This window comes from Zootoca vivipara, chromosome 10 (genome assembly GCF_965207765.1).
Source record: "Zootoca vivipara chromosome 10, rZooViv2.hap1.1, whole genome shotgun sequence".
Lineage (NCBI taxonomy): Eukaryota > Metazoa > Chordata > Lepidosauria > Squamata > Lacertidae > Zootoca > Zootoca vivipara.
Window position 1 is genome coordinate 31,581,914 of NC_142593.1, and position 288,358 is coordinate 31,870,271.

The following is a 288,358-nucleotide window of genomic DNA, read 5'->3' on the forward strand; positions in this document are numbered from 1 at the left end:
CAAGAGGGTTAAATTTCACATTTGAGAGTAAGCAGAACAGCATGGTTCTATTTTGTTCTGCAGGACAGATCTTCAGAGCAGTCAGGCAGCCTACTCATTGAGCACTACATTAGGAAAACACCAATCAATAGAGTACCATTTCATGTAAACAGGAGGTAAAATGATATACATTCTGTCACAAATTAAACTGAGTGTTTATTTGTACAAACTATTTCATTTAATTAATTAGCCTTACTGGGGATGCTGTGTCCTCTAATTTGATTTCCTAATATGTTTCGCTACTGATGGGATTACATTTTGACTTCCGAATTTCTTTCATATTATAGAGCTTTAATATTAAATGGGGTCATGACCAAGACTGAAAGAATTCAAAATCTCATAGTGGTTGTATTTGACCTAGACTAGTCTTCCCCAACCTACAGCTGTTTTGGACTACAGCTATCATAATCCTTGACCTTTGACCATGCTAGCTAACAGTAACACTTCTCAAACCAATACTGTACACTAATCAAGTTCTCTAACCAAATAATATGTACAAAAATGTATATATATTCAGGGAAGATGTGTGTAAAAATGCTTAAATCAGTGAAAATAATATACAAAAATGCATTATATTAGGGAACATTGCAAAAAATGTGTACATTCGTGAAAACTGCATAGAAAAAATATGGGTGGAGTCCAACGCAGTGCTAAATCTTTTTGTCAGTGCAAGGATTTCTCCTTGGGCAACATAATATTCTATCCCTCCTTGCTGTTCTGTGGGTTCCCTCAGCCTTCTGGACTTCATTTGGTGAGAGCGAGGGAAGGAGCGGGGTCACGATAGCTGAATACAGCCCTGTGTTTATTAGAAGAAATTTGATTCCGATGAATTCCCATGAGGATTTAAAATAAAAAACAAAAGCACGTCACAGATGGTTGAAGAATTGTGGAGAAATTAATTTAAGATTGAAAAAATTGACCGAGTCATTAATCCTGACCCGTTTCCAGTTTTTGCTAAAGAACAGTAAGAGTGGCGAGCCATCCTTTGGAGGTAGGGGGTGTTTTGACAAAAATAAATCTGCTGTGAAGTATAGAAGTTTCAGTGTCAATAGCTGAAGGGTGGGAGTCAGCAAACACATATCTACAGGCCTTATTTAGTTTTGCAAACAGGTAAACTGCTGAGTAGTTGGGACCTAGCTTCATTTGAATTCATCTGGCATTTCAAGGAGAGTATAGAAGTTAATGTCAAAACACTCTGTTTTTAAAAATAGGTGGATTCACATTAAGCTCAGAGGCGGATGGCTAATTCATTTGCACACCAATTTACTGTATTTAAGCAGCGCTGGAGAATTTGTCACCTCCATTATTTAGGGAAACCATTCAGCTTGCTTTAATTAGGAAGATGGATCACAATTTTACAGACGGAATACAGACAACATTTTTTTAAAAAAATTCTCAAAGTCATTTCACTTTGTTCCTGAACAAATTGCTACATGGAGAGAATTTGGATAAAGCAGGGCTCCGAACTTAAGTTAGCTGGCAATTCTTAAATGGTTCTCTTTTCATTTGAAAGGCTTTGAGTTTATAGGAGATGGATAAGAGTAAATAAGATCAATGTAGGGTTAGAAAAACTGTTAGTGCTAAATGGATTTGAAGGCTTGTGGGACATGAAATGTTCCCCTGAAACCCTTACGCAAAAGTACCTTTAACACAAATTTGGTTTCCCTTCACTTACCTTGGGGGAGAGGGGTGTTTCCCACCAGGAATTGATTCACAGGGGGGGGGAATCCCCAGATTAAATTTCTGGCAGGGCTGGACAACCCATGAGGCAAGGTGAGGTGCCTGCTTTGGGTGGCAGAATCCAGAGGGGCAGCAGAAGTACTCCCACTATAAATATCAATATTGGCCATACTAAGAGCTTGGTCCCCTGCTTCTTCACCTTTGGTGGGAGGTCTCCCACAGCCATTCCTCCTCAAGTCAAAGGGAAGCATCATCAGTAGTAAAGTATTTATCAATTACCTTCACAGCTTCAGGGATGGCTGTAGCCTTTTTGTGTATTGCCCATGTGTGGCCTTTCAGGATCAAACATCAATTTCCATTCGGGGCGGATCTGCACTCATGGTTTTTAACATTAAGGAAAGCAGAAGGCACTGCAGAGCAGCCGGCAGTAGGGAGACAGTGTTTCGATGGGGAGAAAAGCAAAGCTAAGAAACACCTTGAATTACAAGTATGCCCTGCAATGTTTTAGAACGATATATCTAACACAGTGGTACCTCGACTTACGAATGCCTCGACTTATGAAGGTTTCGACTTCCGAAGTCCGCTAACCCAGAAGTATTTTCGCCCCGCTCGCGTTCTGCGCATGCGCAAAGTGCAAAATCACGCTTTGTGCATGCGCAAAATGGACGCTTCGACTTATGATGGATTCGACTTCCGAAGAGCGCCGCGGAACGGATCGTCTTCGTAAGTCGAGGTACCACTGTATCATTCTAATAACATTAAACGGGTCAATAGAGACCCAGCCTAGGTTATGCTGCATAGCATTTTATAGTTGCAGCCATTGTGAACACACAACAGAGGAGCCGGTGGGAGATGAGCCAGGGTCATGATTTGACTCATCCTTCAACACAGTAACAAAACCAGCAAAATACTGCAAAGGTTCTCATCCCACAATGATTGCCCATCATACAACTGGGGGAAACAGTGGCAAAGTCTGCATGGAGGACTGTTGTAGAAAACTTCGTGCAATATGCGACTTCCCTTTACAGATGCTGCTTCCTATACAGTACTGGCTGAAATCTCCACCCTGTCATTCTCTAGGAGCCACATGAGTTAAATCTGGACTATGTAGTACAGGATCCTTCACATACCCAAAGTTTCAATTAATGTTTCCCACTGAGTAATTACATCAAAAAGGTATGCTGATGTTCAGCATACTTGCACATATATGAGGATGTCAATATTTCAATCTTGAGCAAGAGTTTTGTCAGCTAAACCACTGTCTATTAATTCCTGGCATATTGAGTCTATTGCAAACAGTATGCTAAAGCAGCTGCTTACCCAGCTGTCTCCTTTCTGTACATTATCCTAGTCAGTAGAACAAGTGGTGTAGCTCAAAAGCTTTTGCATGTCTCTCTGTCAATGTTCATATTTATATAACTGGGTGGGGGAGTTTATGGTTATTATCCTTTCAGAGCAGCACATTATGGGCTCTATCAGATCTGATCTGTGGGTTCCTTGGTGTATCAATCATACTTATTCCACAGCAGATCTTTCAGAGCGCCTGCATTTATCTTTAATCGCTGGGGGATTCTTTGCATGGTGGGAGGATGTTTTATGCTTTCTTCATAAGAAATATGTAATATGTAAATCAGAAAAAGTGAGCAAAGGTGCAAATATATCTTCTGCACAGACAGTAGCCCTGTTTCCTTTCTAGGCCAGACAGAGTAAAACTGAAGATTAGCACTTGGAAATGCAAAGAGGCCCTGTTCAAATACAAAAGAATATTCTCATTTTTCCTGTGGCTCTCCCCTCCCTGTCAGAATTCTCCTGGGATTTCCACACTCCCTAACTGCAGTTTTCCAAGTAATTTCTCAGTTTCATGTATCAAAATGAGCTATTTAATTAGAGCCATATTTTGGCAGTTTTACATCCCAGGAAATATTGCGAAGTTGTTTGCTTAGGGCCCAGCCATTCATGTGTCCTGTGGGGAAAGACAACATGCTCATGTATTAAGGGTTAAAAACCCTATTTTCAGAGTATATGCACCATGAGTGAATTCAATTAAAGGGCTTATATATGCCTATTCTGTTGAATGTCTGTATGGGTTCTGTGTATGCACAACTGTGCATACATAGGGCCTTCATCTTGCTATCGAAAACCCTGTTATAATTGTGCCAAGATCCGCGCTTTGGGCACTGGCCCGAAGCATGGTAAGTCTGGGGACCCCTGTTCTAGGTGCATTCATCCAATATATTTCATGAGAACATAACTAAAGTTACTGCAGAATGAAAGAGGCACTAATATCACTACCCACTACTAAAACATACCTTAAGTTAGGGTGATATCATGGGGACAATCTTCAATATTATGGAAATCAAATATGGAGAAAAGATAGCCTGAATTAATCTCAAAGTCATTAATAGACTGGTCTGTGGAAAACTGTAATATCTAAAGACCCAAAAGCAAATAAAGATTACGTGAAGGAAAATATGTGGTTTTGCATAAGGTTTTTATTTTTAAAAAGGTCTGATTGGATTTGAAGCAGCTTTGGGTCTTACATTAGTTTATATTTCTATCTAGTTATTCCATTTTACTACATAGGATTGTGGTCCATTCCATATGGTGAGAATTCTAGACTCCCACCCAAAACGCCAGAAGTGTTTCAGCTGTCATCCAGTTCCTTAGCCTACTCCAAACATGAGGTAGTTCATATTTTGCTTGCCTCATCAGATTTGTGCTTGCCTATACAGCAGCTATGGAATCTTTGATTAGGCTTTGTTTATCTTCGTAATCCAGGAGAAGGCTCCTTCAGGAAAGTTTAGTTGAAAGTTAATAATGCGCTATAAGAGTCATGGGTTCTTTGTTCCAGACGGTGCCCTGCCTAAAGGCAGTGCCTATTCTTTTAAATGCCCCAAGTCACCAGATGCAAGCAGATGTCAACATAAGCAGATGGCCCATGCTTCCCTTTGCTTGTTGCCGGGCAAAATTTAATCCCTGCAGGCCTCAGCAGGCTAAAGAGGAAGAGAGAAATATGGGGAAAAGAAGCAGCCACTGCACTTTTCTTGGTTCTTTCAAACATTTAGGCTGCAGTTGTATCTGGGAGTAAGGCTGCAATTCTAACCCCACCTACCCACAAGTAAAGCCAATGAATTCATCAGGCCTTGCTTCTGAGTAGACATGTTTAGGACTGGACTGCAAGTCCCACTGAACTCAAGGAATTACCTCTGGCTGACCATGCCTAGAATTGCACTGTTAAAGACAGAAGCATTATTTTCAGGCAAGGACCTTGCAGCCCTATTATCAGAGTACATTTTCACATTTAGAACCAGCATGGCAGAGTAGGAAAACAGGAGCTGGTTTGTACATCTCCCAGAATCGTACTTCCCAAAGCTGTCATTGGGCCGACTTTGACAGATGTGCAGGTCAATCAGCTGATGTATGATATGCATGACATCATACTGTATATGGTGATGTCATGCAACCCATTTTCAGATCCTCCTAGTGTCCCTATTGTCTTTGTCCATGGAGTTTTCTTGGCAAAATACTGGAGTGGTTTGCTAGTTCCTTCTCCATAACCTCTTAATGAGGGTGAAAGAGGAGAGCACAAAATATGGTCTGAAGCTCAACATCAAAAAAACCAAGATCATGGCCACTGGTCCCGTCACCTCCTGGCAAATAAAAGGGGAAGAAATGGAGGCAGTGAGAGATTTTACTTTCTTGGGTTCCATGGTCACTGCAGATGGTGACAGCAGTCACGAAATTAAAAGACGCCTACTTCTTGGGAGAAAAGCAATGACAAACCTAGACAGCATCTTAAAAAGCAGAGACATTACCTTGCCGACAAAGGTCCGTATAGTTAAAGCTATTGTTTTCCCAGTAGTGATGTATGGAAATGAGAGCTGGACCATAAAGAAGGCTGATTGCCAAAGAATTGATGCTTTTGAATTATGGTGCTAGAGGAGACTCTTGAGAGTCCCATGGACTGCAAGAAGATCAAACCTATCCATTCTTAAGGAAATCAGTCCTGAGTGCTCACTGGAAGGATCCTGAAGTTGAGGCTCCAATACTTTGGTCACCTCATGAGAAGAGAAGGCTCCCTGGAAAAGCCCCTGATGCTGAGAAAGATTGAGGGCACGACAGAGGACGAGATGGTTGGACAGTGTTCTCGAAGCTACCAACATGAGTCTGACCAAACTGCGGCAGGCAGTGGAATACAGGAGTGCCTGGTATGCTCTGGTCCATGGGGTCACAAAGAATCAGACACGACTAAACGACTAAACAACAAAGTGTCCCTGTTTCCCAGGGACAGTCCCAGATTTACAGAAGTTGTTCCAGTTTCTGATTTGATCCTGGAATGTCCCACATTTCCTTAGGATGTCCCTTTTTTCATCGGATAAATGTTGGAGAGTATAGAGCTATGTGAGAACTGAACCAAGGAGATAAATAACTATACAACCTTTAGAAGACACCTGAAGGCACCTGTACAGGGAAGTTATTTTAATGATTTATGTTTTATTATGGTTTTATATATATTGGAAGATGCCAAGAGTGGCTGGGTAGGTAATAATAATAATAATAATAATAATAATAATAATAATAATAATAATAATGTTGTTTGTTGTCATGGACAAAGGCAAAGGGCTTGGCAGGGATCTGTGTCTTTACCTGTCCCACAAGTGTGTGTACCTTGGCTAAAACTGCCTAATGGGTCCAACTAAGAAGTTTAGGTAAAGGTAAAGGGACCCCTGACCATTAGGTCCAGTTGTAACCGACTCTGGGGTTGCGCGCTCATCTCGCATTATTGGCTGAGGGAGCCGGCGTACAGCTTCCAGGTCGAACCAGAGCAGCACATGGAAATGCCGTTTACCTTCCCGCTGTAGCGGTTCCTATTTATCTACTTGCATTTTGACGTGCTTTCGAACTGCTAGGTTGGCAGGAGCTGGGACCAAGCAACGGGAGCTCACCCCGTCACAGGGATTCGAACTGCCGACCTTCTGATCAGCAAGTCCTAGGATCAGTGGTTTAACCCACAGCGCCACCTGGGTCCCTTTAAGAAGTTTAGAAGACCTAATTATTCACACTGGCTGTAGATTCCCCCTGCTACTGTGTGATACAATACAGTCTTCAGCAACCTGATGCATGTATTCAGCAATGCAATCAATGCAATTATAAAATATCAAAATATATTATTATTATTATTATTATTATTATTATTTCTAGAGGGCATAGTGGGTGGTGACTAAATATTAGGGGAGGAGCCTAAATGGTTTGGGTTTTCAGAAGCTGCTACTACAGATATCCTGAGGTTTAAATCCTAGAATTCAGTCTAGGGAAGCTACATTATAAATTTCAACATGTAGCAGTTGTGGTTTCTTTTTGGCAGGGGTTACCAGGCCAAATGTGAGAAACAGACTTCATTTCTTACCTACCAGCTAGAAGCAATCTGCTCAGCTGTAATACATACATCCTTTACTCCACAAAGGAATACAGTTTTGGGTAGAGCCTGCTAAATGAATTCATTGTTTGATGCTCTGCTGGTTTTAGAAGAAAACCACTTCCAGACATTTAAATAAAGAGCTATTTCAAATTGTTTCTGTAATGGTGTGTGTTTGGGGGATGTCCTCCTAATATTTAGATGTGGTGCTTTAAACTTTAGCTACTTTTTACCCCTCTGCTTTCATTCAATCCTCGGCTGTTAACAGTAATTTCCCCCTAAGTACTGTTGTTCACATCCAGGCAAGATGACCAGCCATCTCTGTTGTTGTTATTGTTTCTGCCTTCATCAGTTGATATGTATAATTGACTATCTGGTTTACACATGAGGTGATAGGATGTAGTTAGAGAAATCACATTAAAATTTTATTCCTGCTTTTTCAAACAAAAAAGTCACCGATAGTAGATATTTAGCACAGCAAAGAACAAACTGGCCTATGTGTTGTTCTTGTTTTATGAGATTTAATGTGGGGAGATATTAAAGATGGCGCTGCAATATGGTACAGTCTGCTTTACTGGTACAGTCTGACTCTACCACCCAATATAAAGGTTATATTAATGACTAGCAGTCTTTCATGGATCTTTTCTCTGTCTGGTCCTTTTAAAAAAATCAAAGGAAGTCTACAAACAAAATAAATAGCAATCAGATGCTAAACCACCTCCACCTCTTGTAATAATCTCATGAAAAGGAAATGTAAATAAAAAGTGTATATATGCAAGTAAACATCCAAATTAACCCTCACAATATAAATACTTGTTTGTTTCATTTCATTTTAACTCATTTTTTATTCTTTAGCCTCACCATTTTAAGCTAAACCTTATATTTATAGGGACTGGACTCACAGGCAACAGTGCTGGGTAGATATGGTAGCTGGAACTCACACGAAAGCTCAGCTAATTCCCATGTTTATGTAAATGTGGTAAAGCTGCTTAGAGAATAAATTTCTTTTACCAAGGCCTTAGTTTGCTGAGAGTATTATGTGAGTGACACTAAGAAGATTTTGCAAGTGTGAGTCGTATGCAAATTCAGACAGCTGACATCCTTTTAAACTTAATTTTATACCATACTGTAAATGGGTTGCCTTCCAAAAGTGAATTTGATATAGTTCAGGATCCTTGCGCTTTGTTGGATTACCTACAGGCAAGACCAGCAAATATGTAAATAATATGTTCCTCTATTGCCACACCACTTCCAACGTTGATTAGGATAAAGAGTTAAGGTCTGCACTGCACCCCTATACTTCTTGTGGGGATAACACGAGGAAATTGTGCTTGCATGTGTGGGAATGACTGAGATCTGGTGCTGGCAAGCCACACCGATCTGCGAGAGTGTGGGCATTAGCACGGCAAGCCGGCTAATGTCAGAATGGGAAACACGTGAAGAAGGACAGGTCAGAGGCTCAGGTCAGCAGGGCAACAGGTCACAACAGAGCTAGAAGGATCAAGGAGGATCTGGATGGAACTGGATGAATCAGGACAAACCAGATGGGTCAAGCCAAGGAGGGCAACACAATGGGAACTAGGAGGGGGTGTTTACAGAGTGACATGTGCTTGGAGCATGGACAGAGGGCATGGCAAAACAACACGTGGGCTATGGAGGATGTCTTAGGGAGTGACCGGGTGTGACGTTACAGGAAACATCACCTTGTATGGGACTGCACTGCTGTAATTGGCTAGAAGTTACACTGTCGTTGTAATGATTAACTGTCATCCTGAGCTTTCAATAAAAGGAAGCCCTCGAGCTCTGCTCTTGGTCGCCTTCCCATTGAGTTCAACCTGCCTCGAGTCGTGTGTCTTTGCCCCAGACAACATCTGGTGACCCCGACGTGATGCGATTCACCCCATGCTCATAAGAGACTGGACAAGTCTAGGTACCTCAGCGCAGCGCGCTCCCCGTGAGTATGGGTTCATTAGAAGCAGTTCAAAGGAGAGGCCACTCAGAAGAACTGCAGAAGGTTTGTAAACTTTCGGTCAGGCAGGTTCTAGCATAGGAGCGCTAGGGAAATTATCAGAGGATATCAGAAGTTCATGCCCTGGTACCTAGAGGCGGGTTCTCTAAATATTGGGAGAGAATCGGGACAAAATGTCCACGCTTTGGGTACTCATAGTGACTGTGTTGCTGTGGCAAAGACGCAGGGAAGCAATAGAAAAGGTGGAGATTTCATTAGGATCATCAGGATCAAGTATCAAGGGACCATCTCCACCAGATATTCCTCAGCTCCAGGGGGAGGTTTTAATCCCCCCCCCACATCAGCCCCTAAGGCAACAAGGCTTCCGGAAGTGAATCTGTCTGTCGCTTCTTTGCTGCCCCCCAACAAGGCGGTAGAAGAAGCTGTCAGATTAAGATTTATGAAAGGAACCTTGATCAGAGAGGGGTTGGAGGCAGAGTTGTTGCCGCTTTGCTGCCTCCTCCTCTTCCTCCTCTTTTCCCTCCTCCTCAGACCTGCGCTCCTCAGAGCGGCCAGAGGGAGTGCTGCCGGCTCCGGATCGCAGCAGCTCCTCTGCCCGACAAAGCGCGCACACCCCATGCCCAGCCGTTTCCAAGTGGGGCAAATTCAGGCCGGCTGTGCCAAGCGCGCAATGCCAGCAAGCGCCGCTGAGCGCCGGCTCTTGGGTGCTTCTGCTGGACGTGGCATCAGGCAGGGACAGGGGCAGGCGCTGCAGCTGCTGCTTCTGCTGCTTCTCCTGCTCCTCCTGGCAACCCCACTCCCGTCAGGGATCGTGGCCGCTACCTTCACGTTCTGGGAATCTGACTTGCAGCGGGAGGGTGTCTCTCATTGCCACCTATTTCCCAAGAGCCTTTTACCAGCTCATTGTTAGGTACTCAATGCAGAATTGCATTTCTCCCTCATTCAGGGCTTTTAGCAAACACAGAGCTGGGAACTTGCAAGCTCCGGCTGGAGCTAAGCTCTGGGTTGGCTTCAGGAGTCTGGAGTCAGGAGTCAGGAGGATTTTAGCAACATCCTCTCAGAAATATTCTGTGTGTCACTGAATTTCCTTGATTTTGCCAACACTGTTGTTCCAACAGCATTCCATTAAGCTTTTGGGATTGGCAAACGTTACAGACCGCCATTTCCTAAGATATGCCAGCAATTCATGGCACAGGTTTTAAAAAGGGTTTTCATTGGGAGAAAACTTAGTCTAAAAACTGTGCTAGCATTTGGAATTTTCTAGTTTTGGAGTCTAGACTTTTCTCTTCAGTTTGTCAGCATTTTTCTTCATTTTCTTCTGGTAACACTGTATCTTACGAAAGGCAACATTATCTGTTCCTGGTTAGTTACTAGTTTGTGAAACTGAGATTCACACACTCACCTCATATATTTGTAAGGTGCTCACATTACTCCAAGTCTGGAAACAAGTCTAAGTCTTGCTGTGTGCATTTCATTTTTATAAAGGTTTCATCTTGCTAATTGATATATTTCTGCCCAAGCATAGCTTCATAGAGCAAGGCTGGGTCACTAGATCTTGATAGCATTAATTTCTTCCTTATTTTCTGGAAGTAAGGATGCAGCTTAACCAAACAGCTTGTAACATAGTTCTTAGGATTTTTCTTCATTTTAGCATTCTTCGCACACTTTTCTTTAAATGTATCCTCCTAACATTTTGGGCATTCAGAAAGGCGGGAGATTTCTGTTTCAATTTTTCTTTTGTGTAATTTATTGGGATTCCTTCTACGATAGTGTTTAGGTTTTACCTTTCTCTTAAATGTCAGATTTTTGGATTAAATAATAGATTTTTCTGTAATCTTTTGAGCTTTTTGTCAGAATAAATAACTCTATACTCATTAATAGGCTTAGATTTAGTGTGTTGCTATTTCTTTATTCAGTTTGCATTGTCTTCCCTTTAGCACTTCTTCCTAGGGTTGACTTTCTTGGCTACACATTAGTTTATTTTTATTCCTTTTCAAATGCATAGGTTACCTTATACCTATTCAAGTATTAATAGGTTTGGGTTTTGTTATTATTTCTCACAACAGAGTATTTCTGCAAGTATCATATTTTTCAGTACATCTGGTGTCAAAACTGACTGATTTTCTAGGTTTTGTATATTCTATTCCTCATTCAAAGGTGTGAGCATGGGAGTCTTAACTCTGCTCTCTAGTTACTTTTGATTGCTCTTTACAGGATTTGTTCTTTTCAGATTGCCCAAGCTCTGACTCGAATTTATTTTTCTACAGGAATTCCAGTAATATTGTAACTAATGTTTTTTCCCTCCAGGATTTAATTCTTTCTCTTTTAGCACTGGTTGAGCTGTTCTTAGCTACAGATTTCTCACTCTTAAACCCTAAATTGGTCTAGTTTCTTGTTTTTGGTTTAAATGCATTAATTTTGCAACTACTGTTTTTTCAAAAGTTTCTCTTCACAAATATAAAAAAGAAAGGGGAAACTACCCTGGAAAATTATTATGGCTAAACACAAATTATTATTACATTAAATATTTATTCATATTTTTAAATTTATTAATACTAGTGTGAAATCTCCAGCCCTTGGTTAGATACAGGGCTTTACTCTCTCTCTGGCAAGGACCTGTCCCCCTTCTGCCTTCTACAGGTAAACCTATCTGGCATCTGGCTCGAAGTGTGAGACTGTGGAGAGATGGCTTGGTGGAAAGGGATTCAGCTTCAGTGCCAGAGACAGCAGAACCCAGTGCCCAATCCGGTGCCCAGCATTCTGGACCAGTCTACCTCATTGCTGGACTTAGCAAGGCTTCAGATACAGGATCCACAGAGGGACCGTGATCGTGTTCGCTTGCTTTTGGCTGCATTCTCATGCCTCACTATCAACTCCGCAAGAGTGTGTGAACATGAGCATACCAAGTCGCAGTAAAGGACAAAGACTGACCACAAGTTTAAAGTTTAAAATTTCCCCTACGTTGAGGGGTGCAGTTTATCTTTCTTGAAGGAACGAACTTAAGCTGTTATACCCTCGCATTCCGAGAGACTGACTACTTTTGCTATTTTCATGGACATTGTTGCAATGTTTCATTTGTGTTATTTATACAAGAGTTTATGCAAAGTTTTATAATATTTGTTATAAGGTTTATAAGGTATTATTTAAAAGGAAACAGTTTCAGGAGTTGACAGGTTAACCGGTACAAGCGGTGACAGCTGACAGTTGCCTCTGTTCCAAGATTGTTTTGCACATGTCAAAAGTTTACAGACCCCTCACTCACTCACTCATCTATTTCATATTTCAGACTCATATTTAAAAAACAAAAAAAGGGGAGATGTGGGGATAACACGAGGAAATTGTGCTTGCATGTGTGGGAATGACTGAGATCTGGTGCTGGCAAGCCACACCGATCTGCGAGAGTGTGGGCATTAGCACGGCAAGCCGGCTAATGTCAGAATGGGAAACACGTGAAGAAGGACAGGTCAGAGGCTCAGGTCAGCAGGGCAACAGGTCACAACAGAGCTAGAAGGATCAAGGAGGATCTGGATGGAACTGGATGAATCAGGACAAACCAGATGGGTCAAGCCAAGGAGGGCAACACAATGGGAACTAGGAGGGGGTGTTTACAGAGTGACATGTGCTTGGAGCATGGACAGAGGGCATGGCAAAACAACACGTGGGCTATGGAGGATGTCTTAGGGAGTGACCGGGTGTGACGTTACAGGAAACATCACCTTGTATGGGACTGCACTGCTGTAATTGGCTAGAAGTTACACTGTCGTTGTAATGATTAACTGTCATCCTGAGCTTTCAATAAAAGGAAGCCCTCGAGCTCTGCTCTTGGTCGCCTTCCCATTGAGTTCAACCTGCCTCGAGTCGTGTGTCTTTGCCCCAGACAACACTTCTATAGACATGTAAGACCATTTCTGATCATTCCATAACTGTTCCATGCAGGTTCCATGTTCCATGTATGTGTTGGGCTGAGGTTGAAAAGGAACACACATATGTCACAAGGACAGGGATTACTGCTGCAAGCTCCCCTTTCTACATCAACTGAACATCCAAAATGACAGCTTCTTATGTAAATTACATCTTATGCAATTGAAACAGCAAATTATAATAAAAAAATAGACATAGAGGTGAACAGAAGTGATGATTAAGTGGGTGAAAGATTTTGGTAAAAATATCCAACTATTGGCATGGGAAAGATTATGGACAAAAGAATGGAAATTTACGGCTTGCTATACACTAAAGGAAAATCTTTTGAAGATGTTCTACAGGTGGTATATAACTCCCAGAAAATTATCCAAAATGTATAAAACCAGATCTAATACTTGCTGGAGGTGTAAACAGGAAGAAGGGACATTGTTTCATATGTGGTGGGGTTGCAAAAAAATTAATAATTTTTGGGATATTATACAGTAATACCGCGGGTTACGAACGCAATCCGTTCCGGATCGCAGTTCGTAACCCGAACGCGATGGGCGCTGCCATTTTGCGCAAGCGCAAAGCGCGATTTTCGCAATTTTCGCGCTTTGCACATGCGCAGATTGCGCGATCGCGCACGCCGCTTCTGTGCACACACGCGCGGCGAAAACACTTCCGGGTTTGCGCAGTTCGTAACCCGAACTGTTCGCAAACCGAGGTGGTCGTAACCCGAGGTACGACTGTATATGAAGAATTGAAAAAAAAGTTATTTTCTTGTTTTGGTTAACTTACTGTGTGTGTGTGTTTGTTAAGTAAGAAAACTAATAAAAAGCATATATATATATATATATATATATATATACACACACACACACACACACACACACACACACACATATATAAAATAGACATTCCTACAGCTTAATAAATAAATTCATCAGAATTTTCTATTCCCATGCTTGTGTAGGGTGATTGTAGATTGTTTGGAAGCTGTGAAGTGCGTTCCACTCACACTCTGAGCATTTGCATAGCAGGTTCATGTGCTCCCTTAGCTGCTTCTCCTGATGGCCGAGGGAGGCATTCAGGTTCCTCTGGGTGCCTCAACAGAGGAATCCAGTCACTAGTATGGGCCATCGCAGTAACCCTACAGGGTCGCCGCCTCAATTGGCCAGCAGCGGAGTGCCCAGTGGTGCTCAGAGGGGGGAAAGAGAGAGAGCAGACAAGAGTTGCAAGAGGAGGGAGGGAGGGAAGCTGCAAGAGGAGGCAGACAGGCAGGACAACAGGCAGACCAATGGAGGAGGGGGGGGGAGGTGGAGCACAACATTTCTGGAAATTTTGAAGCTCGGAAAAAACCCCGGGTTTTTTTTCCTGGTTTTTTCGGGGGGGGAATGGAAATTTTCGTCAAAAATTGTAAAAAATGCTACATTAGCACTTCTTTTTTCTTTTCCAGATTGAAAGTCATTCTGTTACTTTAGAAACATAAAATATAACTATGGACAATTTTAATGGGTATAAAATTATCACAACTAGCATATTAAATGGTCCATGGGGTCACGAAGAGTCGGACACGACTAAACGACTAAACAACAACAAGCATATTACAAATACAGTGTATCCAAACAATTATTACAAACAGAATTTACTTTAAAAATAATATTTATTTGTATTTGTAACAAATGGAGCAACAATCTCCTGAAATGTTTACTAGATTATGTGGAACAAAAAAACTCCACAAAACAATTTTTAAAAATCCAGAAGTAACAATTATTCATATTTTCTCTTCACAGTATTTCAAAAAAAAATTCTCATAAAAAGAATGGAAGAAGGAAGTGGGACTAAGTTTCAATGAATGGGCATGAAATTTAATCAGAATCATTTCCTGAGCTGTAATGATCTTCCAGTGCTTTGAGGCCTAGTGAAGAGGAACAGAACCAATGCATACTACACGCATGCAAAAACAAAACTGAAACCTTTTTCTTCTCTGGTGACAACAGCACCTCCTAAAGGAAGAAATGTATCTTGTTCTTGCATTGGAGAGTTCAGTTTGTAACCTAGGACTTGCTTGTCATCACAGAAATTAGAATAATCTGATACCATACATATTTTTTTTTAATGATTTATAAAATATCTGAACCCCTTATCTTAAAATATTTTATTCATCATGTTAAAATAAAACATTCCACAATCTATTTTTTCATTTTTTCCAATTTTTCGGAAAAAACAAAAAAGGCTTCAGGGAAAAAATGGGGGGCGGGGGGGTTTTGAATTTTTTTCGGGGGTTTTCCGGGCCTTCACATCTCTACCCAGGACCCAGGACAATATTTGTTACGAAACACAAGTGCTAGTGTGGTGTAGTGCGCTACCTGCAGGAATGGACTGGAAGCTGGGAAGTCCTGGGTACAAATCCTGCACCTGCCATGTACTTAGGTTCTAGAAACTCTATTCTATTAAAACATGAATAATGTGGATATTTAAAAGTCTTTTATTCTATTTTGAAAGTGTTCTGGTTCTGAATGCACCAGCAAATCACTAGAATTGATTAATCTCTCATAGACAATGTGTTGCAATGCAAGGACAATAAACTGGAATTTTGCCCATAAATCCAGATGGTGGCTCCAGATGCAGATGCTACTTCATCCAGTTTGGCTAATGCAGTTTAATTGGTAGGATTATAGTGAGTGGATTTGTGTAAATTATCTCAGGGAGCTAATACTGTGCAGCTTAATAAACACCACCTTTCCTAGTCCTATTTCCTGTGACATGGAGCTTTGCCCCGTATCAGCGTTTGGTTCTATGGGCACCTATAGCCTAGAATCTCCCCTAGTGCAATGAAGAATTCACCACAGCAGAATGCTTTTCACAGCAGACTGACCTAGCTCAACAGTCCAGAACTTGCTTGCTGCCAAATGGATTTTGCCTTTCTCCAGGTTTTGCAGTACAGTTCTGGTGCATAAAAAGCATGTGCAAGAAAACATATATTGAAGTAAAAATGCATATAACATGTGTATTTTATCAAGAAAGTGCACTGAAAATATGTATTGTGGGGAAATGCATACAAAAATGTGTGCAATAATGCATTATTTTAAAACTATCTGTACAAAACAGGGTAAAACAGGTCAATAGCAGCACCAGCAAAAATTTAAGGAGACAAGCTTGGGTTCCAAGGACAAATTCACCAAGAAGTAATAATTTTAAAGGTAGCATGATAGAATCTACATGGTCAAGTTTCTACAAATACAGTGATACCTTAGTTTAAGTACACAATTGGTTCCGGAACTCTGTACTTAACCTGAAGCGTACTTAATCTGAAGCGAACTTTCCCATTGAAAGTAATGGAAAGTGGATTAATCCGTTCCAAACAGGTCCGTGGAGTACTTAAACTGAAAGTACTCAAACCAAAGCGTACTTAAACCGAGGTATGACTGTATTTTCTCACATCCTGTTTCAGAGACAAGCAAACTGTGACATTGGTCAACATAGGGAAGAGAGCTGAGTGCTAGATCTTCTGATTCTTAGCTTCAATCCCCAGCATCTCCAGGTAGGGTTGTTTTTTTTGGGGGGGGGGTCCCCAGTCCGAAACCTTGAAAGGCCACTGTCAGTCAATGTACTGAAAATGCTAAGTTTGATGGCCCTGTGTGGTCTGGCATAGTATAGGACAGATTCCTATGTTTGTAACAATGCTGTCTACTACAATGAAGTGAAAACAGAGAAAGTAGAGAAAGGAGCAACTGAAAACAGCTGAAAGTAACAAATATAAACAAAAGGGTTTTTAACCAAAGGGGAGGTGGTTATGGTCCATTAGATATGGGAACCTAAAAGATTCTGCTTTAATGACCTACAGTATGCTCTGGAAAAACCATATTATTCTATCCACAACATAGTCCTAAGGGACAGCAACACAGAGTCTGGATTTTTAGAATCTGTATTGTAGATAGAACTTGTTGGCAGATCCAGATCTCTGCTTTCAGACAGCATGCAGCAAGGGAAAGAAATGAAGTAAGATATTTGACTAGGGAAAGAGTTCACAAACAGAAAATATATTTTTTAAAAAAATATATCTATCCAAATAGATAGTTGTGAGGGTCCATTCAAGGGCAATAACTTCTGAATAAGGGCAGGTCCTGAAGGTCTGAACATTATATGTCCATGCATGCAGTAGAGCTTTTCAGGCCCACAATCCCATTGCATCTCCAGGCCAACCATCAGAAAAGCTGCAGTTAGAGACACAAATCAGGAAAGCTCTTGTCCATGTATCAAAATGCAAAGGCAGGGATGGGGAACCTGTGGACCTCCAAATATTGCTGGACTTCAACTCCCATCAGCCCAGCCAACAATGTTTGGGGATGATAGGGGATGTCTTCTTCTTCTTCTTCTTCTTCTTCTTCTTCTTCTTCTTCTTCTTCGATCACTCGTAGCCGAGTAAGATTGTCTTCCATAAACACGATTTTAACAATGGGTCCGTAGGTGACTGTGGAGGCCAATTCTGGATCCACACATCCTTCCACAGTGGGGACATTGGTTTCCAGGCGGGAGTTGATCACGGTGTGGATTTGCCAAGCGTGCCTTCCTCTTAGCACATTTCTCCCTTGTGTCCTGAGATCGAGTTTCTTCAAAGCCCATGACACCTTTGATAAAGGCTGTTCTCCAACTGGAGCGCTCGCAGGCCAGGATTTCCCAGTTGTCAGTGTTTATACTACATTTTTTAAGATTTGCCTTGAGACAGTCTTTAAACCTCTTTTGTTGACACCAGCATTACGCTTTCCAGCAACAACAGACCACTGGTTCTGCATCCCCTGCACTTTGGGTTATGCATATGGAAATCCTGGCCCAGATTATTAAAGCCTACTTCCAATGTTACATTCTTCTACTCTCATTTTGAAATGTGCAGAGGAAAATCTCCAGAAAATGCTTGAAGATTTGCGCCTTTATAGTGCAAGAATTTTTAAATGCAGAAACTGCCTGTTCCTCCCATCTTTATCTGTCCTACAAAGGGAACAGTAGATAAGTTGGGAGAAGTTCAATACTCATGATTGCCATATCATTTGAGCAGCTTCTTGAGAACATTTTATGTGATTTTAAAATGGACGAGTGTGACTGAACAATCCAATTTATCATCATCATCATTATCACCATCATCATCATTTATTATTTATACCCCACCCATATGGCTGGGTTTCCCCAGCCTCTCTGGGCGGCTTCCAACAAAGATTAAAAATACATTAAAACATCAGTCCTTAAAAACTTCCCTAAACAGGGCTGCCTTCAGATGTCTTCTAAACGTCAGATAGTTGTTTATCTCTTTGACATGTGATGCGAGGGCGTCCCACAAAGCGGGGGCTACTACCAAGAAGGCCCTCTGCCTGATTCCCTGTAACTTGGCTTCTTGCAGTAAGGGAACCATCAGAAGGCCGGCAGTGCTGGATCTCAGTGTCCACGTAGAACAATGCGGGTGGAGACGCTCCTTCAGGTATACTGGGCCGAGGCTGTTTTGGGCTTTAAAGGGCAACACCAACACTTTGAATTGTGCTCGGAAACGTATTATTGTTGTTGTTGTTGTTATTATTATTATTATTATTATTATTATTATCATCATCATCATCACATGGAGATTTGAATCGGAAGGCTCTGGATCTTAAATTACTTATTATTATTATTATTATTATTATTATTATTATATCTAGATCTAGATCCTTCTGGTCCCTTTCTGTAGCTACTTATGCAAGTCCTCTAGAAGTAACAAAAATCCAAACTTTGTTGCCTGCGCATAACAAGTGGGAAAGAAAATGAGCCCTTTCTTCATGGTGGTGTATACAAAACAGCCAGAATTAGAGATACCCCAAGAGACCAAAGCTTGAGCCCCATGTCTGCAGGATCAATAGCAGGTTCCCATCCCCAGGTCTCTTGGGCAGAGTGCAGAATATCCACTACTGTTTATTTACAAGACTTTGCTGCTTCAGGGAAACCAGAAATATCACTCTTTTCAGCACCCCTTCTGTTTTGATAAATGAAAGACATCTGTCGTGCGCTTTTCATGATAGCAAGCACTTAGCTTATTACAAAAAGCAGTACAAAGGAGGATTTTTTTGCCTGAAAAGAAATTAAAACAATAAACTTGTCCCTATTCTTTCCTCTCGAAAGAGTGCATGTTTCTTTTTGATCTCACACAACATAAACACTAGTGAGACTGAACCACGTGTAAGGCTGAAATATGCATTTATTCGCATATCAAAAGTTAGAGTCGTGTTTTAGTTGACTTTCATAACTTTAGGTCTGTTGATTTATTGATGATACTGTCAATCTCCAGTTGCCTCTGCCATGATATAGGCCAGTTGCAGTCAAGATGAAGAGTGCAGAATGGGCTCCTGTCACATATCCTTCATCAAGTTCTCATTTGTCTCTAACTTGGGGCCGTGGTAACTAGAACAGGGTGGTTCATTGAGATGTTTATTTTTCTCAACCTGGACAGGTCAATTAATTCAATTAAGTATACATGCTAGTACTGTAGATGCTCAAAATGAAGAGCTTACATATTAAGACATCGCTACTCAAAGTACAGAAATAATAAGAATTCAGATAAAATATTTTAGACGATTCCAAATTGGAAAGCACTCCACATAGTAAATATCCACAGGAGTGTACATATCAGTTATGTGGTAGAAGGGATGGGAAATTTGATGGGATCTGTATCTGCGCTTGAATTTGTGTTCTTTTGCAGATCGTGATGGTTAGTTATAAGTCCCTCTGCATACCTTAAGTTTCAGCACTGATGTAATCAACAAGAAACAAGAGCAGTTGACAGAGACTGGTTTTTTTAAAAAATAAAGTCTATATCTTCTTTGCTGTCCATGCCAATTTCTGTATGCCTTCTTTTGCCAAACATTTCCACAGTCCTTTAATTTTCCAATGTCAGTTAGCTCATTGTAACCTAGTCAAATGGACTGCTGTATCAAAGTTCTGGCATAGTTTGTGAACTCTAAAAGTTTCGCATGAACATAGAAGATTATTCTATTTGCTTTCACCAAAGGAGGGGAAGCTCTGTGCAAGTCACAGCAACAGCTGCTCCTTGTTAACTCAGAGACCTCTTACCATGTGGACTGCTGGTGACCTATAGAGCTCAGGTCAAGCTGTCACTTCCCTGCTCCCCCTCCATTTAAGGGCCTTTTAATGAAACCAGTTTACAAATGAATTCGCCACTTTTCCTATCCTTTCATTTCATGAATAAAGGTAGGTATGTTACAGGAGCTTTACCGTATTTTTCGCTCCATAAGACGCACCAGACCAAAAGATGTACCTAATTTTAAGAGGAGGAAAGGGGGAAAGCCCTGGGGTTTGGGGGGGGAAAGACCCATTTTTTTGAGCATCAGCTCAAAGTTGTGCAGCTTTTTTGCAAAGGGGGAAAGCTCCATTTTTGAGGATCAGCTCACAGTTGTTGAGCTTACCTTGCAAAAAAATCCTGGTTTTATGGGGTTCAACTCACAGTTCTGCAGCTTCTTTAGGAAAGGAAAGAGAGCCATTTCTACAGTTTCCAGACAGATAATCTAATCAGCCAGTCACATGTCGCTGGGGAAACACAACAATGGAGGCCTGGGCAAGGGGGCAGGCGGGAAGGGAGCTAGTTTATATCTCCATCCCGATCTCTTTCAATCAGCTGCTGAGCGGGTTCCTTTCAGCACCCTCTCTCCCACTTGTTAGCCTTTAGCTCTTTCTATTAAAAAAAAAAACACAATCTGCTTTTCGCCTCTGGGCAATTCGGATCCAGGGACCACGCATTCCCTCCATAAGACGCACAGACATTTCCTCTTACTTTTTAGGAGGAAAAAAGTGTGTCTTATGGAGCGGAAAATACGGTATATCAGCCCTCTGATTTAAATTACTTTGCTCTTCTATATCATAACAACACATCCTTAATAGTCCTTGATACCTAAGCCCACTTTCACTGCTTTGGGGACTGCCTTGACCTTGCAAGTATTGAGTTAAAAGAGACTTTGGCTCCTCCTCAGGAACCAAACTGTCTGTGAAGGCAGTAGGACTAGCTTTTGCCTCCAATGAGTTGATGTCATTATATCATATAGAGTTCAAAAGGAACTTTAAGGCCCTTTTGTCCAGGCCCCACCTCTGTGTTGGCATCTTAAAACTGCAGCATCCCTGTCGAATGCCCACCCATTCTCCTCTTAAATGTCTCCAGTGAAAGTACACTGAATACACACCACCTCCTGAAGTCATGTGTTTCACTGTGAAACACATTTCACAGAAACACTATAAAACACTGGGGAGTTTCTCTTAATGTTCAGTCAGATGCTGCTTCCCTGAAATTATTCTCCCAATTCCATCCTTAGGGACTATGAATGCTTAGGACAGCTAAAATATTGGCTACAAAAACAAATAGTTAATTAGTTATCTGCTGTTAGCAGCTAGATTTACCATTGCAAGGTTTTGGAAACAGTATTTATCCCATACTCTATACAACTTTTTCCTAATTATGTGATTTGTAAATCCTTTGTGTGCTTTCACCTTTTCATACCACAAATAGGCATGCCAACCAAAAATATTATAATGACCTTCTAAATCTAAGATACGGTATGTGGATTATCCGATGTCATCCATTCCTTCAACCAACAAAACCAAGATGCTTCATAATATAATCTCATATCTGGTAGGGAGAAACTTCCTCTCTCTTTTGCATCTATCAATATTTTACATTTTATTCTTGGGTTTTTCCCTTGCCAGATATATTTAGAAATATCTTTTTGCAATACATTGAAACAATCTGACTTGCCAATCACCAGAACTGATTGAAACAAAAATAACAAGTGTGTCAACGGGCACCCTTGTGTAATTCCTTTAGGACATTATTTACTATCAATTTAGCTGACTGTTCAATATATATTTCAAAAAATGGACTCTTAGTAATCCACTTCCTTTGATTCTACCTATAATAGTCACCCTTCCAATAAACTCAAGGGTTTGATACTGCCCAGATGAACTTTCAAAGTCATTATTATCAGGTGGACTTGAAATTAAGCAAGTTGAATTTAACTGCTCTTTATTCTTAATTAAAAGCCCTCAAGTGTTTAACTCCTTAAATTATAGGCAGATGTAAAAAAATCACCATTTAACTGGTTGTTATAGGCACAATGGAAGACAGATTTTAGCCATATGCCTTCAATATCTGGCAAATCTCAATCTCGTATCTGGCAGGGCATTATTAGCTACATTAACAATTACATGAAGTACAGATGAAATTAACTTGGGCAGGAGTCTGAAAGCACTGTGTTTTAAGAAGGAGTTTAATAAAAACACAAGGTATTTAGAAGGTAACACATGGATCTACAAAACCATGAGTCAATGCAGAAGAGATTTGTACTGGCTTTCCCAGAAGATGTCTGTTATACAGTAGCAGTGGGAGGGCAAGAGAACATATGTGCAAACTTTCCTAACTGGGCTGAAACTCAGTGTTAACAAAGGCTGTGTAGCTGCTGCCGAAATCAACTTTTGAGTATTGCTTATTTCTCTATCCCCTATGAATGTCAAATAAATCTTAAACATTTGAGGTCACACCATCATTTGTGGGTTTCTAGTTGGCTGACACTTGTTGCAGAAGCATGATAATTCATGATGCAATGTCATGCCATGACATCACATCATGCTGTCTTCTTTACAGGAGACATTTTGAAGGAAAGAAAAGTACAAGTCCTTTCTGCAAGACACATGGACATATTGAAAAATAACATACATGGCATATTTATTCATTCATTCATTCGTTTGTTTGTTTGTTTATTTATTTATTCATTCATTCATTCCCCGCCCATCTGGCTGGGTTTCCCCAACCACTCTGTGCAGCTCCCAACAGAATTAAAAGCACAATAAACATCCCTAAACAGAGCTGCCTTCAGATGTCTTCTAAAAGTCAGATAGTTATTTACTTCCTTGACATCTGATGGGACGGCATTCCACAGGGCGGGCGCCACTACTGAGAAAGCTCTCTGCCTGGTTCCCTGCATCTTCACTTCTCACAGTGAGGGAGCCCTCGGAGCTGGACCTCAGTAACCAGGTAGAACGATGGAGGTGGAGACGCTCCTTCAAGTATACTGGGCTGAGGCCATTTAGGTCAGCACCAACACTTTTAATTGTGCTCGGAAACATACTGCGAGAGCCAATGTAGGTCTTTCAGGACCGGTGTACCGGTAATATGGTCTCGGCAACCACTCCCAGTCACCAGTCTAGTTGCCGCATTCTGGATTAGTTGCAGTTTCCTGGTCACCTTCAAAGGTAGCCCCACATAGAACGCATTGCAGTAGTGCAAGCGGGAGATAACTAGAGCATGTACCAGTACCACTCTGGCTAGACAGTCTGCAGGCAGGTAAGGTCTCAGCTGGTGTACCAGATGGAGCTGGTAGAGAGCTGCCCTGGACACAGAATTGACCTGCGCCTCCATAGACAGCTGTGAGTCCAAAATGACTCCCAGGCTGCATACCTTGTCCCTCAAGGGCACAGGTACGTCATTCAGGACCTCCACACCCACCCACCCCCTGTCTCCCCAAGACAGTACTTATGTCATGTCTGGATTCAGCCTCAATCTGTTAGTTACTCTGGCTCTACCACTTATGGCATCAAGGGTCACCTAGGTGCCATCTCCCCTGCTTCCCAGGAAGAGCAAGGAGGAGCTGGAAGTAAGCAGTCCCTCCCGGAAGCCACTTGAGCCTCAAATGACAGAGGGCAAGCATAAATATCTACTCCTTCAGGGGGAGTGCCATAGTTGCCAAGTACCCCATTTTTCCTGGGAAACCCCCTTATTTTCTTACCATTTCCCGCTGGTCTCCTGAATGTTCATCCCGTACACCCCCGGAAAGCAGCTCCTGTCAGCGGCCATGTTTCTGGTGCTGCTCTGCCCATGTTTGCGCACCGGAAATCGGGCAGCGCCGGCATCAGCAGTCGTGTCTACGCATGTCCGGAAGTGCCTAGAAGTGACTTCCGGTGCCGCTCTGCCCATTTCCAAAATGGCCGCAGCACCAGAAGTCGCTTCTATGCATGTCCGGAGGTTCAATCCGGAACTTGGCAGCTATGGGGGAGTGCAGCTCCATCCAGAAGAAGACTGAACACCAGTTCCTTGAACAGTGAACAAAATAGACCCCTGGGACAATGGAATTGCCATCCAAAACATCTGGAGCACACAAGGTTGGTACAGGCTGAGGTAGACCTTTATTCTAGTCCAGCAGGACTGTACAACCCAATTTAATATAAATTATCAGAAATATCATTGGAAGGACAGATCGTGAAGCTGAGGCTCCAATACTTTGGCCACCTCATGAGAAGAGAAGACTCCCTGGAAAAGAGCCTGATGTTGGGAAAGATTGAGGGCACTAGGAGAAGGGGACGGCAGAGGACGAGATGGCTGGACAGTGTTCTTGAAGCTACAAACATGAGTTTGACCAAACTGCGGGAGGCAGTGGAAGACAGGAGTGCCTTGCGTGCTATGGTCCATGGGGTCATGAAGAGTCGGACACGACTAAACAACAACAACAATCAGAAATAGTCACAAGTCACAAGGTGGAATAAATGTTACAGAGAGGCTATGTCCATCAACACAAGCAAGCTAATGCATTGACTCAAGAAAAGTTAGAAAATGAAATGCAAGAAAAGCCAGCTCATGCATTCTCCCATTACATGTTGAAGACCTTCATGTTTAACAGAGGACTCTGAGGTAGTTTGTACTGTTGTCTGTTTCAGATTTCTAGGTTGTGCTGCATTGAATTGTTGTTATCTACCTCCCTGCTTTTAGGTGTTTCTTTGCTAATTATCTACATTTTCAGGCTTTCACAAGCTTTTATTGCAAGCTAGTCTGGCAAGATAGCTTAATAAAGACAAGAACCCCATAATAAATTGATATAAATAATAAAATAATACTTTAGCCAGTTTCGGTCTGCTTCAATGTATCCTGTGTTTGCAATGATTTTTTCTTAAACCCAACAACTTCAGACTTTATTTCTATACCCATGCTAACATGCCAGGTCATAATCTATAGTTTCTTGACAAATATTACCTCCTTTTGTGATAAATCTCTCAGCCCCAGCGTTTTCATAATTATTTATTGCAGGCTGTAATGGTTTGGTATGCTCTGAGTATAACCTACCCTGTTATCTGATGTAAAGTTCAAAGAAAATATGTGCTGTTAAAGCATTGCCAGTAAAAACTGTGTAAACACGAATGGCGGGAGAGTAGACTGCATGGGGCAGAGCTTCAGAGAGTCCTCCTAAACCTGATTCTGACTTAAGGTAAAGGTAAAGGGACCCCTGACCATTAGGTCCAGTCGTGACCGACTCTGGGGTTGCGCGCTCATCTCGCATTATTGGCCGAGGGAGCCGGCGTATAGCTTCCAGGTCATGTGGCCAGCATGACAAAGCCGCTTCTGGCAAACCAGAGCAGCACATGGAAACACCGTTGGTTTCCCAAATTCCAAGTGCTAGTTCTCAAAGCTAAGGAGACAATTAAGAACCAGACAATCTTGGACCTATATATTCTGCTGATATTCTACAAAAGGACCAAAGAAACTTTCTGTTACCATACTATCTGAATATCTGAAGCCTTCTGCAGTTTGGACACAGTCCAGATAGGTATACTTAACTCCATGGGATTGTGGGTAGAATACAGGATGGGTTGTTGTTGTTTTTGAAAATGTATTGCCACTTATTTTTCATTTCACTTCACTTCTTATTTGTATACCGCCTTTCTATATTACTACACACAAGGCAATTTACAAGCTGAAGAAACAACACAGTAGACAGCAAAGATCACACCTAACAACAATCCGATCCAATACCCAAAAAAAGTCATACTCAGGAGCATTCCCCTCATACTCGAGAGCAAGCTAGACATTCAGCATCAGCCATGGAGATAAGAAGCAAGAAGGGTTTGGAGGAAGGGAACATTTGCCGCTGTGGAGCTGCAAATGGTGGAGTGGTGCTGAACCCTTACCCAGCCTACCTCTTTCCTATCACTCTTGTTTGTTGCATCATAGGGGAAAGCAGCTTGTTGTGAGGAAGAGTTCACAGGGGGAAAGCAGTAGGCCCCTTCTCTGCCACTGAAAGTCTCGCTGAGCCCTTAGAATAGCTCTCTGTTCATAACAGTACATAAACCTTTCCCCCCTGTTTTAATGGAGAAAGTTGGTAACAGCCTTAAATATAACTAGACTAAAGAACAGCCATAATACAGTAATATTTTACTGGAACATGTGGAGAAAGAATACTTATTATATTTTAAGGTCTACTGTTGAAAGAGTTGCTAGCAGGATACAGATGAAAAACCCCTTTTCCATCCTAACACAACCCAGATGGAGGTATAGACATTTACAGGAAGTGGTGTTTTACCACCGAAACAGTCCCACCAGAAGTAAATTCTTTCACTAAAGTCCATCCAAATGAAAATATGAATCAGCTTTTTTCCCCTTGCCTTACTGTAATTTGATTCACAGTCACTGTGGGATTATTTTGCGGTTACCTGCCATAATCTGTGCTACTGATAATCTGGAAAGACGTGGTGTTTGCACCGTAAAATACTTCATCACTCTTTGTTCGGGTGGCAGTTCAACTCCACAACTTTTTATTAAAAACCACCACTAATATTGACCTGGCAGTCACAGTTGTCAACTTTTCCCCGATAAGGTTCTTTGCCTGGCAGACAGAAACTAAACAGGAGCAGCTCTTCGAGAAAAAAAAGGCACAGTGATCATGTAGAAGTTTCATCTGCAAAATGTCTGCCAGACATAAATTTATTAAAGTTACAGCAGCCCAGTTGTGATGAGGGAGAGGAATGTGACACTTCCATCTTCCATCTTTAATCCATGCTATTAGAGAGGAGTGCCATTAGTTTCAGTAAATCATCCCTGGTAGAAGTATTTTGAAGATTAGGAACTTAATGGGGCTTTATCATCCTTAGGAAGCATTACATTGTTATATATGTTTTTAAATATAAGTCTTCATTCTTCCAATGAAGTGGACAAGAAACCAGGAGGAGGAGGAGGAGGAGGAGGAGGAGGAGGAGGAGGAGGAGGAGGAGGAGGAGGAGGAGGAGCTGAATAATCTCTGTGTGAGGTTGACCTTGAGGTTGACCCTGAAGCTGCAGCTAGTGTAAAATGCAACAGCTGAACTGGGGCAGACCATCACCACCATGTTATGACACTACTCAAATACTAGAGAGTTAAATATTTATTTTAGCTTATGGAACCCCATACAGCTTGGGACCGGGATACCTAAAGTATCATCTTACCCTTTGCGTACTCACTCCAACCCTGCACTCTGCAGGAGAGGACCTCCTCAAATACCACCTTATCAGGAGGTCCTTTCCATACAATATAGAAACAGGATCTATAGTGTGGTAGCACATGCCCTTTGCAATGTTCTCCCTTTACATATCAGACAGACTTCAAAACACTATTTAGTCATTTTGGAGCCTACTGAAGAACTTTCTTTTTCAACAAGCCTTTTACTTGGGGATCCATACCCCAGCCTGTATCTACACTGAATTGGAAATTGTCTATACTTGTTTATATATATATATATATATATATATATATATATATATATATATATATATATATATGGAATTGTTTTTATAGATGGAATTTTTTCCAATTAGATAGATAGATAGATAGATAGATAGATAGATAGATAGATAGATAGATAGACAGACAGACGCAGACACAGACACAGACACACAGAGAGACACACACACTGTTTTATTGTGATGATTTTTTCCCATTAAATCACATCAGAGAATTTACAGTATGAGAAGAAAATGATAAACAGAAAAAATAAGAATCATGCCCCCACTCAAATACATTCTTGCAACCGAAGCAATATTTTTAGCCCTCTATGTGCTTAATAAAGTTGCTTTGAACATTTGGTCATGACTGTGAATTAACTGAGAGAAAACTAGGCCACATACTGAGTTAAGAGATTGTGAGAACACCAAAGTCAGCATTGTGAGGCCAGGTGGCCTGGCTCTGGTGTTACATAGAGAAGGGAACATGCTATGCTCACTTGCAGTCCCATCCTTTTTGATCCAGTGAAAAAGAAACTCAAGGTATGACAAGCTCCAAAAGAGAACAAAGTTCTTAGACTAGATACAGTACTTTAAGCCTTTTCTGTTGTTTTCATTGGCTTCCATTTATCAGCTTTGAGAACGTTTTTTTTCTTTATTGGAATTTGTCTTATGAAGCCAATACTGCCAAGAAAATTTAGAGACCACCCCAGCACTAAGAGGGTTTTTGTAAGATGTCCCAGATTAAGGGCTGAGTTTAATGCACCTTCTTTTGAAGCTATCTGGGATGTATTTGGCCACAATTCAGGTTACATTTTCAATGGCCACACTAAAAGAAATAATCCTCACCAACTTTTTCCTCCATACACTTTGCTATAATATGAATTAGCAATCCTAGAAAGGGAGACATCTTTCCTTTTTATAGACAAAAGTGGTTCTTCAATGGAACCCTTACATACCCAGCTAATCACTGCACTTTGCCAGAGAGGGCATCCTGCAGACACCATCCTATCAGGAGGTCCACCACATACGATAAATGAACCGGTCCTTTAGTGTGGCAGTACCTACCCTTTGCAACTCCCTCTCATTCCTTATTGGTCAGCAGCTCTGCTGCTCTAAGGTGAATTCACTGCTGTAAGGTGCTGTAGAAGAAACTGTCCCGTTGCCTATGTTGAAGTTAGAGTCACTTGTTTTGTCTAACCAGTTTCCATATCCGCAGATGTGGGCACCTTCTTGTCCTTAACCTCAGGCAGCAAAATGCCGCAGATAAGACAATTCACAGTTGTAGCATAAGGGTTAACCAGGCATCTCCAGTGTTACTCCCTAACACTTTTTGGAAAATCCTTGAAATGATGCTTCCAACAATGCGAAAGGTTTCAATTTTGAGAAGTTTATCTTGGCTTCAGTCTACTGGATTTTATTTATCACACCCCGGGGGATACATTCATTCAAAATCGTGAAGATGGTTTACAACTAAGATGGGAATCTAGTTTTCCACTCTCATCTGGGAACAGATTCACATAAAATTAAGTAATGTAAATATTTTTACTGTTTATATGATACATACATAAAATAGAGTTTTATTTATGTTTCTTTTTATATTCATTTTTGGTCTGCATTTCAAATAATGGCCTCAGCTATGTAGAAATATGTCTTATTTCTTTAGAACAATCAAGTCTGTGAAGAGACAAACATCATATAGGTTACCGTGTTTCTCATATTTTAAGACGTGCCTATAAAATAAGCCATGGCACGATTTTCTGGAGGCAATAAAATATAAGGCATCCCCCAAAAATAAGACATGCTGGGGTACCATAGTGTTAGTGGTGGGAGCAGGCCTGCATGGCGCTTCTGCAGCGCGCACCTAGCCGAACGCTGCTGTCTCTCCCGGGTCCCGCTCAGTCGGGACTCCGCGCAGCGCGCGCTGCTGTCTTTGCCGGGTCCAGCGGGAGGCCCCGCCATCCCAAAGCGGCGCAGCGTCCCTGCGGGTGCTGCCTCAGGAGCAGTGAAGCCACAGCGACCCTCCCGCCCTGCAGGCACCCTGACGCTCCCAGCGCAGCCATGGCGCGGCGACCCGGAACTGGTCCGGCAAGCGCTTCCGGGTCGCCGCGCCTCGGGTTTCTAAGGAAACGCAACCCGGAAGCGGAGTTTGACCAATCCGCTCTAGGCTCCGATGGGGCAGCAGCCTCTATGCTTGTGCCATAGAGAGAGCGCCGGCTTGAAGCTCTGGTGCTGGTTTGTTGGCTCTGCTTTTGAGTCCGCCCCCACCCAGCACTGCGGAGCTTGGTTTGCGTGCAAAAAGCAACAGCGCCGAAGGAGATGCGAAGGTGGGAGCCTGGGAGGGGGAGAAAGCCACCCCGAAATAGGCACCCCGTTCTGGTTTAGCGCTGCCCTGTGAGTTTTAAAAGTAGTGGCTGGGCAAAGCCCCTCCAGCTGCTGCTGTTTTTAATGTCTTGAGTGGGCCACGTGTATGGAGATCCCGGGCTGCCCAGGTGACAGTACCGCCCTCGCGGCCTTGCTGATGTCACAGCGCCGAGTCCCGACCCAGCGGGAGCCGACAAGGGCAGCAGCGCGCGCCGCACCGAGCCCGACCCAGCAAAACTCTATGAAAGCTTAATACCGGTAAAAAATTAAAAAGCTTAACAAAAAAATAAGACATCCCCTGAAAATAAGCCTCGGGGTGTTTTTTGGAGAAAAAATAAATATAAGACATGTCTTAAAATGTGAGAAACACGGTAGCAAAATATGATACAGATTGTGCCTGAAACAACAGCTTTTTAATTACAATGAACAGGGGGAAATGAGGGGTTTGGTTCAGTTCTATGGAGAAGGAAGATAGAAAACCTGGGTTCAAATCACCACTCAACTATGATGATCTCTGGGTGTTTGTGGGCAGTAACTATCTCTCAGTCTAACCTACGGTATCTCCCAGGATTGATGTGAGAATAAATTGGCAGGACTATATACACTATTCTCAGCTGGGACTCATGATTATGGACCCAAATTAATTTTCTTCTGTTTTAATCCATTTGTGGCCCCTTTTGTAGTGCTCTTTTTAATTTTTATTCTTCATCTTCATATCTTTCCTTTCAGTTCTTGTTGTCTCTTCCACATTACCTTTATGGTTCTTTCTGATCAAGTTCTCTGAGAAGTTATTTCCTAAACCTAAACAATAAGCACTGATAATAAGTTCATGAACATAAACGTGAATGGCCTGTTGATTTTTCTCCACCTAGACACTTAAAATAATTTCCATAGGCTTCCATAGGCTTCCATTAGTTCCATGTTTTGAGGCAGCACTAGGTACAACACAATTCTGAATGAGCTACAGATTCTGTGAACAGAAGTGTTACCTGTTCCACCATTTGCAAGTAAAATTACCTTCAAATAAATGTCTGCAAAGCAGTCAGTTGGTTAAAAAAAAGTCATGGATTCAGGAGTTGCATGGCTCAAAGACCACCATGCAATAAGAATATTGTATATTAAATCCACAAATTAATAGCATATGTAGGGAAGAAATGCTCAGAACAGCAAACAAGATGACAGTTCAGCTCTACAGCAAAATTACAGTCGTACATTGAGATATTGTTTTTTTTGCCTGGAGGAACAGAAATGAGGAGTGAGAAAATGGAGATTGTTCATGCAAAGGTCAGCTCTCGTCATCATACAGAATTGGACTCTGGAAGGACATTGTAAGGAGTCAGATCTTGGTCATCTGTTGCTAATTTAAAATGTCAGGGAAACTCTATTATTCCCACGCCTTGACTGGCAAACTGAAATCTGTGAATTCCAAAAGCAGTGGCATTTCCAAGGAACTGTATACTACCTAAAGTACTAGTGCATTTTCCATTGTAAACACCCATGAGCATATCAAGTGGGGCATATTATAGCACTGTTTCATTGTCACATCATTGAAATGCATCATCTAATAAGTAAGTAAAATATATATGATCTATTATTATTATTACTATTATTATTTAGAATTATTGGTCACTTATCTAAAAGGTATTGAAGCAACTTGCATATAAAAACTTAAACATCAATACATTATACAATTTTTTAATAAGAAAAACCCATATAAAACATTAACATCTATCTATTTATCTAGGAATGGATTTATGGATATGGGGTGGCCCATCCCGTTTCGCCACCTGAGGCAACATGGGAATGTGCCACCCTCTGCCTCCCTTGTTGCCAAGCCCCACCCCCATCACTTCCACTGCCACCGGAATGCTCCCCTCTTACTGAACTTGGCAAGAGCCAGGGCATTCCACAAGGCATTACCACTTGACTTCTCTGCCCCAAAGTGGGGAAGACAAGCAACAATGCTGCACACAGAAACATCCAATCCTCACAGAACTCGGTGAGAGCTTGAGTGTTCCACAAGGTGATCCCACTTGTTTTCTCCACCCCAAGGCTGGGAAGATGAACAGTAATGTCATGCACCAGAAAGAGGAGTGGTGTTCTGCCAGTGGTGGAAGCAGTGGGATGGGCAGTCTCTTCTGCTTCTGCTGCCTGAGGCAAGTTTTTACCCTACCTCATTGGTGGGCCGGCTCTGGGATGGATGGATAGATGGGTGGGTGGATAGATGGATGGGTGGATGGATGGACAGACGGACAGACGGACTTTGTGTGAAACTTTTCTATTTATTGATAGAATCTTCTTGCCAGTGACTTGGATCCCAGCTTCCCTTCCATGAGTTGGAACAGATTTAATGGGCTGGAATTGTGCTTTCCTATCTCCTCCTTACCTTTGCAGTCCTGTCCTCCACTGAAAACCTACTGCTGTGTTTGGGAAACTCTTTGGAATATTATGAGAAGTGATGAGTTACAGCAATCACTTCCTCATTTACATGGAACTTAGGATCCAAGCACCTGGGTGAGATCCAGACAAACCAGGCATTCCTATAAGCATTTATTGAGAAGTTCCACTAAGATCAATGTAGGGTTGCCATACGTCCAGAATTTCCAAAACTTTTTTTTTAAAAAAAGCTCAACTTTAGTGTCCGGATTTTCACTTTTTGAAATAGATCAATGGGGGTTGCTTCCAGATGCCTGTATATCCCTCTTTACATTTAAAGTGCATGACTTCTCCCAAAGAATTTTTGTAACTGTAGTTTACCCCTCGCAGAACTACACTTCCCAGCATCCTTAACAAACTATATTTCCCAATAGTCATGTACTTTAAATGTATAGTTTATATGCAAGTTAGTTGCACTTAAGTTCGACTGAAAACAATTTAGTCATTACTTAATTCCCATTGGTTTCAAACTTAATGTCACCAACTTAGTCTAGATACAAGACATTGGCTGTGACTTCCCCCTAAAAATCGTACAATTAACTTTATTTTCAGAACTGTAGAGAGGTCACCATATAAAGGCGTGACCTCCTCTGAACCCAAGAAGTTTACCCTTTTTTACAGTGACAGCCCACTCTTGTAATTTTCATGGTTTGCAAGGTCCAAAACTGTAAACCAATTTCTCAAGAGCACTTGATCTGCAGCACTTACTGAGCTAACAGGAAGATGGTTTGTTAAAACATTTATAGCCCAGCTTCCCATATGCTCCATTTACCTCACTACAAAATTTTAAAGTATAATAAAACATTGCTGACATTGAGAGCAATTGGCAGCAGCTGACCCATTTGGGACACTTAGCAAGTGATTATTTGGATCTGCAAAAGTGAATTCGACTCTACACTCATTTATAGCCAAAAAATTAAATTCAGCGTCTATGGACAAAGGACATGTCTTTGTTATTTAGACTCTCTAGAGCAAAAGACAAGGTCAAGAGCTAACCGTAATTTTGAAACAATGATAAACCAGGCAGACATAGCCATGAGACATTATTTTGAAATCCTGTGAGAAAGGGGAGAGCAGGCATAGGCAAACTCCAGTCCTCCAGATATTTTGGAACTACAACTCCCATCATCCCTAGCTAACAGGACAAGTGGTCAGGGATGATGGGAATTGTAGTCTCAAAACATCTGGCGGGCCGGAGTTTGCCTATGCCTGGGGTAGTGCATCATTTCCCATCCTTGGTTCTCTGATATTGTTTCTCATCACACACACCACTGGTATGCAGCCCTCAGAGGGTAGCCTGTAAGGCAATATGGACTTTGGTCCTCAAAGTGTTCCCTCCCCCTGTGTTCAACATTCAGAATCTGGAGGAGTTGGCGATTGAAAATAATTTCTTTTCTTCCAAATCTTACCATTTCATACAAGTGAAAACGTGATGCGATCCTTCTCAAAATGTAAATTTAAAAAACCACCACAGCTATCTTCCTTGAGTGTAGGAATTATCTAGAAACCGCGAGAAGCACAGATGGAGCAAATTAAAGGATCCCATGCAGATTATGAAAGTGTGCTCTGCATTATCTGTCAGTGCCCTCTGGAAGAAGAAGAAGAAGAAGAAGAAGAAGAAGAAGAAGAAGAAGAAGAAGAAGAAGAAGAAGAAGAAGAAGAAGAAGAAGAAGAAGATCCTTCCTGAGGGCAGGGGAGGCCTTGGCTGTAAAAAGGCTTTTTCAGTTAGTTTTTGAACCTTGGCTTCAGAAAACCTGGTTTGCTTTAATGTGGAATCTCTGCTTCAAGGAACCCTTTTCCTGTCGACATCACACAGCTAAAAATGGAGGGACGTCTGGTTGCTGTAGTTATTTTAATCTCCAGCCTCTGGGTATGTTGGTTGTGAGCCCAGCTGCCTCGTCGGACTGATACCACAAGATACTTTGGATTGAGCTATGCAGTGCATGTGAGGAAATAAATGAATAAAATAAAAAGCAACTTACTCTGCAAAGGCAACTTGAACTTTAATAATGCCATGTTGCAGACAACCTGGTGTCACGGTCCTGTGAGCTATTTATTTAAAATGTTTACACCCTGCCTTTCCTCAGTGAGTGCAAAGTGCTCAACAACATAAATTAAAGCAATAGTTCTGTAATATCATTTTTGAGGTGTGGCAATCTGTACCCAGTATCCCAATTGTTGCACAATACCATATACCTTTCTACAAATCTAAGGAGCATCTACACTTTATTTTCTTAAACAGAGTGAAATCCTCAACCTCAACCAGGATCCACCAGAATGAGTGAGTGAGGATGTGGTAGATCTTGGGATCAGCCAGTGTAAGTCCCCAAAAAGGGGCATTCCAAGGGTATAGCAGGAGTGGGCAGGAAGACTGACACTGAATCCTAACTCTGTTCAGCTTAGTCATGTGACCTGGGAACCTGGCAGAATTTAAGTACTGGTTGACAACAGTACTCAATGACTATCACGATCGGGAAGATCAGCAGGTTAAGCCCAAAAAGTGCTGAATCCATATTTACGCCCAAACACCAACCCTAAACCAGAGCCTATTCACTCAGATACTTTTAAGCTGGAGATACCTGAACGGGAACCCTCAGAGACAGCACTTCCTTCTCAATACAATTGTGCATGATGTGGAGAAAGTAGGCAATAATTTCCCCCTCTTTCATAATACTAGAAATGAAGTACATAGTTAAACTTTGGAATTAGCCATGGACTAGCTTCCTACCCTCTCCAGGGTCTGTTTGCCAGCACAGGCAATGCACAAGGTAGGAGATGACTGAAGCAACAGAATGCTAGGCTCCAGGCCAAGAAACTACTCGGCGTTCCATTCTTCAGGAATGGGGTGGGGCTATGAAGAGATCATCTGCCCAAAGTGGGCTAAAAAGCCTCCTACCTTGCCAAAACCAACTTGGAGCTATCCATGGTCCTGCATCTCCAGCCTGACATTGACTAAGCCACCCTCAAGTATCCACCTTACCTCCAGGCTCTCGCTCACCATTAGGACAGGGCTTCTTGTAGAGTTGCAAGAGGATAGTGCTTTGAAAACGATTTGAAAGTGCAAAAACGAATGCTAAGTACATGACTCTATATGTCTCTGCTTTTGGAACTGTCTCAAGGTCAAGAGGAAATACATCCTACAACCTTTCATAGCACTGTAAATACATCCTACAACCTTTCAGCGCTAGAAACATGATTTCCCCCAGCAATTAATCAATGGCTGGAAGACCTCAGTGCTATCTCTGTATTTCTGCAGTCAGGGTACACCAACAGCCGTTAAATGCCACTTAGACTGTAATTCTATGCCCACATTCCTGGGAATAAGTGGGGTTTGCAAAGGTTGCTGAAGAGAATAGGGTGTGTGGTTGAGGAGTGTTGGAAGTGGGTGGTCCTTACTAGTATGGAGGATGTGGTGTAGAGCAGTGGTTCCCAACAGGTGGTCCGCGGACCCCCAGGGGGTCCGCGAGCTATGCCAGAGGGGTCCGCAAGATGCTATTAGAATAAAAAATATATTAAATATATTTCATATGATAACAGATTTTTTGTTTTGGCCGCTTCCTGCATGAGCAGAGTCTAGCACAAAACTAGAATTAGATAGAGGCAGTAGTTCTGCTGTATGCCGTTAGGTGGCGCTTTACAAACACTACTGTTTTGCAAAGAGGCAGCGCGCGCATTCTACTAACGCTCACCTCCCCAAGATGCTTTGCGCGCTTCGGCTTCATTTGCGCGCTACTGCGCAGGTACCCTGTCTTCTCCATTCCCAAATTAAGACTCTTACGTAATTTGGCTCTCACTTTTTAATTTTAGGATTCGGAATTAATGGGGGTCCTTGTCACAATAGCGGCTCGATGAGGGGTCCTCGATAAAATTTTGTTGGGAACCCCTGGTGTAGAGATAGCAGTGACACCTACAGGCTGGGAGTGTCACTGCAGACTCCTTGAGCCATAGAGCAGGTATTTAAAAAAGTAGAGTGGAATAAAACTTAAAATATGAGAGTATACATTGTCCTCACCTCCAAGTTTCATACTTCTAACCCAAGGTGCATGATCTCAGACTTAACTGTACAAGGCAGTCCCAGCCACCCAAAGGACAGTGCCTACTGAGATCAATTTATTTCAAAAAGTTTAATATGGATCCATGTATAAGTATGCCAAGTTTCATACTTTTAACCCTAAGTATATCATTTTTTGCTTAACTGCTCCACCCTTCCCTGATGTTCCAAAAGCATATAAAAGAAAAGCTTTAACCATTATTACATTTGAAAATGGGTATAACTAACCAGCATTGTGACAGGAATATAGGGAAACAGAAATAGGAGAGGGAAATGGCAATCTTATTCAAAACGGATGAGAGAAAGCTTTATTAGAAAAGAAAGGCAATTTGAAGAGTAAGACCCCGTTAGCTTCCTGTCTCTTGCCTACAGATTGTTATCCTTGGCAGTGAGCAAGTGACTTAGCACAAATTGGATTTCAACCAAGGAAAAGAACAAGGAGCCTTTCAGTAGAGCCAATGCATATTATTAATGTACAACAAAATACTGAAAAGATGTATAAATATAATTATTCAGATGAAGGTCGCTCTTAAATATCTCCCTCATTATAGGGAAACTAATTGTTTTGAGTGGTACAAATAATTTTGGACAACAAAAAAGATGATTTATTTAAAAAATAACTCTTAATAAAATGAATTGTAGGTTCTCGATCCTGTGGGAAGCCACGATACACCTGCAAAAGAGTCAGAAATGGGACTCTGGAGGTGATCCAGCCCTGCAGAAGGACACTCAGCAGATGAAGGTCATCTCCACTTCCCACAGACACTCACATATAAATGAGACCTTGAGCAGGACACTGTAATCAGCAGATGGAAGGAGGATCTGCTCAGTTCCTGTCAGCCAGACAACAGTGGGAGCATCCAGCTGCCAGCCAAGATAGTAGAGGAAGAAGGGTTGAAGAGAAGGGGATAGATGCATTCATGCTAAAAATCTTTGGGTGATAGCCTGGGTTAACTGTACTCAGAGCAGAGCTATAGAAAGCCATGGCCTAAACTCCATTGATTTCAATGGGTCTACTCGGAGTGTGGCTAATGCTGCATAATATCACCCTTTATTATCTATTTGCCCAGCTGTACAAATTACAGAGTGCAAGAAATGGATGCATGCAGCTGCCCAAGTGAATCTCCACCCACTGATGCATCAAACAAGCAGCTGGTTCAGTGCAGGGCTGGGTAAATTTAGAACAGGAGCTGAGTTCAAAGAGTTCACTGGCTCAGACAAAAGCAAAGCTTCTAAATAAAGCTACCCTGCACCAGAAAGGGAATTTGTGTACTGAAGTATCCTGATTACTGCACCCAACACCAACACCACTGAACCCACTCAATTAAACTTTTAACATGAGTGGGATTGTGCAGTTCCACCTGGAGCAACTGGCTGCATGAAGTTAGAGCTGAACTAGGACCAGTGTCCTTTAGGACAATATTCAGTGCAAGGGTTGTAGTCTTATTGATCTTACAGTGCAAGGGTTGTAGTCTTATTGATCTTACAAAAACTTAAATAAGAAGGCAGAATCTGGCGTGCTCTCTCTGGGGAGCACCAGTGATTGAAGTGAATAGACTTAGGGGAGTGCAGCTTAGAAAACTAAATAGCCCCAGTTCTGAAATCCCACCCAAAACTATCTCTGAAGTTCAGGCCAGAACATAGCCAGGCCATGTGAGGCTGAGGGAACTAACAATTGGATGGCTTGCTGATGGCAGTGGAGGTCTAAGCCCCATCCCTGTGGCCTGGATCCCCCCCCAAGCATTGTTTCCCACATCTCTCAGTCCGGTTCATTGAATCTAGAGGCCTCTCCTGTCACCAACAAGTCTTATCCACTACCTTTTTTTAACCATCACCCTGTAAAGGTTACTTGGATTGAGAAGGGGGGCCGTGATGAAGAATGCTAGAGGGGGCAGGATTTGGGTCTTTCAATATCTTTCACATTAAGTAACCGATTCCCGCGCTCTCCCCCCCCCCGAATTCTCAAGAAAAACTTGGGGGAAGAATTACAAGGCAAGCTAACCGATCACAAAATTATTCTGAAGTTAGAAGTCACTGTAAACACAGAGTAGAAGTTATAGAGCAGGGATAGAAAAACCTTTGACCCTCCAGATGTTGCTGAACTGCAACTCCCACCAGCCCAGCCAGCATAGCCAATAATCAGGGGTGATGGGAGCTGGATTGTAGCAACATCTGGGGAGCCACAGGTTCCCCAGCCCTGTTCCAGAGGATGAACTGGATGGCCTCATGTTTAATCAAAGTAACAGGATATTTATGGCAAATGATAGGAAAAGTGTAAACTCTTGAGTTTGTGGACAACCAATACACATTTTTATCAGCTGAATGCTCATCCAGCAAGAACGGCACAGCAGAGAAGATGTCACAATCCTGTTTGATTTCAGCATCACAGTCTGAATTCCTGTAACTCACACCATGATATTTTAAAGTTAAGCAAGAAAAGAGGGGGAAATTGTGGTAGATATAATAATGTGATTCTCCTGGGAAATTATGTGGCAGACAAGTGTTTAAAGCAGAGAAAAACCAGATGGAAAGAAAGAATGGTAAACCTAGAACTATACAAGAGGAGAGATTCAAGGGGATAAAAAACATGGCGAACAACGTTCCATTCTGGTAAATGAAAGAGGCTTAATCAGCCATCGTTTTGACAATGGAATGTGGATCAGAGGAACGGCTCCTTACCAAATCAGATAACACTGGGGAAGCAGCCATTACACACTCCAGATAAAAGAAAGCTATGATAACTGTTATTGTCTGTTGAGGAAATGAATTGGTGCATACAATAACAAGCATAATTAATTTTCACTACTGAAAATTCAGCAACACAAAGTAGGCTTTGAAGTGAGAAAGGAGAAATCTGTATTGTTTTTCCTTTTTAAATGAAGAATTTTTACTTAGGTTTTCTGTAAAGTAGGAGTGGGGAAACTCAGGTCTGTGCAATTCAGCTTTGGAATTTCAGGCCAGGGCCTTTTAGAGCCCTTTCTGGAACTTACAGTAGGATGTTGAATCAGACCACTGATCCATCTAGCTCAGTACTACACTAATTGGGAGCAGCTCTCTCCCAGCCCTACCTGAAGATGCCAGGGATTGAACCTGAGACCTTCTTCATGCAAGGCAGATGCTCTACCACTCAGCTATGGCCCTTGGACCTTCTGCAAGCAACATCTGTGCTCTATTGCAGAACTGCTGCCTTTCCTCTCTCTTTCTTCTCCAAGACTCTTCCTTCTTCTCCCGTTCAGACCTGCTTCCCAATCCTCCCTCTGCTTCTTTTACCTGCAGTTCCCACCACCATTCACCACCATGACTTTCCTCTATTCCCATTGCCCTCCTCCATTTCTGTCTCTGACTTGTTAAGCTTTTTGAGTGGGGACTGCACGAATTCTGTGTTCTCTCCGAAGCCTGGATTGTTGCTGCTAGTATCTAAACTTCCTTCCAAAGCAGTAGCAGCAGTTGAAGTGGTACTTAAGGTTATCGCTTGAGAGACCTGCCACCAGTGACAGGCCTCGCAGTTACTTGATAAGAAGGCAGTATCTGCACAAGCCACTTCACACAGGCATGGTCTCACATTGCAGTGGTTGCTATCCCATAATAGGCATGGTTTTGTGATTCTTTGATCCCTTTGCAGCCCGAATAAAAAGCTACCCCGAAGACAGGCATCTCGACTCTAGTCTAGTCACACTTTTTGGAAATGTTCTTAGTAGTAGTGCCAAAATGTGGATGAGCATGTGTTAAGTATTCCATTAAAAGCAATGTAGCACTACTAGACAACATCCCCACACAGGAGCACAGCTGGATTTACCAGATGTGTGTCTGCTGTTCCTGATCCAGTGCTTGATCTGTGCATGGAAACATAGGTCTATTCAGCAGGATCATGGTAGTAGCCCTCTTTGGCAAGAGTTATACCAGCCCTACAAACAAATAACCCCTGCAGAAATGGAAAGCAAATGCATATATTCAAGGCTGCTAGCTTTTTCCTTTATTGACCAACATGCAATCTCATACATCTACTCATCTCACAGCTTGAAGATTAACAAATAAAATTAACTTAACTTCAACATTCTGCCACAAAAGAAATTTGGGGGGGGGTTTCATTTACAGTATCTAAAGTTTTTTTTTTTTTTTGCTAAAAAGTAAGTTCTTCAATATTACATTTGAACCTTTATATGCTGTATGGATCTGTTTTCGGGGGGGGGGGAGAGAGAGAGAGAGAGAGACCCTGGCATGAGATCTTGGGATGCCACGCTCTATTTTGAGCTTCTTTCATGGTTTTCAACCTTTTAACCCATCTTTTTTCATCAACACACTATTGTTCTTAAGCATTTCTTTTTATATGCACTTACCGTACTTATCTTAACATTTTTTCTCTTCTGTTCAATGATTTTTTTCCCTTCCTTTTCAACTTTCATTGCTATTTATTTTCAACCCCATCTTATTTCCTTTGTCTCTTTTATCAGATTATTTCATGAGTCTTTTTTTAAATAAAAAAAACCAATTCATTCACTTTCTCACACTTTTTAATCTTCTAGATGCTCTTCCAGTCTAGCAGTCTAACTCCACCAGTCTCACCTACTGGGTTTAATTTTTCTTGAATGACAGTTGTAAAGGCAGGAAGATCAACAGATTAGATTAGGCAAAGGTTAGAGCCAATGAGCCTTTTAAAATACCTCCTCCTGACATCCCAGTGAACCTGTTACTCAACTTCCCTTGCTATAAAGAGCTGGACGTTTTATCTTACTTCAGCCACAGAAAAGAGCATGGGGAGGACAGAGCTTAATTATGGAGGAAGAATCTTTCATGAGGTGGATGGCAGCCTTGATGCTGTGATTCTTATTTTAGATATATAGACTGAACGACTGCTGATCCGGGAGCAAAGAACATAGTTCATGTCAATAAGTAACATATGAAGTTTTGTTTTGGTTTGAAAGAACTAAGAACAATATCAAACTTACAAGAAAATCAATAGAAATTATCAGAGAATTTGCAATGTGTAATTCATGGGTTATAATCATAGAATTGTAGGGTTGGAAGGGACCCTGAGGATCATCGAGTCCAACCCCTGCAATGCAGGAATATGCAGCTGTCACATACAAGGATCAAACCTTCAACCTTGGCATTATCAGCACAATGCTCTAAGCAACTAAGCTATCCATTTACTGATTATGAATGTTGTTGGACTACAACTCTCATCACTGTAGACAATTGACGTTGTTGGCTGGACAACATCTGGACGGCCACAGGTTTCCCATCTCCAAACTGTTAAGGTTAAAACTGCATGTGCTCTCTTTGAAACTGATGTAAGGACAACCCAGTTCCTTACATCAGTTTCATCTTCATTTCATCTTCTCTGGGTGCCGCTGTTGTCCAAGGCAAGGCCGATAGAGACAAGGAACAGCAGTGTCCTCCCTGTGGAACTCCCTATCAAGAGAGATCTATTTGCCGTCCCAATATATTTTGCTACCTGAGGCAAAGGGCCAGATGATGATGCCCCTTCTCTGTGTCACATACAATCAGCAACCAGACAGATAGGCGATTTAATTTTACTTCAATGCTGGTGTTGAGGCAGTGTCCTCTACCACACCCAAGGGCACCAGGATTCCTTAGGCAGTGCAAGGCAGGCTACGTGGGTCACAGAACTCTGTCCTCAGTCTAACACCTTGTTGGTGCTCTCTGTCTCTCAGCACCTGCCGCCTGAGGTTCCCACCTCACTCTGCCTAATAGTAGGGCCACCACTGCTTAGGCAGTTCACTGGATACTTTTATGCAACAGGTAAAAATGCTTTGTATTAAGAAAAGCCTCCCCATTTTCTAGTGATTTTTCTTTGTTGTTTTGCTTTAGTGGGCTTTGTTAGGGTGGCAAAGTGTTCAGAGTGTCAGACTAGAACAGGGGACAGTGAGGTTCAGATCCCCAGTTAGTCATGGAGCTCACTGGGTGACCTTGAGTCTGTTACTATCTCTTAGTCTAGCCTACCTGAAAGGATATCATGGACTGGCTGGATGCCAAGAGTGATGGGAGGCACGTGCTGGGGAACCCCCAAAGGAAGAAGGCTCAGAGCCCAGGGATTGGTGATGGGACGACAATGAACAGTCAGAGGGAGAAGAGGGAGAAGACTGGGAAGAGGAGGTGTCAGAAGCTGAAGGGGTAACAGGGTTTAGTGTGCATGAAGAGACCAATCCAGAAACAGAGGCAGAAGTAGAGGCTGGACAAGAGGGGCACCAAGAGGCAGAAATGAGTCAGGCTGCTGAAGAAGCCTGACTGCAACAGGTTCCCTCTGATCTCCCCAAACCAGAAGAGGTATAAAGAGGGAGGAGCAGAGATAGATATGGTAACACAGTCTCATATTGCTTGGGAAGGACCCAGAGGATGAAGAGACTTAAGACAATGGTGGGAAGGCCCCCACAACTGCCTCATAAGGGCAGGATCTACTGGGATGAGTTGCTGTGCTCACTAGGCCCGGTCTTCTGAGTTGACCGTGTTTCCTTGAGTAGAGAGTTACCTTTGCTGACACCAACCTGCTCCTGTCTCCCACACAGGGTTGTTAAGAATATAAAATGGGAGGGGAAGTAAGTAGAGTCGTTTTGTTGGAGGATCCAACAAAAATATATTGCAAACAAGCAAGTGACTAAAGATGTATGGTTTAGCATCTGCCAAACTGGGGCATTCCTATTTCTAAAAAACTACATTTGCAGGGCACTTCAAATATTACCGCATACACCCTTTCTATGCAAAGAATTGGTTTCTATTAAGGAAATGATAATTGAGGAAATAGCCCTCACAGAGAAAGAGTACCTTTCCAAAATACTTACGGTAGGTATTTTAAACAAGTAAAAAAAACCCTTAATATAACTAATTACATCATCCATTTCCAAGCTTCAGGTTTCCCACTATACAATGTTATTTTAACTCTGACCATCCATGTCTGCTAGGAGCCATATCATACAATCAGCAAGCACTGTAATGTTATAAATAACTTCCTACATCAAAGACTAACAAATTACTTTGATGCCTTCCTAAAAGTCAGTGGTTTTCTGAACTCTAACATTTTTGCCTTGATCGTATGATAGGAAATCATTATACAGTAGAGAACACCTTGTTTCCATTCACAGTTGTTATTTTTGTGAAGAGGCATTAACCTCTGACCTTTGACATGTCTGTATCAGTAGCACTCAGATCCAAAAAGTTTCAGCCCAATAATCTGGGGTACTGCAAGAACGAAGTGCAGGATCAAGAGTCTTCTCTGCACTGTCTATTCAGTTGTATTTTACACAGAGACAAAATTATCAATGATTTCTGCGTTTCCTTGGCAATAAACAAAACATGAAGTGTCAAAAAGTAAAGCAATGGGCTATTAATCACACCCTCTTGATAACCCTGACCCTACTAAAGCATAACATCTGTCCTGTGTTTTATATGGCTCAGAGCCAGAGTCGGGATAAGGGAAGCTGCAGTTTCACTGGTCAAATATTAACATTGCACAGCATGTTGATTTTGTAAGCACCCTGAAAACTCAAAGACTTTAATGGAACTGTCTTTGATTTGGCTTCTATCCCATCTATTAATATTCCTGGAGTGAGTCACCCATGTGAACAGACAAACGCTAACAAAGTCATGTCTAGGCAGCCCCAGAAACAGCCACTCCCTTCTCCAGGAGAGAAGAAATATCTGGGACTAGCAACTGGAATAGATACAATGTCACTGGCTTCTTTCAAAATCAATCCAGGGCAATCCAAGTGCGAGGCAAACAAACCCAGGAGGGGGGCAGGTTATTGCTAGAATAATTATTCAAATTCAGGTTGCGCAATAAATATTGATTTGGCACTTTTGTGTAACAATCTCACTTCCTTGCAAAATCTGACTTTTTCCAATAAGGAAAGTGATGGAGACATACAGTGGAAATGTGGGGCAAAAAACCCTGCACAAACACATCAGAATGGATGCTCAGTAAGTAGCCAATATCCTTCTAACTTCCCTGCAAGCTGTATGCAAACAGACCATGATGAATGCTCAATAAACAGGTTGTCGGGAAGCAACCCACATCTGACCTAAATCAGGAGGCAACACGCTAATCTACTCACCATAATATGCTTCTCCATCTGTGTTGGCTTTGTTCATTTCCACTAGTTGAGATGACTTGGTATACTTTCCTTGAAGTTGGTCACCTGGGACCTGTAGAAGATAACATTAGCCTATGCAGGCAGACTCCTTCCTCTTCACATCAAATCTCCCTATTGCTCAGCCAGAAGGTGGAAACCATCTGCCAAGGTATTCATCTTTGTTTTTCCTGGTTACATCTGAGCAGGCTTTGTGCCATTTTTCCTAACCTGGAGAGGGTCTCTGTGGGTAAAAACAGGGAACCCCTTGCACAACCAGAATGCCACTTCCATTCACAGAGGGGACTTCCCACATTTCCCACATATAATGAGCCTCTTTAGGCGATAAAAGGTAAAGGTAAAGGGACCCCTGACCATTAGGTCCAGTCGTGACCGACTCTGGGGTTGCGCGCTCATCTCGCATTATTGGCCGAGGGAGCCGGCGTATAGCTTCCAGGTCATGTGGCCAGCATGACAAAGCCGCTTCTGGCAAACCAGAGCAGCACATGGAAACACCGTTTACCTTCCCGCTGTAGCGGTTCCTATTTATCTACTTGCATTTTGACGTGCTTTCGAACTGCTAGGTTGGCAGGAGCTGGGACCAAGCAACAGGAGCTCACCCCGTCACAGGGATTTGAACCGCCGACCTTCTGATCAGCAAACCCTAGGCTCAGTGGTTTAACCACAGCGCCACCTGGGTCCCTATAAAGAACGGCACAAAGCCTGTCCATGTGTAACGAGAACAAACAAAGATGAATGCTGCTGTAAGAATCCAGTCCAATCCTTAGTAAGAACCAGTGTTTCCAACTGTAAGTAATCCTTCTCGAGGTCAGTAAGACTCCTATAGAGTTAAATTGAACACATATGTTTTTGCTGGATGCAGGACCTAGACTAGCTAAGAAGCAAACCAACCCTCTCAGCAGCCAAGTAAATAGCAGCCAATACATACATACCTACAACACATACGTTTCACACCTATGTGAAGATTGGAAAGTGTAAAATGTCTCTCATGATGCAGTAAGGTGCTTGGCAGAAGAATTTCAGGTAGCTAAGCTAATTTACAGCCAAGTAGCAAAGTGACGGGCAAGTTAACAGGGATTCTAGAGCCGGGATCCAGAGGATGGTCTAGACAGATAATTATAAAAAATATGTACATGAAAGGGAGATTCCCACAGCAATGGATGGACACAGACAATCCTCTAGTGAGTGGTAACTTACAACAGTGCCTGTATAGAACCACTGGGTAAGCAAGTTGGTTAAAAATTTGCCAAGTGGTAAGGAACATTTAAGCACCCAGCTGCATCCAATAAGAAATCTGGGGAAAGGGAAGAATGTTAAAAACCTCCTCACCACTTCACAGGACATGACAAAATACGAACTTTCCAAGTGATTCCATGCACTCCATAGTAAGTCATCACTTGATAAATTGTCATCTCTACTGACCCAGTATTTACTAGGCCAACAATTGCAGCTATAACTTCGGCAGCAGCCTTTAAATAAATTTATCAGCTAGATTAATTGATTTGGAACATTTTTAATTGCTTGGCTTCTGGGGTGCGAGCCAAAGCTATATTTTGAGAAAGGGTGGTGTTCAGAGAACCAACTGGATACTGGAATGTCCATCATCACCTTTTATGGACCCCTATTGTTGTAAGAACATATCAACATTATCAAGTAACTATCAAATCAGTGCATGCTATTAAGGGGGCTGAGCACATGATGACAGTAATACTTTTTTATTTTTTTAAAAAAATGGGATTGGGCACAAATGTTTCAAATGAGGAACACTGCAGAAATTAATCAAGTTTAATATCAGAGGGGCACTAATAAAAGACAAAGCTTGTCATAAAAGGATTGACTGAAACCTCAATTAATGTGAAATGCCCAGACAAGGAGTTCATGTAATTTGTCATGCCAAGGCCAAATGAACTGTTCTATAATACACAGGTGAGCATCTGTCCAGTCACCAGTCACTACCTCTGTCAACAACATGCCACTCACAAAGGAGGGGGAGGGCATTCACAGCTGGTGCAGAGCAGACATTACTTGGATTAAAAGGGGTGTAATTACCCAGATGCACATACCTGGAATTCTTCCTAGACTACCTTTTCCTCATCAAATGTAAATTTCATCCTTGAGGGAAGGAAAGAGGTAATGATGGATGGACTCAGCAAGGGGGATTTCAGCAAATGGATTTCAAGTTGTTGAAAAGATCTTGAGAAATACCTTTACATTAAAATCACAAAGCATGGAAACTACTTTGTGTAATTAACCCTCAGAGCAAATGCCTTATAAAGACTGCCAATGCTGAACACAGCTGGAGGTGACGGAAGCGTTGAATCCAGTTTGCAGAGCCAGTTTGAAATCAAGTAATGGAGGATTGTGAAATCCAACACAGGCTCTGAAGAGCACCTGGAAAAGCTTCATAATGGAGTCGTCCAGACTGTGAATTTCATACCAGGCTCATATTCTGATTTGTACATGGATCTGGCCTGTGCAGATAGGATAAATTTGCTTTAGAACTTGATTGCAATGGAATCCATCACCATCCCTAATAGGTTGCTGATGTGCATCAGGTCAAACTGTTTGTTCATCTAGTCCAGGGATGGGAAACCTTTTTGGCTATCCTTCCCCCACCCCCACAGGCCAACTGTGACAAGTAGGCAGACAACCCGCCTGACAAACACCTGACATCATTATGATGGCAGATGATTGACAAGTGGGTTGTCCCTCCCATCTGCCAAAGCCCTTTGCACTGCACTTCCCAAGCACCCAACAGCCAGCTGGTTGTCAGGCCCCTGGGAACTGCAGTGCAAGGGACGTTGCCAGCCTTGTGCTCAGCAAAGCACTGAACACAGGGCTGCATTCTGCAGGGATCAGCTGTGCAACCAAATTGTCCACAGGATCCTGCCACATCTCTATCTGCCCCACACCTGATGTCACATATGGCTAGAGGATAATGGCCTTGTGGGCAGGAGTTTCGCCACCCCTGATCTAGCCAGGTATTGTCTATTCCAGCTGCCAGATACTCTCCATGGTCTCAAGCATAGGACTTTTCCAGCTGCCCAAGACTCTTTTAACAGGAGATACCAGGGAATCTGGGACCTTAAGCCCAGTGGTGGTGCTTCATGCTTTGGCACTGGGAGGGGGGGCGGAGAGCAGGCGGGGCAGGACTGGCACACGTCCTGGGGGTGCTCCCCCGCACTCCTCTTCCTCCACCAATGCTTATGCCTGTGAAGAGAATCCTCTGCCACTGACCTATAAGGCCTCCCCATGTCCCGCAAGAAGTCTGTTCATATTTGCTCCATCCCATAAAAAGTAATGAGGTTTTGTTTTTATTAATCACAAAGACTAGCTTGTTCCATTCATTTCTATGGCACTCAGGACCAAACCACTTATCACATGGTGGCTACATATTAGAAAAGCCCAATGATCTCCTTTCTATTGGAAAGTGACCTGGAAAGTGGAAATTCCATACATGTTACGACATGGGGTTGGCACTTATTTCTGAGTGGACATGTCTAGGATTGTACAGTTTATCTGGAAACTTCCCAACAAAGTTCATAGAATACAACAGGGACATCCAACAACCAAGAGACTGCAATCTACTCACAAAAAAAAATGGCAGTGATTTACCCATTGGGGGGTCAAAGTTGTTGAGCTTTTTTTAGGGGAGCAAGCCAAAGTTGTTGAGCTTTTTTAAGGGGGGCAGGGCATAAATCGCTCACAGAACAATAAATCACAAAGCGATAACTCCATGCTCTGTTTTTGCAATTGTGCGCAAATGAACAAAGCAAGGGGGAGGGGCCAGATGTTCTTTCTCCCCTGCGGAGGGAAATGAGCCCGCGATCAGCAGCTATCAGCCTGGGATCGACCTGTTGATCGCGGTCGACCGGTTGGACACCCCTGGAATACAACAATACTCTGAAAGTCATGAACATACTGTGAGGTCCTCCTCTTTGAAATCCATTCAACATGAAACAAGCACTGACAACATTAACCCACCATACACAATTCAGTTACACAAGATTTCGGCCTCAGTAGTTTACCGTTTAGGTAGGTTTTACACAATTTTTTTAAAAAAAAAAAAACCTGTATCTTTTTGTGTGTGAAACTCCATGAAGAAATAAAATCACCAGAATGAAATGATAATCTACACAGAATTATTCTGGCATAAACGCTGACAGTCTTGCGTTTTGAAGTATTGCAATGCAGAAAGAGCTTTGAATTTTAAAGGAGCTCTCTTGTCTCGTGGCTGCTGGGTTTTTTGTGTTGTGTCTGCCTTGTTTCCTCTCTCTCTTTTCAAAATTGACTTTTATCGGGGGGTTTTATGGACTGTGTGTTGCACTGTGTATTTCTAGTGAAAAAGCAACTGATACACATTGGTAAGCAATGAAACAATGTAAGTGGTGTCACAGTAACAAGAGTGGCTGGTTGTGGTTTTGTTTTTGGTTTTGCTCTCCATGACCCACCCCCTACAAACACCTTCTAGTTTATATAACCAAAAAGTGAAGAAGAGTCCAGCTGGGTTAAATGAAGTGCCAACCAGTCTAGCATCCCATTTTCAACTAGAGTTTCTTCCAGAAAGGCAACAAGCACAGCCTGGAGGCAACAGCATCTGGTGTAAAGATGTATATATATTCCCTGAACATGGAGGCTCCATCTAGCTATCATGGTTTAATAGGAGTTAATAGATCTGTCCTCCTACAGCAGGCATCCCCAAACTCGGCCCTCCAGATGTTTTGGGACTACAACTCCCATCATCCCTAGCTAACAGGACCAGTGGTCAGGGATGATGGGAATTGTAGTCCCAAAACATCTGGAGAGCCAAGTTTGGGGGTGCCTGTCCTATAGTATAAAATAGCCAGATTAAGCTTCACCCACATTAAGATGCAAGCCTCAGTCATTTTATCCAGTTATAGGTTCTTTGACAGCCCAGTCAGCTGCCAACAACAACAAGAACCCCACATCCAGATATAGGTGCTGTGTCATTTTAGGGTGTTCCGATGAATATACATAAAGCTTGTCACTCGAATGTTTGAGGCCTGCAGCTGTTCCGGTATGGTAAATTTGTCTGTCTCCAAACCTGGCTGTGACATTTTATGTATGGGGGAAATATGTGCACTTATGAGTAGAGTGTGAGCAAAGAGCATCCTTTCTGTTTATAATTGGTCTGCATACCTTCAGATAATATGGTAATTTCTCTGGCAACACTGCATTTCAAAGCTGTTCTGTAATGTTCCCAGTAATTTTTCAAGTTTATTTTATCAGCACCCAACTCACAAATTCGGGGAAATGGAAATTGTGCCGAATGATTTGAGGAGCAGACTATAAAAGTGGCAAACATTTATATGGCAAACATTTTGCTATAGGTTTTCAGCTGCATCTGCGCTCCAGAGGCCAGGGCTGGTTTCCACAGCTGTCATCCCAGATGCCTTTGACCTATTTTATGTGAGGACAAATGTCTTGCTAATGGCACTTTTGACTGAAAACGCTACTGTTGAGGGTGTAAGGAATGAAGCCTATAAAATACTTTCTTGAAGAAGGAAAAAAAGTCCTAGCTGGTTCTCCTTAGTAGACCTATTTCTACAAGGTGTGGGCAGCTGCTTCTTCCTGTAAAGATTAGAACTCAGAGCCTATTAACAGTCAGATGCGGGTTTTTTCCATATGTTGTTGTTGTTTAGTCGTTTAGTCATTTCCGACTCTTCGTGACCCCATGGACCATAGCACGCCAGGCAATCCTGTCTTCCACTGCCTCCTGCAGTTTGGTCAGACTCATCTTGGTAGCTTCGAGAACACTGTCCAACCATCTCATCCTCTGTCGTCCCCTTCTCCTAGTGCCCTCAATCTTTCCCAACATCAGGGTCTTTTCCAGGGAGTCTTCTCTTCTCATGAGGTGGCCAAAGTATTTGAGCCTCAGCTTCACGATCTGTCCTTCCAGTGAACACTCAGGGCTGATTTCCTTGAGAATGGATAGGTTTGATCTTCTTGCAGGCAGAGTGTGACCTGTCATCTTCATGGGCAGTCCAGTTCTCTACTCAGAAGCATGTCCCATTGGGTGAATCTCTCCATTTTCATTTCTCACAATTTCTCATCTTTCCAATCTTAAGTTCTGATCTACACATTTCTATATCAGTTTGCAATTGTTTAAAGCAGTGTGTTAATGCTAATATTTTTGAATGCAGTTTTGCCCTAATATACACATTTTTACAAGACAATATCTCTTAAATACCATGCATTTTTATGTTGTTTTCACTAATACGCTTATTTGTATAGGCACTATACCACAGTTCATGCTCTTTTGCAATCACAAGCAGGGAGAGCGCTGTTGCTCTCAGGACTTCTGAGAAGACATGCATAGAAAGACCTTTCTACAGAGGCTTGATTCCTAGCCCTCTTTTCATACAAGCTATACTATTTTTGTACATCACAGCAGAAGCCTAATGAGAACACAAGGTATGGATCGTTTGTGGTTATACTTTGCTGCCTCCCCATTTGCCATCTTTATGATTCTAACAATCTGCAGCTACAAAAACAGCATACAGAACAGAAATGCTTTGCTCCAACCTCAGAAAGAGCCATTCCAATAGAATTTTCCCATGGAATCTGGAGCAGAACATTATCTGGAAAGGAACTTGGAATGAAACTAGTGTGATTCTTCCCCCTCTCCTCCCTCTGACACTACTTTTCTGATTTCATCAAATTTCCACAATATTTAACTTTGTGAAATGTTTTAAGTCCAGTCTCTGCCTAGCATAATACGCCCTGAATCCAAGAATAGCCTTAAAAGCAGCTCCAGTTTCTGACACACAAAACTGCACACAGTTGATACAGCAGGAAGGAGAGGCATCCATAGATCTGTTCCTCCCAACTGTAAGACTAGATCTAAAATTTGTCAGCTGTTTGGATCCTGTATAAATTACAGATCACTGCATTCCCCTTTGATGCTTTATGATTATCCATTCCTCAAACCCTCTTGAAGAAGAAACAAAAGTTAAACTTGAACCTCATCTGATTCACACAACACTTAAGGCAGATTCAGATGCCCTCTTCCCACATCAGAAGAAGAGCTGTGGGTTTTTTGTATGGACAGTGGTTAGACCTGGGTGCCTCTCTCAGTTGTGTGTTTAGTCTCTCAGCATGTTAAAAGAATCCATTAAATTCTTATTTTTGCTTGTGCCTTTTGCGTGCGACAAGCTGCTTTCCAGTAGGGTCCTAGAGCCTCACCCTCATGACTGTCTCTGCTCAGTCACCAGCCACTTTTTTGGTCATCTCACCATAATGCCTTAAATCAGAGTGCAATCTGGTAACTGCAATGAGGACATGTCAATGCACAACAATGCTTTCAGATCTTGATGCTGGACCTTCCCTTCTTCTTCTTTAAAAATAGAAAATTAGCAGCTTCTAACCATGATTGTCTACGTACTACCTCTAGTAATGGAAGCAGTATGTATCTGAATAGCAGTTGCTGGAAATCACAAGAGAATGCTATTGCATTCATTTTTCTACTTGCAAGTTTCCCATCTTGTGGCCACTGTGAGAACAGGATGCTGGATTAGATCAGGGCTCTTATTGTTTGTATTATCTGGGCACTTTTTAGACTAACCTTTTTTTTTCTTCATTCATCCTGTAGAGTGGATACAGATCTACAACATTTTAGTGGTGAGCTCACTGTAGAGGCACCATAGGCTCATATCCCATCCTTTCCCATGAACTAAAGCCCAATGAAATCTGCTTTGAAGGTATCCAGCAGAAGCTGAATTTGAACCTGGTCTGATGTTCTCACCTGGACAAAACAGCCCCGCTGTCCTATATGTAGCTGCAGAGCTACTGGGCACTCTCAGAGTGTAGAGTGAGGAAATGTTTTTCCTCTATAGGAGTGAAATGGCTCAGTAAAACACTCTGTGAAAATGTCTGTACGCTAAAAACAAAAAAATCAAGATAGACACATGACGAATAGATCATAACCACCTCCTGAGCTAGATATTTTGCTGCCTGAAGCAAAAGACATGGTGGCAGCTCTCCCGTTCTATGTACCAAAGCTGACCAGACTGAGACTTACTTCAGCACTGGTGGTGGGACAGCATCCTACACCACACCTGAGGGCAGGTGGTCACTCAGAGGCCACAGAGCAGGCTGTGTGGCACATACAGCTCTGTTCTCCAAAATCGTAATGCTGCGCCTCATCTTCTATCATCTACCAACTTAGGTGGCCACCTCACTTTGCCCAATAATAAGATTGGCCCTGTACAACTTTCCATCAATCCACGGTCCTCTGTTCTCCCAGGGTACTTGAATCAGACCTGAGATTTTCCCACATGTGAGCTGGTATTATCTTTTTCCCAGTTGCATAGGGCCTGGGCTTGGCTCTTGGCAGGCTCCATTATTTTCTCTCTCGCTTTTTCTCACGAGCAAGTAGTCCATCAGATTTACTAGTCTCATGCCAATCCCATTTTCAAGCATGCCAAATGAAGAGGTTTGCACATTCCTATTTGGAAGATCACTGCTCTCATGTGCTTGTCTGTAAATTTATCTTGTTGCTCAGTCTAAATAATCCCTATCTCTAATTCAGACCGTCGCTTCCAATTACAACCCATTTCAGTATAAAGAATAGGAGGAGACTTTCAAAACAAGAGTTCTCTTTTCAGCACAGCAATAGCTGAGGGAAGAGGACAACCAGCCAATATCATCATGTTGTTGGCAGGCCCTTGCTTTTCTTATGTCACTTCGGTTTACCTCAGCAGCAAATGTGCACTCCTCTTAAGAAAAGATAGCTATCCTCCCACTTCAAAAACATTTATTCATTATTTTAACATAAAAGGCAACTCCAAAAGAAAATATATTGAAGTGTGTTATTCAAGGAACCACCTTAGTGTTTTCCTCCAAGGCCCCAGTTAATATATTCCAAATTCTTGGGATTAAATAAATAAAAAAAGACAATGATATTCTTTTGTCATTGATACGGGATATGAGCCAGCATTAGAAAAATATTGCTGGTGTATTTGTCCAGTGCAGCTGTGCATCTTTGTATACATGAACACAAGGATTTGTATAGTGGTTACAGTTCTGGACTGGGGCTTGGGTGACCAGGGTTCAAATCCCCACTGAGTCCTGGCTGAGTCATAGTAGACAAAGCAACATACTCAGAAGCCTGACTGGACACCCCTGGACTTGGGGTGGAGGGGCAAGGAAGGAGAGAGGGGAGAGAGAGAGAGAGAGAGAGAGAGAGAGAGAGAGAGAGAGAGAGAGAGAGAGAGGGAGAGGTGGGTGTGATAGTGTGCATATGTGCACTGTGTGTTTTGGCATGCATGTTTCTGTGTTGGAGAGCTAATACTGAGGCTTGGGGGTGTGTGATAAAGTGTGTTTATTACACTACGCGCCTCTCTGCCCGTGTGCAACCATGTCACAGTGTGCCGTATGAATCTATGTCATGGTGCATGTGTGCTATTCTGTACAGGGGCAGCCTATCCTATTTCACCACCTGAGGCAAACAGGAATTGTCACCTCCTGACTCCCTCATGCCATGGCCCACTTCTGCCACTGCCACACCCTAGCTCTTGCCGAACTCAATGGGAGCCACAGTGCTCATCAAAGTGTTGCCGACTGCACCCTGGAATGCCTCCCTCTTAGCGGTGAAAGCGCAGTTTCACCGTCTGAGGCGGGCACTTCACCCCAATGTCATGAGCTCCAATTGTGTATCACAACACTTCTGTGTGAGAGTGCCTGCCAACATTTGTGTGACATGGGCATACCCAGTGAGGGGCCGGGGGGGCAGATGCTTTAAGAGTACATCGTAGTGTGTGGTCAGGCGTTTTTTGCTCTGCTTATTTTAGGCGGGAATCGCCATAAGACACCCCCGAAAATAAGCCATAGGCTTATTTTCTTGAGGAAAATAAATATAAGACAGTGTCTTATATTCAGAGAAACAAGGTATACATAATTTTCTGAAAAATTTGGTTTCATTCGCCTTTTCTGTGCTGAAATGTCACAACCTGAACGACCATGGCTCCCCCCCCCCTAGTTTTGATCCTGGGTATGCCCCTGTTGTGTGAAACTTTATTTCATTCCAGATGTATGATTACATATCACAGTGTGGTTGAGCATACCTGTCATAACAAATATACTCCTGTGAGTCAGCGTCACTTGTGGGCAGGGGGAGTTGCGTAGGTGTCTGTGTTGTGGGGTGTAAGTCCAAGTTACTTCAGAGTTGTCGCCATTATGATTCTATGGTATTATGATACATTATATGTTATTATAGGGGACACGGGTGGCGCTGTGGTCTAAACCACAGAGCCTAGGGCTTGCCAATCGGAAGGTTGGCGGTTCGAATCCCCGCAACAGGGTGAGCTCCCGTTGATCGGTCCCAGCTCCTGCCCACCTAGCAATTCGAAAGCATGTCAAGTGCAAGTAGATAAATAGGTACCACTCCGGCAGGAAGGTAAACGGCAATTCCATGTGCTGCTCTGATTCGCCAGAAGCGGCTTAGTCATGCTGGCCACATGACCCGGAAGCTGTCTGTGGGCAAACGCCGGCTCCCTCGGCCTATAGAGCAAGATGAGCACTGCAACTCCAGAGTTGTCCGCAACTGGACCTAATGGTCAGGGGTACCTTTACCTTTACATGTTACTATATATTATGATGGTATTGTGGTATTATGATATATGCCGTACATTCAAAGCACACGACTTCTCCCAAAGAGTTTTAGGAACTGTAGTTTACCCTCACAGAGCTTTTATTCCCAGCACCCTTAACAAACTACAGTTCTCAGGGTTCTTTGGGAGAGGCCATGTGCTTTAAATGGGCAGTGTGTATACAGCCCCAGTGACTCCAAGCACTGACTGAAAGCTCCAGCTATCACAATCTTCTTCCATGCTTTGTAAAATGTGCTAGTAAACCTCCCAGCTTCACAGTATCAATTAGAAACAAAGGCAGGGGATGCCCTCTACTGATTCCCTGAAGTGTCTGCAGCAATAAGCTATAGAGATACTGCTGTGCTGCTTGCTATCATTTTTGTCCCCAGTAAAGCATGTGTGTCTTGTCAACAAGCTACTGTAAATAGCCTCCAACAAGAGATTCATTATAAACATATAACAGAGTAAATTGCTCCTTAGTGGGTCATCTTTTTCATCTTAAATGTGAGTCTCTCTTTCTTTTTACAAATGCTCTCGCTGTGCCAGTGCTCTGCAGGTTTAAACAGCATCATCCTAGAAGGCAGCAGGAAATTGCCATAAGAATGATCTATAGATATATGATCCCTTAACCCCACCACAGTTTACACAAACCCTCTTCTTACTCGTTGGCTGGATGATCAGAGTAAATAAACACACATTTGATAGAAGAAAGGGATCTGGAGAAAATGACAGCTGCTAAAATCCAACCCAACCAAAGTTACCCGAGTTTAAGTTCTATTGAAACCAGTAGAGCTTACATTAGTCACAACAAACTTGTCCCATTGATTGGAATGGGACTCACGCATGACAACGTTTGTTGGATGGGAGCCATAATCTATATAACAGCTAACACATGTCACAAAGAGCTCCGTTCTTTTTCCACTCATTTCCGACGTTGAGACAAGATAGCTCTTTGTAGCCTACAGCATAAATCCAGCAAATAATTGCAGATCTAAACTTTGGGTGGTCAACCGATGGAGTGTTTACAGTCAATGCAGAATGAGGCCCCTTTAGTTAGCAGCATTCAGACTACAGAAATGAAGCAGACTTGGTAGATATGAGGTTGCATGTATCTAAGGGGTGGCTAATTTCAAGGATTTATTCGTGCCTGAAATGCTCTGAAATGCACTAAATAGATCTGTCTCCCACTTAACTGCTCCTTAATGCCACTTAATTTGCAGTTTTCAAGAGTTATAGGGGAGTTACGAGTTATCAGGCGTAACTCTATTGGTCTAATGAATCATAGCCTATTAGACAGAGAACGAGTGTTGTGCCCACCTATGTTCTCCTCTCTTTAATCATGTGTTGGAATAAAGGAATTATGGGGTTTATTGCATCAAATTTGTCTGTGCATATCCAAAATGGAAACTGTGGTTCAGTCTTGATGCTACAAACCAGTTCCATATCCTGGTTTGTAGTCCAAAATTAAAGCATAGTTTCCCAGTTCAGATGTTAAGGGAAATGTTTATTTGCTTACATAATTCCTGGCCTTTCATACAGTTTGATGAACCTCAGAAATATTTTATTCCAACACATGAGGAAAGAGAGGAGAGAGGCACAGCATTCACTCATTCTCAGTCTGGTTTATTACTTCAGGACTATTACGTTTATTTTATCATTTATAATTATTTATTTAGATGCATTTATATACCATTTCATATTTCAAAAATATCTAAGCAGACCACACCATACCTCTTAGGCAGACCAGGAATATACCTGGACTAAGTCATAGTGGTGCCCTGACTATGGTTCATCCCATCTGAAGGCTCTGTTAAATAGTTATTTGATACCTATTTCGTCTTCTAGAGGAATTGTTTACAGCACAGAGCAAGATAGATTCCTCTAGCTCCAGTACTCCACTACTATAAATTGAGATTCTTGGTATTAATCAGTGGCCATAGAAAAGTCTACAAGCAATAGATAACCTTAAAACCAGTTTTCACCTGTTACGTAAAAAGTTAAATATGTCACAAAGCAGATGAAGACATACATCTTAAATGCCATCATAGCTCTGCTCAGCCTAAGCTGTCAGCCTTAACCTACTTCCTGGAATAGCCTCACTGAAGTCCATGGGAATATTTCAGAACAAGAAGTATAACATCGGAAAGTACTTCTATCCATAGACAAAGAAAGCAATGGAGCCTTCTTAAGTGGATTTCCCATCGCAGCAGAGCTATAAAGTGTTGATGGATATAGCTTATCATAAGTGAAAATAGCCTTGGACTATAAAAGATGGGAGTGGAACCTTCCTGTGGTGTAACAAGGACTGAAATGTGTAGAGCATAGCATCACTCTCAAGTGGGAAGCACTTGAGGGACAAGGGAGCAAGTCTCTCTTGAGATTGTCATGGAAGAAGGACACCAATGGTTAGAAAGATACCATTTTGGATAAGGACTCTGGCAAACTAAGAAGAATGCAGCTGATGTATGGAAGACTTTCATTTTTTAAAAAAAACATTAAAAATTCCTTAGCATAATTTAAATGTTCACACTTAAAATGTACATTGTTCAAGACAAACAGCCTGGAGTTTGCCGACTCTCCTACTCAGGTTTCCCAATATACTACAAAGCAGGAAATGACTGGCCCTGTTACTGGAGGTAATATACAGCCTTCATGAGTAGTACCAATCAATAGCCTGAACCTCCAGGACTATTGTCTTATTCACCTTTAAAGCTGTCCAAGTTGGTGGCTGTTACTATGTAAAGTAACAGCTACTCAGCTGTTACTTACACCGAAATGTTCATGGCCTAAACAGGGTCACCTTAGCTCAGCCATTAAATCCTAAACAATAAGACTGTGTTGTTGTTGTTTTTGTTGTTTTTGTTGTTGTTGTTGTGCTTCTTAATTTGAATCAATGAACAATAATACCTGCATGGTCAAAATATCTGCACAGCTTTTCTTCTTTCTGGAAAGTGATAATCACTCTATGAAAAAATCCTATGGTGATTTTGAAATGATTTTTAAAAAATAAAATGCTAAGGATACAATACTTGGCCAGGCATGGAGGGATATTCGCAGGACTCAAGAGGGCACTGTTCCTCTCCTTGTGCCACCCCCTCTGTTTCATCATCCTCACCCAAGGGAATACCAAAGATTGGAAGGTCTGTATGTATGTCCAATACCCCATCCAGCTGATAAGAGCCATGCAGTCAAGCTCAAACCTCTTCGTATGTTGAGCTTTGCAGATGGACTGAGGGAGAACAATAGGCCTGAGTACCTATTTCCTCCAAATGTAGGGGAAGTGGCAACCCAAAGTGGCTTACAACCAACCAACCAAACCTTTTGTAGTGTGCAAAGGTTTTTTGTCTGTTGCTCAGCAGAAGATTCTATGCATTGTCAGTTTTCTATGAAATTGGTATTTTCTGGTGCCCATGGCAGATTCTTAATTTCCAAATGTGACCCTAGGTTAGTAAGGGATCCCCACCATAATGTTTCTTCATGGGCTAAAGGGAGTATAAGAAGGAGGGTAAAGTTCAGCAAAGGAGGGACTATCACCACTGAGATAAGCACTGAGATTCTCCTTCAAAGTGGTTGCTAATCTTTTGTTGGTAGACACTACATGGTGTCCCAGTAGGATAGTGGGTTTTTGTGGGGGTTTTTTTATGCAGTGAAGGTAACCTGGGGACAGATAAATTTTAAAAGTATTCTCATTTCTCTCTTTAACCCAGAGATTGGAAACCTGTGCTCCTCTAGATGTTGTTGGATCTCAACTACTACCAGCCCCAGCCAGCATAGCCAATGGTCAGGGGTGATGGGATTTGTAGACTAACAACATCTGGAAGGCCACGGATTCCCCAGCCCTGTTTTACCCCATGGAGAGTCAACAGTGCTACCCCACAATTTCAGCAGTCCCTGATCCGCTGACTTGCCCTAACACACCAGATGTGCACATTCAGCATAGACTATATGAGTACGTTGCAGATATTTATACTTTTCCTCTTATAATTACAGGCTTGTTACATGACATTTGCTTTCTACAGGGAAATAAATGTATAAAATAGTAAACAGATACAATTCCTTGTTAATATAATAAAGCTTTTAAGCGAAGGCTTCGGATTTCATTGCAAGACTTGTTTTGCGGAGAAACCTAAGCTGCTTCAAATTTGCCTTGGCAGATGCAACAGTGGTGACTTGGCTATAGGCTTTGCTAAACTCACACCATTTGCATCTGCTTTCCTTTTTATTTGGTGGTTTAATTAATCCAGGAAATGGGAGCCTTCCTCTTCCATGCCAAGCATTATCAGCTGTGGAAATGACCCTCATGGAACTTGCCCCTAATTAATATAGGCATCCCTGATTATCATTACCCATTTTCTTTCTTCGTTTAGTCCCATCCTGTGTTTCATCATTGCAATCAATGTGACTTACAAAATAGCCTAGTGAAATATGAATGATCGCTTATACATGGAAGCTGTTCTAAGCCTTCTTTGCAAGGAAAATCACAGGAAAGGAAGATGAAAGTGATTCATTTCTGCAGACCAGGAGTGCAATAGCTAAATGACACAATGCAATAATACTATTGATTCAGAATACTTCAAACAGTGCTTCAGACTAAGGAAGGAAAGCATAAATTTCAGGAAAAAGCAGCTGATTTGTATGATTGCTTGTTTTAAAATTCTTTAGCCAAGCCATTTAAGTTATTACTCCTTCCATGTCAAGTGGAAGAATGCTTCAGAAAATGAGACAAGTTCAGACAAAAGGTGATGCCTGGGGAATCAGATGTGACATAGGTTTCATGAGATGCAAGGCTGAACCTTCACAGGGTTGGCGCTGCCTTTTATCTTTCAATAGCAGATAAATTGGATAACTCAGGAGTTCAAGGAGTGCAAATCTCTCTGATGACGCCTTAGAAATGATGAACTTGTCATCTCGGCATGACGCTCTTTTCCCCAGCCTCCTAGGTCAAACATTCTCATCCTCCCCATAGCTGCTTCTGTGTCTGTATGCTGACTTCACTGCCCTATTTTTTAAAAAAGCAGATCCACACTCACAAAATTAGATGTGTAACATAAAATATTTGATCCTTAGCTCTCACACTGATGACACTCCCACAAAATTTGACAGGCATTTTCCCTATAGGAGATAATCAAGTTTAGCTGCTGGCTTGTAAAAAGCATTGTAAATAAAATCTTTACATTTAAGCCCCTTGCTGAAAAAATAAAGTCTGTACATCTAGCCTGCAATAGCTAGTTCAGTCACCAAAGCTAAAAGGAGAAACAAATATCCAGACACTTAAAAAAAAAAACCTATAAAATAGCATATTAACACGATAAAATAGTGTGCCCCTCGCAGTCCACTCTGTAATTAAGTCAAAATGAGTACGGCCAAATTACACAGAATGTGGGGGACCCAGGACACAACCTTGAAACATCTTTTTGGACATGTAAAAGCGCCTGCTAGGTACAAGGGTCAGTGGAAACAATGGTGCTTGCAAATAATATGCTTCTCCAACATTTCTCTCCATCAAATCTCATATTACGCCTGCTTTTTCCAAGCATGGTTCAGGAGCAGGATTAACACTCCCTACCCCAGCACACAAGGCAACATCTCACAGCTTACCCCAGTGGCTGCTTTAATGTATTGGCTTTGAGCGGAAGCCTACATTGCTAGGAAGAATTACAAAGTAGTACATTGCTCTGACATCCAAATGAGGTCTTCTCATGTTGCTCAGGCCAGCTTACCCCCACCTCTTTTCCTTTTTTTTAAAACAAACTTTATTGAAGTTAAAATATGTACACAAGCACACAAAAAGATACAAAGAAAACAGACATTAAAAGCAAAAAGAAAAGAAAAAAGAAAAATAAATACATAGATACATAAGTACAAAGAAAAATTAATGATATCCAAATAAAAATATCAATAACCATGATAAATAATAGTAATAATAAATCGCAATTCAAATAATAAATAAATTAAATCATAGCATAACATAAATCATAACATAACGTAAAGCATAACGTAAAAATTCATATCAAGACTTAAATCACATCAAAAATGAAAGCAAAATCTGTATTCTAATGTGTAAATTTAAGTGTAGATTAACCCAATTATTAATTCCTGTATCTTCTTGTAATACTTATGTTTCATGAGCGATAAGCTCATAATCCGTAGATTCATATATACACAAGATATTCCTACATAATCACACTTCACCTGCTAACCGGCTTCCGCTTGTCCTTTTCCTGTGGGTGATGAGAATAAGAATGTAAGAGTCTGCTGAACCAGGCCAACGGTCCAGCTAGTCCGGCATCTTGTTCTCCACAAGCAGGACCTGAGCACAAGAGAACACTGCCCTTCTGTGGTTTCCAGCAGCTGGTATTAAGCTTAAAAAGGGTAGTCTCCAGGGCTGGAGCCAAACACTCTATCATCTCCCTATTAGTTCTCTCCTGGCTCATGGCTTATGTTGGTTGTCTGGCAGCAGACTCCAGTTTGAGAAGCAGTCTTGGAAAAGTCCTTTGCAAAGGTCTCTCAGGCCTAGTACTTGAATCTATCTCTTCCACAGCATTTGCTGCAAGTTCTTCTGATGGCCCTGCTTGTCTAAGTCAGAGCTGCTATCTAGAGTGGGGGACCACTTAAAAGATAATCAAGCCTACTTATTTCCAAGTAGATGTGAGTTGCAAGCTACAGCTCTCCGTTACAAAGCTTTGTGTATGTTCTAGTGCACGCAATGTCAGATTGACCCAATAGGCAGTAGAGATGACTCAGAATTCCAGTGGGTCGGAAAAATCCTCAGGGAGGTACACATCTCTGCCGAGATTTGCTCCATGCAGCTGTATGCAACAAGCAAGAGCAACACAAGCCAGTGTAACACTCTGGAAAGAAACATAATCACCCACCACCATTGCTAGGAAGGGGCAGGGGAGAGTTCTTTTGCCCTAGACAGAAAAATAATTTGAGTTAGCTTTCAATGTGCATGTGGAGCTCCTGTAAGAAACTGTTCCCCCCTCTTTGTGATAATAGGATTTTCCAGACTCAACTGCCATCAAAGCCTACTGGTAGTTTGCCTACAGGAATGAATCAGACTGTCTAAAATGGGTTATTTCCATGATGGCATTTGATTTCTAAAACCTTACAGGCCCCTGCTACAAACACATCTATACAAATATGTTCTTTCAATTGTTGAAAGGATGATTCCTTCCCTTTTATCTCCGCCTTTGATTCTTGTTAATTTTTTGTTGAATTCCATGCATCTATCCAACACTCTTAGGCCTATGCCACACATACACCCTTATTGGCTCCCTTATTGTGTGTTTGCATTATGCCAGCTTCTCTGCCACCTCGACCCTCCCCCTCTCAATAAGCAACAGCAACCCACCTGCCAGGAAACTAGCATAATGGCTCTGTCTCATCCATCAAACTACCTGTGTTGGGCCAGTGGTCTGACTCCCTGTAAGGCAGCAAGTACATACAAGTTAATTCATACTGTACACATGACAGCTATCTCTTAACATACACTGCAGTTGCATCTAGTTCCCAGAGCAGCATAACGTCCATATAAAGTCCATGGATGCATGCTTCTGGGTGTGTGGCTGGGATGCAATCTTCACATTAATGTATTTAAGATAGTTGTAACTAGCATCTCCAGGGCTGAGACATTCTCCAGTAAAACAGACAATAAACCAGTAAGTGCTCCTTCAGGTGGGCATTAAGAATTCATTCATAGTGTAAAGCAGAATTTAGACAGTTATTGTTTAATTTCTGAATCCCTTCCACCTCCTGATGTTCAACAAAAAATACAGGAAGAGTCGAATTGGCATTGAATTACCTACAGCCTTAGTAGGTTTTGTTAATTCTTCCTGCCTAAAATAATTATGTAATACTTCACTTACAGAAAACAGATGCATTGTGTTAGCAAAAATGTAGCATGGCCTTCAGCCAAGGGAACTATTATTCTTACCTGAAGTAGTGCTGCTCTGTCTTTATCCCTTTGTGTTTGCAGATTTCAACGAGAAGTCACATCCTCTTGACCTCAAAAATGTGTGCAGCAGAACATTCAAACACCTGCAGGAATAGAGGATGCCTGTCTATTGTTAGCAGGCTTTGTCTGTTATTAATTGAAAGTCTGAATCTCCAGTGAAGAGGAATGCTCCCGTCTTGAGGGGAGAAAGAGTTTGTCAGAGGAAGAGACAAGTATTGTTTTAAGATCACGTTTTATTTTTCATTCAGAATTGCTGCGGGTTTTCATCATTCCTGCAGGTGGTAACACACCAGCTGCTATTTAAGCTGTGCATGTTGACACATAAATCATATTAGAGTGACCTAAAGAGACTATAATCAAATCTGCATTGAAAGAAATGAACTTAAAATGGCACATAAAGAGAGAGGAGTCTCATAAATATATGTAGCCTTATTGCAACCTTATCGGTTTATTTATAAGAAATCTATCCTGCCTTTCCACAGAAGACCCCTTAGGCAGCTTACAAAATTTAACCACATGAAATCAGAATAAAAAACAATTAACAATGCAATCCTATACAGATCTACTCCAGGTAAGTGAGTATAGGACTGCAGCTGAGAATTAAAAAAAATCAGAATTCAAAACAGCAACTTAATAAGTTTCACTTAAATGGGCTGAAATGGCCTAAGGAGTTGTAGTCCAATAGCAACTTGAGGTCCAACCTGGTGTAAAAGACAGTAAGTAACAAAGTATGGAGCTGTAAATATGTCTGGGAAGGCAATTCTTGGTCAAAGTGCCACACTCAATTCATCTCTGAAAGTGGGGTCACCCAGAGCAGAGTATCCATTGATGACTTACTGCCAGTATTGTTCTAATGCAAGGCTAGCTTCTCCATTATACATAACAGACAAATTTGTCTTCTCTTCATGACTTGGGGTCCCTTCCATCTCTACAATTCTAAGACTGCCTTTGGAGCTAACCAAAGTTTTGTCTTCCTCTTGCTGGCCAAAACCTTTAGAGCAGGCATGGGTAACCTACTTTAGAGACACTGCAGAGGAGCTCTGCAATAAATTTCTAATCCTACCACATAAGGAAGCTGACATAATCTTATGTCAGCTTCTTATATAAGATCAGGGATTCATAGGGGCAATGCCATCTCAGAAGAAGAAATTGCTTTTACAGGTGCCAGGAAAGCATTGCACTATGAACTGAAGTTTTGCAGAGAGCAAAATTCTTTTTTGTGTGTTTTCTGGTGGTCATTGCTGGAATATAATACAATTGCTTTTTATGTTGCTGCCACAGGAGAATACAAGGTGTACCTCTTTGAATTGTCTTAGGTACACATATTTCATATACAACGAAAATGAAATACTTTTTATTTTGTTTTCCCCCTCCCAACAGCTATTCATAGGTCTAACAGCATCCCCTGCGATTTTCTTGCTGATCCTAATTCTAGCCTTTATAAAGATCTGATCATATACAGGTTTTTTGCCTGAGGTGCTGAATAATTTCCATTTCTTTACTCAGTGAAGATCTTTTGTGTAACTGTAATCTTCCTCTAATCCCTTCTCAGGTGACACCCAACCAGTAATCTTCTGGGATCTTTATAGCTTATAAAGAAAGGCTTTGTGCATATGCAATTCCGTGTTGACACAATTAAAAGAGTTGTTTTCCTCTTTAAGCATCTGCATCCCTTTAGTGAGTAATATGTTCCCTTTGGACCATTAAGATGCTTCAAGGCATCCCTGACCTGACCTCTTTTTGAAGAAGTATGCCTGAGGCTTGTGGTAGCTCCCCTGCCTTAGTTTGCTACATCTTGTTTAAAAAAAGAGAGAACGGGAAATTACAACAATGCAGAAAGAAAAGGGCAAAAGTTGACCCATGGGAAAGAAACAGTATGAGGAAAGAATTAACAGTGGTGTTCCTGCTTGTTAATATAAGACATCTCTACTGTTCAAAAGCAAAAGAAGAAGGGAAACCAAAACAAAAAAAGATGCCCCTCTTTACATGTAACTGCTCTGCTTTAATAGCAGGAGCATCAAAGGATGAAACAGTATTTCAGGATGCTCAAATATCACTAGCAAGGGTCATAAAATGTCACATTAGAATTGCATAGTAAGAACAGAGACAGAAATCAATAAATAGAAAGGTATCACAGTTTCTGTGGAGTGTAATATTGCAGGAAGAGAAAGAAAACCTGCAAGTGAATCTATGGGAGCTAATTAGGTATATTCCAAACAAACAAACAAACAAAAAAAGCAGATAGATTATGTTGTCTTTCCTCTAGATGAGGGGTGAGGAACGAGGCTCACACTTCTTGCTGCAGAGCCCACTGCCAACAGTCTCTGCACCATCACCTCCCCACCTGTTTGTCTTTTCCCTACCAGCACAGGGGACAAGTGCTGGTAGGGAGAAGGAGGAACAGCTGCCATTGGCTGGTGGTTTGCATGCCTGCCCATGCTCTTCCTAGCGAGTGCACATTAATACTGGTGAGGAGGGGGAAGAACTGGTTGCAGCTGGTTGCCATGGCAGTAGGGAGATGGTGGTTGGCTAGGGTTGCCCCCTTTTCAGGCAAAATAAAGGACAGGCCGGGAAAAATATGGGATAGATCAGGAGGAAATGGGGGGGGCCTAAATATTACATTACCATAACCTGGTGCAGAAATGACTTCAAAGCAATCCATTACTCTCTCCCTCTCTCTTGCTCTCTGATGCTGAGTCTCTGTCTCTGACCCACCCCCACCCCCACAAAACCCGAGACTCCACCATAGCAGCCCCATGCACTGCAACTCACCCTCTGCCCACTCAAAAACTCTCTCAAACTCCTCCTCCTGGCTCTATACCACCCTCTGCCCACATCCTGTGATGACTCTTGCTCTCTCAGCTCTCCTCCTCATGGATCCGCTCTCTGTCCACACAGTTTGGAAGAGAAGGAGAAGAAGCTTGAATATGTGGAAAAGGCATCCCATTTGAAGTCCAAACAGGACAGGTGATGTTGCTTTTCTCCCCTCCCAAAAAAAGGACGATCATGTTCTTACTGTGGGATCACCCTGACAGAGGGGAGGTGCAGAGAGCGTGTCCTGCCCAAGGACCCTCCAAAACTTGGAGCCACCCTGCTTGTCTGTATCTGACCTATAAGATACAGTACTACAGTATGAGGGAGGCTCTGCAGGGTTCCAATATGACACAACTAGTGGGTGGGTGGGTGGGTGGTACTTGGCAGTAGTAGTACAGGAACATTATCTGACGTATCATCACATCAAGCAAGGATGGGAACCCTCAGGTGAGCAAGGCCTGCAGAACCTTCCAATCCAGTCTGCAGTGAGAAGTCTTCTGAGATTCTGTTGCTGCATCTAATCTCCTTATAGCATGGCAGACTTTCAGCCTACCTGCAGTTTGCAATATGCCCCCACCTCTTGCCATCTCTGTGTGTATATGTGCGTGCAGTAGAGGGGTTTGTAGAGCATCACAACATGGTAGACATCAAGACAGAGAGATCTGGATGAGAAAAGTATTGAGGGCAAGACTAAAAGGTACAAGAGATCAGGTGAAAAGAAAACCATCTAACGGAGGGGGGGGAATTCTGTCTCCATCCTTTTTTTCCTTTTTTGTACCATGAGGAAACATTCTACAAATGTCAAAAGGCAATCATTGCCTTCTCGTTTTGGTGGGTTCGAAGAAAGGTTGTGATCCTGTAATAAATAAATAGCATCTTTCCAACAACAAATGTTTGCAAATGGCCACCAGAGGGCTCTTGTGTACCGTATAAACAAAATTCTGTGCTGAAGTGCCTGTGGTGGGTTTCATTGTTATTCCATCGACCTGCATTTCGGTTTACTTGTCAGAATATTGCTCGAGATTGTCCCTCCAAGTAGCCCACCAACAACATGCACATCTGTCACACCATATAAATAACTCAAAACAGTGCATTCCAGTTATTACCACATAAATTCCCCAATAGCCACTTTATGTAACACGCTAAGCTGATTTAAAGCAGAACATGTCTTCCCCTCACCCAGCTACTTTTATTACAAGGGAAATTGGCTATTACAGGTTCATTATCACTGCCTCAGGTGAGATGCCCCATTTTCTCTCCAGTTACCAAACTGATGGCACGCATAGACAATTCTATTTTTTTTTCTTGCTACTGGCAGACTCATGAGAAAACATATGGAGCATTCGTTGCCGGGAGAGATGTTGATATGCCAGGCTGGTTGCTCTACTTTGTAAATGAAGCAAAATAAAAACATGGTGTACATATAGGATCCCATCTCTGCAATAATCCAGTCTTCTTCTTGTTTTACCTTTCACATGGTCAGCCACAGGTTTTTGCAAATCATTTTGTGGTGTGTCCGCCCTTTTGTACCAACTCACGTTGAAGCCCCAGATACAGGGTCAGTGTCAAGTATTGAAATCAGGGGACACCTGTCAAGGCACATCTCCAAAAAGGAGAGCCCTCTGACCCTGCTGTCCCTCTTGCTGCTGCTCCCTGTTCACCTTCCCTCTCCAAGTGAGGGAGCAGTCATATAAGTGATGAAAAGCAGCATCAGTCCCTTCCAGATACTGCCCAGAACAAAACAACAAGTGAACACGGCCACAGCAACAGCGATGAAGAAGAGGTGGTGCTACCCAAGGATGGGGGCTGCTGAAAGCATCTTCTTTGTGCCCTCTTCCCACAAAAAAAAACCCCTGTCATATGTTCTGTTAGCTTTATTTTTCACCTTGTTGACTTTGGCCCTGATCTGTCTCAGGCTCCCTTCACCGGCAATTTGCACAAGAAAAAAAAAATCAGTAAATGGGAGTTCCCAATGCATATTACAAGCACAAAGCTATAAAGCGCCTTCTCCCCCATGGTAGGGTCCTGATCTGGCTCAGGCCTCCCACATTGGCAATACATGTGAAGGAAAAGGTCCACACTCAAAGCAGTGGTGGGGAAGCTCTAGCCTATATAAATAGTTGGGCCTGTCAGGCTTCACCATTTGGCCCAAACTGCTCAGTTGGTTAAAGTGTGATGCTGGTCTGGTCACGGCAAGGTTGCAGGTTTGAGTCCCTGTAAGGGACAGCTGCCTATTCCTGCATTCCAGGGGATTGGACTAGAATCCTCACGGTCCCTTCCAAGTTTTTGATTTTATGATCTATGGACTCTGCCTTGTATCCGTAGATATATATGACGTCAGGTATGGGACAAGAAAAGGAAAGTGGGGCCAAAGGGATTTGGCAGGCACCATCGATATGCTGTTCACCAGCATGGGCAAAAATAGTTTACCTGAAATCATGGTGATGTCATGTGATTGGCAGGTAGCTGGCTCCACCTGCCTGTCAAACTAACTTATGGGGGTAGATAAGGATCCAGAACACTCCTGACTTAAAGGTGCAGCTGTGTAGCTGGTGTAATGTGAGGATCTTCTGTTCTAGCAGTGTGGGGAGAGTTACTTTAAAATGCCACTTGAAGTGCCTCTTGGGAGCCCAATGGCATTAAAGGTAGGATGGAGGCTACACTGCATAACCCAAGGGAACCCAAGTACTATATCGTAGAAATCCAGATTGTGCTCAACCTCAAAGCAAAAGTGACCTAAAACTGGTCACCGTATTTTTCACTCCATAAGACGCACCTGACCAAAAGACGCACCCAATTTTTTAGAGGAGGAAAGGGGGAAAGCCCTGGTTGTGCAGCTCAAAGTTGTGCAGCTTCTTATGCAAATGGGAAAAGCCCCATTGGGGGGGGGATCCGCTCACAGTTGTGCAGCTTTTTTTGCAAAGGGGGGAAGTTCCATTTTTGAGGATCAGCTCAAAGTTGTTGGGCTTACCTTGCAAAGGGGGGAAAAATCCTGTTTATGGGGTTCAACTCACAGTTCTGCAGCTTCTTTAGGAAAGGAAAGGGAGCCATTTCTACAGTTTCCAGACAGATAATCTAATCAGCCAGTCACATGTTGCTGGGAAAACACAACAATGGAGGCCTGGGCAAGGGGCCGGGCTGGGAAGGGAGCTAGCCTCTCTTATCTCCCTCCCCAATCTCTTGCAATCAGCTGCTGAGCGGGTTCCTTTTAACACCATCTTTCCCTCTTGTTAGCCTTTAGCTCTTTCTTAAAAAAAGAAAAAAAACACAGTCTGCTTTTTGCCGCTGGGCAATTCGGCTCCAGGGACCATGCATTTGCCCCACAAGATGCACAGACATTTCCTTTTACATTTTAGGAGGGGGAAAGTGCGTCTTATGGAGCGAAAAATACGGTAATTAAAAAAATTTGTTCTGAACTAGTTTCTACATGTTAAGGAAGTCTTTCCATCAGTAGACTCTATACTGTTGCTAAGAGGCCTATTGCTTTTGAAGGGGTGTTTATTCAGTGTTTTCAAAGCCTTCATTATGAAATGCGATTTGCAAAGGTTTGTAAATGAGTGGGGAAGACAAGGGCTTTACTTTTACAGTATCAGAGCTAATCTTGGTTACATTAATTTCTTTCTTGGCGCTGAGATCTTTCTTTTACCTTGTTCTCAATGACACATATTTTTTTTTTTTTGAAATTAATGCCAACAGTCTGGTATCCTTTGATCATTTATCAGAGAAGTCATGTAGTAAAAAACATTTAGCTAAGTATTAGAATGGAACATCAAAAAAGAAAGTGCTGATAACTTAATTGAGATACAAGAGAAGTGAGAAATTTGCTCAGAGCTGAGGGCACCCTTGGAAAAGCATCACAAGATATGAGATCCACAGCAAATCTGCATAACACTGAGATGTAACTGACACAATTTGCATAACATCAGCACATAATTTGCTGATTAGCAGAAATATCACTTTTCTGTAATGCAAACAGGTACAATAATAGGTACGCATCATTTGGCAGCTGATAAGCAATTAACATGTTTTGTTACATTGAAATTGGAGTCTATGTATGTTGCAAAAAGAGAGAAGCTCACTGGGGCACGTAAGTTAAACCTTCCCCAAGCTGATCGGACTACAAGTAACTACTTGACCATTGCTGGGAATGATGGGAATTGTAGTCCGAAACATCTGGAGGGCCCCCAAGTTAGGGATGTCTGCATTAGTTCAAGTGCAGCTGTTTCCTTCTGCCCAAAGATTGGTGCCATTTCAGCACCAGAAAAATCTCTGTTCATCAACCTCTTAAGTAGAGCAGGTCATTTCACTTCATGCAAAACTGTAGTTCAGTGTCTTCCCATGTCATGGCAAAAAGAAAAAAAAATGGGCAGAGTCTTCACTTGCTAGCTTCTGAAGAAGCTAGATCAAGCTTCAATTTTTGCTATGCACCTTTGGCTGGGATGTTTTCCTCTCATTTGGGGTTTAAGTCTTGGCAGTTTTTGAAATGTCGTAAGTTCCCACTTTGTTAGCTGAGTGTTCCGGGCATCTAGATTCCATATACTCAATATGACAGGTCTAAAATGTTCCTGACCAGGAGACTGTCACTTCTAAAACCATGCTCTTTACTTACGCTATCGGAAACACAATATAAATTGGTGTTATTTTGATTTGCTTCTGAATTTCTGAGAAATTAGGACACACACTGTTGTAGCACTTCCACGTTTTTTTCTTTACAGCCATGAGGACTAGAAATCTTGTTTTAAATCAAAGTTGAGATGCTCAAAATTATAACATGAGCCCACATGATGCAAAAGTTCTTCAGGAATAGTATGCTCCCTAACCATGGAAAACAAAACAAAAAACAACTGCTAAATATAGATTTTTGAGTACTGTTGACTTCTAAGTTCATATACTTCAATTCCATTGTTTCTCAGGGGTTCTTTTTCATCTACCGTATCAATATCTTTCATCTGTGGGAAGTAAGCAGGAGAAGCTTTGCATTCATAGTGCCTGTCAAGGGATTTCAAGTGTATCAGCATGTGGAGAGCATAGGCCAGAACTAGAAGCAAAATCAGAGACATCACCAGGCCCATCAGAATTGCTGGCGGGAACAAAGATGCACAGTCTTTGGCATAAGCAAACTGCCCGTCTTCAATGTTGAATCCTTGAATCTGTTGAGAGAATAAAATGGTGTGGATTAAAAATCCTCTCTCCCCTGGCTAAAGGCATGTCATTATTTTCTCCCCATTGCTAAATTGGATCACTGGGGGGCTGGCTTGGGGGCCTTGACATGCAATCAAGATTCTTGAACATCAATCGTTGTAATTCAGTGTAAGCCTGGCTTTTAAACATACTATTTTATTGTTGTCTGCTACCAAGGCAACCCATAATCAACTGATTTGTTGAGGTAGACCTGTTTATACAGATATCGACCTAAAGGTTTGCAGAATTTACTTGTGCTGATGCTGCGGGTGATACAGAAGTTCATACATCTCAGGCTCAGGCTATAACTCTCAGAATGCATCATCCTTCTTTGAAGGATAAATATTGCGATGTTCTTACTCAGCTCTGATTTTAACCTGAGCTGTGGAAGAATATCTCCCACCTGATGTTTGTTTAGTGCCCTGGGGAAACCACATTTCCCAAGGCCCCTACCAGGTGTGGCTGACAGGGCTCCACAGGTAGGGGTCCTGTCCATGTTCTGGTTACTGAGAGTGGGAGGGGGCATGGCAGTGGGGAGCCCAGCACGGTGCAAACACGGCACAGAGAGCATCAGATGTGTTCTGCTGATGCACCTGCATCCTGTCGAGTTCCCTGCTGCTTTCCCCCTTCCTCTCTAAGCAACCAGAAGTGGCACATAGTGTTGGCAAGGCAGGAGAGCAATGCAATTCCACCCAGGTTGCCCTATGTGGAAAACAGAGCTTGGGCTCAGATGCCTCCTTCTCTACCTCTGGAGCAGTCCAGGACAAAAGGAGAGAGACAACAGTTGCACTGAAGATGCCACAACAATAATGACCAAGTAAGAGAATTGGCGAGGTCACATGGGGGCTGCAAATTATTAATAAGTTTAGAACTTTGGGGAAAATAGGTTTTACTCCACACTAGGGATGGGGTGCTCACCCATCTCTTGTTATTTTAAGGGCCTTTAAAATTGCAACTAAGCAGCACCTATTGTTCCATGTACAGCATTTTTGGAGTTCTTTCCTTATCTCCCTGGGACTCATCACCTGTCCTACCCCTGTGTCTACCACAAAGACCCTCTGAATAGTGGTTGCCAACCTTTTCAAAATGAGCGCCACAAGTCAAGTCCAGATCTGAGCTGATATAATAGTGTCCTCTACAAAACATAGGCCCTTCTCCAATCTGCTGAGCTAGGGAGCATTGCAACACATGACTCTGTGCCACAGACCCTCCCGCTCTTGTCCAGAAGTGCTATGAAATATCTTGAATCATTTATCCAAGTTAATACAAGGGTTCAATAATGTCCCCTTCCCAACCTTCCCATGGGCAGAACTACATTGCTCACGACTCTTCCACCGATCCCCAAACTATACATGAAAATAGCTATGGTTGATAGCCCAGTGAGCCACAGAACCAGGATGTTAATTTTATTAAACCAGGTTAGGATTGGAGGAGAACCTCCCACTACACCTGGATTGAAGTGAGTGTGTATGCTATACATGTTCAGAAAGAGAAAGGCAGGAACTCAAAAAAAATACATTACAGAGGTGGAGATGATTTTGCTATTTATCTGAGGGGCGTCATGTCAGCTCACCTACAGTAGACACTGGGTAATAGGAGCATAAGAAGAGCTTGCTGGATCAGGCCAATGACCTATCTAATCCAGCATCCTGTTTTCACAGTGGCCAGCCAGATGCCAGTGGAAAGTCTGTGAGCAGGACATGAGCACAACAGCTGAAGGTGTGTAGATTGCTCTTCCATCAAACACAGAAGAATCAGGAGCCAAGGGGCCAGTTTCAAAGTAAAAACAAATTTATTCTTGTAGAAGCTGAAAATCAACAATGCTGAAAAACAGGAGTAGACACCCTAGCCAACATGTAAAAATAAGCAAGGGGAAAAAAGAGTCTCTCTCCAACAGCCTAATCAGTTTAAGATTTGAAATATTCTCATGTAAAAATGTTGAGTTATATAATTAAAAGCAAAACCATGGGAACACCCGATAGGGAACTAGCTGAGGATATGGCTGTCCTGATACAGAAGCTGCCACCTGACCTCTTTTTCAGAAGGTAAACTCCCCACAGTGTTCTGTGATCAAAAACAGATGATAGATGTCTAGACTCCAGCACCCACCATGTAGATGAGTAAAAAAAGCCTCAGGACAGAACTTGAGGCTGTTGAGAATCTCAACTACACATTTCAACTGCAACTTCAAAGGAAGGAGGCCGGCTCGTTCCACATCCCACAAGAAGGGTGGCTAAATTGTCTCTTTTGGAGTGAGCAGTTAGTCTTGCCCTCTCGCCCTTTCCTCTGATCCTCATAAGGAGATAAGAGTCAGTAGCAGCCTTTATATCCTCTCCTTAGCTGACCTCGGCAACTGACCCAAGAATGATCTTGTCACTGAACTGTGGAAGGCAGAGCAATCAGGGATCTATCCCCACATAAAACAAAGCAATGAGAGGAAGGCTCAAACTAGACATTTTATGAAATGTGCATTTGTCACCAGAAATGGCAACATGCTATTGCTTCCTCCCAGCCCACATGGAGAGAGAGAGGAGAGAGAGAATAATGGCGATGCCACATCATGTATTTTCCCACCTAAACATTGCATTAAAAGGAGTGAAAGATAAATGTGAAGCTCTCGTTTTCAGTGACAAATGCACTGTGTTTAGCTAGCCATGGGATGTGATTCTAGACATACTTACTAAGCCCTGTTAAACTTAGTAGGCATCACTGCTACTCAGTTAAAATGTTTAGGATTATTCTGTAAGTCAGGTTAAATATAGGTACTCAGATTTATGTGGTTCCTGGATCACTTCTCATTTCCAGGGAATCACAAGTGGGGAGAGGGCTGTTGAGAGCTCAGGTCCTGCATTTGGGCTTCCCAAAGGCATCTGCTTGGGCACTGTGATGCTGGACTAAATGGGCCTCTGGCCTGATCCAACAGGCTCTTCTAATGTTCCCCCATTACGTTGACTGGCAGATATTTGGGGATGCAGAGCATAGTCCTGCCTGAAGATTTTCCAAACATCATAGAAAGTATTCTTGCTTTGCACATGAAGCCCAATCAGAGTCATCAACAACCGTCCATTCAACATGGGTAGTAAGATTGTGGCCCTAGATATTGTTGCACTTCAACCATCATCCCCAACCAGCATGGCCAATGATCGGGTCAGGTACAATGGGAACTACAGTCCAGCAACACCTGAACCCTGTCTTGCAAGCTGTTCCAAAATTACCCCATAGACAAATGAATCAACCTGAAACAATATTATGGTTACAGTCCTAAACACATTTCCTAGAGAGTCCCATTGAACATAACTAAGAAAAAGTTCCGGAATTTTTTTCTCCTCCCTCCTAACCCTTTTTCCTTTTGTGCCATGTCTTTTAGATTGTAAACCTGAAGGCAGGGACTGTCCTTGGCATTTGTAATCCTTTTGAATGGGGATAAAATGCTTATATATATATATATATATAGACGCGGGTGGCGCTGTGGGTTAAACCATAGAGCCAAGGGCTTGCCGATCAGAAGGTCGGCAGTTTGAATCCCCACAACGGGGTGAGCTCCCGTTCCTTGGTCCCAGCTCCTGCCAACCTAGCAGTTCGAAAGCACATCAAAGTGCAAGTGGATAAATAGGTATCGCTACAGCGGGAAGGTAAATGGCATTTCCGTGCGCTGATCTGGTTCGCCAGAAGTGGCTTAGTCAGTCATGCTGGCCACATGACCTGGAAGCTGTACGCCAGCTCCCTCGGCCAATAACGCGAGATGAGCGCCGCAACCCCAGAGTCGGTCACGACTGGACCTAATGGTCAGGGGTCCCCTTACCTTTACATACATACATACAACATAATGAGAATTACATCCGAGTAAATATGCTTGCAATTGTACTTCAACTCATATAACAAAGGTGAAACTACATTCTTTCCTGTTCAAATCCTACTTTTTCACTTATACCTGGAAATCCCTGTAATCTGCTCTCAGTAGATCATTAAGCTTTCTTGCTGTCACCATGCACACCAGGGGCAGGAACTTGAGTCCATCAAACACTATTAGACTCCAACTCCCATCAGCCCCAGCCAGCATGGCCAATGGTCAGGGAATATGGGAGTTGTAGTCCATTAACACCTGGAGGACCACAGGTTGACCACATGTACTTGCTTTGATTTTTCCTTGTATTACCTGAAAGTCAATAAAAGTGACTTCCCAGAGCTTGGCTGCATCATTTGTGGAGCTGGGCGTCAGGAGCGCATCATACCTCTGCAAGTTGCTAACATGTTCACAGTGATAGGAGTAGCTTGCTGGTGCATGGATTCGTGTCGCATTGAACGTTGCTTGTACAGAATGGTTGTAAATGAGTTGGATTCTATGTAAGGTAAACCAGTTTTGAATGGACAGCTTGTAATAACTGTTGGTCAGCATGAATCTGGGAGAGGAGGAATCAGAGAAGTAAAAGAAATAGAGTCATAGATGCAACAGATCTCACTGTTTCCTTCCATTACTTTTTACCAAGGGGAAATACCCAATTGTATTATGGGGTCAGGCAAAAACCTCTTTGCATTGCCAGTCAATTGAGGACAGAATTTTGCTTCTCATAAAATTCACATTGGGGGCTATCAACACCAAGCACATTGCCAGTCAAAGTTAAATACTTCTAAGCCCCTTTCATTTCAACGAGGAAGAGTTAGACATGAATGGAATTGTATTTTAAGGTAGTGTTTTATGACAGCATTTTCCTCCATTATAGGACTATCTAAAAGGCTTTAAAGCCTCCAGTTTGCTTAGTGATAAGCAAACAGTTCAAACAGGCTTTAATATAAGATGTTTCCTGATCCTGAAAAAACCCGAATTCATGTTTGAAGACATACCTGATGACAAATCCCTTCAAATTGTCAATGTCACCAAAATTAAGTGAAAGCCTATGACAAAAAAGAACAATGTCAGCTTAGATCCATAAATGTGAAAAAATAAGAAAGAAGAAATGTAGCTAAACTGTATTATTCAAGCCAGGGATTGCCAGCCGTTTTGGACCAGTGGGCACATTTTGAGGAAGTGCTGTAGGCCCTAGTGCCGGATTTGGGCGCCTGGAATAGCACAACATGACTGACTTGGGGGCGTAACATAACACAAAATTAGAGAGTGTTCTTGCTGGTCCTGATTGCAGAGCTCACACAATACTGATCCCCCACAAGCATGCACAGTGATGCTGCTGCTTTCTAGTCACAACAGGGAGCATTCCCTAGTACCAGGAGAAACATGCAAGGAGGTGACACTGCAGTCACTGCCTCACATACATGCACACACACCCAGCACACATACGGAGACACAGGCAGCTCTCTCACACGCCTCATATGTATATAGTGCTCTCTCTCTCTCTCTTTCCCCAAGTGCATCTCTCCCTCTCCCTCTCCCATACACACGGACCATATAGTCATACCTCCCTCACACAAACACTGCTGACTCCCTCTCACAGACAGCAGCATAACACGCCCCTTCCCTCCCTTCTCCTCTCACATACAGGCCACACATGCCTCTCCCTCTCTGTCCCCAATGCATCTCTCTGCCTTTCACCTGCACATGGGGGGGGGGTGCAAAGTTAAACACTGAAAGGGTGAAGCAGGCAAATAATGAGAAGAATTGCATCTGTATGTTTTGCCTCATTTATCTAAAAATGCAAGAAACTTCCTTTAAAAAAATGCATGAAAGATGAAAATCTGAGGATTATGGTCCCTGGAGACAGCAAAGAACCCCTTTGCCAATGCCATGGCACCCACTGGGACAAGGTTGGCAATACTTCCCTCAAGCTAACTTGCTAGGGTTTTTTTTTTCATCTCATAACATACGGCCCTGGGGGTTTGTACAGGACAGTAAAATATTAAAAACTGAGGCCATTCCATAAAACCACAGGCTCAAAGTGATCATAAATAAATTGAACCTATTTAAAACTTCCAACCATCCACATAAGCACCATTTAAACAGCCATTAACAAAACCAGCAAACCACAGAGGTTATAAATTAACAACCAGATCTCAACGTCTGTTGCAAGTCTGTTCCGCTCTCTCTTGCGGCAACCTTCCATACTTCTGCAAAGGGGACACTTGGAGGACGGCCAAGGAACCAGGTGTGTTCAAACTGTGAGAGCTTCTGGTCAATGACCATCAGCTGAAGAACCTCATCCCGGAAGAGAACTGTGACTAGCCTATTGAGATCTTCCAAATCCAATGAAGGATTTGGAAGGATTGCACCACCACCTTACTGAGGGAGCTGGGAACCATGCTCTTTCTTAGGCCACAATACACATACATTTAAAGCACTATGATATCACTTTAAACAGCCATGGCCTTCTCCCTCAAGTAATTATGGGAGTGGTAGTTTGTTAAGGCTGCTGAGAATTGTTAGGAGATCCCTATTCCCCTCACAGAGCTACAATTCCCAGAGTGGTTTGAAAATTGATCCCTCTTTCCAGGGAACTCTGTAAACTGTAGTATAACTAGCCTCTTCTTGCTTCGGTTTCCCTGTTTCCCCAAACCAACATTTCCTCACCTACCCTTCCCTCAGGTTCCAGTTTTTCAGTCCACTGCCTAGCTGTGCATCCATCCTTCAGATATCTTGGCTCATGGCTCTCTGTCCTTCTTCTCACCTACATCTTGGAACCTTTCCCCAGTCCACCCAGCATGCACAACAAACCTATTTCTTTCTGTCTCTTGGCCCTGTGTGAAGTATTCATCTCAGATAAACTGGCAGGTTTACCTTTTTCACAGAAGCTGGACTGCAAATACTGTATTAACTTTATAGCCTGAGCAATAGGGATGTTGGTGAACATTGCAAGCCATCGAAACAGCTCAGCCACGTAGCATCACAGGCTGCACCGACGCAAAGACAATGCTATGTGGATGTTTCTAAATTTGCTTCAATTGTACACCAGGCATGAGCAACTCATGAGCACAGTAGGTCATAATCTTACATTGCATTTTCTTCACTGCAGTTTGAATCTGCAACATCCACGGTGGCATGGACGCCAAATGTCTTGTCTGTTAGGTCCAGCTGTGTGTGATTCTGAAACCTAATCATGATCCTTCTAGCCCAAAAAAGAATACAATGGCTTCCATTGACTGTGATGTTGAGAGGGCTGTAGTGAGTGTGGATGACAGACTCTCTCTCTGAATTCTCGTTGCTGCTTCCATTGTAATTCACAATCTGCATATAATCAAGGAAGAGTTCAGAGTTAGCAGGTCTGCCTTTGCAGATGTAACCATTAATACCAATAGCAGCATGCAAATTATCCTTGAATCTTTAAGCCAAATGCAGTCCCTGTTATTTCACCATAAAGGGTTTGTGGAGTATGCTGAAAAGCAGTAATTTAGTTTCCCTACTCCCAATGCAAGGCTCAGTGTAAAGCAGAGACTTGTAGGTGGGTAGGGTTGAAACACAAAGGTTCAAATCCTGGCTGAGGCATAAAAGCCATACCTGCCAAGTTTTCCCTTTTCTCACGAGGAAGCCTATTCAGCATAATGGAATTTCCCTTAAAAAAAGGGAGAACTTGGCAGCTATGATAAAAGCTCACCAGACAGCTTTTAAAATGGCTTCCAGGATTCTGCATGGATAAAATGGGATATACGCTGTGCAACAGAAATGCTAAAAGAATAATCCTCAGGTGAGCTCCTAGTATGAGCATGACAAAACATACCTGACACACATTAACAATTCAGGGACAGCCAATGTGGAGCTACAAAGATGGGACTACTACTCCCATCATCCCTGGCCACTGGCCATACTGGCTGCAGCTGATGGAAGTTGTAGTCCATAACATCTGGAAGGCACCAGATTAACTCTTCCCTGCTTTTCCAGATGACATTCCAACTGCAGGTCAGCTAATGTGGACAATTCATCTGTGATATGAAGGACATGAGTTTTCCCCCTACAAACCATTATGCAGAAATATCTCTTAGCTGTTTAAAAATACTTCTGTGAAACTCATTGTCAGATTAGGAGTTCAACAAATGTAGAAAATAGAAATGTAGAAAGTAAGCAAGCAATTGTAATTACATTTTTGTGGTAGTGTGGTGGTGAAAAGAAAATCTGCTTATTTTTCTTGTCCAGATCCAAACAAAACTATTTGCTTGTCCACTTAGGGAATAGATTCTCAAACTGAAACCTAAAAGCTATCAGTGGTTTTGTGGGAACTTGGAAGACAAGATTAGGGTTGCCAGACTCAATAGTGGACAGGACTTATGTGCCTTTAATTGCCCTGCTCTCTTTTGAGTCTGGAAACCTGGAAAAAAAACCAGCAGACCCTTTGTTTAATTTCCAAGCAAAGGGTCTGCTGGTTTCTCTTTAAGGTTTCCAGACTCAAAAGAGAGCAGGGCAATTAAAGGCGCAGAAGTCCTGTCCACTATTGAGTCTGGCAACCCTAGGTAAAGGTAAAGGTAAAGGGACCCCTGACCATTAGGTCCAGTCGTGACCGACTCTGGGGTTGCGCGCTCATCTCACATTATTGGCCGAGGGAGCCGGCGTATAGCTTCCAGGTCATGTGGCCAGCATGACAAAGCCACTTCTGGCGAACCAGAGCAGCACACGGAAACGCTGTTTACCTTCCCGCTGTAGCGGTTCCTATTTATCTACTTGCATTTTGATGTGCTTTCGAACTGCTAGGTTGGCAGGAGCTGGGACCGAGCAACGGGAGCTCACCCCGCCACAGGGATTCGAACCGCTGACCTTCTGATCAGCAAGCCCTAGGCTCAGTGGTTTAACCCACAGAGCCACCTGGGTCCCCGTCTGGCAACCCTAGACAAGATATCAAATCTTAGGTCAGCAGTGAGTACCAGAGAAAACATGGCATTAATGACTTGGAGGGCAGAAAACTGACATAAGGGAAAGACTCACGATAGATTCTTTTTCAGGAGCAGACAAACACAGGTACAAACAACTTGTGCACAGGTACAATATAACATGTGAACACCCCCTAATTGTTCAAGTACCAAGCTCAGATATTTGCAGACTTGTAAGTTTTGAGGAAATGTGAAGCTCTGCTAATAGGCATACTTCATTAAAAGCTTTTGAACCCCTGGTTCTGAGAATTAGTATAATATTTTTTGTAGGGTCACTGAAACAGGTACCTTGCATTTTTAGGTAGTAAGCAATGTGTTATCCAAGCAAAGTTCACACCAAGATTACAAACTCAGAGGCTTCACCAAAATTATGCATTCTGCCCCAATATTTGCAACTAAGATCTTAATGTCTTTTGATTATACAGCATTGCCTTTGCAGTCAATAGAAACTGTACCAGAGTAAAAGTTGGTCTAATCCAACAGCACTTGCAAGGTGCCAAGCACCTTTCAAAATATATCTAGAACCTTGATTTTTTATTTTGATTTTTTGCTTCATGGTTGGAAATGATAACAGCTTTCCAATACACAAACTACATATTCCACTGGGGGGGGGAATCAGACCAGCATAACAGCCACCCTATAGAATTCAGAAGAAAGGTATGGTTATGTGCTTCATGGAAGAACTTACAATCCAGTTCCCTGGTACCTCCATACCTGTGCAAATGCTATTTGTTGTAAATTAAGTTTTGGCTTCACACTGCCATCATATCGTCGGCCTGAAGAAGAAGAAATAAAAATATTTGTAGTCTATAGGCTGGAACGCCTTTCAACAACATACATTACTTAATGCAAAAAAGAACACCACTTCCTATTCTACAATTCTCTCGTTAAAACATAATTCTAACAGTTGTTTTCATCTATGTCAGGGGTTCCCCAAACTAAGGCCCGGGGGCCGGATGCGGCCCAATCAACTTCTAAATCCGGCCCATGGACAGTCTAGGAATCAGCATGTTTTTACATGAGTAGAATGTGTCCTTTTATTTAAAATGCATCTCTGGGTTATTTGTGGGGCATAGGAATTCATTCATACTTTTTTTCAAAATATAGTCTGGCCCCCCACAAGGTCTGAGGGACAGTGGACCGGCCCCCTGCTGAAAAAGTTTGCTGACCCCTGAATTCAGACCCATTGAAAATAATGAACATGACGGACATATCTACTCTGAGTAAAAGTTAGCTGAATACCACCCATCATTTTTTAATTCTGTCTTCCTTTTGCATAATATGCCACAAACTGAATTTGGGGTAGAATAGGAAGTACATGTATATACCTCTTCTTTCTTGAGGAAGAACAGCTAATCAAAACTGGACATTTTAATGATTCTGAGACTTTCTCCAAGGTGCAGCCAAGCAAGCCAGTTACACTGTGAGCAGGTGCTCATAAACATCTTGAGATGCTCTCCCTCCTGTTCAATCTTTCCTATCATTCTCAGGCTATAGCACTGCACATCTTTTGCTTAGCCACCTCTACTTCTAGACATACCCAGTCCCACCCAAAGGAAGAGGAAAGGGTATACCGTATTTACACTGCAGTAAGAACGCAGTGTTTCAGTGCGGTCAGTACTGAATGGGAGGCTTTATTCATCTTCCTTGTTTGTTTGTTTGTTTGTACATCCTATTTCTAGACTGTCCATCAATTAAAGTTCTCTGGGTGATTTCAAAAAGTCAATAAATACAGTAAAATCAATAAAATACTATCAAAAAAAGTGTCATAAAAACTCAGAATCAGCTTAGAAACAGGCCACCATATATATATATATATATATATATATATATATATATATATCCCGTAAGCACAAAAAAACCCCAACAAAGGCAAAGCAATTTGTGCTTTGATATACATCAAAGAAAGAAACTTTGGCAGTGGGGGGGGGAGAGTTTGTATTTTTTTTCTAAGTTTGGGTTTTGGAACATAATTTAGGTGTCAGAGCAGACCATAGCCAGGGCACCACCACTGAGAAGGCCCGTTTTATGCAAAGGAAGACTCTCTTGTCAGAGAACTAAAGCCACACAATGTCCTAAATCCTTGGCCAGGTTCTCATATGGACAAAAAGCTTCCATACTGAAATATACTCGGAGTCGAGACATGGGTGTACCCAGCATGGGGCAGGGGGGTGCAGCTGCCCCCCCTAGAAGGCCAAACCGCGGGCCCGACTAGGGAAGCAAATACCCTGCGCAGGCGCTCCACTTGTTGACACGGGAGGGGGGGGAGGAAACACTGCTGGTGCCGTGGCTCCTCGGCGGCGGCTCCTCCTCTCAGCCCGCCCTGCCTACATTTGCACCAATCCCCGCCCACTAAAGCCTTCGCGCCTCCCAATGGAAAGCCCTGCCGGGCGGCAACCTCTCCTGCCTAAGAGTTCTGCTGGGTTGGCAAGCGAAGGAGACGCGGCTCCCTGCATTGGTTGCAGCTGCTGCCGCACTCTGCCTCCCAGTAGGCTGCACTGCGATCGTCGGCGCCGCAGGCTGGGAATCGCCCCCTTCCCCCCTCCGCACCCCCTACCACCCCTGAGTTAGGAGTTGTTACTGGGACTCCTCCTGGGCCGGGAGATGAAGTGCACCGACAGGAGCCAGTTCAGCCTTGGTGGGCAGAAACCTGCAAAGGAGGAGTGGAGGGCAGCGCCCAATGGCGGTGGTTGTGGCTGCTGCAAGGAAGCTGCGTGGGGGCGTTTGCACCGGATTGCTGGCGGCAGGAGTAGCCCAGCGGCAGTGACCCTTCCTCGCCGCCCCCCACTGCCGGCAATAGGAAAGGAGCTGCCTTGGGGGGCGGCACAGCTCTCCGCTCCCCCTGCGTGCATTGCCCTCTCCAGGCATTGGCTGCTGTTTCCTTCTTTGCAATGCGCCCCCCCCCAGCTGCTCTCCCTTGCTGCCCCTGCCAAGAGAGGGGCGTTGAGGGCGGGGGAGCCACTGCCGCAGCCATAGGGTCGCAGCTGAGGGGGGGCTCGCCTGCGCTGCGCCACCCCACCTTTCCCATCTTTTGCTCCCTTGCGATGGGGAGGCAGTGGTGGCAGCTTCATCTTCTTCTTTGAGGGTCTCAGCTTGGCGGGGGGGTCCCCAGAATCCTCCCAGGCCACGGGGGGTGGCCCTCCAGGACTAGCAGACCTCTGAGCTCCTTCCCCATCCCAGATATATAGGGTGGGAACTGGCAAGGCTTCGGGGGGACCTGGAGGAGGGAAAGCGGGGCCCAAAGGGTTTTTTCAGGGGGGTGGCTAGCCGTAAATGGGTGGGAGCGGTGTTTTCAGAGCAGGGCCATCTTAAGCATACCTGGCACCATGGTGGTATGGATCCCTCTGGTGCCCCCACCCACCCCGTTTCCCAGGGGGTGCTGCCCGCCCCCTGTTGTGACGCCCCTGCGCGCGGCGGAGGCGGCCCCAGGCCCGCGCCTCTCCGGAAAGCAGCCTGAAGCTGTTGAACAGCTGAGAGGCACGCCTGGGGCGGCCTCCGCCGCGCCTCTCAGCCGGCGCAGTGGCTTCAGAGCAGGGGAATTTCGTGTGAGAGAGTTTAGGGGGTTCATTTAGAGGCTGCAGTCGCCGCAGAGCCGTTGGGCCCGCTGGCCCTGTAGCCCCGCCCACATCCCCACTTTGTGGCCCCTCCCCTCCCATGCCTTGGCCCCGCCCCTGAACGACCATAGCTTGCCCTCCCCTAGTTTTGATCCTGGGTACGCCCCTGAGTCGAGAGTGAATTTCATGCTCTTTATTCAACTCGTAGTCATCAAGGAGAACAAGAGAAGAAGAATGCCCTTTTCCCAAAACCATCTGCTTATATACATTATTTACACAATGGGTTTTGCGTGATTGGCTACTTCATGGCCAATCAGTTTGTGGATTGACTTCTGCCAGCAGCCTGATTGGCTGCAGCCTGCTCCTGCAGGCCAATCAGTTTGTGGATTCACTTCTGCCAGCCGCCTGATTGGCTGCTCCTGCAGGCCAATCAGGTTGCGGATTCACTTCCACCTGGAGTTGGATTGGGTGGCTCCTGCGGACCAATCAGACTGCTGATTCTGGATCCTATTGTTCTATGATTCAGCTCAGTACATAACACATACTTTTTAAAAAATCATAAATTGTACACAGTAACCAAGAACATTGGTGCCACATCATTCAAAAAGAAGTTGAAAACCTTACCATTTCTTTGTAGCAAGTCTTGGTCAGAGAATGCAAAGAAACTGCAACAAAGCAGACACACAAAACAGTAAATCAGCACTATTCTCTCAACTTCTGGACCATACTTATGCTGGGGAAGATCAGTGTTTAGCTAAAGCAGAGCTGCAAGATAACACGAAAAACAATGCATTCATTAAATGCAAATGAAATCTCAAAGGCCACAGAAAACACAGCCTTAACTAGCCAGCATGTTGTCCATTCTGTGGCTATAGCTAGTAGGTCCATTTTCTTACACATTGGGATGTCTTCTTGCAGACACTGACTATTGTCCACCCCACTGTTCTAGGCTCATTTTGCGACTGGGAATTTCATTAGTGCGAGCAGTTTCTGAGCTCTGAGCCCAGTACTGCGCCTAAGATTTCAGATAAAAGCTACAGAGTGGGAAACTACCTCCCCACTTCCAGCTACTCTCTGAAGACTAGAGAAGAGACCCTCTTAAGAATATTGGGGGGCGGGTAGGCAGGGGAAGGACTAGACCATGTGAAAAATGAACATAATGTTTTAGCTGCAGTTCATTCATTTTCAGCTTTGTATTCTTGTTATTTAAAAAGTGTGCCTAGACTTTCTGTTGTTGCAGCCATAACCTAGGTTTAAGGTGCCATTTAGCTCCTAGCTTTCATATCTCTGTTTCTAACACTGTCTCCTTGGTACATCCTAACTATTGGAATATCCATCATTTGCTTTCAGAACAATGGGCCTAAGAACTTCTGGGAAGGCACCCCAGCGACAGGGGTGTAGCTAGCTGCTCTGGCACCCAGAGTGGCAGGGGAGGGGCAAGCTGCCCATGGGGGCAGGGCAAGCTGCCCACAGAGTCCGCCTGGTGGACACAAGCCCCATGCTGCCGTTTCAGGCCACACACCCCACACTCCCCTTCCTAAGCCCCTGCCCAGCGATTCTCAAAAGGATGTGGCAGAGCAAAGCCTCTTCGCCCTGGCACATCCTTTTGAGGATTGCTGTGGAATGGGGGGGCGTCCCCTCCCTGAAAATATTGGGGGCCCTTGCCCCCCCCCAGGCCTCCCTAGATATCACCTCCTAGGTGCTTAGGTCCTGTTTGAGTGTTTCTGGTTGGCCAGTGTGAGAACAGGATGCTGGACTAAATGAGCAATTGGACATGTGCAGCTGGCTCTTCTTTTGATTTAATATTAATGCCATAAAAATAGATTACAAAAGCCTGAGGGATCTGACAATATTCTGTAGCCCTGCTGATTTTTTTTTAAAAAAATCACCAATACCCTTCACATCAACGCTTCTTGGTAGTTAGTGAGTGCCCATGTTTTAGACAGATAACACATACAAGAGAGAGAGAGAAATCTGCAAAATGTGCCAGGGGCAAAATTAATATGATTAATTGCATCTGTCTAGAAATGTGAGATAAGAGGACATAGCCAGGCCATATGGTTTAGAGGAGCACCTGAAGAATTCCACTTCCAGCACAGCTGCTGTGAAGGCCCTTCGTGTGATGTTTGGAACGAAACGAAGGTTTATGTCACATTTGAAAAGTTCGTCTCAGAAGGAGCCTAATTGGTGTGAAACATCAATTCACAGCAAGAAGGTGGATATGCTTGTTTAGACGCCCAGCGAGGCGTATGGCGTGTCCCTGAGCAGTTGCTGTGAGATGCTGGTTCAGAATCTGACACTTATGGGAGGCTGCCTTCTGCCTCCCAGAAAACCACCAGAAAATGAAACCGTGTTTCACGCCAAAGTAACAAGATTCTACTCTCAGCAGGAAAACATCCACAAAGTGCTAAATGTGCACTCCCCAATGAAATATGCATCACTCTGCTAGGAACCTGGTGGCGAGAGTAATCTGCGAGCCTCTGCAGAATGACACAGACTGACAGATACAAACAGCGAGCTTCCCACTCCTCTAGGGAAGCAGGTGGTGTTTGTCACAAAGAAGCCTCTGCCTAGGATGGTTATCTGCTTCCTTGCAATTTGCAGACTCTCTTCGTTGCCGTTGTGTCTAGGAAACCGTGACACACTCCTTGCATGCTGGCATGTTCCATGGGCTTGTGTGAAGGTCTTGCAATGTGTTAAACATGGCCTAGGATTCATTCTGTGTGTTCAGTAGATTTCCCGTAACAACATATCTAAGGGATACAATACATGTTATGTGACATTTAAAGTAACTTTTCCAGGCACATTCCCCCCCCCTATTTTAGTGAATTAAGCACACACTGGAGGCTATAATTAAGAACAAAGGAAGAACAGGTGGAGAAGAGGCACTTAATGTTATCCTGACCACTGTTTTTCTTGTAAAAAAAAAACATCTTCTCAAACTTCTTTTCCATTACAGTATAAAACATATGAGTCTATCTATACCTTTCCCTATAGGGAGAAAAGCAACTGGGGTTGAGTAATTTTAAGATGAAACAGAGATGGCAACCACCTGCCCTTCCAACCACTCCTGACTGCCATCTCCCTTGGCTGCTTTTCATTTTCTCATTTTATTTTTAAAAGCCATTTGTTGGCAGGTAAAGTTACATGTAACTCCATGTAGCACATAAAAGCACATTTTCCTCCCACAAAGAATTCTGGGCACTGCAGTTTGTTAAGGGTTGCTGGGAATTGGAACTCTGTGAGGGGGTAAACTACAGTGCCCAGAATTCTTTGAGGGAAGTCATATGTTTCAAATGTTCTGGAAAGGTATAGTGCATGCACAGCCCAAGTTTGGCTCTGAAACAAAGTTCCATAACACAGCAATTTGCCTTCCTTGCCATGATGAGAGGGAGTCAAACCCTGGCAAGCAAGATGGCCTTAGCGCTGGAGCTACAGGCAATGTAAAACCCACATCTCTCACCTTCCCCATTCAGGTCAGAGCTGGAGATATGAGATGGGTAGGTCCTTTCTGCAGCGAAGGGACACATACATAGCCTATATATCTGTTATATCCTTTCAGAGATTGCCATTGCCTGTGGCATCTGTGTCTATATTGTGAATGTTCTATATTGTCTCTGGTCAAATTGTTTTCTGACATTTTCATTGTATTTCAAACTGAACCCTGAAAAGACAAATCAGGATCTACTTAATGTCACCTCTCCACTGCCTTGTATGAAGCTAGAAGAAGCAGTTGCTGAGGCTATTCCCCTTCTTCATGGCCTTTGTACAGTTATAACATTACTGACATTTGATCAGAGTTGATGCCACAGTAGGGAAAGTCAATTGTTGTTTCGCAGAACTAGTAATCTGTACACAGCCCATGATCCATGTGTTATATAATTTGGGCCTTCAAGCAAAATGCAATCTGGATGTAAACAGAGCAATATTATGCCCATTATATCATTTAATACCTGTGCGCTGCTTAGCTCATCTATACCAGATCTGTCACTAGCAGAACTGAAATTGGCTTAGCTCTAATGAACGGCCCTGGAACAGCTAATCACTAAGTAATGCCCAATTACGTAAGATTATATGTATAAAAGCGTATAAGTGCCTACTTATCAGATGGCATTATCCATCAAGGTAACAAAATCTGGTTTGCTTCAAGAGGAGAGAGTTTGTTAGCGATGAACTTGTTAATTAATATGACTGAATCACAGATGGTCCAGGGCTATGATGTTACAAAAAGGGGGGCATGATAAGGACTTGTATGTTGTATAACAGTAGGTTATTTTGTTTGATTTTGAACTACGTGTTTTAGAAAGCTTACTGGACTCAGTACAATTGCGTTTAAGCAATTAAGATGGTAGAATATGAGCTTGGCGTGCAAATCGTGTCAGGCGAACTTTCCAGGCACGTCCAGTTAAAAAGGATCAAATAGCAGGTGATGTGAAAGATATGAGACCCTGGGGAGCCACTGACAGTCAGAGTAGACAGTAATGGTTTATATGGACAAATAGAAAGGAACCTGCTTTATACTAAGTCCTATGTTCCCACAGTGATGTGCACATCCAATCAGCAGCAAGCAGAAGGCTGCGTAGTTGTGGTAATCTATCTGGATGTTGGACTGGATGACCCTCATGGCCCCTTCCAACTCTGACAATTCTAGGATTCTATGATAATGTCCCCCATTCATGACTTTCCACCTTAGCACTGCCTCATCACTGAGGGACTACAGAGCAGCATCTCCACCCACTGTTAATGCCAAAACAAGAAGCTGAGCATAAAGTCTCTCAAAGAATTGCTTCCTACATGGGGACACCACAATAGCTGATATTTTCATTTTATTTATTACCATTGCTCATTGGTGATTCTGCCTGCCTATTTGGACTCATGCAGGCCAGATGAGGCGTCTGGAATTCGGGCAAACCGATTCTCCACACTCACAACAGGCAAACATTTTCATCTGAAGCAACCTTAGTAGTGCAGACAATGAGATATATAAGAATATGTGTTTTATACGCATGTCGTTGTATATTCTTATACAACAACAATACATAGCTGCCAAGTTATCCCTTTTTTACAGGGATTTTCCCTTATGCTGAATAGGCTTCCTCGCGAGAAAAGGGAAAACTTGGCAGCTATGGAACAATAATTTCAGCCTCCCTTGAGAAGAGGAGCGTCTTCCCTGAAGGACCTCCTGCTTTTATTTCCAGGTGTAAGTTTCCCCAGTGACTTTGGCACTAAATCAAGAATCACACCCTTTGGCAAACCACAGACATTGGTCGTAGTTATCACAGAGTGACACCAGACTCAAAGAGAACCCTGCTTTCCAAACAGTGCAGATCACGTTCAAGACATACAGTATATAGATATATTTCCCACAAATATTTTTCTTGAAAGTTGATAGGCACAATGCAGTAGATACCATATATTCAGTACAGCATCACTGGCACACATCAATTTATGAAGTTCTGATTTAATAACTCTAAACCACTTTCAATGTTTTGTTTTGTTTACAATCAAGAGGTATATAAATGGTATGGAATAAAACAAATAACTTCAACGGACACTTAATTGAAAAAGGCCCTTTACTCTAACAAGGAATTTTGTTTTGCTTATGAGCTCAGCTTCTGCAAGGTTTAACTTGCTTTCCTAACTCCTTTATCTTTGCTTTTTGCAGAAATTTAACATACATTGAAAGATACTGCAAACTTTAAAATAGTATAAAGTAAAACAACTAGTTAAGTACCTCCTACTTACTAGTTAATGGTTGAGGAATGAACATGTCAGCTTTAAAAATCACCACCACCTCAAAATTATGTTTCATGCATGTTAAACCAAGCATATGACCATGCTTTCATCAACATAAAATCAGACATCTGGAGCCAACTTGTGAACTGACCCTGTAAAGTTTTTTTAAAAAATTCAGTTCTTTGAAAGTTACATCACCCTACTCCGTGACGTGCAACACTCCTTAATTGGGAATCTACCATCATCAGAGCAAACAACTTAAATGTTACAGTACATTTTAATTCATCAGTTAACCGAGCCACAGATCTCTTAATACAAGCTTAAGCAAATCACCACATGCCCGTTACCCTAAATGCACAGATTTCATCAGTAGTTGTGTGATCCTCATCAGTGTTTTCTGACCTGTATGTGTTAAATGTATTAGTGGCTGCAAGACAAAATATTTAGAATTCAGTTTAGCTATTTCCCCTTTATGATTATTTCTCTTTGTTGCTTCCCTCAAGTCGACTCCCAACACCTGCTGAAATGTCTGAGATCCATTTATACTGCACAAATGAAACAGTGTGTTACAGGTTCACAGCGATGAAAACAGGCGTGCTTAGATTAGGTTGCTTCTTCTTTTTTGTATAAAGCTCAAACTGCATCTACATTCATACAATAAGCTTCCTTTTGTGTGTTTTTCATTTTTAAAATGCCATCGACAATGTGTTCTGCAAGCATGTTTTACACCTACGCTGTTTTATTTATACCTCTGCTACTAACACTTCAGAAGGTGAAGTCACAAAAGCAGAGAGAAATGCAAAAGCGACTCATCTCTCATCTTCAAGCTTCAGCTATAAAATCACATGAAAGAGGATCCCATTAATGTGCAATTGACTATACAGTTTCTCAAGAGGAGTCCCATTGAAGTTCATAAGCCTGCTTTTAAGGAACTAGCTTACAGAATCTTTAAAGGCTGAAATGATTTGCTTTTGCATTAATTTTGCATTTTAAAAAGATATGTGTTTTTTATAAAAAACAAACAAACAAACAGCCACCTTGTAAATGTAAAATACAAGGTATGTTTACAGTCTCCCATGCATAAACAACATTTAATTCAGCTACACCCGTGCTATTTACAAATATTCACAAAATCGCTTACCTCCTCTCCATCCTTCCAAATATTTGGTCCACAGAGGCTGAGAATCCTACACAGAAAAAGAGAAGTAAAAGCCTAAAGGTGGTGTTGCTTTCCATTGAGAAATGAATCGGTCCCTCCAGACCGAACACATCTGTTCATGTGTAGCAACGAAAGCTGAGCCAGTAGTCTCAGAAACCATGTGATGGATAGTACAGCCAACCAATGGGAAGCAGCATCTGAGGCCACATGGGCTACTCTGTACTCTCTATACATAGTAAGAGGCTGTCCAGAGCTGTCTTTCTCTATTGAATAGAGCCAGCTTTCTTTTATGACTTACAATTCATGCCAGCGAGGGGGGGAGACACAACTGAACACTTGAGGAAACAGAGCTGGCCATTAAGAAGCGTCTTTTGACAAGTGCGCTTCCGTACTAAAGCTCCCTAAATGAAGATAAGACTCCAGTTAGGGATGGGGGGGGGCAGATATCCTTTGAAATTCACAGTTCTCTGAATTTTTGCGATGCAGTTTTCAAAGCAAATACTGCGCACAAAAATGCACATCATCGTGGAAAAAATGTACAAAAAATGCATTCCACTAGAGGAAATTGCTTGCCCAAACGTGCTTGTTTAAATTGCATAGAAAACTGTGTGTAGTAGGAGAAATTTACACTAAAATGCTGACAAAGTTTTGTGAGAACCGTTTTAAAAAAATCGGTTTTAAAAAATCACAGTGATGTGAAAATATGAAGGATTGGAACCCAAGTCTTTCTCATTCTAGCCCAGCACCACCACTCTGGATCTCTATCACTAATGGTTGGAAAGGGAGGGTGGGCTAAACTGCAAAATGTAATAGATGCTCCTTTAGTACAACATTTCATTCAAGCGTCTCATTCGGATGAGGACATGACATGTTTTGTAATTTGGGTATATCTAGGTCCTGTAATGGTAAAGGTAACTGACCATTAGGTCCAGTCATGACCGATTCTGGGGTTGCGGCGCTCATCTCGTATTATTGGCCAAGGGAGCTGGCATACAGCTTCCAGGTCATGTGGCCAGCATGACAAAGCCGCTTCTGGCAAACCAGAGCAGCACACAGAAATGCCGCTTACCTTCCCGCTATATCGGTACCTATTTATTTACTTGCACTTTGACGTGCTTTCGAACTGCTAGGTTGGCAGGAGCTGGGAATGAGCAACGGGAGCTCACCCCGTCGCGGGGATTCAAACCGCCAACCGTCGGATCGGCAAGCCCTAGGCTCTGTGGTTTAACCCACAGCGCCACCCGCGTCCCCAATATCTAGGTCCTGTAGAATGAGCTAAAAAAAACCTCATGCAAAAAGAAACTAGATTTATTTTTCTACTTGATTCCTTACAACTCTCAGGTCTGAATACTGAAATTGATTATAGTTGTTTTCAATTAGTTATTATTAATGTTTATATCTATAACACCTGTCCATTGATGAAGGTTTTTTTTTACATCTGTTGTGCTAAATGGGTCACTTTAAGAAGGAAACTTTGCAGCTGTAGATTGCAGTCACCTGTAACTAAAATCAATACTGCGCCTGTCTATATAACCTTACATTGCAACAGTTGTTGTTTACTGCAGCAACCACTATGTCAGGCATCCCCAAACTGCAGCCCTCCAGATGTTTTTGCCTACAACTCCCATGATGCCTAGCTAACGGGACCAGTGGTCAGGGATGATAGGAATTGTAGTCCAAAACATCTGGAAGGCCGAAGTTTGGGGATGCCTGCACTCGGTCATAAGATCCATAATCTTGATATACTACATACGGTAAGTACACCTTTAGTAAAATTGTTTATATTGTTTATATTATTTTTATTTGTTAAAATATGTTGAAATACGACATTGTATTCATTTATATTACCAGTATTTAGAACATGTACAACTGACGAAGCCCAGGAGGGCGAACCAAGGCCATTATTCCAGAAATCCTTGTCACATATACGACATATGTGGAATAGAAACTAGCAAATATTTGGACTTTATGAATGAACTGATCTATTGGGACTTCTGTTTACTTTGTTGAACTTTATGTGTTAATTATGTATGAGAGAAATATTTGATATTGTGGAAAATATAGACGAGCATTATTTATGTGAATGCATAGCCGGTTACGTCTTGTGTGTTTGTTGAATGGTTACCAAGAAGGGACAGGGCCACCTCACCCTTTCCCTGCCAGTAACTAGCAGTAACTCCAACATTAGGAAATCAGGTAAGCAGCACAGCCCCCCACTGCCTACTGGTGCAAAATGTAGCTTTATGTGGAGTAATGCATGAAAGCTTGAAACATCTGGGCAGCACGTATTGAAACAGGGACCTCCAGCGAGGAGATGTGTAATCAGCGCCGGTGCTAGGGCTTTTTGCGCCCTAGGCTAAATCACCTTCTGGCGCCTCCACCCAGCACATGCGTCATGACGCGTGCACAACGCCACTGACACTGCTGCGTCCCCTCCATAGGCGGGAGGGCGCTGAGCTCTCATTTTGGCTTGTGCGCCTCCCGCCTATGGAGGGGACGCTGTGAGCTTTTCAGCAGCGGCGGCAGCGAGTGAGCGGCGGCGGCGGCAGCAACAGCGCCCATAGCTGAAGGCTTTAGCTACGGGTGCTGCCGCCGCCGCCACCGCTCGCTCGTTGCTCCTGGCAGGCAGGCTCGACAGTGCCCCCTCCATTTCGGCGCCCTAGGCCTAGTTTGCCTAAATGGAGGTGCCGGCCCTGCGTGTAATGATCAAGGACTCTTGAGTTATAGGCTCCAATGTCCTTCACTGCTGTAAACTGTTTGCTTTCTGCTCTCTGTTCATTTGCCCTTTCTCATTATTTCAGTCCTTGCTCATAAAATCCTAAATCCAAAGAATGGAAGCGGAATAAGTTGGGCAAAATAAATCCATCTACATTTGCATTGGCATATGATGTGAATATATCTCTTTACCCTTGCCCTTGACACCTGAGATATATAAAGATGTTAGGAGCTGCCCCATTATTCTGATTAACTGTTTTAATTGATCGTAACACTGTTTTTTATGTTTCTCCACCCTGTGAACTTATGGTAAAGGGTGGAAGAGGAGCAGAGGTGGATTTCGGGGAGTGTGACCGCTTCTGTCACACTGGGAACCAAGCCTCAGGGGAACAACAGTAGACTCCGGAACTTTAATTTAGAATGGAGCATGAAAAGGCGGGCAATTTTTGGCATCACACAAAATTTGAGATCCCAAGGTCTGCTACTGGGAGGAGGAGGATAGTAATAATAGTAATGATGATTTATTAGTCAGGTTCATCTGCTGCAATAAAAATAGCCAAGAGTCCCGTGACATCTTAAAGTTTAATAAATTTATTTGGATTGCAAAATTTGGATGAAAGAATTTTGTTGTTCTTTGGGTCCAATGTATGCAGCCCTGAATATATGCTGCCTTTATTGCTTACTAGCTACAGTAATACCATATACCTACTGATGTGATCATGTGAAGAAATGACCGATTAAGGAGGCCAGTCAAATGCAACCTAGATATAGGATTAAGCAGGGGGTTTAGCATCTGCAGCCATTAGGCTTTGGGATTTACCATCTTTAATTATTTTTTTCCTTGAGTGATACAGAGAGTATACGATAATCTCCAAATCCTTCTCCAGTCCATATGCATCCTGATCACTTTTCATTTGACAGGAAACCCAAATGCAGGTTTTTGTTAGCCCAGCCTAACAAAACAAAGAGAGAAATCGTACTAATGGCTGAAGTGCATTGGCAGAAAACACACCTTTTGGGGAAAAAAGAAACCACAGTAAAACATTTGTTTGTGGAGACAAATATAGATCAGAAGTGGGACTGGGGTGGGTGGGGAAAATGTCAGTCGATGTAAACAGACAGGACTGAAATTATTTCAACTCACCTTATTGAGGGAATAAAAAGAAGGGCTGGAGGAGACTTTAGAAGCATTCAAAAGACATTAATTCATATATGGCACCAACATTTTTACCTCTATAATTATAGGGGGGGACTGGTCAAAAGAAGCTGTTCTCTGCTACGAGTCTTCCAGAGAGCATTTAAAAAAACAAAACAAAAAAGCAAAATGATATTGAATGCAAAAGCATGAGAACTGTAGGCTTGTGAGAACCTGATCTCCCCACTGCCAGCTGGGTGGGATTTGAACCCTCTAAGGAAAAGAACACTATAAGCTCAGAGAGACTGCCATATTCTTACTAGTCATGTGTTCCACTGAAAACAGTTCCCAGGCTAACTCCCAAGGATCCTAACAGTTAAGTCCAGTTGCAGATGACTCTGGGCTTGCGGCGCTCATCTCGCTTTACAGGCCCGAGGGAGCTGACGTTTGTCCACAGACAGCTTCCGGGTCATGTGGCCAGCATGACTAAGCTGCTTCTGGGGAAACCAGAGCAGCGCACAGAAACAGTGTTTACCTTCCCAGTGGAGTAGTACCTATTTATCTACTTGCACTGGTATGCTTTCGAACTGCTAGGTTGGCAGGAGCTGGGACCGAGCAATGGGAGCTCACCCCGTCGCAGGGATTCGAGCTGCCGACCTTCTGTGGTTTAGACCACAGCGCCACCCGCGTCCCAGGTCCCAAGGATCCTAGGACTGCATTTATGCTTTCTGGGGCCATCAATCCAGAAAGGAAAATATTTCCAACAAAAACCTCTCTTCCATACATGAATGCTTCAGTGACCAAAGATGCAAACACTTGCAAGTTTTACCCTTTTCTATCAGCACATTTTCACAGCTTCACTGTTCTTTTTAAAATTCCCACATCTGTCTCCTCCTTTGTCAGAAGTCAAGACCTTGGGAAAAGAAAAATTACTAATAACAAAGTAGGCGAGATGTAAGTTGTCAGCAGTAAACCAGGCCAAAAATGTACGCTGACCGTCCTTCAGATTCTGCAACTGAATGTGTTATCATTAGAAAAGGTATTTGGTTTTAAACTTGCAAAAAGGATGTTGCCAATCGCATGCTGCAACGATCATCAAAATCCGCTTTCCGGATGCAAGTGTGAGTCCAGCCATTTTTAAGAGCCTCCTTGAAATCCAAATAAAGTGGACTCCAGCATGGTAAGCAATTTGGGAACTGCTGCGCGGGCATTTCTTCACCAACTAGCATTGTGCAGAAAAATGAGCTGTAATGCAGCCATCTCAAAGCAAAAACAAGAGATGGGTTGATTAGGTTAGGCTGGCCTTTTCCTACTAGCATTTTAAGCTTAAAGGAGCACATCAGTTGAAGTCTTGCCTTGACAGAATTGAGTGCACAGCTACCATCCAACATAAGAAGAACTATGCTGGATCAGACCAATGACCCATCCAGCCCAACATCCTGTTTTCACAGTGGACAGTCAGATGCCCATGTGAAGCCCACAAACAGGATTTCCGTTCTCCCCAGTAATGAGGCATATTCCCTCTAATAGCACAGTCATCATGGCTAGTAGCCATGGCCTGATCTTCCACAAATTTATCTAAACCTCTTTTAAAGCCACCACTGCATATTGTGGGAACAAATTCCATCGTTTAACTATGTACTGCGTGAAGATGTACTCCCCTTTGTCTGTCTTGAGTCGACCAACGTTCACCGAATGTACACACTACACCTTTAAAGCACATTCAAAGTCCACTTTTTTTCTTCTTCAGGTGAATTCTGGGCACTGTAGTTTAAGAGTTGGCAGGAACAGGAGCTCTGTGAGGGTGTTCTTTGAAGGAAAGAATATGGTATTTTGGAGGTGCTTTAAAGTGACAGTGTGCATGTTTCACACATTCACCTTGCTTTCTAGTACTATGGAAGAGAAACACTTTTTCTATCCACTTTCCCCACTTCATGCATAATTTTATACACCTCTACCAAGTCGTCTTACTCACCTCTTAACTTAAAAAAGCCCTGAAATGCTGCTGTATTTCCTCATAGGAGAGTTGTTCCTGCCCAATGATCATTAGGGTTGCCCTTTTCCTGCTCTACAATAGCCTTCTTGAGGTGAGGCAGCCAGAACCGTACCAAAGGTCACCTCACCATAGATTTGTTATAATGAAACTCTGATATTGGCAGTTTTATTTTCAATCCCTTTCTTAATAAGCCCTAACATGGAATATGACTTTTTAAGCAACATCTTCAAGTTCTCCACGATGACCCCAAGGTGTTACTTCTGGTCAGTCACCACCGGATCTCCCATTGTTTCCCTGGATCCAACGGCTGGTATTCAGCAGCCATGAGGTAGCCAACAGATATTATATATATATATATATATATATATATATATATATATATATATATATATATATACCGGCCTATACCCGGAGGACTTAGGGCGGTTCACAGAATAAAATCAAAATATAAAACCACAAAATACATAATCAAAATAAAAACAACAACCCAACAACACACACCCCAGGAAAAACCACATTTTAAAAGGGCATAGGGTGTCCATCAAATCAACCAAAGGCCTGGCTAAAAAGGAAGGTTTTCACCTGGCGCCTAAAGGTGTATAATGAAGGTGCCAGGAGAACTTTCCTGGAGAGAGCATTCCACAGACAGGGAGCCACTGCAGAGAAGGCCCGTTCTCGTGTTGCCACCCTCTGGACTTCTTGGGGAAGAGGCACATGATGATCCCAGGGTTTGAGTAGGTCCTTGTGGTTCTTAACTCCCATTATGCTGGCTGGGGCTGATGGGAGTTCTGGTCCAATAATATCTGGAGGGCACTGCATTGAAAGTAGTCTACACATTGTCTGAGCCTGGAGGTGTCACAGAGCCATAATGGCGACGCAGCATGGTACCTCACACAAACAGATTCAATATGGAGGCTCTTCGCAATGGTAAATGACCCACCTCTTCTTTTCCTTTTATTTTGCCTTGCTGACATCTCTTTGTCTACCCACCTGGAATCCTCTTGCCAGGCATCAGCCAAGAATGTTTACAGTAAAACCATGTAGCTGGCCAGTGTGAAATTCCACAACTTTTACGGGTGGTATTAAAAAGAAAAGCATAGGCAGGGAAGATAGTATCTACTTAGAACCTCCTGACAGAAAACTGTTTGGGGAACAACACTGCTATTTGAACAGGAATTAAAGATACAGAATGGTTAGGCAGTAGTGCTTCTTTGCTCCCTTAACAGAGGCAGCCAATGTCCCAATCCTCTCTGGTTTTACACATTCAGCAAGAAGTCAGAACATGTTGCACAACTCAGAAAACCTTGTCGACCAGGATTACATAAACGTTGAAGAAGACCCGAAGACACCAGCCGCGCTGCCTAATGCCTGAATGATTATACACAGCCTACATTTACATCCAGGGAATGGCAAAGGCCCCAGGTTTTATGGTTTTCAGCATGGATAATTCATACACGCGACTAGCACCTCCTCAGGCGAGCAGAGGTGAGAAAAGCTCTGAATAGAGAAAGCTGGTGACACATCAGGACTGAAGATCCCTTCATGCTAAACACTTTGTGAAGTGCAATAGCCTTCACACATCACAGCTGCTGAAGATGAAACAGGTACACGTCCTTTTAATGTGGCTGTCATTTTCATACCCGCACATCTATGCCATACTTACTGAATTGGTTTTTGGGTACAGACTACAAAGCCATCACACCTCCAACATTCCCCCCTTCTTGATAGAATATTGTTTTCTGACCACTTGTGTTTCCATAAGTAGCCATAAAATACTGTCAGGTTAGTTCCTGGTGTTGTGTCTTACACAGATACATACAGCACAATCTTAACAATTTCTACTCAGAGGTGAGTTCTATTGAAAGACAGGTTTTTCCAAGTACTGTACTACCTGAAGCTGAGAGATTGGAACTGGGACCTTCGGCATGCCAAGCACAAGCTCTTTCCCCTTGTTTTAAAAATTATTTCTGGCCCCCATTGCAGGGTGGAGAAAAATTTAAACCAGGCCACACCACAAGCTATCTGAGCCAAGAAAAAAATAGAGTAAATGTGTCTCTGAGCAAACATAAACAGTCTTTTGAACAATTTTAAACAATGGAAAACAACCTAAGTAAATCTGGGGGTGTTTTGAGGAAAGCAGGGTTTAAAGCAGCAATCTAGTATTTGATCAAAATCAGTACAAAAGACCCAGGACACAACCCATCCTAACGGAAGTACCGGTATTGTATGAAAAGATTGGCATAGGGAGCAATAGAACCCCGTTACATCCATTTCCCCAGCTGGCACATGCGCACGCACGCGCACACACACACACACACACACACACACACACACACACACACAATGAAAGGTCTGTGTGTCCCTCTTCCCCTCTGATCACTCCCTCTCATTTGGTTCTTGAGTTATAATGCGTAGGCCCTTAAGAGCTTAGGTAACAGCACAGAACAAGTATGGTATTCTCAACCATAACAAAGTTTTGTAAATGTTATATTCTACTATGCAACAAGCATTTTGTAGGCATAATCTATATACAATTGAGAAAAAAGCCGAGCAAAATTCCCCAAGTTTGAGCTAAATAGCACACTCAGACGTAGCTATTTGTCCAAATCTTACACCTGTTCAGGATCTCCCTCCCCCCCCTTACTACCAAGGGAACAGTTCCATTTGAGCCAGGCTAGCATCCTGCTCCTGTGCTCTAAGACAGCTTCTGTGCAATCCTGCTCCGAAATGTGCAATGAAATCGGTATCCTATCCTCCAACCTGCCTGGTTGCAATTCTGTCCTCTCACTTTGTGTAGCCTCCTTTCAACACGTTCTGCTTCTCTGGCCATGGTGGCCCTTGCACTTCTCCATTTATTATGGTTGGGAAAGCTGCTCCCCTGATTAGGCACAAGGATACTTCAAGAGCGCAAATAGGCAGCCATGTGCCAGGCAACACCTTATGGTTTATGGTGCCGTTAAGACACCAGCCACTTGAGCGTGTAGAGCAGAACATCTGTGCTGCTAGGCTCATGGGCCTGTGTACTATAATCCATCTTGTATTTGTGTTCTGATAATGGTTTTGGAGTGCACTGCATGCAACACATGACATTGTGGACAAAGCACACCTGCTGTATATCACACAGTTTCTGTCTGCTTCATCTCTCTGATGCTGCAGCTTTACCATTGCACAGGTATAGCTGTACCTTGGGCTGGGATATATAGCAGCTGGCATCCAAGGCAGGTCGGCAACTCCTTGACATTAGACAGAAATGGAACTAGAGATGTGAAGGCCCGGGGAAAAACCAGAAAAATTCGGGGGGGGGGGAATCGGGGTTTTCCCGTTTTTTTTTCTTGAAGCCTTTTTTTCTGAAAAATAAAAAATAGATTATGGAATGTTTTATTTCAGAGGTGGCAAACTCCCAAGGGACTGTGATCTACTCACAGAGTTAAAGACTGTCAGTGATCTACCAGCTCTTGGGGGGTTCAGGTCAAAGTTGAGGGTTTTTTTAAGGAAGGGGAAGGCCCATTTTTTTAGGGGTTCAGGTCAAAGTTGTTGAGCTTTTTAGGAAGAGGAAAAAATGTTGAGCTTTTTTGAGGGGAGCAAAACTTGTTGAGCTTCTTTGGGGGGAGCCGGTGATCTACCACAGATGTTCAGTGATCTACCAGTAGATCACGATCTACCTGTTGGATGTGCCTGTTTTTATGGGGTTCAAATATTTTATAAATCATTTCTAAAAAAAATATGTAAGGTATCAGATTATTCTAATTTCTGTGAGGACAAGCAAGTCCTAGGTTACAAACTGAACTCTCCAATGCAAGAACAAGATACAGTTCTTCCTTTAGGAGGTGCTGTTGTCACCAGAAAAGAAAAAGGTTTCAGTTTTGTTTTTGCATGCATGTGGTATGCATTGGTTCTGTTCCTCTTCACTAGGCCTCAAATCACTGGGAGAAAATATAGAGCAACAAAAAAGGCCTGAAAGTATATACACCTGTACTGTACTTAATTTAAAAAGGTTAGGGTTACTTCTGGATTTTTGAAAATTGTTTTGTGGAGTTTTCTTTGTTCCACATAAACTAGTAAACAGTTCAGGAGATTGTTGCTCAATTTGTTACAAATACAAATAAATATTATTTTAAAAGTAAATTCTGTTTGTATTAATTGTTTGGATGACTATTTTAAATATGCTAGTTGTGATAATTTTATGCCCATTAAAATTGTCCATAGTTATATTTTATGTTTCTAAAGTAACAGAATGACTTTCAATCTGGAAAAGAAAAAAGAAGTGCTAATGTAGTATTTTTTTCAGTTTTTCCGAAAATTTCCATTTCCCCCCGGAAAAATTTCTGGAAATTTTAAATCTCTAAATGGAACATCAAAATATTAATCTTGGTTTGATATGTATAAGAGTGAAAGACCACAGCAAGATGCTGCTGACAATCCAAGGATAAATGTGGAACAGAATACTGTCATTGCAGATTACTTCTGAAGAGTCAAATAAACCTGCATTAAATTGTCTCAGTAAATCAGTAAATAAAATAGGTTGGTCTCCGTCTCCTATGCAAGCTTCAATCGGTAATTTAAAGGAAATTTCATAAATCTATCCAATTTACTCAGAACTCTGTCCCACTGGTTTTAATAGGCTTATTTCCTACTAAGTGCACAAAGCCTTGTAGCCTTCAACATGGCAGCATGTTAAAGTAAGTCATTTTAAGATTCCAAGTAAAAGGTAATTATCTAAAACCAAATATGGACTATTGTGTTCTGCAAAAAATCAATTTTTCCTTAAAAGGCTAGTTTTCTCCCTTTTTTTAATAAGCAAGCCCAGCAACATAAGCATCAAGCAAAAATTGTCATTTAACTTTTAGTTATGTCAATACTGACTCAATGAATTTTAAAGTGTTGCTAATATGTAGACATTCCTTTACATGTATACCGCTTTCATTTCTGTGGTTCAGAATGGAACCAAATTCTTCTGCAACTGAGGCTGCAATCATATACAGACCAATTAGAAACCACACTTGTACAGGACCAGTAAGAAAAGCCACATAAAAGTTTAAACAGCCCAACTTGTACAAGACAGAATTTTGCTGTGAAATTACTTCCATACTACAAAAAGCTGAACTACTATGAAAAGATTCCTCAGAAACATATTGTCAAATGAAAAGTTTTATTATAGCTGAATGCAGCATCACAGATATTATGATCTTGGTCTCTCTTTCTTGCCTTTGTACAATGCTAATAGAGAAACATTTGCTACTTTGACGACCTTGAAACGAACTCCTGGAATGTCACCAACAGCATGCCCTTTCCGACCAAACCCAGCAACCAGGACTTCATCATTCTCCTACAGTTAAAAGGAGAAAGCAAGAAATGTTTGTTCACAACAAATACACATGCATACATTTTTTAAAGCCTTTATAACTACAAGCAGTTATAATAAAGTAGTTTGGCTCAATTAATTCATTCTTTTTCTCAGTTGAACTGCGTATTATTTTCACCAATAGCACCACTTTGCTGAAACTTTTAAAGTGGTAGGTACTGTGGCTGGTTGCTGTGGTTATACCATTTGCTGCATAAAGAACTATTTCTAGAGCTGTGTATATTTCTGAAACAGGAAGCAGTGGCACTGTGGTCGAAACCACTGAACCTCTTGGCCTTGCTGATCATAAAGTTGGAAGTTCAAATCTGCGTGATGGGATGAGTTCCCGTTGCTTTGTCCCAGCTCCTGCCAACCAAGTAGTTCAAGAGCATACCAATTAAGAGTACATAAATAGGTACCACTGTGGCAAGAAAGTAAATGGAGTTTCCGTGCACGCTAGCACTCGGCAGTGTCCCATTGCACCAGAAGCTGTTTAGTCATGCTGGCCACATGACCCGGAAAGCTGCCCGAGGACAAATGTTGGCTTCCTCAGCCTGAAGTGAGATGAGCACCGCACGCCATAGTCACCTTTGACTGGACTTAACTGTCCAGGGGTCCTTTACCTTTATATTTCTAAAATGTTTTGTGTTATTTTATGTTGGTACAGGCCTGTTTGGCTCAGGACTTTGTTGTAACCTACCCTTGATTAATATGATGAAAAGTGGGTTTATTTATACAAGAAAATAAAGAAATATAATAAATAACGGTTTCTGAAATATGCTTACCTCAATGAAGTTCAGACAACCATCATTAGGAACAAAGGCTGTTATTTTCTTTCCATTCTTGATGAGCTGAACTCGGACACACTTCCTGATGGCAGAATTTGGCTGCTTAGCTTCAACACCACTGAAACATGAAGTGTACAACATAAATGATTTGAGTAATAAGTCTCTAAGTTCCATTGCTAGTTATATTTAATTCAAATTTAGTAATTTTTTACCTAAACATTTATAGGATTTTGCTGGCAGTCAGAAGACATAACAGTAACTGATTCTAGACTACTTAAACCTAATTTTAAAAAATAATGAAGTGGAACATAATTTTGTAGACAGTGGGTTTTGTTCAACTAAGTTTTACTCAACAATAGACCTACTAAAATTAATGGACCTTACTTAGCCATGTTCATTCATTTTATTGGGTCTGCTGTGAGTAAAACATAGCTGATAATGACCCCATATGCTAATCACAAATTTTAAAGGGGAAAAGTTACCCAATATTTCCTCCATTTAGTAATAAGAACAGAGTGACAAGAATTTTTAAAAAAACTCTCCAGAAAGTAAATCCTTTAGGACTTTTGACTGTAAAACATTTACACAGAAATTTTAACCAGCAGTTTTAGAAGTAAACCAATGCTATTGTGTTACCAACAAAGTTTTTTGTCTCTGTGAATGAGCATAGTTAAGGATTCTCAATCTATACTTTCCTGAATTTCATTAACTTCTGGCCTGAATGTTTACATTCCCCTCCACAAAACAGTACAAGGTTTCCCAACCTTGTGCCTCCAGCTGTTTTCGGACTACAATTCCCATCATTCCTGACCACTGGTCTTGCTAGCTAGGGATGATGGGAGTTGTAGTCCAAAAACAGCTGGAGGCACAAGGTTGGGAAACACTGTCCTAAGTCCACTGTTATAAATGATCTTAGATATGCCTAAGTCTGTATAGATTTGGAACAACTGGTGCAATACACAAATGTTTTACTATATGCTACAGCAATGTTTCAATACCCTCTCTGGTGCTAGGACAAAACAAGCAAACAAACCATTCAGAATTTCTCTCTCATTAGTCCCACAAAGAAGCTTCACTCACACTTTTTCCAAGACAATTCCTTTTGCATGGGAAGCTCCCCCAAAAGGATTGGCTTTCAAAGCAGTACCCAGATGTGCCTTCTTGTATTGTTTGTCATGCCATTTCTGGTCTCGGCGATGACTGCGCAGCTTCCTGGCTGTCCGAAGCCCACGGCACTTGCCTGAAAGGACAAAACAACTTGAGAAAGCCTTTCATCTTTAGGCACCAAGTAATGACAACAACCCTAAGCATGTCTTTAAAGGACTTCATTTAAACCAGCACTGCTGTAGCTTCTGATGTTTGAGCTTAAATACTGTATATGCTATTTTATTACAAAAATATATATCCGTCAGTCGTTTGTATTCAGACTAGAAATCAGCAGTGATTTCAATAATAGAATGGTGGGCAGCAGAAAATGCATAGAACGATACTACGAAGTCTAAAAAGTTTAACAGTCCAGGAACATTTGGGGGTGGGGAGCATAGCTGCCAAGTTATCCCTTTTTTTAAGGGAAATTCCCTTATGCTGAATAGGCTTCCTCGTGAGAAAAGGGAAAACTTGGCAGCTATGGTGGGGAGGCGGGGAACTTTAGCCTGAGGTGCAAAAGAGAAAGATATCCCTGCCGTAACGATTTGTTTCAGGTTGCCTTGCAGTCTTTTCACCGGCACCTTAGGCACGTGTGTGCAGAAGAGGAGTGATAACTGCTCTGAGGGTCTCTTCCCCCCCCCCCCCAATTTAAAAGAGCCCGCAAACGGAAACGTCACGTTTGCACAGAAAACACGTGTCTGCCATGCCATTTCTGGTCTCGAGCCAGCTCGACCTCGTTATTGAGAACCTGTTAACAAGGCAGTTCATTCAACCCAAGAAAGGGGCAACTCGCGCGTCCCCAAATCCAAAACGCCCCGCTCACCCATCTTCCTCCTCCTGCTGCAGCTGCCACCGGTTCGCCCGAAGGAACCCGAGAGAGAGAGAGAGAGAGAGAGAGAGAGAGAGAGAGAGAGAGAGAGAGAGAGAGAGAGAGAGAGAGAGAGAGAGAGAGAGAGAGAGAGGGAGGGAGGGAGGGAGGGAGGGAGGGAGGGAGGATGACCCACAACCCACCGCGGTAGCTTCTAGCTGACGACCTCACGCGGAGCGTCTACTTTCGCGCCTGTCTCCCTGCCTTCCGAAACGCCTCACTGAGGTGAAAGAGGTGGCTGTGAAAACGAAGCGCCGGGTGGGTGGGGGCCGAAAGCTGAAGGGTTTGTGTATGCGTGTCAAGAAATAACTTGAAACTCTACTGATAAATTCGGAACGTGCAGGTTGCGGGAGGGGGAGAGTCAACTTCCGGCTTTAAACAAATGCGGCCATATTGGATGGCCTAAGAGGCGCTCTAGCCATAGCTTCTCCGTGGTGGAAGAGGCCACAGGTTACCACGCGCGAGAAATAAAGGCGTAAAGGAAAGGCGGAAGTAGCGACCAGAACACCGGCTGCAAAGTCTTCCTACCTCTGTAACACACACACACACGTACACCCCATTACGTATAAGCACAGAAAAGAACGATGTGTGTGGTCTTTTCCTTTTAATATCTGAGAGGAGGGGTCGGTAGAGATGGCGCGGCCTGAGAACTACGACTCCCACAATGCATCGCGCGGCAACCGCCATCTTTTGCCAACCTGCTCAATCCTTTCACTCCCCGGTTAGGCACTGGCTTAGGCAGCCCATTCCCGAGGTCCTCGGAGCAGGGTCTCTGCGCCGCGGTGGATTGTGGGCCTTTCTCTTTCCTCCTCGGGATCATCCGACGGCACGATGGGTGAGTGGCTCCGAGTCGGGGGCGCCACGTTATCCCAGTGGGAGCGGCGGGGAGAAAGAGAGAGACCCCGCGGGCCCCTGATATGCAGGGGGAACGGTGCCCCCCTCCCCTTCCGGTCTTTCTAGGGCTGCCGCCGCCCGATCCTTTCAGATGTTAGGTGCCTCCGACTGGCGCAGGCCTCGGAAGCCGCTCACGCGGCTTGTAATGACCAGTGGAACTCGCTGCCGCAAATTAAGCCTGATAATTAAAAAGTGCGCGTAGAAAGGTCGATCGGCGGCTAGGAGGAAGGCTGGGGAATGCTCCAAATAAGTGAAATCTAGTTGCACACTGTAAGGAATAAGGCAGTGGAATAATTTAAGGCTTGAGGGATCAGCACCCCCCCCCCTGAAGTGTATGGCTGTATGAATCAAGGTATAAAAAAAAATAAAAGAATAGGAATTATTTCTTTGCAAGGGAAATGGCAATCGTTAAACTGCCATGCCTCCGAATTATATGAATGGAAGAGGTGTGCAGCAGACGTATCTGCGAAATCTGCGTGGAGACATATAAACTTCCACGAGGATTACATGTGTTGCTTCATGGAGTATCCTGGGTGAACTATTAGGAAGCTGGGGTTTGCAGCTCAGCTTACTATAGTTTGCAAGATGGGCACCAAGTCCTGCAGTTCAAAAACTCAAGTTGTGAACAGAATGAATCTAGAAATGTGCGGGGTATACATGCAGATATTTGGTTCTAAAGTTGTTTAGAGTTATTTTCTCCCTTGAGTTTTGAATACTTAAGGCCAGAATATATTGCAGAAGGAAGTCAGGATGGAACTCCAAAAGTACCAAGGATCGCTCAACATGCATATAAGGTTCTGAGTAATGTGAACTATTCTCATTGACCGGGAGAACTATCTATATATAAGTGTGGTGTGCTATATAAGGTGTTAATCACAGACCACTCTATTTCCAGGTTTTATTGGCTACCATCAAGGCTTTAAAAACGATTGTGCAAGAAAAAACAGCTTTGGTATTAGAAAGTATTTTTCATAAGTTTACAGCAGGCATCCCCAAACTTCGGTCCTCCAAATGTTTTAGACTACAATCCCCATCATCCCTGACCACTGGTCCTATTAGCTAGGGATCATGGGAGTTGTAGGCCAAAACATCTGGAGGGCCGCAGTTTGGGGATGCCTGGTTTACAGCATAAAGGTAAAGGGACCCCTGACCATTAGGTCCAGTCGTGACCAACTCTGGGGTTGCGGCGCTCATCTCGCGTTATTGGCCAAGGGAGCTGGCGTACAGCTTCCAGGTCATGTGGCCAGCATGACAAAGTTGCTTCTGGCAAACCAGAGCAGCACACGGAAACACCGTTTACCTTCCCGCTGTAGCGGTACCTATTTATCTACTTGCACTTTGATGTGCTTTTGAACTGCTAGGTTGGCAGGAGCTGGGACTGAGCAACGGGAGCTCACCCTGTCGCGGGGATTTGAACCGCCGACCTTCTGATCGGCAAGTCCTAGGCTCAGTGGTTTAACCCACAGCGCCACCTGCGTCCCCCAAGTTTACAGTGTAGTCCCAAATATAAAGACAAAAAATGGGTATTGTGAATTCAGTCACAGTGCAGATAAGGGGGTACTAGAGTGAATTGAGGTACATGGTTGGTAGTTATATGAACTTAGGCGCTTGTCTTCAGTAACCTCTAATGTACTGTTTTCTAGGCAAGTGTCGCGGACTTCGTACTGCCAGGAAGTTGCGCAGTCACCGACGTGATCAGAAGTGGCATGACAAACAATACAAGAAGGCCCATCTGGGCACTGCTTTGAAAGCCAACCCTTTTGGGGGAGCTTCCCATGCCAAAGGAATTGTCCTGGAAAAAGTGTGAGTTTCATCAAAAACACGTATAGTGTGTTCATTTGTATCTGCCAAGTTTCCTGTAAAGAATTTCGTACTGCATAGCAGTACTGGTGACATAAATACAATCTAAATTCAAATGTTGATACACAAGACAGAGGAGGAGCACTGTCAACATTTGCCTATTTCCTGCACCTGGAAATTAGTGATTTAATTTATTCTGGCCCTTAGGAAATTTCAAGCGTGAGCCAGTCCAGGGATTAACTGATTTATGTCAGTAGTAGGTGTTTCCACGAATAACAAATACTCGACTGTTTGGTTAGTCTTTATATTTCAAACATATTCCATTTAGGTATTTTAAGGGGGAAAGTAAGATATGAAACTTGCGTAGCTTGAAGTAGTGCTGCCAATTTGGGTCATCTGTTGAAAGATTAACAGCACAATCCTATTATTCAGGCTGTTCATACAAAAACAATTGATACTTTGAATGGCTCTATTTAATTTGAGGGACTTTTATGAAATATATCTGCTTAGAGTCAAAGTTCTGATGAATGTAGTGCTTTTTTGCTATAATAGGCAAGACAGCTCAGAGATACTTGTGCTAAATATACAATGTCTGTTTCTTCCTTTTTCTGTGTTAGTGGCGTGGAGGCTAAGCAGCCGAATTCTGCCATCAGGAAGTGTGTCCGAGTCCAGCTGATCAAGAATGGCAAAAAAATAACAGCATTTGTTCCTAATGATGGTTGTTTGAACTTCATTGAGGTAATTTATCCAAAAAAATACACTAATAAAACAATATGTAAAAAAATACTCCACCCAGTTTTTACTAGTACGTTTTGTTGCTCTGTATAGTAGCAGAAACAGGGATGATATTGCAATATTATTGTGATTTAAAGCTTTGTAATTTTATTTTATGGTGGCGAGTGTAGGATAATATTTCGCACTTGAACTTGGTTTCAAAGAATCCACTTTTCTCAAGAATGGTGATAAATGCATCTCAGCTGTTCAGGAAAAGAGACACCCCTATCCAGGCTTGATCTTGCTAATAGGACTGCAGGCTCTCCCAATGAGCAGGGTGGAGGAGAATTTGGTTGGCTATAATGTTTGATAACTTGCAAACTTCTTATTCACAGCGAGAAAATAATTGACTTGTTTTGTTTTCTCATTTCAACTGTAGGAGAACGATGAAGTTCTGGTTGCTGGCTTTGGTCGGAAAGGTCATGCTGTTGGTGACATTCCAGGAGTTCGTTTCAAGGTCGTCAAAGTAGCAAATGTTTCTCTGTTGGCCTTGTACAAAGGCAAAAAGGAGAGACCCCGGTCATAAAGTTATGTTGTTATCAAGATGATCAATAAAGTTTTCTTCCAAGAAATACTTTTGTGGTTTTTAAAAAAGGGTTTTGGCATTGTACGTAGATTGTTTAGAAAATGAAAGTTCAACATCTCCAGTATCTTTTCTTTAATTAAGGAAGTCATTATTGGGCTATGGGTAGGTACATCCTGCAAGCGTCCCAGGTTTTGTTTAGCAGAGCTTAAGAAAGATTGTCTTAAAATATGTTTTATTTCCAAAACAAATATTTTATCTCCCTAGTTCTAGGGTTTGAGGCATTTGTTTTATGGCAGAAGGCATGACTTGATTAATCACTGCCATAAATTTGTATTCCAAATAACATAGCTCCCGTTTAATTCTGAGCATCAGTGATGATCAGACAATGAGTCCATCTAGTTAACCTTCCAGTTTCTAACTACTTTCAGCACACTCAGATGACAAGTTAACTTGCCACTATGGGGACACTTGTGTTTACATTTTTTCACTTGCTTTGCATACCTGCATTTGAATAAAGTTATAGGTAACATTTTAAGATCTCATGTCTCTGGCATTCGTTTTCACTGTTTGGTCAAATGAAAAGAATTGCTTTATTTACTCTGCCACAGATATTTCCATTTGTTTGCTCTTCCCAGGTCTCCAAAACAAATATCTCAACAGTTTTTCACTTAACACAAGAGTCCTGCATGATCAGACTAAAGGCCTATAGTCCAGTATCCTGTTCTCACAGTGACCGACCAAGTGCGTATGGGGAGCAATGTACAGTACTCCTCAAACTGCTAGCTGTGGAAATGCAGTAATTGCACAGGCCATTTTAAAAACACAGTACTGTATGCTAACCAAGCAGAAAGTTTTTTTAAAAAATCAAAACACCATGCATAGTGAAATTCATTTGGACCCATACTATCATGCCTGAAGCCATAATAAGGTGTCTTTTGGGGATGATACTTGCAGATAAAGTAGTATGTTTATAGATGAAGTAGCATCTGGGGCTCGCTACCAGTTCTGTGTTTTGATGTAGCTGCAGGTAAAGGTAAAGGGACCCCTGACCATTAGGTCCAGTCGTGACCGACTCTGGGGTTGCACGCTCATCTCGCATTATTGGCCGAGGGAGCCGGTGTATAGCTTCCAGGTCATGTGGCCAGCATGACAAAGCCGCTTCTGGCAAACCAGAGCAGCACATGGAAACGCCGTTTACCTTCCCGCTGTAGCGGTTCCTATTTATCTACTTGCATTTTGAGGTGCTTTCGAACTGCTAGGTTGGCAGGAGCTGGGACCAAGCAACGGGAGCTCACCCCGTCACAGGGATTCGAACCGCCGACCTTCTGATCAGCAAGCCCTAGGCTCAGTGGTTTAACCACAGCGCCACCTGGGTCCCATGTGTTTTGATGTAGCTGCAGGTGTCCATTGATAAATGGAAACTGCTTTGATTCTCTCTTTCTCTAGCAATCATATATAGAAAACCCTTGTGCCTTTCTTTCAACCTTCAATCAAAACAGAAGCACAAAGTCCCCTCCCCACCCACCCCTGCCATAAAAGGATTTTTGCCATCCATTTTCTAAGACCCTTGTCAGCTCTTGGTTTCTAGTCTGTTCGGTAACTTCAGGTTTCTATTTGCCACCACAACCAGCTGCCCTGAAAAAGGGTTCCAGCAGCACCCCCAAACAAAATTCCTGTTTATATTACTGCATTTTGGGGATTCCAAATCTTGTAACATTTGCAGAAGCAAAAGTATTAGATCATAACAAGTAGCATTTATGTGAGCTGCCAGCTGGCCCAGGAAGTCTTTGCTTCAGAAAAGTGCAGGGAGTCTGAGCTTGGCAACCAATTTTAATAGGAGTCATCTCAAAAGATTACTGATTACCTGGATGTGTGCATATTCTACATACTGTATAAAATTTAGGATTCCCCAACACCCATGTTTCTAGGAGAAAGCAATGGGGAGCTTTTATTTAATAGGGTGCTGGAAATAAGAGAAAAGCATTTGGCAACTGCGGAGGAAATGTAAATATGTGAAACTAAAGCTGTCCTCCTTCACGGATGCAATCACTATATTGATGGCAAGAGTTAGTACACTTCCAAAGAACAGAGTAAATCAGCTTACGCTTTCAGTCTCTCAAGTAAATGCATCTTCTAATGCAATTTATGAAGAGGCTGCTCTTACTGCTGCTATATTAGGCGTAGTAGTGGGAATCGTTTCTTATGTTATCCTTTCCTTCGTCAATCCTTAGCCAAAAGAGATGCACCATTGCTGTTGAAAACTGCTCACTCATCAGAATACAACCCCAAAGAATTGTCTGCAAATGCCAGCGTTTACTGGCATGTTGGCAGCGAGCCGTCTTTCTATCAAGCTGCTTGCTCTTGATTAGGACACCATGTTAGCAGAAGATAGGGTCATAGACGATGTTCCACACTGGCGGCACTATGGCTCTAGAGGTGCTCTTGTCTTGGAGAAGATGAGGGGGCTATCCTGCCTCAGATATGTATCTGAAGGTAACAGACGGTCTGTTCCAGTACGGGCTTGCTTTTCGGTTCAGCCTTGGCAGCTGCATGGGAAATCCCTCCACTTGGCCCGTCTCTTGAAAGCTACTCTCCTTAGATTATTCCTTGCCAGGAGGTGGTTTCAATCTGCACGCAACCTGGCAGACACTTCCTCAGCCAACAGTAGCAATACTAAAACTTGAGTACGGTAAATTTATGTGGCTTAGATAATCTTGCATTTGCTTTTTGGTGGTTGAATTCTTACCAAAATTGGGAAGCAAGGTTTTATAGTCTTTACAGAATGGAATATTTGGAAAACAAAAGAGGGGGAAGCTGTGTGTTAAGTCTGTGAGTGATGAACTCACGGTTATTTGGCTTCATAATGTAGGCCAGGGATAGCCAACATGGCACCCTCCAGATGTTTTTTGGACTAAAACTCCCATCATCCCCGACTATTGTCCATGCTAGCTGGAGCCGATGATAGTTGTAGTCCAAAACATCTGAAGGCCTAGCCATTCAACGATCAGCTTTACAGCATTTGTCTACTCATTAGGAAGTCCCACTAAGTTCAGGGTGACTTTCTCCCTGGCAAGTGAGTAAAGGATGGCAGCCTTAACTTATCGCCAAGTTCAGCATATCTGCTCCAGACAGAACCATCTGCAGCCAGAGAAAAATGTTGGGGCTGCCCTCCCTCACTTTCCCTAGGGTTGCTTTTAAAAAAAAAAAAGGTCTGTGTGCCCTGATGGAAGGCAGAGGTGAGGGCCAGGGAGTTGGTTCCTTCTGCTCCCCCATAGACCATCAGTCAACCTGAGAAGAGTCTATCTCTCTACATCTCATACCATTTCTTTGTTTTCCTGTTTGAAAATTGGAAGCTGCCTTATGTGCCTTGGCAGAAAGGTGATTTGTAGTTGTAGTAAATATATAACCACCCACACGTTTTCCAAGGGACAATGATGTTTGGGAAACCCCTCATAAAAAGGTACTTTCTACTACGGTAGTGTTGAGATACCAACCACTATTTGATGGGACAGTAACTCTTTATCCCATGCTGATATTGCTACATCTGGTGCAGCGGTAATCAGAATAGGGTAAGATTTTTTCTAGTGTTCCAACAAGTTGTACTGTTCATGCCTTGGTTTTTTAGCAGGTTTGTTGTTGTTATTTTACTGTTTTAATTGTGCTTTTATATGCTGTAACCTACCCCCGGGAGCCTTCTGTTGACAGGTGGGGAAGAAACGCAATAAAGAACAGCAATAAAAAGAAGGCAACAAACAGTTTCTTGAGAATTCATTCTGATATATTTATGGAGAGGTTATATGATGCCACACCAAATAACTGTTCCCACATTTGCCAGTGCAGTTTCCCAGCACTTTCCTTACTGCAAAAAGTCTGGAGCTTTCTTTTTCTTTTTCAGAATTTTTTGGGGTGTGTGTGTGTATGAGTACCAAATTCACTTGAATAATATGATCTGCATTTGCCAGTAAGCAATCAAAGCTCCTCTGCAAAATACCAATGGTCTGGAAATGGCTAAAGAACATCAACGCTTTTCCCAGGCTCCATGGTTGCTTTTGGAAAATATGTTTATTTAGACATATATACAACCTGAGCTTACAACAGAAGGGAAGCCAGCATTAACACCCCAAGAGGTCCTGTATTGATTCTCCCATAACCCACAGCAGCCTTGGACTTAAGCAGTCCCTAATCGTTGCTCTCAAAAGTTGCTCTCTGACTGCTTACAAACTCTGTTGCATACTCCTAACAAAACACTCTAACCTAAAACACTGGCATTGCCTTTTAAACTATGGGTAGATCTAAGCACAGGAAAAAAGCCACTATAAATAAGTCAGAAATTAAATTGTTATAACGAAAGGGGGGGGGACACTATGGAAAATTGATTGGAAATTTTATTTTGTTCTCCATTGCCATGTGATGTATGTTTATAACGCATTTAAAACACAGGGTTTTTTTTCTAATGTAGCTGAGTCCTATCTCTCAGCTGAAGGATGGAGGGAGCCCACTCATTTGCAAACAAGTTTTGCCCCTGATGCTCTGTGTTGTCTTAATTAGCCTGACTAATTAAGCTTTTGACACTTGCCGATTTCCTAGGATTAAAGAGGTGTCTGATGCAGCATAATACACAAATGTCTTGATTTGATTTTAATATATGGGAGTCTGGCACACAGTTTTAACACAAAAGCCTTAATTAAATTCTAACACTAGCTTGATTCAGAACTTAGGGTGTCTTGCACCCACAACTCATAACAATAGATTAGCCTTGCTAGTGATTATTTAAGTTTTTTCAGGAATTTATGCTTATGAAGGGATTTATAATTACAACATTAGTGCTTTAGTTATGAGAAAGGATTGAACATTTAAGTTCTGTAGTGGAAAAAGAAGCACGTTAGCTGTAATACCATAGATCAATTGTTTGTATTGATTGCTTAAGGTAACAGTTTAAAAATCTATTTCATTATACATAATAAGCCTTTTTAATATGGAGTGTTTAATTATAATTAGTGACTATGCATACAGCAATATAATTCTGCATTGGAAGATCTATTTTCAAATTTATTATATGACTTGTCTTTTAGCATCTTGAAAGGAAGATCTTCACTGATGTGCACTGGGCAGCTTAATATTTTACTACCGTAAATGTATTTATTGTCCTCAGTACCATTTGGAGGCCTCCTCACGTTTTAGGCTTTCTTGTCTTTGGTGCTGTATGAGCGCGCGCACACACACCTCTAGAAATGAGCAAAAAAAAGGGTATTTCATAAACACTGAATGAATTGCAGATTCCTAATAAATTTGCTTCTAAAGTGCTACAGTGTGTTTTGCCCTTATAGACTAACATGGCTCCTGTTCTGAAATGTGCTTGCATACATCTGCAGTTAAGGTTGCTTCACAATGGCAGTGAGGGATATGAGGGCGTTCTGCCACTAGATGCCACTCTTAAGATGCTGAGAAAAATTCAGAGGCGGAGTATGGGCTGTTGACTGTAAAATGTTCAGAGCTTCTTTAGTGGAAAATCCCTTGGAATTGTTTGATGTAAGGGGTTGAATTGATCAAGCTTGATGCATTGAAGGACTAAATGTCTCCCGTTTACTTCAAGGCATGCCAAACTGCTTCTGTCTCTAGAAGAGAAGACTGCTCCTGCTGAGTCTTGAAGGATTTGTAAGATTTTTTTTTTGCTTCCCCGCAAGAAAATACACAGAATGGAAGAACAATTGAGATACATATATTTGGAAAGAACCGTAGAGAGGCTCGTTCAGACACATTCAGTCAACTGAGAGTGGGGTTTTCCCAATGCTGCTGAAGGCAACAACAAATCAGAAAAGGGGACTTCAGGGAGGTTTTCAGTGAGCTAAAGGAAGTAGTTAAGACAGCAGGTTTATTGTTTAATGGCATGGAAAAAAAGTTTACTTGGAACAAGGGAAGGAGGGGAATTATCAGTCAAGAGCAAGTATGTTTAACAAAAAAAAAGTCATAGCAATGATCTTAACATGAAAATATACAAAAACTGGACTCACAAAATAGTGGCACAAACCAAAATATAATGATAATTCAAACCTCAGGAGGAAGTTCGTTTAATGTCCACATAATTTGTTTACATAAACCTCCTGTTCTACTCTGCTACTTGCAAATTTAACCATCTTGGAATGAATTTCACAATAAGGAGCAGAAGGGGACCCCAAGGCTAAACAATGCAGACGTGTTAGGAAAACCAAGGGCCCCACCCCCTAACCCTTTGGCACCTCACTTTGAATCAAACTCAGCTAGAGTGAGCAGAGCTTTCTCGCAAGCCGCTGGCAGCACAATCCTGTTTATGCAGTTAAACAGAAGAAAGAACTACCATGTTCAATGGGGCTTAGTCCCTGATAAGTGTTCACAGGACTCCAGTATGAAGCTGCTTCTAGCACTTGCCTGTGTCTCTTGGGCTTCCAAACAACAGAATCTATTCACTTCACTGCAGTTGCAGAAGCCAGCATTTGGAATCAGGAAGCAAATACACCACAATCTACAACTGCTCGTTTAGTGCCCATTCGTTCAGCTGCTCTTCCTCACAATTCAAGCCCATTTTGAGTTGTTTTGTTTTTTACCTATGAAGTCCTAAATTATCTGAGGCCTGAATATTTTATGGACCATCTTATTCTGTATGAACCTATCCACTCACTTAGATTGTCTTCAAAGACTCTGCTGCATATTCCCCAGGCATTCTAATGACAGTGCCTATCACACAATGCAGGGCCTTTCTCAGTTGTGGCACCTAGACTATAGAACACCCTCTCAAGGACTCACATGCCCCCTCACCGGTCAGCTGTAGAGCACAAGTTAAAAACCCTGCTATTTTAGATAGTATTTGGGATAATTATCAATTACATTTTGCTTTATTGTTGCTGCATGATTGTTTCACATGAGCTTTTTTCATTCTTGCTAAGGCACCTTGCAGATCCTCATGAATGCGAAGAACGGATATAACCATTTTAAATAGATAACTTTACCTCCTCCATCCTCACTCCTAGTGTTTCTGGGCGTGTGCATTTCATTTATACTGGACATGCTTCTTGTACTCATCGGCTTACAACTTCCATTAGATAAAACGAGTCACATATCAAAGTGCTCATTGTTGACTCTCTGTGGTATTAGGTTACATCTTAAATGGATGGGAGCACTTTATATACATAATTTGCAAATAAAGTCCGGCATGCATATAAGCTATTAGGCCACTTACATGGCTGCCGGCCAGGAAAAAAGAAGAAAAACCCACTCTGCACACACCACAGTTGTTTGAAGCATCGTCGTTAATTGCTTTCTTTCCAGTGTTCGGTCTCCCACCTGCCCAGTTCTGGTCAGGGATTATGGAGCCAAACCCAAAGCACGTACTCTGCACTCTCAGGTCCACACAGAATATGCTACAGGACAGAGCAGAAGTGGGAGATGTGGGTCATCGCAGGAAGTGTCTCCTGACTAGGCCAACTTTCAACACACCCTTGCAAACTCAGAAACACAACTGGGCTGCTATCTTAAGGAGGTAAGTCTGAAGAGGGGTCAACGTGTTTTTACATGGCCTTGTCCCTGATCTTGTACCGTACCTCTAAGACACAGCATAGGCCAGGAGCAATTCTCTGCTCCTTTTCCCAGCTCCAGAATTAAGCTGGAGAGAGATGTGGATCTTTGGTGAAAGAACAAGCTCCAGCTGCTCTCCAGCTTTGAGTTGAAAATGGGATCAAGGCTGCTCCCCACAATTACATATCCTGTGCACAAAAGCTAACCACTTATTTCTGTCATCTCTGCGGGAAAACTGCTGTTGCACTCATGTCCTGCTTGAAAGAAACCAGAAAGAGGCAATGATAACCATCCCTGGTCATTGTTACCTCATTTTAATTGACAGAAAACCCTCAAAAAGTCAGGTGCAAGTTACTAGGGGAGGCTGGATCTCCTCTATGATACACTGCCCAGATGACAGGACAAGCCAACGATTGCGATCAGCAAAATCACATGATGAAGTTCTTGCTGCACGGTAACTCTTCTATGTTTTGGGGGCTCAGTGAAACATAGATGGACAGGAAGGAACCACTGCCACTCATTTCACAGCAGGAATTAAGACGACATCTCCTGGCCAGTCCTCTGCTTGTCAAAAAGTTTGTTTTCAGAGAGAAGCCCAGCAAATAAGCTAAGCAGAGCGAGAGGTAAGTTGCATTAATATGCATGGTTAAGAGACAAACTGCCACTCTTATTTTGAAAAATCCTCAAATGCCTTATGACCAAGCAAAGTGTAGAAAACAGTGAACAATTTTTTTAGTCCAGCTAGTGAAATATTAAGCAAGGTAGTGGTGGGATGGGTTTATATGTGAAAGGACCATGAGCTCAGTTCTTCTATGGAAAACAAAGCCCTAGGTTGAAATGGGAGCACTTTTTACATTAATGATATGTCTGTCCTCCCTTTTCAAGGCACTATTTTGCACTTGTGCCGTTGGTGGACCTGGGGGGTTCTAGGGGTGGGGGGAAGCAAAGCATTCCATAAAACTGAACCCAAGTGGTGTGGCACAGCCTCCCAGGCAGAATCCTGAACAAAGTGGTGATGCCCTGTGCATGCGGTTACTGTATAGGGAAAGTGTGTTTCACGACTAGAGGTGTTTTTCCACAAGGAGTCTGGGTTCATACCTGAGTGTTCATAGCAAAAAGCACAGGTGGAGAGTTCCTGGGATATCCTGAGTTAATTAACTGTCATGCCACAGGGTGAAAGCCCAGCAATAGTGACATCTCTTCTCATCTGGTCTAATTTTAGCAAGATGTTCTTGCCTTTGCTGAAAGGGGTGAACATGGAAGTTCTCGGAAATGCAGAAAAAGGAATACTCTTGACCTAATTAACACAGTCTATTAGCAATGTGCCCTCATTCTTGCTGAGAAAGGGACAGGCTTGGGCTTCTCAAGAAGTGTGAAAGGGTGCTTAATTTAATTAGGTGTGTGCTTGCTGGTTGATACTCATTTATTACTAATGGGAGATTATTGGCTGAATTAAGGGTTTAGCTTGCATGTAGAAGCGGTACTGGATTCTGGATTTAATTGGGGCAAGGTGCAGACTCTTGCTTATGAATGGCATGTGCCTGGGAGGGGATTATTATTGGCTCAAGGCACAAGGGCTTTCCCTCTCCACCACAGCTATACTTTCACCACTAAGAAGCAAACAAATTACATAGGCTTGGGTCATGTACAGAGTTCAAACTGGACAGAGCTTCCTTGTAACATGCATTTAAGGCTTTTTATTTAACAGTCCAGTGAAGCTTTCCGTTATCACGTAGCTAATCTAGGCTAGCCAACTACACACCAGCCCTGCCCCGTCCCCCATGAAAAGAAAAGGATATGCATCATCAAGGAGTAGCTGAAAAGAAGATCGCAATTTGCATACAACTTGCAAACACCAATTTATGTGTATAGATGCAAATTTAGAAGATGTTAACTATAATTGCAATTGAAATATGCTACATATTGTCATAATGGGGCAGGCTGACCAGGGACCTGTGTGCATTCTGTCTGCTATGCAGGTGCTGCTGCTGGGCAATTTCAAGACCCCTGCTCCCTTTTTTCATGGCTTATTTTATTCATACTGGACTTGCCTTTCAAATAGAGGACTGTCCTCTATAAAATAGGACACACGAGCTTCTTAGGCTCAACTCAGTGTTGTTTTGATTGAGTTTCAATCAATACTAGGTTAGAAACTAGACTGGCAGACTTCCAGCTCCAACCTCTTGTTCATATTTATACACCTGGTCTACAAATCAGGAATGTTGATGAGTGTTAGAAGGAGTTAGATAGAAAAATAAAATAAATAGGTTGTCATTTTCATTCGTTCTCTCCTTTTAAATCCCTTTGTTTTATAATCTTACATGTAGGGATGGGGGGCTACATAAAAATTAATAGCAGAGGAGCTATTTATTAGGTGTAAAACCATTTTTATATTAAGGTCAAGCAACTGGATCATTTTTAAACATTTACTTTGGCTTCAAAGGCCCTACTTTGGCTTCCTTGAGGCAACATTTATTTTCCACGCAGTAAAAAGTGTGAACTTGACTCAGCTGGCAGGAAGTAATGCAAAGATACACAAATGCTCTCACTGGCAGACTCTAGGTGATCTCTGTTGGGCAAAAGAAGGTTTTGCTTGAAGTATAGAGTTAGCTGTTTCAGTTTAACAAGTGGAGACCTCTGCCTTTTCTTTTTAAAAACAACAGCAGGGAATCTCTCTTATTCTTGCCCTCTCTTGTTCACAGACACTCTGCTGCCAGCCAGTTCTTTCTCCTTGCCTGAACAGAACACATAGCAGTCAGTTTACATTCGCAGAAGAAGAGTCCCACTTGTTGTTGTTGTTTAGTCGTTTAGTCGTGTCCAATTCTTCATGACCCCATGGACCATAGCACGCCAGGCACTCCTGTCTTCCACTGCCTCCCGCAGTTTGGTCAGACTCATGTTGGTGGCTTTGAGAACACTGTCCAGCCATCTCGTCCTCTGTCGTCCCCTTCTCCTTGTGCCCTCCATCTTTCCCAACATCAGGGTCTTTTCCAGGGAGTCTTCTCTTCTCATGAGTTGGCCAAAGTATTGGAGCCTCAGCTTCAGGATCTGTCCTTCCAGTGAGCACTCAGGGCTGATTTCCTTCAGAATGGATAAGTTTGATCTTCTTGCAGTACATGGGATTCTCAAGAGTCTCCTCCAGCACCTGCTACAAAGTTTTATTGATGATTCCAGTGCAGTGAATGATTAGTTGTGATTATGTTGTGATTAGTTGTGACTTTCTTATGCATTCTATACCATAAGGACCCAGGGTGGGTTACAACAACAGAAGATACAATTATAAAGGTACAAATAAAACAATCAAAATGCTAAAAAATGTTCCAAATGGAAGAGTTCTAATTTATACAGCTGCAACCTCAGTTCCTGAAAGCGCACATATAAGCGATATGCCTTTGAAACCTTCAAATAGTGCAATTGTAGTGCAACAAACTCTCACGCTTTGAATATTTCTCCCTGGAAGTGCAACTTTCCTCACTTCTTGTCATCTGGAACTATCCCAAATGCACCCTCTTATCAGTACTGTTACATATGTAAAAACAACGATTGCATTTTGGAGTACTTGCAGGTTATTAAAAATTAGGGCATGTTTTCCTTTGCCTCTTATCCCATTTAGTACTAGCACCTTGATTACAGCCCATATTTCCCCAAAGCTGCACCTGCTACAACCTGGTATGCTTGATGCCTGGCCCAGTTCATATATAACAACTTACTTCAGCTCACCTCCTTTCCCTTTTCATTGCATTTCCATTTTATTTTAACATCTTGCTTCCCTCTTCATCTTCTTCTATATTGTTCCTCAGCTTCCTGCTTTTGTGTTTGAAAACAGAGGACTGAATTTTCAATAACCTCCGCAGAAGCCCAAGACAAATGACATTATTTAATGATTAGAATAGCTTCTTTTCTTCCTGTTTTTTACCACCAAAATGTGTAACACGTGCTTTTCAAAACTTTGCTATTTTCTTACTTTAGCGCCTTTTCCCCTCATTTTCTTTCAGTGTTTACTGTTAGGTTATAATGAAAAATCTTGAATAAATTACTCATGAGGAGTGTGCTGTCAAGAAAATGTTGAAATATTATTGGTGGCTACACCACAATGATGAAATCTTTGGCTCTGGAGGTCTGCCAAAAGTTGAGGAGGAGTATTTTCTAGGAACGATGGCTGCAATAATCACCATACATTTAAGACACACACCCTACACAAATAATATTGAGAACTGTAATTTGTTAAGGCTATTGGGAATCATAGCTCTGTGGGGGTGAACTACACACCCCATGATTCTGGGGGGGGGGGCTGTGCTTTAAATCCTTGGTTTTTACGCAGCCTAAGCAACCTTTCTGTCTGGACTAGCATTTGGTCACTGGAGCTGAAGCTGCTAGTATTTTACTGACTATATTGTATATACTTGGTATCTTAACTTTTTGGAATGCTTCTTTTCTTCAGTTTGCAAGATAGTGTGAGGTACAAATATATACACACATCAGAATTTATATTATCGTTTTCTGCTCTTCTGAGAAAATTGAGAGTTGGAAAACCATCATTTACAGGTTACATTGTTCCATTGTTATTGCCAAGTAGGAATAACACAGTAACCTACCAGGTCTAACTATACAAGTTCTGAAGTACAGTACTAGTGAATTTGGCAATAAACCAATTAAAAGTACACAAAGAAAAGAACTTGTAAATGCTTTTTCCTGCAAATACTGGGTTGTTTCTGAAGTATTTAAGCTGTTAGTTTAAAAGGATGGTTAATAAGTCATTTTTACTGATGTAAATAACCCTTTAGATGTGTTTTGTGGATATTTATATATTCATAAAATTGCATGTGTTGCTGTTGTTTAAAAAATAAGCAATATCCCTAGCTCACTGCAACCACAATTTTTAAATAGGATGCCTATACCCTTAGGTACTTCCAGATTACAATATCCACATATTTTACTTTGTACTGTGCCCCATCCAATACCAGTCACAGGTCTGTTGCTGATTAATAGCTGGGTTTATGTACTTTAAAATATTCAGAATGGTTTAATCTTTCCACTGCACAATGTGGGGGGAGATGTATTCCACAGAGGTGTATGTATTATAGCTGGAGCATTGCATATTTCTCATCTGGAAAAGCCTTGTCTGGTAAGGTCCCTACTTTCTCTGTTTCAAAATGCTTCTTGTTTATCTTATCATTTTCTGTTGCTAGAAGTTAAGCTAGGATGCTTGTCAATACTGAGCGGCCACTGAAAACAGGTCTATCAGCTGCAGAGGCAGATGACAATTTGAACATTAAAGTTTGCTTCTCAAAACAAGAGCAGGAAGGGAACACTGTCAGTTAAGAGAACCTCTGGAGTTATGTTGGGGAGAAAGCATTTAAGCAGCCCTCTGTGCAGCTACCCATTTGCCATATGCACTGCAAAAGGCAATGTGGTTTCAAAAGGCAAAATGCCATGCTTTCAGCAAGGCAACCTGGGTGTCTGCAGTAATGAACGAAACAGGGGGAAATGTTTGCACAGCATGGAATAGCATCCTTATGTTTCCTTCCAGTCCGTGACATTCCTCCTCCTCTTCTTCTTTTTTAGTTTTGTTAAAAAATAAAATCTTGAAAAGAGATACAAATTAGCTTTGCTAGAGAAACTTCTCTGGGAGGGAGGAAAATGAAGAAGCCATAGAAGAAATGTTTTCTTGGTCTCAATTCCTGCTTCGCAGCTATGAATGACTAGTTGAATTATGACCTAACATGAATAAAAAGGCACTCAAATGGCTTGAATCACTAGTATAAAGTTATAGTTTTCAGAAAATGGGTTTTGTTGGTTGTTGCCAGTGATGAAGATACACCATTGAACGGCTGCCTTATTGTTAGATAGTCTGACAAGCTAGATCTTTTTGCATCAGAATAGAAAAAGAATTAAATAGTTTGGATCTCCTAAAATATGTAAACAGCAGTTCTACATTTTCACTGATGGCTATAACCAAACTAGAACTTCTTAATCTGAAAACACTGGCATTAAGCCACTGGGTAAATTCCTCATACTTAAGGAAAATCCCAGGTGACTGTCTGAACTCTATTGAACCAGGAGAAGGGTAATGGAACTGTGCCAAACATCTTGCCCTCATAAATGGAACATATAAAACTGTATCATTTTCTTGAGAAATAGCGCTCCTTTAAAAGTGAAAAATATTGGCAAAATAAAAGGCTGTGCATACTCTAGACGAAAACAAAAAACGAATCCAAAATTTGCATGAAACCAAACGCTGTTACTCACACAAATAATACAAATCGTTTATTTGTTTGCTTTGTGTAATTTATTTTGCTTTTAGATGTGAGAGGAGGGAACTGTACAAAACACTTCATTGTGTAGCTTGCAATCCTGTTCTCTTTCGTTCAGACATCAAAAGTTAATGCTGGAACATATGCTTTGCATGCAGAAGGTTCCAGCTTCTCCATTAAAAAAAAGTTGTTTTAACAGGCGCCATGAAAAGACCTCTCTTTTTCTGATACCATGGAGAGTCACTACCACTAAGAGTACACAATGCTGGGCTATATGGACTAAGGCAAAGTTCAGATGCAATATCCCTAGCTTTATCAACCATTTATCTGAACTGGTTTAAGTCATCTGTTCCTATCCTATAATATAGCCCTCCCCAACTTGGTGCACTCTAGATGTCTAGGACTCCAACTCCCATCGGGCCGAGTCAAAATGTCCAAGGGTCACTTGAGTTCATAACATCTGGAGGGAGCCACGTTGGGAAACACAGCTCCTAATATTCTTGCACGGAACAGTTGTCCCGTCCCCCCGTCCCCAAACACACCACTAGCAGGTAGCCAAGAACAAACCCTAGCTTCTACTAGTGGTTTGTTTGGTTAAAACAGACCAGAAGCCTGGGTTCACATCGGCCAGTGCAGTCTGGGGTGGGCACACCCCTGAGGGGGGCAAGGCATGGAGGGCACCCTCCCTTGCACCACAGTTCAGGGTAGGAGAGGGGTGTTTGTGCCCCCTCTCAAAATTGCGCTTGGGGCCATGGCCCTCACAGCACCCCCCACGCTACGCCTCTGGTACACATGCCAGACTGTGGCTTGTTTCCTGCTTGGTGCATCAGGAGCAGGGGAGGAGTGAAGCACAAACGTTTGAACAGCACACATAAACTTCCTGTGCATTAACAATAAATTGAAGTTTATGGTTTAAAGTCACATGCAAACTGGGCCAGAGTAACACTTCTCACTGTGGTGGTTATATGTGGAATCCACTTAATAATAGTGGGGACTTACCTAGGTAAAGTATGGTGTGGTCTTTATTCATGAACCAAAGATTAGTACAAGCCCAAGTTAACATAAAACCCACTAAACTGCCTTGAGTGGAAGCTAAACCATTTTTTTAATATTATGAAGAAAGCTGGTGCCATATATTACCAGTTAGTGAACTTTGGAGACTTTAACTTCATCAATGCAACCCTGGAATTTTTAGTCATCTTTATATTCCTTATCCTATTAAACTACATCCACTCAATGCAGTAACAAATACAGATTGTGTGTATGTCCAGGACAGTGGGAGGGAAACTAAGAGGTATATCTGTGCTATGATGCATCTCAGCAACGTAACTGACATTAATAGAGCAGTGGCTGATTTAAATGGAAGTGAAATTAATATCTGGACTTTTTTGCTAATTGATTTCCTATATTAATTGTTAATTAACCTCTTGAATGGATAAGCCAGATAAACATATGTAACATGAAGACTATTACTGGGCATTTAGCAGAGTCCTAATTGAAGCGACAAGGACTTGCTAAACAGGTTTTCAATGTGCCGTAGCTGTCCCTTTTACGAAGCCTATGCTGAGGAGAAAAGCAGCACAAAGAGAAGGCAGAGGGAAAGTGACACAAAACATTGAGGGCCATTTAAAGCCAAGACAGCTTAATTTAGGGTCAACATTTAACATTACATTTTTCCTATGCTTCACTGGAGGAGGAGGAGTGTTTGGACTTGATATCCCGCCTTTCACTCCCCTTAAGGAGTTTCAAAGCAGCTAACAATCTCCTTTCCCTTCCTCCCCCACAACAAACACTCTGTGAGGTGAGTGAGGCTGAGAGACTTCAGAGAAGTGTGACTAGCCCAAGGTCATCCAGCAGCTGCAGGTGGAGGAGCGGGGAAGTGAACCCGGTTCACCAGATTACGAGTCCACCACTCTTAACCACTACACCATGCTGGCGAAGCATAACATGAAACAAACCAGGTGGGAAACTAGCAGCCATGTTTCCTGTTTCACATATAATGACAGGCTGGTGGTGAAGTTTAATTGTAGTATCAGAGAGGTACAAAGGTGAAACTGTCCTCATGCCAATCCACCTCCCTGTCCCAACAGCCTGGCTCACTTCTGGTATTGGAACAAATCTGAGGGTTAAAGTGTTTAGGTGACAGACCCTGAAAAGGTAATAAAAAGGAAGTGCTCATACTGCACAGCACCTCTGATGTCAAAAATCACACACCCCTTCCTCAGTTTTTGCACTATCAGGAAAGACACATGAACAACAAATGTGATGGCCACATCATACCCAGTTTGCTCCCAAGTCAAATGTGTGCATTGCTACATGTATATTACTGTGTACAGACTACGTGAGAACTCATGGCCAGTTCTAGGTGTTCATTTGTATGAAGCCTATAAACACCATGTCTGATCATAACACACAGAGTACAGCAGCAGTTTCATGCTGATTCTTCAAGGGAAGTGTATTCTGTAATGTGTGAAGCAATCTGTGTATTTGTAACTTGTTGCTAATGGGTCTAAGCCAAGGCAAAACAGCAGCAAGGGAACCATTTCCTACAAAATAATTCCTCTTCATAGAAGCAACTGAAACCACAACAGAAGTTAATGTAGGGAGAAACTTTAAATTCCTTTGACCGATGTTGTCTTTTTGTGGATATACTTTGTGAATTACTTCAGAAATAAGTTACCCCAAACAGTTACTGTATCAAGTTTCGGGAAAGAGAAAAGGCATTTCTTTCCTGCAAAGACCATGTATCATACTTGTTGCAATTAGAATTGCTTCCTAAGACTTGATTATAATTAACACATGAATGTTAATGAACCATTAACATGAACCTCTGCTTAGGCTTTTTGGGGTGGTGTTGATGTTATCCTCAGTTTCCTGTCTGAGCTGAGCTACAGGACTGGTGGGACATCTTTATGCTTCGCCACTACCCATGCTCCTGTTCAGAATCTGAAACAGAAATAATGAAAAGCAAAATCAAAAGTTGGGAATTGGAATAGGATGGATATATCAGCATGCACTAGACTTGCTTCAATTAAGTCGCTTCTGTGGGTTTTTTTTGTGACCTCTCGTTCAGCTACTAAAAAGGTTATTGGCAGTGTTTCAATATATTGCTTCACTGCAGAGAAAAAGTGCTCGGGTAAAAGTAGCAGGGGTGCCAACTTGGAAAAATATTGGGGGAGACAGATAAGCCCCACCCCGCATAATCAATGACATGGCACAGCACACACCATTTGAATGGCAATACCCGCCAACTTTGGGGGACGGACCCTTCAAATATTAAAAAAGGGGGATCAGGACACTGATGTAAAGTATTCTGAATAAAAGTATAGAAGCAATAGATCTAGATAGATGAAGGTTTTTTTTTTTTTAGCCCACCCCTCATCACATCATCTCTGGGTAGGTTACAACATAATTAAAACAACATCAATCCTGGACAATTAAGAGCAATTGAAAAGAGCACAATAGAAAAATCATAAAAATACCCATGGAGTTGCCAACAGCTCTATGATTGTAGTGGTAGCTAACAACCCGTAAACATACAAGAAAACAGATATGTCTTTGCCTGGCACCCAAATGCTGGTTGTTGTTGCATGGGTAGGCAAACTAAGGCCGGGGGCCGAATACAGCTCAATCGCCTTCTCAATCCGGCCCGCGGATGGTACAGGAATCGGTGTGTTTTTACATGAGTAGAATGTATCCTTCTATTTAAAATGCATCTCTGGGTTATTTTTGGTGCGTAGGAATCCATTCATATTTTCCCCCCAAAATATAGTCTGGCCCCCCACAAGGTCTGAGGAACAGTGGACCGGCCCACTGCTGAAAAAGTTTGCTGACCCCTGTTACAGGGGGATGGGATTCCACAGAAGCAGCACAACTAAAGAGAAGGCCCTTCAATATATATTTAATGTGTTTTACAGTTAAGGAATGTCTACAAAACCAATTGTACGAGTCATACAACCAAATGAGAAGCAAATGACACTCTGGGCACCATTTTTACATGAAAAGTAGCATTGGGTTCTAACCCCCATTAGCCCCAGACAACATGGCAAATGACCAGATATGATAGCTGCTAAATTTCTGGATAACCACATGTTCCCCATATGTTTTACATGTGTGTGTGTGTGTGTGTTCATTCTTCTACAAAGTATCAGAGTGGTGTACAACAAAAGTTTCAGGGGGGAAATAATTTTTTTTTAAAAAAAAATGGCAATAAAATATGCATAGAAAAAAAGATGATGTATCCTAAGCCAGAATGCCAACCACCGTCACAGACATCTTAGCTGGTAGATGTGAAGCACTTGTACTATAATAATCTGCAATTGCTAACTTCAGAAATAAAAAGGATGCACAAGTTTAAGGTTTAAGGTGATGATGAAGATATTAACAAACAAAACCAGTGTTATATTTTAAGCGTTGATAAGCAGATCCAGAAGAGTATTTAACTAATTGGAAAAGAGTAACATGGCTTTTAAATATGCAATTTTAAGTAATATTTTTTTACCTCTTTAGTCAGCACTTGTAGTCTGCTCAGAACTGGCTTTTGCATAACTCAGAGGTAGATTGAGACCCACCATTGGGCCTACAATACTCAGCCATGAAATAATATAGTTTGTATTCCTACAAAGCAAAAAAAAAAATTACACTCTAGCTGTCTTTAAAAGCTTGGATATCATTTTAAATGGCTACCAATTTTTATAAAATTGATACAACATTGCACACATCATTACTATGGAGGAGGGGGAAATCCCAAAATGTCCTAAATGGAAGTTCTGATGTTCCAAGTATTGTGCAACAATAATCTAAAACTGCCAACTTTAAGGTTGTAAAAATCCAGAAACAATGATTTTCTTTATAAACAAAGCATATCTATACATAATAAAAGCTACAACCAAAGAAATGAAACAAAAAACAACACAATGAACTGTCAATGAAACATATCAACAGATCTAAAAAACATACTCCCAAAGCAAATCTACTAGCTCTGAAGATAGGTCTAGCATAAAGCCTGTTTAAATGAGATCATTTTACACGATCTTCTGAAGACTTGCAAGGTTGGGTTCAGTGGGTACTGCACTGCAAAATATTAGCATATTCTAAGCAGAGTCCCTCTAAATCACCTAAGTAATTAGGGAAAGGATATCTCAAGTTCCAAAACATAGAAGCTAGAAGATCAGACCTTGCTTGTAATTTTGTCTCCCATCACGCATTTATCTTTGAAACCATGCAGTTGAACACTTCTTTTGAAGAAGAAAAAATGAAAACACAAATTCTCAGAATTCCTTGGGTCATATATGAGTAGCCAGAGGCCATAAGAAGCCCTGGAGATTAGCAACACCCCCAGGTTTATTACAGTATAAGATAAAGAACAAATTTAGTTTGTCTGGGTACAACAGTGCACTTTTACTTGGTTATTTAGGGTGAATATGAGAACCTAATAAACCTCACACTGATACTACTTGCCTGCTTTGTTTATACGAACTGGATAACACCGCAGACATAAATTCATTTGTCCGGCAAGGATGAAGAACAAAGAAAGGCTGTCCAAGCAATGGATGCTCCTGAAAAAGATCAGCCATGCTTATATTATTTGTATAGCACTTTCAGTATCCAAAGTAGTTTACAATCATTATTGCATTTGTAATGTTAAGTTCTTAGGGTTCTCATTTTACAGATGAGGAATGGAAGGTTAAGTGATAGCGACTTGCCAAACACCAATTAATCTAAATCTAAGACTTTAGACTAGGACTTCTAAATCCAAGACCAATATTCTTTCTCATAGATTACACTCATTTATTTATGTGTCATATTCACTTCTCTACAGAAATATTAATAAATGAAACACCCGAGGCAATTAACATTCTTTTTTTAAAAAATCATTTAAAACTTAACAACAAAACACAAACAAAGTTCTAGTAGATAAAAGCACCAAGAGTGAGAAGTCCAGGCAAAATAAGACTCCAGCCAGGTTGAAAGTCTGCTGAAACAAAAACATCTTCACACAGCACTGGAATAGCATAATAGTGATGATGGTAAGCTAGAACTTCCAAGGCAAAGAGTTCCACAAGAACAGAGAAGGCACTTTTACATGTTCTTGCCAATGACACTTTGGATGTATCTCACCAGTTGATCTCACTGAGCAGACAGGGATATACGGAAGGAGACAGTCCTTTGAGTATGGTCATTAGACTTTGACCAGTGATCAAAGTGACCTATGTTAAAACTAAATTTATATAATCAAGCTAAAGTCCAACACAATTAAGCATATTGACAAAGGAAGAGATATACCAATTATATAAAGCTATGAATGATGTAAACATTTTTAAAGAAGCACAATAAACTTTATTACTTTATTACTAAAAAATGAATTTACATAGTATCAAGCTATCTAAAACCTCTACTGGGTTCTCTGGGTATGGAGGTTCTCTGCCATTTGTTAATATTTTAGCAGTTCCCAAGTCTAGTATGTAGATGCAGAAAGCAGCCTTAGGCCTAAGGGATTATAACTATGTGCAATCATAGTAGTGAATCATCTGGATATTAGGCCAGATGATTAAATAGATAGTCTCTATTAAAAATAGTAAGATGAGTACACTTTGAGAACATCCTGAAGATATTTAAGAACACCAGCTCATGTTAGAATATCGCTTTATAAAGACTATACAAGAGAAAATAAGCTATTGGGGGAAACACAAATTAAAGGGATTAAATAAAGGATTAGAATTGCTGGATAAATAAAAACATGTAATCCTTAAAGAACCTATTCTCTTGAAGGTATGGAGAGGGAATTATAGAGGTACCACGAATCCCATGTTTATTTCCATGATTTGGTCTGTTCCACGCTGGATCCACTGAACTCTTCTAGAGCAGTGTGTGAGTTGTCTAAGCATATTAGTCACTGCTGGATTTGAGTATCAGAATTTGCATTTGATACACAACAATAGTTATTTTTTAATGCATTCCTGCAGTACAACAGTATTCACTAGGAAGACATTTTGAGGCTACCTTTATGCTCTGCAGTGACCCCCCCCCTCCACACAAACACCTCAACTGGAACCTAGCATACTTCAAGCCTAAAAAAATACATTCCAAACAAATACTGTACCAAGAATGTCAAATACAACTACAGTCCAGACCAGCCTCTCAGCACTCCAACCCATGCCATATGGGTGTTTGGAACTACAACTCCCATCAGACCCAGCCAGCACAGCTACCCGGTTAAGGAAGGCTGGAAAGTAAATTATTTGGCCATCTGTAAGAATACTAATGCTTTCTCTGTTCACCAACTTGTATGTACATTGAAACCAGTGAATGTTCTTTCACATTAAAGCACAGCCTACATATGCACTGCTACAGATCTCAATTTACCAGATACACTTTTGTAGACCCAGGACTGATTTCCATGTCTGATTACACAATGAAACAAAATGCAGCAAGTGCCAACATTCAAGATTGACTTGCCAGCCAGAAACTGGAATTCTGCAAACCTGTAATCCCATATTTAGACCTGAAATACTAAAATCCCCCTTTCCTTGTTGCTAATTCCTCCTTTCCTTTGTATCTCTGTCCTGCCCCAAACAAATCTGCTCCAGAGGATTGAGAACACTTTGGGAAGTAGTGTGGGGAAGACTGCAGGAAAAAGGGAGGATTTGTGGAAAAGACTCCATCCCCCTTTTCACTCACATAAATCTCCACTGGATCAAAGAGCCTTTTGTCAACGGAAAGACACAATCTGATACATCCCCAACAGAGCAACATTTACTAATTCAACAAAGTTTATGTAGAAGAACACTAAAAATTGTTTGGGCTCCTTTTATCTTAATTCAGAAGACAGTCCAAAATACAAATTCATGCAAGGATGCTACCATCTGCTATCCATGCAAGTGAACTGATGCCATTCTGTATTATGAAGTAAATGCCAATCTGAATGAAAATATATTATTCCACTCAGCTGTTAGACTGAATCTGAAATGTATGAAAATACTTCTAGCAAAGACAGATTTCTGAAAAAAGACTATGTCCTGGAATTGGCAACAGGAGTTTTATCAATGACAAAAAACACACACACACAAAACCCACAAATTATAACATAGCTAGCAGCATCCTATCTTCAAACTAGAAAGTCAGCCTGAGAAGAAGCCATGGTGCCATCAATTCTCTCTCCTGGTGGCTTTCCCTATATAATATATTTATACTTGCCATGTGCTTCTGGATCTCGCCTCTCTCATCTTCCCTCTCTGCTTGTCTCTTCTCTCGAGGACACTGGCTAATACGCTCTAATATCAGAGAGGCAGAAATATTGTGGTCTCGCTGGCTTCATTAGCATTACTGATGGGATGCCACAAAGAGAAGCACCTCTGTCCTAGGCAGCTAACAGCTTCACGGATATTTTCTACAAGGCCTTTGGCATGACCACCTTGTTCCCATTACTTACAGTTAACTCGACTTGCATACAGCTTCTATGTTTACCCCTGCATACACTTCCCGCCCCTTCCAGCTCTACTGAACTGCAAGTTATAAGCTACTGAGGCAGGCACTTGCCCTCCTACACTCTGTAAAATTGGAACTCCATCACTGATGCTCTTCTTTCCCCCAATATAGGATGCTTACTGACATACAATACACACAGTGTTAGCAGTGTTTTGCTGAAGATTGTTGTTGTTGTTTAGTCATTTAGTTGTGTCCGACTCTTTGTGACCCCATGGACCAGAGCATGCCAGGAGCTCCTGTCTTCCACTGCCTCCCACAGTTTGGTCAGACTCATGTTGGTAGCCTCGAGAACACTGTCCAACCATCTTGTCCTCTATCGTCCCCTTCTCCTTGTGCCCTCAATCTTTCCCAACACCAGGGACTTTTCCAGGGAGTCTTCTCTTCTCATGAGGTGGCCAAAGTATTGGAGCCTCAGCTTCAGGATCTGTCCTTCCAGTGAGCATTCAGAGCTGATTTCCTTCAGAGTGGATAGGTTTGATCTTCTTGCAGTCCATGGGACTCTCAAGAGTCTCCTCCAGCACCATAATTCAAAAGCATCAATTCTTAGGCGATCAGCCTTCTTTATGGTCCAGCTCTCACTTCCATACATCACTACTGGGAAAACCATAGCTTTAACTATACGGACCTTTGTCAGCAAGGTGATGTCTCTGCTTTTTAAGATGCTATCTAGGTTTGTCATTACTTTTCTCCCAAGAAGCAGGCATCTTTTAATTTCGTGAGTGCTCTCACCATCTGCAGTGAACATGGAACCCAAGAAAGTAAAATCTCTCACTGCCTCCATTTCTTCCCCTTCTATTTGCCAGGTGGTGATGGGACCAGTGGCCATGATCTTAGTTTTTTTATGTAGAGCTTCAGAACATATTTTGCGCTCTCCTCTTTCACCCTCATTAAAAGGTTCTTTAATTCCTCCTCACTTTCTGCCATCAAGGTTGTGTCATCTGCATACCTGAGTTTGTTGATATTTCTTCCGGCAACCTTAATTCCGGCTTGGGATTCATCCAGTCCAGCCTTTCGCATGATGAATTCTGCATATAAGTTAAATAAGCAGGGAGACAATATACAGCCTTGTCGTACTTCTTTTCCAATTTTGAACCAATCAGTTGTTCCATATCCAGTTCTAACTGTAGCTTCTTGTCCCACATAGAGATTTCTCAGGAGACAGATGAGGTGATCAGGCACTCCCATTTCTTTAAAAACTTGCCAAAGTTTGCTTTCGTCGACACAATCAAAGGCTTTTGCGTAGTCAATGAAGCAGAAGTAGATGTTCTTCTGGAACTCTCTAGCTTTCTCCATAATCCAGCACATGTTTGCTATTTGGTCTCTGGTTCCTCTGCCCCTTCAAAATCCAGCTTGCACTTCTGGGAGTTCCCAGTCCAAATACTGCTTAAGCCTGCATTGTAGAATTTTAAGCATAACCTTGCTAGCGTGTGAAATGAGTGCAATTGTGCGGTAGTTGGAGCATTCTTTGGCACTGCCCTTCTTTGGGATTGGGATGTAGACTGATCTTCTCCAATCCTCTGGCCACTGCTGAGTTTTCCAAACTTGCTGGCATATTGAGTGTAGCACCTTAACAGCATCATCTTTTAAAATTTTTAATAGTTCAGCTGGAATGTCATTACTTCCACTGGCCTTGTTATTAGCAGTACTTTCTAAGGCCCATTTGACTTCACTCTCCAAGATGTCTGGCTCAAGGTCAGCAACCACACTACCTGGGGTGTATGAGACCTCCATATCTTTCTGGTATAATTCCTCTGTGTATTCTTCCCACCTCTTCTTGATTTCTTCTGCTTCTGTTAGGTCCTTTCCACTTTTGTCCTTTAGTATGGTAATCTTTGTACAAAATGTTCCTTTTATATCTCCAATTTTCTTGAACAGATCTCTGGTTTTTCCCATTCTGTTGTTTTCTTCTATTTCTTTGCTTTGCTAGTTTAAGAAGGCCCTCTTGTCTCTCCTTGCTATTTTTTTGGAAATCTGCATTCAATTTGCTGTATCTTTCACTATCTCCCTCACATTTTGCTTGCCTTCTCTCTCCCGCTATTTGTAAGGCCTATTGGACAGCCACTTTGCTTTCTTGCATTTTCTTTTCATTGGGATGGTTTACGTTGTTGCCTCCTGTATAATGCTACAAGCCTCCATCCATAGTTCTTCAGGCACTCTGTCCACCAAATCTAAATCCTTAAACCTGTTCCTCACTTCCACTGTATATTCCTAAGGGAATTGATTTAGATTGTGTCTTATTGCCCCAGTGGTTTCTCCTACTTTCTTCAGTTTAAGCTGGAATTTTGCTATAAGAAGCTGATGATCTGAGCCACAGTCTGCTCCAGGTCTTGTTTTTTGCTGACTGTATAGAGCTTCTCCATCTTTGGCTGCAGAGAATATAATCAATCTGATTTTGATGCTGACCATCTGGTGATGTCCATGTGTAGTCATCTCTTGTGTTGTTGGAAATGAGTGTTTGTGATGACCAGCTTGTTCTCTTGCCAGAACTCTATTAGCCTTTGCCCTGCTTTGTTTTCAACTCCAAGGCCAAACTTGCCAGTTGTTCCTTTTATCTCTTGATTCCCTACTTTAGCATTCCAATCCCCTGTAATGAGAAGAACATCCTTCTTTGGTGTCATTTCTAGAAGGTGTTGTAAGTCTTCATAGAACTGGTCAATTTCACTTTCTTCAGCACCGGTAGTTGGTGCATAAACTTGGATTACTGTGATGTTAAAAGGTCTGCCTTGGATTCGTATCGAGATCATTCTATCATTTTTGAGACTGCATCCCAGTACAGCTTTTGCCACTCTTTTGTTGACTATGAGGGTCACTCCATTTCTTTTACGGGATTCTTGCCCACAGTAGTAGATATGATGGTCATCTGAACTGAATTTGCCCATTCACATCCATTTTAGTTCACTGATGCCCAGGATGTCAATATTTATTCTTGCCATCTCATTTTTGACCATATCCAGCTTACCAAGGTTCATGGTTCTTACATTCCAGGTTCCTATGGAATATTTTTCTTTACAGCATTGGACTTTCCTTTCGCTTCCAAGCATATCTGCAACTGAGCGACCTTTCGGCTTTGGCCCAGCCGCTTCATCAGCTCTGAATCTACTTGTACTTGTCCTCCGCTCTTCCTCAGTAGCATGAAGATTGCTGAATATACTTAATATTAATTACACACACACCACGATCAGCTTAACCAATAACATGCACGTTCAGATTTTTGTTAGAATTCCTGGTTTTCCATCTAGACACAAAAGCAATTTCACATATTGAGTTTTCACAAAAATGTAACATTAAGACTTCTCACTCAACAAAAAATAATATAATCTCCTTAGTACAATATGTATATTTAGATACTTTGTTGTTTTAACATGTTGTTGTTGTTAATCTAATTCTATGCTACCAACAGTCAGAACACTGTTGCACTAAAACAATGAACTGACCACCTTTCCCCAAACATTTTCTCTGACCTATATCTTGACTATCTGCACCCAGCATAGTGTCTTTATCTCGTTTCATCAGATAATGGCTCTGATATAATGAAGGTCATCCTACTATTATACACCATTTTCTGTGTCAAGGATATTGCATTTTCCCACAGTTCAAACTAAATATATTGTTCCTGGGAAAATAAGATTTTCTCTTGAACTAGCAGGGTTACTGGAATGTGGAATGCTGTCTAGAAAAGGATGGAACAAAAATCACAGAAATCTATTGGATAGTGTGCATGATATCAATGGCATTAAATAACAACACTGTGTCACTACTTATGCACACATTCCAATTATATCTTGCCCATGTCTTGTTGTGCTGTGAATATGAACACACCAACTCTTCTTCAAGTTGTTTCTCTCCCCCCCCCTCATTCACACACATACAGACCTACCTACCTTAAGACTTCACCTTGAGATTTTATCAATTATTGTCAATTATTGTCAATCACCCCGGAAGGAGTATGTTCAAAGTCTTGGGGTCAATTATTGTCAATTGCCCTTGAAGGAGTAGGTTCAATCCATCTCTGTAAAGTGACATGCCCAGGTGACCTGAGTGCCTTTTATGAGCTCTGGCTGATTTTAATTTTTTAAAAAACCAGTTATGGCCATTTTTTGACTGCAACACCGTGCATTGGCAACCTCCAGATTGGATTGTTGCAATGCACTCTATGTGGGGCTGCCCCTGAGGTTGGCCTGGAAGCTGCAGCTAGTGCAAAATGCAGCAGCTTGACTGCTCACTGGGGCAGAATACTGCCACCAAGTTACGCCACCACTAAAAGAATTGCACTGGCAACCAATTAGCTACCAGGCTTAAGTATATGGTGTTGGTAAAGGTAAAGGGACCCCTGACCATTAGGTCCAGTCATGACCGACTCTGGGGTTGCGGCACTCATCTCGCGTTATTGGCCGAGGGAGCCGGCGTACAGCTTCCGGGTCATGTGGCCAGCATGAAAAAGCCACTTCTGGCGAACCAGAGCAGCACACAGAAACGCAGTTTACCTTCCCGCTGTAGCGGTAGACCTACCTATTTATCTACTTGCACTTTGATGTGCTTTCGAACTACTAGGTTGGCAGGAGCTGAGACCGAGCAACGGGAGTTCACCCCGTCACAGGGATTCAAACCGCCGACCTTCTGATCAGCGAGCCCTAGGCCCTCTGTGGTTTAACCCACCTGTGTTGGTACTGGTGTACAAAGGCCTATACAGTTTGAGACCCAGTCTAGATATCTAGTTATTTAATTATGTATCACATTTATAGCCCAAGGAGCTTAAGGTGCCATACATAGTTCTCTTCCTCCCCATTTTATCCTCACAACAACCTGAGAGTTGAGTTAGTGGCTCAATGCCACCCAATGAGATTCATGGCCAAGTGGAGATTTGAACCCTGGTTTCCCAGATCCTAGTCAGGCACTCTAATAATTACACCACACTACCTAGAAGATCACTTAACTACTTATATACTCAAATGATCACTGTACTCTGCAAGAGAGCCCACACAAATGTAGGAATCAGACCTCTGGTATGGAAATACCTGCTTTTTGAAACTCTCTCCTGTTACATATCAAAGAGCTGGTACCTCTATTATATTTCCGGCACCTATTAAAGAACTTCTTTTTCCAACAACACTTTCAAGTGGAGATTCTTTTCCCAGTCTCTGTATTAGGCTTGAAATTGCTTTTAGATACATTTTTACTGTTAAAATTGTTGAATCACTTTGGGATGTTTCACAGGAAATGATTCATAAATGAAATATATTTTAGATCCAGGTAAGTCTTCTCTTTATAGGCTGAGTGATCCCTATTGTGCACTTTGGAGAACACATCAGATACATCATACAGATCATTTACCTCATTCAGCAGCAATCCTACCCTCCCTTTGGTACATGTAAACATGATTGCCTTTGAATCAAAACTATTCTGAAACAAAAAATTTTGCAGATTTTCACTTTTGACTGATTACTGTATATCAGTCCCCCAAAGTTGCTGCTTTAGTTTACACTCTACACTCAAGTAGTTTGGAAGGAAGCTATATTTCTCAAACTTTTCTGCTAAGACTTTTATATGATAAGCTCTACCATGTCCTTTTGTTTGTGAGTTGTTAAAAAGTCTGATGTACATCCAAGGTTAAACCAATGAAATGGAGGCACACTAAAGCAAGATGTGGATAGTTGCCAATGCAATGAAGGTTATCGAAAGAGTTAGCAGCTTGGGGAATTGATAATGGAAAACTCACTCCTCATGTAGTTCCTAGAGCAGTTTCAAAAGCTACTGCTTCCCCTTTCTTTGTCCAAGCCACCAACTGGGATTGAGATATAGAAAATAGTATAGAGACATAGAAAGAGGAATGTATAAACAAAGTAAGAATGCCAAAATACATATGTTGAAAAACTTTCTACTATATGAAGTTTTCCTTAATTTTCGTGTCTGGAAATCCTCTCCACAAAGGCGAAGTAGCATTTAGTTTCCAGATGTCAGGCTTATATATCAGTGATGAAAAGAAACATGAATCACAGTTGCAAGCACAAACCTATTTAAATGAAAAATCAACTTAGTTTAGTTATAAATTAATCTTTTGTGGGTGAAACTGCTACTGAAGTAGACATTTCCTGATTAATGTGTGTTGAAATTTTGCAGAAGGCAACCTGACATTTTCAGGAGCAAAAGCGTCTTCTGGACAGGAACAAAGTATCAAAAAGTGAAAATGCTTTTCTGAAACTTAAAGCATTATTTCCCTGCAAAGAATGTGACAGAATTATAGACATGAAACAAAGGGTCTACCAGAATTCCCCCACCACCAGCCCACCAGGCAAATTGATTTCCCACCACCATTTTCTGTATCATGGATTGTCAGACAGAAGATTCTGTTTGACTCTCTTTTTCAAAAGATCTTATTATGAAGGAAAGCCAGGAAATGCTTAATGACACATTGAACCTAATGATAATTAGTTTTATCTTCTGCTATAGAGCAATTCAGAGCGAAAACAGGAAGATAGCAGCTGTGATATTTTTAAAAAGCTTTTTTGTTTTGCAATCTGAAAATAGGAATGCAGTCCTACACTAGGAGTTTGATGGCCCCAAAAGCCATTACATTATGGGGCAAGCTTCTCTTTCCAGCATGTGCAACAGCAGCATTCAATAAAGACAAATCTTTCTGGTTTCAAGTCCCTTATGCTTCTTTTATCATTGACCAAATAAAATGTCATTTCTACTAGATCTCAATGAGAAAAAAATATGAAACACTCTCTTTTCATCCCAAGAGAAAGCAAACCATGCCTAAGTTCTAGCACTGACAAAACAAAACTTTCAGCCTGTGTTATACAACTTTAAGCACACAGTGAGATAATGCCTAAAATAATATGTGAAATATGATCCATGTCAAATTTCAATTAACAACGAATGTCACTTTCGGGCATTACAGCAAGGTAATTAGTTCTGGATAGCTGGTATTGTGTGTTTTACTTCCCTTCCCCCAAACAGCAGGTATTTTGTTGTTGGTACATTTCCTGTAACAGCACCATTTATTTTCCCTGTCATAACTGGAGCTCCTCCAGTAGTAATGGCTTCTATTTTCTCTAGTGCTACATTAAACTGCCTTGGAGCATCCATCATAGCCTTTATGGGCTCTCCATTTCTCCTATAGTGGAAAGGGATTGTTGTCCAAAACATCCTCTGTCACATCCAGTTTGCATGATATAGCTTTGATGAAAATCATTCATAGAGGGATGTCAAGACTTTTATCAAGGGCAGCAGAAAACGTTTGTAACTGAACATTTTTTTCAATACCACCAGAGACTTCAGCCATTCTTTAGACTAAGGGGAGGAAATAATAATAAACTTTACTTCCTGAAAACTCTGAGAAAAGGATGATTGACATGCAATTAAAATACACAGGTTTGTGTCCAGTGCTCTGCCATCCAGATAGACATTGGACTAGTGAAGGTTGAAATCAACTAATTCATGGACTACAGCAGCCTTACCCAATCTGGTGCCCTTCAGATGTTTTGGTCCTTATCATTGGTCCTGTTGACTAGGGTTGCTAAGAATTTAGGTCCAACATCTGGAGGGCCCAGGTAGGGAAAGGCTGGGCTATAAAAACTAGATGCGCCTGTCACCAAAACATCCCCCTGCAGATGTGCCCTCAAACCTGCACACAATACATCATTCTAGAACCCATATATACAATTTGATACATGTTTGCTTAAGGTACGCCACTCAGCTGGGGTCTAAAACAGCAATGGAATTTTGATTTAGTGTAAGGATTTCAAATAGCAACACTTATGCTCCAAGTAATGCTCCAAGATAGTGATGAGACAAAGTCAGTACAGCAATGCTAAGTTCACTGTGATTGCTAAAGTAGATGGGTAAACAGCAGAACCCCAACAAGAGTCATGTTTGCCTACACATTGCTTAAATAATAAAGATTTCTAAACAATCCCTTTTTAAAAAAAGGAAGTGGACACCCTTAATAAGGCCTCTCTCTGTTCAGATCATGACAGAAAAGGAAATATTCAATTCCCATTAGTCAGGCTGCCCTGCTGTTACTAGGGGAGAACGTTTCAATTTTTAACCAGAGCCTAGCCTCGCAATACTGCACTCAATCATTTGGAAGCTTGTTTTTTAAAAGAAACTGGAATTCTCACTATTTCAGCCATTACAAAAAAAAATAAAATAAAAGAAATACCAGGTCCAAATCCTTCTGCAATGGGAAATGAAGTGCAAAGTGGGAAACTTTATTTTATTTTCTCCATAAACTTATTTTTTAATTACAAATTAGCTTGGTAGCACATTTTTGCTCTTCTTTGAATCAAGAGCTTCTGGCAACAGTCCTCCGTTGATTCACTACCTTGCCCTTGTACTGTATACCTATGTTCACTGAATCAAATACTGAGGTTTGAAAGAAAGGAACTGTTTAAGTTTGCAAGAAACATGGCAGTCACAGATGATAACATATATAACAGATAACAGATAACAGATGATAACCAGAGATGATAACATATTCCTTCCATATGGAACAATGTTGTGCACATTGAACAATTATTTATAATACTGTACTTATTTTGGAGAAAAGCTAAGTGCAGTACAGTATAAATACACAGAATAGAGTGCTTCAATTTAAGGCTACTATATATGGAGCACATATTTCTAAGGAAATTGTTTTGAGATTTCTTCTCTTCAGATAAGACATGTTGAAAATATGAAGCTGCCCTATACTGATTTAGACTACAACTAGCCCAGGATTACCTATTCTGACTGGCAACTCTCCAGGGTCTCAGGTTGATGACTTTTGAAGCTCTCCTCCTGAGCTTATTGTAACCGGAGTTGCAAACTTAAGACCTTGTGCATGCAAAACATGTGCTCTGCACTGAGATACAGTCTCTCCTCAGTATTTAACATTATCCTCTATCAAGAAGGAGCTAATGTGTACCATGTTGTTGGCTATTTCTGTTCTACACTTTATTAGATTTAATAAAATAGAGACACATTTCCCTGCTGAGATTGTTGCACCTAGAAAAGTGAGACTAGCAAGACATCACTTGAAATGCTACTGGATGATCAAGTGAAGGCAAATATATCAGAAGCTGCCATAGAAACAGTGAGACCTCTCCTCTCTCTCTCTCTCTCTCTCTCTCTCTCTCTCTCTCTCTCTCTCTCTCTCTCTGTGTGTGTGTGTGTGTGTGTGTGTGTGTGTCGTCGTCCCGTCCCCCCCCCCCCGACTTGTAATTCACATTTATACAGTGACAAATTGCCAACTACTCTGTGATGGAGCATTTGTTCAGCAACAAAAGTCATTTGTTGTTATCTACATGTGCACAGAACTTTAAGGTACCACCATTCCATGTTAAGTCTTGCAGGAAAAACAATGAGTCTTGTGGCACCTTAAAGAGTAACAGATTTATTATGGCATAACCTTTCAAGGACTAGGGAAATGCAACCTGGTTATTTTCCAATACTTATTGTAACAAAATGATCTCATCAGGGTCTTATGAAACAGTGCCCATCCTTCTTTTCCCATCTTTACTCCCTAGGTTCAAGCAAAAGTGATATTCGATCCAAATCCCGTTCTGTATCCAACAGTGCTTAGTGCATTGATCTCATATTGCCTATGCACCATATTTGTAAAATGAATATTTATCCGTATCAAAGTAAATGAGACTGTAAAGAACATGGTCAACATGCATGGGGAAAGAAGGAAACACTGAGCTATACTCAGTTGCTTGGGGTACCATATAGCAAGCTGACTATGACCCTCCTTCCCTTTGCTAGTACACGACACTTGGTAGGAAAAAGATTACAACATACAAATCTATCTCAGTTTTCCTGCACCTCCAGGAGATACATGTCAGTGGCTATTTTGTTAAAGTGATCAATGCATTTCAGATATTAACACAAAAACCCTGAAAAACTACCTGCTCTAGCATGTACAGAATAATAACTTTCCTCTGTAAGTCAGAGTGGCAAACTGGTGCTGCTTCCATAAGTTGCTGGACTGCTATTAGTCCTAGCCAACTTCACCAATATTCAAGGATGATGGGAGTTATAGTTCTCTGATATCTGTGGACTATAGCCCTGTTGATAAGCCTTAACTGTTACCGACATTGCCCTCCTGTTTAGTTTCCTGTTTCATGCAGGATGCTAAACTCCTAAGAACAAGGATCTCACTTCGTAATGGAGAAGCATAATTTGACAAGTACAACGAAGATGCTGCATAAATTCAACAACAGTAACAAACCCCACTATGAAGCACAGTCTATTCAGTTACAGTTAAGTTTATAACTGATTAAACACTTTTTAAAAAGTTTATACTGGAAAATTGGCAACTAGTTCTTGTTCTCAGAACTGGCACATCACTCATTCTTTCATGAAAATAAACAGATGACATATTTTTCAATACTTGCCAAAATAAAATTAATTTAGCCATCAACTTTTTAGTATCTTACATGTCATTTTATTAAATGACTCCTTAAAATATGTTCTGAAGTTGTGGGGTTTTTTTAAGGTACAAGAAGACAATCCAACAAGCTGTGTACGGATGGGAAAAAATGATATTGGAGCAGAATTTGGTATAAACACAACCCGATAAGAGAAAATGTAAGAGTTTGAAAATCTTTCAAAACATGTTTTAGGATGCCTGTAAAATTTTAAAATACTGTTAAATCAAGAAAAGATGGCACATGTTAACAAATACCTTAGGCTGCTACCAGGCAGATGATTCCTAGTACTACTAATCACTGCTCTCCTGCTGTACACGACCAGAATTGCAGAATACTTTCCTCACTATCAAGGGGTATGTATTGTGTCCTTATACGTGTATACATCCTGCTATATTTCACATTCTAGGCCTGAAGGTGTAACACAGATGCTTTGAGTGAAGAAGGCCTAATTCACCTGGGCAGTCTTTTTTTAAAAAACAACAACTAATAAACCCCTAAAAAAAAACTTTTAAATTAGTGCTAAGTGTTTGCTTCTTTTAAAAAGAGATGTCCAAGAAATGTGAAAAAACAAAGTTTTTCACTGTGGTTTTACAACTCTTCATTCAAGTGCTAATATTTTAATATAAAAAGGGGAAGGGCTTTAGCAGTAATCTAAAATTCTAAAAAACAATAAATGTGCTAAAATTGAGACAACTGAAAAGGTAATAGTGAAGGTGTATTCAGGAGCAAAATATTCACCAGCATGGTATGTCACTGCACATATCAAAACCCTACCCAGTTACAAAGAAGAGTTGTGCTAGGATTGTCTACACCTGAGGATTGTGCTCCTCTTCTATTCATTAAAAAAAAAAGGTGGCAGGCAGATACCCAGGAAAGGGCTGTTACTCAGACTCTTATTCCAAGTCTCCACAGAAATTCAAACACTCAACGTGCACCATAGAAAATTCTGTGCTCATATAAAGGGGGGGGGGGAAGTAGCTGTGTTTATCCCCTGAAGCAACAGTAAAATGGAACTTCCATCAAAAGAGCAGAATGGGGTGACTTTAAACTTCTGGGTGCCAATGACCATCTCTAGACCTGAATACTTCCAAACTCTATGTCGGCAGGACTGCATTATGATGGAAACAAGAACTTTGAGGGCAAAACATGTTCAGCAATAATGGCGCTTATGATCTTCTCTATTGATACTCCAAAAGCTTTTCCAGAAGTTCTATTCAGTGTTCTATAGCAACTGTTGATATTTCACAATAAAAAAACTTAGCAGCCTTCTGTTAAACTATACTGAACACAACCTCTTCTGTTTAACAGAATTCTCCAGTATGTCTAAGAATAGCTACCCACACATGACTCAAGTATTAAGATATAAAACTTCCCTACCACAATGTCACTTTGCTGTGCTTCAGCACCACTACATCAAAACCCTCCAGAAACAGTTAAGAATCTCTTTCCTTTAAGAAAAAAATACCACATCATTAACATACTTGGTCATTTTAGAAATAATGTTTATTGATTTTTGTGTTAACACTGCCATAAATTAAGTGATGCAATGGACAGAATTACTGTTGTACTATAAAGAACATGTCTTTTGGGTTCTTAACCACACAATGAAAAGAATAACAGCTGGATTAATGTAAAAATAGTGCAATTTGATGCTGATATTTCAGAGGTGTGGACAAGATGGTACCTGTTCACATGAAAGACATGACATAGCACTGAAATATCTTCAGAGTTCATAGTGAGGGAACTAAGCCTACAATGATGTGGTTCTGAGGAAGAGAACTTTTGCAACCCCGATGGCAGAAATCCTGGAAATGCCAGGGATTTTAAGCTCCTAGCACACATGAAATCACATTGCACTTTCCCCAATGTGAATTATCACTAAAACTTAAACTTTTATGAACTAGGCCAATTTATTTACTTATGTATAAACACTTTCATCAAGGATATTCATGAACAGGGCCACTAATCTAGTGTCACACATTTTACTAAATAAATTACACAAAGGAGTCAGCGAGTTTGGTAAGAATGTGAATTAGGAATTGGTTGATCAATTAATTAATTAATTAATTTCTGATCCATATCAGTTTTACACATGTTCATTCATACATCCATTTTGTCCTGCTTCTCTATCTGTGATTTTTTAAAATAATTGCATGAAAATTGACATTTTGAACCTATTTATCAACATATTTATTTTGTACACATTTTGGTACTTTTTTGAGGTAAGTAGTGTGACACGGAGAAGTACAAAAAGTACAAGTAAAACTGTACATATATTAGATGTGATGTGAATCAAGTTGGTTCACTAAAAAATGTAGACCAAATGAAATCTTCAAGCGCCTCTAATGTAAACAAGCCTTTTCTGTGTAATAATGCTGCTGCCTTCTTGGCTACAGAATAAATATCAAAAGCAAACCTTACTAGAATACTCTATCCAGTTCTAGGAACCACAATTTAAGAAGGATACCAACAAGCTGGAATGTGTGCAAAGGAGGGTGACCAAGATGATAAACAGTCTGGAAGCCAAGCCTTATGAGGAACAGTTGAGGGAATTGGGTATATTTAGCCTGGAAAAGTGGGGACTGAGATGAGACAGAATCATAGAGTTGAGAGGGACCCTCAGGTCCAGCCCCCTGCAATGCAGGAATCCTGTCCACAGCCATCCCTGGGCATAGCTGCCAAGTTCTCCCTTTTTTTTAAGGGAAATTCCCTTATGCTGAATAGGCTTCCTCGTGAGAAAAGGGAAAACTTGGCAGCTATGTCCCTGGGTGGGCTCAAAACATCAACCTTCTGGTTAACAGCCAGACGCAGCCAACTTCAAATATCTAAAAGGCTCTCACATGGAAGATGGAGCAAGTTTACTTTCTCCTGCTGTGGAGGATAGGACCTGTACCAATGGCTTCAAGTTACAAGAAAGGAGATTCTGACTAAACATCTGACTAAAAACTTTCTAACAGCAAGACCTGTTTGACAGTGGAACAGACTCCCTCAGGAGGTGGTGAACTCTCCTTCACTGGATGCTTTTAAGTAGATGTTGGATCCATCTGTCATGGATGCTTTGTTTGAGATTCCTGCATTACAGGGGATTGGACTAGATGACCCTTGAGATCCATTTCCAACTCTACAATTCTATGATTCTACAACCTAACTTTTTCTCTTGGTATGTATATGGAAATACTATACATATTCTGCAAATTCCTCTTAAAAGGTATGATCTTTTCTGTTAAATGGTTCCACTGACAGCCCCAGTTTAAGGGGCACATGACTCAGTCTTACAGTCTGCATTCATCACTGATCATCCCTGATCCATTTGATTCCTCCTGCAACCATTTAAGAATTGCAGCTACTGCACAGGGTAATAGTTACAATCAAAGAATTAGAGAACAGAAAAGGGGTTCTATAAATCCCTTTAACACAGCTTGCCAGTAGAACCATCCAACAGAAGTCTAAACACCATCATATATAAACTGTGTATCTATTTTTTCTTTTCCATTGCTAATTCAATTATTATGCTACTTGCAATGCATAATGCAAAATACTTTCAGCCAAAATATTTGGATGTATGCCACTGAAACCTACACATTATGGACTAAATCACATTTGAGTCCACGTACTTCAGCTTAACTGGATCAGGCAATATAAAAAGTGATTCTGTTTGGAATTATATACACTCAACAGATCTGTTAAATCATTTAGAAAAATCACTTGTTAGGCATATTCCTTTTGTACAATCAATTTTAAGGATCATAAGGTGCTTTAAAAGCTAATTCTAACAATTATTATACATATTGTTCATACAAGTAGAGGCTATCATAAACTTAGGGGTATTAGTGATTCTAGCTACTTTCAAATGAGAATGAGCCATGGTGAATCTTAATGGTTGATTTAAAACAAGTCAGCATCATAAACCAGGGGTCCCCAGACTTACCGCGCAGTGGGCTGGTGCCCGCCGCGCCGACCGCGCGGCGGGCCGGAGGGCGGGGGAGTGCACGCCCGTGCGCATGCGCACACGCGCCCGTGCGGGGGGGAAATCGCCGAAAATCGCTTGTGCGCATGCGTATGGACCTCCCCCGACCCGGAAGTGCATCGGAAATGACCTCTTCTGGGTCGGGAGAGGCCCATACGCATGCGCACAAAGGATTTTTGGCGATTTTTTGGCGTTTTTTTAGATCGTCGCCGCGCCGCGCGCCGTAAGAGCGGGCGGCGGCAGCGGGCGGCGGGGGTTGTCGCGGGCCGGATTGGGAGGCCGATTGGGCCGCATCCGGCCCGGGGGCCGTAGTTTGGGGACCCCTGTCATAAACCATGCACGTATGGTTGACATATAAGAAAAATGGGAGTTTCTGGGGTGAAATAATTATACATACTCATCTGGTATACTTGCCTAAGCTGGTGAAGTGTACACCACACAAAAGGACTCAAAGTGATAGAAATGGATCCCTCAAGTGCAAACCCATTCCTTAAAGGAAATATAACCCTATCTAACATTGGAACATTAGAACACACCACTTCCTTAGACAGACGGACTACCTACCCACAAATACTTCCATCTAGAACAAACATTTGATGCCACCACCAAATTCTCACTAAAATGCTATCTTATAGGTTGCTTATACCTGTGACCACCTGAGAGCATCCTGGTATGAATCAGAATAATATATACAGGACTGCAGAAATTCACGTTCTTAGTGCCTCAGAAGAAGGCTACCAAGATCACACAATCCACAGTCCTTAAACTTGGGCTATAATCCTAAACACCCTTACTTTTCAGAATGTACCCATGAAGTTAGGGGTGTATATTTTCAAGTATTAGCCTGGACTATCATCCAGGTTGTGTATGTATTTCTTTTCTTTTTATTTCATTTTTTAAAACAACACTTAAAACAAGCAATATAGAATAAAAATTAAAAGTGAAAATGTGGGGGGGGAAGAAAGTTATACAGTGGTACCTCGGGTTACAGATGCTTCAAGGTTACAGCCGCTTCAGGTTACAGACTCTGCTAACCCAGAAATAGTACCTTGGGTTAAGAACTTTGCTTCAGGTTGAGAACAGAAATTGTGCGGCGGCAATGGGAGGCCCCATTAGCTAAAATGGTACCTCAGGTTAAGAACAGTTTCAGGTTAAGAACGGACCTCCAGAACGAATTAAGTTCTTAACCCGAGGTACCACTGTTTTATAAACCTATAATAATTATATATATAATTATATATAACCAGGTTGTGTGTCTGATTCATATACTGTATTATTTCTACGCAACTGAGGGCACATATAAGTCTAACGATGATCACACTGAAGGAATTCAATAGTCTTGTCAAGGATGTGAAACGATTCTATGATTCTATTTTTCTTCTTCTTGGCAACTTGATGATTTAAAGGCTCAAGCTGTTCATTCTCATTAGCTTACTCAACCACTAGCTTTGTGTATTCAATTATATATCCCATTATTGATTAAGCCTTAGTGAATATGAGCTCATTTGCTCAGAACTCTATTTACTCAAGGAAAAGTTTATTACAACTATTCTTAGGTGTAGAAGCCAGGGGTACTGGGGCATTTATTCTGTATCTATTTATGTGAAAGCGAATGAAAAAGAAATCAAATAGGTTTTCTAGTTGCCAAATGAAAGCAGACATATTTTGTATTTTTATTGCATTATTATTTATTACATTATTGTAAATTTTAACCACAGAAATCTCTTTAACAAAGGCTGGATTATCTAGAATTAGTTTTAATTTACATCTAAGTTCTTTATTATCTGAATAGTTTCTGAATCTGTCTAGAGCAAATTGGTGATGATTCCCTATGAACTCTGTCTCTTCTCCCCATGCTTCTTCATAGTGGCAATTCAATTGCACCACCACAGCAGCAAGAGCATGCTGGAATAACCTCAACCAAGCTTATTTGTGCACTATCAGGCACCAAGCAAAGAAAGCAATGGGAGAACACCAAACCATACAGAATGTTGCAGCACTTCCAGAAACTTTCCCAATGCCTATGGTATGGCAGCACCATCAATTTTCACCAATCACAGAAAGGTATTTTTTCAACACTGAGAAAATACAACCACCCCTTACACAAAGTTCAAGTGGAAGTTTTCCAAGTCAAAGAATAGGCAAGAGTTAAAAGCACCTGATTTTAGCATGCAAGCACTTTTGACAGGATGTTATTTGCGATCCGAGGACCCGCCCCCCGCGAGAAATGAAGACACGGTGACACATGGATTTGAGTTAATGGGTAAAATAAGGCCACAACTTTATTGGGTAGAGCAAGTGAGAGGTATTGGCTTAGGCATTGGACACCCTAGCAAGCATGACCCCACCCCGCTCTGCTGGGGGTCATATCAGGTTAACACCCCGAGGGAGGAGCCTGTTGATGCAAATACAACTGAAAGCTCCCCCTGGTGTCACTGGGGGTTGTGCCATGGCCCTAGTCTCAGCAGGGCATCGGACGGGATCCACGACCGCTGGATCCCTTAAGGCAGGCATGTCAAACCTGCAGCCCTCCAGATGTTTTGGACTACAATTCCCATCTTCCCCAACCACTGGTCCTGCTAGCTAGGGATCATGTGAGTTGTAGGCCAAAACATCTGGAGGGCCGCAGGTTTGACATGCCTGCCTTAAGGGGATACCCCTATAAGAGGAGGGTTGGATGTTGGCCACAACCAGTCCTCAAACACACCAGACAGCTCCATATTCCAATGCCTAACCGCCAAATGCCGAAGGAAGTTGTAACGAATTGCTACGAGGTAGGCGAAAAAACCAAGAGGTCGGTGCCAATTAGCCAAAAGGATAAAAAAAACTCCTACCAGGCCCCTTGGGCAACCAAGGCAACCAACCGAAGTCCATAGCAAGGTCAAAGCACACACACAAAGGGAAGACCTAAAGGGAGGGTGGGTGGGAGATCTGTCAGGATGCAGCAGGAGAAGGAGGATTCCCCTGCTGCGCAGATTTAAATGTCCGTAAAGCCCGCCCCCAGGCCGGCCCTATTGGCCAGCCAGAGGCTTGGTGCGGCAGCAGGGATTGGCTGCAGCAGGGGGCCGATACACGCCCCCCTGCTAGCACAAAAAAGGCCAGTGGTGCCTGCCTGCCTGCCTGCCTAGCCTCCCATTTGTCCATTCCCAAGAGCAAGGGCTGGCAGACTAGCTGGCTGGGCTCCCTGTCTTGCTTACTCTGACGCTCCTCAGTTCCTGACAACCAGCACCCCCAGGCCAGCCCCAGAGGCACCATTCACCTATGGAGCTTGTAGCCAGGGCTGAGGCAACAAACAGCTGTGCAAAGAGTTGGAGAGGCAGAGACACGAGAGGACATCAGAGGAGGGAGGGAAAGAAAGAGGGACAGAGGCCAGTGTTGCCCGCAGCACTTATGACCATCATTCAAGGCACCCTAGGATGCCACAGCACACTGGTTGAAAACCACTATTCTAATAAAACCAAGTAAGGCTGGATTAATACATGCTTATTATACCACAGCACTGGCCTCAGCCAGAATTTGTTTCCCCCTCTTTTTCAGTTAGCTGAAAAGTTCTATTTACAGCAACACAGTTGTAGGTGCTTGTCAACCACAGCAGAAATTAATCTGAATTTCTATTATATAGAAGGGCAGGTCCAGAGTGAGCCTGTGGCACACATTTCCTGTACCTTTAAATATAGCATTAGAAATGCTTCTCCTGCATGACTATTTTTATTCAAAATGGAACTGGGAATTGTTCCACTTACATTGGCTCATAGAAAGAGGTGAATTATCTATTTCAGAACTTCACCTCCATCTGGTCTGTAGAAAGATTTTCAGTAGAAACAAAAGAATTAGGAATCATCTATAGCTAGTTGTGCTTAAAACCCGTGTAATAAAGATTGTATAATTATTTCATATTTTACTGCTATTAATATTTCTCACATTTAGCAAATGGACTTTTTAGGGTTGATCCTTTTCCCTGGACTAAAAAAGGTGTAGTTTGGGATACTGGTATCCACGATTCAGCTAAATTAATTCCATGCTGTAATAGGTGGAAGAAGCCTCTAACCTGTTGTGTAATGGTATCCCAGGGGCCCTGCCAGAGCTGCTCCCTGTAGCATTCATGTACTCCTTTCCATATTTCATCCAGAGTTAAAGGCCTTCCATCTGGAAAAAAATAATAATTGTAATATATGTATCTCCACATACACACACAAAATGCAGATAATTCAAAAGCAAAAACAGAAAACACAGAGAAAATTCTATTTCTTTTAAAAGATGCCACAACAACATCTGGGATTTCTGTGTATGTGGTTGGGTGTGTGTGTGATGGAACATGGCCCAACCCTGGTGAGTGTTTTGTAGCAGTCTTGTCCACGTGGCAGAATAACTGCCCTCTTCAGAGTCCTCACCATGCAATATTGATTGCTTACTCTTGTATCCTGCATAGTTGCTGAGGTTTTATAACAGAATGAAGTTACAGTATTGAAAAGAAACATATGATCTTTGCCCAAGTATTTGTTTTTGACAAATGAGAGACTATTTTGATGCTTTTTCAATAAGTATCATTATCTTGGCATTTATCAGGTGTCAGGAGGCCATTATCCTGTGATAAATAGTTTTATTCCACTGACATTTTCATGTCCGTGAAATAAACAAGATTTATTCATCCAATTAACATTTGAATGTCATGTTTAGAAACAATCCGAAATCCTGTTGCCATCAGATTCAGTTTTATCTTATTTTTGTTGAGCACACTCAAAATGGAGGACAAACTTCTCTGTTGATACCAGTAGTAACTTCAATGTGGGAAAATAAAACAGGGAGCAAGCAAAGTCAACAATATCTATGTAGGGAAATAGGATTTTATTGCATTAAGTGATAAAATGATACACAAGCCACAACTACTAATGCGATGGCTAGAGCATGCCCTAAGTTACCACACATTTAGGAAATGCAATTGAAAAGGTTCCTGGTGATCTCCTTTGTGTGGTTTTTAGTACTGGAGAGCACACAAAGAGCAAGCAGATTCCTGCTGTGGAATTCCCCTCCTCCATATGTCTGCTGCTAGTGGTTATGTTCTGGATGCTATGTAAGGATTTTTTGCTTAGATAAGTATGGCAATCTCTTATTACTATATTAATTTGTCAACACATAATTTAAATTTATATTTGAATTGCTATTCTTACAAATGTTCACTGTTTAATCACCGTAAAGAGGGTAAGAGAGTAAAAAACCTTATAGATATAACCACACAGAACTACATAAAATAATCTGTGCTGTAGTATACATACCTGACCATGTGTTAAATTCAATTTGTTGGTCCTCAGAAACCACAAACTGCACTTTATGTTGTTTCCTCTAATCCCATAATAATATCTAGATCAGAAGGTCTTACTCTACTAGGCTGAGACCCACACCTGGATTGCTGTGTTGGACCTAAAATGGGTCAAACCAGCAACACTACCATGATACAAATAAATAGTAAAAAGAAAAAAGAAAAAAATCTATCAATATAAAAGCAAAAATTTCAGGCTTCTGAATTCTCGCTAAGAATTAAACTTCATTTAGGTTTTTAATTTATAAAGAATAGTGTGAATCTGGAGTGAGTTTTGCCTCTTTCAGAGATGAAAGCTTTATCACAGCATTTCACAGAGATATGATTGCACCTAATGAAGTTGTTATAAAATAATGTTCCCATTGACTATTACTCTTCTTCAATTGTCATACAGAGGCAAATGTTCCAGCAACAATAGTTTTGAAGATTATGAATCCTCACGTGGTATGTTTTCCATGTTGGAAATTTAGACAAGATATTTACATACACTTCTATTTTGATGCATATACATGAGCTGAAGAGTCACAAAAATGGACAGGTACAGGGAAGTCTACACAGAAAGCTCATCTTATGCCAAATGAACTTAGGATGAAATACTATGCATGTCACCCTGCTAAACATGCTTCCTTGTTAAAACTAGGATTGCCTCTTGATACACTACTAGTATCACATTTCTAATTTATCTGTTGTCAGCAGCTAAGCCGATACACTTCACCAGAAATTGCTCATAGGACATTGCTGCCAGAAAATCACAACCATACAGATGATGCAACATGAATCATGCAACTAGGAGCAGCATTATGTATGGAAGTGGTAAAAATACAACCAAGAGAAAAATAATGTATTGTTTTCTCTCTAGCATAGACACATTCCAAAACGTTTAAAATTTTAAATAATATGTTTTCTGCTGGTTTTATTTTTTATTTTTAAATTAATGATAGAAGTATATGTTTTGGAAATGCTCCAAAACATGTGTGTGTGTGTTTTTATATACACTAACAACACAATCCGAAACCTGGCTTTTGCAATGTCACACACCACAATTTTATACTAATGACTCAAATATGATACACCAGCATACATAGGATCGGGGTGTAAGTAAATAATATTTCCTGATGCAGGTGGAACAGAAAGAGAAATCTGGGTGTCACCTGCATATTGGTGACAGCTCACTCCCAATTTCCTGATGACAGCTTCCAGCAGCTTCCAACAAGTACTAATTTGGGGGGGGGCACAACATAGAACTCTGTGGGACAACAGAGGACTTCAATGGCACTGAACAAGAGTCCTTCATAACTACTTTCTGGGAATGGCCTCAAAGGTGCTAGTGGAACTATCATAACTTGGTAACTCTAACCACCACCTCTCAGAGCCGTGTTCCAGAAGGATACTGTGGTCAACAGTACTGAAGTCACCAACAGGTTAAAGAGAACGAGCAGGGTCACACTCCTCCATCTCTCTCCTAGCAAATATCATCAACCAGGGCAATCAACACAATTTCAGTATCATGACTGGGTCGGAGTTTGAAATGAAATGGGTCTAGTTAATCAGTTTCCTCCAAGCACGCCTGAAGCTGGACAGCCATCGCCCTCTTAACTAAATTGGCCCAAAATGGGATATTTGCCACTCAGGGATATTTTTAATTATTTTTGGATCCAGGGAGGTCCTTTTAAGTATTACAATAATAAAAACTGATCTACAGATAGAACAGTCAGTGTTTTGGGTGCCTCTGTAGGACTTGCTCTAATCATGGTGTCCAGTTCTGTCCGAATCTATCTCTAAAGTGCCTTGCAAAATTGTAACAAATAATGGTTGACCCTGATCGCAGTCAGGCAATGTCTGCAAGGAAACAATCTGCACAACTCACTCTGCTGATATGTGATGTGGTGTGTGTGTGTGTAGCACATGTGTGTATTTGTGCCCCACCTAACGGTGCTCAAGGCAGAATTTTTGCCCATGGTAAAGCAGCTCCAATACCACTGCTGCTACATATAAAGGACACCTAAGATCGGTTGGAAAGATCTGTTAAATTGGGATATGCTACACTATTTACCGTAGGTCAGAAGGGGGCTGCTAAAAAGATGTAAGGAGGCCCTAGTTTATTGTAGAAATCCTCCAAAAGTCATTATTTTCAATTGTGAAAAACTCCCAAGAAGAGTGCTAAAATGTATAATTATACTTGCAGGAACAATTAAAACTCTGTACTGCAAGGGGAGCTGTTGGCACACAATACAAAGATTGTGCATTAGATCATCCATCAGTTTCTGTAATATCCACTTCCAGCTATAAGGAGTCATGTTTCAACACCTCCGATTCCCTGATGCTGACAAGCTAAACAACTTGTTTTGTCTCTGGGAGCTCTTCTCTGGTGATTAACTGCTTATAGTGAATACTAATTATGTGAAAATACAGTACTGTTTAAAAAAAAAGGTGGGGGAAGAACTGCCCTACTTCCTTTACCTGCAGCATCACCGTTCCCAAATTCCCCACTTGCTTCTAAGAGGTATATACTATTGTTCCATCTAATACAGATATGATGACATTTTATCCCACTACAAATAAATTAATGTGCCTACTGTATATCTTTTGAAAACACTAAGTGACTTGGGCAGCAAGATTTTCTTTATCCTGCCATTTGCAGACAAGTTAAACACCAGTGTATTGCTACTTCGTTAAATGTTTGCAATAACCACAAGTACGTATATAATTGCAGTGTGGAATGTGTGAATTAGGGAACTATTACTAGGAATGGAGCCTGATATATGTCCCCAATTCCCTACATCCTAACTTGAAAATATACCATGAATTGTCATTTGTGTGAAAATGAACCTCAGATTAAAATCCCTTTTACCGGAGGAGTCAGAGAATTTGTTCTTCCATTTTACATCCAAAGAGCTGGTTAAAATGCTAACATGGCAAAATTAAAAGCCATTAAACAATATAAGGCAGCGAGTGATTAAATCTACCAAACACATTCAAAGCAGCTTAAGCTACTTTTTAATTAAAAAGAAAAAGATATCACTAGCAACATTCAGATGTGTTCATCTAGATAAAGCTAACAGATCATTCCAAACACAAAAGCTACTGATACTGCTATACAGGAGGCTAAGTTTAGAAAATGACCTCAGGATCCCAACTCCCTGGCCTCAGGTACAGACTCCTTGGGCAGAGCAGAGTAGCATATAGACACTGCTACAAGTATAATCACTCTATGCCTGCTAATTAAGTAAGCATTACTAACAGTGGCCTTGGAGGAGGCAGTGTTCCACCTTCCTGACAAAATAAGGGAAGCAACAGTGGGGCATTGGTTGCAACACAGATTGAAAAGAAAATACCAAAAGCAATGTATGCCAGTGAAAATACATAAAGCTAACTTTTGGCACAAAGAGCTTTAAAACTATTATTGTAATTGTTGAAACATGATAAAGTAAGTGGTGTTCTCTATTTAATCATTCTCAGCCAGAATACATTATTAATTTAAAATGAAAATTCTGGGTAAGTACATATTCAAGGGCATATTTTCAGAAGTCGGCCCCAGGTATTCCATTTCTAAGTCTGACACAGTAGATTTTTCTATATATATATTTTAAAGAAATTGCCAGCAGGTTTAGTTAACCATAGGCTTGCTGCCAGGACTCTTAAGATCAAACTTATTCAGGCTGAGATGATATCATCTGCCCCAGGATACTGATATTTACAGAATCTGAAAGATATACAACAGCAACCACCATACGCTAATATTTTTCTTTTTTATAATTGTTTCATGAAGAGGACATCTTACCTAAAAAACATGCCCTAAAATAAAGTACAGGAGCTTGATAGCTGCAGGAGTACAAAACATGATATTCATAGCGAATCACCTCAGATGCTGCAGAGTTTCCAGCCACTTGAGAGTCATCTAGACATTCCTGAAACAAACATTAACAGTGGACATAACCAAAGAGAATGGGAATGAAATACTAATGAATAAATACCTTAAATACTCATAAATGCTATCATCATGCTGTCACCTGCCTTATCATAAGATTATAATTTTAGCAATCACTTCACATTCTACAGGCTGTCTTCCTTTTTTGTTTTATTTTTAAAACTTTCAATAATAATAATAATAATAATAATAATAATAATAATAATTTATTATTTATACCCCGCCCATCTGGCCGGGTTCCCCCAGCCACTCTGGGCGGCTTCCAACAAAACACTAAAATATAGAAATCCATCAAACATTAAAAGCTTCCCTAAACAGGGCTGCCTTGAGATGCCTTAAACTATCTTTATCTCTTTACTTGTTGACTTATTAATTAAAATAGGATATTTTTTAATGAGAGAAAGGTTTCTTAATGGTATCATAGGCAGGTTCCTGGAGAAAACTTGTAAAACTCACTCTGCCCTTCAGAACTCAACTATGGAAAGGGCATGTATGAATTGAGCAGGTCACTTCCAAATTAATAATTTGCATTTGTTAAACACATTCAAGCATCCAAAGTGCTTCATGTGCATTATCTAACTGTATCCCTTACAACAAACCTGTAGGAGAAATTCAGTATTATTATCTCCCAGAATGCAGAGAGGACAACTGAAGCTAAGACAGAACGGCTTGCCTAAGACTCGTACCAGAGCTGAGATTTAAACATGGGACTTCCTGATTCAAAGTTCAGTCTCTTCGCCATGATACTACACCAATTCCCTATTATGTCTGTTTCACCTATGTTCTTTCTAACCCAAGAAAGGATGATCGATGTACTTTACTGTAGCCACTTGCACATGGCAGGGAGGGTGCCAGCACTAACCTCCCCAGTTGCCTATGCCGCTGCTGCATATTGGGATGGAGAGGAACAGGTGGTGGTAAGGTCTGTGCAGTGCAGTGCAAATGCACCAGCAGAGGGAACTGTTATATAAATATATCCTGGGTCAATTCACGCAGGCAAACCCACACAGAAATCAACACATGTTGAAGCAATTGTACGATTTTTATGAGGCTTCTAGCTTGCCCCATGTTTTGCTACTAAACCTGGTTTAAGCAACTTCGCGGTGGCATGGTGAATTAGGATGGGTAGATGGACAAGTTATTATCAAACAGTTTTACCACTTTCTATATTCTATATTTCCCTGATGCTGGGAAAGATTGAGGGCACAAGGAGAAGGGGGCGACAGAGGACGAGATGGTTGGACAGTGTACTCGAAGCTACCAACATGAGTTTGATCAAACTGCGGGAGGCAGTGGAAGACAGGAGTGCCTGGCGTGCGCTGGTCCATGGAGTCACGAAGAGTCGGACACGACTAAACAACAAATATTTTGCATGGATACATTCCACCTATTTTGTCAACATACCAATTTAGTTCTGTGAAACGTTACGGTTATAGATGATCTTCCAATCAATTTGAATAGTAGAATGACCTCAGATAATTTCCTATATACCGTAATTCAATTTATGTGGAACAAATGCCAATGTCAAGATTGAAAGAGATAGTAGGCTTGATGCTTTAAAAAAATTATTAAAGTAAGATCATGTACTTCAATGTCATGCAAAAATCAAGAAAAGCAACACAACTGAAAGAAAATGAAATTTAACATCCCCCATCCCAAAAAAATAAAAATAAATGTGGGTTGTTTAATTCACAATCTGGGAGGAGTATTGGTGTCATAACCTTTTTTAAAAAAATGTTGTATTTATAAATAGCAAAATATTGTGCTCAAGGTATGATATTCTCACAAAGCTGAAAAGATACTAAAAATTCCAAATATTAGCATATTTCACAGAAGGCATTTGAGCACTGCTATCATCGTTCATATATAAAATAAACAGCTTGGTGCAATTTTTGAAGTGAAGAAATATCCACATAATCCCTCCAATTCTGTTCTTGCTACAATATTGCACAACTGATTATTATTATATATTTTTGTTAGTTTATAAACCTTTGCAACCATGTTATTGAAAACAGAGCTCTTAAACTGAGTAAAACGAGACCATTACTGAAGAAGGAGTAAATAATGATATGGTGAAATATCTAAGCTACAAGGTAGGTGGAGCCTAATGCAGAGGTGTTTATTAAACCCTCCCAAAAGATCACAATTAACAAATTAATTTACTGGCAAATACTGTACTGGTGTTCAAAGGCTTTTGAAATGAGGCCATTAACTTCTTCTCTCTTTTCTTTTTAAAAAACATGCTTCATGGAGTGAACTAAAAGGAAATAATGGAACATATTTGTCAAGATAACACAACTGATGCATTCACAGTATAAAGGCAACACGCCTGCCAGAAAAACGTGCATATGTGCGCACAAGCTGAGTAATGGCATGCTTCCAAACTCATGCCTTATACAGCCATAGAATTTGTAGGTGCACTTGGTGATAACCAGCTGTGAGTTCAAAATTCACTACACTGATTTTTCTGGGTGAAGTACTGAATGGCTGAATGGCTGAAAAAACAGCTTCCCTAAGAACACAGTTGGGGGTATCATATGCCTCTCAGGTTGTTAATGAACTTTAATTCTTCCTCCTACATTAGAAAAATGCCAGAACGGATCCTGTTAAAGATGGTAGACTTGTGTTAAACTTGACTAAACACGTAACGTTATGTTCCAACTTAGTATTAGCCAACAGCCTGATCTTATTCAGAAAATAAAACCAGTATATTATTTAAAATAGTCAAGATAATTACTTGAAAAACAGAACAGCAGTATTTTCTAGAAAGATGCTGAAGCATTTTTTAAAAAGATAAAAACCTGTTCAATAGGCAACTATAACACAACATGCCTTTTTATAGAGAAAACATACATGGTTTTTACTAGATATTCAGAACTCTCATTTTTGCCTGCCTTGTTTCTAGAGACATGATGACTCGCTATATCTGTGATCTATAAACATACAAGGACTTCTGAATCCTTCTTAAGGCCAGCTCTAAACCCTTTTTATTTGGTAAACAGTAGTAACAGGATGCATGACATAAAGGCTTGAGTACTCATGTGTAATATTTTTCTCTGTACTTCCAATAGGGTGGATGAAAAGAATTTACCAAGGGGAAGTCAACTTTGGTCTCTGCAAATGTTGATAGCATCATTTTCTGAAGCTGAGCCATGTTCTAACTGAAGTTCATTTTAAGTCACCTTAATACACCCTTTACAGTATTTGATGCTCCCTGTGAATGAAAAGATCACAAAATCTGAGAGATTATTCTATGTTTAGTATTATGTGCAAAGGAAAATAAATTGTGTTTTTAAAACAAATTATCCTAGCTTTAGCTATGATTAGCAATGACATTAAGTAGTAATGAAACAAGGAATTTTTTTGATCATCACTAAGAAATGTATAATACACCATAGGATACATTTCTTTGGACATGATTCTGCCTTGTCCTAAAAGCAAGGTATAAAGAGGCCCTATATGGTAATTTACAATAGCCCTTCCTTTTTCCTTCCATGCTGGCACATCACAGCTGTGCCAGGTGCACATAAAAGTGACCAACTGGCTATGGTAAACCAAGTCCCTCCCGCACCATGCCTTCAGGTATATATACCAGCTAGTTGTTGCTTTTTAGTCTCTGTGCAGACTACTTGGAGCAGGAGTGATAGTCCACAATTACAAAACATTCCTATGAGAAACCCCTCTGTCCTCTTCACCAATGCTGACACAGCAGGATATTTTAATTTTGAAAGACAATGCAATCTGTTTTTATTGTTAATAGTGCATTGTTCAATTCAACTCAAGGTGTTTAATTCAACCAAGTCAGCCTTAGGGCAGATCCAATGAAACCAATAGGCTTGACTAACTTAAGTCCACTGAGATGACAAAGTTGGGTTCAATAAGCAAGTTCTGTTTGAGCATTCCAAACAGCATGGGAAGCCTTCCTCAGCAGAAGAAGCTCTCCACTTCAGACTTTTGCCCTCCATGATTGGGGAGGGGGTGGCTACAGGAAGGGTAGATCTTAGGAGATTTATTCCTGTTCTCACTTTTTTAGGTACAGATTTTACACACAAGCAGAATGCCCAAATAGGGCCACAGACAGACATGCACCACAAGCAGACAAGCAATTTTATCCTCAGCATGCAGTTTATTCTGAAATTATTTTAACGGATATTTAGTCTTAGGATTTACTGCTGCAGATTTTTAAAAGGTCATTTTATTATATATGTGCATTGGTTTATTATGCTGTTATAGTTTTTGTGCTGCTCCTATAATTCTTTTAGATGCACTAGTGTGTTTTAGAGTATGGGTGACATCCACCACCATGCGAATCAACTTCCACTTGCACAATGGAACTTCTCCTTCCCCATCTTCTGGAGCAATATCTGGAGACTTGTGATGAGTTACCGAGGAGAAAAGGAAAGGAAAACTCTATTGTGCAAGTGAAGTGTGTTAGGCAACTGGGTGGGCATAACTGGAGGTCACCTTAATTTTTGATAATTTTATGGTTTGTTTTTAAATGGTATTTAATATTGTGTGCTGCCTTCAAAAGGGTACCCCTGAAAGGCAGTCTAAAATATTGAAACTGAAATAGTACAAATAAATGGATGTGTCATAACAAACAATTAACTACTCTAATAAATACAACTGAAACAATGCAGTACAAAAAAAATAGTTCTATTACTGCTCAATTCATCTTGCATTATGCTGCTTGCATTAATGTAACTTCCACTGTTTTTGACTGGTTTTATGAAGGCAGAATTAAAGTCTATCATCAAAAGATTTGTTTATAGAATGATGAGTAGAAAGTTATCATATTCAACTGTTTCAAAACAGGATTTAACTTATTTTAATTCAACAGGAACTAATATTTTCTAGAAAAAAGCACACAATCACTTGATTTCCCCCACTTATTTTCTTCTCCATGGTAATTTTACTTGCATGGCTGCCACACTGCATAGGAAAACTGAATCTGGGACTGACTGTTTCCTAAACAAATTGGGAAGTTGTCATCAGGAAGCATCTGTTATTTTATTACACTCACGTAAATGCATTTTTGTGCTATCATAATGGAATACTGAGCAGATGCTTTAAAGCACTATACCTAGTGCAATAAATGCTTAATAATAAAAAGACAAGTAGTTGCCATCTAATTAATGATACAAGTTGCTTTACAAATGCATTCTCACCAGCAAAATTTGTCAACCTTCGGGTGGTTTTTTTTTTTTAAGTATTATGTCTGCTTCCAAAATGTATCAGTTCTGTTCCCTTTAAAGCTATATTAGAATTGTTTGGGGGGGGGGGGTTGAGAGAAAAGTTAATACAACATATACATTTCTCTTTTTGCAAACAAAGGATTTTTGTCTTCTCAAAAAGTTCTTCTAACAAGACCCTTCACACAAAGTTCAACTGTTAGCAGAAGTCATTAATTTGACTTTGACATTGACTGGTCCAGGTCAAGGCAGAACACAAAGACTACTCTTGAGGAAGAGGTAGGCCGACAGGAGCTGTGGTCAAACAAGGAAGGCAACTGTAATAATTATTATTATTATTATTATTATTTTATTATTTTATTATTTATACCCCGCCCATCTGACCGGGTTCCCCCAGCCACTCTGGGCGGCCTCCAACAAAACATTAAAATACAGAAATCCATCAAACATTAAAAGCTTCCCTAAACAGGGCTGCCTTGAGATGCTTTCTAAAGGTCTGGTAATTGTTATTCTCTTTGACCTCTGGTGGGAGGGCAATCCACAGGGTGGGTGCCACTACCGAGAAGGCCCTCTGCCTGGTTTCTTGTAACTTGGCTTCTCGTAGTGAGGGAACCGACAGAAGGTCCTCGGCGCTAGACCTCAAGTGTCCGGGCAGAAAGATGGGGGAGGAGACGCTCCTTCAGGTATACTGGACCATATACTGGACAAAAAGTTTTCTTCCCCATCCTAAAATATCACACAAAGCTTGGTCCAGATCCTTTCTGAAGTGAGAGTCTCCAGCATTGCAGATCCAGCTTGTATGCATTTTAACAGTATGAAAAAGTGATAGTGGAATAGGGTGATATGACATGGATGTATTTGCAAGACTGCAGTTCTTCCTACACCTCTTCAACAAACTCCCTTGCTCTCCTACTGCTAACTGTAACTCCATTCAAAATTCATATTGCAGAGTCAGGTCTTGATCCCATCAACAAGAAGTCAGGAGAAGCACAAAGTTTCTAGTATGATTAGCTGAAAAGCTATTGGATCTGAGAGATGTAAAAAAAGTAAATGCAAACCATTTAGTGCTAATAGGGAACACTAAAGTAGCACTAGTCTATTATGTTTTAGTAACATAAATACTGGATCCCTAAACTCCAAATTCCTTAATGTGGGGTATGGTGCAATCCCCATGCAATAAATAATTGTCTAGGAAAGTCTCAGGAAGAAGATGCATCCAGAAAACAGGCTGTATGCTTTTATTTTAGGTTTCCTACTCTGGAGAGCACAAATCAGTAATATTGTGTTACCAACAATGACTTCCCACAAGGCTTTGCATATTTTAAACTTCTGTGTGAAATATTACCCTTTTTACACCCCAAATTATACAATTACAAAGGTACGCTTCACCTTGGGCAAATGGAGTACCAGATCAAATGAACATGGAAGACTACATCAGTACAAAGTTAAACAAATAAAGAACTGAAATTAGTTTAATGTAAGGGTGCTGCTGGGGCTTGTCTGCTTGGTTTGATTTTATCTCTACCATTTGTTTCCACCTCCCAGGTGTTCCTTATTAATCCTGAATTCACCCTTGTTGCTTGCAGTCCCCACGAGTCTAATATATTCAAGCTTACTTTGGCTTTTTGGCATAACTTACTGAGTTGTGTCTAATCCTCCCCTATGGAATCCAGCAGTTAAACATATGTGGTCAATTACGTATAATTTTCTAGGATCAGACCACCTCACAATACTACCTACCCCCAACACATATGGCTGTCAAAAGACGTGGAGAATGGCATTGGGAGAACAGCAATTCTTGGCACATGAACAGTGTTTCCTTCAGACTGAATAACCACTAGACCACATAGGCCAGGAAAGCAATGACGATTATAGTTCAGTTTCAGCTCCAAAACATGAAATCATGAGACTGGAAGAAACTCAAAGCCCCAAATCATACTTTAAGGCAGGATCTTCTACCAGATATTAATCCACATCCAGACCGCATACCACATTACAGCATGCCACACACACAGAGCGGGAATGAAAAACCCTGCAGGCAAGGAATAGTTTGGTAAAACAAATCCAAATGGCTCAAGCAAATAAGGCAAACATGCTATAAGGAAAGACAACGCCTTACCCCAAATTGACATCAGAGAAAATTCTCTCTCAACACCAAATAATGCTTAAAATTATTTGAGAAGTGGAAACAGAGCTCCATAATAGGGGGGGAACCCTTCCTGCACAAAAAAAGAAATATGGAATGTTGAAAGCCTGACATTTCCAAAAATCCTCAAGCTTCCTGTAAAAGCTTCTATTTTTCTTTTGACAAAGAAATAAGACTGGATCTTAAATTTCTATGTATTCCTATGGCAATAAATGGAAAGAAGCAATGAAGCTTAGTATTAATTACAAACATGAGCATCTGCATGAATTCACCATAATCGTCTTTCTACAATTTAACAGCTTTATGGGAAATCCTAACCAAATTCTGGATAATATTATGGTAAGCACCAATCCCACCCCCTCCACATTAAAAAAATAAAATAAAATATTTCACTGACAACTTATAGATGATCCAGTGAAAGGAATGCTTTGCCTTAAATAAAGTTTTAAACATCAATGTTTTGCAGAAACAATTGGCTGTGGTTAATTTCTGTGGCAAATGTAATTTCAACAAAATATTTCTTTCAGAATAGCTTGCAATTTTACCAAGCATAAAGTCAGGGTGGGGACACAGAGGGAACTTATGTTCTCTCCAGCAAGTTCCAGGGCAGGTCTGGCATATTCTTTGAGGTTCAGTTGGTTGCTACGCAGAAGACAAAAGCTTTAGTGTTTTAAGGGAGCTATACAGAATCTTTATTGTAGGGAAATGAATTTCACTTAATGTTACATTTGTACAGTACTACAAATCTATGGTGCAACAGCATTTGAAACACTGTGTACCATTCTGTTCACCTCACCTCGAAAAGGATACTGTAGAGTTGGAAAAGGTTCAGAAAAGGGCAACCGATATGATCAAGGGGGTGGAGTGTCTTCCCTATGAAGAAAGGTTGCAGTGTTTGGGACTTTTTAGTTTACAGAAAAGGCACGTAAGGGGTGACCTTCCTCTCTCCTAACACTAGAACTCATGGACATCCAATGAAGCTGAATGTTGACATATTCAGGACAGATTTAAACAAAGTACTTCTTCATGCAGCACATAGTTAAATTATGGAACTTGTTCCCACAGGAGACAGTGATGGCCACCAATTTGGATGGCTTTAGAAGAGAATTGGACAAATTCATGGAAGATAAGGGCTCCTAGCCATAATGGCTATGATCTTCCTCCATGGTCGGAGGCAGTAACACTTCTGAATACCAGTTGCTGGAAGCCACAGGAGGGGCAAGTGCTCTTAAGCTTGGGTCCAGCTTCCTGGCACCTGGTTGGCCAGTGTGAGAACAGGATGCTGCGCAAGATGGGGCATTGGCCTGACCTAGTAGGCTCTTCTTATGTTCTTACTGTCTCTGATCCTACTGCAACAACATCTTCAGGATAAGCCTGTTTGCCCGCATTCACAAAAAAAGTGTATGGCTGTACAGTGGTACCTCGGTTTAAGGACGAAATTGGTTCCGGGGAGCCATTCACTCCCTGAGCAGTACTTAAACGGAGCAGCGATAGTGCATGTGTGCAAAGTGCCGCTAGAGCACTTCTGCGCATGCGCGCGCCGCGCAGATCGCTTCTGCGCATGGACATGCCGCGGAACCCGGAAGCAAAGACTTCTGGGTCTGTGGAGTACTCACACCGAGAGTATTCAAACCGCAGCGGACTTAAACCGAGGTATGACTATAATGTACCATGGTTTAGTGCAATGTGCACAAGCTGCAGTAAGTCTTAGGCTCACATGTTTTCTCCTCCTAAGAGATGCTTGAGAAGAGTTCAGATGCTTTTGATTCAGGTTTCAGTTAACCAGTTTGCAGTGTTGTCCTGGGTTTGTGGTTAACTATACCCATGACTAGTTTCAACAAATGAATGTTAGAAATCACGCCTTACATGACTTTTGAACTACATACTTTCTGATTTACAGCATGTAATCTTAGTCACACCATATTATATGCATCAGCCTCATGGGAGCATGCCAATGGTTGTGAAATAATGGGAAACCACAATCTGCTTCCTAAAGGGATGATTCAGTTCTAAATTTGGGTCTTCATGGTGCAGCCTTATAATCAATAACTTGGTTCAGATGAAAGGTTCTTGGTCCAATAAACCACAATTTACTAGACCAAGAATGAGGCTTGCACATATGCACTCCCTCCTCCTTTGTGTAATGAAAAAAACTCCCAATGCATATTAAACAACCACTTCCTGTTACATCTTAACCATGACACAGTAGTTTAATATCTGGCTATAAACCAACATATCAAACCACAATTCAGATTAATGGGAAACTGTGGTTTAACAGGACAGTGTGGTTTAATAATGGGAGTTTTCCATTATGGCATAGAAGAGAAGCAGACAAGGAAATGTGTGGGCACAATATTTGTTCTTGTTAGGCATGAACTGGAGCTTAGTCTCTCTGCAATCATCATAAGGATAAACTACAAGGATGGCTATTGACACATTGAGCCCCCAAATGTTCTCTTCAGGTTTGCAAGATGTTCTCCAAAATGCTACCAGAAGCTACCTTCAAGTCATTCTTGCACTATTATAGTTACAGGTAGTTAGCTGTGTTGGTCTGAGTCAAAACAAAATAAAAAAAATTCCTTCAGTAGCACCTTAAAGACCAATTAAGTTTTTATTTTGGTATGAGCTTTCGTGTGCATCTGATGAAGTGTGCATGCACACGAAAGCTCATACCAAAATAACAACTTAGTTGGTCTTTAAGGTGCTACTGAAGGAATTTTTTCTATTTTGTTTGCACTATTATGTCAGTCCTCTATCCAACCATTGCTCTATGAAGATTAATGCAATTAAAACTGTAAATAAGACAAGAGTAAGTCCCTCAAAATTGGGGGCACGGGTCATGAAAGAAGCAGTCCTTGGTCACAGATTATTCATTTTGCCAAAGTGAGGGGAGAAATATGAGGGACTGTTGGTATAAAAAGATCTGAAACTGTAATCTGCATAGAACAATTTTATTAGAGCAAGAGGAAACCGTATGAAGTCAGTTGTGTACTCTGATAAATCTGTTCCCAGACAGTAGTACCATAGCTGCCAAGTTTTCCCTTTTCTTGCGAGGAAGCCTATTCAGCATAAAGGAATTTCCCTTAAAAAAAGGGAGAACTTGGCAGCTATGGTAGTACTCCCTTGCTAGAAAACTTAAGACTGGCTGGCTACTTGTCTTTCCATGAGCAGGTGAAGACTTTCTTATTCCAAGAGGCTTTTGGTAACATTTTGTAAGGAAAGAGCTGCTGCTGTGATGTTTTTACTTAGTTATCTGTATGTTTTACTAGATCATAAAACATACAGATATATGATCTATTAAAACATACAGATCACAGCACCAGCCCTTCTATTAAAAAAATTTTTCTATTTATTTGTTTTTTTTATTTTTTGGGAAAGCTCACTTGGTAGAACATGATACTATTAATATAAGCGTTGTTGGTTCGAGCACCACATTGGGCACAAGACCCCTGCATTGCAGGGGGTTAGACTAGATGACCTGCATGGTCCCTTCTAACTCTACAATTATATGATTCTATGATTCCCTTTTAAGCTGTTACCATTTTCTCTGTAAGCTGCAGGATATAAATAAGCACAATAAGAATAAGAATAACTCAACAAAAACTTTTATAGAGGAATATGGAAGCACATAATAGCTACTAAGAGAACTGAAAGTGCTCTGAGAGACACTGTATTTCCCTTGGTGTATATTTGTATTTTTTCTACTGCCAACTCTGGTTAAACAAACAAACAAACCAGTTTTGAAGCAACACAATCTTACAAAGCCTGTTTATCAGAGGCAAAAGGATGCTGAGCAGTGATCACAAGCAACTGTTTCTTTTTTTAATTGCCTTTATCTCTCTGAACAATATTTTGTGTTGCCTTTGGCCTTCACTGCAACATTTCTATGCGCAACAGGGTGCAATACAGTGCAAAAGTTTAGATCATGAGACACACTGCCATGAACCCTGAGAGGCTGTCAACAGGGCGTTTGTTTGCCTGTACTCCATGATTCAATACCTAAAAATTACTGCAAAAATGATCCCAGGAAAAGGAATACGCCTGTGTTGTCAGAGCAAAGCTTGCCATGCTGATGTCACAGCTCGCATTGATCCTGCAATCATCTTACCAGCAGTGCAGTTTCTATATTATACAACATAGAGTCTGTTGGGATTGGAAGTGTTGTATGAGGGCATCCAACTGCCAAATTAAGCCGCACTAAAAAGCAAATTCTATGAACAGCCAAAATGCAGCTTTTATGCATGGAGAAAAACTGAATGCTAACAAGTAAAACACTTCTATGAGTCACCGAACCAACAGGCACTCTCAAGACACTTCTTCCCCTCTGTCTATCTGTTCTCAATATGTATGCTCCCCCTCTCTAGACTCAACAATATTGTCTTACATTTCAACCTCACTTTTAGGGAGCTTTCTGAAGTGATGCCAGAAACTACTAAATGTTGGAGAAGAACTCAAATATTAAGCTGATAACTGAATATGGATTAAATTTTTGTAGAACATATCTCTGCAATGTAAGGGGTGTCAATACACTCTAGACTGCCATAGTCATCCTTAACATGTAACATTTAAAAAGATCTTTGCCAAATAAAGCATGTTAGAACATGAGCAGAACATGTTGATTGCTTTCTATGTTTTTGCCTTATTTTCAGCTAGGCAAGAGCAATCAGTGATGTCAGCCGAGAAAGCATAAGACACAGTAGTCATTATGCACAACAAATTCACCCAGAAATGTGAATTGACAATACTGTAACTTTCTAGTTTGGAGCTTGGAATCAGCCCTTTCTAAACCCCAAGCTATCAGAGCCATCAGAACCAACTCTTCAGTGGCACCAGTGGAGGTGCAAGACCACCACCACATTCTGAATTTTCTCCTCATTGCTTCATACAAGAATTAAAGAATAATAGAATTGTAGAGTTGGAAGAGACCCCAAGGGTCATCGAGTCCAACCCCCTGCAATGCAGAAATCACAGCGAAAGAATCCCTGACAGATGGAGACTCAACGTCTCTTCTACAACCTCCAATGAAGGAGAGTCTACCACAGGCATCCCCAAACTGCGGCCCTCCAGATGTTTTGGCCTACAACTCCCATGATCCTTAGCTAACAGGACCAGTGGTCAGAGAAGATGGGAATTGTAGTCCAAGACATCTGGAGGGCCGAAGTTTGGGGGTGCCTGGTCTACCACTTTCCAAGGCAGCCCATCCCACCGTTCAACAGCTCTTACTATCAGAGTTCTTCCTAATTTTTAGTCAGAATCTCCTTTCTTGTAATTTGAATCCACTGGTTCAGATCCTGCCTTCTAGAGCACATGCCCATACTGGACACAATCTATGTACAAATCACTCAGGCTAAATTACAATGTGATAGGGAGATCTTCTAGGTGGCTACGTCAAATACTAAAATTTCCATTTACATTTATGGTTTTAATATGAAAATATCAAATAGAAATTATTGATTAAGTATTTAAGTGTTGGTTACCCAGTGATGTCCAAAGGGTAGAGTAGATTGGGGGAAGAACACTGGCCCAATCTCAAATTGGGCATAGAATCTGAGGATGATCTTGGGAAAGTAGCATTATCTCAACAACAACTTAAATCTAAAAGTAGATTAACCCTAATGATACTTCAAAATCTAAAGCCTCCTGCATCAGCAAGTAAGAACTTGGGATAGGGGGAATCTACATAAACCTAGCATGACTTCATTAAACAAGATGATGTACCATTACTACAAAAATAATGAAGCAAGCATTTCAAGGATACATGCAGCACTTGGAAACTCATTCACAGCACACTGCTACCACATAAACACTGCCCTGGCTGGGCTGTGATGTGATCCAGTACTAGCTGAGTGTAAATTTAATTGCAAATCAGCTTTTTAAAAAGTGAATGCAATTTGGCAATGTGAATTAAAAGCTGCAACTTATATTTTTATTCTGAACCGACACGTGTTTTGGTTAAGATACTCTGGGAGTCTGTTCGCTTGTTTACTGTTTTTAGGGTTAGGAATGTCTTCTTCCCACTTCAGCTGAAACAAGATTAATAAGGGACCCAAAAATCATTTCTCTCGTGTAAGCAGCTTCCATACGTTAGTTCACATCTCTGGATATCCCAAAGTCTCAACCAAACCTCAAAAGTTACTTCTCAAATCTGGGAGAATCTAGACACTTGACCCCCAAACTTACCTGTATCCTTTGGAAAGAGCCAAATAACCAAAAATTCCCCTTTCTTTTGTCCAAAACAAGAACTACACTTGTATCCAATGCAAATCTCACCCTATTATTGTGAAATAGCTCCCACTCAGCCCTAAAATTATACTACTGAAGGTGCTTTATGATGATCATCCACAACTTCATTCCTCTAAGTCTAGCACTTCCTTAATTCCAAGTCAACCACAATTTGGAAAAATCCAAACAGCCAAATGAATTCTAAAACTTATCCCTCTGTCTTTTATGCTATGCCAGAGTTCTTCAAAACCCTTTTCGAACGTCAAAAGTTCTGCCAGTCCTTTTGTGATGCCACATTTTCATCTAAACCCCCAAAGTCTGATCTGCAAAAAGGTCATTCATTTTAATTTGGGTGCCAGAAACTCATCTCGAAAATGCATCCCAATCCCAAAAATCAGTTTCTCCATTGGACACCCCAAAGCACCCATCAAGTTCACCAAATTATCACTCTGTTTCTGGTAAAACAAGCTGCTCAATGGTGTACCTAAACTCTTATCTTTCATTTAGGGAAGGCCAGATTATGATCTGAGCCCACAATGCCACCACACCTCTCAGACCCTATTAAATACTCATTTGAATCCAAAGTCAAGCATCATTTGGGAATGAGCAAATGTCAATCTGAACCCCATTTTAACCCCCCTCAAAGTAACCCCCCTTGTTTGGGCAAGGTCAGGTGTCCATCGAAATCTCAATTGTCAACCTTCTACCTTGAGTGGGAATAGATACCCAGTGGAGCCACAGTCCTTTGCTCAATTGCCTATAAAACCCCATTGGGCAAGGTTGAATGCCCAATCCGAATCCCACCCCAAATCTGTTCCTTCATACAATGATTCACTAAAGGAAAGTTGGAGGTCATAATATGGCTATACTGAACTTTATATTGGGGAAAGAGAAAGTTATCAGCAGTAAATTTTCATTCATCGCTAAACCTTTACGGTGAAAAATAAATTAGATTAAAATCAAAGTTTGTAATTAAAACCATTATTTTCCACAAATTTCTTGGTTACACACTACAGGTCAGCATCATACTCCCAACAAAGTCAACACAAAAAGCCCTCACAATGGAATGGTTGATGCAATTTATATTATTCACACAGTGTTCTCCGTGAATAATTATTCTCACAGTTAAAAAGCTCTACTGTTAAACTGTTACAATACCTCACGACATGCATTTTTAATACTGAAATTAAAATAAATCTGTTGAGTGTATATATATCTCACCCACACCCACACAAAATTGAGCACCCTGAAACATAAAATACAAATATACCTTATGATAACCAAATATGCCTAAAATTTTCTATTCTGTGGCATTAGATTTTTTTCCTCACTGTTGCTAAAAGGTCATGTTCAAAATTTAAATGCAGTATTTGAAGTGTTCTTGGGCACAATGAATCAGCTAAAATCTTTGTCTTGGGGACATTTTTGCTTCCTGACAGAAAGCCTGAAAGACAATTAATGAAGACTAAAATAATCCAATAGTAGTATCTCAATGGTAGTTGGCAAAATGTAAAACTGACAGAATGAAAACAAAAGTAGCTGCTTTAAATGAACTATGGACAAGGAATACACAACTGACATAAAAATATGATAACAGAGTTGACATGGCATTTACTGATACGCTAATATGTGCTTATTTCCCCATTGGAAAAATAAATTAGTCTCAGTTTAAGGCATTCAGTCCTCTTCAGTGTCTTCTATTATTACAAATGTTTCATGACAAGGAGTAATAGAGACTATCACACATTGAGCTTCACTTTCAAATAGTGAAGGAGAGGTTTAAGAAATATGTTTGTGACCATTGATTTAAAAAGTGAACTGTCTGGGTCAAACAACTATATGAGCAAATGTGGAGAATCAACCTCTATGAAGGATTGTGTGGCCTTGGAAAGCCATCTGTAGTCTAAATTTTCCATTTTAGCCAGTTCCAAATGGTTGCTCAGCACTGTATAACAAAATATCACTTCCAATAGTGAGACCAGAACTTTTGAATAAATGAGTTCAAATTTTGAAAAATATTATTTCTATACTTACTAAACACACTGCATTTGCATCACTAGTTTTATAAAATGTGTATCTTCTGCAGTTCCAATTTCATTTTTACAGTTTTCCCAATTGACAAAGGCAATTATCTAACAGTGCCCTGTCCAAACTATTATTTCCTGGGATACTGCCAGCCCTGCATAAGAATATAATCTTTTTGAAACTATTTTACTGTGGGTGATTTTAACAACTAATTGTTCTTTATATGAATTCCCATCACATATATGAAACTCTTGGGCTGGCTGAAATAATTGTTCATTGTAAGCAGAAGCAATAACATTTATTCTATATATAAATATAACTGGATTTATGTTAAATGGTTGCATAAATGCAACTGTTTTGGATCCCATTTATGCTCAATGGCTCCTCAAGTCTGCAAATATGTTACTGAAAAACCATTTAGGGAATGGGAAACATTATAATAAAGATTATTAATAATATGTAAGCATGAACAATCTAAGCAAGCCAGGGAGAAAGCTTAGCTCCTAGTTTCAGAAGGCTTAGAAGCTTGAAATCCTGCTCTGTGCAGAACCAGAATGAATGACTACACAGAGAGCATAAAGAGGAATGAAAGTACATAAGCAAAATGAATCCTGAAATGTTTATAAATGGAACACTGATATAAAGTGTTCAACTATATGATTAAATTCAATTAGACTTGGACAGACCCATCCCTATAAATTTCGCTGGGTGAGCTTGGTCTGTTATTGCCTAACCTTCCTAACATGGTTGTTGCATGGATAAAAACAGGAGGGGGGAACCATGTTTGTCACCCTAGAACAGTACATGGGGGAGGATCATTCCTCCTGAGCTGTGTCCAAAAAGTGTTGTTGGGGAATGAGTGTTCAGACCTCTGGGCTCTCACTTGTGGGGTGCCTCAGAGCTCCGTCCTCTTCTCCATGCTTTTTAACATCTATATGAAACTGCTGGGAGAGATCATCAGGGAGTTGAGGGTCGACGTTCACCAGTATGCAGATGATACCCAGCTCTACCTCTCCTTCAAATCTGAACCAGTGAAGGTCCTGTTTGAGTGTCTGGGGGCAGTTAGAGAATGGATGGCAACTAACAGATTGAGGCTGAATCCTGACAAGACAGAAGTACTGTTTTTTTGGGGGGGATGGGGGCAGGCAGGGTGGGGAACTCCCCAGTGCTGAACATGGTAACTGTGCCCCAGAAGGACCAGGTGTGCAACCTGGGAGTCATTTTGGACTCAGCTGTCCATGGAGGCGCAGGTCAATTCTGCCTCCAGGGCAGCTGTCTACCAGCTCCATCTGGTACGCAGGCCAGATGGTACCCTACCTGCCTGTAGACTATCTCGCCAGAGTGGTGTATGCTCTAGTTATCTCCTGCTTAGACTACTGCAATGCGCTCTACGCAGGGCTACCTTTGGAGGTGACCCGGAAACTACAACTAATCCAGAATGTGGCAGCTAGACTGGTGACTGGGAGTGGCCGCTGGGACCTAAAGGATCTTCATTGGCTCCCAGTGCGTTTCCGAGCACAATTCAAAGTGCCCTAAATGGCCTCAGCCCAGTATACCTGAAGGAGCGTCTCCTCCCCCATCATTCAGCCTGGACGCTGAGGTCCTCCTCCGAGGGTCTTCTGCTGGTTCCCTCCCTGAGAGAAGTGAGGTTACAGGGAACCAGGCAGAGGGCCTTCTCAGTAGTGGCGCCCGCCCCGTGGAACACCCTCTCATCAGATATCAAGGAAATAAACAACTGACTTTTAGAAGACACCTGAAGGCATCCCTGTATCGGGAGGTTTTTAATGTTTGATGTTTTAGTATGTGCTGATATGTGCTGTGAGCTGCCCAGAGTGGCTGGTGAAACCCAGACAGATGGGCAGGGTATAAATAAAATTGTTGTTGTTGTTATTCAAGCTAGCAAGCTGACAGTCCAATTGTCAGGACTTCAAAGTGCCCATCATCAGACATCCCAGTTATATCAAATGATTGAAATGTGGGTTGCCCTGCCCAAATTTGACCAGCAATGGGGAGGAGAAAGATCTGGCCAGCCAAGAAGGTCCAGTTCCCCATCTCCACCCTATTCTATTCCTTTTGTTTTTGTTTTTTAAGAAAAGATAATTATGTGTTGCATTTCTGCAGTTTAGGAATCTCCCAAATATGTGGATGATGCTCCTTCTTGTTTCTCAATGTCACCTTTTCGGCTCTAGTTCTATTAGCACTACTCACTACCTGAGTTCCCTATTAGAGGAAGTGATAATCTGAGCATGGCGATTCCATTTAGTTGTCATAGCTGACAGGAGGAACGTCATATGCGTTCCATTTGAACACAAGTTTTTGTGTGTACATAAGTCTAATCTGAAACAGCAGTTGAACATGTAGCTTTGTAAGGGGAGGGGGGAATCACAGATAGGAGTCTTCACATGATGCATAGGACTTACAGCACCTCCATTTTTTGAAGTCATCAGCTGTCCTGCCCGAAGGATATAAAAAGTGCCCTCCCTCTCTGTTCTGAAGAGCAAATAGTAAGTGCATCAAATTGCTATATTTTAACTGTCATCAGTAAAATCACCTACGGAAATATTCACAAGCAGATTTGTGACACTTGGCTAAATGTTCAAAGATAGACAGTACTAAAAATGTCATTTGGAGAGCAATTAATTTAAATCTTCCGCACCCAAGGCTGTGTACTAGAGTGCTTGTTCATAGAATGCTGCTTAACTAAGGCTTCAACCCGCACTGAACACAGTAGCACCTGCAAAAAAACATGAATACTACGTACTACACTTTGTAGCTTTTAACAAATTATATTTTCTGCATACTAGTTCTCTCACTAAGTTCTAAACAGACATTTATTGTAATGCAAAAGACAAACATCTAAAACAGTTTTCCGTTTTTTGGCTTATTTTGCTAAATGACTGATTACGAATGTCTTTTTACGTAATTTCACAGCTGTTGTCAACTACCTCTGTGTTCCAACTATAAACAGACTGGTCCACATTTATGCTAAACAACCCTTGAATAAACTTTTAGATTTGTATAAAAGAGGAATGTTTTTAGTGAAGAGCAAGCTGGTCAAAAAGAAGGATGTTCTGTACAGAGGAATTGTTTTATTCTTAATTGTTCAGTATTTACATATTCTGTTGTCAGAAAAAGCAAAACTCTTTGGAGCATTTATTGACCTGATATCTGCTTGAACTCAGTAGATAGAGAACAATTATGGTACAAACTCAAAAAGACAACTATTGATCCCCAATTATTGTTTCCCTTAGAGAAATCCATGTATACGATAGAGCTAATGGAAGAACTGACTAAAATAGAGAGCGTAACGAATTATTTTTAATAAACAAAGGAAGGGAGGAAGTCTTTACCATTTGTTGTCTTTTTAATTTAATTTTTTTTATTCACATGTTTCAAGTTCTCTATCCTGCTTTCAGGAGGAAAATCTGTTATAGGTAATTTGCAAAAACACTAATCAAATTACTTAATAATGAAATACAAATCTTGTATTTCTTAGTCAACAGCAAGTAAAATACTTAAAACAAACTTATGTCAATCTATATATATATAAATGTAAAAATCATGAAAGTGTGGGCTCCACTTTTCTCCATAACCGCTTGACCGATCTTGACACAACGATCCAGGCCACTCCCCGAGTGTTGTTAGAAAAAAAACCGACACATCTCACACCTCCGCAGGTAAAAACCTGTTTTTCAACAAAGTAAAACAGCGCCCTCAAGTGGATTTCCTCCCACAGTACACCCTCTCTCTTCCTGTGAAATCTACACCACACCCACAAACCAAATGATGACATCATCAACCAAGCAACTGAAATCACCAAGGCGGCCATTATCAGACCCCTAGGCCCCTGCCAGGCTGCTAGGCCCCCACTAGCCCGGGGGGGAGAGGGCGAGCACCCAGATCGCAGGCCACAGCACGGCCTTTGTTTTATGTAGGCCCCTGCCAGGCCGCCAGGCCCCCACTAGGCCGGGGGGGAGGGATAACCCACAGCAACGCACTTGGGGGCACAGCAAGGGGTTTTTACTTTACAATTTAGCGGGCGCTGTGTCACATGCGAGGCTCCGGTGGCCATTTTAAGTAAGGGCAGCCATGCCCCTTTTAACCTACGCTTTATACTATGACTGACTGCAAGCCTCTGCGTCTTTAAAAAAAAAACCATGCACTTTCTCTCCCCAGTTTAAGTCCTTAGATATTTGCAGTGGCCAACACCCCCCCCCCCATTTACAATCTCCTACCTTCCCCTTGCCACTTCCTGGGTTTTTTATGGAACCAAACAGTTCAGGTGCTTCGGAACTCGCCTTCTGTTGCTACGGGGCTGAGTCTTCGCTATTTGGTTCCCCACCCGGGAATTAAAGTAGTTTTCTAAGTTCTCTGGGTCACCTACTCCAAAATTAGAAAATCCAAATAACAAAACACGCACACACACACACACACACACAATGCCCAAATCATACAATACCCACCAAAATAAATGACAACCCCAAAAATAAAATTAAACAATAATAACTTCTGCTTCTCATGTTCTTATTTCAAAAAAAATTTAATCTAAATATATATAAATGTTCATGATGTGTGCACAGGGGCCAATGTATGGAAATACAGGGGGAGAGGGGACAACACTCCCCGGGGAAAACAGAGGGAAGGGTGTCCTACCCAAACACAGGGATGAGCCAGGTGGTTAGAGGGAGGAGGGGTGGGATACGTCATGGATCGGGACAGTGGTGGCCGGGCCAGCTAGTGGAATATATAAGTACTGTATATTCCTGTGTATAAGACTACTTTTTAACCCAGGAAAATCTTCTCAAAAGTCGGGGGTCGTCTTATACGCCGGGTCGTATTTCTTATATGGCGAGTATATCCCAAACTCTATATTTTAACTGGGAAAGTTGGGGGTCGTCTTATACGCCCAGTCGTCTTATACACCAGAATATACGGTATTATCAGAAAGCCTCCCTAAAGGAAAATCATGTTTTATACTGATGGCTAAAAACCTCCATCACTTGGCTCCAAGTGATCTTTCAGGGCAAGGTATTCTACAGTTTTGAGTGCCGTCGCCAAGAATGCCATACTTCAACTTTACATGTGCACTTCCGCTGTTAAGAAAGCCTGTTTTTCAACATACGGCAATATAATACCTAACATTCAAGGAGAGACTTCTTACCCATTCACCACAGTGGGGCTTGATTCTGAGCAAAACATGAATAGAGTTGCTCATCCTGGCTTTTAAGTTCCATAATTTACCTGGAGTTTTTAATTACAATATTTAACTCTAGTCAAACTAAGATTAACATTTTGGATCTTACAGCATTTCAGACAGCTGGTGAATTAATAATTTAATCAACCAAACAGATCTCTACTTTTTCTTATCTACGTCTAACATCAAAATAGTTGAACAAAACATATTTTGACTGTCTTAATAAAAGCCAAAAAAATATATAATCAGCTAATTAAGACTGACAAGAATTTATGGTGGAGGAGAATTATAATACTTTTCATTATAATTAGAAATTAATTTGGAATATTTCAAATTGAGCCAGAAACTTTTCAAAGTGATTTTGGGAGAAAATATGTTTGATTTGCCTACAATAATTCCAGTGCCTTTGCCCAGGGCTGAGAAAAAATAAGTTTTGCTACTAAAGATTATCAGATTAAAATACAGGAAGTCTTTGCATCTGAAAAACTAAGATGATCAATTCTTAAGTTATTCCCCCTCTCCACAGTTAGACCATATGCACCAGGCTGTAAAGTTATCATGATTCTTTTATTTTAAAAAATTTATAAATATATCAAACATACCCCTGCCAAAAAAAAGAAAAAAAGAAAACCCCAAATAAAGACTCTGGACCAGAGAAAAGGTGTGACAGCTGAAGTACAGTGGTACAACGACAATGCTTAACTAAGCATTGGCCACCGCATTTCCCCGATGCCACCTGTGCTTTGTGAAATACATTCCCAATGAAATGACATTACAAATGCTAACATATCCTCCTGGACGGTCTAGGAGGGTTGAGAATTAGGGGCACTGTTATGCAGTGGTTCTGCTCCTTAGTCCTGGGCAGTCTCCGGAAAGTGGTGTTGGGGATGAGCATTAGGACCCCTGGGTGCTCACTTAGGGGGTGTCTCTGGGCTCCGTGCTCTCCCCATTTTTTTTAACGTTGCTTCACTCTGGGAAGCAGGTCACGGGAAAATGCTGTGAATATTGGAAGGAGAATTTAATTTTCCAGATCTTAGTCTATATCACAAGGCATTTTTTTTAATTCATGAGGAATTGACATGCTTCTTTTTCTGCAAATATCCCTGCATAAGAAATCATTAGAGAGGACTTACTTAGCACCTTTTTATGGATTTATGGATGCATGCATGCATGGCATTAGATTTGAAGATAAAGAGGCAGTCCTTTTATGGAATAAATGGGCTGATAGTAGGATTTATTCATTAGATTACTTAATAGGATTGGGTGGAGAATTTCTGTTATTTGCAATATTGCAATTTAGACACCACTAGTGCTAAATGCCAATACTTACAGCACCTTTGTCTGTCTATGGGTCATCAGCTTTGAGTGCATTGGCATCTCCTCTATTGCCAGAGGGGGAAATTGGATATTTGAAGAAAGTTAAACCTTTAAAAGTAGTTTATAAATATTTATTGGTATGTTGCAAATGTTCAGGATTTTGGAGACAAATGGAATAGAAAATTAAGTGTGTTCCATACATCCTAATCAATGGAAACTTGCATTTAGCATCTATGTGTACTGTTTCAAACTGATATTGATTCAACAAAATCAGGTTTGGGGTATATTGCATGTCACAACATATTAAAATAAAGGAACTGGTTGCTTCAGATAGGTGCTTGAAATGTAATGCTGATAGTGGCTCTTTGAGTCACAAAATGGGGCATGTCCTGTGGCGTCTTGTTTCTGGCGTCTTGGCGTCTTGTTTTCCCTCAAGCATATGACTGAATTCCAACTGAACTTTATCTTCACTTGAATGAAGATGACACTCTTTGTATGATTACAACTGCATTTTCGTCTTGGAACTACTCCTACACTAAGGACAGAGGAGAAAGCACAACTGCACTATTGCAAGATTTAATGAAGTTGTTTTAAGAATTCTTTGATCTTTCTTTTTTTGCATTTATAATTAATCATATATGAAAGGATGAAGTACTGAAAAGGTTAACTAGTCTTGTTTTTTCTCAACTGAGATATTCTGAGAACCTTCAAGGCATTTAATTCCAAAACAGGAAGCCAGAAAGAGGAACACTCAGCTATTCTAATCTCATGCAGATCTTTTGGAAAGTATTTTCCTAAACACTTGCTGAAAGTTTTTTTCTTGTTCTGCACACTACCACATGCAGACTAAATGCAGTGCTGGAAAAAAGAAAAACAAGTTTCCTATTTAATTCCTCCTTATTAGGTAAAGGATCAATTTAACACTCATAATCAGAATCTGGTGGGGGTGTGGTGGATAAAAGGAAACAGTTTACTACTCAGTGGTACAGTAGGAATAAAACACAAAGTTATAGGATGAAAAACTAGTTTTTTAAATGCCTGGATTAGAACAAAGCAGAAAAAATCTGCTGCTAATAATATGATATCTAGAAAGAAGTACATAAACAATTTGTTTATTCTTGATTTTATTGGGAATTGGATTAGAAAAGAAGTGAAATTTCTACTGCTGCTATTGCTATTATTCTCTTGCTTTATACTTTCAATTATTTAAAATTGAGTTTTCTATTTTGTAAGCCACTGTGTGAAAACAGTATATTTTGAACAGTAGCATATAAATGAAGTAAACTTCCTACAGTCAAAATTAAGAATAAATGCAAGATCACTCTCTTAAAATGTTTAGCTGTTAAGGAAGTTTTATCCATTTGGAGAAGTTCATGGATCATTGCTTCAATGAACAGTTTTCAGATTTGCTTCAATGAACAGTTTGCAGATGGGTCATCTTCCAGCCATGTCAAAAACGTATGTGTATTCTCAGTTTTCCTGAGCTGTGTCTTCTATTTAACCAACATTGCTAATAAAAGCATTGCTGTAACAGTCTTTAAAGCTGGGTAACGACACTATAAAGGTCCCCTTTGGTCAGTTCAAGCACTGTACTCATGGATTCTGCAAATTTTATTTTAAAAAATCAGGACCATATACTTTATCAATACATTAATTTGATTATGTTACTCTGAGGTAAAGTACTGTAATAAAATACTATTTAACAAACCAAGTTAAAAGCCAATCTACTAGTCTGCAACTTCAATATAGTCTTGTAAGTTTAATTATCATGTTATACTCAAACATTTTCTGAGCAAAAGTGATGACAATGTTTCAAAATGCATTCCTACAACTAGCCACATAGTTATAAAGTCTGTTTCACACACAATTTGGGAAATCAGAATGGGATTTTAGCCTAGGGATTAGTCATTTAGTCTGGCAATGTGCCAAGGAATACACAAACAAACAAGATCTCCCATATGCAGCAGTTCAAGGCCAAAAAGAGAACGATACCTCTCTACAGAGTTCCTCTACTCAACCAGACTAGAGACATGTGGGATGGGTCCCAGTGGTCCTCCTGCACAGTAGTGAGAGCATTGAGGTCACTCACTCTGCTGTATAACAGACAGGGAGCTGCTTACAGAACTGCTCCTATCCAGCTGCACTGAGTTTTGTAGAACCCCTCTTCAAAAATGGGATTAATCTAGGTTTCTGATTGCAATTTACTGTGGTCCCTCAATGTTGTCCTGTAGGATAAAATAAAAAACTAAGTTTTTATGGTCTTATTAAACCAAAGATTTATCCCACTGGGATATAGCTCCTGCCCTTATTAATTTTAGCCGCTAGTTTGATAGATCACAGACAGACATGACATTAGTGCTCTCCTTACACAGGTGCCTAATACGCTTGTTACCTTGAAGTTTTCTTACTGGGGCAGCGAAACTTTTGTCAGCTGATGCTCCCTCTTGCTTTCAGTACAACTTTGCTTTCTAATGATGTCAGACTACAAACCCATAGAAGGAATGCCAAACTGTGACCTCATCAGCCTTTCTAAAGACCTGCATGACACATCTTTTTAGCAAGCATTTTTCTATGATTTTGTTACAAATATGAATACATGTAAAATGGTATTTTATTGTTTACTCTCTCACACACACACAAATACATATGCATCTTTTATTGTAAGGCACTTAGAATTCACTGTAACATGGAGCAGACCAAAAAGAAACGAGAAAATATCTGAGTCACTGGTAAAAGGTTTCAGTGCTTTTGTACAAGAACACAAATTCTACCATGGAACTTGGTGAAACAAAGAAAAGGAATCTTATACTAACAATGGAATGCAGTCACTTCCATCAAGTCTCACTTGTTAACATATGTATAAAGAGCATATCAAAGGAAAGAAAATGATACCAATGAATATATTAACATAGTCCAGATTTAAGAAACTGATTTCTAAAGGTATTTTTTAAATGTTTTGCACAAAAGTCCCACAGATCTTTAACACTGGTCTGACGATTCCACAGACTTCCTTAACCATACCACAACTGGCTTTGGGCCATACAAAACCCCAGACATCCTCATTACCTCATTGTTATGTGTTGGCTGCACCCTACTCACTTTTTCAGCTCAACGCAAAGAATTGTATAGCCTGCATCAAGAAAAGGTTGCTTAACTCTGCAAATCAGATCGTCAGTCTTCTAGCTGACAACATACTCATACTGTTCACAGCACCTAGTCCTTAACTGTGCGGCAATAGTAGTCGTATCTTCCAAAATTCCACTGAGCTACAAGACTGTTTACAAGTTATGAGATCAAAACCCACTTTTTTCACGAGTAAGATTCAAAACTAAATCATTCAATGAAACAAACCCCTCTGCCTTCTATTTCAGCTGTCAGAAATAACCTTAAATGTGGAAAAGGTTTCTTTTAAGTGCCTCCTCACTCCTTGCCATAAACCATTTCATGGACTATTCAGTGGCTAAATTCAGCCTAAGCAGCTATTCACAACCAGTTTGGGTGTAGTGTTCCTAATAACTTTAGAACTATTTGTGGTAGAATAGCATTTTGAAAATCACTTGACCAACATTTTAACACTGAACTTTTTAATCTTCCAAATTAATCCAATGAAAACTTGGAATTTACACTATCCAGAAATCTCTCGCACAGAGTGCTGACTGTGACATTGATCAGACCCTGGCGGTGAGCAAGATCCCTCTCCAACCAAAGAGTACCTATAGCACAAAGCAGAAAATGTGGCATCAAATTATCAGTGTGACAACAGTCATATCTGAACTCTGTGCACTTCTCTGATTCTGTCAAACAAACACTACTGAATTGCCCTACAGACAGCATTGAAGTAAGGTGGAACCACATCGAAGAGGCAACCTACAATACAACTATGTCCTCTTTTGGCAGAAGACAGCAGCAGATCTCCAACTGGTTTGAGGCTGAAATTAAGGACATGGAGCCTGTTATCGCTGCAAAGTGTGAGGCTCCTGTGAACTACAAGAATCACCCTGCGATAAGAAACTTGCAGCACTGAGAAAGGTAAGGAGTGATGATGCCCAGAGGATTGCCAGATGCTATCTATGCCAATGACTACTGGCTAAAGCTATGTCAGAGCACTCAACTTACAGCTGACAGTGGCAATACTCCCAAAATGTACAAAGGCATGAAGAAAGTCTTTGGAACAACAGTAAGAAAAACTGCACCACTAAAAACCTTGCCTGGAGAGACCATCAGACAGCAGCATATGAAGTGATGGGCAGGACACTATGAAGAACTGTATTCATAGGAAAATACTGTCTTCAATACAGCAGTTGACAGCACCCTGACTCTGCCTGCTTGGAAAAGCTGGATGTCCCTCCTTCCCTCTACGAGCTAAAGAATGCCATCAACTCTCAGGTATGCAGGAAAGCCCCAGGGGCAGAACAAAATCTCAACAGATGTTCTGAAAGCAAGCCTCAAATCCTCCCTCATGACATACCTCCATGGCTTTTTTTGAAGGGTTGGGGAACAGGATTTGTGCCACACAACATGCATGACTCCAGCATTCTGACCCTCTACAACAGAGGTCGGCAACCTCCAGCCCATAGGCCGGATATGGCACACAGAGGCCATTTATCCGGCCCACAGGCCACCCATGAACCAAGCCGCCCACTCGGCGAGCCCCCCATGCGCTGTGCTAAACCGGCGCGGCACAGGGACTTGCCAAGCGACGCCAGAAATGGCGCCTGCGCATGCCCAGATGCTGAAAATTGCTTCTGCGCAGGCGCGGTATCTGGCGTCTCCACAGCCACAGAAGCGATTTCCGGCGCCGCGCAGCACCCGTCCGGCCCACGGACAACGTCTGTGGGAACAATCCAGCCCATGGCCGGATAACCTTGCCGACACCTGCAAAGGTGAATGCCATGGCTGTAGCAACCACCATGTATTCTTTTCCCTGTTGCTCTCCTATGCCTTCAGCTCAGCTGAAACCTTTTGACTAACCACATTGCAGGAAACCTGAAAATCCCAGGCACTACTGCAGTTCAGCTTGAGTCTGAAAAACCTTGACATAAATTCTCCCCAAGACACAGGGAACGAAATCTATGGTCCTCAAAATGTTGTTTAACCATAACTCCAATTATCCCTGACTCTAGGCAGTGCTGGCTAAGGCTGATGGGAGCTGTCCAACATATCAAGTACCACAGGTTTGTCAGCATTAATGCCACTTAGCCTTGTCTCCTTAACAATGCAAGACTAAAATATGTTGCCCTAATAATTTATTGAGAACATTATAGGGCCATGGTTGTGGTCTTGGGTTATGAGCAAGTCAGGTGAATTGCATTCTGCCATTATAAAAGTGGGTACTACATTCTATGGCTGATAGAAAAAGTCTCAGCGAATTGTTTTGAAACTCAGCAATCTAGCAGAGGTACAGTATGTTTGAGGGGAGCCCATGCCAAATGTGAGGTTGTGCTACATACTTGCATGACATTGTGGTGTGCAAAAAGCATAGCAATAATCTCTGTCCTATTTATTCCCTATAGTAACTAAAAGGAAAGATGCTTTACCTGTGGCAGGGGGCAGGGTGACTAGATGACCAGCAAGGTCCCTTCTAGCTCTATCATTCTATGTGGATGGTATCGTTTACCAGTTAGGTACTTAAGGAATGATCACTTCAGTCACATAAATTCAATGTGTCTATTCCAGTGAACAGACAAATCTTGAGACTTAAGTCCATCCCTCTACCACTGACAGTCAAGGTAGTGGTGAACCTTGGATGTTCAGCATAGGATACCATAACATATTGCCTAAATGAGTTTGAGCGGACATGGAAAGCCCATGTTAAGCCTAATTGTTAACCTAATATCACAAGGTCCATAAAAAGAGAACTGGCGTCACCTGGGATATTCCAAAATTGTTTCAACATTGGTAAATTAAAAGGCATATTCAAATATGACATTACTGTCAGGTCAAAAAATATATACTTTGAAGAGACATAGAAATTAAATTCTAAAATGTTTTATAAAAGTAAAGCAAGTAACATTAAGTGAATACAGCTATTCAAAAAAGCACTTTTTAAATCTCTGTGTTGTGTCCTTATAAAGCTACTTTTCTGAGCAGTCTGCGGATGTTATTCATGTGCCAAAACACACAATGTGTACAATATGTTTAAAAGAAGTACTGCTTGTCAGTCAGATTTACTTGTCGCTTTTGCAAAAGGAAAAAAGGGGGGGGAACTGTCTACACGAAAACTCAGAAGCATAGTTGTTAATAATAGTTTTAAGTTAAACTTTACATGTAGCTCTGTTCAGTTTCAAATAGAAAATATTTATTTGCTTTTCATATTTTAGAAAAAAAACATTTAAACTATCAGTTATCAATGTATTTAATAAGGGAAATGTTACTATCAAAATTTTACCTGCTGACAAGACACAAGACACAACACAGCACACTTTCTTGTTTTTACAGCAAATAAAATTCATGACTTTTGGATTTTGAACAGTTAAGCCAATATTTAGTCTGGTTCTTGGGAGAGCTAAACTGGGTGACCCAAAGTAATATGTAAGAGTAAATGCAATACAAATTATTAAGCATTCAAACTGAAAATGCAATTACTAATTATCTAACTAAAAAACTAACAAGAAACAATTAGGAAATCTCATAAAATCCCACATACAACAAACAAATCATGTTCCTTTTGGGTGTTTTCAGAATGTAGAACCAGATAACAATACTGAAGTCAGTTATTACTTACCTTGTGTCCAAGATAATGCTATTTCTTTCAACTTGAAGGCACCTGTCTTACCTCTCATACAACATTCATTAACATTTTGTTGCAAATTAAAAATTAAAAATGCTAAAGCATAGTATATAATCAGACATTACATATTCTCTTAACACTTTCATAGATGGAGTGATTGTATATATGCAGGTTTTTCAGAACTTAAGTGGCTGAATTTATCTTACAAATGCAAATTTGATTATAATTATGCAACCTTGAAACAACCCACCATCTCACATACATGTATTAAAATTATGGCATGCATATCCTCTGAAGCAGTGGGGCGTGGAGCCAAGCAGCATAATTATGAACATCTAATATTTGTTGCTTTCTAACTGAAGAAAGGGTGATTTCTATAGTCTTCTTCAGGTACCTTGCATGTTTTGGGAATGTACTGTGGAACTGTATGATAATTTCCTTTACCAACTGTTCTTTCAAGAATAAGATACAAGATGCTGAAATGGGAGTGAGGAGAGGAAAAAGTTATATTGTTATCCGTTTGGAAGCTTTCATTATTGTGACTAATAACTGTAGGTTTGCCTACTGAACAACGGGTAATCTGAAACTTAACAAGTAAGTTGAAGCTGGCGCCCTTGGTATGTGACACCCATCAGAATATTGCAGGAAGGCTAGAAAGACAGAAAGAAGCTGATTGAAATTTAGATACAAAAAGTTTAGAGATTTTTGCTGGTTGGCCAAAAAAAATAAAGCATATTTGGACTGTAGTTGCTCTTTTTCAGAATGTTGCAGGATTAGTGGCTGTGTTGGCAGTGGTTGTGTTGGCTGCTGTAGAAGCCTATTCACTTCCACAATATTATGCTTAGAGAACAAAGAAAAGACAACATAAGTCTTCAAAAATTTATCATCTAAATGAAAAACTTTAACTTGGATTATAGAATACATATTAATATATACTTAATTAGTTTGTACATGAACCTATACATTGAAAGAAGGGAATGGAAAGTGAAACAGACAAATTCAGAACACAAAAGAAACATAACACAAGTTTAGGCAGCCCTGTATTGGGATCTTTTTAAATATTTGATGTTGCATTATGTTTTTACTTGTGTTGGAAGCCACCCAGAGTGGCTGGGGCAACCGAGCCAGATGGGAGGGGTATAAATAAAATCATCATAGTTGGATTATTAAGGAACTAGGGAAAGGTCTTCTTTCACATGCTACTACTGAATCTTCTCAGAGTCTCCTGTGAGCCTCTGTAAACAGGTTAGCAGTTTCCATATAGCAAGAGGCACAGCCTATGGCTATGGGTGGATCCCAGGCCTCAAGGTATCCAAGGAATGTGTAAGCCAGTATCATCTACTTAAAACTGGGCCTGGAAACACAGTGGAAATGAATGGACTGTTGAGGTAACAACACATACTGAAATTAGGAAAATGTATTGAGGTGGACTAGAAGGAAAAAGTAGGTTCCTGAGGGGCATACTTCCAGTGCACGCAAGTTTGTTGGGGGAATGATGCTCTGCTGTGCCATGGGATGAAGAGTATTTTTCAGTGGTGGATCCCCAATTGTAGAACTTCCTTCCTAATAACATTCAGCAATCCCGCACACAGACTACGTATAGGCACAAGCTAAAACCTTTTCTTACCTTGTCCAGACCTCTGAGGTGTAATTGGCTTTTTATTTTTAATATTCTATAATTTCTGCTGTCTCTACTACTGCTGCTCTATTCTGCTTTCATATCCAGTTATGATGTGATGCTAACAATATATTAGTGTTGTGTACTGCTATGTATGCAATGTTGAATTCTTAGCTGCTCTGTGCTTCTATTGGGAATAAGGGTGGAGTATAAGCACAAGGAAATAAAATATGAGCGGTGTAATAACAAATAGGCCAACAACAGAAGAAATGGATAGCCTGCCTGTACGTAGATGAAAAAAGGGGCATGAACAGAAGCAGTATAGCAGACCAGAGAGTTGGCAGTATAAGCACAGGGTGGTTTGGGGTATGTGTGTGCATGTATATTTAAGAAAAGCAAGCTTTAGAAATGAATGCCAAAGACAAATTTATGTCCTTGAATTTGGACATGGATGATGCATAAACTGTGAGGTTGACAGGGGAAAAACTCTCCAGGGGCATAAATGTGCAGTAAACTGATGTGTATTTTTAAACATTACTGTTGAAAAAGTATGACGGCTGCCAAACCAAATATTCTGAAATCAAATGTAAACACCTCAAGCTGTGATTATTTGGTAGCAAAATATTAAACAGTTTAAAAATCCCTTTTCATAATTATTCCAATTTAATCCAAAAAGTCACTCACATTACGTAAAAAGGTTTAGAATAAGCCTGAAACCATCTTAAATCACAACAGTATACATATGCAAACAGTCTCAAAAAGATTAATCCAAATGTGTTAGAACCTCTACAATTTTAGCAACATTTAAAAGGAGCTCTTTGGGGGGAAAATACAAACACACTATTAAAAATTATTACATTTGGTATCAAATATCTAGTGTTAAGTTTACAATGGCAAAAATCCAAAAAGCTCTACGTTATGCAAGCCCCAAAAGCTTGCTTATGCCCAGATGGTTTTTACTTATTTTCTCTGAGAAGCAAACCACAGTACCATGCCATACCATAAGCTGATTTTGAAAATCACCTCTGTTTCCACATGGCCTAGCAAACTGCTTTTTAAAAAACCAAAGCCCCTTGAAGTGCATGGAAATAGCTGCAAGGGTTTTTTGTTTTTGTTTTTTGGATTCTAGTCAATTTTGAAAAGATTTGTTTGTGCACGAGAAATTAGCAAACAATGAATATTACACTAACGGCTCAATACAATACAGAATTCAGCATGCTTAAAATCTATTTATTTCAGTAGACTTGGGTGCCCCTTATTCTTTATGCTGGATTTGGCTACAGGGCTTATTGAGTTATAAAGAATTTTAAATGGCACCAATCATAATATGGTCACTGTTGGGTGCATGGCATAGCACAAGATGTCTGTGGGGGGGGGGGGTGTAGCATAGCACAAAGTTAGAAAGAGCCATTACTGCTTGTCCATGCCCCACAACTTGCTTACCATGGGAAGTCAGTGCTATCTCATGCTGGTGCTATTTGTGGCAGTAACACAAATTGATTCTCCATACACTCAATGATGCTGCACTTGTCTATTAACAATAGGGAGTATTCCATGGTACCAAGGAAAATATGCAATGTGGCCATGCCAAACTGTCTCTTGCATGCCCACAGAGTACATGTGTGCACTCACCACACACATGCAGACCACAGACACACATGGATCTCTTCCCTCCCACACACACACACAGTTTTTAATTGCCTATTAAAATATTTTGGATAACTAGGTGAACAGAATTCTGAACTAAGTGAACAGAATTTTGTTGAATTGCTTAAGCACTGCATAAAGATAAGAAACATCATTTTCTGAGTTAGTATTGTTGCTGCCTAAAAGCTGTGAATATGCCAGAGCCGATGTCAACTTCGATTATGAAAACAGTTTTCTAAACTATTTTTAGAGGGATGGGCTGTGAAGGCTTTCTACATTCCTCCCAATATCTAGGGATTTAACTACGACTTACCTACTTACACAGAAAGAAATATTACACATGTAGTTATCTAATTTACAAAGACAGTGAAGAAACTGAAGGGTACTAGCTGGTTTTCTATAAATTAGCACCATCAAAAGAGAAGTGCCCTTTTTATTTGCTTATTTCTTCTTTACTTTTCTTGCACATTTTTGCCATAGCAAATAACTTTGACTATAAAATTGTCTACAAAACTGTTTTCAACTGTGTTAAAACAATTAATGCAAATGAAAGTTATGTACTGTTTTGTTTAAAAAACACACAGAGAGACACAAATATTGAATGTTGAGAAGTTTTGGAGCAGTGCCCCAGCTAAACAGTCTGAGTCCCAGCTATTTACTGAACCACCTTGATACTATCCTGCCCGCAGATTAATATCACCTGCTCTGGAAGCTCTCCTGCTTTGCCCACCCCATATGTCAATAAGGTGTATGTCCTAGTGTGCTCACTCTACAGGTTTGTATAAGGGTGCTTTGGACCCCCTCTGAAGACCAATGGCTGGAAATTCAAATTGAGGAGAGCACTGGTTGCACTCAGGTCCTGCTTGCAGATTTCCCATAGGCACTTGGTTCTGACTGGCCACTGGAACTCAGTGCTGGACTAGATGGACCTTGGTCTGATCCTGAAGGGCTCTTTTTATGGAGGATTAAATGAGAGGTCCTTCTCCGTGGTAGCTCCACATTCTTCTGTTGGACATACACCAAATCTCTACACTGTGGGCTTCTAAGAAGGCTCTAAAGATTGACTTTTTCAACAGGCCTTTCAGGCAAGAGGCTTGTTAGGAAGGTGATGGTTTGACTTGTCTATGATCTCTCTGGTTCTGTATTTTTTATGTTAAGTGTTAATTTAAATGTTGTTTTTAAATATTTTTTATCATTTTTATCTTTTGCTTTGCTTATAAACGGCTTTGGACTAGCATTTATGCAGAAAAGTGGGCAAAAATATTTTTTAATACGTATATATTCCACAATTTTTCAAACTTGTAGTCTGTGTATTAGGGATTAGGTGACATCAGTGCTTTTTAAAAAAAAGAAAAAGAAAAAAGGTGCCGGTACACACCATGAAGTTGTTACAGTAAGTGCCACTCTTGCAACTTTTTTTTTAAGGTGCCAGTACTGTGTACCCTTGAGTATCCCCAGAAAAAAAACACTGTGTGACATGTTGATCTGTAAATGGCAGACATGTTTCCTGAAACACAGCATGTCTGCTACTACCAACCATTTTTGCAATGCACAGCTCCAGGGGCTGTTAAATTTACTTTCACATAGGCAAATTGTTAGACCAACAAGGCCTTTCAGATATGAATCAACTTCATGTCCAATAATGTACCTTTGTATTGTCTGCAAGAAGCAGAGATGTCAAAACAAACAGATAAATGTATACAGCACTGCCTGGTTATTCTGCGAAATATCTTACATATGCTATTAAATTTCACTTTTCTGTGCCAGAGCACCATTGAAAAAATAGAATATTTAAACAGGAAGCTGCTAATAGAGACACATTTATTTTAAGGTAACAAATGCACTAATAGGTCTTTGCAACAGATAACTGTTTTTAGCACCTGCCTTTAACATTTCCCCAAAAAATTTTTTTAAGAAGTTAAACATTTCAATGAATCAGTCAGTCAATTTGCAGTCCAACCAATTATGACAGTTATGCCTAGTGAAAGCAAAATGCAACATTACAGCAGCGTTTCTCAACCACTGTTCCGCGGCACACTAGTGTGCCGCGAGACGCTGGCTGGTGTGCCGCGACGTGCGGCGACGAGAAGGGCGATTTGCATTGTCACGTGCCTGCCGGCCGCCAATACACAGCACTGACCCGCCGGAAAGCAATATTTGGCAAGTGTTTCTTACAGTCATAATTATAATATAGGGCGGCACAGAGTTAAATTTTTTAACTTTTTTAATGGTGGTGTGCCTCGTGATTTTTTTCACGGAACAAGTGTGCCGTGGCCCAAAAAATGTTGAGAAACATTGCATTACAGTATATAAATATACACCCCAATATTTATCATAATATAATCTGAAAATTGTACATACAAAGAATTTAGGTTATTGGGTAAATTAGACAGATAGAAAAATACCTTCTGTATCAGATAACTATTATCCAGCTTTATTTCTTATTATTTTAATCTAATTATTCTCAGAGACTAGGTCATCTAATCAAGCATGTTATCATTAAAATTGAGCTCAATACCAGATTTTCTCAATGAACCAGTAATTTAAAAAATGCAGACCTAAAGTTAAGCTACAAATTTAACATTTAAATGCCTGTAGAATCCCTCTATCATAAAAATTAGCCAACACATTATAGTTTAAGTGCCGCATAGTGCTAGTGCAAAGTAATTTTAAGAGAGGTTTTTTAAAAGCATTTCCTTCATAAAGGACTATACGCTACTTGTGTAGCACTAAAGCTCCCTCGCAGCATTTCCAGTCCATCAGGTACAGAGCTAGGGTTTTCTAAACCTCCCTAATTATCCATAAGACTAAATTGGGTCCTAGATAATTTAGTCTTCACTTTCCACAAACCATTTATTTTTAAATGGAAGGGGGGGCATAAATGAATGCAGAAACACAAGAGGAACATCAGAACAAAAAGAGAATTTCATTTGGGGGAAGGAGTGAGAAGCATCAGAGTATTTAATTCTGCCTACCCCATAACCCACTTGCTACTTATATTAAAGAACTTAAATCAGATTTTATCTTAATAAGTAGCAAAAAATTTCGAGTCCTTCCGATACTTAGGAACAATCCAAAACTTAATATGCAAAAGCACTTTTGAGTAACAAACTCATTCAACATCATCCCTAATCATGCCCCACCCGCCTTAAATGGCTTCTGTATGATGTTTAGACTTATGAATGCTTTTGTTGAAGCTTCTGAAGCCTAAAGCTGGCCTCAGGTGGCTCTGTGACATCAAAGCAGCCAAGTCGTTGGCAGCTCTGACACTTCTTGACTGTGACATTGGAGTAGACAAGGAAAGGAGTGCAGGACCATCATCAGGACAAGTTCCAAATGTACTTGAAAGTATCCTTTCTACAGGTTTTTATTCTAGGATAAAGACCCACCAAGTCACCTAAGACCTGTTCAGAACAAAATGGATGCATGAGACACAGTCCAAGATTTATATGGTCAGACATTGAATTCCAAAGCTCTTGCAGATTCTGATTATTAGTTTATCACTGTCTTGTGCCTGTGAATATTAGTATAAGAGCCCTGCTGTAACAGACTAAAGATTCATCTAGCTAGCCCATCATCCTCTTTCCAACAGGAATTTCATGAAATAACCACAATCCTGTTTTTAAAAGGCTATTACTACCGTATCAAAGGATTTCCTAAGAAAATACTGACCAGCCACATATGAACACACAAGCTTGGAATAATGAATGCAACACGTTTGAAGGCACCAGATGGAAGAAGAACATTATTGCGATTTCTGCATCCCATTGTGCAACAGCCAAGAGAGCTGTTAAAGCTTTCTGACTATTTCTAAGCAATTTAATGTGTCTTCTTTTGAAGTTTGCATTCCCCTGACAGTTTATCTGATAGATCAGTTGTCTGGCAAACAAATTTTCACTGGCAAATTATAACAGAATGGAAAGTTAACTACACATTACAAAATATCACTACATAGTTATAAAGCTTGTGTATATTACCTTCTAAGTGGCAAGACATTTTGGCATAAATGTGTTTTTTCCTTTGACACTAAAGCTGTTGCTCTCCCCATTTTGCATCCTGTCAGCCTTTTGGTAGCTATAGGTTAGTCTTCCTATCACAATAAAGATCTTGGTCTTTTTATCTTATTTTCTCAGACATAATACTAAACAAGCACATGGCTTTGCGTTATTTCAACGAAAACAGAAACCAACAAAATAGAAAGTTTATTATTCCTTTCACCTTTTTTGCTGCCATATGGGGCTTTCATTGGGAGCAGGGAGGTGTTATGAAATTCTCGTCTGAATTTTGCCCTGGTTTCAAAGTCCCAAATGACCTGGTCTTGTTCCTGGATCTGCTGCCTTTCCAACTCCTAGCTGTACCCAAAACATTGAACACAGATGGACTAATGACTATTTGTCAAATAGTGAGTGGAAGAGAAAGTTTGTCTCAGGCAGCAACTATAGCTCTAAAACATACTTGTTGGGCTGATGGGAGCTGAAGTTCAACAACATCTAGAGGGCCAATTATTCTACCCCTTAGGCATGACAATTACAAAATACTTACGGCCAAAATTGAGCCACATACTCCCCTCCCCACGAAGTCTCCCAGATGTTACTATTACGACCCCTTTGAGAGTGAGAAACATTAGCGTCACTTCTACTATTCATTCTGTGTTTGACATTTTATTCATATCTTGCATAAACATGGAGAGTCCAACAACATTTGCAAGGCCACAGGTCTTCATCCTTGCTCTAAATATTGGCTCCCTGAGGCTACCCATCCCAATACAGAAAGGCTAACGGAGAGAGCTGTTAAAAAAAGCTATGCGCCTGCTCTGTCCCTATGCACACACCAGAAGCTCTCCATGAAGAGACACAAGCCACACATTGCCTTTATATAGTTCAGGCATGTCAAACCTGCAGCCCTCCAGATGTTTTGGACTACAATTCCCATCTTCTCCAACCACTGGTCCTGCTAGCTAGGGATCATGGGAGTTGTAGACCAAAACATCTGGAGGGCTGCAGGTTTGACATGCCTGATATAGTTGGTAAACTAATGTTAGTATGCCAGGTATTTGTAATTAAAATTTTACAGATGAAGAAATGAAGTTGAGAACCAATTGGCCAAACAGGGTCCTGAATCTGACTCCTTGAATTAAGTTCAACAACCTATTTGTTATACCATTTGACTTCTAAACTCCTTTCTCTCATTATCCTTTGCACACACATTTTCCCACTGGTGGGAATAGTCAGTGACACAAAAGGGGTGGAAGGGACTGAGGTAGCAGAAGGGACAGCAGACACGAACTCAAATCTCCTCTTTCACCAAAAGCTAGAAATCAGTTTGCAGACTCAGCTTAGGGGAAAGTCATCAAGTGGAATGCTTAAACTTCTTACACTAGCGGATAATACATGTTAGAAAACCATCTGCGAAAGACATTTATGGATGAATTCTATCGCATAACTATGATATCTAGACAGAAATATTTTCATTCTTAAAGTGCCACTTTTTCACTAGTGTGAGTGGAATTTCCTTCAAATTGGTCTAGTGTATTGCATTGTAATCAGTTCTTAAACTGTGTCATGATCATAACTATTGGGATGAAGGGAGATGGTATCATGAAGGTAGGAAATAAGCAAAGGGCTTGTCCACATCACAGCTGAAAATGCACATTTTCTAAAGCCATTTTCTCTGCTGAAGCACTCTGAGGTTCCAATCTCTTGAGTTTTTTCATTGTTTTTTCATATCATTGAACAAGAACCACAAGTTCTGCCTACTTCTATTTCGTATCTAGAATCATGTTACTCGTTTTAAATAACTGCCCATGGACCCTTCGTATGCAGCCCACAAAACCCATTGACGCTACTACTGCTTCCAGTGGAAATCAGGAAAATGTATTGCTTTGCTTGCTTCTCTTTTTCATGTATTTCAGGACATCATTAGATTGCTACAATCCTTCAACTAAACTTCATTTCTACTTCTGGCTAACAATGCATTTCACTGATCAGCATCACAAGCAAACACCAAACTAAATGCCCTTAGAACTATTAGGAATCTTACAAATGAACAGAGGGAAATCTAGCCTGTGTTTCTGCACAGAAAGGACAGAAATCAATCACAGCAACAACTAAAAAGAAATGAAGCAAGGAGGGTTGAGATTGGCTGAAGGGCACAGAGGAGGAGTTAAGAGGCTGAAGAAAATGGGATAACCCCAAAACCATGAAATGGCAAACACCCACAGCCCGGGAAATTGTGTGATACACAATCAATTCTGAAACCCTACCTCTTTACTGCCAGCTAGTAGGCAGTTGGATTTTAGCCACGCAAAAATCAAAATTTGCTCTGATCCACAATAACATCAAATAGTTCATCTGAAAATAATGAAGAAGTACCGGTAAGTCCAAAGCAAGGCAGTTTTTGAGATGGTGGAGATTGGCCCAAAGTCAATTCAGAACTCAGCAGCCAAAAGCAGACATGGCTGCAGCAAAAGCAAGCATGGGTGTTCAGATTACTGAGCAGGAGCAGGCTTTTATCACGAAAGGTGAAGAGCCTTTGGTTATCCTATAGATTATTAAAATATCAAGGATAACACAGGGCATACAGCAGAAACTGGACTTACTGTGCCTGTAGGATCACTATCCAGGGGCGCTACAGACAATTTTCTTCTTGAAAAGGGAACCTAAGTATCTGAGAAATAACAGAGGCTTCTTTTTCTGAATGATATAGAGAACACATTACAAGTATGCCATGTACATAATCATTCCAAATTTTCCTGTTGCTCAGTTAAATATAGAAAAATCCTGGTGTTAGTAAAGAGAAAAACATTGAGTATAGTGTTACTGTTGTTTGTATTTGAACATTAATCCTATGCTTATGACATCTGACATTACTGTGCCAATTTTATTTTATGTATTTGGAAAGCACTCTTGTTACATCTTCCAAATCTCAATAAAAGCATTATTAAAACGTTAAGAGATTTTTATCAACATTTTTTTGCATGTACTGCTGAATCCTAAAGTATATTATCCAGGTTTGAAGTAATTAGAAAACTACAATAACCTCAATGAAATGGAAGAAAATTGTAACATGGAAGAAATAACATATAGTTTAAGAGAATGATGAACGAACACTTAACCTCATCTGGAAATGAAGTAGGCTATTAAAATGTTGTTATAAATATTTTTACAAGCTTTCCTGAGCTCCTAAACCACGTGCTTAAGGCCTCTTATATTGAAGTTCTTCTACAAAAATATATCTTAACTTCAAATTCTGTGCAATCCTGTATTAGCCATCCTGTGCTAACCTGGTATAACGAAGAAATTATGCAATGTGGTTATTTCGAACTACTCCCAAGTAGCTCCCAGACCCAGACCCTGCTAAAAAATGAAAGAATTGCATTGCTTAAGTTATTTACAGGTATTTGATTAGAATTGTACTGGAGTTTAATGACTAGTCCTTGTACAAAAAATTAAAAATTAAAATTCATTACACTCTTAAAATTATTTTTATAAACCCCTTTAAGGGTTTTTGTTTTACAATCAAGCAGTATATAAATTTTGTGAAATAAATAAATTTATTTAAAATGATCACACACTATGCCTGTACTACCTGTTACTAGCCACAGTCATATTTTTCATTTCACTCTCATAAAATCTGAAGGTTGTTGCATTTTGGGGTGTATTTATTTTTACATGTTATTAAGCTTTGTTGTATTTTATGGATTTAAAGTCAATCTGAGACATTTGATAAACAAAATAAATAATAATACATCCAATTTCACGGTTTCAAAAATATGCAACAAAATTGTATGCTACACAACAGATACACAGTGGAGCATTTCTTCCTTCCTTAAGCAAAAGCTAATTAGGTAGGATTGTTTCCTGAACCCACTCTTATGTAAGTCTACGTAGAGTTTGAGGATTTTTACTGAACACAGCAGAGTAGGACAGGCCTGTCATTAAATAACAGGAGATCAGAATGGTGATCTTTACTGAGACTAGGTTTTATGAAGGTCACAGACAAAAGCCAATGACAAAGCACCCATTGAGTTCACTGTTCATTTTTCACACTGTAAGCATTTTAGATGCCATGAGAAATAATACTGAACACTCACTAAATTACAGCCGCTATATTTCTGCATTAACTTGCTCTATGCCAAACCCAAGAGATCAGAAACACCTTACTGTTAGCAGAAAATTATTGGGCTTTCAATGTACAAGTACTGTGAAAATTTCCTTCATTTACACTCCGACTGAGTGATACTTGTTCTATACAAAGAATGAAACATATTTACTAAGGTGATCAAGGGAGGTTTGCTGTTGGGATTACACCTTGTCTTCTATCCCTGTGACTCAAACTGAGCTGACACAAAAAAATTGAATTAGAGCTGTTTTTAATTTGCTCAGTGTGAACATTCTTTTGTAAATAATTGACAGCTCTACATGCCATAATGGCAGATTTTTAAAAAACAGAACCACTCTACATAAGCATCTTAACAGGAGGATGATCATGGTTACGAGATCATTTGGTTTGTTCCTACAGTTGTTAAAAACTCTGCAATTAGTTTATTTATCTTTGTTTATTTCTGGGATATTTCTGTAGATTAATGGGATGTATTATTCATCTGGACAGTGCTGAACCAGAAGGCAAAAGAATATTTCAAGTCTTAGCAAGTGCAATTGCTGAGTGGTCTAGTACTGATCCAGAGTGTTATCACAGAGAACTGGTTGGATGAGGTGGGAATGTAAACCTATTTCATTTCCTGCCCCAGAAGACTGATGGATCCAAGTGGTCTTCTAATGGCTCTCCTGGGAATTTCCATGACACTCAATCCTGTTTATATTCTGATTGGCCTCCGGAATGGGGAAAGGACCCTTCTGATACAATTCCTTCTCCTTGCCTTGTGGCCCAAGGAGTTGACAGTAATGAAATGGCAAGGTGGACAACTATCTCAACAATGGTGGAAGACTTGAACACAGGCTAGAGTACATTTTAGAGCAGGGGTCCTCAAACTACAGCCCACGGGCCGGATCCGGCCTGCCAGGGTCCTGAACCCAGCCCACCCGGCAATTGCTGAACCCATCGCTGTCTAACAGGCCTATGGCCCTCCTCTCGCAGCCCGCCTCCCTCCATCGCCCCCCTCTCCCCTCCCCAAACATCCCGCTGCCCGGAACAGGGAAAGATTTACATGCATGATATACATGCCAAGGGCCGCCTTTGCATTTCAAGAACTCGGTCGGAGGCGCCTCACTGAACTTTTGTTGCCATCTGAGCATTTCCTTCTTTTGCCAGCCGTCTCCGTTAATCCCCTTCTCATCATTCTCAGCATCGCCACAGGTGCTTCTGACCTCTCTTCACACCCACTTGCTCAAATCGCTTTTTCTTAGTTTCAGCCCACAGGTGCATCACAGCAAGGCACAACACACCTCATCAGTGCTGGATTTACATATAAGCTATAGCTTAAGGCCCCACTCTCGGGGGGGGGGGGGGCAAACAAAATTAAAGAAAAAAATATGTGAAGTGTCCATTGGAATTTGTTCATATTTTTTTCAAACAATAGTCTGGCCCCCAACAGTGTCTGAGGGATAGTGAACTGGCCCCCTGTTTAAAAAGTTTGAGAACCCCCGTTTTAGAGGTTATTCTGCGGTGATAACAACAAATAAATCTCTCTTTTCCACCACCATTGCATTTGGTCATGGTCCATTGGTTGAGTTGTTCTGAGTCATCAGAGGGCTTTTAGATATCAGACTGGAAGGAGGACAGCTCAATGTCTCATTGGGTATAATCTGTGGATAAAGCCGCTTGTATCCATCTTGACATAGATGCTGCCCCAACAGTTAAAAGGTTCCATTTTAGGACACAAAAAAAGGCTGGGGAGATCTAAGAAACTAGAACAAACTGCACTTGAATATTTCTGCTGAAAACCTATGGTGAAAACAATTAGTGTCCACCTCCTGAAATCATGAATGATATTTTTTTCTGTTTTTAATGCAAGTGAGGGATTGACTGTGGGAGGGAGTTCTGCACAAGGTAATTAGTGATGAACTAAGAAATCGGCTTTGACTGGCTGAATAAACCAAGTGAGGGTAGCCAATGGGTCTCAAATCCCTGTTGCATGCAAAGCAGGCTCCAGTGGATTGAGCAGATATACTTTGATCCAACAGCCAAGAAGGCCATTTCTGCATGTGTTGCAGAGGAAAGTGAGAGGCAAATGCCGCTTGTCAACCTGGGAAAATATCTCAACTAAAATCTAGAGTGGAGTCCCTAAGGCAGTTGTTTGGTACCTTGTACACCTCCTTCTAGCAACTCTTGCAGCCAAGCTGGTGGCAAGTGTATTGCTCTGCTTTCCTTTGGATCACATCAGAGAGGCCAAGAGGGGAGTCTTGTCATCTGGGCAGCCCAGGACCTTTGTACACACCACCCAGACTTGCATCCTGGAGAGGTTACTTCGCTGTTGCTAATGCACCAATTTGATTTCACACTACATTGTCTCTTGAGACAGACAGATGCCAACAAGAACCCAAGGGGTGGGGGACTGTGGGAGGACAGATAACCGGGACTCTACACATCTTATCCACCATTGTTCCAGTAATGCAAGTTGAGCCTTTAGCCTTTTATTCTCCTGCCCCCTTATCTATTTTAACAGACACGAAGAAGCACCACATGCTGATTTCTAGGCAACCTGAATATATTCCCTTCCTCACCCAATCCTGGTAAAAGGGCCAGGAGATATTTAAAACAGGAGGTAGGAGACCTAGCCATGGCCTACAGGACATTTCTGAATGAGTTAAACATATGGAATGATCACCTAAAGGAAATGGCATCAAGGCTGGTACAAGCTACAAATTCTAATTAATGTTCAAAAATATGACCTGCAATCCATAGTGCAATTTATTTCTCCAACTACTATTTTGATTATACTATAATTTATACCAGTTGCTAGGGAGCGACGCAGGGATAATGCTGTTGTGCTTGTATCCTGCTGGTATACTTCCTATAGGCTACTAGATGCTTTTTTTGAGATGAGAAAGCTGGTCTGTCTAGATTTTTGGCTTGATCCTTGCCTTGGGTTTCTGACAAAACCAACAGTTAATTCCTGGTTTAGTTCTAGAATACAATTATTTTTCCTTGGGACCAGTTTGACATTCCTACTGAATGCTGGGTTTCATTAAATTTGTTTACATTTTTTTTCTTAAGTAATGTTTGTTAAGTTTTTACTTCAAGTTTTTTGCCCTGTAGCAAATACTTTGGTTTTGCAAATATTTACATTTTTGTTCATGCTATTTATTTCGACACAAAAAATGAGAATGGTTTGGTTTTTAATTCCCAATCCACTGATTTGTTTAGGAGAAAAGATTTAATAAACCCTAAGAATTGGAATATTTTCATCTGGAATGATGTATGCAAAACAATATTTCTGTCACAATGAATTTGATGGGCAAAATGGCCTAAGTCCCAGATTTTTCACATGGACAGTACTTGTGACTATACAGAAATCTGTGCCTACATAGATATTTAAGATGCAGCAATTTGTGCCTACATAGATGTGTAAAATGATGTCCTTTACTGGAAGTACACAAATTTAAGCAGGCTGGTGTTTCGCTTTCAAATGAAGAGATCATGTTCAGCACCCACAACTTGCCAGTTGATTCATCCAGCCGATATCTTTGTATCCTCAGAACGTATTCCACATTGAGTCATGCCATCTGCAGTAGCCACAAGCAGCAAAGCATGCAGAACACATATAGATAGATCAAGTTACAGTAAAACTAAGTAAATCCTCAGAATTTTACAGGAAATCATCACTGCCTTCATCCTACGGGTGATAAATTATTTGGAGAAGGACTGCACTCATTTTGGGCTTTGTAAAATGCTAAACCTATTACTAACACATAAGCATGGTCACATTAAAACATGGTTAGTAGTGAAATACGATCTAATGCAAAGCAGTAGGAAGTACCTGGCCATGACACAAGCAACCAACCACAAGAGTTGTCCTTCCAAATCTGGGCTTGTGTTTTATTTGGGTGGGGGGGGAGAGAACAAATCATGAGCCAGGCTCAGACAACACAGCAAGGCAAGGCTTGTGAGTTGTTGCTCTTGGCACGACATGGCCAGGTGGGGGAGAAGCAAACCAGGGTCCTTTCCAACTTCTATGATTCTATTCTATGATTTTTTGAGGAGCATGCAACAACATGCTGCTTGTTCTCATTAAACCATAGTTGATATTTAACTATAATTTAGCATGATATGTGACTACAGCCATAGGATTCAACCTCTTTCTAACTGATTAGTAAATGCAATCAATAAACCAAAGCTTTTAAAAAGAAATCCTAGTAATTAGCTACAGAGGGAGAAATCAGTAAAAATTTCACAAATATCAAGAAAGTTATCCATGGCACAGCTTTCTCTAGAAAAGCAATTTTCCTATCCCATCTATATATATGAGATATAGATGGGTGGGAATATCTCCCAGAGCAAACAATATGAGTTTGGTACATATTTTGTTTTGTTCTTCAAATAAAAATATTCTAAAATTTGATGTTCAACAAGGAATGGTACGAGTTAAAGTAAACTTTGCTTCATTTTAGTAATTATATAGCCAACAGTTTAGGATGATTTGCTTATGTCTCACTATTTAGCAGTAATCACATTTTCTGAATAATGTTAGTCAAACAAATGAAAACAATGTTTTCATTATTAACATCTATGTTAGGGGATCTCTGATCTGTCTGAAATACAGAGAGAGGTCAGGCTCATATTTAACACATTTACTTTATTAGCATGCACTAGTTGGGCTACCAAGCTTTAACAAAGTAAAAAGCCAGAAAGCAATGTGATTTATTATCTTGAAAACTATTGTCACATTTTTCTCTTTGCAAAATTAACAATAACTACCTCAACCTACAACACAGTGGTTTCATTCACAGGGAATGATAAGTCTTGTCTGAAATAAACCATGGATTACCATGCTAGTGCCTGCTACTCAATCTTACTCACTTCACTGCCACTTTTCCACAGGCAAAAAACAAATCACTGAGTAGCTGCTTAGCATCACATGCAAACCAGCACTCATGGCTAGCATGGCAATTCAGTCAGATGGGTAGGGTACAATTATTATTAATATTTTGTTGTTGTTGTTGTTGTTGTTGTTGTTGTTGTTGTTGTTGTTACAGTATTATTATTTAAAAAAATAGTAAGAATAAAATAATTTATTACCCACTCTTCTCCCTAAGGTCTCAGGGTAGGTTACAACAATTAAAAATACATTAAAGACATTAAAAAACTGTTTAAAATAACTTACAAGCACACACACAAATAGAGTAGGTACTAAAAATAACTCCAATCTGGAAGTTACCAAAGAACAGATTACAATGGCTATGTCATTTCTGTCCAAAAGGTTATTGTAGAGCTGGAAAAGGTTCAGAAAAGAGCAACCAAAATGACCAAGGGCTGCCGTACAATATGTGGCACTTTTTAGTTTAGAAAAAGAGTAGAGTAAGGGGGGGGGCACGATGGAAGCATATAAAAGAGGATCACATGAATTCATGGAGGATGGGGTTATCCATGGTTCCTGGCCAAGACAGCTATGTTCCACCTCCACTGTCAAATAACAATCATAATAAAGTCAGTTTGCCTCTGAATATCAGTTGCTGGGAATCACAATTACAGAGAGTGCTGCTCCACTCAGGTCCTTCTTGTGGGCTTCCCATAAGCACGTGTTGGCAACTGTGACATCAGGATTCAGGACTTTGGGGTCCATCAAGGGTCTTGTTATTTTTTTACGTGTTCTTACGTGCACAAGTGAAAAACATTTTGAGGACCAGTTATGCAGGTCACAGGTGGCAGGGATAGAGCAGAGGCACATGGCAGGGATAAAAGGTATGAGAAATCTATTTCCTGCATACTGCTCCCCAAACTGCTACTGCGAAGAGGTAGCACAATACACATATTTAAGTATTTCCAGAGAGAGATACCCAGAAATACTGAGATGGTAGGTTACAATCTTTAAATTACAGCAATAAAATCCAAAACAATAAGTAGAATTTTATATATATATATATATATATATATATATATATATATATATATATATATTCCAACTGCGTGCGTGGATGTAACACCCTTCCTCCGTAACCACTGAACTGAATTCCAACAAATTTGGCCACAACGTTCCATGCCCATCAGGGAGGGATCTGGCATAATTTCCCCCCCCAAAAAACCCACACCTTTCACACCTAAAATAATGATTAAACACAAAAAAGTGGCGCCCAAATTATACATCACCAGCAGAAGGTCTGAAGACTCCAATAGCATCCAATAGAAACAGATCGCACGCTGCTGCCTCTAAGCCATGCCACCAAATGACACCACAGAATTCCACAGCAACCAACTGAAAACAGGCCTTTTGCAGCAACAAGGCCCAACATTGCCCAGCAGACTGAATAGGCTGCAGCAGACTAGGCCGCTTTCCAGACTAGGCCAAGTGGAGGTAGGGGCCTGCCGGGGGGGGGGCGAATAGGGGGCAGGGATAGGTAATGGGTCAGAACAGGGTAGGGGGAGACAAAGGGATGAAACCTGCCCTCTCCACAGTATCTCGCCTCGGCTTTGCAGACTAGGCCACTTTCCAGACTAGGCCAAGTGGAGGTAGGGGCCTGCCTGGGTGGGGGATGGGGGGCCAAATAGGTCATAGGTTGGGACAGGGGGGGAGACACAGGGATGCGCCTATGTAAACATAACACACGAAAAGCAGGGGGACTCTGAAGGTGAGGGGAGTCTGAAGTGGGACTCTGAGGCTCCATTTAACAAACTAAGTCACCGCAACACGTGGCAGGGCCAACTAGTAAATAAATAAAAATGGAGAGCTAAAAACTGGATGCAGCTTAAAAAAAAAAACAACCTCAAATCAAAGTATTTGCCTTTTCCAGCTCTGTGGCTAACAGCAGTATGACAGGGAACATTTGAATTGGAGAAATGGCATACAAAGGAAAAGTTAAAACCTGCCCCCCCCACACACATACACTACAGCCCCAGTACAACATTGCTGCTAGAAGAAGAGGAAGAGGAAGAGGAAGAGGAAGAGGAAGAGGAAGAAGAAGAAGAAGAAGAAGAAGAAGAAGAAGAAGAAGAAGAAGAAGAAGAAGAAGAAGAAGAAGAAGAATCAGGAAATTTACATATAGTCTGGCCCTAAGAAAATGAACTGTGAAAAACTTTGCATAGGTCATATCCTTCACACAGCCCACCATTTTATGGAGCTCCTTCATTAGCATAAAAACTAATCCAATTAATGTTATTTCACTTCTGATGCAATATTTATTTTAATTTCAGTGACTACAGTAATGCACCAGTGATGTACCTGAGAACTTTAGATTTTCTTCTGTCTTAGTGAATTACATTTGCTTTTCAAATGCATCCTTAATATTTCAACTTGTCTGCCAAAAATTTATGTTTTGTTCTATTAGAAACTATTAGATTGAATTCCCATTAAATAGAGAATCCCTATGTAGTGTGAATATAGTCTTCTACCCTGTCAAGCAGCCATATCAAGTTTCTTCCTTGCCTTTTTCCTTCTTTGTTACAGGGCTATGCATAAATTCAGTTTCTCTAATAAGGTATTCCTCAGCATCCTTCGTGCCGATTGCACGGACTTTAATTTCCTAAATTTTCCCTCCAGGCTGCTCCTAATTAATATCCTAATTTTTGAAGTTATTTAGGTTTAGTAGTACAATGATCCTTCTTAGTGTGATCAGCCCTGTAAGTTTTAGCAATCACCGGTACTTGGCTGCTCAACCAGTTTCTTTTCCAATTTATTCCCTATAATGTCCAAAAAAAGAACAATTTTGTTTTAGAATTATAAACTCATTCTCTTTAGTTGCAGGGTAGCTTTCTTTGAGTAGCCCAAGCCTTGCTCAGCTTCACTGTAGCACAGTTTGGCTAAAATCGCATGAGTTACCTTGCAGTACCTTATAGGTAGGTAGCCGTGTTGGTCTGACATACGTAGTCGAAACAAAATAAAAAAAATTCCTTCCAGTAGCACCTTAGAGACCAACAAAGTTTGTCATTGGTATGAGCTTTCGTGTGCATGCACAGTTCTTCAGATACTTGGAAGGAATTTTTTTATTTTGTTTTGACTTGCAGTACCTTGTTTGCTCCTGATTTGTGTGTAGCACACTGTGCTTTGGATTTTAAAAATTCATTGATGTGCAAGAAATGAAATCAATATGATTTTGAGATCTAGATTTCTTTACGCTGAGTGCAAGTTTTTCATTTTGGTGCAAAGGCATCAGCTGCGCAATAGGCAAAACAGTGGATAGCCTCAGTCATACTGCTATGCTACTCACTTTCCTCCTGTTGCTGAAAGGACAGTGTACTTGTAGCAGCCTGTGCAGCATTGTGGAGCTGCAGAGCCACCCTCCTAACACCAGTGTAACCAGGGTGGATAAAAATCAATGATTAAAAGAAGAAGAAGAAATCGGATTTTTTAAATTTAAATCGATTAATTTTTTTAAATCAGATTTTTTTTAAAAAAATGCTTTGGGAGGAAAAATCTTTCTAAAGATACCGGTAGTTTTCTATTTAAGTTACAATATAGTCCAAAGGCTATTCATCAGGAAATAACAGTTTGTTTTAAGTTTTTCAGGTGTGGTAAAACTCAGTCTGTTATTTAAAAAATAAAAATAAAATCATTTAACCACATCAGTTAACAAACATGGATACATATGCTATAATGTTATTGTTTTAGTTAAATAAATTGTTTAAATTGTTACTAATGATTATTTTTCTCCTTCCAACAAAGTACAGCAGAAAAGTTGTCCAAATATAAACAGTTAACTTATTAAATCAAATCCACCCTGAGTGTCACTGCAGCTTACTTTAATGGGGCTGGGGTGGAGGGGAGTGGCAAGACCAGTCAAGGGGGCAGCTCTAAGCTCTACCCCACCCCTCAGGCTGCTACTGTCCTTCCTTCTTGAGAATCAACATCTACTTGAATTGTGCAGGTTAGCACAAAGCTGCAGGTTACGCTTAACTCTAAGCACAAGTACACAGGACTACCAAGAATCAGAACAGAAGCAACTCACTTTTCAGAACTACCCGCGGACCTGACTTTGGTATCAGATATAAACAGCAACCCTTCCAATGTGTGTATATCTCTTTTTGTGTAACTACGGTAGTTCTAGACTCTCTTCAAAGTGCAAATATACTTCAATGAAGATTATGCAACTTGCTGATAACGCAGTTGCTGAACTGTCACAGAGCTCAACAGCAAAATATCAAAATGTTTTCAATAACATAGGTACTTACTGTCTAATTTTGTACGTTGTACTTACCCCAATATGTGCGAATGTTATTTCATCACGCTCACTAGCCATATCCTCTATGTCTGCTGCGACACTTCCACCTTTCACTTGAAAGTGTGTTTTAGTCATATAGCCATCATCAACAGAGTCCTGTGTTGAGAAAATAAATGGCATTGCTATCTTTTCACCAGAAACCTCAGCAATTAAAAAAAAAACGAAACATTTAGGCCTCAGTAACTGATATATATTTCTTAACAGATATGGCTAAAAATGTTCAGCAGAATTCACAATTATTCTTCACTACTCTATTTTGTGTCTTTTTTACTTGCAAATGGTGTCCTGCACAATACTTTCCACCAGGTATTGTGGTGCTGTTGTTGTCTTTTAAAAAATATGCTATTAATTTTTCAGTTTATACATCTCAAAATAAACGCTTTACATAATACCATGTAACAATTGACTTCTCTCCTTCCCCTTTCATGGTTCATTTTACTTACTACCATTCCTGCATATTTTACTATAGCAAATCTATTCGTTTCTCCATTTTACAACCTTCAAATATTTACCATACTGTTGCATTTATCTAAACACTACCAGTGTTTTCAATTGTACACAATTGTTTTCTATTCAGTAAAAAAATTCCACTCGTCTTTGAATAAAGATTCTTCTTGCCCTCTTATTCTATGTTAAACCTGCTGCTTCTGCAAATTCTATCATCTTAAGTTGCCAGTATTCCTTACTAGGGGTTATTATTTGTTGTTGTGTTGTTGTTGTTTAGTCGTTTAGTCGTGTCCGACTCTTCGTGACCCCATGGACTATAGCACGCCAGGCACTCCTGTCTTGCACTGCCTCCCGCAGTTTGGTCAAACTCATGTTCGTAGCTTTGAGAACACTGTCCAACCATCTTGTCCTCTGTCGTCCCCTTCTCCTAGTGCCCTCCATCTGGGCCATTCCATTGTCACGGGTGGGACACTTGGACCATGTTTTTTGGTATTCACACATGTGTAAGAATGTAAATATACATAAAAATTAACAACCAAAATTTGAACTATGTTCTTAATAAGATACTGAACATTTTACTAATTTTTTATTATTTTTATGGATATTTTTGACAATTTTATTAAATGTTAAAGTATTGTCACGGGTGGGACAAAAAAAGGACATGGGGCTTGAGATAAGTTTGATTTATGGAAAAACTCTGTGAGTTGGGAGGTGAATCAATTATAAACTCAGCATATTTGTTTAAATCAATGTTTATTGGTTACAACTATGCAATCAGAAATCCAGGTTAAGAAATTTAATGATACAAAATTAAGGAAAAAATGCTGTCACGGGTGGGACAATGAAATGTCACGGGTGGGACGCGTCTGGCATACACTTGATTTAACATACAATTAAGGTTGTTAAAAATAGAATAATTACAAAAAACCTTTTGCTATTACTATACTTACTATCTACCATAGCCTACAAAGTATAATGTTGTATTTACAGTGGTACCTCGGTTTACGAACACCTCGGTTTACGAACTTTCGGTTTACGAACTATCCTAACCCGGAAGTTAGTAAACCGAGGTGCCGGAGGTCTACTGAGCGTCCGATGCCTTCGGGGAGGCCGGGCCTTCGCTCCGATGCCTCCTGGAGGCCCGCAGCGAAGGCCCGGCCTCCCCGAAGACATCGGAGCAAAGGCCAAACCTCCCCAAAGGCATCGGAGCGTCGGATACCTTCGGGGAGGCTGGGCTTCGCTCCGATGCGTTTGCGGAGGCCGGGGAGCGTTTCCGTGACTGGGCTGCAGTCACGAAAGTGCTCCCCGGCCTCCGCAAAGGCATCGGAGCCGGGACTTCGCTCCGATGCCTTTGCGGAGGCCGGGGACCGCTTTCGCGGCTCCCCGGCCTCCGCAAAGGCATCGGAGCGAAGTCCCGGCTCCGATGCCTTCCGGAGGCCGGGGAGCGTTCCGGGGACTGCTTTCGCGGCTGCACAGCCCAGTCGCGGAAACGCTCCCCGGCCTCCGGAAAGCATCGGAGCCGGGACTTCGCTCCAATGCCTTTGCGGAGGCCGGGGAGCCGCGAAAGCGGTCCCCGGCCTCCGCAAAGGCATCAGAGCGAAGTCCCGGCTCCGATGCCTTCCGGAGGCTGGGGCTTTGCTCCGATGCCTTTGCGGAGGCCGGGACCGCTTTCGCGGCTGCAGCATCGGAGCAAAGCGGTTAATCCGTTCTAGGGGGTGTTTTTCCTCGTCTAGAACGGATTAATCAACTTCCCATTACTTTCAATGGGAAAGTTCACTTCGGTTTACGAACACTTCGGTTTAAGAACAGACTTCTGGAACCAATTGTGTTCGTAAACCGAGGTTCCATTGTACTAAAATTAAAATCTATTAAAAAAATATTTTCTTGATTTTGATTTGCTGATTTCAACTGTTGGATTATCAATCTCATAGCTGCCAAGTTTTCCCTTTTCTCGCGAGGAAGCCTATTCAGCATAAGGGAAAATCCCTTAAAAAAAGGGATAACTTGGCAGCTATGCAATCTTAAATAAGGCATAGGCCTCTTGGACTGTCATATTCATATGCTGCTTTTGGATTTTGATTCTTTTTCCACTTGTCGGATCTTTAATAGATTTGACATCCTTAAATCCTGGTGCCTGCCTGCTAATATCATCTGAATTATAAAACTCATGGACCTTTGAGATATTATCTTGTGAAATAATAGAACTTTTGGTGTTCTGTTTAGGGCTTTTATCATATACAGTCGTACCTCGGGTTGTGAACTTCGCAAACCGGGAAGTATTTTGCCGCGCGCGCATGCGCAAAAGGCGGTTTGGGCCCTTTTCGGGTTACGAACTTTTCGGGTTACGAACTGCGACCCGGAACGGATCGCGTTCGTAACCCGAGGTACCACTGTAGTGGTTTTGGCGCTTGAGGTGAACTCTCATACACAAGCTTTCGTAACATGGCTATTCTTTATTCTTTTCCGTGGACTTAATGGCAACACTCTTTTAACTTTGGTAACAGCCTTTCCAAGAGATTGTGGGCATTTAAATGACCCAATCTCTGGAATAGTAGTGTCGCCAATTGGCCTAGATTTTTTTCTTTTATCTTTTGTCTGTACTTTCTTTTGCGCTCAGTTTCTTTCCGTCTGTATTCCATAAGTGATTTTGCAGACAAATTCTTTACCAACTTTTCTCGCCTCTTCTTATCTCTGACCCTCTCCTTTTCTTTGAAGCTTTCACATTCGTTTTTATCTTGTTTTAGTTTTTCACGCAGCTTTCTCATACGTTCTGCAGATGTAGTCTTTCCCATTTTGTGTATTGATTCAAAGGTTATATTATCTGTATTACTGTATGTATTCGTACTAGGGTAAAGTAACGGTAACTGCCTTTATGTTCCAGAAGGAACAGCTACTATTGATTCATTCAAGCAGCTGCATTTGGCGCCTTAGTCTTATTGGTTTCCACCAAAAGGCAGCTTTGTGATTGCTTGAGATTGTTCCCTCCAAAATGTATCCCTTTCTAGCTAGTTCCCCTCTCCTCAGTCCCTCAGTCTTGTTTGCCAGAATAAAGAATTGTTACATGAGGAATCTGTCTCCTGTCTGCAGAGAGCTGAAATCATTTGCTGAAATCACTAACTCAAGCTACAACAGTAAAACAAGTTGAAAACTGTCACGGGTGGGACAGAAAAAGAATTATTAAAATTTCATGGTGTTTACATTAATTAACTGCATTTTTATTATTGATAGGTGTGTTATACTCTAATACATACTCCCACAATAAAACAAACATAACCTATAAATTAGTTTTATCACAAAATAAACTTTTGTACCTTTTGCTGTCACGGGTGGGACACTGAAACAGCATCCCATTCAATAATAAAAATAAAATAGAAATAACTTACCTATTTAAAAATTTTCAAGTCCAATGTGTAGACAAAGTTCTTCACTTTAATAATATACCAACAATGACAACCACAATTTTTGTTTATCTTTAAAAAATAATGCCAACCTAAATGAACAAAATTAAGCTACACAATCAGAAAAATGATACTGAAACTTCAAGCTCAGATTTCTCATGAAAAAAAATAATTTCAAATTCTTTTTTCCTTTGGAATATTGAACTTTAATATGTTTAGTTAATGAAACTATAAGTAAAATAAGTATATTTTAAAAATAATTTTTTTCTAATCAGGCTCATTTTTCACGGAATGGCCCATCTTTCCCAACATCAGGGTCTTTTCCAAGGATTCTTCTCTTCTCATGAGGTGGCCAAAGTATTGGAGCCTCAGCTTCACGATCTGTCCTTCCAGGGAGCACTCAGGGCTGATTTCCTTATTATTATTATTATTATTATTATTATTATTATTATTATTATTATCATCTCACTCATTTTCCATCTTTGGGCTAGCAAAATTCGAGCTTCTGTGGTGTGGGTGGGTGGGTGGGCATGCATGCACTTTGTTTGATAAAAAAGCCTGTCATTACTGTCTTACTGGCATCCCAAACCATATTTAGATCTGTTCCTTTATTAAGGCTGAGGTTGAAAAATTCTTGTAGGGAACATATTCCCTTATTAACGATTTCTACATGATGTAGTATCGCATCATTTAGCCTCCATCAGAAAGAAGAACATTTTTCACCTGCCATGGTCATCAGAATACCATTGTGATCTTATAAAGGAACAAACAATTAATATTGGAGAAGCCACAAGGAAACTGGCACATACATTCATATGTGGTGGCAGTGTAAGGACATCAAAGGTTTTTGGGAAATGATTTACAAAGAATTAAAGAAGATATTAAAATATTCTTTGGAAAAAAAATCCGGAAATTTTCTTATTAGGAATGATGGGAGATGATATCCAAGCCAAAGATAGGTGCATAATAAGCTATGCAACAGCCAGACTTCTTATTGCAAAAATTGGAAGTCCCAAAGAATACCAAATAAAGAAGATTGGCAACTTAAATTGTTAATGTATTATAATATGGCAACAAAATAAGATGAAGTTAAAGGAATAAAAGAAAATGAAAGGGGAAGAAATTGGAAATTGTTCATAGATTATATCAAATACCATGAAGAGAAAGCTGATGTCTTTCCAGATATTTAAAGGCTCAAACAAATGAGATCAAGAAGAAAGGAAAACCAAAAATAGAGGTTTGCAGATAAACGAAGAAATATATAGTGCAGCATAGAAAAGGCTGAGAAGCAGAGGGGAAGGGAGGGAGGGATGTTAAAGGCATGTATTAGAGATTTTATTGTACTTCTGTTTAATTATTTGTGGCTGGTTTATATGATTTTTATTTCTGTAATTTTCTGGAAAATGAATAAAACCATTGTGATCTGATAACGTCCTTGGTTGGATCTCAACCTTTTTTACTCTAGTTGTCAGTTCTACTTGAAGAATTCAAGTCAGCTCTACTTGAAGAATTGATTGCGGTTGAGAAAAAAGTGAATTCCCAGACCAGTGGGTGTCTGAGACGCCAAAGATCAATTAGATCCAGGTTGGCCACCATGTTGAAGAAAGCATTAGGTAGTTTCCCTTCTTTAGAGTCTGATTTTCTTACATATATATACTATATCAGTCTAAATCTAGGGACACCACACCATTAACGTCACCCCTCATTATTTATTTGCCATCAAATATCACAGTGTTTCTCTTCTATAGTTTTGAAGAATTCAGCTTTCTGCTCGTTAGGAGCATATACTCCTATTAAAATGATAGATTCCCCTTCTACAGTCACTTCGATGGCAATAATTCTGTCCTCTTCATCTTTAAAGATTAATTTTGAATCCAACTTAGGATTGACACATATTATTATCCCTCTTTTTGTTTTATCTGAAGATATAAACTCTTGTCCTAGTCCTTTATTAGTAGTTTTCTATATTGTCTTTTTATGTGCCTCATGCAAACAAATATCTGATTTCTGCTTAGCCAATGTGTGATATTTCTCTTTGTTTTACATTCCATGAAAATAATTTAAGATCCATTTAGTATTACTTCCTCTTTTGCCTTTTAAACTGTTCATTTTTTTAAAAAAAATCCCTTTGCCTTTACTGTTTGTCCTCTTTTTCCTCCTCCTCTTTCCAACAGGTATTTTGTTTATATGGCTATATATACATATATATGGGGACCCAGGTGGCTCTGTGGGTTAAAGCACTGAGCCTAGGGCTTGCTGATCAGAAGGTCAGCGGTTCGAATCCCTGTGGCGGGGTGAGCTCCCGTTGCTCGGTCCCAGCTCCTGCCAACCTAGCAGTTCAAAAGCACATCAAAATGCAAGTAGATAAATAGGAACCGCTACAGCGGGAAGGTAAACGGCGTTTCCGTGTGCTGCTCTGGTTCGCCAGAAATGGCTTTGTCATGCCGGCCACATGACCTGGAAACTATACGCCTGCTCCCTCGGCCAATAATGCGAGATGAGCGCGCAACCCAAGAGTCGGTCACGACTGGACCTAATGGTCAGGGGTCCCTTTACCTTTATCTTTATACATATATATACATGTGTGTGTGTGTGTGTATGCCCAAACCTTTTCCGAGATCAAACTTTATGGAAAAAGGCTATTCTTGATTGATGGAAACAAGTACTGGTAGCAAGAGTACTTTTTGTTTTGTTTTATGATAAACATAGAAAATGAACTGAAAAGGCACAACTCATCTTAAATAAATTCACCTAGAAAATTATACCTGAAGATTTTTGTGGTAACTCAAACAAAAGTAAATTTAAAATGCTAATACAAGTATATTATTTAACCCTTTGGTTTTCCTTCATTAGTTCCTCTATCTAGTGCACTTCTCATTATGTCATGTCATACTTATGTCAAGTCATACTCATTATGTCATACTTCATGTTATGCCTATCCTGTAGCTTCTCAATTAATTATTAAATCTAATGACTGATTATTGAATACATTAAAGTGAAGGAATATGATTGGCAGCTGCCCTGATCTCATGGGCGCCTTTTGAAAAACATTATTGGGTAAAATGCCTATGAAGGTCAATTGTCTGGAATCATATTGCTACATTCCTCATATACTTTCTTTTATTTTCCTGTCTTGCTTTTATCTCCTCTCTTTCACCTTTATTATTATTTCTTTTTGTGCATTAGAAAATGAAAATGAAAGCAATTATTTTAAAAAATTCTAATTATTGATCTTGTACATCGTTCCTTTCCCAATATTAAAAGAATTATCCATCATTATTATATTCTCAAAATGCAACCTCTTTCCTTCCCTAGACTGCATTACAGGAGTTATATTTAAGCCTTTCAGATCAACATTTTTATTCTATTGGCTCTCCATCAGAATTTCTACTCCCCAACCCCCCCCCCCAAATGGGCTACCAATACAGTAGCTGCCATGATTAAGTCAAGGACAACCTTACAGGGTATGAAGAGAGAACTACTAAGTCCAAAGCCCTGCCAAGCTCACACCAAGAAACTGAGAGTAGGAGGGAGTTTTTCCTCCTTTTCCCCTTCTTTCTTTCTTTCTTTTTTTTGGGGGGGGAGGGGAAGCTTTACCTCTCCTTTGCAGGGAGAGATTCATTCCGAACTATAGCTCCTAGGATGTCCTCCTAGGAACCATAGGATTGCATACTAATCCACTTTCATATTTTGAATTTAGGACGAGTACTACAGGATCCAGTACAACAGAAATACACTTTATTAATGGTTACAAAATCAATGAGTAATGTATAAGATATAGGACTGAGGACAGAAGAAATAAATAGAATATAAGTTAATTAGGACATGTTCATGATCTGGCAGCCAATTTCTTTCAAAAACAAAAGGATGAAACTTTAAAATACTTAAAATAGTAGTCAACATAACTACCATAACTGAAAACAAAATTTTGAAATAAATAATGTTGATGGGGAATAGAGATTTATCCTAAGAACACATCATTGGATAAACAAAAGTGTAAGGATGGAGGGAATGCATCATTTGCAAAAGGAATTGAAAGGATGATTTTCACATAATAAAAGAAAAAAAACACCTTTAAAATACTTTTTAATATTATATATGTTTATATTATTTGAGCTATATGTGTTAATGAGAGAAAATAAAAATAGATATGGGGCAGAGGAATGGCCATGAATATAGATCAACAGATAACCCTCTATTCAGAAAAGAGATCTCAAAAACATCAGATAATCCAAATAAAACAAGGTGGTATTCCTTAAGCCATGACAGCTGACCTACTTTCAGTTAGGTACATATGATAAACCTGTAAATACTGACAAAAAAGGCACAAACGTTCAATAGATATTTCAATAGAAGCATTGAGGATGTATCCTTCCCATATGCCATAGAAAATGTGATTGAAAATTTACCATCTGTAAATCAGGGAAATGTGAAGTAGCACTTTCTAAAATTAAACATTAAAAGTATGCAGACCCAGAAAACTCACACTAAAGAGCCTTGTAAGAACAAATGCATTAGAAATCACTAACTTAAATTTTAAAATTTAAGGTCTGTGAAAGTTAGAAAATTCTGCATATTTCACATCATAAAACTAAAATACTGTACATTATTCCTGAGACCTAGGAAAGCATGCAAATCAGAAAAAGAGCACTTCATGTTAGAGAACAAGTGAACAAAAGTAATGGATACATATTAAAATGACATCAATTATGAAAAGAAATAAGAAATTTCTTGCAAATGTGATCCCAAATATATGTTTACATTTATAGGAGTTATACGGCCATTGCGATATTGATACAACAAATACATATCTTATGATCTACAGTACTGTACTATGCTTGTGACAATGAAGCCATACCATAAATAATATATGCATTAGGAAGCTGGAAGAGGGGGAAAAATCAAGATGGGCACAAAAATAAACAAGTGATGAGAGGTTGTATAAACAGAGACTGATAATCATGCAGCACTGTGGGTTTTTTCACACATTTTGGGGGTGGGGGGTGAGGACTACTTGCTCACTGTGAGAGAGTCCACCTGATGCTATCAGGGCAAATAAAGGCAAAAGGGGAAATTAATGCCAACACAAAATAAAACACATAAGAGATGCGTTTGCTGACAGTGTGTGGGACTATATATATAAATATATTCACCAGTCAAATATTAGCAGCAGTTCATTAGTAAATATTTTAAATCTTTCTACACAAGCTTTTGATTTTTAAAATGCCAGATCCCCAGCAAATGGTGAAATGTGTACAGAATCAATGATGCAAAGGTAGATGATACCTGGTAGGTGGGCAAATGTAAGCTGCAACTTTGCTTTCTTGTTCCCAGGTGGCTTTTCTCCAACTTACTTTCTTTGGTCTCTAATTCTTCATCTTTCCTGGCACCTTCTTATAATATATTGTATATTGTTTTATCCTTCCTAGGAATATCTTGCTCACCCCATTCCCTTGTCCTGTTTCTTACAGTTTGGTACTCCACTAAGCTGATCCTGCCTATTTTCCTTTCCTCAGCTCATGCATCCTCTGCAACTCCCATCACCCAACCATTGGCAATGTTGGCTGGGACTGACAGCAGTTATAGTCTAGATGAGGACCCAGAATGGGGATGGCTGCTTAACATCTTCTTAATTGCAGATTAAGAAGAGCCTTAATGGATCAGACCAAAGGGACTAACCAGCGTCCTGTCACTCACAGCAACGAGTCAGGTGCCTCTGCGAAACCAAAGGCAAAACATAAAAACAAGAGCCATCTTCCCTTGTTCCAAGCAATCACTGGTATTGAGAGGAAAAACTGCCTCTGAAACCTTCAGCTCGGTTGGTTAGAGAATGGTGCTGATAACACCAAGGTTGCAGGTTTAATCCCCATACAGGAAAGCTGCACGTTCCTGTAGTGCAGGGGGTTGGATTAGATGATCCTCATGGTCCTTTCCAACATGATTCTATGTGACTGATTCTTTGGTTGCCCACTGTAACTTGTTTGCAAAGCATGTTGAGGGTAAAATTGCTTGTCTCCACAATGACCTTGATACAGTACTGTTATTACAGCAAGTCCAGATGAGGGCATCAATGTTGCATCTGAGTTTTCTGAGATCATTTTTAGTTGATGTAGCCCAAGGACACAGACAAGCTGCTTGCTAGTATGCCCATCTTAGCTAATCAAAGCTAGCCAGGGAAGTTTGACAGAAGGAAATGTATTATAATGCCCTCACCAATGTACAGTATTTCAAGAAGTGAGAAGTTCTAAGGACATTGCTACTCTGGGTTTGGTTTTCCTTTGAGGAAATATTTTGTAATATTTGGTTTATTTACTGATACAGTATAGTAGAGACAAGCGGCTTATGAACTCCCAACAATCAGCAAACCTGCTACCTTACAATGAAACCCCAAGGAGATGCACCCCGCACCCCAGTGTGTCATTCTCCCTGTCTCTGAAAGCCTACACTGCCCTTCTCCCACTAGCAAGAAGCTACCAGATTAACCATATCTGCAAATGTGCAGACATATGCAATATTATATATGAAGTATTATTTTCCAATTATTATGTTTACCTGGAATGAAATGAATTGGTCTATAAATGTCTCTTTTTTGTTCAGATCACTACATTTTATTAACTAAATGTAAGCTGTTCACACCAACAACTTTTTGTTAGTTAGATGGCAACATGGACGACTTTTAGAGAAAACATTTGTTCCTGGGGGAGACTGAAAGGAACATCAATTTTTTCAGCAAAACTGTTTACCTCTTTGGGAATATAGCTTCATTGAAATTTCACAGAAGTAAACCAGATGTTTCATTTCTTCAACTTTATGTAATTTTCATGTCAATAGGAATGTGATACAACATTTTTGTTTTGAACCAATCTCTTGTAACATCAAGTTTAATTAAACTATGTTAAATTACTTTGCCTGAATATGCTATTTTTCTCTCAAGGGACTCCCTGCACCTCAGACAGACCCCTTCCACATACTTGGCACCACATAAATTTAAAGAAGCATCCTTTTCTATGGGAGATGTATATTTGCACTTATGTACAAAAGAATAAAACAGGAATTCTTTTTGGCCTGGTGCCTGAGGTGAATGGTTAATACAGGAAAATCTAAAGTGAGCCTAGAACAGCTGCATACCTTTAAGGGTGCTGCTCAGTTTTCAGTACACAGATTCCTGCTGTTTGTGGCTCTATCTCAAGACAGCTCGGAAGGTTTGGTACAAAACCTGCCGGTTTCTGCTTTCCAATCCAACAGGCAGAATCTCTTTCTGAAACACTTTCTCGTCCCAGCAATAGCCAATAGCTGTAAGTGCTAGGTTGCAGGAGCAGAGCCAGAAAGAATATGCAAGTGTGCCTCCCTCCATAGCTGCTGCCTTGACAAAGCCTCATGAAAAACCATTATCTGGCTTTTCATCTACCCCTTTTAAAAACATATCCAATTATCCCAAGTAGAAAATGTTGCATAATTTAACCTTATTTATTAACTGTAAATATATTAAATAACCTTTGGGGTCCATTTTGCATCCCTGCAAAGACTGCACCTGAAGCAGGTGCCCTGTCACCCCCCAACTTCATTATAAACCTCCTACATACTAGGTCCAATAAGCAAATTAAGCATGCTGTCCTCAACAAATAAGTCTTGCCAAAAAAGTTTAAGTACTGATTGAATCACATGGCAAGCATAGCTGGGAAGAATATCTGCTGAAAGAGAACCAAACTGCATAGTTGATAATGAATGGTAGCTGCATATTAAGAGCTTATTTCTCAAAGGAAGCACAAACAAATTGGGGTTTTATTAGCTGTTTCATTAAGTTTTATTTTAGACAAACACACACAGAAAGCATATGTGCAACATCTGATATAAAAGGATTCTATTCAAAACAAGTCTCTGTACAGAACCCATTAATGTAGCATTAAATTACTCAACAAGGCTGCAAATTTAACTATAAATTTAACTCTTTGACTAATCTATCATTTCTGACAGAGTTTATTTCATTTGCTCTGATCTTTAAATCAATGTGTGTCTCACTCCACCACATTAGTTCTCTCTTTTAAGTAGCATTACATATATACATATATCTCTCTGTGTGTGCCATGGGCTATTTATTGTAGCGCTTTCTTTCTATCAAGTTTGCTCCTAAAACAAATCAGTGTGTGTGCTTCTGTCAGTAAACATTTGAACACAGAACAGATCAGTTTAGAGAAAATTACCTTGCTCTTAGAGTTGCTTTTGTGACGATGCTTTATTTATATTCCCACTAAGACACAATGAGCCAAATTCAGAAAGTACCTGTGCTAGAACAAACCAATTCTTTTTGCACATGCAGCTGTAATGTTCAATGAGGAACAATAACTGAACTCAAATCTAAGCATTGAGGGGGTGGGGGTAGGATCTGCCAGGAAGAGAAATGTCTCAGTAGCATATTCAGTAGCTAGGGAATTCTGAACTTAAATGCTAGCTACAATGCAGAAGTCGGATATTCTCAAATCAAATTGAAATTAATGTACTTGGGTACAATTCTTGTCACATTTTCATGTGGGTAAATCCCACTGATTATAGCAGGGCTTACTGCATAGCATTGTATCCACTGCTACTCTCATGCAACATGCACTTATTGTTATTATTATTATTAAATAAATCTGCATAGTATCCTTCAACTGTATGCCTCTGTAATTTTAATGGAACTAAAGTATAAGTACAAAACCATACCAAGCCTAAAACCTCAGTATTGCCCATGACTGGCCGTGGTTGTTCTGGGTTTAAAAATGAGATATTTCCCAAACCTTTCTGGAGATGCCAGGGATTTAACCTGGCAAAGTTTGCAGGCAAGGCACGTGAACTGAAACTAAAGCCATGAACTATGCTCAACAATCTGTATAGACAGGTTCCAGTTTCCTATAGTAAATACTGCAGAGAGAATCACAGAGGCCTAGGGTCTGCCCAGGACCAAGGAAACCTAAGTTCAAATCCCTGTCCCACTTTATTGTTGTTGTTTTCAAAAAACAAACAAACCTTAAAGCAGTATTAAAAAACGTTAAAACTAGAAAAATTCACAGCCATACTTAAAAACATACAAAAGTTAAAATACTAACACAAATTAAAATTACCTCAGGTTTCTAACCATCTGGGTAGGCTTGCCAAAAAGAGTACAGTGAAGTCACCTGCTTGATCTCAATAGGCAGGGAATTCCAAAGTGCTATTGCTGTCATACTAAACAATTGAGTTCTTACAAATGTGCAATGGGTATTATGTGGCACCTGTAGCAGTGCCAATTCCACCAATCAAAATGGTTGAGTGGGCACATATGGGATAAGGTGCTCTCACAGGTAATCCGGTCCCAAGCTCAACCTGATACATTACTGAGTCGTTGTAAAGACAAATTGGATGGGAAGAGGGAGACACAATCATATACAATACCCTGACCACATTTGAGGAAGGGAAGGGGTAAAATAAATAAGTAGAACAATCGACCGTAGACTGAAATTTTGCAATCAAGATCCGATTTGCTATGAAACAAAACCCTCCCGCAAAAAAAAATCACTTAGTCTTGACATTTAACTCCCAAGCTTGATTATTTTTACCACAAAATATTACTCATGTGGCATATATTTTCCTAAGATACTTTTAAATGGAACACCACACATGCAGAAAAAACAATCTTTATTTCAATTCAAAATTGCCAATTTACCTCATTTTTATGGTCAGACAACAAACAGGCTTTTTCTTGGTCAATTGTGGCAAAAAAGACTCCTCTCTCAGCAATTAGGTAGGAAAGCTTTTGTTAATCAGAATATCATTCAAAAGAGTGTTTTTGTCTTTCTTTAGAGTGCAATTTATGTTCTATAAATACTAATGCCAGTTGTGAACAGGAAAGCTAGCGGAAATTTTTTTTAGGTTGGTAACTTTTGTAAATATTTCCAAAACTATACAATCTACCTGATAATTCTGTTTTAAAAACACCTTTAAAAATACTTAAACACACATTGAATCCTCAAACTACTTTTTGATTTGAAGGAACCATAGTGTGGGAAAGATAACAGTAAAACAGGAGTACAGATTTCTTAATTATTATTAAATTTCTATTCTGCCCTTCATCCAAGGATCACAGGGCAGTTTGTGATATGAAAACACAAAAATACATAACACAGCAACAAACCAAAACAGTAACCACCTCCCACCATCCCCCATCCAGTTTAAAAGGCCATAGATCGTTTAATTGGCCAAAGGAAAGGCCTGGGAGAAAATTAATGTTTTTGCCTGGCATTTAAAGATATGCAATGAAGGCACCAGGCAAGCCTTCCTGGACATCAAAACACATCCCTGGCCTACAAAATTTGAGACAAAACTAGCAACACAGTGTTTGAGTTAGAGATTAAAATATGGCACATACCTTTACAATTCTCCACTGCCAATTGTCTCCTTCTTGTTGCGAGTGTTTGATAAATTCTGCACAATATTGCTTGAATTTATTCTCTTCCAGAAAGAAATCTTCACCACACAAGTTAAGTGACATCTATTTAAAAAACCAAGTGTTAGTACTGGCAGATATACTTAACTCTAAATAGAATATATAGATCTCCCAAAGGAACAGGAAGAAATAGAAGAGATCAACAAACAATAGGAATTGGGCTGCTGCCCAATCCCTTGCCTTCAGATGAACTTTCCACTTATGGACAATGATTTCATGCCATTACTTGATGGTATAATGTTTCTATAGTAACTTATTCCCTGTACAATTTGATGGGCCATTAAGCTAATGCTGGAATTGCAAACCTACAGCCTTCCAGTTGTTGCAAACCTACAGCCTTCCAGTTGTTCCAACTGCCAGCAGCCCAAACCAATGTGGCCAGTGGTTGGTAGCTATAATCTGATAACTTCTGGAAAGCTAAATATTTCCCATTCCTGAGCTAACAATTCCTGTATTGCAGGGGGTTGACCTAGATCAGGCATAGGTAAACTGGGCCCTCCAGATGTTTTGGGACTACAACTCCCACCATCCCTGACCACTGGTCCTGTTAGCTATGGATGATGGGAGTTGTAGTCCCAAAACATCTGGAGGGCTGAGTTTGCCTATGTCTGACCTAGATGACCTTCAGGGTCCCTTCCAACTCTACGATTCTACTAAACTTTTCCAAAGGCAGAAGCCTCTACAGAATGAGTACTGTTTTTTACATTCCAACCTGTAAACTACAGTCCCAGGGCCAGATCAGGCCCGCCATGGTTCTAAATCCGGCCCGCCCAGCCATTTAAGAACCCGCCGCAAAACTGAGACTTCTAGCGATGGCGACGGGAGGAAGAGGCCAAGCAGCGGTGGCTCTGCCAATCAAACACCACGCCTGGTTTACCTCAGCGCAGCACTGAGGCACAGCGTTTGATTGGCAGAGATGTCCCTGCGCCACGCTGAAGTAAACCAGGCATGGCGTTTGATTGGCAGAGCCCCCGCCGCTCAGCCTCTTCCTCCCACTGGTGCTCCTGTGGCTGCTGCCACTCTGCGTCCTCGTGAGGGGGGTGGCAGCAACGTTCCTGGAGGACAGCCGGCCCAGGCTAGGGCTCAGCGGGGAAGCTGCCGCCACGCTCCCATTGGCGGCCGACATGACAGTGGAGGATGATGAGGCCGGCGGCGAAGTGGCACAGGCAGCAGCCTTCACCTCCGAGGAGCAGGAGGACGAAGGGGCAGAAACGCCCACACGGGGCGGCAGCTGCAGGTGAGGCACCAGCTTGTCCTTGTCTTCGTCTCTGTGCTCCTTGAAGAGGTGCACCGGGCAGTGCATGCCGCTCTTGGCCAGCTCCTGCAGGCTCCCAGCTTCCGAGACATCCAGCTCCCGCAAGCATGCCAGTCCACTCTCCAAAACTTCCTGTCCACCCCCGACAGTCTCTGAGGGACAGTGAACCGGCCACCTGTTTAAAAAGTCTGAGGATCCCTGCTATAATGCATTCTGTCAGACATAGAATCATAGAATCATAGAGTTGGAAGAGACCACAAGGGCCATCCAGTCCAACCCCCTGCCAAGCAGGAAACACCATCAAAGCATTCTTGACATATGGCTGTCAAGCCTCTGCTTAAAGACCTCCAAAGAAGGAGACTCCACCACACTCCTTGGTAGCAAATTCCACTGCCGAACAGCTCTTACTGTCAGGAAGTTCTTCCTAATGTTTAGGTGGAATCTTTTTTCTTGAAATTTGAATCCATTGCTCAGTGTCCGCTTCTCTGGAGCAGCAGAAAACAATCTTTCTCCCTCCTCCATATGACATCCTTTCATATATTTGAACATGGCTATCATATCACCCCTTAACCTTCTCTTCTCCAGGCTAAACATACCCAGCTCCCTAAGCCGTTCCTCATAAGGCATCGTTTCCAGGCCTTTGACCATTTTGGTTGCCCTCTTCTGGACACGTTCCAGCTTGTCAGTATCCTTCTTGAACTGTGGTGCCCAGAACTGGACACAGTACTCCAGGTGAGGTCTGACCAGAGCAGAATACAGAGCAGAATACAGTGGTACTATTACTTCCCTAGATCTAGACAGTATGCTTCAGTAAAATGAGCAGAGCGTGGACGAGCAGACCACTTTCAAGGATTGAAATGCTGATATAGGTGAACCTTCTGCCATTTGTATCTCTCAGTTTTACATGGATTATTGACAGTATGAGTAGGATCAAATATCACCATCACTCTGGATTACAAGGAACTGGGAAGTTTCCAAGTTTGAGGAAAATGTTAGTAATTACTACATCTCCCATTGCAGTTATCAGATGTGAAATTGTAATCAACACAGTGCAGGTAAAAATACTGTAGTCTTCACACACACTTTAAATAGAACCACCTGTTTTTAGCAAATGAGCAGATGTAGGCATAACAGAAAAACTGAAAATTATAATGCAGTATTGCTTCTTTCCCCATAGGCTACTTGTACAATAAAATCATTATAAGAGGAAATAATTGGCCAGTTCTTTATTAAATGCACATATAAGCAGCCTACTAAATTCTGAAAGAGCCGTGAGAATTTAGTCTGCTCTTATATCTTGTATCATTACCAATCTTCCTTTATGTTTGGTTTTCAGAATTAAGGATCCTATAGCAATGCTGCACATAACATTTTGTTGTAGGACCCCACTTGTTTCCTTTATCTTCATTGTTCAGGTGTCAGTGTCATTGCTTTTGTACCAGCACCCACATAATAGAATAGAATGGAATAGAATAGAATAGATCTTTATTGTAGGAACAACGAAATTTCCCGGTTGCTGTATCAACTCAATTAAAACACTCCACATGAATTAAAATACTAATAAGCACAATACAATACAGAACAGTAAACAAATGAAAATAAAAATAAAAATACTTCAAAGTCCAGAATTTCCATTTAAAGCCAAAATTGCTTTAGGAAAGAAACATACAAGAGGGAGAGAGGTATCCTCAGATTTCCTAAATACAAAAAACCTTTTTTAAAAAATAAAAAAGCCTAAAGAAACTCCAGTGAGGACTAGGAATACTCAGAAGACGCAGTGCTGAAATGAGGTGGAAACAGAAGATCACGTAGGAAGGGGAATGGAATAGATAGATATGATCACAGGGAAGTTTAGGGAAGTTTTTAATGTCTGATGTTTTATCGCTGCTGTATTATTATTATTATTATTATTATTATTATTATTATTATTATTATTAATGCTGTTGGGAGCCACCCAGAGTAGCTGGGGAAACCCAGCCAGATAGGTGGAGGGTAAATAAAACTATTATTATTATTACTACTACTACTACTACATGGAAATTTACAGCAAAGAAATACAAAATGAGAACACAAAATACACACCAAAAAACAAACTGATAATGCCCTTCTCACAAACACATTTAAAAGGCCATAAATTGTTTAATCAGCCGAAGGCCTTGTTAGAATCATAGAATTGTAGGGTTGGAAAGGACCCTGAGGGTCAACTCATATAACATTTTCAGCCAGCGCCTAAATTACAGTATCATGGAAGAGGGCATGGTTGACTGAATGGAACAGTGAGCAGGAGCATTAAGCACTGGAACCTTTCATTGCAGATCCCACCTGTGTCTCTGAACACCAATTGCAGTGGAAAAACTAGGCGCATCCTCCTTCACATCCCCCTTCTGGGCTACACAGGCTCCTGATTGGTTACTGTAATAAACAGGATGCTGGACTAGATGAACCATTGATCTGAGGCAGCAGGTTTCCTCCTTATGTACACACACCAGAGAACCCGGGGGTATTTAGTGCATCTCCAGCTGGCTCTAAGTTTCGGAAATCACAGGTGTCTTTCCGCTCCCTACAATTCAGTCGCTGCTTAGTTCCAACAACCCAACGGAGCTGCTGTGGTGACCAATGACCAGTGCAAACATGTGCACCTTTCCACAGCCCACATTTCCCTCATTTGGCCGAGCCAGAAGCAACGGGAGGCAGCAGGCCGCCCGAATGAAAAACGTCCCTTGTTGTTGTTTTCAAATGGCCTGAAACTTCTTGTCCCAGGGGACCAAGCTGCGCCAAGGCACAGTTTGCCATTCGAATTGCAAGCCTGTTTCTCCTTCCTCCTCGCCTGTAAAACCACTCCTGCTTTCGGCATGTTTGTATGGACAAGAAGATATCTGGGGTGGGAATTCGCCTGAAAAACATGCAGTAAGGCAGCACAATTCCCCACCCACCCACACCTATGGCATTTCTGTTTACGGCTGGCGGATGGGGGAAGGAGAGAAACTGAGTGTACACTTGGGGGGGCAGGAGGGCGGCCTAAGGAAAGGGCCACGGCAATGGCAGTTTCAAACGGAGGCCGGTATCCAGGGCGGGAGTTTCCAAACCGCGCCTCTGAGGCGAAGTTGGCACGCAAAAAGCTATTTGAAACCCCTCCTGCAGCCGCCTCTTCCTTTCCATCCTCCCTCTTCGCCTCGACTCCCCCTTTCGCTCACCTTCTCCGCCTCCCGCCAATTTCTGACGGATGCGCACAAGGCTCCGTCTCTTCCTTTCTTGTGGGAGGAGCTCGGGGGATGGGAGAGAGAGAGAGCGCGCCAGAGCGCAAGCGCAGAAGCACCCGCGCGGTTTCCTTCCCTCTCTCTCCCACCGCTCTCGGGCTCCGGTAAGAGCCTCGGAACCCGCACTTCGAAAGCGCATGTGCTAGTCCGACGCATGCGCGTCTGTATGCGAGGGAGCGGTTAGAGGGCAGGGGGAAAAGTGTTGTGTTGGGAAAGGGTGCTGCGCGTTGTTTTAGGGTTGGCAGCGGTTAACGTGAAGGTCCTCCTCCCAAGTTCACCTTTCCCCCCTTTTTTATTTTAAAAAAGTGTGTTACTAAACATGAGGCAGCTGGAATTGTTCCCGCTCTATTTCCGCGTTTGCAAAGCGGCAATACTTTTCCTCCCCAAAATTCCTGCCTTCTATTGCAGCAAATAAGGGTTCACAGTACACAACCTGCTGCTCCGCGCCCCCCCCCCCAAGTAGCCTGCAAAAAATGAGCGCTGATCACGTCTGCGGTTCTCGCGGCGCTGGCTAACTTCACCAAAGCGATGAGGCCAGATAAAAGTTCTGAGAGTTGGCGGGAACGTTGCCAGTCCCTGCAGTTTGTTGCTCTGACTCATCTCATCCAGAATTGTAAAATGTTTTGCTGAAATCTTTTAGTCTTGGTGAGAACTTGGCAGAAGGCAGCCTTCCTCGTTCCAATAACCTTGAAGCGAGGTAACTTTCTGGGGGCCGTGAGGCAGAGTGAAGTAGAGCACTAAAATATGGCATAAAATGTGCAAAAATAGCACATAGCAATCCCACAAGCCTTTGCACTGACCTTTGAGGCATGGGGAGAGTTGGAGTTTGAGCAACAAAGCTTTGAGAGAGCAAGTTGGGGAGGGGGTTTCACTCCCCAAGGGTTTCCAGAGGTTTAGAGCAGGGGTCAGCAACCTTTTTCAGCCGTGGCCTGGTCCACCGTCCCCCAGACCATGTGGTGGGCCGAACTATATTTTTTGGGGGGGAAATGAACGAATTCCTATGCTCCACAAATAACCCAGAGATGCCATTTAAATAAAAGGACACATTCTACTCATGTAAAAACACGCTGATTCCCGAACCGTCTGTGGGCCGGATTGAGAAGGTGATTGGGCCACATCCGGCCCATGGGCTTTAGGTTGCCTACCCCTGGTTTAGAGGGTGTTTGCAGGCTTTTTCAATGGTGTTCCCAATAGAAACGACTTCACTTAAATGTGTGGTGCCTCAGAATGCAACCCCCATGTAAATGGGGAGCTGTCTGTACTTCAGAGGGGAACCAATCTTCCACATAGTGCAGGCATTACATAGGATAGATCGAAAAGAAGCTCTGGTCCATTCAAAGGGGAAATTATTTGAATTCATTTTAAAGACCCCTTATACCATTTTAACAGTTGTGACTTCCTCCAAAGAATAATGGGAACTGGTTTGTTACAGATGCTTGGAATTGTAGGTCTTGTTAGGGGTCTCCTAACAACTCCCAACTGTCGTTTTTAATGGGTGTACCTAGAATTGGGGGGGGGGGGAAGCCATGACTGTTAAAGTGGTATAAAAAAGGTAAAGGTAAAGGGACCCCTGACCATTAGGTCCAGTCGTGACCGACTCTGGGGTTGCGCGCTCATCTCGCATTATTGGCCGAGGGAGCCGGCGTACAGCTTCCAGGTCATGTGGCCAGCATGACAAAGCCGCTTCTGGCAAACCAGAGCAGCACATGGAAACGCCGTTTACCTTCCCGCTGTAGCGGTCCCTATTTATCTACTTGCACTTTGACGTGCTTTCGAACTGCTAGGTTGGCAGGAGCTGGGACCGAGCAACGGGAGCTCACCCCGTCACAGGGATTCGAACCGCCGACCTTCTGATCAGCAAGCCCTAGGCTCAGTGGTTTAACCACAGCGCCACCTGGGTCCTTTAAAGTGGTATAAGGGTGCTTTAAATGTATGATGTGGCGGTGACTGTGTGACATTCCATTTCCTACCCCTTCTATTAAAAAATAACAATACAGAAGTACAAACTAGAATATTTAACCCTTTCTTGCACCATTTGTTAAAATAATTATCGGTTATATAATTGTATACTAAAATGAGATGGTAAAGTAACTTTATAAGTAATATTTGGAAATTCAAACACTATCGTGAAATAAATATAAGGACACAAAGACGAAAAATGCTGTTAAAAGCTGGTACCTTATAAATAGTGCCTATTGTTGGAATTAATTTATTTCTTATGTTTTTAGTAGGCCAGTATTGTACAAAGGACACACAAGGAAAGCATTTCAAATATATGGGAAATTTTAGTGTTAAGGGACTGATTCAGATGGAGAGACAGAGCTGCATGTCACCAGCATACGGATGGTACTGTGCATGAAATCCCCAGGTGACAGCTCTCAATACTTTAATACAGATGTTGAATAGCAGAAATAACAGAAGACCCCATAGCTCAAAAGCCACAAATCTAAGCAACAGTTGCCTAGTATTACTTTCTGGTACCGACCATGCAGATAGGAGTGACACCACCAGCTCCAACCACACTGACTGAGTCCAGAAGGACACCCTGGTTAATGATGCTGAAAACTGCTGAGAAGCTGAGAAGAACCAACATGGTCGCACTCCCTCTTGTATCTCCCAATAAAAGTCATCTATCAGAGTAACCAAAGATGTTTCGATGCTAAAACCAAATGTGCTTCCCTTCTGCTGCAGTGCTGCTTACTGGCCACGCATACACACACAATCATGTTGCTCAGGAAGGGAATATTTGAGACTAGGTGGTAGTTTTCTAAAACCTCTAGATCTAAGGAGGATCTTCAGGAAGGTCTGCACCACTGCCTCTTTCAAGATGCTGGACATAATCCCTCCCACAGTGGGGCATTTTGAAGAAGATTTTTGTTAACAATGACCGACAAGCACAGCTAAATTTAGTGACATAAAGGGAGTAAATTTAACATGATCCAAGAGGCTGTTGATCATCGGGCTTCATAACATTTGTTATAAGCATTCCTAGTGACCTCTCTAAGACCAACTCCATTACAGTGGATATCACAAGTTGCTGACTATGTAATTATACCCAGAATGTTTTATCTGTTTGATACTTTACTATGCTGCAGTTATACTTCACCCAAAGTACAAACTAAAGAAACAATCTGTCTTCAGCTTTTAAAGCCCACTCTGCCATTGCTTGCCATGTGGTACTGTCAAATAAATGATGTAGAGTTGGCTAAATTCCTCTGCACCACTGACTTTGTCTGGATATATGATTTGTTCCTAAATATTAGCCGTTTCATTTTTCACTTCTTGCCAGCTCTGTAAAGAAAGATAGAGCTGACTTTTTCAACTCACTTTAATTACACACACACACACACACACACACACACACACACACAGTGATATTTAAGTGAAATGCTTAGCAAAAATCCAGCTGTTGTCATTCCCATCAACACCATGTGATAAAAGCACTCTTAGACCGCTTTAACAGAAAATTGTAGCTATGTGAAGGGTTTCCTAACAACTTTCAGCACCCATAACAAACTACAGTTTCCAAGATTCTTGGTGGAGGGGGTAGCCATGACAGTTAAAGTGGTATAAGAGTATTTAAAACTTATGATGTGGGTGAGACACCCCCCCCCAAAAAAAGAAACTTGAAATAAAAAAAATTCTCGACATGGTTCACATTCATCTTTGTGGAATTTTACCTACATTACCTGTTGTTTTCCAATCCTGTAGTTAAATAGGTCATAATTTTTAGTGTACTTATTTATGAAAACCACATTGAGATCTCTTGCTGGGGTGCAAAATACAAATTTCCTAAATTAAAAAAACACACATAATCTGAATGAATGTCTTATTCCTTGTCTACAAGTCATGCAGAAATGACTGAAATCCTCAATAATTGTTAATGGAATCCTCAATGATAATTATTCAATAAATCAGTGCTGAAAACTTGAGCATGCTATTTTACAGCTGTGTGTGTGAAGATCTGATAATCTTCCTAGAGGAAAGTTATAACAGGACCGATTTACCATTGACAGTTTGTCTAGCACAGGGGTCAGCAACCTGCGGCCCACGGGGGCAGTTTAACCGGCCACCCCCCGAACCGAGCTGCCCACTCAGCAAGTCCCCGTGCACTGCACTAAACCTGCGCAGCATGGGGGATTCGCTTCCGCAGTGCAGGAAATCGCATGTGTGCACGCGCAGACAACGGATATCGCGTCTGCGCATGCACAGACATCGAAAATCACACACAAACACATGATCCGGCCTACGGAGAGATCTCCACAAGACTTGACTGGCCCAGGCAGGTAAAACCTTGCCAACCGCTGGTCTAACAGTACTTACAGTGAGGTGTACATTCAGTGAGTAGGCAGCATCTATTTAAGAGGGAAAGTCTGTATACAAAGCATTGAGGATATTTAGAGTGGTCTTTGATCCTCTCCTACACCTGGAGTCAAATGTCATTTTTATTGTTTTGACGTCCTTTTCTGAGCAGAGGGAAACCAGTGAGTCAACAAGTATAAGGCAATTTCTGTTGGAAAAAGACAGATTTGTGCTGTGTCTGCTGAGCAGATGGCAAGCAGATACATACACATGAAATGTGTTGGTTCAAGGGAAAAAATAGGTATAAAAGGAGAATTCCTGGATGCCAAGATCCAAGTTTGGGGCAAGCACTCGGTGAGAGAAATCAAGCAGAGATTTAAAATCACAAAATATGCAGCAAAGTAAAGCGTGGAAATATCAACAGTAAAACTCAAAAATGTGCCCTTCAAAATGAGTTCCAAAATGTCCCCTTAAAATGTTTCTTTCCAAAGTTTCCACTTCCCCTAGCATAGAAAAAGACCACATGCTTGTTAAGTTAAAAATAGTTTACTTACGAACTCTCCAAAGATCAAATTCATGTGCTTTTCCATACAGCATTCAGAAAAGCTTGCAAATGCAGTAAAATTCAGCTTAGTTGCAGTGGTGAAATTTCCTAAATTATTGGTATAGCGTAGCTTGTGAGAGCCATGCGACTAAGGTGGTCGTTCTTCACACACTGAGCTTCTCAGGTCAACTGAAGAGAAAATAAAGGCATCATGTCCTATTGCCTTCCAATGTGAGAGGTAGTGAACATAGCTAAGTGTGGCAGGACAGCTTACGCTATAGTTTTAACCCCTTTTATGTGTTAATTACTATAGACTTAAGCATGTTGGTTACTTGGGGCTGCTTATCTCACGAAATGTTGGTCATAGGACAGCAGAACCACCATGCCCAAAGCCTCAAGAGTACTTATCTCAGCCATGTTGAAAAATTAAAATGAACCCACTTTCTTTCTTTCTAGCACCCATTCTAGAAAAAGGGAGCCATTTTCATAACGGAATGGCATAGCTATAATCACATCAGTCTTGTAAATGTGCTGTATAGTTTTGTTTTATTTTTAGTCTTCCACTTGGAAAGACAGTAAGTAATTATGATTTCATACAAAATGCAAGTGGAGATAATGACTTGCCCAAGGTCATCCTACAAGTCCCTAACTAAATAGAGATCTGAGTATCCACAGCCCTGTGAAATAGGTTACTGTTTAGTCTATGCATATGGGGAGTGAGAGAGAGAGAGAGAGAGAGAGAGAGCAGTTTACAGGAAGTAGCTTGCTGAAGGGACCCAGGTGGTGCTGTGGTTAGGGCTTGCTGATCAGAAGGTCGGCGGTTCGAGTCCCTGTGACGGGGTGAGCTCCCGTTGCTTGGTCCCAGCTCCTGACAACCTAGCAGTTTGAAAGCACGTCAAAATGCAAGTAGATAAATAGGAACCGCTACAGCGGGAAGGTAAACGGTGGCGTTTCCATGTGCTGCTCTGGTTTGCCAGAAGCGGCTTTGTCATGCTGGCCACATGACCTGGAAGCTATACGCCGGCTCCCTCGGCCAATAATGCGAGATGAGCGCGCAACCCCAGAGTCAGTCACGACTGGACCTAATGGTCAGGGGTCCCTTTACCTTTTACCTTTAGCTTGCTGAAGACCATCTACAATAGCAAAGTCTGTCGGGATGCAATCCTATACTGAAGATTGATGGCTGAGGGTCTGTTAGATTACAGCATCACAGGACAGGAGAATGGAGGGGGAACTGGAGCCTCTCCCCTCCAAAGGAAGGACGCTGAGATATGAGATACTGACTGATCACTCAGGTGACACCGCTTCCTCTTCCCCCTGTTCCCTCACTTAGAAATATCTACTGTGTATCCAGCTCTGGAGCCTACTAACCGCTGATTGTTGTTTACTGCTTGCTCTCTCTATATGTCTCCCTTTGCTTTCCACAAGCCACCTTCTGAAGCTGCAGGGTCCATCTAGTGGCACGCAGCCACACATTTGGCTGGCACTGCACAATGCCCATTCCAATCCAAGGTCCTGTGCAGATGCCACAGCTGGTACCCTTGCCCTATGGCACTCAATGATCACAGTGCGGCTGAATTTGCATGTACCAGAGGAAGTTCTGCTGCCTGTATGGTACCACTTGGATCCATAATTGCCCAAAGAGCATGTGCCCCTGCCTCAAGAGAGGCTGGCTGGCTTCCAAGGTCACCATTTTTTTCCTGTGTTGCTCACCCAAAGTTATATTATCATAAGATTGAGGGATGAGCAGGAGTCAGCTGGTAGGGCCAGATTGATGGCTCAAAGACAAGCAGGCTGGCGGTGAAGTTAAATATTTCAACCATGGTGAGATCTGAACAAGCCATCCTTGGAGCATGCTTGCATATTTGTGATTTAGCACAGCATGCCACAGAGTTTCCTTGGCTACAGCTGCTGCCTCTGCCTGATTCTCTGCGTTTCTTGAGTGTTAGGAATGCTGTGACATAAAGCCATTTGCTCAGATTGGTTTGGGCAGATTGACTCTTGCCTCGTCTGTGTGGCATGTAAGTATCATTTCTGAATGTGCCCCTTGCTGGAGTGGCCTGGCAAAGTTTCCAGGAATAAGGTGGGTGTTTTCCCCTTCACTTTTAGATCCCCTACCCCGACAGGGTGAGTACAGTGGTACCTCAGGTTACAGACTCCGCTAACCCAGAAATAGTACCTCGGGTTAAGAACTTTGCTTCAGGATGAGAATAGAAATTGTGCGGCGGCAGCAGGAGGCCCCATTAGCTAAAGTGGTACCTCAGGTTAAGAACAGTTTCAGGTTAAGAATGGACCTCCAGAACGAATTAAGTTCTTAGCCTGAGGTACCACTGTATAGGCTTTGGCAACTGTTCTGCAGGTGTAGTGGCAATGTATCTTCACCCCAGCGTAATATGACTATAGGATTGTTCGGCCCATCACATTTTCAAGAAGGTTTAATTCACTGGCTTAGACTTCACTTTTATTGCTGTCACAGAGTAGTTAGCTTCCTGTCTCTGAAAGCTGTAATTTCCAGCTAGATGTGGAGGTCTAGCAGAGTTTGTGGCAGAGTCCATCTATATTCAGATTTGGTCTTTCATCACATCATGCAACATTTGTGCTTTGACTGTACACTGCTTCAGGTTCTTTTCATCAGAAAGTTGCTTTTAAATCTTAAAATATAGCAAATCTGTTTTTTCCAGTCCATATCTTTTTATTTGTATTATTGTAAAGTCACTGATTCAATAAATATTACATTACTGAAATAAATTTCTCTTTAGTTTTACATACCCACAACACAAGTTTCCTACAGTTCACATTAATCTGATGAATCTGTAGTACATACAGAACAATTTATCCTGTGTAATGAAATGATATCTATTTTTGCCACTTCTAAAGTCTCCTAGGGCTTTGAATAGCTATTCACAAATTGTTGGCAAGCTTTCCTAATGGCAAGCCCAAACACATTTAGCTAATATCTTGACCCAACTATCAATTCATTCTGCAACCAATTTACTCAGTTGGATTAAAGCTGGATGTTAGCAGCCTGGGATGACCATGAAAATATTGTGCAAACAAGTAAATAAGAAAAAGTTAGAAGAGTAGCAAATGAAGAATACACAAATACCACAATACTAACATCATGAGATTGCTCTGGGGTAGATGCATAGTGATTCGCTGTCTGACTTAACCAGTACTGTAAATACTTCCTTGATTTTCTGCAGATTGTCTGAAAAGCCTGGCAAGCACCTTGACCTAAAAACTTTGGGGTGGGGGGTAGGAATACAAAACCAAATGCAAATAACAATTTAGAAGACGCCTCAAGGGAGAAAAGGATTTAGTTGATGAGGCTTGTAAGACTTTTAATTACAGTCATTATCAGGCACTACCTATACAGGTCAGAACTCATTAGCAAAAATATTAACACAACTGTTTGGGGGTACTCGCCAGTGTTATAATATCCCAGACTATATGGTTACAGAGCAACAGAAAAACTATTACACATACTGGGATCGTTTTTTACAGTTGATGTGTGCTCTTCTTTTTGGCTTTATTAACTCTTCTGCTGACTTTAAGTCAACGGTAAGCCTCAAGAAACCAACCAACCTTTGTCTTCATTTCATTCCCTTACATTCAAATTCCACAGCTAAAATTCTACTGCTTTACAGAGTAATAGCCTGAAACACAGTTTCTAATCAGCTGCATGCTGTAATGCTCTGACGCAGTCAGAATTTCTCTAGGGCTTTGGGAAGAGAGTGGAGTGCATGCTAAGGAGGGATGGAAATTCTGGAAGAAAACTACCTGGCTCCTATGGAGTTATTTGAATGGTGGCGATAACATACTCTCCCAAACCAGAGCAGAAGGGGGGCGGTTGTCGTCAGGCACCAGTTCTCATCAAATATGCAGGCGATCTTCTTGATAGCTATTATGCCGCTCTTGCTGGATTTAATCATTCACCCATTGCTGTCTATGTCCCATCTGGGTATCACAAGCACTATGGTTACATGAACTACAATACTACAACCAATATTTAAAGATATGTGGTGGAAGCTTATTTGGGAGAAAGGACACTTTTAATTTATCAAGCTCTGTTAGGAAACATGTTAGGTGGCTGCTTAATATAGCTTCTCCCCCCCCCCAAAAAAACCCAACCAGTAATGAGCATATACGCAGCTGCTGGAACAGGCCCAACTCTGCCCAACATCCTGTTCTTACAGTAGCCAATCAGATGCCTAAGGGAAGCCTGCAAGTAGCACCTGAGGGTAACTGCACTCTTTCTGCACTGAGAGCCAGTGTGGTGTAGTGGTTAAGAGCGGTAGACTCATAATCTGGGGAACCGGGTTCGTGTCTCCGCTCCTCCACATGCAGCTGCTGGGTGACCTTGGGCTAGTCACACTTCTCTGAAGCCTCTCATCCCCACTCACCTCACAGAGTGTTTGTTGTGGGGGAGGAGGGGAAAGGAGAATGTTAGCTGCTTTGAGACTCCTTCGGGTAGTGATAAAGCGGGATATCAAATCCAAACTCCTCTTCTTTCTTTCTTTCTTTCTTTCTTTCTTTCTTTCTTTCTTTCTTTCTTTCTTTCTTTCTTTCTACTTGTGTTCCCCAGCAACTGATATGGCACACCTATTCACTTCTTTATAACCTATGGCGGCTGCCATTTGTCTGATATCACATTGCCACATGTTATCAGAGGAGCCACAGGATTGCTTTTTTCAGAAGTGGCCTGATAATCTAATAATGTCTTGTTCTGACCAAAGGTGTTTAAAGCCCACACCCTATAAATTGTAAATCTGTGTACAAATCAAAATTAGCCTTTGGCTAATTAAATAATCTATGGCCTTTTAAACTGGGAGCTTATTGTTTTCATTTGCTACTGTGTTATGTACTCTTTTGTGTTTTTATAAACTGCCCTGTGACCATCGGCTGAAGAGTCACATAGAAATTTAATTTATAATAATAATAATAATAATAATAATAATAATGTGGTGCTACTTTGCATCGGGGTTAATTCAACAACAGCATGATCACAATGTAGCTAATTTTAATGTACAGTATGGTTAAAATGCTTTTTAAAAGTAAATACTCTGTTCGACAGACATAAAAGAAGCATAGTTGGAGCAATGGAAATGTCAAAAAGGAAAAGCAGTATTGAGTGATTCCTGTCCTCAGAGGCAACTGCTGCTGATCAGCCAAAATGTTACCTTCTTGGCTGGTTCCCATAAATATCAAGTACCACCAAAGGGTAATGTTTAAAATCCATACTTATGAACGCCAGAACGGGATTCCTTTCTTAAAGTGCTGTTACTGCGCCATGAGATGGGAACAATTCAGGAGGCATGCAGAGCCAGAAAAAAATCCCAGCTGAGTTATTCTTGCATACCTACCAAGTTGCTGTCAGAGAAATAAGGGACCGGGCCGGAAATAGCAGACCAGAAGTAGCGCTGCCGCCATTTTGGAACTGGGCGGAGCATGCTCAGAAGTGACTTTTGATGCTGCTTTGCCCAGTTCCAAAATGGCCGCCACGCCAGAAGTCGCACTGCAGCCATTTTGGAATTGGGCAAAGCAGCATCAAAAGTCGCTGCTGAGCATGCTCCGCCCAGTTCCAAAATGGCTGCCACGCCAGAATAAACCGGGGAAAACCGTTTTTTCAGCTAGGAACAGCTGGGAAAACGGGGATTTCCCGGGGAAAACGGGAGACTTGGCAGCTATGTATTCTTGTTGTTACTGCTACCTAACCATGCAATCCCTAACCACATGGATAGAAGATTTTAGACCTCTGAGGATGTTATACTCTGCAGATGAAAGCAGGGCTGCACTCCATGCCCATGCCCATGCCCATCCCCTCCGCTCCCACCCCCCCACCCCCGACCACATATTGAAGGAACGACTGCAAAGGGGGTGGCCATTGTACAGACATATTTCAGTGTGTTTTTTTCTTAAAAATGTTTAGGGGTACTCTCATTTTGACTCAAGAACATCACCATTTTATCGTTCAAATTGGGAAAAATAAATGCAGTAAATGGACAGAAGTACAAAGATTCACAAAATGTTTAGGGGTGTGCGTACCCCTGTATACCCCCCAGGGAAAAAAGCACTGGTTCTGTTCAAAACACTGTGGGATCAGGAACCAGAGCAATGTGAAAGCGGCTGCTAAGACTGCAACAGGCATTCTGCTCTAGGGAAGGTTTAAACCAGGCTTAACGCAGTTTATGGAGAAGGGGAGAAGGTTGTATCCGCAACCTTTTTATATTACTGTGAGCATTCAGGTAAAGACAATCATGCCCACAAGAAAGCATAAGCCAATAAATTATGCCTTTTTTGTATGGTTTAGTCCAGGCATCCCCAAACTTCGGCCCTCCAGATGTTTTGGACTACAATTCCCATCTTCCCTGACCACTGGTCCTGTTAGCTAGGGATCATGGGAGTTGTAGGCCAAAACATCTGGAGGGCCGTAGTCTGGGGGTGCCTGGTTTAGTCAATGAGATTGGACACAAGCATATTGGTATTCTGTCTATCACCGGGGGCTGTGTTGTTCTCCCAGGCTCTGAATGCCGCACATAGCTGCCAAGTTATCCCCTTTTTTAAGGGAAATTCCCTTATGCTGAATAGGCTTCCTTGCGAGAAAAGGGAAAACTTGGCAGCTATGATGCCGCATGTGGCTGCCACTTACGGGGAGGAGGATGGGCAAGGCAGTGCAGAGCGAAGCAGGTGCAGAGGCTCAATCTGGCACTCCTGCCATAGCACCCACATCATGCTGAGCTCCCCACTTCCTTCTTCAGAAGCTGGAAGAGCAGTGTATCCCCACCCAGCTCATCCTGCCCCACCTGCCACTGCTAAAAATGGAAGGTTTTCCTCAAATGCAAATGTGAGTGTCAAAGAATAACCAGGTGATGGATGGCTGAAGTGTGCTTGGGAATGAGTGTGAATGGGTGGATGAGGGTGCTGTGTGTTGTGAAAGAGTGAGGTGGCCAGGTCCACTTTGGTCTGCCGCTCCACCACTAGCAGACACATTCCCGCCCCCGAAGGGAACTTGGCCTTTGCAGGGAGGGAAATGATCCCCACCCCCACCTCGTTAAAAAGTCCGACAGTCTCCAGACAGGTAATCACGCCATTCTTTTACAAAGGAAATGCATTCTACAATGGCTGGCAGCCTTTTCCTGAAGTCTATTATTATTATTATTATTATTATTATTATTATTATTATTAAACATATTTTACCCTTGCACATACTGACTTGTGTTTTTACGTTGCAACACAAAGCACTAAGAAAAGTCTCTAGATAAAAATAGATCCCAAAATCATTCCTTAAATGACACCATTTTCAGTGTTCACAAGTGATTAAATATTAAGCTACAGTTTAAACATTCATTTGCTGTTCAGGTTTGCTTGCTATGGAAAATAATTGTTACTCAGCTTTTACATTTCTCATGGTTACTAGTCAGGTATCCCCTCAGTTTCCTAGATTTTGCAGGTTTACAATCCTATATCAACTTACATGGGAGGAAGCCCACTTAACTCAATAGGACATTTCTGAGTAGACAAGACCACAATTTCTTTACCACTTTAAATGTAAAGGTGATGGCAGCTGAGTGCAGGAATAGCTGAATTTTGCATATCCTTCTTTTGGTACACTTATTATTATTATTATTTATACCCCACCCATCTGGCTGGGTTTCCTCCCGCCACTCTGGGCAGCTTCCAACAAGTACCAAAACACATTAAAATATCACAGATTAAAAACTTCCCTAAACAGGCCTGCCTTTAGGTGTTTTCTAAATGTCAGGTAGTTGTTTTAACTTTACAACTGACTGAAGTTTGCCCTAAACGCCGCTTGTGCTATTACAGTGGTACCTCAGGTTAAGAACTTAATTCGTTCTGGAGGTCCGTTCTTAACCTGAAACTGTTCTTAACCTGAGGAACCACTTTAGCTAATGAGGCCTCCCACTGCCACCACGAAATTTCTGTTCTCATCCTGAAGCAAAGTTCTTAACCCGAGGTACTATTATTTCTGGGTTAGTGGAGTCTGTAACCTGAAGCGTCTGTAACCCGAGGTACCACTGTAAATTTCTTTGTACAGATTTCAAGTGTATGCAATTGCTAAACATTTCCAGGTGCTATATGCATGCTAATAAATGGCTAGTATTATAGAATAACTATACTACTATAATAAATCATATATAATACTATAATAAAAGTGTCCATATCAGCGGACACGTTCCCGTCCCATCTCTCTTCTACTCTTCACATACACAATGCTCTTCTTATGCACTGCACCCCAGCAATGCCCTCACAGGACAGCTACCCCAACATGACAGAATGACAAAATTGCTTCCCATATGCACTGCTTGGCTTGCTTATGAAGTGAGCCGCTGCCACAAATTGGGTTTGTGTAGATAGCAAGTGGCTTTTAAATTGTTTGCTTACTCTATGGGGCCAGGGTGCAACACAGAAGCATTTTGGGTGGCCTGAACATGGACATAACCATCAACCCATGGGCCAAGGTGGGGAGATCTGTGGCCCTCCAAACATTGGATACCAATGCCCATCAGCCATAGCCACAATAGCCATCCGTCAGAGATTATGGGAGTTGTAGCTCCTCAGCACTGTGGGAAAAGCACAGGTTGCCCATCCTAACCCTCAACGTTTATTATCTCCGTCTGGCAGTTTTAGGAGCACCACGTTTTCAGAATTCATACAAACTCTTCGCTCGGCCTTTAACTACAAGGAGGTACAGTACTGAATAACACTCCTCGAAGGCACATTCAGGCACCCTGAGTTTGCAAAGGCTCCTTAAGGAATGGAGCCATGCACTATACTGTAAACAAACATAACACATATAAAAATAGATTCCAGTTCCTTTTATGTGTAAACAGTCAACTTGGTAGAGATAAGCTGAAAATGTATAAAACGTTACATTTATGTGAGCTGTTTCAAAACAGCAAACTCCTTCAGTCTTGCTGCCATTTTACAGCAGGACTTCACTAAGGAAAGACTTCTGAAGAAATTGTTCTGTAATAAAAATGATACCATCATTTGCAACAATAACGTGTTATCCTGAAATACCATACATTTGCGTTAACCTTGAGAAGCAGGGTGAATGTAATGGCTGCATCGCCCCAACTGCTAGGGTCATGATGTTGTACTCTCACTGTTATTGTATTCAGTCTATCATTTGAAGTGCAACATATCTTTCATTGAACAATATGTGATTTATCCTGACATATTACTGCCAGGCCCTAGATATTTATCTGCACAGGTTAACTTGCAGAGATTCACTTCTCTTTCAGTCTGCAGATCTCTCCTCTATGTTCCTGGCACGAGGCATTAAAAAATCCGACTAGGGAAGATTACACGGATAAAGTGCTGAAGTTCAAATAGGTATGTACTGGAGATGCCACAGATATTTTTAGTGTTAGAATTGGTTGTCAAAAGTGTTTGATATGCCGGAATTCAGTACGAAAGTGATTATTATTACTCCAAGCAATTAGCTGGATGGTGGGATGTCTTAACGCTTACGTCACGAGTTAAACATGGTCTTTCTACACAATTGCTGCCTTATAATTAAAAGCAGTACACTTTCTTTTAAGCTCCATTTGCCATTGTACGTGAAATCGCTTTAATCACTTCACCAAAAATAGCTGAACTTCAGGAATAACCAACCACACATGCTATGTATAATCTGCATGTATAACCTATGAATTATTTCTTTAAAAGACTCATCATTTCCTTTTTTTTTAATTTTTATTTGAAAGATTGATAAAACAGTACATTATATCTTCAACTCGGTCCAAGAACATTCTTGTACATTTTTGAATGTCGAAATTATGAAATATCAGGAGAGAAGAGAAAAGTAAAGGAGAGAGAGGAAGAGGTGGAGTGTGAGTAGAAAGAGTGATATAGAACCATAGGGAAGGGAGGAGTAGGCAAATATCAAAAAAAGAAAGAGAGAAAAAAAAATAAAAAAAAATAAAAAAAATAGGTGCACGAGAGAGAAAAAAAAAATTCCATTCTACAGTTAAGGTTAGAGATAGCATGGTCTTGAAATCTTTCCCCATGTCTGGAAACTAGTCTTCCTGAAAATCTTTATATGTCTCCTATAAACATAAAATGAAGTACATTTTAGAACATTAGTGCTATAAAAAAGTCCATGCAATTTATTTGCGTAGTAGATAGGAATTAGCTTGCCACAACTCTAGAATGTATTTGATAGGGAACATTGCTACTTCTGTTCCCTTTGTAAAGGAGAACACATTTTCTAGATCAGAATGTAACAATGAATCAGTAAGATGGATCGGCCAATTAATATGTCAAATATTTTAAAATGTACAAAATTGTAGTTAAGTAGTGATGTCACCTGTGAAAGCACATCCAATGCTGATGATTTTTGGGGTGAGCAAGCTGTGAATATCTGGGTTCAAGTGCAGGGCTAAGTGGTCTGAGAGGCAACTCAGTTGTGCCACTTTAATCCCATTGAGGATGGTAAGATCTTTCCACGTTTTTATTTATTTATTTAGAAGGTATCTGACTCACTCATCTTTAAAAAATAATCCCAGAGCATGATTTCTACAGGTGTGCAAATCACAACACAATGAAATCACAATTTATCATAAAAAATTTATAATGATAAAATAGGAGCAACAAAACAGCCAGTCCAGTGGGGGCACCCACAATAAAGCAATTTAACCAAAGAGCTCCACAAATAGATGGGCTTTTAACCGGTACCCAAAAGCCAACAAGATCGGCATCACTTGAACCTGAAGAGGGAGGGTGTTCCTCACATGGGGTCCATGTATCGGGAATGCCCTCTTTACGTTGTCACAGAGTGAGTGCTCAGCAAATGTGGCACGGTTAAGAGGGTGTACTCACTGCATCAAAACAGCTGTGCAAGTGCAACTGGGAGCAAGCATTCTATCAGTTTCTAGGTTACATAGGACTCTTATATGTTACAAAAAGCACCTTGGTTTGACATTGGCTCAGTAGCAAATCAGCAGGCAGTGCAGCACCATCAAAATGGATACTGTACAGGCAAAAAAAAGCCTGTTTACGCGGGGGTGATATTTCAAGGAGGGGACACTGAGCCTTTTGGGCTTGCAATCAGAAGGTCGGTGGTTCAAATCCCAGCAACGGGTTGCTTGGTCCCAGCTCCTGCCAACCTAGCAGTTCAAAAGCACACCAAAAAGTGCAAGTAGATAAATCTTGTTTTGGTGTTCTGTTGCACCAGAAGTGGCTTAGTCATACTGGCCACATGACCCAGAAAAACTGTCTACGGACAAATGCCAGCTCCCTCGGCCTGTAAAGCAAGATGAGCGCCGCAACCCCAGAGTCGGTAAATGTAAAGGTAGAGGGACCCCTGACCATTAGGTCCAGTCACGGATGACTCTGGGGTTGTGGCGCTCATCTTGCTTTACTGGCCGAGGGAGCCGGCGTACAGCTTCTGGGTCATGTGGCCAGCATGACTAAGCCGCTTCTGGCGAATCAGAGCAGTGCATGGAAACGCCATTTACCTTCCCGCCAGAGCGGTACCTATTTATCTACTTGTGCTTTGATGTGCTTTCAAACTGCTAGGTTGGCAGGAGCAGGGACCGAGCAACGGGAGCTCACCCCGTCACAGGGATTCGAACCGCTGACCTTCTGATCGGCAAGCCCAAGGCTCTGGTTTAGACCACAGCGCCACCCACTTACCTTTACCTTTACCTATATTTCGAGGCGCCATGCACCTCAGTAAAATTGCATATATTTGAAACACCATTGAAAAAGCCTTCAAACCCCCAGTGGCACCGGGGGGCGGAGAGCAGGCAGTGGCGGGGCTGGTACGCATCCCAGGGGCGGGGGGAGCCAGCTGCAGGGGCGTGGTGCGTGTTCTGGGGGAGTGGCGCATTGCTGGCAGGGGTGGGGCGCCCAGCGCAGGCAGGGGGGAGCTGCAATGGAACCCCACCAGGATGGCGGTACCGGGGGCGGTGTGCTCCCCCCGTACTCCTCTTCCTCCACCAGTGCAAACACCCTGTTCCTCCCCCATTCCATTCTTCCCCTTTTTGTGACGGTTTTGGGTCACTTCCAGGTTTGACACAATATGCGTGTGGGCAGTTGTGCTCCTATTGAACACGTGTAAATGGGGGGTTGCCTGTATAGCATGTTCTTGGATAGCTGCCCTGGTTGGACTAGAGCATCCCCACACCACATCAGTGCAGTAATTCAGTCCTGAGGTTGCCACACACAGAAATTAAAAGGCAATAGATTGTTCAATTAGTTAAAGGCCTGAGAGAACAGGTACATTTCCTGGGGAGAGCAATCCACAAACAGAGAGCCACTGCAGAAAAGGCCCATTCTCGTGTTGCCACCCTCTGGACTTCTCCTGGAGGAGACATACAAAGTTTATTGCTTGCTTTCCCCCGCCTCCCCACATGCTCCAATTAGGTGCTCCTACTTTTTCATTTCAAATAAGCAAATACAAATACATGAATAATGTCTAATTTTTTGCTTCACAAAGTGTAGCATCCTTGCTAATTGAATGTCTATTCTTTATCTTATTAAAGCACATATGCATTTTTTAAAATTTGAAAATCTGCCTGGGGAAGCAGGAGAGAGTAGACTCAGGAGGTCAAAAAGAGTCAGCCAATCCATGCTGTGCAGAGCCAGCTTCAGCTAGAAAAGGAAAAGAATAGATTCCTCCCCCCTCCCCCAATTTCAGTCTTTGACTCTTTATGAGATATTGAACTAAATAAAATACAACCCGTTCAAATTATGTACATCCCAGACACACACAGAAACAAAAGCCACCCTCCTGCAGAAATGCCCAGACCATTTTGTAAACCTTTTGTGCTAATTCTATTTTACATTTCTGAAAAAATATTAGCATCGCATCTGTGCACTTCTCTGGTGTATGACTGCAAGTGCTCAATTAACCACATTTTCTTTCTCAGAGAGGACACACACAGCATGACCATCTCCGCAATAAGGATATCTGTGGGAATATCCTGCTATACATAAAATGTGCTTGTGGCATGCTCATCAGTGTTCCTACAGAATATGCACTTACCCATCACACTGAACTCAACTTATACCAGCAAGAGCGACTTGGCTTAAATCCAGGTGTTTGGACTTAACTGCATTGCTGCCCAATGATTTTCCAAACAATAAATTATGCATGTTGTTCAGTCAAGAGAAATTATCTTCATTTCATATCCACAGAACATCATCAGCATTCAGATTCCCCACCCCCACCCCTCTTCATCTGAAATTAATGTTTGGCTACTGCAGACTAGCAAGGAGTGAAGGAGGTCTATTGGTTTGAGCTCCTGCATTCTTGTTTACAGTTTGATCATGAAAGATTGTGCAACACAGTTTCTCTGTTTGGGATCACTGAAGTGTGCACTGTGGAGCTCATCCTTGACGCGATGTGTCTGTGCCAAGCAGCTAGTGACACTTGCCTAGGAACAAAAATTTTCAAATACTGTGTTTCATCTCAGCCATCTTTTAAATCCCCCATAACCAGAAACCCAGACCCTTTTCTTCCCAGCAGAGCTGCACCCTGCCTTCATTTTCACTTATAACATTTGATGCTGCATTCAGAGCAGTATGTAAACTATCTGAGGTAGATTAGACATGCCCAAGGCTAAATGGATGGAATTGTGAATCCAGAGCTCCCTGGCCCAAGTCTAACATTCCTTGCATTGTGTACATCTTGCCTAACATTCCATGTACCGTGTCACACTGAGGAGGAGGAGGAGGAGGAGGAGGAGGAGGAGGAGGAGGAGGAGGAGGAGGAGGAGGAGGAGGAGGAGGAGTACTTTGGATTTGATATTCCGCTTTACCCGAAGGAATCTCAAAGCGGCTAACATTCTCCTTTCCCCTTCTCCCCCACAACAAACACTCTGTGAGGTGAGTGAGGCTGAGAGACTTCAGAGAAGTGTGACTAGCCCAAGGTCACCCAGCAGCTGCATGTGGAGGAGCGGAGACGCGAACCTGGTTCACCAGATTATGAGTGTACCGCTCTTAACCACTACACTACACTGGCTCTCAATGATGGAGTGATCTGATCCTACTCAGCATTCCACAGGCCATAACGTATCTATTTAGGAAGACCCAGAGCATCCACTGCTGTCATGTGAATACTAGATGCATATTACTGATGAGCTCAGTTCACGCTTCACTGATACAAAGTCCTCAGTTGATTTATTGGCCTTTCAAGTAGCCACAGTAGCTGAGAAGATGGGAATACAGTGAAATAGGTATTTGCTTTTTCTCTGGCACACAAGTACCGTATCTAAGGCAGAGGTGGTGAAGTGTATCCAGCTGGCAGGCCAGATCCCAATTTCCTCCATCACCTGTGGGCCAACACTGCCCACCTGTCAATCATCAGATGTCATTATGACACCAGGCAACAACTTCAAAGGGGGGCTACTGTATCAGCTGATCAGAGGTCACATCGTGCCCTCTGAAGTTTGTTTGCAGGAGTGGTTTGAATTCAAACTACACCTGGAAATGGACAAAGTGGAACTCATAGTGACCCCCAGCAATCAGCTGACTGGCACTGAAAACTCCCCTTCAAAGGAACTCATTGAATGCACTGATGAGAGCCACTTGCAAAGAGACAATTGAAAGCTCAGTTTAAGCCTTTGTTCGTTCATTTGGAGTTGCATACTAACCTGTCCCACACCTGACATGGGACAGATGTGGTGTGGGGCAAGTGGCTCTGCAGGCCAAACTGGGACCTGTGCCAGGCCAAATTAGGCCTGTAGGCCAGAGGTTCTCCGCTGCAATCTAATGTATCACTTGAGAACAAACACCTGCTAATGGATCAAGTTTGTTATTTGGCTCCTGCTATCTAAATCTTGCCTGTTTCTGTCCATGAACAGCACTGCGGCTTTGAGTTTTAGTTACATTATCCTTGAAAACTATCTGCTGCCCAGTCAAAATATGAACACAGCACCCACAGGGCATCTACATATAGCTAAATATGTCTAAAAATTTCCTAGGTGTATTCAGACTTATTTATGTTTCAAGACTGTCCCATAAGAAGCTTCTAGGAAGCTTTCAGATAAGAACTGGAATGCTCTATCTTGCTTGGTCGAATTGAACAATTAAGAATGAGATGTTTTGGAATCCTAAAGCACTTCCAAATGAAATAATTATGTATCACAAGAATTGTACAAACAGTTTCCCAAGAAACACATACAGTCATACCTCATGATACGTCCACTGCGGGTTGCATCTTTTCAGGTTACGGACGCTCCAAACCCGGCAGTCCTGGAACGGGTTACTTCCGGGTTCGGCGCGTCCGTAACCTGCGCATCTGCGCAGAAGCGCTAAATTGCACTTTGGTCATGCGCAGAAGCGCCGCATTGCATCACGTGCGAGCGCAGGTGCGGCGCTTCAGGATGCGGCCTTTTCATGTTGCGAACGGGCCTCCGGAACAGATACCGTTTGCAACAAGAGGTACCTCTGTATTGAATATTTAGTATCCTCCTCATGTTATGAAACAATGCATCTACTTTTCCTCTCTTTGAACAGTACATAGATATGAGCTACTTTTTAAAAACCTCCAACTTTTATCACATTCCCAGTGCAGCATACTTTCCCATTAGCAGTTCTACTAAACATGTAAAAACATGTCAGAGGTTACAAAACAGCACAAACTTGAACTTTAGGCAAGGTACTCTCAGATTGAACCTGGCACCAGCATTATACCGTATAAACTGCTGCTCATAAGTTGTTAATAGCAGGAACAGGGAAGGGAAAAAAATAAGGTTTTATGATATAAATATATTAGTCACTTTTCTCCCATAGGCCACAGAAGAACTAGTCTTTTAATGGGTTAGCAGTGTTATTGTCATTGTGATTCTGCAATTCTCGTGAGGAGGGTCCTTTTAGAGAAATGCCTCTAACATTACATAGCTGGTTATATTTGCCAGTTCCCAACTCTATAAGCATTTAGGAATCCAAATAATCTTCCATTAGGCATTTAAGGTTGGAGGTTAGTCAATGCCCAAGATCCATGGAGGCCAGTCCTTGCTTGCAAAACACTTCAGTGTTCACATGGAAGGGAGACATAGCCAGTTTTCTCACACTTCATGAGCTGCTCCAGAAGACCCCTGATCTTTATAGGGGCTTTAAAATGAGCAAATAGGGCTGCAAACAGAAGAGGAGGTGCAAAAATACCTTGGATCCCCATGAAGATGTTGCTTTGTGTGTTGTTATTTTGCTATGGTGGCAGTTTTATATCGTTGGCTATAATGGATTTTATTAATTGTAAGCTGTTGGGTTTTAAATATAAAGTGGGTTAAAATGATTGAAAAAAACTAATAAAAAATACTTAGTTACAGGTAGGTAGCCGTGTTGGTCTGACGTAGCCGAAAAAATAAAAAATAAAAATTCCTTCCAGTAGCACCTTAGAGACCAACTAAGTTTGTCATAGGTATGAGCTTTCGTGTGCATGCACACTTCTTCAGATACACTGAAACAGAAGTCACCAGACCCTTATGTCTAGTCAGATGGTGGGGAGGGGTAATACTCAGAAGGGTGGTGGGAATGGGTGATTGGCTGATAGGAGTGGTAAACCTGTCAACGACTGCAATTGGTCTTGCAGGAAAAATCAAGGGGTGATATGGCTAAAGAAAGCTTTATCATGTACAATGAGATAAGAATCCAATGTCAGACCAGGTCTCCCCATGGTTTTAAGCTTGGTAATGAGTTGCAATTCAGCAACTTCTCTTTCCAGTCTGTTTCTGAAAATTTTCTGTAATAAGACAGCTACTTTGAGATCTTGTATAGAATGTCCTGGGAGATTGAAGTGTTCTCCTACTGGTTTCTCTGTCTTGTGGTTCCTGATGTCAGATGTCCATTTATCCTTTGACGTAGAGTTTGGCCCCTCCCCACCCTCTGACTATACATAAGGGTCTGGTGACTTCTGTTTCAGTGTATCTGAAGAAGTGTGCATGCACACAAAAGCTCATACCTATGACAAACTTAGTTGGTCTCTAGGGTGCTACTGGAAGGAATTTTTATTTTTTATTTTTTCCCTGAAAAAATACTTTAAAATATTTATATGCATATAAATATCTCTGGCCACAAAATACTTAGTAAAATTTCTTTATTTGAAAATACTTGCTCACATTAAAGTTTTGCATTGTATCCAGAAGATATCTAGCCGCCAGCCGCACTAGACCGTTCTCAGTACTGCAACATATTGTTCACTCACAAGCCACACAACACCATCACCAACTTGTAATGTTTCCATGATTTCTGAGTCATCTACAGTGGGAAATTTGCTGCCCCTTCCTCCAGTGAAAGCCTCCTCTGGATCACAGTCTCTTTGACAAATGGAATAATAATAATAATAATAATAACAACAACAACAACAATAATAATAATAATACACTGTAATAATAATAATAATAATAATAATAATAATAATAATAATAATAATAATTATTTATACCCCACCCATCTGGCTGGTATTCCCCAGCCACTCTGGGTGGCTTCCAACAGAAAAATAAAATAATCGATTAAACATTAAAAGCCTCCCTAAACAGGGAATGAACCTTTCTATTACAAAATGGACAGTCTGGTCCAGCGCAACAGATATATTACCAGTACATCATACCAAATATTTACAGTTGTATTGTTATGAAGGATGGGCATTGGGGTGGGTTTTTTTAATAAAATAAAAATACAGTGTCATATTGAACACCATCCTAGAAGTGAGGGTGAAGTGAGATTTAGGAAAAAATTAAAACAAACAATACAGTGTTTCAGCAGGTCATTCAGGTCTGAAATATATGTACTTTTGTCTTAGAGAAATCCCATTTCAAAATGCTTGTATGCTTTCCAAATTTATGACCTTCTGCTATATATTTCAGCATATAGTTTAGGAACTTTTTATTATAAATACTTAGCGAAAACAAAATTATTTCAGATTAATGAAGAATTAATTTATAATAATATGATAACACCATAATTAATTTATATTAAGATGGTAATACCAGCATAACACCCAGCTTCTTTCTATTGTGAAATTAATTTACATAATTTTTAGATAGAAAGAGCAGTACTGACAATGAATAAATGTGCATTTCTGTGCACTTGGGAAGTCATTGAAACAGACTAAGTGGGCTGAAAGATTCACCTTCTTGTTTATATGTCCATTAATAAAAAATATGAGAAGTGGGTGGACCTACAGTACAATAATTCATTCATTTTTTAGATATAAATCTATATCTCAAGTCATTTTTCAATATAGTAATGTACAGCAAGATGACTAAATGAGCTTCTTGGCATCAAGTGACTTTATATATTATATCTACATAACTGAAACTGTGAAATTGTTTAGGTATTCATCTCAGCTAGTAAAATGTCATTATGCATTTCGATTTTTAAATGTAACATTGCAGTACAAAAGTAGAAAAGCAACTTCACAGATCAGAATTATGAGAACTCAAACCACAGTAGAAATTGTAATGGCGTGTTTCCACTCCAAGCAGAAAGCATGTTAAAGAAACAATTTTAGAAACATATCCCAATCCTAAACAATGCTTACTCAGAAACATAGCTGTCAAGTTCTCCCTTTTTTAAAGGGAAATTCCCTTATGCTGAATAGGCTTCCTCGCGAGAAAAGGGAAAACTTGACAGCTATGCTCAGAAATTAAGTGCTGCTCTTTAGCCTGAAACCCTCCTGAGTGCACAAGAGTCACCAGCAAATCAGAGATGGTCAACACTATATTGCCAACCCTCCTGCAGGCATTTCTGTCACCAGTTGAATGGCATCCAAGATAGAGAGAAAAATGAATCTGGCACATTAAGAGGATGCTGTAATCTCATCCACCAGTTAACAATGCAATCATCAGCACTAGATGTGTTCTGCACTGAACGTCTTAGTCTAGGTGGACGTGCCCTTTTGCCCATCCAACCTGCAGGTGGTTTGTGGTCCACCGCGCAGCCCTGATAGGAATGGGGTGAAATTCAGTTCAGTTTGTATTTCAGCACGAACTGACCCAATTCACGCTTTCCCAAACAACATAACTGAAAAGCAATTTTCCTTCTGCTGTTCATACTTCTCTTAACTTTTGGTTACTGTATTATGGGAAAGCATCCATAGAGCACATAATGTATTGAAAATATTATTGTTGTTTTATTTTTTATTTATTAAATTTACACACTGCCCTTCATCTAAAGATCTTGGGGCGGTTCTCGAGATAAAAATGCAAGCCAAAAGCACAAAATAGATAGTTAAAACAAAAACAAAACATAACAATAACTCTCTCAAACACAAACACATTTAGAAGGCTGTAGAATATTATGTATTTATTATTGTAAAAAAAATTACAAATATGAGTTATATTAGGGGAAGTTACTTGCAGGAATGTGTATGTTAGGTACAATATGGATGTTAAACAGCAACTATATGAAACCACTGAGTGGGTTCATCTGGATCAGGCATCCCCAAACTGCAGCCCTCCAGATGTTTTGGCCTATAACTCCCATGATCCCTAGGTAAGAGGACCAGTGGTCAGGGATGATGGGAACTGTAGTCCAAAACATCTGGAGGGCCAGAGTTTGGGGGGTGCCTGATCTGGATATTTGGAGTGCATTGTCATCAATATGCTGATTACTACACACAGCTCTGTTTCGCCTTCCATTGTGGCTGTACTGCTAGACTGGTGTCTGGTTTCAGTAATGGACTGGATGAGAGTAAATAAACACAATCTCAATCCACTATTAGGTTGAAGCACAATTAGAAGGTGTTCCCTAGATGGGATGGGTGGGGTTCAGTCTGTTCTGAAAGGGGTTGCACTCCCCTTCAAAGGACAGATGCACAGTTTGGAGGTTCTTCAGGACCCACTATTGTCTCTGGAGACATTAGTGGCCTGGTGCTGAGGAGTGCTTTCCATAAGCTTCAGCTGATGGCCTATGATTGCCTAGCTTCTGTTGCCTATGATCTAGTAACCTCTAAGGTAGAATACAGCAATGTTCCATTTTGTGCAGAATTCAGTGGCTAGATGACTGACTGGCCTTATGTGGCTCAGGACCCCAATACCTCAGACCACCCCTCTCCACATAAACCTCGCCAGACCCCGTAGTCATCATAATCAGCCCTTCTCCCTTCTTTGAGGGAAATGGACGGTGGCAACATTAAAACATTATTTCTGTGGTGGCTTTCCATTCGTTGAATACTCGGAAGAATGCCTGGTACCATCATTATCAGTTTCAAGGTACCAGACTAAGGCATTCCTGTTTGCCCAGATACCTCAGTATGATTCTGGCCTCTTTTGTGGTGCTCATCTTTTAGTGGAGTGGAATGAGATTTATCCTTCCCATAGTAATCTGTACCAACACTTTAGGAATTTTCCACATTTTTTAAAAGCTGATTTTTAACTGATTTCAGCCACTGTAAGCCACTCTGAGACTATTTTTGTAAAGCAACAAATAAGTGCAATAAACAATCATAATATTCAGACTACATAATATTCACAAAAGCATGGAAGCACACTGAATATGCAGCCACAAAGTGATGCCAGGTCATTGTAGACCACCAGCTTGCCTGGCACAGCTTGCTTTGGTTTGGATGTTGACTAGCTGGCATCAGTGCAAGTGTCTGTCAGGAATACCTCAGCTGTGCTGCTGGCCCACACTGGAGAAAGGGACATTGAGAGACATTGAATTAAATTTCTGGTCTATCAGAATCTGCAGGTCTTGAATTGGAAACCTTCCTCTCTGCAACCACCCAGTATTCTGCTTCCAGCTTCCTTGGACAAACATGTTGGCTTTGAGACCCCAGACCAGTGGACAACCTTCTTTGTGATTATCCTTGTTGTGCAATGTTTTCCAATCTACTAGCAAACTAATTCTGATACCTGGAAGCAATGCTGGGCCCATATCCTGTGGATCCAGAATTGGCCTCCACCGTCACTTACTGTTAAGACCATGTTCGTGGAAGACGATCTTACGAGGCTATGAGTGATCGCCAAAAAAGAAGTATCCCTTCCACATCTGCTTCGGTTGCCTACAGCCCAGTACTGATAAGGTCATTTTGCTAATATCTCTGGGGCACACACATTTGGTGAATAGTTTTTATTTTATCATTCTTTTGGCCGGCTCAAGACTTTTGGCTGCCTGAGGCAAAGGACAAGAGAGCACTCTCCCCCAAGGCACAGTAAGAAGCCGATTGGACTGGTAGCTGAATCTCACTTCAAGACTGGTGAAAGGACAATATCTTCCAGTGCACTTGAGGGCAACAGGCTAGCATAGAGGGTATAGGGCAGCAACATGGCATGGCACAGCTCTGGCCACTCCCTGCACTTCAGCCTCACTCTGCCTCATCGTAGGATTAAGTGTCACCCTTAAGAGTATCCTTCCAAGTACAACTGTATCAAGCTCTTTATACTTTTGTCCTAGCAATTCATAAAAGGATATCTACTTGGAGTATAGGATATACATATTGATATCTCCTTGCAGTCTGGTAAAGGTAAAGGTACCCCTGACCATTAGGTCCAGTCTTGGACGACTCTGGGGTTGCAGCGCTCATCTCGCTCTATAGGCTGAGGGAGCCGGTGTTTGTCCGCAGATAGCTTCTGGGTCATGTGGCCAGCATGACTAAGCCACTTCTGGTGAACCAGAGCAGCGCATGGAAACACTGTTTACCTTCCCGCCGGAAGGTATCTATTTGCACTTGATGTGCTTTCAAGTGCTAGGTGGGTAGGAGCTGGGACCGAACAATGGGAGCTCACCCTGTCGTGGGGATTCGAACCGCCGACCCTCCGATCAGCAAGCCCTAGGCTCTGTGGTTTAGACACCAGCGCCACCCGCATCCTTGCAGTCTGATAGCCATACATTAATTAACACTTTTAGTATTGTCTTGCAGCACAACCAGATGTGCTATTAATACTACTGGGGGAGGTGTTCCAAAAGGTTCATTAAAAGGAGACTTTAGCTTCTATCACATAATTTCTAAATACTGGTTGTATAGTATTACCAAAAAACAACAACAACACCCTAATACTTTTGGCTATCAATTCAGATGCCCCATTTGCAGTTAAATAATAAAAACTAAAGTTTATTATTGACATTAGGCATAATAAAATTATAAATAAATACTAAGTCAAACTCAAGAGAAGAGGAAATACTACCATTGGTAAAAAGCACAAAGGACAGCTTGTAAAACAGTTGTAGGAGAAACTCACATTGGCAGAAATGCCAATGGCATCACTTTAATCAAAGTTAGGTGGCATCACTTAAATCAAAGTGACCATCAAGCACCTTGGTATCAACAAAGTTCAGTTGCATTTTGTCAAATGCTAAGGCAAAAAAATGCAGCTTCTTCTTCTTTTCCTTAACCTGCCTGGCTAAGATGACTGTGGCTTGCTTATCGTAGCTATTGCTATTTTAAAAGGGCAAAATTCATGTTGGGAATCAGCAATGCCAGTTTGTTTTATCTGGAATCTATATTTCCTTGTCTTTCACTTAAGCAATCAAATCTTACAGTTGTTGCTTTTCTTTTTTCCATTTCCATGCTTCCTATGTCATGACAGCCCATTCACTGTTAATCACCCATAGATGCCCCACTTCCTCCTGACATTTGCCCAAAAGATGGAAATTAAGGTAGATTGTCCTGCAACCATTACACTGAATTATGGAACGTGTTAAGAGGGCTATGGGTTGTACATGAAAGCTCTGCCCCAGTGTCTGGCCCCCATCTGTTAAGCAGGAAGGTCTAAAAGGGGGTTGTTGGTAAATTTAGCTTCATGTGCTCACAAGCCTTCCCATTACCAGGATTCCCAGCCATGGGAGGATTGTTAGCATATTCAGCTGAATATATTTCCATCCTCCTTCAGAACTTCCGACTCAAAGCATTAAAGGGATGGAGTACAAGGGGGCATTGGGGGCTAAGCTGGTGCATGCTGCCCCTGGCCATCTACACAATTTGATATAATATACCTATTCAGGAATAACACATGAGCAGATCTTAAGGCTTCCCTGCATGTTTTTTCAAAGCCGCACCTTTGGCAGCCCCAGAGTCTTATAAAATATCCACCAGTCCATGGCACAAGGAGTCTGATCAGGGGTTGCCAACCAATGGTACTCACAAAAGCCTTCACCCCAGAAAGCAGGCACTAAAAGTGCATGCAAGCAGACTGCTCCAGATAACAAAAGTAGTGAGACAAGCCACACACTACAGCAAGCTCAAGCTCCCCAGCCAGGAAACTGGAAGCTGATGCCTTAACCTTCCATGCATTCACACTTTTCCATGGTCATTGAGTCCCAAATTCATGTGGCAAGGTTGAAGTCCCTGGGACCAGCAAACATGCCCCGTATTGTCCTGATCCTGAATTGCCTTGGGATGCACCTGAGCCTTCGTGTGGGTTGACCCAGCCTGTTTCTTGCTTACATCACTCATTGGCGGAATGGCTTAAACAGTGGGAGATGGTCTGGTCTCCTCTGATGCAGCAGGGGTAAGAGGAGCGCTATTGTGATTGATGTCGAAGCCAATGACGATGAATGCCAAGGCACGTTTTAAAAAATAATTCACCCATTTCATAGATTTTTAAAGAGGCAACAACAAATAGTGAATCTTGGCAGTGTGGAGGCGGTTAACATACTGATTTTGAGCAGGGATGGGTTGCTTAATTATTTATATTTCAGTGCGTTTGCAGGCCAGTGCTTTCCCCCCTCTAAAAAGGAGCTCAGAGGGAGTTCACGTCAGTTCACAGGGAGTTCAAGTTCAAGTTAGACATCTGAACTCACAGTTCTTAGCCCACACATCTTTTCTGTGTGTAGTGCTATTGGCAGGGTGCAATTTGAAGTGAATAAATTCTGCACTGGCTGGAAGGGGATGTTAAAACCCTTCTACTTACGTATCACTTTGTCTCAACTGCAGCACCATCCTACCCAGCCTCTTTTATCTCCACGAAGCATCTCAGGTTCCAAAGAAACCCCAGATATCTTGCAGCATGACGGCTGGTGGAAATCTCAACATGGTAGTGAATGAGCATTTCTTTCATGTTCATCACGTTGTAGTTCAGAATAAGAAAATTGAACTCCCGTGTCATTCAGTCTTACTATAGTGCCACAGGAACGGTCTCCTCTGTGGTGAGCCCTTCCCACTGTTTAAACCAGCCTGCCAGCTGCTGATGTAAGCAACAAAGAGCCATAGGTCAATTCACAGGGGTGTGTGGGATGATTGGGAAGGTTGCAGTTTGGGAGTGTGGTCTCCCCCAAAAGTTTCTCAGGTTTCCAAATGGGGCACCCAAAATTAGTGCACCCTTGTCTATCCATTGCATTATATTGTCATATACTATAACTAAAGGTGTATTAACTGAGCATGGCATCTAGCAGATGCTCTCTCAGCAAACACTGTAGTCCAAGAAAAAAAAAAGCTGCTTCAAACATTGACCTGTCCATGCCCTAACTTATTTTGCCAGGAAATGCTGCCATGGGGCAGGAAAACCTTTTTTACTATTGCCAGTCAGAACTTCACCAAACCAATGTTCCTTGGACTATGTTCCTTGACAAACCTGAATAAACTAAGTTGGTAGTTTCTACCAAAAATTGAAAGAAATATATAGGACTGTCTAAAAATTAGAGAAAAGTCAGTGTGTGTGGTTTTTTTTAAAGCATTTATTAACTTGCTATAGCAGTTGCAATTTTTTTGGATCTTTTTTGTGATTTGGTGCATTTGTGAACCGCATTAGGTAGATTACCCAGTTTCAAGTTATTAGCTCAACAGTATTTTTATAAGCTATAGAATTTTGAGGCTTATAATAGTGGAATTATTATTATTAAGCAGATAGATAATCACTCACTTTCAATAAGGTTTTCCACATTATATTTTAAAACAAAGAACCTATAAAAAGGGTTTGTTCACATGATAACTCTCCTTTTCTTTGACCTTTCCCCTCCCCCTCACTAAACTGATAAATTTAACAGATTATGGGTTGGATCCAAAGAACCATGAGCAGAAGGAAAATAGATGCTAATGCTGTTCCAGAAACACTTCCATATTAGCATGTTCACACAATTTCACACAATGTTGTGACAGGCTTTCTGGCACTTCTCATGCTGCTACCTCTGCCAGAGATTATGCATGATCTTGGACAAACTGAATAACATATTTGTTTTTCACTTTTCTTGTGCAATGCTATAGCATGAGATACTGTATAAGACTGCCTTTCTACAAGAGAGGGAGATTTCTTTCTCATGTTGAATTGAACCTTTGGACCCAACTCATGGTGGTCTTAACTAGACAACAATTGCTCATAAACTTAAGAGCCAGGTAAATTAACTGAAGAGAAGGCTGGGTTGAGGCCTAGTAATTCTTCCATGAATAACTGCTCACATGATACACAAATATGTGATGGTATAGAACAGGCATAGGCCACCTTGGCTCTCCAGATGTTTTGGAACTACAATTCCCATGATCCCTAGCTAACAGGGCCAGTGGTCAGGGATCATGGGAGTTGTAGTTCCAAAACATTTGGAGAGCCCAGGTTGCCTATGCCTGGTATAGAAGGATCACCTGTTGTTATTTTCATAACTTTTGAGATCTATCTATAGAATAGAGCACTGCCCAATCCGTGTACAAATCTGGATTACTGCTTGTTGTGGTTCATTAAAGTCCTTTATCCAACACTTTAAAAGGTTAAAGCTTTTCCAATCGTCTTTTGACTAACCCCCTACCAATGATACAGAGCATAAAGCTGGGTTGTATACTTGCCCCACTATGAATTATTTTCTTCATAAGTGACATTGTTTGTGAATTTAGCAGGGATTTCCCCCCTGCCATTATAAGGAAAGCCACATCATTTTATGTGAATCATAGAATCAAGTTGTTGTTATTATTCATTGTAGTGGCAGCATTTGTCACCCTACCTGGGATCACAACATTACAAAATACAATGAGTTTCAAAACAATAATTAAAACATTTAAAACTTCATATCCAAAAGCAAATTAGCAAAGTGCAGTAGGCAGAAATGAAGAACCATTTACAGTATCTCCCCAAGGCCCAAGGGAATATATACATCTTCAGTTAAAGTATACGAATTGTCAGCATGGTGGTGGTGGGGGCAACCACTATTCCATGGGAAGGAAATTACACACGTTGGGCACTGCCACCACTGCCATCATCAGGGCTCGTGCCTTTAGGTCAACCAGGCTGCCGCCTAGGGCACAGACCTCAGAGGGGCACAGTACTGAACCATATTATACAGAATCATTTTACAAATTTCTGTTAGTATTTTACTTTCATTTTATACTTTGAAGAATTTTATCATTTTCGTAAGTAATTCGTACAAAGACATCCGTTTCTGAAAATTGAAATTAACAGTTTGTTGGGCGGATGGGTGCAAGTAGCCTTGCGCACAAAATAGCCCGGCAGCAGCACTGACTGCCTTGTGACACTGCACAACAGGCCATACCAGTTGTTTGGTTCCATTGTCAAACTGCTCTTCTTACAGTCAAGAAGTTTCTTCTAATGTTCCATCAAAATCTACGCTCCCATAACTTAAGCTGTGTAGTCTCTACACATTCTTGCCCTCTCCACCATAGATAGATATGGCCTTTGCAGTACTTCATTCACAATACGTCCTTGGATGGTGTTGAAACACATGCTTGGAGGATTTTAACCAGAATGCAATATACTCCTAGATGATTTCACAAGCCAGGATTAGAGGTGTGATTAATAATCAGCTCCTAAATTTGATTTGTAAAGAACAAATAGCATATTTTGTGGGTATTACTAAATATAAATTATTGCTGTACTGATTAACCTAACAAGTGCACAAACTATATAAATTAGATAATTGCTATTTTTTTAGTACGTAGTGGGAAGAAATACACCTCTCTGTGTGCCTCCACACACACTTTCTCCTTAACGTACCTTGGAGGCAAGTTACTGCATTAACAATACATCCTGATATATATGTGCTTACAACCCTGCAAGGCCATTTCTCTAGCTATGTAATTTAGTGAATCAGTATTCTGATGACTGCTCCTGAGTTGCTGTATCTTCCCACCCACCCACCCCCAAATGCCCAAGAGATATTGGTGCTACTAGGAAATTGTGAAACAATGCTATAACTGTATGGAAATATTACAACATAGCACAAAATAAAATTAAACTTTTTTTAAAAAAACAAACCCATATTTGTGCTTTAGTAATAACAACAGAAAAGAAAGAAGGCTCTTGAAAGGCACCAGGTACAGAAGCAGAAGGTAGCAGTGCAATCTTGCCTATTTCTGAGAAATTGACACACAAAAAAGAAAAAGAAATAGTAATGCTGAAAACTGCACAACAGCAATCTGCAAATGATGTCATCTGTATTATCTAGTGAATGAATGAGCAGCAGCAATTCCACCTTAAACTGCCAATTGCTAAACATGCAAAAGTCTAAAAAGGAGTCTGCATGCCCAGGAACATTTAAGGTGGGGCTGGCATTCACACTATCCCAGTGATGCTTCAAGCCATCATGTGTACACAGGAGGGTGTCTGAAGAGGATGAGAGTCTCCTCAGCACCAGTCTCCTTACAACTCCTGTTCTGGTCTCCCTTGCCTGCAAATTCGGAATGGCTGAGATCTTCATCTTCTCAGGCAGAGCCCTCCCGCTTGCTTCATTTTATTCAAGAACTTCCCTGTCTCTTCTGCTTTCAGTTTTCAGCTCCAACTTTTCACACCCAGGCTCTTCATCGGGATTCTCTCCTAGGCTTCCCCACCCTGCATATTATTTGATTGTGTGTCAATATTTTAAAAAGAACATTTAAAAAGCATATAAATAGGCAAGCATAATAAACTAGGCCTTCTCCCAGTTGACCTCTCCCACCCTGAATTCTCTAGTTCCCATGGTAACAAAAACTAGTCAGCAGCTTGCCTTTTACTTTTGGGTGAAGTTCTAGTTGCCCACTTCTGAGTCTAATACAAGGTTTGCTGCAGCTGATTTCTCATACTCAGGTGGGTCTTAACAGATTGTTATCAGACTTAGGTATACTAAAGACAGAATTTGTTGAGTGCTAATTACCAGTGAAATGAAGCCACTTACCCAACAACTGTCCCAGGGAAAACCCCACCTCAAGCTCTAGAGATTTAGTCTGCCCCTTCTTTGGTTTCCCTATTTACTCACGTCTAATGCGCCATCTGCGCACCTCAATTGTAGCAACGTAATTTGGCCAAAAAAGGGTGAGCATTAGTTTCAAGTAAACACGGTATCCCTGTATTTCGAATCCCTGTGACGGGGTTAGCTCCCATTGCTCAGTCCCAGCTCCTGCCAACCTAGCAGTTTGAAAGCACGCCAAAAAATTCAAGTAGATAAATACTCTGGCGGGAAGGTAAACGGAGTTTCTGTGCGCTGCTCTGGTTTCGGTGTTCCATTGCGCCAGAAGTGGCTTAGTCATGCTGGCCACATGACCCGGAAAAACTGTCTGCGGAGCGGACAAATGCCAGCTCCCTTGGCTTGTAAAGCGAGATGAGCGCCACAACCCCAGAGTCGTTCCTGACTGGACTTAACTGTAAGGGGCCCCTTTACCCCTTTACCTTTACCTAAACACAGTATATGCTGGATCTGTGTGTATATGTAGACCTCCTGTCCAAAATAAGAGCCTTGAAAAGCCCTTAGAGCTGAAAGAGAAAGTGGGAAATAGTCCCTGTCCTCTTCCAACTCTATATACTTCTCAGGAGCAAAAAACAGAAACCACTCTTGCCACCTCATGATGAAGCGAGCAGAGGTAAGTTTGGCTGAGAGAAGGGGGTGGCCTCGAGGTTATGGGGATTTGAACCCATTTCTCCCATTCCTTAGTTCAAGACTTTAACTGCAAACCCCGAGCTAGAGGGAGGGAATGGAGGATGCAGAAGAAAGCAGGAGTGTGTGGTGGTGGTGTTGTTTTTTTAGAAAGAAAGCAAAAAAGAGGGAGAACATTGTGGGCTCCAGCATTTATACTAGAAATCCTTCTCAAGTATACACTCAGAGACAACCTGCTCCTGAAGGCTAAGAAGAGTATGGGCAGGCAGGAAACAATAGTTATGAACTGAATAGGAAAACTCTGCAATGTTATTGAGGTACTTAAATTCCATAACAACAACAACAACAACAACAACAACAACAACAACAACAACAACAATTTATTATTTATACCCCGCTCATCTGGCTGGGTTTCCCCAGCCACTCTGGGTGGCTTCCAACCGAATATTAAAAACAATACAGCATCAAACATTAAAAACTTCCCCAAACAGGGAAGTTGCAGGTCTCAACTCTGCTATTTAGAAGCTATATTATTTTAATATATTATCAAATTGCAATTTGTTTGTCTCACATTTTAAAATGTCATCTAAGACCTGATCAAAACCAAAAGCTTATAAACAAATAATACAATAAGATAAAACAACAGCATACAATTAAGAGATTTTAAAAATCTAAAACTAACACAACAGCATTAAAAAAAATAGCCTGACCAATGCCAGTACAGTAGTGGTCTCCTTTCCCACCTCTCTCCAATATAGCCAACCCCTCAGCTTCACTGGTGAGATTATGGGGAGAATAGGCAAGCAGGCAAGAAAGCTACTGGGAAAAGGATTTGTTTTGTATTGTTGAGTTCCCACCTTGTTTTTGTGAAGAGTTGGTTGAGGGAGGAATGAAAATAAGGAGTGGATTATTGTGTAGAGGGAAACAGAATACATGTTCTTTTGCTGTAGTTTGCTAGCAGTGGAGAGTGGGTTGTTGCTGAAGTCCTACAGCAGAGCTTTCCAAACTTTTCATGTTGGTGTTTCAAACTTTTCATGTTGGTGTTACACACCTTTTTTTAGACATGCATCATTTTGCAATGCAGTAATTCAGTTTTACTAGCAAACCGGAGGTTAAACTAACCCCTTTCCAGTCCTGGGAGGAGCACAAGGAGTGTTTGTGCAGAACATACAACACAGTTTGGAAAGCTCTGCCCTAAAGAGAGGAGGTTTTAAATCTGGGCACCTCCAGATAACCAGCTTGTTGAGCGTTCATTCTGATTTGCTTGCAGGGAGGTTGGACATTGGCTATTTAGTAAGCATCCATCACAATTTGTCTGTAGGGAAGTTGGATGACGTTGCCTCAAGCAAGCATTATCCCACACTTCCCAATGAGTTTCCCCATCACTTTCCTTATTGCAAATAGTCTGATCTTTTGAGGAAGCAGGTTTCTTGGACAAGACCTTCCAATATATTGCAATTGCACAATCTCAATTTGCTGGCATGTGATTGAATCCCAATCAAAATTATTATTATTATTATTTATATCACACCCCTCCTTGCAAAGGAGCTCTGGGCAGCAAACACGTCAACAAAACATTTCTTCAAAAATGCATTCTAAATCAGGTTACAGTTAAAACATTCTAAAAGCAAATGAAATTATAAATATTATTTAATCTATGGGATGCCAGGAACAGTGTGTTTCGTTCATCAAAAACCTGGGTAAACAGGAATATTTTCTAATTCCTCAAAAGTATATAACAGCAGAGGCAGAGACACCACACCAGGGAGGGGATTCCACAAATGGTTATCCACCATTGAAATGGTCCTGTCATGGCCCTGTTACTCAATGCCAACTGGGCAGCCCCCAACTGGGCATCACCAACAATACCTCACCTGCTGGTTGTAGGGTCTGAGTGTCAGGATGTTCTACTCTCGAGTAGAACCGTGGCAGAGACACATGCCCGGCTGGCATGTTCTCTCCCTCCTGGTTGATCGTTCAGGAACTTCATAAGCTTTCCTCAGCCCGAACATCACAGCGACTGATGCCTTCTGACATCAGCACACTTCACGGATCCGCAGAGGTTTGCGCAGTTGCATAATAGAACTCAGCAGCACAACATTTTGGGTAGTCTACTTTATTTACATATAACATAGCTGCCAAGTTATCCCTTTTTTACAGGGATTTTCCCTTATGCTGAATAGGCTTCCTCGCGAGAAAAGGGAAAACTTGGCAGCTATGTCATATAAACACACTCGCAGCACTGCAACTTGGCTCCCTCTCTCTCTAGCATCAGACAGTAAAGAGAAAGAACAAAGGACAATAGTCCCTCTTCAGGAACACACAGTAAGACAAACATCCTGTCTACATCACTTCCCATTCCTGTGGAAAGTAAACACATACCGTCATGTGATAGACAACAAACCCATGACTGCACACGGGGAATGAATCTCCAACACTGAGATGGTTGATACTGGAGAAGGCACACTTTTGTGTAACTGGGTTCCAAAACAATTTAGATATTTAAATGCTTATACTAACACCTTGAATTTAGCTGGGTAACTCACTGGCACATTGTTGTATCGGGCTGCCCCATTTACCAGCCTAGCAGTTACATTCTGCCCTAGCTGCAACCTCTGGTCTATCTTCAAGGGCAGCCCCACATACAGTGCATTACAGTAGTCTAGAAGGGAATTCACCAGAGGTGGGCAGAAGCACTCCTAGCCACAGGTGACACTTGAGATTCTAGTGACAAGTTGGATTCCAGGATTACTTCCATACTAAAAACCTGTTCCCTCAGGGGGGGGGGGTTCAACCTAATTCTTACATAGGGGAACTATCTACTACTGCCAACATTTCTGTCTTATCAGGATTCTGCCTTGGTTTCATTGGCCCCCATCCAGTCCTTCACTGCTTCCAGGCAAGTCTCCAACACCTCCACAGCATCTCCTGATTCTGACACAATGAAGAGACAGAGGTGTATGTCACCCTTGAGTTTCAATGGTTTCAATGTTCAATGGTTTCAAAAGCTACTGAGAGGTCAAGGAGAACCAACAGGACATGGGCGTAGGCAGGGGGGGCAGGAGGGGGCAGCTGCCCCCCATAGAAGCAAAAAATTATTGTATTTTACAGACCATAACCAGCACTTTTCCCCTCCAAAAACTGAAGTGGAAAGGGCTTTGCTTTAGCAAGAGCAGCTCTCCACTTGCTGGGGGGGGGCGGGAACACAGCTGTAACAAAAACACATCAAATAAATAAAGCAAAGTGGCTACCGGTACTTAAGCAGTTAAGACAATGGAGCAGAAAATCCCTTCAGGCAAGGTTTGATAGCTGACCAATTCACCCTATTGTTCTTCAGTGGTAGTTGTTAATGAGCATTCAGGGATCGCATTAAGAGTTCTATTGGCGATTTAATGAAGGGTGCATTGACTAAGGTGGCTCTGCAAGGCTAAAAGGAAATGAATAAGAAAGGGGGGGGCTGTAGTTTTTGATAGACACAGTGATGTTTATAAAAAGCAGAGGTGTTCCAGTCTGCCTCTCCTCCTGCATCTGTATACTGTAAATCAGGGGTGGCCACCTCCCAAGAGACTCTGATCTACTCACAGAGTTAAAAACTGGGAGTGATCTACCCCCTTTTGGGGGGTTCAGGTCAAAGCTGTTAAGTTTTTTTAAGGAAGGGAAGCCCTGTTTTTTTGAGTTTAGGTCAAACTTGTTGAGCTTCTTTTAGGAGGAAGGGAGGCCCATTTTTGTTTAGGGCTTCAGGTCATAGTTCAGCTTTTTTTAGGGAGGAGGAAAATTTTGGGTGAGCTTTTTTTAGGGGTGCCAGTGATCTAGCAGTGATCTACCACAGACATCCAGTGATCTACTGGTAGATCACAATCTACCTGTTGGACGTGCCTGCTGTAAATCAAGCAGAGAGAAAGCTGCTTGCAAGGCTCCTGTACAGGCGTACCAGTATCTTCCTCTTGCTGCAGAGTTCCAGCATCACAGCGTCACCCAGAGGCACCCACAAATGTGAGTTATCCCTCTCTCTATTTCTTCCTTCCTTCCCTCCCTCTTCCGTCCTTAATAAAATACGGGGGGGGGGCAGATAAGCCCCACATAGAAAGCCCATCAACATGGGGGGGTGACTCTTTAAAATACAGTATTTACCAGTAATTGGGGGGGGGCACCTAGGCCTCTAGGAGTTGGCTGCTATGCCTAGGACAATTCAAGAAAGCAGATTGATGCATATGCTATGGTAATATATCAATAGAATCATGGAATTGTAGTCGGAAGGGACCACAAGGGTCATCTAGTCCAACCCCCTGCAATGCAGGATCTTTTCCCCAAGGTGGGGCTTGAACCCACGACATGGTTGAAATATTATGCTGATATGCAGCAACACCTCGGAGCTGTCGTGACTGCGGCCGTGCCTTCCCTCGCCCTCGTCTGCCCTGCCACCCCCTCTCGCCTGCCTGACCCTCCCGTCCTCTTACTGCAGAGTTCCAGCATCACAGCATCACCCAGAGGCACCCACAAATATGAGTTATCCCTCTCTCTATTTCTTCCTTCCCTCTTCCATCCTTAATAAAATACGGGGGGGGCAGAAAAGCCCCACATAGAAAGCCCATCAACATGGGGGGGGGTTTTGACTCTTTAAAATACAGTACAGTCGTACCTCGGGTTGCGAACACCTCGGGTTACGAACAACCCGGGTTACGAACTTCGCAAACCCGGAAGTATTTTTGCCGTGCGCGCGTGCGCAGAAGCGCTGCATGCCTTTGCGCATGCGCAAAGCGCAAAAATAGCGGAAATAGCGCTTTGCGCATGCGCAAAGCGGCGGTTCGGGCCCTTTTCGGGTTACGAACTTTTCGGGTTACGAACTGCGACCCGGAACGGATCGCGTTCGTAACCCGAGGTACCACTGTATTTACCAGTAATTGGGGGGGGGGAGATGCACCTAGGCCTCTAGGAGTTGGCTGCTATGCCTAGGAGTAGGACAATTCAAGAAAGCAGAATGATGCATATGCTATGGCTATATATCAATAGAATCATAGAATTGTAGTCGGAAGGGACCACAGGGGTCATCTAGTCCAACCCCCTGCAATGCAGGAATTTTTTCCTAAGGTGGGGCTTGAACCCACAACATGGTTGAAATATTATGCTGATATGCAGCAACGCCTTGGAGCCGTCGTGTCTGCGGCCGTGCCTTGCCTCGCCCTCGCCCGCCTGTCACCCCCTCTCGCCTGCCCGACCCTCCCGTCCTCTCCAGCCAAGCAGGGTAGCTGCCGATGCTGCCAGCCCCAGAAGCACAAGGTGGCCGCTGCCGCTGCCACGATATCATCAGGCCAGCTGCCCCTGTAGCCCCGCCCACGTTCCCACTTCGGGGCCCCGCCCCTGAACGACCATGGCTTGCCCCCCCCCCCTAGTTTTGATCCTGGCTACGCCCCTGCAACAGGATTGCACTCCCCCATCTCTCTCAACAACATGGTTATCAATCAGGATTACCAAGGCTATTTTGGTGCCAAAACCTGCAGCACGCCAACCATCTTGCCCAGGAAGCCTGTGCCCCAAATGCTTCCAAAAGCCCTGCAGTCTGCCCTCTTTGTTTTCTCACTTTCTCTCTCTCACACATCACTGTTTGCTAGAGAGAATGTATGCTCCACATGCTTCTTTGTTTTTTTCCTTTTCAGAACATTCCAGAATGGTCACTGGTGCTGCCAGGGTAGGACTTGGGAGCAGAAGAACTGAGCAAGCACGCATCCAAATGCAGCTGCAGGCCAGTGCAGAGCTTGTCTGAGGTCTTGTAAGAATAAAGTTAAAAATTCCAGCAAAAAAGCAGCCAGTACCTAGTGGGGGGCCCTGGTGAGCTTAGCCCTCTGAGACCCAGAACAACTATACCAGGCTGCCCAGGGGCCTGTGCAGCAGGGATGGCTCACTACATTTTGAAGTGAAGTACCTGTAATATACTTTACCATGTAAATTGTCCCTCAACCCTCACCCATCCCAACATCATTAAGTCCAGAGTCTAAAATCACTTGTGGTCCTATAGCGAGAAGAAAAATATGTAGGAAATGGCTCCCATGGGGACACATCTCCTGAATATCATGGGTAATTATGAGCTCTTTTTGAAGTCCAAGTCTCTGGCCAGGTATTGCCTTAAGCAAGGAAAGGTGACACGGTGCCCTCCAGATGTTTTGGACTACAACTCCCATCAGCTCAGCCAACATAGTCAGGTCAGGAATGATGGGAGTTGTAGTCCACAAAAATCTGGAGTCCACCACATTGCCTAACCCTGCTTTAGGCAATACCTGGCCAGAGCCTTGGGCTTCTAAAAGGATATTTAGGTGACGTGGCTCCATGGGAGCCTAGTGTGATATTCTTGTTCACAGAAATCTGATTAAGAAACTCATGAGAATTCTCTCTCCCTCCCTCCCTCCCTCCCCGTCTCCTGTAGCCCTATGTGACCTCATTTGGAATACAATAATTGCTCAAAATAATACCCAATGGCTGCAACTTTTCAGCAACTTACTACGGCAGACCCTGCTAATATTAAAAGAACTTCAAATTATCTGAGTGTTCTTTGATGTGCTCCTTTATTATTGCATAAAATCCACATTTTGGCATTAATTTTGGGAGAGTTCTTTAACAGCACTAGTTTGTGCATGTTGAATGTTTCCTTGCATGCCTGCATAATATGCTGGCCACCCTGTTTTCCAGGTTTGCAAATGAATGCTAAAGATAATGGCCCCAATCCAGAGAGCTGTGAGTGAAGCAGAGAGAAGACATCATGTATCCACGGCTGTGGCTGTGTTATAACAGAGCTTTTTTTTTTTAATCGCACCAATCACCTGTTGGGCAGGGGTAACACAGTAAGGGGGACTGATCCTGATTCCACCCTATCTTACAGTGATCAGTGCTACGAAGGACCTCGTTCAGAAGCACCTCAAACCACCTCTGCTTTTCTGGTGGTAATGCTATGTCTCCTTACATACATAGACTGGTATAATGATTGAGTCCTGCCAACACCTTGAACCTGAGGTCTCCTTGGAGGAGATACAAGGGAAGCAGGATCCTCCAGCAAAGCTCTACACTGCCCATGAATTGCCAAGGGATTTAGATATCCCTGCCAGCTGCCAAAGTGCCCATCTAGCTCCACATAAACCTACTCGGCAGGAGGGAGAAGTGCACGGAAACACTCACTCGGATTAGGATCTGGATGAGAGCCAGAAAGGGGTGGAGCTTCCTGCTCATATATAACGTCTCTGTCTGAGCTGCTTAATTTCTCCCAAGCTTCAGCCTTCCAGATCATGGGAAATGGACAGTTGGATGCACAACTTAAGATTCAGGGATTTTCCCTCTCCTGTTTTGCTTGCAACAGCTTTTTGTGCTGATCAAGTAAATATTCCAGTCATAACAGGTATTCATCCAGGTGTGTACCCAGGATCAAAACTAGGGGGGGGGGAGCCAGGGTCATTCAGGTTGTGACATTTCAGCACGGAAAAGGCGAATGAAACCAAATTTTTAAGAAAATGATGTATAATTATAGCAGTGCTTTATTACGGTAGTTATTACAATTATTTGCTTGATTTTTAAAAGTTTTTGTTCTAGTTACATGTCTTATATTAATATCATTTTTCTTGGGTTTGAAGAAAACCTGTTCAAAACTTTCGTTTCAATCCAGTCCTGATTTTCCTTGAATAATTTCCGATGGACGCTCATCAAACACAACCCAGTCAGTCTATCCTCTCCCATTGTACTTCTGAGCCAGGTCTTTACCCGTCAAAATTTAATTTTCTACAGAAATTACTTAACTTACCTTTTTGTAACCAGTTTCTTATATCCATTTAGGCAGCCTTGATGTCTTCTAAAAGAAGGTAAACTAATAGCGGGCAGCTCAGTTTAGTGGTGGGGGGCTTAGTTTAGTGACACGGAACTCACTAGACCCCTCTAGAAGATTCCCTCTTCTCTCTGCTAGAGCCCGCTAGAGAACTCTCCCTCCCTTGAATCCCAATGGCTGGCTGACATAGATTCCTCTTCCAGTTGCTAGGTGGCTCTAGATACTTATCGGTTTAACGCCATTTCAGTGTGGTAAACAACTGATTATTCACCATCGCCCTACCTAATTTTGTTTCGTTTCATCACTTTATAACCATTTATTATTATTATTTTGCTTCTGGGGGGGCAGCTGCTCCCCCTGCCCCTCGCTGGGTACACCCATGTATTCATCCCCAATATCTATCAAGCTAACTTAGTATTGGGAAGATTAAAGAACGACTAAATAATCTTTTGCAAAGCTAAGTGAACTTAATTTAATCCAGAAGTACTAGATAGCACAGTTTCCATCCACTACAGCCCTGTGGACAGAGACATTGTAAGAGCTGGCTGTGAGATGAACATAACAATATAATGTACCTGCTGTCTGTGAGTGTATCTATCCACCTACTACTGCTGAATTGCTCCACCAGTGAAAAGATACTAGCAGAAGGCTGACATAGTGGAGAAGGCAACAAAACATGTTTAGAGGACCTGTGACTTTTCTGCCAGGAGAGAGACAAGCACACACACCACCCAACACACCATACCAGAGAACCACAACAATAAAGAAATGGGACTCTAAATGCAGGTATAGGCATGGCCTGAAGGTATGCAGCAAATTTGCTGAAGATGAACAACTCTGGTTCCAGGCAGTGCCTGGATGGAAAACTGCAAAGGAACCCTATTTATGCTGCATTGAGCTCAATGATAGGAGAAAGGTGAAACAAATGAATACCGATTCTTTATTATTAGCTACATTTAGATAGGCACTCATTAACAGGAGTTCTCTGGACAGCTCACAAAACAGAAACATTGAAAGACACTCTAATACTATTAACAAACGGATTTTAAAAACTGAAACAATCAAAATATGATTAAAAACTCAATTAAGACCTATCGTGCCATCTGCAAAGAGGAGACCAAACTTGCATGTCAGAAAAATTGCAAGAACTAAGGGCTGTGTTGGAGATTTCAAACATTCCCACCATTTAGTGCACATGGCATCTCAAGATTGCTAAATATGTGCAAAAAAGTAAGGGCAACACAAGCCTGATTAAATGTTATGGGAGCATCAGAGGCTCTGCCATTGTTGAAGTGAAGCAGGAAACAAACCCTTGTATGAGAGTCTATTGAGAGTCATAGATATAGACACACTCATCTGAAAATCTAGGTATAATTTTGCATAGTCAGAGCCTAAATATATATCCACATAGAAATATGGAGAAGAGGTAAGGAAATCATTCTTTTTTTAAAACAACAACACCTTAATACTATACTGCCCCCCCCCGATACTATAACTTGCCTCTTCCCACACCATTCATGCTGAGTTCTTTCTTTTCTATTTGTAATGTTTAACTCTTCCAAAAAAATTAAGAATGAATGAAGAATGAATGCAACTGTTGGGCTGAAATTGAAGGGCCCACCATCTTGCAAGCTACACAGACATGCCTTTTTTCTGTTTCTTATGCCAATTGAAGAAGAAGAAGCGCAGACATTTCCTTCAAATTTGTTTCCAAAGTTTGCAGGTATTATATTTCAAAGAGAAGCTACTGTGGCTTTTCTACTACCAATAAGAATAACAGATAACCCAGGCTGAACATGCTCACTTGCAAACATCACTTGAAATCCATCTACCATCATTCATAATTTGTCTGTGCAGAAAGGGTTGGATGGATCATGGCCGCTGACCCACTGGCGCAGTGTAATGGCTGAAAGAATCCACATGCCTACAAAATGTATGTGCAAATTGTAAGGGAACCTTTGATAGGCAAGGTGCCCAGTTGTGTGGACAAAGCCCACATGTTTACAGTTCATGTAGGCTCTTTCAAACATGAGTATGAGTAAGGATGTCTAAATAATACTTCCATGTATTTTAAATTTTCCACACTACTTATGAGATTTTGACTTTGGCACTGTGTTGTTCTACACTCCAGATAACCAGCAGAAAACATTTAAACGTGGTCTATCCCTATAATTATTAGGAGTAGCTTTGGTCTGCTATTCTGGAAGTTATCTTCTACTTAAAGTACATCCCTCAATATCCTTTAAAAAAAGCACATATAGATGATCAAGTTTGGAATAGGCTACACTTCTGAAAAGAAAAGCAGGAGGGGGAGAAATCACTAAAACAAAAATTTCCTAATAAAGTATTTACAGCTTTATTGTTTTGGGCTACTTAGAAAGTGGATTGGGTTTGGGGGTTTTAAGAGTGGTGGTGGTTTCTTTTACTGCCCCCCTACCATGAACCTACATGGAAGGCACACTTGGCAAATCCACACCGTGATCAATTCCCACCTGGAAACCAATGTCCCCACTATGGAAGGACGTGTGGATCCAGAATTGGCCTCCATAGTCACTTACGGACCCATTGTTAAAACCATGTTTATGGAAGACAATCTTACTCGGCTACGAGTGATCGCCAAAGAAAAAGACATGGCCTTACGCCCATATCCAACCTTTGCAAACAGGTATCTGAAGAAGTGTGCATGCACACGAAAGCTCATACTAAGAACATACTTTGTTGGTTTCTAAGGTGCTACTGGACAATTTTTTAAAAAAATATAAAATATTTTTCTAGAACAATAATTGTTATGTTTATTTTAACAGGCTGTATTTAGCACATTCCCTAGCATATACTTCCAAGGAACGCAAAGGGTTAACCTTCCACTACTCTTCAGAAACTTTGGGGAAACTCAAGAGAACATTAAGAAGTCTTCTTTTTTAAGTCTGAAAAATCATGTAGCTGCTTGGATTAGGGAAAGGACTCAGTTGGAAGTTTTTCTTCTCTCTGGCTAATCAAGGTGCCAAAGTAACTGATCCATCCCTCTAACAAGAAATTGCCTTTCATTCCCTCTGCAGATTTCTTGAGCTCTCCTTTTATGTTCATTTGTATGGCCCAGACTCTTGTCACTTAGAACTGCTGGGAAATGGTATACTTGACTTTTCCATGTGTGCATTTACAGCACAGAACCTCTGTTGTATGCCTAGCAACCTGCCATGAATACTCCCCACCCTTCAACCCGGCGTCGCCCAAGTTCATACATAACAACACGACAGAACTACCTTTCCAACTTTTGCGCCATGAAATTATCTAGGGTCTCTTGGTGCCTCCTAGGCATGAGGCCAAATTATTGCGCCACTGCTGCTCACTAACGAGCACCGGCGTTCACACAAGTATCGAAAACGCGGTTACATCGCGTGTGCACGGGCGCCGCGACTTTTTGGGGGGGGGTTGGTGGGGGGCGGGATGGTGCAGCCTCGGCGAACTATTGCCGCCGCCGCCGCCGCCGCTCGCTCTTGCCTCGGCGCCGCGAACGGGAAAAAGCGAACGGGAGTCGCGCGCGCAGGAGAAGTTTGATGTTGACAAACTTCTTGTGGCAGCGAGACTGTGTCAGCACAACTTCCAGGAGAATGAGAGAGCTGCTCTTGCAAGGGCGGCGGGAGGCGGCCGCGGGGACGGAACAGCAAATGCTATTCAGCCTGAGCAGTTTCAAGCCGCCCATGCTGGGGAATTACTGTAGTCTAGCTACGGCTCTTAGCACTGGCGCTGGCTCGTGTGTGTGTGTGTGTGTGTGTGTGTGTGTGTGTGTGTGTGTGTGTGTGTGTGTGAGAGAGAGAGAGAGAGAGAGAGAGAGAGAGAGAGAGAGAGAGAGAGAGAGAGAGAGAGAGAGAGAGAGCGCGTCGGGAGGGGAGAGGAGAGGAGGAGGAGGGAAGGGGAGGCTGCAGGCAAGGGAGCCGAGCCGGGAGCTTTCAAGTTACTTCGCTCCAGCCCTGCCATAGCAGAGGCAGACGAGGCTTCCTGTGGAGCGAGAGCGGCGCCTCCTCTGCTGCTTTGGGGGCTGCGGCCCCTGGAGTCGCATAGCCCATTTCTCTCTCTCCCGCACCCGAAAACTCCCTCTTTTGTTTCCCCGAATAGGGCTCTCCAAAAATGTATGTTCGGGCAGACTGACAGCCGGGGTCAAGAAACAGCTGTTGGAGTTAATGTTCCTTCCTCCCACTTCGTCTCATGGTGGTGCCCTGCCAAGAGAAAGTGAGAGAGGGAGGACGCGTGCGCTGCCGTTGCCCGCCGCCTCAGACAGGCGGTTCTGCTCGGAGCGAGGAGGTGGCGCGGGTTTCTTTGCACAGCCACGGCTGAGGCACACAAAAACACGCCAGATGCGCCGCAGAACGCGCGCGCACCTAAACGCGCAGACACACACCTTTGGTGGTCCACTCTCCACACACACCATATATACACACACACAACCACACACACGCATATATATATATATATATATATACACGCACACACCGCCTCCAAGCAGTACTTTGCAGGACTTTTGTGCCAAAAGGGCACTTAGACCGACGTCTTCTTAGAAGTTTGTCCGCTTCCCTCGCCCTCAGTGACACACGTTTCAGTCGGAAATGAGTTTTTCCACGTTGTTCTCACATGGGTCTGTGAGCAATTGGGCTTCTGCCAACAGGAGAAGCGGGCGGGGGGCGACGAGGAGGGCGATGCATTTCGTTTACAGTGGCTGATTCGCCCTGAGGCTTGCCAAAACTCTTGTAGGTTTGTACAAGACAGGAGTACAGAAATAGTTTGTGGAGATGTTTATAGGCTTTTCTTTGCATGAGCCTGCCTGCCTATCGTTTTCTGAGCCCAAAGCTGAACATGTTGCAATGTTCTCGTCAGGCAACGTTGCTGCCGGCGAGTTTGGCACCTGACCTCACGCCGCCCCCTGCAGGTCTGGCTGGTGCATTTCACCGTTACATTGATCCAGTTCTAAGTACAGTAATAATAAATAAATAATGTTTTATTTATACCCCACCCTTCCCGGTTCAGAAACCCGGGCTCAGGGCGGCTAACAACAAATTTAAAACACTTAATTGTAATACAACATAAAAGCAGCATAAAATACAGTAGAAAAGCATGAATAACAATCAGGGGCGTAGGAAGATAGCGGGGGGGGGGCGGGCCGCCCCGATCGGTAGGCTCCAAGGGGCGCCATAACGGGCCCCCTCCCCTCCCCCAGAACACGTGTCATGCCCCTGCGGGAGGCACGCCCCACCCCCGGAACGCACGCATTCCACCAGGTCAGAGCCATCACTGAAAAGGCCCTGGCCCTGGTGGAGGATAGTCTGACTTCCTTAGGGCCCGGGACCTCTAAACTATGGTTATTCATGGACCTTAAGGTCCTCTGCGGGGCATACCAGGAGAGGCGGTCCCATAAATACGAGGGCCCTAAGTAAGAATGACTGTACTTCCACGTTTTTTGGTATTGTGCTTTTTGAAGCAGATACTAGACCAGCCAAAAGTGACAAATAAGGTGACACCCTTTTTAAACCAACTAAATCATCACAAAGAAATAACCTTTTGAGTTCAGAATTCTTTGTCAGGTTTGATGGGCCATAGCGATGGTGGGGAGACCTTGCTGATTATCAGTAATTTGCAGTTTGGGGAAAAGTTTAAACCAGAAAGAGGGGAAGAGTTAATGCAGGCTTAATTAAGTAAGGTTGCCTCAAAGGCTACATGGACAGAGAAGCAAAGCTGTTTGATCACTCTTTGCAAATATATAAGCCACTAGTTACTCAGTTCTGCCTCTAGCAGTAATTGGAACTTACTGATCTCTTACAAGGCAAAGATCAGGAGTAAAGAAAATATGGCAGTTCTTAAATTAGCAAAACTTTATTTGTAAGTAGCTAGTGATTGGAGGACATGTTTGTCTTTCCAGCCGCAGTTCTCTATCACTGAAATATTGCCTCCTTCCCTACATACTCAACCAATCACATTCTGTAGGAAAGGGTATTCTGCAGATCCATCTATGATGAGGTCTGTTCCACACAATGTTGTAACTGGGTGTGTAGTGTGGTGGCAAATACCCTTTGGAACTCCCTTCCACTGTGTATCAGACAGGCATCTTCTTTATTGTCTTTTCGATGCCTGCCAAGGACATTCCTCTTTCAACAAGCCTTCTAAACTCATTATCCCAGTTGGTGTCTGCCTTGGATTGAACTGATTTTATGCATGTGCTGTTGTTTATTTAAACTGTGTATATATTCATAATTGTTTTTAAAATTGTTTTTCTACATGCAATTGCTTTAACTGTTTTTTATATATACGTAACTGTTTTGTATTGTAAATCATTTATGTTACTGTGTTGTAAATCACTTCAGGATGCCTCAAGGGAAGAGAATCATAAATGAAATAAACAACAACAGCAAAGGTTGTCTTACTCTGGTTCCAGGAATCTCCTCTTCAGCAGCTAAATTCAGGATTCTTCAAAGTAGTTTTAAAATTGAACGTAGTCATGTTGGTTCATTAGAAATAATCCAAAAGTAATATCAGAGTAATGTCAAGCTACTTCTCTGCTGTGGACAAGCATTCCTCCCAGTGGTGCTTCCTACTCCAGGCAATTATACATCTTTCACACTGTTCCAGCTAGAACAGAATATTAAAAAGGACAAACACTGGATAACTCTTAGGAGGCATTGATAGCAAAAAAAAAATGTTAGAAAGAAAATAAAAGGCATGAAAATGTTTGCAATAAAAGATTGACAGTTGTGGCAACCTGGGTGTGGGTAAAAAGAAAAAAGAGCTACGGTATATGCTCAAAGGTACCCAATAAGGTGGTGGTGTCATTTTAATGCTTCCAGAAAATGAAAGGAAGAAGGTGGTGCAAATAATACATTTTACTGGAGCAATGTATAATGTTAAAAAAAAACCAATATCTTTGTATTTTTTTGTATATGTATCAATACAGTATGCCTAATACTATAGAAGTAAACATACCAAAAGTTGCTGTTGTTCTTTTTACTGGATTTACATTAGGTTGGTATCTCAACCCTAAACCTGAAAGTTCCACTGATTCAGGCCATTTTAAGAAATGTCAATATTTCCTTTTAATTTCCCAAACTTGTAATTCAAATGGTAATATCTTAGAGCAGGATCAAAGTTAGCATTTGCAAATCAAGTTGATTTAAATGAGATAGAAATGAACACATGTTTAAATCACCCATTAAAATCAACGAGACAAATATACTTAGCTTTGGCTGGATTCTGCCATTGGTTATTGAGTATAATGTACATTTGATTGATTGAAACTTAGATTTTCTGCATGTATTCAAGAGCATAATCTTCTCTATCACTGATTGCATGCTACGTCTTTGCTACAGAAACATACATATGCTTGAGCAAAAATGTTTTTTCTTTATATAGTATATAGAGGCCTACTGCCAATAACAAGCTTAAATTACATCCTTAAATTCTATATTTCAGAGAAAAGAGCCTGGAACTGGAGTGGACATCGTAAGAATGCATATTTATAAGTGCACGTTAATCAAGCGTTTATTTTTAACTTGCTCGAAACATAGCTTATAATAATGTGATCCAGGATGAGTTGCAAACTAAGCTTCGATGCAAGCTGAGCTATATCATTCCCCATTACCTTCTCAGAGGTTCTGCTTTCTCACACATTGCTAATCTTTTAGTGCTTTGGGTTTTGTCCTGGGTAAGTAGTGATTCTCAGATTGGTTCCTTCCATTCCTGCGCTGCTTTCTTAACTCTTCTTAACTCTGCCACTCATTCCTAATTACTGCCTTATTTTTGCTAACAATAATGGATAATTGATTACAGATACATAATAAGAATGAATGTTTGTGCTTTTTAAAGGCTATAAAACTCCTAGAGCCTTATGCATTTTATTCTGTTCGTTGAACTTTCCTCTCTAGTTAACCTAGCTTTGTCTTCCCACTTATTAAGTTCTTGACTCTGAAGGTAGCCTACCTGCTATTAATATCTAGTGCATCTGTATCTCTCACACATGAGGCAGCTGAGGAATGGAAGAGGAAGAGGTCTGAGTAAAGCAGGGATGTAGCAACATGAGAGGAAAGAAGTACAGTGGTACCTCTACTTACGAATTTAATGTGTTCCGAACAAGTCGAATCCCATAGGACTGCATTGGGAGAAAAAATTCGTACGTCGAAGCAACCCTATCTAAAAATTCGTAAGTAGAAAAAATCCTATCTAAACTGCATCCAAGATGGCGGACGGAGCTCCATTTGTAAGTAGAAAAATTCGTAAGTAGAGTTATTTGTAAGTAGAGGTACCACTGTAGCAGTCTTAAACAGGGCAAAGATTTGAGCAGAATGAGAAGGCAGTTGAAAAGGGCTTTCTTGTGTTAGCTTCTGTGTTGTGTTCATCTCCACTATTTGTTAAAACTTTAAAAATCCCAACCTTTCTGTGTTCCTCCCTTCCCAATGTAGTCACAGCTCTCCCATTGTTTGAAACGACCACACTTAAAAACCCTCTCAGTGCCTTCTCACTTAATTGGACCTTAGGCTGTGTTTACCTAGTCTTTTGCCTGTACCTGTTTGACCATGGAACACCTTGATCGTGACCTTGGGCTGCCTTGACCTTACCTAACCTTGATTATCCCAACTGCAACCTTGGACTGGCCTTGGACACTGCCTTTTTTTTTTTTTTTTGCTTTTGTTAGTGCTTCTGTCACTGAGTTACCTTGATTGCTCAGATTCCTGTCAAAAGATGACCCTCAGTTCCAGCATTATGAGAGAGGAAGAAAACCACCTCTCTGCTTCCTGAAGGATGAATTAGGAGGGAAGATAATAGTATTATCTGGGACTTGTGGGGGGAAGATAGCATCCAAGAAGGACTGAAGCATAGGGAGTCCAGTCCTGTTTTCAGCCACAGATCTAGTGTGTGTCTACTTGCCCCACACCTGCATGTCAGGTTTTGGACAAGTGGGTGTGGTTTGGATCAGAGGTTTCCCACCTCTAATGTAGATTGTTCTGTATTCTGTGTTAAGATTTTAAAGAAATTCTTATATTTCCATTTCTCAATATGTATCATAGTGTTCCTTTTTGGGGGGGTATATTTCAGCCAAGTTTCCTTCCACCCTCAAGCAATTTACAGATAAAATACTGTATACACAAATGTATAACCTTCACTGTGTGAGTGACGGTATCTTCTGAGCTCTGGGAATTGGTGACACAGTCAATGTTTTCACTTATTATTTATTTATTACATTTATATCCCATCTTTTCTTCCAAGGAGTTCCAGGTGGCACACATGGTTCTCTCTCTCTCTCTCTCTCTCCTTGTTCTATCCTCACAACAACTCTGTGAGGTAGGTTAGGCAGAGCTACTGCCCGAAGGTCATCCAGTGAGCTTCATGGCTGAATGGGGATTAGAACCCTGTACCTGTTTGACCATGGAACACCATGATCATGACCTTGGGCTGTCTTGACCTTACCTCTCACCTGACCTCACCTCTTACCCTGGTCTTATTGCAACACTCTAACCACTACACCACACTTGCTTCTTTCCTCCAGAAGGAGGGGGCAGAATAACTGCCTAGGGGCAGGAAGTGGTTGAGAGTGAGGATGCCAAACAGAGAAGCTACCCTGTCATTGATTTGTAGTTTTCAGACTCCTGGCAGTTGGTTTTACAGTTCCATTTTAATGCTTGTATCCTAGATGTTTTCCTTATATATTGAAGTAATGTTACAGGTTCTTTCCCATAACTGAAGGTGACTACTGAAATGAATTTTCTTTTTAAAAGCCCTTCCCTGAGGTGTGACCCAGCCATTTATGGAATATTAATTGCCCATTTGTATAGTTTTGTTGTTTTTCAAGTTTGTAGGAATGGTTTGCATTGTTTTTAGAACTTGGGGATTGTTTTTTTTTTTGTATTTTCTCTTATTTTCCCCATGCTGTACACCACTCTGATGGTTTCAGGCTGTAAAGTGGTTTACAAGTTTCTTAAATAAAGTAAATAAGTCAGTCAGTCAGTAACTCCTAATAGTTTCAGTGGCCTGGTGCCTTTCAGTCCACAGGGCGTGCCCTCAGTGTATTTCAATAAAAGTCTGCCTATTGACTTGAGTGTTCCTACTGCTACGTTCTCTATTGTCAGATAAAATTTTGCCTTATTTGTGCTCCATGAAGAACGTGCCTGAACATGAGCTAAGCAGTGACTCAGACTACAGCAAAACTGAAAATACAAGCGATCAAACAATTTGGTATCATCATGCCAAGCCAAACACAGAAATATAAATCATTAAATATCACTTGATGTGAAAAAAATTAATGTCCTACATAAAACTTCACTTAATTTATTTCAGTGGCTTCTTGGTTTAAGAATCCCACCTATGAAATTAAAGGAAGAGTAACCAGATTTTCAAGAAATACAGGACACATATGATTCCTTTACTTGAATGAGACACAGCTACTTTGTGCTTATTGGGTTAGATCCAGACATGACCTTCAGTGACTGCAAGTGCTTCCTCTCTTCACAGAAGGGCCTCTGATCTTGCTGGAGGAAGGAGGGAGTGTGGTTTTTACAGATTCCTGTTTCTCCCTGCAGCTCCCAGCACCACGTCTCATGCTTTCCACATGGTTCTCCATCTTCTTGAGTAGCTTTGTTCCCTTCTAGCCTAGATCCAGCCCACTGTGCTTGGTACACAGATTCACAAAGGCATAGCTGAGAAAACTAATGTACACATGGCCAAAACTGGGGTGGGGAATCACATATGTGTCCATGTTACCATGGTGGGACGCAGATTCCCAACACATATGTGCAGTAAGATAGACAATGTGGAAACATCAAATATGACTATGCTTTTCTTAACTATATATAGAACATTGTAGAACTTTTATGTATGAGGTGACCTTTATAAAGCTGCTATATCTTTCACTGAACAATAAGCATCCCATGATGCTTCATTCTGGATATATATATACTTGATTGTAAGTTGGCAGTTTTGAGTCATTGGCTTCTAGGACCTCGTTCAGAGAAAGATTCCTGGTTGCTGCGAGCATAGGAAACTTTATAGTAAGTCAGACCATTGGCCCCATCTAGCTCATTACTGTCTGCACTGACTGGCATCAACTCTCCAGGGTTTCAGGCAGGAAGTCTTTCAGCCTTACCTGGAGATTGAACCTGGTCCTTCTGCATACAAAGCAGATGCTCCACCACTGAGCTACAGCCCTGCATGCTATACCATTACAAATCATGCCGGCACAGCAGTACCTTTCTGTACAACATTATTTAGTATTGCTTGATGTTAAGTGAAACTGCACAGCATGTTGCTGTATTTATCTGATCAAAACAATGAGATGGTTTTAATGATGGTTTTAATGAGATGGCTATTTAGCCAGTGACTCTGTAGCCACTGGTTCAATATCCTGCTCATTGCTAGATTCCAGGCTTTAGGGGATGCTGCACTCTATTCCCCCCACCCAAGAGTCAGTCCTAATTAGGTTCATCCCACCTCTTCTCACAATTTTTCCTAAATAATTTTTATACTTCTGGAAAATTTGGGAGTCCCTGCTAATGTGTCCGGCTTCTGCATAGATTGTGCAGGTGTGGTTACAAAAAGATTCACACTCAAAGTATTAAGGTAAAGGTAAAGGGACCCCTGACCATTAGGTCCAGTCGTGACCGACTCTGTGGTTGCAGCACTCATCTCGCGTTATTGGCCAAGGGAGCCGGTGTACAGCTTCCAGGTCATGTGGCCAGCATGACAAAGCCACTTCTGGCGAACCAGAGCAGCACACGGAAACACCGTCTACCTTCCCGCTGTATTGGTACCTATTTATCTACTTGCACTTTGACGTGCTTTCGAACTGCTAGGTTGGCAGGAGCTGGGACCGAGCAACAGGAGCTCACCCTGTCGTGGGGATTCGAACCACTGACCTTCTGATCGGCAAGCCCTAGGCTCTGTGGTTTAACCCACAGCGCCACCCGCATCCCACTCAAAGTATTAGTTTGCTGTTATAGGAGCCATCCATAACTGATACAGAAAAATAACACCATTTTGTCAAAAAGTAGAAGACATGGATTTTATTCACCAGATTTATTGCACAATGCTATGGAAAAATAGGATGCATCCTTTCATTTCAATGAAAAGTAGAATTTGGGGTAGGCTTGACTCATCAGAAAAGAAAATTACCTACCAAGGTGAGGCAACACCTGTGGCATATCATTCAGTCCTGAGTATATTATTAATGGTGCAACCAATTAAAGTTTTGCCAATGATTTAAAAGTATCATGATAGTGCTCTACTAGCTTGTACCATGGGCTTACCCAAGGGGGAGCAAGGAGGGGGAGCTGTCCCCATTAAATCAATAAAAAGTAATAAAAATACATCTCCCCTCCCAAAAAAAGGCCTGACCCCCTAACAAAAGACCTGCCCGCCCAACAAAAATCCTGGCTACGCCCATGGCCTGTACTTAGGCTTGTAGCCTTACTAAGACATAAGCAATTAGGACATAGGTATCCCCAATGCTTTTCTTGCACATTGTCATGGCACAATGGCATTATGGTGATGTGCAGCAATGCAAGCATGTGGCAAACAGATGTGGCTGTAAAATAGTTTCCACAACGGTATCCAAAAATGAGGTGGAATGCAAAATATTTAATACTTCTCTATAAATCGTTTAATAAGAATATGAAATAAGCTAAGCTACATATGTGTATATCTACACATACATTTTTATTTCATCTTTAGTACTCTATGTTGCTGTTATAGTTGGCAGGTCAGGCCCTGCTTTGAGTACCTTAGGGCTCCCATATTTCAAAAAATAAAAACCAGGCAGCCCTAGAGTACCTTCACTTTGGTGGACAGAAATATCAGCTTCAGAGAGCAATTCTTAATTTTCTAAGACTCCAGATCATCATTATTGGAATCCTTGACAGAGGAAGTACAGAGCTGTTTCCCTTAGTGTTTTTCATAGTTGATACAAAACAGTCTTAGCTTGCAAAGTGTTTAGGTGCTGAATATGTTGTTTTGCTGTTGTGCAGATTTCTACTCTTATAGTTCTAGGGGGATCCCCCTAAATCAGAGCTTTCCAAACTTTTCATGTTGGTGACACACTTTTTATACATGCATCATTTCACAACACAGTACCGGTAATTCAGTTTTACTAGCAAACTGGAGGTTAAACTATCCCCTTTCCAACCCCAGGAGGAGTGTGGAGAGCGTTCCTGCAACACATCTACACATTGCAGCTGACACACTAATGTGTCTTCACACAGTTTGGAAAGCTCTACCCTAAACCCTAGGATTGAATGACCCTGCGTGTGTGCCTGGGACCCATGGGCTCTTGCCACCCCTTGGCAGAGAGAGGGGCAGGCACCCAACTTTTGTAACAGTATGCTCATATTAAGTTGTTCTTAACATTCCCTGTTATTGTGAGTCACCTTGAGCTGAGGAAGCACACGATAGAAAGAGTCTAAATACATAAATCAACCAACCAGTAGTATTATCTTCTCTGAAGCAGACTCATTATCAGACTTTGTACCATAAAGAAATTTCACTGCAGTCTGTTACATTCTGTAGCTCCTTGTCTGTAGTAACTCACTACTTCTCCCTGTGTTGTGAGTTTGACGGGGGCCTCTACTTATCAGCAAAGTCCTAAAACCCATGCCATTACTCAGGAGCCTATTTCCCTATGGTCGAAATTATTTGGGTCTGCCCAGCAGATACCCAAAACACAAAAGGTCCAAATATAAGGCATCATTATTCTCAGGTATGAGAATTTACACCCAAATTTGAAATTCATGGAAGGATTGTATTAGATTTACCGGTATCTATTTTAGTTGTTCTCTAATACTACACAAACTGGTTCATAATTACATAACCGTTTAGCTTTTCTTCAGCCATTAAGTCAAATCCCTTACTATTCCATTGCATCCTACAACTGCATCTCTCTTCTGTTGTACAAAATCAAATAGCGGCAAAAACAATAGTCTTGGGGCATTTCCTCACTTTTGCTATTTGCAGGTAAGATTCATTCGCATACTGGCAAATTTAGGTTGCACAGTTAAAGTGGAGTTTTGCAGTACGGACAGCAATAGGAAAATGCACTGGGAAAGTGCTGGATAACAACTGCATGCTGTGATGTTGCACAGCAAACAGATCAAGATGGCTGCTTAAGAAACAGGTCAAGTTTTCCCTTTTCTCATGAGGAAGCCTATTCAGCATAAGGGAATTTCCCTTAAAAAAAGGGAGAACTTGGCAGCTATGCATCTGGAAGTGACCATAGACCCTTCTGTCAGTACCATTTTCTTATTAAGTTACAAATGCCTTAACTTGGTTCCAAGATAACACACCACAGAATCTTACCTACCCTTGACTTTCAGAAGTTGTGTATAAATACTCGTTTGTTTACCACCAGAGTTGGCTATAAGCTGTTTTTTGTTTTTTGTTCTCACAGGCCAATCCCTCGTGACTTTCTTTTTTATCCAGCATCTCCTACAATTTCCAGTATCCTGCAGTTGCATGATTATACTACAAGACTTTTCACCAGCTCAATGTCTGTTACTTTTGACAAACACATTGTCAATGCAACTGTCTGCTTTGGAGGAAAAGGTCTGTGTCTGTTTAGCACAGAGAGAAATTGTGTGTGTGTGTGTGTGTGTGTGTGTGTGAGAGAGAGAGAGAGAGAGAGAGAGAGAGAGAGAGAGAGAGAGAGAGAGAGAGAGAGAGATGTGCATGTGATTGGGGCATTACTGTATGTGCATCATGAACAGAAGAGATTGTTAGAAAGCTTCTATAATTTGCAGAACCAATTAAAGAAAGCTTGCATGCTCTGGGGCACCAAAACCTGATATTTATAACTTATAACTTGCAGTATGTATCTTCTTACAGATGGCAGAGCCTAGAAGTTCAGATAAGTCTGCATCACATCATGGCCAGTTTGTTAAACGGAGGTGAGTGTTAGATATAGATTAGGCTATGCCTTCTGCCACTTTGATCCAAGTAGGGCCTCTCATTTGATCTTTCCACAGACTGTTCAGCCATATACCAAGTATTTGTTTCCTCACTCTTCATAATGTTACCAGATCTTTTCATATGTACATTTAAACTGGGTACATTTCATCTTCCCTTTTATTACCACATGTTTCTGATTTCATGCAAAATGTATGTTTTCACTTCTTTCCTAAAATATGATATTCAACCAGCAAGATTACTTTAATGTTCCCGCTAAATGTGCCTCCCGTTTCTTTTTTCTTTCTTTAATTTAACCATTGTATGAAGTGTGAAAAGCCTTTGACCATTTTGGTGAAATACCTGATGAGCAGGAAATGGAAAACCTCTGCCAAGTGAGCATGAAAAACAAAAGTAAGGAGTATTTCTTTCCCTCATCATCATCACCATCACCTCCACATAGGAGGGAGGGAACACATGACTGGACTTCAGAGAGTGAAGAAGAAGTCAAGAAAATATACTAATATTTCTTCAGCAGGATAGCTTTACATAATAAAATACCCACTGATGCACAGGGCAACATAACATAAACAAACTTTAAGGGCTGTATCCAATTTAGGATTGCTCAAGAGTAGAACCACTGATATTAAGTTAGTCAGGTTTATTAACTTCAGTGGGTCTACTCTGATTATGACTAATATTAGATGCAGCCCAAAATGTATTTTACCCTTTGAGCTAGAAACTGTAGCATGATCAGACTGGAGAAAGCGTCGTAATTTATTTACTTTCTTCCCCCGAGGAGCTGAAAGTTCCTTATTTATGGTTCACAGGCAGTCTCCCATCCTGAGAGCTTGTAGGACCAGATCTGGTTCGTTTTAGCAGTAGAAGCACGTCATGTTCCTTCAGACTATTTTCTGCTTTAGAAAACAGGGCAGGAGACAATGGTATAGATGGGGAAGTGTGGGAATTTTGAAGTCACTTGAGTGCATCAGGTTACAGGCTAGTTCCAAATCACACAGGTGATATGATGTTGACTCCCTCAAGTAAGGGATCTGAACAGCAATGTCCTAGAGCATACCTGGCATCAGTGTAGCATGGAGTAGACATGGAGTAATAACAGTCATGGACATTGAAAAAGACATATTTCAGTCAGGAGAAAAGATACATGGAAAGCAACAGAATGTTAGAGGAATGGGTAAGCACGAAGATGAGAGCGATGGATGATGAAACACTGCAAAAATCCCAAAGGGCCACATCTACATGATAAATCTCCTACACTGATGTTGTTGCGAGTTTGGGGGATTCCATTGTTGAAGGAGCCAGGCAAGTTTCTTGGTGAGTTAATGGCCCTATCTATGGGTTGTTATTAGTATAGGAAAGCCTCTACTTTGTGCCAGAGGGCAAATGGGTGGGCCCTCTCCCTCACCTGGATGATAGTGAGAAAAACAAAAGCCCCCTCCCTCTCCCTCTCCCTCCCTCTCTCTCTCTCTCTCTCTCTCTCTCTCTCTGTGTGTGTGTGTGAGAAAGAGAGAGAGAGAGAGAGAGAGAGAGAGAGAGAGAGAGAGAGAGAGAGAGAGAGAGAATGCAGAGCTAGAAGCAGGCTGTTTGCAGAATCCAGAGAGAAATCAACCTATGCTTGATTTCTGCTTGAAGTGAAGGCTGAGACTATGGGAGAAGCAAGACCTGGGGTGTTAATGATGTGAGCATGTCCATCATAGGCTCAGGCTATATATGTGTGTATATAAACCATATATCATAAAGACACCACAGTTTCTGCTGTCCCTCATTCACCTAGTAACAGACTAGCAAAAACAGGAGATCATTCTGAATGGGCAGGGAGGAGAGCAGAGCTAAAGGATGGAATGGAGATATCCAGAAAAGCACAGGGCCTAGAAGGAAGAGTTATCTTGCCATCCCTCACAAATTATTTAATGAGTAAATTATTTAATGGGACGAATGGACAAGTCTCTGTTCTGTTTTTTAAAGAACCCCTGCTCACATTTTTAATAGAAAAGAAAATATATTTGTCTCTTTATAAGGTAAGCAGTATTAACATCACTAGTATGCAAGATTAATGTTGCTTACCGAAGAAAGAGGTTCAGAATCAAATCACAGGTTTTCTGCTGTGCAATTCTAAGGCCTTAGCTTTGCTTACAAGACAATAGGTTTAATCTCCATATTCCATACATTCTCATTATACATCTACTGTCAGCAAAATTAAATTAGACAACCTCACTACTTGCATCATCTCGGTATTAATGCTATTTAGAATATAAAGTGTTCCTTTACTTTGTGCTTATGTTCCTTATCACAAATCATTTTGCTCTGGAAGGATAATATTACAGTTTATATGTGGTAACAGCACTGTTGCTTTTTAATATTTTCTAATACAAAATGCTGTTTTAATATCTCATATTTTCCCTTTTATTTACAAGCAAGTATTCCATCCTTGCTGAAGGTATGAAAGGTAAGCAGGCTGCACTATAATCACAGAATCATAGATTTGGAAGGGACCCTGAGGATCATCTAGTCCAACTCCCTGCAATGCAGGAATTTTTCACTGGCTCAAACCTGTGACCATGGTGTTATCAGCATCATGCTCTAACCAACTGAGCCATCCAGCTTAGGCAAAACTCAAATTAAACCAATTGCTTCCAAAAGGAAAGCAGGAAAAACTTTCTTTTTTCGCTTTATCTATTTTAAGATAGCTGCTATGTATTGTAAGCAATTAACTGTCTGCCCAGGTTAACTGTTTTTGCTTAAATTTTGAAAAGCAGATTAAGAAAGACACATAACAAAAGTGTCAGAAAGAATATGTGCCATCGAAGAGTTAGAGGACACACTAAGACAGGTAGCTAGAAAATAAGTTCATTGTCTCTCTTTAAAGAGAAGCACATAGCATAGCAAAACCATCATTCTAAACAGTTAAATCTAAGCCCCGTACCATCTAGTGAGTAAACCATATAACGACACTATATCAGTCATACCTGACACAGTCCAATTCCTCATCAGATGAAGTCTGAAGACATTATGGGTCTCCTGACTCTGGCTCTACCCTAAAGACCTAAAGAATCTTCAGAGAAGTGATGTAAAAGTTTCTAACTCACCTGCAGCAGCTACCTTGCCTGTAGCATAAAAGAAGGTTGAACTACCTCCCAGGCAATGCCGAGCATTAGAAGATGCAGGCGCAGGCAGCCACCCATCAAGAGAACACATGCTTCTAAGATCAGAAGAACCAGAATTAGGGACCTCAGGAAAAAAAGGATGTCTCAGAAGAAGCATGGAACCTTGAAGAATGAGCTAACCTGCTGCAGCTGTGCAGACAACATAAGCTCCCAACTGAAGACTTGGTTGCTAGAACAATGCAGCTCTTTAGCAACACAGCTTCTTGAGCCATCTCCCCACTCTGACTGGACCCAGGGCTGGCCCAAGACCTTTTGGCACCTGAGGTAAACCACAAAATGGTGGAAAGAAGGAGCGAGTGAAGATCTACATTGGGAACAAGGGGGACTAAATATCTATATTGGGAACAAGGATGGTGGGGTCAAATCAACCTTGCCCGATAGTTGAAGTGGGAATCAAAAGCCATTGTTGGTGGGAGAAAGGGCCCACCCTGAATTACATCAAGTGGGTGCAGTGCCCAGGAGACCCCAGAGGACAGCCCCATCATTTCATCCTTGGGGTGGGGGAGACCAGCAGCACCTCCTTTTTGCTGAGAGACCACTGTAGAGGCAGGATGATGGCCATTTCCTTTCCTTAGGCCTAGTTTCAGAGATCAACGCAGGACAGCACTTTGGTTACACTGTACCACCTTGTGTCTTACAAAACAGAACCCATGGGCACCTGTTGCAATTTCCCGCTCAATGCTAATTGCCATGTGGGGGGATTTTGACCAATATGGAGGTTGGTGAGTGAAGGCTTAAACCTGTAAGAAAAACACTGGAGCCTAATTAGATCAGCAGAATGTTTGGTATCTGGTGGGTGGGGCTTGTTTGTTACGCTCAGCCCCTCCCTTCAGTGTGTTCCGTTAAGTTTCAGTTAAGAGGGACCAACTGTCTCTTCTTCTTTTCTTGCCTCAGACTTGCCTCATGTTGTTGTATTTAGTTTCTCTCATTATGTTATTTTGTTAGCGTTTTCTTTATTACTAAAGCTTAGTTTACATTTACATTTATGTGAGCCACTTATTTTTCTAAAAAGCAAGCAAGCAAGAAACTCTGCTGAGGAAAGCTGTGGAATGTACTAAATATGAGTAAGGGCATGGGTCAGCAAACTAAGGCCCGGGGGCCGTATCCATCCCAATTGCCTTCTGGATCCAGCCTGCGGACGGTCCAGGAATCGCCGTGTGGATCGGCGTGGGGATTCTGATCCTTTGGGCTGCACCACTCCCCCCCACATACATACTGCAGCGTCGCTTCCTCTCTCCCTCCTCCTGGCTTCTCCCCGCCCTGCCTAAAGGAGGAAGGGGGCTAAGCTTTGTTGAGCCGCAGTAGGCTGAGCGCCATTTTAAGCAGCCCCTCTCCAGAGCCAACCCTTTTGTGCCACTCAAGGTCCCTCTGCCGTTGCCAGCCCCTGCTGCTCGCAAGGGCACAGGTAAGCAGCCACCGGGGCTTGTCCGGTGCTGTGGAGAAGGGAGGGGAGAGTTGGGGGGGGTTTCCCCCCAAAAAATATAGTTCGGCCCCCCACAAGGTCTGAAGGACAGTGGACCAGCCCCTTACGGAAAAAGTTTGCTGACCCCTGAGTAAGGGGATATTCCTCGTTTGCCAGGAGGATTACTTTTGCTAATCACTCCCCCCCCCACACACACCTCCACAACAATTTTTACCTATATGAAGTTTGGTGAGTGAAGGCTTAAACCTCCCCTTCCTGCATGCTGTGTGTTTGAGGATAATCACTCACAACATGCTTTATATTCAATCCATCATGTATTTACTAGGTCCTTAGCCCCCTCTCTACATCTTTTGTTTTGCAGGATATTACTTTTTTGGTGCAGTGTTACTAGGCACTGTAAATGGGCTGTGTGCACAATGTTGGCAGGTTTATGCTTGTTCCTGTATTCCAGGCATCCCCAAACTTCGGCCCTCCATATGTTTTGGACTACAATTCCCATCACCCCTGACCACTAGTCCTGTTAGCTAGGGATCATGGGAGTTGTAGGCCAAAACATCTGGAGGGCCGCAGTTTGGGGATGCCTGCTGTATTCTGCTGCTGTGCAACAGAATCACTGGGTGATCTTGGTCCAGCTTTCAGGATAATGAACCTGGGGTGGGTATGTCCAGTGAATTCCTTGAAGGTATTATTTGGCCATATTTGACTAGATTTTAGACCAGAAGTAGCCAACGTAGTTCCCTCCAAATGTTTTGAACCACAACTCCCATCATCCCTGACCATTGACCTTGCTCATTTGGGCTGATTGGGAGATGGGTCTCAGGTCCTCCATCCCTGCCCTGTACATTTGGTTCACAGCACAGGATACATTCTCCTCTTCTGTTCCTCTTCACGATACAGTTATTTGGAAGTGTGCTCCAATGTTAACAGTTTTACTGAAGGAGATGAGACAGCATACACTTCAGAAAGAAAGAAAACATACACAAAGAAACATTTAAAGCTTCGCAGGCAAGGCTGAAGTCAGGAGACAGATATTTCTTCTTGGTTCACTTTTCCCTCTTAGATAAGCAGGCACACATTCCCAAGAATCTCATAAAATCATTTGCAGTTCTACACATGCACGTACAAGTGCCGAGCTGTTTTACAAGATACACAGAAATTCTTACTCACCCACATATCTTTCTGATGACAGAATCCAGTCACCACTTTGGATCTTCAAGAAGTTATTTATTATATAAACTGGGAGGATAGAGAGTATACCTGGAACTCTTGGATTATAAACTTAGAAGTAGGTATAAGCTATAAAACAAAATACCCAACTTTGTAATCTGTTCATCATGTTGTTGTTGTTGTTGTTGTTGTCGTCGTCGTCGTCGTCGTCTTTTGTTTGTCCTTACAATGATATCATAAAGAAGGTCACTGCTATTCCCATTTTACAGATAAGATCAGAGACTGACGCAGTTTCTTCAAGACTACTTTCAGCACAACCCTACTAGCCATGTCTAGGCAGAAGTCCTATTAAGTTAAATTGGCCTCACACTCAATTAACCATGTATTTATATTATTATTATTATTATTAATTAATTATTATTATTATTATTTGCCTTCCACACCTCAAAGCGGTGTACAATGAAAACATTTTTTATAACCACAAAAGTAAATTTGTCTAAAAAACAAAATAAACACCCATGGCAGGAACCCATTCATTCAGCTAGGAAAGGCTGCTGAAACAAAAATGTATTCAATTGTGTTTGGAAACTGCCAATAGTGGGCACGTCTCATATCTCATAGACGGGGGACTACGAGCGGAGCAGGCACCACTTTGTCACATTCCTGGTGCTGTTTGCTCTGTGCTCCTGGCTGCATACAGGGGGAGCCACGCTGCGTTGCCGGCAGCCTTTCCTTCTCCTCATGCTCTCCCTTCCCAGCCTTGGGACTACACACAGGGTGGGCGCCGCTTTGCTGTGCTCCTGGCTGCATACTGGATAATTTTTTGCAAGGTCGCAAATATAAGCACTTTAACTTTTCACGGTCAGAATTTGGGGGGAAAGTGTGGCTTATATTTGGACCAATATGATGACTTCTGACTTCAGTTGTAAAGCCCACATTTAACATTCTTCTCCCCCTCTTGCCACCATTCCATGCTATCCAGCTGCTCCTTTGTTGTTGTTGTCGTTTAGTCGTGTCCAACTCTTCGTGACCCCATGGACCAGAGCACGCCAAGCACTCCTGTGTTCCACTGCCTCCCGCAGTTTGATCAGACTCAAGTTAGTAGCTTCGAGAACACTGTCCAACCATCTCGTCCTCTGTCATCCCCTTCTCCTTGTGCCCTCAATCTTTCCCAACATCAGGGTCTTTTCCAGGGAGTCTTCTCTTCTCATGAGGTGGCCAAAGTATTGGAGCCTCAGCTTCACGATCTGTCCTTCCAGGGAGCACTCAGGGCTGATTTCCTTCAGAATTGATAGGTTTGATCTTCTTGCAGTCCATGGGACTCTCAAGAGTCTCCTCCAGCACCATAATTCAAAAGCATCAATTCTTCGGCGATCAGCCTTCTTCATGGTCCAGCTCTCATTTCCATACATCACTACTGGGAAAACCATAGCTTTAACTATATGGACCTTTGTCAGCAAGGTGATATCTCTGCTTTTTAATATGCTGTCTAGGTTTGTCATTGCTTTTCTCCCAAGAAGCAGGCTTCTTCTAATTCCGTGACTGCTGTCACCATCTGCAGTGATCATGGAACCCAAGAAAGTAAAATCACTCACTGCCTCCATTTCTTCCCCTTCTGTTTGCCAGGAGGTGATGGGACCAGTGGCCATGATCTTAGTTTTTTTGATGTTGAGCTTCAGACCATATTTTGCACTCTCCTCTTTCACCCTCATTAAAAGGTTCTTTAATTCCTCCTCACTTTCTGCCATCAAGGTTGTGTCATCAGCGTATCTGAGGTTGTTGATATTTCTTCCGGCAATCTTAATTCCGGCTTGGGATTCATCCTTCCTTAAATCATAGCACCATCATGACTACTGGAATAAAATGGAGTTTGCTTCTGCTGCACATGTACTGGGGAATAAGCACCATTTTGTTCTTTTAAAAAAGGATAATCTATTTAAAGTCTCTGTAACCATGTACATGCCTGGCTGGTTGCCTTATAAAATATTTTTAAAACTTGGAAGGAAGGAAGGAAGGAAGGAAGGAAGGAAGGAAGGAAGGAAGCTGCAGTGACCAGCATCAGTCCCAGTGGGCCCCAGAATGCTAATAAAGGTGTTGCCATGGGCCCTGTGCACTGCACTCTGCAAGGTCATTTGGGGGGCACCTAGTGTTCTGGGGGCTGTGGAATTTGGCTCTGGAGCTCAGCCCTAGCTGCACCACTGCCTGGGGTGTTTCTATACCCTTGGGACTGTAGCCTGGCCTGCTAATTCCAAACAAATCTGTTGTAAATGGAAGTATTTTCAATTAAATAATATATTTGTTTTATTTTCAAGTAATAGTATGTGTGTACAGCAGAATCACTGTGTGAGAGACGGTTCCTAAAGTCATTTATGGGTATAAAAGAAACAATTAACTTTCAAGAAGCTACAGTAGGGAGGAGCTAATCACATTTATGTACATCTTATACACATTAGAAAATTGCTGTTGTTTCACTGCATCCTTGAAGTGAGTTGAATGCCTAATAGATAGCAAAGGTTTTAACTGTAAAACAACAAAACAAACACCCTGGTATAATTCCCTGTTGGTATGAAGCAGAGATTTCCTACATCCTACAGAAAGTAGCTAGATTGGCAAGGAAGAATCTGATGCAATGTATCTCATCTTCAAGGTGAGGGACAGGTCATTTTGCTATGCATATTTATGCATTAATATGCAGAAAAGTGGCTTGGAGGGTTTTTTATAGATATCTTAATTCTGCTGATGCAAAAAGAGAAGGAATTTACAGGTGTCGCTTTGGAACACAGACTACTGATAAACAACTTGCCATTTTGCAGTGTCTGGTCACATTTGTAGTCTTTTGGGATGCAAAAGGACTGGAAGGATTATTGCACAATCTAAAGGCACTTCTGTCACTTTAACTTTTATTTTAAAGCTACTGTAAATTAGTATATTTCTTTTTTGTTTTGTTTTCTGCATTGCTTCTGTTAAACATTTAGCTTAGCCTAAATTCAGCCGCAGAAACAAGACAGAAAGAAGGAAACATGCAGCACTTGTCAGAAAACTTTTTTAGTTTGACCTTATGTGGAGGCAGGCTAGCTTGAAGCTATGGACAACTGGATTGTGATTTATTAATATTAGCATCTGTAGACACTTCACACATTTAATGCTTTGATCTGATCCATCAGCAGCACTAAATTGTCATGTAATTGTTTAATTGGTCAAAATATACACCATGATACATAGACTATGGTATGCATGAAGTGCCTGAATGTTTAGTCCTGGTGAATAAACACTTTTCTATTAGGACAAATTAAAATATACACAAAGACCAGAACAGGCAGTAATCAAAACAGTTTAATATTGCATTCTTTTGTGGTCGTGCCACTTCTATGCTTCAGCTGATATAAAAATGTTCTGTTGAATTTTATATAGCTTTACAATTTGTCAAGGTATGGTAATTTTCCTATAGAAATAAATAGTCACTTGTTTCTATTTAATTTTCATAATAGCTGTGGGAAGTATGTTAAACACACACAAACACACACACACATGAGAAAATAAAAGGATTTGATTCTTTATATACTTCATATTACAGCTGAGCAGTCACACAGCTAGAGCTAAGGTTATGAGAAGTATTTCTGAAATCCTTGCAGAATTTCCATCAGGTCACTGTAGTAATAATTATGCATGTATGCAGTTAATGTTCCCTGACTGCTTCTGATCCTCTGTGTCTGTTCCCTTTCTGTGCTCTCCTGTTGAGATCATACAGTCTGAATCTAACATACTGTAAACTGGTCAGAACTCAAAACCCTGGCAAATTATACGCCTTGCCTATGGAACAGAACACTCTCTATCCCCATACAACAGCAAAGAAAGTATAACACGCGATACATTTCCTGTGTAAT

General features: G+C 41.4%; 4 protein-coding genes and 1 long non-coding RNA gene across 6 annotated transcripts; 2 read left to right on the top strand and 3 right to left on the bottom strand.

Moving 5' to 3' along the window:
• The first annotated feature begins 8,445 nt into the window (after positions 1-8,445).
• On the top strand, positions 8,446-12,951 carry LOC148684417 (uncharacterized). Its single transcript, XR_015945994.1, has 2 exons — positions 8,446-9,149; positions 11,745-12,951. It is a non-coding gene; the product is annotated as an uncharacterized LOC148684417 (long non-coding RNA).
• A 56,635-nt stretch (positions 12,952-69,586) lies between these two features.
• On the bottom strand, positions 69,587-90,441 carry LOC118077008 (V-type proton ATPase subunit S1-like protein). 2 transcript variants are annotated; one of them, XM_035100276.3, is made up of 7 exons: positions 90,300-90,441; positions 84,047-84,087; positions 80,583-80,644; positions 78,005-78,237; positions 75,909-75,959; positions 75,223-75,466; positions 69,587-71,035 (listed from the first exon to the last, which is right to left on the bottom strand). In XM_035100276.3, the coding sequence occupies exons 1-7, from the start codon at positions 90,392-90,394 to the stop codon at positions 70,733-70,735; spliced, it is 1,029 nt and encodes a 342-aa protein (XP_034956167.1). In that variant the 5' UTR covers positions 90,395-90,441; the 3' UTR covers positions 69,587-70,732. The 2 variants fall into 2 exon arrangements, with proteins under 2 accessions (XP_034956167.1, XP_034956170.1); XM_035100279.3 differs by having other exon boundaries at positions 80,557-80,644.
• A 10,854-nt stretch (positions 90,442-101,295) lies between these two features.
• RPS23 (ribosomal protein S23) lies at positions 101,296-104,304 on the bottom strand. The gene is made up of 4 exons (XM_035100084.3): positions 104,262-104,304; positions 103,373-103,532; positions 102,290-102,410; positions 101,296-101,489 (listed from the first exon to the last, which is right to left on the bottom strand). Exons 1-4 carry the CDS (start codon positions 104,263-104,265, stop codon positions 101,343-101,345), a joined length of 432 nt encoding a protein of 143 aa, XP_034955975.1. The 5' UTR covers positions 104,266-104,304; the 3' UTR covers positions 101,296-101,342.
• Positions 104,305-105,105: 801 nt separating this feature from the next.
• LOC118076902 (small ribosomal subunit protein uS12) lies at positions 105,106-108,346 on the top strand. The gene is made up of 4 exons (XM_035100083.3): positions 105,106-105,141; positions 106,844-107,003; positions 107,618-107,738; positions 108,154-108,346. The coding sequence occupies exons 1-4, from the start codon at positions 105,138-105,140 to the stop codon at positions 108,298-108,300; spliced, it is 432 nt and encodes a 143-aa protein (XP_034955974.1). The 5' UTR covers positions 105,106-105,137; the 3' UTR covers positions 108,301-108,346.
• Positions 108,347-122,114: 13,768 nt separating this feature from the next.
• Positions 122,115-222,615, bottom strand: ATG10 (autophagy related 10). The gene is made up of 8 exons (XM_035099694.3): positions 222,391-222,615; positions 217,864-217,986; positions 203,614-203,733; positions 154,070-154,196; positions 149,020-149,117; positions 127,563-127,660; positions 126,604-126,719; positions 122,115-125,048 (listed from the first exon to the last, which is right to left on the bottom strand). Exons 1-7 carry the CDS (start codon positions 222,607-222,609, stop codon positions 126,608-126,610), a joined length of 897 nt encoding a protein of 298 aa, XP_034955585.2. The 5' UTR covers positions 222,610-222,615; the 3' UTR covers positions 122,115-125,048; positions 126,604-126,607.
• Between the last annotated feature and the right edge of the window lie 65,743 nt (positions 222,616-288,358).

Bases quoted from the DNA above. Each gene is read 5' to 3' on its own strand.
- LOC118077008 (XM_035100276.3), bottom strand. From the start codon at position 90,394: ATGGAAAGCAACACCACCTTTAGGCTTTTACTTCTCTTTTTCTGTGTA. The intron at 75,467-75,908 runs GTATGTCTTCAA...CTCCTCTCCCAG, and splicing joins TTGAAGGGATTTGTCATCAG to ATTCATGCTGACCAACAGTT. The intron at 71,036-75,222 runs GTAATACAAGGA...TTCTCTCAACAG, and splicing joins TCACTTTTATTGACTTTCAG to ATTCAAGGATTCAACATTGA.
- RPS23 (XM_035100084.3), bottom strand. The intron at 102,411-103,372 runs GTGAGTGAAGCT...TTCATGTTTCAG, and splicing joins GGAATTGTCTTGGAAAAAGT to TGGTGTTGAAGCTAAGCAGC. The intron at 101,490-102,289 runs GTAAGCATATTT...TTTTAACTGTAG, and splicing joins GTTGTCTGAACTTCATTGAG to GAGAATGATGAAGTCCTGGT.
- LOC118076902 (XM_035100083.3), top strand. The intron at 107,004-107,617 runs GTGAGTTTCATC...TTTCTGTGTTAG, and splicing joins GGAATTGTCCTGGAAAAAGT to TGGCGTGGAGGCTAAGCAGC. The intron at 107,739-108,153 runs GTAATTTATCCA...TTTCAACTGTAG, and splicing joins GTTGTTTGAACTTCATTGAG to GAGAACGATGAAGTTCTGGT.
- ATG10 (XM_035099694.3), bottom strand. From the start codon at position 222,609: ATGCGTCGGACTAGCACATGCGCTTTCGAAGTGCGGGTTCCGAGGCTC. The intron at 217,987-222,390 runs GTGAGCGAAAGG...TTTTTTAAATAG, and splicing joins ATTGGCGGGAGGCGGAGAAG to ATGTCACTTAACTTGTGTGG. The intron at 127,661-149,019 runs GTTAGAGGCTTC...GATCTTTTTCAG, and splicing joins GGGATACCATTACACAACAG to GAGCATCCATTGCTTGGACA.